This window comes from Nyctibius grandis, chromosome 9 (assembly GCF_013368605.1).
Source record: "Nyctibius grandis isolate bNycGra1 chromosome 9, bNycGra1.pri, whole genome shotgun sequence".
In the NCBI taxonomy this organism is placed as follows: Eukaryota; Metazoa; Chordata; class Aves; order Nyctibiiformes; family Nyctibiidae; genus Nyctibius; species Nyctibius grandis.
In genome coordinates this window covers 7,494,463-7,767,022 of record NC_090666.1, presented here as the reverse complement: position 1 = coordinate 7,767,022, position 272,560 = coordinate 7,494,463, and the positions used below count along the sequence as shown (strand labels likewise).

Below are 272,560 nucleotides of genomic sequence, written 5' to 3'. Positions count from 1 at the left end.
AAGCTTGTGCTGTTTTCAGTTAATAGGATCAGATGTTTAATGATGTGGAATGTAGCAATGAGTAATTTGTAAGGCAAGTGACCTTGGATTGCTAAAACACCATGGGCTGTGCAGTCTGCTTATGCTATGGAAATACTAGAGGGTTTTGTGGTGATGTACTCTACGTGATTGGTTCACATGCTTGAAAGTCTTATTAGTATGCTTAATCTCCTGAGCAGAGTGAGGAGAGAATAAAAATTATACAAATCATGATGTATTCAGTCACAGCTGGTATTGAGGAGGGGCTGAAGCAGTGTTAATGGGCTGATCTGACAGTAGCTTCAGAAAGTAATAAAGTGGTCGGTTGTTCTACTGCTTGGGCCGAAAGAAGTCTCAATTTCTGTCATTCTGTAAGAATAAAAATAATCTTCCAGTGACCTATTTTCTTCTCAAAGGGTTTTAGTTAAGATCTTTAAAGTCTATATTAGCAAAATGGATTGTATACTGATAGTCCCAAAGTGCTAATAACTGAAGATATAAATGAAGATGACCTTCTTTTTAAAGGTTATAATTTTCAAAGCAAAAGATGGTATTTCTCAGTTCAAGTTATTCAAAAAAAGACACACATGATCATTCTCCATTACACTATTTTGTGCCAGTTTTGCAAAGCTAAAGAACTTTCAATACAAAGAATGACACCTTTCAATGAAGTCTGAAGAGTGATGGACGTTGTGGGGCTTACCATCTGTATGATAAAGGGGAATTTTCAGAGTTGGCTGGGAGGTGGGAGGAATGCTGTAGGAAACCTATTTGCATTGTCTGGTGTGATATAGCACTCAGATCCATCAGGCACTAGTGCCTTACCTCTCCAGTGACTGTTTGCTTTTTCATTTGAAAAACTTCAGCTTGTGACCTGCCTCTCTTCCATTCTTTCACATTGCAAATAGGAAAACTTCAGCAGGCCAGATCCTTGCCCAATTTATGCTCTGGGACACAAGTGCCCTAATCATAAATGGGCTAATGAAGTTTAAGGTAATAATCTGAAAAGGACTGAACTTTCCAGTTGTTTCACATGTGTGGGTTATGTAAGGGTTAACAGTGATCAAGAGCTGTGGAACTTTTTCCTATGCGCGAGTAAAGCATTCAGCATCTAAGCATTGCTTGGATGAAAGTGGCTTCAGAACTGTCAGAAACGAGTCCCTAAATAAATGTCCTTATAGGTCACTTCAATATAGGTTTATTCACTTTTGATATATTATAAATAACGCAAATTTAATGTCCATCTGGGCAGTAGGTTTTTGCCAACTGCTACCAGACCAGCTGCAAATTCACTGACTGCAAGCTATGCAGCTGCCATGTGCAGTCAGTGCCAAGAAGGAGCATACTGCTAATGCTCCTTCAAGTGCTTGGGCTGGTATGTACTGGAAAACGGATTAACAAGAAGTAAGACATCAAGCAGGGAAAGTAAGGGCTTATGTACAGGCATGCATCTTTGTTTTAAGAAGGTCATTTGGAGAGAGAAGCCAGCTGAGATCTAATCACCTTTGCTTGCAGTGGCCCTCATGATCCTTGTCATGTTAGTTTGTCTTCTATTGTAATGCATGTTGTTGACATATTGCCTGCACTTTGTGGCATGTTGTAGTAATAAGAGCTACACAAATACACAGAATCTCTGCATACCTATGATTTTGTCTCTGCCTGGATGCTTTTGTTTTTCACTTTGCTTAGTCTTTGCTGGCTTGAATGAAACAGTAGTCATCCTTCCTTAGAGAGAGCTCCTTGTCAACATCTTCAGACTGTTTTGGCCCCTATGGTTTTGGATTCACTTGGCACTCTTAAATATTGGGGATATCCCCCATTTCATTGAGCAACTGGTCTGCTTTGTTTGTCACTCAGGATTTTGTTGACACTCTTCCAACTGCTCAGTGTTTTGGAATGCATGTCCCAATGGACCTGAAGATGCTGATGAGGAGCCTAGGGCTAATGCTCTGTAAATTGAAACCTAGAGCTCATAGCAAAGGCAATTGAAACTCTGACGGAGAAAATACAGGGTCTAAATTGGGGATGGATCCAAGATTATTGCAAGTTTTTTTTCATTAAGATGGTGTTCTTTACCTTTAGGGAGAGATCCATGCTTTTTGACCATTGATATTTATTAAATTGGCTAATATATTTAGATTTCTCCAAACACAAAGCCTATGCTTTGGACGCCCACTGTATATATTCGCTATATAAAGCAATGCTCTGTTGCAAAAGGAATATAGATTTCTAATACAGAGTTCAGCTGGACAAATGTAGTTATCTTAAATTGAAAGCATCTGATATTCAGCCATGTTCTCTAGCTGCTTTAAGGTTTGGGGGAGATTTTCAGCTGGCAAAAATCAATGTCAGCTTTCTGACTGCATCAGGTCTATGCAGGTTAACATGAGCTGAGAAACCAGGCATTACTTTGTTGTCTTGAGCAGGGCGGGGGGTGCGGTGCATCTGGATGATTATGTGCTGCTCTGTTCATGTTGTTCAGCAACCCTAGCACTGCACTTGGGAGTTTTCAAAAGCAGGCGGAGCAAGCATATTGGTTATTTATTCTGTCTTCTTCCAGACCACAGGGTATGGTCTGGTGGGAATTAGTCTTCTCTGCTACAGAAAACAGCATCATAGTACCTTGGGGAGACATGCATAAACATACATACTTAACTATGAAATGCATAACTAGCCTCTTCAGCTGTAAACTTTTTTAAAAGTCCTGATTCTGGGAGGTTAGTATGTTATTGGTGAGTGATTCAGAATTTTTCTTAATGTCAGTCACATTACACTTCATTAAAAGGGTTTTTTTTATGAAGGGGACTAGTCTAGGCCAGCAGCTCTGGGCATTTCAGGTTTTGTGTTGAGCTCTGAGTGGTCTGGCTTTTCATACACTGGATATGGGGGCTGCCCTGAATCCTAGAGTTCAGGAAATACAGATCATTACCTCGTGTTCACGGCTTGCCTCACTTCCACATTTTCACTTTGCTTTGGAAGGCTGTTAATATTTCATTATGTAAACTTTTTGCTCCTCTGCAGTATTTTTAATCCAACGATTTTCAGTTTTATACAGGAAAATTGCCATATAATGAATCTGGTTTTATTAATTTTAATGGAACTTTTATACCAGGAGTTGAATCCTGAATGTTTTTACTTGAATTAGATAAATATTTCATTTTACTTTGATAGCAGATTTCACTCAGAGCTCAGGTGTTATGCCTTGTCAGTTGAGAAGGGGATGTATAGCACAAATATGACTTGACCAATATACAAAGCAAGGAGAAACTATGGGAACACTTCTGTGTCATTGTGACTGCCGTTGGGTTTAAGTTCAGGGTGTGCTTGCCTGCTGTACTGAATGAGAGCCCCAGTTCTGCCATGCAGCTCTGGCTCCGGTGTGTTGGCCTTCTGTTTGTGTAAACTCGGTGAGGAGAGGATATTAGGCATAATCTGGATAATACAAAACACGCATATCAAAATGGAAAGCAACAGACATAAACAGAAGTGATCTCTAGATATTTAAACCAGTGCGGTATAGAGGTATTAAGTAATAGGATAGTCTAGATTGAAAGGGACCTCTGATGGTCTCCTGGTTGAAACCCTGCTTAAAGCAGGGCCAACTTCAAAGATTAACTCAGCTTCAAAGTTGTATCAGATTGCTCAGGGTCGTAGTAATGTGGTTCTGAGTAACTCAGACTGGAGAAGCCACCACCTCTCCTAGTAGCATGAAGATGCCTATTGGATTCTTGCCTGTTATAGGAGTCTGAAGTGAGACTTTGTTTCTTTTGACTGTAAGTATATTGAACAGAATATATTGGGAAATGTGACCCTGTTAGGTTTCTAGCCCTGGTTACCACTGTTTCCCCCCAGACAATCCTGTCTCAGGTTGCAGTAATAAATACTTACAGGTAGTAAACAGGAATGGATCTATGTTGAAAGCAATGGCTGTATTGCATAAGAGGCTGGAAAGCTGTTTGTCATGTACAGCATCTTCACAAGGGTTTGAGTTGTGAGAATCAAGTCTTCTTTATCTCTGTACTCTAAATTCATCTTAGAACAAATAAATGCTAATATTGTTCCAAAATTATGACCTTTCCTAATGAAGAGAAGGATAAAAAAACCAGGAGAGTTTAGCCCCCTAGGCATTTATGCAAGCCTAGTCAGCACAGCAATGAAACTTGCCTTTCCCCAGCCCCTAAATTAGCATTTCTGGTGTTACTCTGCTGTGTGCAGGATATCCTGTTCTCAAGAGAGGCATGCTGGAAGGATTAGGAGTAGAAGAGCTATGAGGCAGGCAGAGCTGGAAGCCAGTGCAGAAGTGTACCAGATTTTGGAGCATCTGCATGTCTGACACTTCCTTGCTAGTCCTGCTCTGTCGTCTTCTGAGGTCCAAATGCACTCAAGGTTGCTTTTTGGGGCAGCCTGTGTAAGAATGATCTGTTCCCTGGCTTGTGTCAGATTCACTCAAAAAATTCTGTGATGACAGATTCCATATTCAGTCTGAAAGAAAGAACTATTAAGGTTACCTTGTTTTAGAGATTGTCAGCCTCTGCTTGTGTTACCATTGGGAGCTTTTTTCTGAGTGTCTTTGGAGCTGGACTGTCACTACTTTGGGAACAGGGCCTAGACAAACTGCAAAATATTGAGTTATTTAATGACATTTATCTTTTTCTAGAAGAAAGATTTATGAATAGTGGTTTCAAGTTGCTTTTTTACAAATGTTCCTGCTGACAAGAGAATTCTGCCAGTTAATGAATCAGCTCAAGCTGCTAAAATTCTTAGTGATGTCCCAAGCATTTAAGTAACTTCAGTGGAAGCAAATCTTTCATTAACTCACTGTGAGCATAGGTGCAATGCTGCTTTCTGTGAGTAGAAAAAGGAAACATGGAAAACTTCTCTTTATACAAAGGAAATGATACAGTTTCAGATGAGCATAAGTCTCCAATACTTTACCACTATTATATTTACCCACCACTGTAACATAAGTGACTCTGGGGCTAATGTTACTTTCCAATTAAGACATCATAAAATTTTTCTCCTATTATAATTATTTTGAGTCATTTTATATATTGAAAATCAGCAGAATTCTTTCAAAACTGAACTCAACCTGGAAGCATTTATCCCAACTCCTAGGTGCTAGAGCTGGCTGCTTTTAAAGATTCAGAACTTCAACTACCCCATTTTATGGCTTTCATGTTTAGTGGTCCAATGTATATGGAGAATGAAATGCGCTTTGGGCTGGTCATTCAAATAGTTTGTTTACTGAAGTCCAGTGACATAACTGCTAAACCCCAGGATCTGTGCACACTGAGATTTTATAAAACCTCCACATGTTTATGATGGACTCAGCCCTCAGAACTGAACTTCCCCAGATGCATTCAGCTTGGCCCTGCTTCTATTAAAATCCATTTTGTGAGAACAGGTGCTAAAATCAGCTTGTTACTAGGTAAAGCTAATGAGCTGGAGACACCCATCATGATGATGGGGTGGGTGTTGAAGTCCAGTAATGGATTTTGATGGCCAAAATCCACCATTACGGCCTCTAATATGTGCCCTGGAGGACCTTATTGCAGCTGTAAAATAGGACTTTTAAAATATGAAGCATATTCCTGAGAATTTACAATTAGCCAAAGATTGCTTTTGAAGAAAATACTGCAATATAAAGTAGCTAATTGAGCAATATAAGCCATAAACACCTCAGGGAAACTCTTAAAGAACACTTTAAAAGCCAACTTTAGAAATCTGCTGGACTTTTTTTAAAGTATTCCTGCCTCTAGCAACACTTCTTTCAAAAGCTGACAGGAATGAGGAGATTGGAGACAGAACTTTGCTTCCATGAAAGGAAGTGGTAAATTCCCATTGATTCCCACTGCCGGTCTGCTTTCATAAAACAAGGAGGTAGAGAGAAGAACTGACAGACACTAGTGGAGCGGGGAATAGCTTTTGGGGCCTCAGGAGGCTTCCCTTTTATGACTTTGTAAAAGTTATTTTCACATGCAGGTGGAGGAGAAAGCATGTATTATTTTCCACTGCTCGTTTTTGGATCTAGGTCTGTATGGCAATAAGAACAAAGATGATAATGAGATTAATACATAAGTCTGAGGAACTCTTGGCTTTAGTACAGCCATTAATGAAACTGGCTCTTCATCTCTGTAAGGACAAGGCTTCACCTCTAGTTCATGCAGTGTTTGTACCCTTCGTTGGCCTGCTTAATCTGTACCTGCATCACCTGCAAAATGGAACAATATTTATGTAGTTCCCAGAAACCACTTGTGGCTGCAACATTCTCTGCAATCATTAGGTTGAAGATGTTACATTGTTTCCTTTGGGGAGTTTTTGTCAAACTTCAAATGGACCATTAATCAAAGCAGTGAATTCTAAAGCTGCTCAAGATTACCCACTGTTTTCCTCAGTCTCTCTGTTCATCAGAGTATATTGCAAAAATGAAACAAAGTTATTAATAGGTACGTGTTTTTAAAGTATTTCAAAGTTGACTTCACACCTTCTAAAAATGTTTGCTAAAGTTTTGTAACATTTTCATTTTGTGTTTTTATTACTTTAAAGTTTATTGCTTTTATATATTGCTCCTTAATTACAGTAGGATTTTAAAGTCTATTTCAAATTTATTTAAAACTACTTTCCAGTTTTCTTCTGTTAGATGTGAATGAACATTTTTTGACAAAATGTATTCAGTTTTCATGTAATAAACAAAAAATAACAGTTCTAAATGAAGTAATTTTTATGATAGTGAAATATATTGGGCAAAAACAGACTTTGAAAATGCTGACCAACATTGCTCTTTTAATGGAAAATTCTTTTCACTGTAGTGTGCCAAAGTGGTTACTTAGACCTGACTTCTTTTCAGGTGGTTGGTGTAGTTCCTCACAGGGACTTTTAAGATCATGGCTTTCCCTGGTGAAGCAATTATTCTGATGATGGTTGTGATTGCTCTTAAGCTTGAGATCTGTAAATCACCCAGTTTGTTTGAATACTTCCAGTCTTTGCTTAGTACAGGAATGCGAGGAAGGTCTCTATGGAAATCATTATTCACACTCTAACAGCTGCTATGGACATATTCAGAACATAAATAGAAGTTATTGAAGCCCCTGTGATATGCTGGCTCTGGTGCGGTGGTTGAATAATTCACCATCAGATTAAAGAGCTGATTTGACAGACTTGAGCAGCTATAGGGAATTGACTGAGATATTGCCAGTGTAATTTTACCCGTATAGTAGGATTAATTATAAATCCCGATCAAGTTCCCTTTGGAGACAATGCAAGTTTCAAATGAGTCCAAAATGAGGCTAGAGGTTTGGGCTGAGATTTCCAATGCTACTTAAAGTATTTGGGAATTCAAATCCCACTGAGAAGAATAGAAACTGGGCATCAAACACTGTAGGTGGCTTGCAAATCACAGTCTTTAATTTTAACAGTGATCTTTCAGTCCTACTGAGACTTATAATACGAGGTATAAAGGAAATAAACAGGGGCTCTGACCTGAGTCTGGCATCTTTGTAAAGACAGGCTATGCCAGAACACGTGCAGAATTGCAGGCACACCCACACACTCTGCCTAATGGGTCAGCCTGTTTGACTTCCAGTGATGTACTGTCTTTATTAGAAAATTACTGATTGGGCAAGGAGCTTTAATATATTAATAACCAGTGCCTTAGGCCAGGTTTCAGGTGGCTTTTATTATGGCAGTCTGTGTGGTCCCACATTTAACTCCATGGATATAGAAGTGGAGAAACCACTGTCACCTTCATTTATTTTTCATATCGGATAGCTGAACAAACCTCTTTCCAATCTCTGGCCCATCTCTTGCTAAGCAGTTCCCTCTGTGTTATTTCAACAAATAAAGAGATTTCTGGGCAGAGATGATTAACTATTTGCATATGCACGATCCTGTTGTTAGCATCAAAGCAATTGTAATCATTCTATCTTTATTTTCACTTTTAAATCAGTGTAATAACCCCCCCAAGCAACTCAGCACTGTTTGATTTTAGTGCCGGTTAGCACTGGAATGGACTTAAAGTATTACATCAATTAGCATTTCATATATCATGATGAATTTATATCCTGAAGGAAGCAGATAATGCCTCACCTTAAAAATAATATTTAATTAGGAAAAACAGAAAACAATTAGATGTAGTGTTTCATTTTGAAATAATGCAGAACATCAGAAAGTGCTAGCCTGTTTGGCTACATTGCTCAAGAACCAATTGTGTGATGTGGGGCAAACAGGGGACATTAAAACATTTAACATGATGATAGTTTAGTACTAGTAAAATAAGAGCATTTTTTTTAACAAGACTATTTTCCCTTTTTATCTTTACCCATAGACTTGCATAAGAATCTCATTTTTCCTTGAAGAGTCTAGTTCTCCAAGTAAACTAAATTAATCTTGAAAATGCACATAGAAGGTGCAAAACAGGAAGACTGATAAAAGGAAACCCAGATTTACTATTTTTATGAATCTCTTGATTTGGGTGGCCTGGTTCATGTTATCTTAATTTTTGGTGTAGGCAGTGTAGTACTCCCTGGTGCTTTATATCTTGATGCACTGTTAATTCACCAGACCCTGGAAAAAAAGAGTAGCTCATTCATAGATGAAAACTGAGAGAAACTAAATGAATTGTTTAAGTGTTGGTGCCCAGAGGAGCAAAAGTTGGTGCCCTGCTCAGAATTTCAGCTCTTCCAGGCCCGATGTTCTCGTTTCTTAGCAGCAGGTCAACTTTCTCCTCCTGTCTCTCACCTCATATTCAGGTTTCAGGTAGGTTTACCTTTTTTTTTCCCTGGGCTTGTTTTTTCCCTTCTCTATGACATAAGGAGGTCCTTTGGAATATTTCTTAACCTAAAAAGAATCCCAAGATTTTTTAAACACAGGAAGGTATTTACAGCTCTCAAAACATGTTTGAAAGAATAAAAAGTTAATCTTTTTTTGTCTTTGTAACCTTGTTACCAGAAGTGCTGAGCTTTCTGGTGACTTCAACTGTTTTTGGTGTGAATTGGCATGACAGTGACTCTCAAAAACCAGGCTCATTTCTTTAAATACTTAAGCAGGTGCCTAGTTACCAAATTTCAGACTTGAAAATGTTGGCTTTAGTTGTCTAGTTTGGGGGGAGAAAGAAAAAATTGACATCCTGAGGAATGTTTCATGTTCCCTGGAGTGTTAAGGGCTAGCCACTGTAGCAATTTCCTTTCCAACAGGCAGGATAAGTCCTGGGTCAATTTAAGTTGTTTCTTTAATTGTCTATTTCTTCAACTGACTCCTTGCATCCAGTACAATTTTGCATGGCAGTATTGCAGTCATGGCACTCATGTGAACTGCACTTAGCTGTGTTTCTACTGCCCTAAAAATACAGTCTTCTAATGCTGGCAGTCTAGAGGTCTGCTCCTTCAAGTGCTTGCTATGGAAACTCTGCTCCAAAAGAGATTAGTAAATGTTGGGATTGTGTGGGATTGGTGAGGCTGAGCCCACTGAAAAGAAAACCTTTATTGCTTTATGAATAGCTCCCATGCTAATATGGCCCAGGGCATAATAAACTTAGTGGTTTTGGCATATTATCAGTTTGTTTGAATGTGAAACTCAAAGCAAACCTTGGAGGGTGTGAACACAGATGTGAACCAAAACCACCAAAACCAGCAGAAAAGTTTGTACAACCCCATAAGAACTGAAGCTAATTTTTTGGTACTGTTCTTGACTGAAAGTGACATGAATCAAGAAATAAAACCTTCATAGTACCATCTCAGTGAAGAATGATAGACATTAAAAATTACTTCTGAAAATGTAATGATCTGCTTTGAGTGGTCAGCAGGACCACTAAGGAAGGAATAGAATCAAGCTTGGGGGCAGGGAGGAAGCCTCCACTGTTTTGAGTGAGGCACTGAAATTATGATTCAGATTCATACTAGACTGCTGCAGTTCGATTTCTTGCACTAAATGAATGAGAAACTCAAGTTCTGGATGTTTCAAAGGTTGATATTCAAACCAGAAACGGGATTCACTCCTCCACTGTAGGTCCATCAATTAACAAAATAAGAGTCCATTTCCATCGAATGGCCTCAATTTCTTTTTTTTTAAAGAAGGGAATGTTATGTTCCCCTTTTCTTCCTCTTCACTCATCTCCCGTATTCATTAGTAATTTGCATTTATCAACTATTTAAACATATTTAGGACCAGATTGCAAACTCCAGTGGAGATGGATGTAAGCTAGTTGCATGAAGAATCAGTAAGTTCACTCATGCAGGTTCATCTTCCACAGCACAAGATTCACTAATATGCCCATTGTGCTGACCACAATCAGAAAAAGGGTAGTCCCTGTCCTAAAAGGCTTACAGTCAGTGTAGAAACTGCAGTGCATGGGCAGGAAAGCACAATACAGACAGTACTGAACACAGATATCTTATAGGTGTTACAGCAGAGTATATGGAGTGATGTGGAAGAGAACAGTGAAATAATTTTTACAGTTACCTCCTGTCATACATGGAAGGCCATGTGGGATAAAGCATGAGGAAGCCTTTCTGGAAGCGTAACAGGTGGGTAATGAATGCTTGCATTGCAAAATGAGGGGCAGAAAGCTGTTGTCATCACAGAAGATGAGATAAAAGTAGAGTAAGACTTGTCCTTGAAGGTCTTGAGATAAAGATAGTCTTACCCAAGTCCTTTCTAATAAAAGCTGGTCAAAGTTGAAGAGGTATATGAGACTGAAAAGAAAAGATTCTTTTTTCTTATTTGGTGATTGCTGTATAAGTAATTGCCTGCTTTCTGAGTGTCCTGAAATTCCTGGGAAGTGAATGTCATAATCTAGTATATTCAGAAGAGGGCAGCATCAACCTAAACAACAAGTGGGGAACACATTTAAGGATTTCAATGTAAATAGGAGAGTCTTGAAAAGGTAACACAAATAAAATTAAGTTTGTTAAAACCAGAATCTAGTTTGTATTCTGACATTAAGACAAAGCAAGTCCATAATTCAGAATTACAGGAGCATTATAGTGTCTCTGCAATGGCATAATTTGTTTTATCTTCCCATAGTAACACGTTCCTCAGAGCAGCAGTTACCACACCTTAGTTATGGTTATGATACCTACAGCCCTCTAATTACAGGTCTTTTGAAAGAAAAATGGAAACAAAATGAGAAAAGGACCAAAATTCTGCGCATTCTGTGACCGAAATGCTGCTGAAGTCGTAGCCACAGCTAATACAAACTAGGTATCAATACAGGTGGTGACACTTTACACTGGTCCTGAGGATCTCAGTTGGTAGGAAAGCTCTCAGGGACATCAATTTGGCTTTGGATCAGGGATTGAGTCAGATGCAAGATTTGGACTAAACCAGACAAATACATAATTCCACGATGGTTTTAGGCTTAAGTGAATGTGCTAGAAGTTTTGACTGGACAGAGTCCAGTGTTATTGGGTTAGCCATTCCTCATCTAGCTGCCCATTACTAATAATGCCCCATGTGATGAGTTAAATTTTGTTCCCATTGAATGGGCCCATATGAGATTTTACTTATTTTACCACAGTATTTTACTTTGACAAAGCACTTGCAAATATGCACAAGTCCCACTGATGTCAGTGATGCTTATGTATATGCTGAAGTGTTTTGCTGAGAGAACTGCAAAAGGAAGTCCAAATCCTTATGGCATCAGTATAGCAAGACTGTCAGCCTGCACAGTGGCAGTAGGTGATCTAGGAAAAACAAGTGTAGAAGCTTTTCTTGTAAGAGTTAACTAACTGTATTCTGAATCAGGACACAAGGAGATAAAAATGTACATTGCAAACACTATTGTTCTCCTGCTGACTGCATTTTTTAAGTGTCTGGGTAATTACAGCTTTTTTTCCTGGATGTATTTAGAGTTCTTTGGCCGAGGAAGGTGCATCATGTTTCACTTGATTCCTTTCTTAAAGGCTAGAAGAACTGGAACATGTAAGCTGTGCTATTTTGTGAATCTCAAGGTGGGTTATTTAACATTGAATTATGTGTCAAAATCCTGTTTCAGCATAAAGACTGCATATGGATACACTTAATGAATAAGACCCTAAAGGTTTGTAAAGAACCTAAGTTTATATACTCCGTTAAATATGATCTTCACATGCTAATTAGTTAGAAATTTCACCCTTGCTTATAGTATACACCACTTTATGGTCAATAACAGTAAAATCTATGTAAACCGTGCTCTTTATTAATAAACATTACGTGCTTCTGGCTTTCAAACAAGGAAATGAATTACTTGTTTTTCTCTTGTGACTGGACTGCTGGCATAGTAAAATCCAAGCCATTAACATTATGGATAGATCACTTCATGTGAGATGTGAAAGCTGTACAGATATAACTTTTTCTGTAAAAACAAGGATGCTAGTACTGTGAAGAAAACTTAGGTAAGCAATATCCAACCTCAGAGACTTCAGGGAGGGTCTGAGGTCTCTGGGGATCAATATTGAATAGTATGACTTTCCCCTGTATGTTACAGGTTTGGATCCAACCAAGATCAGTACTAACTAGAACTGGTTGTTAGCTACGTATTGTTGGATAGCTTCTGTCTGTTTTTTAGTGGATAATGCATATACCTCTAAAATCTCCTCTACAAATAGTACTGTTGGCCTTGCTAACTGAGACACTGGAATGGAGTGATCCTGGATGTGCACCACCCTCCCCATCCCTGCAGGGGCCTCTCCAGGTTAGCATTTGAAACAAAATGCTAAAATGAATGATCTCTATGGAGCTGTAAACTTATGCGATAAGCTGTTGTTCTGCCAACGCACACAGACATGATCATCCTTTCTATTCCAGTCCTGGAGCTCCCCAGATGATGTGTACTTTGGGGATGTATATAAATGATCAACTCGTTTTAACTTTTCGGCTAATAAGATTTTCAGTTTAAGACAGCAGAAAACACGGGTGACCTAAGGTTTGCACCCCGTATTTCCCCATAGAGTGACATTACTGAAACAAAATGGCCACTCATCCTAGAGTGACAGGTTTACTATGTACAGAAACAGGCATGTATGTTGTATACAAAGACTGACAAACACATGGCAAAGAACAAATATGTTAAAGGTCTCTTGTGATAGCGGTCTCTTCCTTAGCAACCGTCTATAAACAGATGCTGAAAATATTTTAGTAATTTAGTTAGAAAAATCAGCCTAGTAGTTTCTGTGGCTATGAATAAGAATTTAAATTGCCTTTGTACTTTACAAATGTAGTTGTTTAGCACCAAAGGAAGACTTTGGACTGCATGAAGAACAGTTGCTTTTTTGCAAAGAGCTTGTCATATTGGCTCTGTCTAAAGGAAGCAGAATTTTCAACTGGTTATGAATATGGTTTTGTTTAAAATAGTAAGGCTAGCACATAGTGCATCTTCCTTCTCCCTCCAAAGATGCTTCCTGAGCACTGAACATAGTTCTTAGATAGATGGAAAAGTATATGAGCCAATATCCAGCAGAGAACTAATCATTTCAACACTTAGAAATAGAGCTGTTAGGTATGGGAGACTTCCATCTGTCCTGTGTATTCCATTCTCCCTTTTTTTTTTTTTAATCAAGTACAAAGTGTATTTAGAAAGACACCAGTTCAGGAAACTTTTCTTACCTTTTTCTGTCCTATAGCAGTTCCTCTAAAATACTTATGCTGAATTAACTTTATGGGTCACAATTATTGCTGAGCTGGGAATCCTGGGAAGTATGAAGGATGAGTTAACCTCTTCCATGAGTGCTTTTCTCTAAGCAGCTTTGCAGTCCCTGGAGCATCTGTGGATACTTTTTTTGCATTACTTCTTCACTAGGCTGTACAATGGCCAGTCCAAGGCAGAGCTGACTCATGTAGAAATAAATAGTTCACTCTTGTGTGCTAGGGCAGTGCCTAGTTGTGAAGCCAGATATTTTTTTTTTTCCAGAGTTTAGATCAGGTTTGTGTCTGGTCAGTTCTCAAACAGGCATCAAGCATATTCAGGTGTTGTGAATATGACTGAAAGGGCCCTATGTGGTGGATAGATGTATGACCTTCTGCAGATGAAGGGCAAATATTGTGCCCCTCATGTCATCTCCTTTCTGTATCAGTTTTTCTTCCTCTAAGACAAACTACTTCTGATCGTTCACATGTTTAGATGCAGTCAGAGACATGTATTTGTTTTCCCGAACTCCTATAGTTGTTCCTGACCCCTTAATCTCACAAGTAGCTAGCTGTTGTTTAACCCCAGACAGCAACGAAGTACCATGCAGCTGCTTGCTCACTCTGCCCCAGTGGGATGGGGGAGAGAATCGGAAAAGTGTGAAAACTTGTGGCTTGAGATAAAGACAGTTTAATAAGTAAAGCAAAAGCCACACGCACAAGCAAAGCAAAACAAGGAATTCATGCACTACTCCCCATGGGCAGGCAGGTGTTCAGCCATCTCCAGGAAAGCTGGGCTCCATCATGCGTAACAGTTACTTGGGAAGACTAATGCCATCACTCCCGAATGTCCACCCCTTTCTTCTTCCCCCAGCTTTATATGCTGAGCATGACATCATATGGTATGGGATATCCCTTTGGTCAGTTGGGGTCTGCTGCCCTGGCTGTGTCCCCTCCCAGCTTCTTGTGCACCCCCAGCCTACTCGCTGGTGGGGTAGTGTGAGAAGCAGAAAAGGCTTTGACTGTATAAGCACTGCTCAGCAGTAACTAAAACATCTCTGCATTATCAACACTGTTTTCAGCACAAATCCAAACCATAGCCCCATGCTAGCTACTGTGAAGAAAATTAACTCTATCCCAGCCAAAACCAGCACACTAGCCTTCTTCAAGTTCTTCCCCAGGCTATGGGACCTAACTACTGAAGTCCTACTGTATTCCATATGCTACCAGAGCCACCTAGTTTAGAGAATCTAGGAACATAATACAGGCATAGGCAGAACACAGCTTTTTTTCAAAATAAAAGCTTGGAATGGGTCATTAACCAAGCTGATTTTTATGCTCCTCTGTTTTGAAGGAAAGCCACTGCTTCTGAAAATGTGTTTCCAATAGTAAATCACTTTTTCTCTAGAGAAGCAAAGGGAAGCTTTCGGATCACAGAGCTGAACTTCCATGTACAATGGAAATTGTCTCAGTGTGTGAAAATGTGTAGGGGCTGTGAGCTTGAGTGGATGTTTTTGTTGCTGAACATGAAAGCAAAATCATATTGCTACTTGGATGATAGATTTCCCTTAGCAGGCAGCCACCATCTTATTTACAAGGAAATCTCAACCATTAGTGTGTATGCAAACTGCTTATGGTTGGCTGGTTGGCTTTTAGCAGAGATGACACAAAGAAGAAATGAGACATATATTGGATTGAGGTAAGCAGTCTCTATTACCACAACTATATTACTAACTTATGTTTAATTGCTCAGCATTTATGAGGTTCATAGTTTATTGTCTTTCTTGCCACACAATAGGCTGGGCAAGTTAAAAAAGCTCCAAGTTTCAAAGGCTAGAGTTTTGGGTGCCTGCCAGCACTGATCTGTTTAGCAAACAGGCAGCAGGGTGCTTATTAGTACGTTGTGGTTTGCAAACCATGAAGCCTGTGGGGCCAGATGCACTGATCAAATAGTGAATCTATAGATCAGTAAGGCCATTAGATGAAAAGGGGGAGCACCACTGAGTATAAATATATTTTTCATAGGCTTCAATTAGGCCACCATAAATGACTCTTGTAACTCTTTCTGTTGACCCAGCAGTCTAAATATTAAACATTAGTATAAGCAACATTTGTTCCAAATTGCTTCTCTTAGAATTTCCCAATGACTTATAATTATATAGTACTTGGTAGTAAAAGAACAAGTGCCAAATTGCTCTTATTATTTCTATTTATTTCAGTGTAACAAATAGTGCCTACTCACAACTGAAGGTGCTTATATATTATTCATAAAAGCACAACAAAAATTGGCAGTGAATCAACCACTGCATAAGACCAGGTGATTACCTGGTCTGAATTGGCATGGTTCTATGAAAGCCAAGATGAGTCTGTGAGTTCCCTAAAGTCACTGGGGCTATGAAAATTTCTAGTTGTTAAGGATCCAGTCAAAGGACTCTGCAAATGACGTTTCACCCCTTTAATTTTCCAGCTTCAGTTGGAACAAATGAAGCAGCAGTTAATGAAACTTCAGCCATGAAGTTTCCAAGAGCAGATTTTACTATTTTAATTACTTGAACTTCTCTGATGATTGATTTTTTTCTATTGGTTTAGCCTATGAATCACTTGTGAATTCTTTGTGATGACTACTGCTAAAAGTACTTGATTTTCATGCTGTACCTCATCACTTAAGTCATGTGGCAAGGTTCCCTCTTCCTGACTGCATAGCTGCTGTACCCATGGCACTTTCATGACTTGAGCATTCCCAGTCCTGCTCCTTTCTATCAATGTTCTTATGAACACAGTTTTACTCTTATAAATGTTTGCAAGGAGGAAGTGGAAGATGTTATAATGCCACTAAACCATCACTTTTGTCATGCAAAGATCTGTGAATTCTTTTTGTAGTGAGTACCCAGTTCTGGTTTCAGTTGCATACTCCAGGAAAGATTAGTAGAAAAGAAAGACCTGAAAGTATTTTGAAAGTTGATCCAAGATTATTTACATAATAAAGAGGAAAAATAAATTAATTTCTGCTTCTGAATCTTCTGTTGGAAATGCTCAAAGGCATAGAACAAAACCAAAGTACTCTCTTCTCAGCCTCTTTCCACTCTGTTGTCAGCTTCTCTTTGTTTTGCTTCTGTTGGGTGACTCAGGGCTGCCCTGAATCTTCAGTAAAAAAAAAAAAAAAGACCACAAGAGAAAACATGATGGCACTAATTCTTTCAATGATTGTCTCGAGTTTTGCATGGTTGACATGAATTAACTTAGAAGGTCATTGGCAAAAAAGTCTTCCTAATCTGTGCTTTCATGTCAACAGAAGTTATGTGCTGCACCAGTTTGTAAAGGAATCATTACAAATAGTATTATCAGAACGACATTTAGTTTCAGGTCTTTGCTCACTGCCAGAGAAACACATATTCACATAATATAAAAAGTAATCAGAACCTATGGCTTGGCTTTGCAACTTATCAGTTCGAATCTATTTAAAAGTCTACAATGATCTTAGTGACTTGCAGGTTTATTTTGCGTCTTGTCACACTGGCAAGATACTTAAGTACATACCAAGTGTTACGTATTTCAGTAGTTCCATGCTGACGTGCAAAGGAAAGTGTGGTGTTTAAAATTCGATGTGTCCTTATATTGCTTAGGCTAGTGCAAACTGGGGCTTTGCACTAGTAGAAGTGAGAGCCTGTTGAGCCCCAATGTCACTAGCTCAGCAAAATTTAAAAAAAAAAGTCTGGTTGGCATTTTGAGAATGTGTGATTTACTTGGATGTTTCTTACCCTTCAATTACAAGTCTACTTTAAGTCATATCGTCTAAGGGCTACATTAGCTCTTTTTAGGTAGGAAACCAGAGTCTATTGTTCTGAGGCTAAATTAGGACTAGAGGCCAGACTAATAAATAATATGATTCACTTTCCAGAAGTCTTCAATGTCACTAGGCAAGTATACATCCGTGAGGTTTATTAGCCTCATTATTTCTGTGCAGAACTGACATCTAAGAGCGCAAACAGGAACAGAGACTAACTGAAAAAAAGCCTAATGCTAATGCAGAAAACCTACATACTGTTGAATATAGGGCAATCTAAAACCCAGGAATCCTGTATTACAAACATCTTTATTTTTCAAGCTCTAGCACTCCAGGGAAATACAATTACTCTGTGACCCTTATATTAAGTTGATCCTTAAATTAAGGTATTTTGGTTCCCATTTTCTCTTTTTGAGGGCCAAGAACTATAACCCAGCCAAAGCAACCACTCACTCCTCCATGTGTATGAGCACTGATAACCCTGTTCCCCAGTCCAGTTTACAAGAAATCTGTTTTCAAAGCCTATGAAGTTTCAGATGCATTGAGTGGGAGAAGGGTAAGAGCCAACAGGCCTCACTGTGTTGGCATCCTTTTCTAAAATATTCCCAGAAAGAACTGGAGGAAAAAACTTTCTCTTTTTTTTCATGTCAGAGGATGTCTGTAGCTGGAGAGACCCTTCCTGCTTGTACAGCTGGAGTAATAGGAAGTCCCTACAAAATGACTGTGCAGGAGTTAATGCTTTCCAGTGACCCAGGCCCACTGAAAAGTGTCCTAAATAAAAAGCAGTACTAGTTTTTCTTTGCTAGAATGTCTCTTCAGAATAAACAAGAGAATATTAATCTTGCACCTCTTCATGCCGATCTCAACACCTCTGGCTGTGGCCAGCAGTTAGTCCAGTATGGGAAAATCTCAGGTGCAGTTAAGTAAGGAAGTGATGTAGAAATGAGCTCAACCGATAGTCTTTCTCCCATCTCAGGTCTTGTTTGCATGACCCTACAGCAGAAAAGGGACAGAACTATTTAGAATGCTCAGATAGAAAAGTCTTACAATCTGGTAAAATTTGCCATAGTATGTGTTAACTCAGACTGGCTAAGCTGCGTTAACTATCTTGATTTAAAATGCCAGAGGAAAAAAAGGCATCTTGGGTTTTAATTTGGGGATAGTACTTGCTATGAACTCCAAGTTCCTCAATTATCTGTTACTTTAACTGATAACCTCAGTTAAAATCTTAGTTGTCTTGTTTTTGCTGCTATTATAGTCTCAGGTAGGAAGTTCCAGCAACCCAAGATAAGAACCTTTTAACCTTTTTTTTTTTAAATTTCTTTTTTTATTTTCCCCCCTCTGGTTGGACATATCATTTGAACCTGATTTACTAAGTGGTAAGAGTTTGCACCTCCCAAGGGTTTTTGCTGAGTTGGAGATGCTCAGGATTTCTGAACTTTGAATCTTTAATGATGTATGGGAAAACCAAGAAAATATTGACACTCCAAGAATGCCACATGCTGCATATCTGTAGAGAAAGAAAGATGAAAACTCTTTTCTTCTACTAAACCAGTGGATTATAGATAATGCCATGAAACTGGACCAATGTTTTCATGAAAACAAGTTGTCTTTCTTGAATTCACGCCATCTTGCTTTGCCTCAAATGCTCTACTTGGCTGAAGTTCAGCAGGGGTCTTAGGAACTGCTGCTAGTTGAATGCAGAACAAACTCTCACAGCCAAAATTAAGAACAGTGCTGTCTTCTGCAGGGTTTTTAAAACCTAATTAAAGTAAATACTTTGGAATGATTAAAAGGCATACACCATTTTAAGATAAAAGTTTATTATAGTTGAAAAAGGAAGCTCTGTAATTTAAAATGGAAAGTTTATGAAGCTTCAGGATAAACCTCAGCTAGGAAAAATAACAGGTTTCAGATGTTCCAAATATCATACGTTAACCCCAAATGATCGTTCTGTAACACCAGTTTCCTTAGTCCATGGTGGTCAGAATTAGAACACCCACTCTGCTTAAAGGCACAATGCTCACTACAATCAGCCATTAATCACCCTGCTCCTGTCCCATACCAAGGCTCCAAGCTTCATGTTTAAAAAGGGGGTGATTGTGTATCTGTCCCAACTAGATCTGATTTCATCATATCTGGGCCTCCTTTGAGCAGGAGGTTGGACTAGAGACCTCCTGAGGTCCTTTCCAACCTGAACGATCCTAGGGTTCTAATAAAACAAATCACTACTAGAACAATATCTAACGAGACCAAACAGCTAGGAAATAGAGTGTTTTGCAAAGTTGTTAGTATTCCAAGTAATGTCTGTGTATGACAGAGAAAGGGAGAGAATATTCAAATGTTATTTACTTAAGAGTAGCTGTTATTTAATCTACAGTCAGATTTATTTGGATAGTTACTATAATTAAATTCCAACTGACTACTAGAAACATATTGAAAGTTAACAGCTATGCAATAAACCTACGCAATAATTAAGTGTGTTGGGGAGACAAGTCTACAAGTCTTTCAAAGGTGCTATCAGAAAGGAGACAGAAAAAATAATATCAGAAAGCAATATATTTAAAAGTAAGGGATTAAATTTTAAAAATCAGCCTTTGTTTTGTCCTTTTGGGAGCACCCTCCTGATAGTATGCAATGAAAGACAGTGCAGGAGGCTGTTAGTGGAAGGACTGTGCATAAGTTAATCCTGTGACTGCTTGTCATTGGATATCGTACTTTTTGTGGTGAGGGACATCCTCACAGTAGTGAGCATCTGTAGGATTTGGCCTTCAACATGTGATGTCCTTGTGGTTGCATTGTTGTCATTCCATCTTTTCCTTCACACCCTGTACTGTTTTTATAAACAGTAATCCAGAGCAACCCTCTGCAGCTACAGAATTCAATAATACGTTGTCAGCAATCAATTACAGAAACACACAATATTCAAACACACTATTTGTGTCATTAGTAAAGTACAATAAACTCTCTTTCTCAGAGGATATATTAATAGCAGATCAGATTTTTACAAAAGATACATTAAATCCCCAGAGCCCAATCACAACAGTCTCTTTTCTGTCATTTTTGCTTTGTTAAAAGCTGCTTCTGCTCTTTTGAAAGAGCTTTCATTCTTCCTTAGAGAATGCCTCAATTTTAAAATCATCACAGTAGATTCATGTCACCCATATTTTATATTCTCTACCGTAAGAAAAGGGAGAAAATTATTCATCTGCTAGTCTTGACTACTAGTTAGCTCCCTCTGCTTCCTTCTAGTCCAGTCACTGCATTCCTGCTGTGTTTCTTTCTGTGTTGCAGTCCTTAGAAAATATGCTGCAAAACCACACTCTCAAAGAAAGGGTATGCACTGTGCCAATACGAACTTCATTTCAGGGTCAGACCTCAGTCACCTGAAATTTCTTATTCAAACTTCTAAATAAAGGAACCTAACCAGTTTCTGGGCACACTGATTTAAACAATTAGCTAAGTAAGATCCTTAAGCCAGCGTATCCTGACCTGTTGTATCCACCTCCCAAATGAACTCTATGATCCATGCCCCCTCTTTGCCATCATGATAAACATTTATTACATGTGAGTATTAAAACACTTTCTAGCATGAGGAACTTGTATGATGAACCCTGGAGATGGTCTAATGTGCCAACTCCCTTAACCTGATGAAGTTATCTGTTAAAAGTACAGCCAAACACTAATATTTCTTGGCTAAAACTGATGACTAGCTTGAGCTTTTTTAAGTATATGCTAATACAAATAGCTCCTATAAAGACCCTTCTGTGATTATCCAACCAGGCTACCCATCATTTAGCATTGGACATTCTCCCAACTCAGAAAAAAAAAAAATAAAAGAATTTAATCTTTTTATAAAGCAAATTAGCAAGTAGGCTATCAGGTGCTTTTTCATACTTTTATGACTGATTTATTTTATAAATTATTATTCATTCTTTTTCTTATATTTTCCAACTGTTTGATCATGGGAAGATGTGCTATATCATTGCTAGTATACATAGTGGATGGTATAGCGAAGGCCAGTGCTATGTAAATGAATCTGTATAAACTACTGAAAAAAGGATTATCTGCTTTGATTTCAATTTAGATGAAGTCTTGATCGGTCAGAGGACCCTGGAAACTTGCCTCGTGCACTTCTGTTTCACGACTGGTGTATTTATATTTAAAGGTTACACAGAGTATAGGTAAAGATTTCAACCTCTGCTTTGTTGCCAAACATGCAATGTTATGGCCTCCTGTTCTCTCTCAGCATGAAGGTGATACTGGTATCACAATTTGGATGTGCCTGTCAGAAGAAATTACACTGAGGGACCTTTTATAATTTTATTTTTTTAATTTGACCATTCTCAGTTAAAGACAGGTCTTTGGAAAACTGCCTGCTTGTCACTCAGCTACATTTCTCAGGAGGCAAAGTTCAAATAATTTTCACAACTGTAGTAAGTTCCAGTTTGAGGCTGTGCATAATAAGCAAGTTCAAAACAACTGGTAAGTTAGACGAAAGTTGGAAGTAGCTTTCCAAGTCTCCCCATTTCACAAGAAAACAGGAGAAATTCACCTGGAAGCACTCTGGAGCTCATGACTTGATCATGTTACTGTTCAGTACCTATCACTACATATTTTTGTAAGCTGCTTACTTTAATTCTAAAATCAGCCTCTTGTTTTTTTTGTCCTCAAAAAAAATCAGACTTCTCTGTCTCTTAAAAATCCACTTCAAGCATAGAGCCTCTCAATCTTTCTTTCAAGAGTAGCTACTGTGCTTTCATAGTACTCAAGGAAATGCCTAAAAACTAGAGGAAAAAATTCTCTAGCTAGCCAATCTCTAGCAAGCCTACTCTAAGGGATCTGGCCCGTGCAACTGCTTGCTTAGCAGACAGCTTAACTGTATAGAGTCATCCATCTGTAGTTTAATGAAAATGTGAGGAATAGAGGTTCCTTACAAATTGTTTTTAGAAAGCCAGTATTGTTTGTTGAAAAGTTAGCATAACCATTATAATTACCACTCATTGTTAAGTTAGTTTCCTAAACTGCTTACGTTGTTAATGGTAACTTCTGTGTTTATAGTTGATGGTACTATATTTTTGCCTGCAATATTTATTTTAAAGTAGATAACCTATTAATGTAGAAGTCAGTTCTAATCAGCAGATGCCGCATGAGGATGTCACCTGTTAGTTACGGTTCTCTTAAGGATCATTAAATTTTGGTGCTTTGACAATATAATGAGTCTTTGGTGAAACAGCCTAATAAATAAGATACAAGCAAATAAATAGGATATAAAAAACATCAACATTAATGAAAACAGAACTTTTCTAGGTTTGTTTTAATACTTGCTTGAGATGGGCTGGATTGGCTTTTTGGAGTGTAACAACTGTAGCATTGTTCAGGAATTATCTTTCTGAGCAGTTTTACATCATTTATGCTGAATTAACTGATGAAGTGTAATTTTCTCTGCATGTAATTTTGTATAATCTGATAATAAGCACAGTTAAAAAAAATTGGCACATGCATCATGTTTTCAGGAGTGTAATGTAGTTTTAACAGCACTTCATGACCTGCTGTGAATTAGTGTGTGTCTGAATGGGACTGAGGACTGTTGTATCCATGGGATCTCAAAACACTCTACAGTACAGCACGTGTTTTGAAGTAACTTGATAGGAACTGTGAACAGAACACTAATCACCAGGCTTCTGAGTGCTCAGCTTTATCCACTCGACTCCTGTATCTCTCATGGTCTTAAGCATAAGGAATTTTCTTGATTTCTTGCTAACAGCTTTGATGCAGTTTGTGTTATCAGTAGTGCTTGCTATGTTCATAGTATTTGTCTACAGCAGACTGAATGGAAAAGCATAGTCACTCACTTCACCTTACAGATTCATGAAGAGAGCTTAGGTTAAGGAAAGACTCCCAAAGTCTTTCTTCCTTTGTTCTGGAATCCTGGTGGCTATTCTACTAGCAACAGAAGAAGTGGTATTTCCACCTCAGGAAAAGGTCCTAGGCAACCTGCTTTGTTGGACTTGCTTTGAGAAGCAATGTTGGACTAGGAGATTCCAGAGGTGCCTTCCAACCTCACCCATTCTGTCATTCCTTACCAAGGAGCAGGACTGATCAGTCAAGAACAAGAACTTATTTGAACAAGCAGTTGTCAGTCTCTTGAGAAATACAGTCAAAGAGACCAGTTTACTGACTGCAGCCCTCAGCAGCACCAGTTATGCAACTGGAAACCTTTCTTCACACAGAAATGCTACTACTCTTCCACTCAGTACCAGTTTTCTGGTGCAAGGTTCTTAACGTGTTTTAATTTAGTTTATAGTTCAAAGTGGCAGGAGCTGATTTAAGATGTTTTAATCAAATTTGAAGGGGCCTATATCAATCTGGCTAGAGAAAAGTGAGCCCCAAGGAACAGCAATCTTATATCGCTTTGTTTGGTGTGTGGGAAGATAACCCTTGCAAAAGGTGAACTCCATGGCCACATGAGCACTAGAAGTCAAAAGCAGAAACTCTTGGCTGCCGTCACTGACAGGAAATATAAGCCATTATTATTTATGATGCCTTGTATGGTAGAAACTATGTAGCAACAGTGAGCAAGCCCCTTTTGCACTTGGCATTCACTGCCACAGAAAGCTCCATCTAAATAGCCATAGTTATATAGACCAGTGTCTGCAGCATATCATGAGAGGCTTGTCCTTTTTTACTAGTTTTATGAAAGAACTTAAAAGCAGCGTGGCCAGCAGGTCGAGGGAGGTGATTCTGCCTCTCCACTCTCGTGAGACCCCACCTGCAGTACTGCGTCCAGCTCTGGGTCCCCGCACATAAGGACATGGAGCTGTTGGAGAGGAGACCACGAAGATGATCTAGAGGGCTGGAGCACCTCTCCTATGAAGACAGGCCGAGAGAGTTGGGGCTTTTCAGCCTGGAGAAGAGAAGGCTCCAAGGAGACCTTATAGCAGCCTTCCAGTACCTGAAGGGGCTACAGGAAAGCGGGAGAGGGGCTTTTTACAAGGGCAAATAGTGACAGGACGAAGGCAAATGGTTTTAAACTGAAAGAGGGTAGATTTAGATTAGATGTTAGGAAGAAATTCTTTCCTGTGAGGGTAGTGAGACACTGGCCCAGGTTGCCCAGAGAAGCTGTGGCTGCCCCCTCCCTGGCAGTGTTCAAGGCCAGGTTGGATGGGGCTTGGAGCAACCTGGTCTAGTGGAAAGGTGTCCCTGCCTGTGGCAGGGGGGTTGGAACTAGATGATCTTTAAGGTCTCTCCCAACCGAAACTGTTATATGATTCTATGAAATCTATTTCCTTTTATTATAAATCAGTGTTTTTATTGCTACAGTTTATTTATCAGGAAAAGTGCCATAAAATAGGTCAGAGGAGGAAAAAGAAGGGAAGAGCCTAATCCTGAAAGGAAAATAATTTTGATTTATGAAAGGCCAGGCCATAAGCTAGTTATTTGTATTTTTCTATTAATACAGGCATGAAGTTGTTATTCTGTGGCAGCCATTATACATATTATATGTACCCCATTGGTTTGCAGAGTAAGACTATTGCTCCAAATATTAAGTTTGGAGGAACTCTGCTTTAGTTTAAGTTTGGAGCTCTTTTAATTTGATGGGTAGATTAGCCATTATGTAGTAGATTTGCAACCTTTTCAGTGGCACCATGTGGGAGCTTCCTAAGAGTAAATGACAAGTTCATTGCCAAACTGAAATGGTATTACAACTGCAACTGTTGCAATAACTGTAGTGAAGTCACCCAAGCCTTCTAATTATGAACCACTTTTTTAGGCACTTCAAAGTTTGAGAGGATTCTACCTTGAAAATTTTATGTTATTCCATAGCAGACCTCAGCACAAAGGTGACTATATGGAAAATTTGAACAAAAATACTTCCATCACATTTGTGGAGAGAGAGAATGAGTATATTGCATAAGACACAAATGACCTGGAAGACTTTAACTAATTTACTGGAACATAATGTCTTCAATTGCAGCGAGGGGGAAATATGAACTTGATGGTGATGGGGGCAATCCTAAGTGCTGATAGATCAACAATATTTAGAAGTTTCCTTCTGTATATAGTCCTCTGCTCCCTCTATAGGATTACTTCATAACTGTTTCAGCCCCAAACACTTGCAATTTCCATACTTTTGTTAATAAGTTTTTAATACTAGAGGGATGTGATCTATTTCAGATCAACTCCTCTTCATGTTTCCAAATGGAATGACATAGCAGGATAGGGACAGCATCAGTGAAAGGGTATCCAGCTTGGCATATAGCGTTGTGCTGGTGATTTTGATTTAAATAGGAGTTGGTTAACTGACCTTAGAAAACAGCCACAAGTTTACGTCTATGGAAGTCTAAGGAGTCTGCCTTAAATACTGGTAACCACTGTTGGCTTATTAATTGTTTTGGTTTCTTGTGAGCATGGGAGCTGGTGAAGTTTAAAAAGTGCATAGCTATGTCCTGGAAATGCTCTGAAGCAGGTTACTGTTTTCTTCCATACCTGTGCAAAGCCTAGCACAACAGTGATCCCATACTTTGGGATCCTCAGTGACATGGCCATACAAATGAATAGTTGGCAACAGCTGGTTTGCTTGCATTTGAAATTAGTAATTCAGACTGTGTGCCTGGGGTGTTAGTATGTACGTGTGTCTGTGTGAAAATACAGGGCAGGCAAGACAGAAAGGTGTTCATACTGCATTTACAAATAGTATTTGTATCATCTTGGGTATGAAGGCATAAGAAGACTGAGCAAAGGCATATATTCAAACTTCTGATGCAAGGATGCATGAACCTCACCTGTGCTTTTTGTATGTAATAGCATTTGGATTTTCCGTGTGCAAATGTTCATAATTCATTCGAAGGATTACTCCTTAACTGTGCTGTTGTTGAAAACTGTAGGGATTTTTTTTAAGGAAAGGATATAGTTATAAGGCTGTGGTTAAAGTCTTACTAAATACTACTATATAACTGTTTATCTGGGTGGAAAGAGAACTGAGAGTACAGCCTGTTTGTTCTTATTGGAAACCCTCAAAAATCCAGGGTCAACATTTCATCACCTCAGGCCTGTGTGCAACCAATGGACCTGTTCTAATGTGGAGGTCTGCCTGTGAACACCCATGTGCAGCAGCAGTCCTTGGGGACAATGTGTTCTGACAGAATGGTTTTGTGCTGCTTCTTTGGTGTTGCTGGACCTGTGGAGTTGCTCCCTGTCTTTGCTTACCGGGAAGGAGAAAGTCACTGTGGTTTTAAAATACTTTAGGCAAATTAGCTTGCTTTTGCATGGTTAGAGTGCTTACTGTATAAAGCGAGCCTTTGGGAGCGGTGGATCAGCCACTGGTGCAGGTACAAACAATGTAGCTGCAGGCTTTGGCAAGAACGAACCTGGTTCAGCCTCATTCACTCCTGGCTCTTTCTGTCAGTAAGGATTTTATTGTAGGTCAATGCTTATGCTTATCAACCTTTGATCTGTGGACCCTTGGTGGTCTTTAGCAGCGTGAAAAAGCCCTGCACATATACCTTTGTCCACAAGCAAAGAAACAGAACAATGGAAAAGAGAGGTAAAGGAGTGTACCCTTTCAAATTTGTATTGGTTTGTAAACAGGGTAACTTTGCATAGGATGATGCGTGTTCTTCCCACACCCCTGCCCCAAAGGTTAAAAAGTACGTCTAAATTTTGAGAAACTGTGTACTAGAGTTTGGTAGTATTTGAACAGCCCGTTCTAGCTGTGGATGCTTTGCCAGAGAGATGGTACTTTAAAACAGGTGTTCATATGCCAGGGGGCACAGGGATTGATATGACCAAGATGACCTTGCAGCTCAGTGGCGGATAGAGGTTTCCTGGTGCTTGCCACTAAAATGTCCCATTTCTCCAAAGGGGATCTGATAGTGCTCTCTCTCTTGACTGATCACTCAGTAGCCCTTTAATCTCTCCGCAGACTGGACAGTGGAAGAAATTGCAGTTCTCTGCCTGTCTCCACAAACAAACGCAATTCCTTACCCTTGGTATGCCTTTAGCCCTGATGTGGAGGGGCCATTAAGGGCAATTCAGTCCACACTGTGTATGTGATTTTTGGTTTCTCAGATGAGGCTGCCAAAGCAGGGAACAGTTAATGCCAGTTACAGTTAATGCCAATTACAGTCGTGGCTTTTGTGTGAGGAACATTAGTTCAATAAGAGCTGTCCTGGGACCACCAAGCTGTTTTACAGAAGCCAGCAAACAAGCCACCCAATGGAAATCGTTTTCGGTCTTGAAAGTACAGTGTCTTGCCAGAGTCTTTGGAAAAGCTCTTGCAAATGCAAACTTTCTTTGCATGTTGAAACCAAGAAATTCCTTTCAAGGCCTTGGTGATGTCTCCACCTTGATTTTTTTTTTTTCTTATAATGTACTTCTGTCTTTTCACGAGTGCTTTAAAATGATCTTCTAAATGTGATTAAATTGTGTATGTGCTTGAGGCTTTCACGAACAAAACAGATTTTGAAGTGACTTTTCCCATTAACATAAAGTTACATGTAACCAAGAGGCTGGGCGAGAGCGTACTGTGTGAAAGCCTCTGTGCCAGGTAGGTTCACATTTCAGCAGGGTAGCATTAATTTCTTTTCACTCCTCAGTTTACATTTCCAAACATATCAGTACACAAGTACTGGAGGATTAATTTTACATCTGGTAAAGAGGTTAGCATTGTTCATGATAATGCACAGCCTTTGTTATAATTACAGCAAGTCATGGGAAGGTTCAAGGATTTCATTAGCTAACTGAAAACAACAAAGTCTAAAGTTTCATTAAAATCAGATGTAATACTTGCGTTCCAAGAATAGGTTGGAAACTAATAGGAATAATCTAGGCCATAATATCCCAACTAAGGCTGAACTGTGCTAATCACATCGGGGATCATACTGCAGTGATTCTGCATTAAAATATGTCATATCGCAATCCCAGCCTCTGGATGTACTCTCCAGGAGATGTAGAGAGCTAAGGCAAGACGATGTGTGCTTTGCGCATGAAAGCATATATCTGCAACCAGGTACTAGGTTAAGGAGCTGACTTGGGTACCTTTGTTGTATTTTTCTTGCAACTTAAGCTGTCACAAATGGCAGCTGGAGTGCACAACAGATAACCTGAAAATGCACCAGCGGTTTATGGGCTCCTTAGTTGGGAGGCTGTGCAGAGCTGATGCAGGGGTTCCATCTCCAATTAATTTTTTCAGGAAATAATTTTGGTGGTGTATTGAAGTGAAATACAGCATCCTGATGATTACTAATGGTCACATTTGGCTTTTCATTTCTTCTTGCTCAAAGAAACCACGTTGGGCAACTCCTCCGCCAGAAAATAAACAATAAGGTTTGGTCATGGGTACTTCACATTTAAAAGTCTGAAACTCGATAGCAGCTCCTGATGGTAAAGAAAGGGGACAAGGGGATCTGATTGTTGTTATTCCTAAGAAGATAAAGTCACTTGAACTGCAGCAGTGCTCAGTGCTAAGCTGAGCTGGACAAAGCTCGCCTTGCTGGGCAGGGAGTCATACCCTTACACGCTAGCGTAGGCAAAAGGGGTACACAACTAAAGGGTTATGATAGACTCTTCCAACTGGATTTCTCTTGCATCAGTTTCTACTAAATTGAGGCAAGGAATGTGGTTAGGGGTTAGACCAGAAAATGTAAACAAACAACTTTTAACGGGTCCCTACATGTAACAGAAGAGAGAGCGAGCTCCAGTTTTCCCATCCCCATAGTCCAGGCAAGAAATTCCTGTCCTGCTTTCTTCTCCCTTACAGACGGTTTGGCCTGTGGAAAGGCAAGATTTTAAAATAAAGGAAACAGAAGGATTTGGTTTGTTCCTTATATTAAAAAAAAAAGTCTTACCCAGCCTGAAAGTCAAGGCTATAATTGTGAAATGAATAGAATAATTGCACATAATCTAAGAGAAAAAAATGGAGTGCTTTAAATGTTTTGTTTGGCTTTTGAATATTTATTGAACTTTAGTATCTAACACAGTGGAGGAAAGAAGCCCTTGTTAGAGAGTGGAGAACTGTGTCTGTTGAGTGAAGTTGTAAAATTTCTCATTCCACATGTTCTGAGGAAATCCCAGGAAACAGGGAAGTTAGATCACCATGACATGTTTAAAATCAAAGGGCATTCTGATAGGAAACACAACAGCCACAGCAACAACACAACAATGATTTTTGAAATACAACAAAAACCAAGACACTCATGACCAGCTTTTAGCTCTCCCTCTTAAAAGGTGTGTTATGATTGAAGGGTTTGGCCTTACTGTCTGTTTTCTCTCAGTAGGCCTCAGATGCTGAAGCAGCAGTGGGTAATAAAATTTGCAATCCATTGGCTTTATCTAGAAGTAGATTGAGAGCTCAGTGAAAAACCTACTAAATCAAGCAAAAAAATTCCCAGAGACTGCAGTGTCTTGAATCAGATGCAAAATCACTGGGGGTCTTTCTTCACAAAACTTAGGAGCTGGAACCTTGCCTTTTCATTAGCTCCTGCGAGGAAAAGGTCTGCAGTGAAGTGGAATGAAACACAATAGAACAAGCCGTGTCTGAACTTCAGCCAGACAATGCACCCCACTTTGGATAGGTACAAAGGAGGCTGTAAATGAAGAAGAGATAGTACAGACAAAAGCAGTCTTTCCAGTGGTAGCAAATTGTTTGCAGTGCAAGAAGTGAGAGTTCAGCTTGAGGACCTTGAAAGACTGTTCCGTGAAGGAACAACACTTTTGTGAGCTGCTAAACAGGAGATTTCTTAAACTGCAGGAGTCTGAATCCCAAGGGAACTTCGATGTGCTGGTGGAAAAGTGATTTGTTACAAAGTGGGCCTGTGATAAAGACACCTCCATAGTGAAGGAGGCCTGACTGGGTTAGAAGGCGGCATTACAGCCTTAGTTGTGTTTTGGTACCTTTCATCACACAAAATGCTATTCAGCCCAGAACTAAAACATTAAATCAGTGGATATGAAATGAAAAATAAGAAGCAGAAAGCATGACTTTTGACTAAATGAATTGGCTGTAAAAACTGGGGTGAAAATGTGGTATAAAATTATCAAAGCTCTCTTTGCAATTTTTGCAGCACTTTCTCAGCCACAAATATGCTTTCCCATATAAGACAGTAACTGTGTTTCTTTGTAGAGCTATCATTAAGTAAAGCAGAATGCCAAGTGAATATCAAAGCTTTGAACGCAAACTATTAAGTGTTTTCTTCTTTCCTTCCTTCCTTTGAACAAAAAATGAGAGGTTTATTTCAATTATGCACTTTTAACAGATTCAGATCACAAAATAATGTATTCTACACAAATGGAGATGCCAAGAGTTTATTTCAATAAGATCTTTCTAAAAGATCTGTTCTTTCCTGTGGAATGTGTATATGAGACCTTTGGAAAGGTGAAGAATATTTTCAGCATACAGATGGCAGTCTGCTTTCCAGTTCCACTTTTTCTGACTGGCCTGGCTGAACTTTCTTACTGACCAGTAGCGACTGGATCGTGCATGAAAGCATACTAATGCACAGTGCTGAAGCAATGGTAGTTGACTGAGAACAAGTATTATAACTGTACATCTGAGGTGTGTTTCAGTCTTTGCGATTTTGGAGCCCTGTTAAGTTTCTTCATAATTAGATTGTTGCGAGCAGCATGGTTGATGAAATGTAATCATCACAACTGCATCTAGGAGTGAGGTTGCGTTACACGAAATGTGAGTTATGTCTGCCTGGCACAATGCAGCGTTGTGTAGCTATAGCAAGATAGCTCTGAGGACCAGAAGCATAGCCTTGTGAGCTGCAAATGTACCCCTAGTGTTGTGCGACAGAGGAAGCTCAGGAATGCAGACTGGTGACAAGGTAGCTACAGGCAGGCCTACTGAGAAGTCCGCGTAGCCATGACCTCCCTCCTACTACTCTGTTGACATGCGCTATTTACTTCATTGTTTGCAATAAGAGAAAATGGCAGATACACGTATGTTCTTCCCACACTAAATGTAAACCCTAATGCTGGGGATGTACTGGAAGGAGTTCTTCCAAAAGGTTATATTATATAGTGCTCAAGAAGAGGATTCTCTGGATTCACAGCCTATGTTCCTCAAGGTTACTGTGTGTAGCCCTGGCCCCTAGGAACTGACCTGCCAATGGGTGTTTCATTGCCTCTTAAGCCAACTGCAAAGTTCAGTAAAATATGATGTGTTTCAAACAGTGTCTGCTTCTGTCTTATCTCTAGGAAACACATAAGTTTAAACCTCTTTCCTTTATCTTTTTTTAACATACTGTTCTATTGGAGCTGAATAATCTAGCTGCTTTATTTACTGACCCATGTGCAGTTTCAGCCAGTTATACAATGAACTGCCTTGCTGGAGAGTAACCATTTGAGGGTTGTGGGGTTTTTTGTGTGTCGGCTCTCATCTGGAATATTTTAGAAGAGGATTAATCACTTCCCAGTTTTGTTGAACCTGAAACAAGACTTTCTGACTAAAATACACGTAACTTAATTTTCCTGTGGCTGGCTATAAAAACCACCAAGAAATCACGCCATCCAGCAAGGATACTTTAATTTGGTTTTAGGGAGAAAGAGACTCAGTTTGGCACAGAGTCATGGGGTAGTGGAAATATTCATACAAAAATAACAGACAGCCATGTTTTTCTATACCTTATACCCCTTATGCGGTGAGCTTATTTTTCATTTGCAGAAGCATGGACTCTCTTGCAGGGGTGTCCTTGTTCTGAAGGAACATAGAATCAGTTGGCAACAATCAGAATCTTGCTTTTTCAGTTTCATGTTGCTTGCAAGGGGAGCAAAGGCAACAACACAGATTCAAACTGGAGTGAAGTAAGTTACTTGATTATGAAAATTAGGTAGAGAAAAGAGAAAATCATTGTCTGCATTTGGGAGTAGAACATGCATAATTTGTCAAAATGCTATGGGGAAGAGGATGTTTTTCCACAGATTAGTTGCTGGAGCCTGTCCTATTGCATGTTCACTGCAGTCATTATTAGTAGATGAGGACAATTGGAGCTAGCCTGAATATGCGATTAGTTTCTGTAAACTGTCTCCAGTGCCACTGATTTACCCGGCACCTCCTCCATGGAGGTGCATTAGCACACAGGACAAGTCACACACATCAAGAGGCAGATTAACAAGTTGACTCCCACCTCATATTTTTGTGTAGTTAGGATGGTTTTTTTTTCTCACAGGGACGCAGAGCAGAATCACAGCCTTTTCTAAGGTGTACATCCATGGGCAAAGCACAGTTAGTCAGCAGGCCACTGAAACCCACACATTTCCATAATGTACCTGCTTCCATAAAACCCCAATAACACATCACTAACTCAGTTTCCATTTCTTCAACTGCTGGGACGTTTGTGTTTTAGTGTTAATATCTTTATGGACGTAGAATTCTGACTCAAGCAAAGTATCATGTTAAAGGATTTATGCATTTAGTGTGGTGTCAAGTGCAAATATTGGCATTTAAACCTAGCATTTTCCAGACTGCCAGCCAAACGTGTGTTTAGGATATCTGGCTGTAGTCACATAAATGGCTGGGGTTTTCCTACTCTTTTGTTGTTACAGGTTGCCTTCTATGACTGGCTCTTCAGCTTGTTATGTCAGTGTGAACATTACTTTTTAAAATGTGAATATTTGAAATAATTTCCTTGTTTTGTCCAAGTTGGAATTTAGATATCTGAAATAGATGGATTCACAGTATGATGTGTATGGTATGGCTCTGAGTGTCACAAGATTTATGCCTAATTTGAAGTGCTTGAAGAGACTTAAACCAGTTTAAAATGTTTCAGGCCACCACAAAATTGAAACACTAAAATCACTTCATACACTTTCCGTGTAAAACTTTGCCTTGATCTACTATGACTTACCTTTGAGATTTCCAATTGAAACGAAAAGATAAAAGCTCTGCTCATTACCCAATGCAGTATCATGACAGCCAAAGTGCATATTCTGAACATAAATGAACTCCTATTGCTCAGGATAATCATGGTTGAAACAGGGCCAGTTAAAGACAGCACATCATGAGAAGTAAGCCCAAAACACACAGACATGTTAAGAACTGTCTGTATATATGTAGATGTTATTCCTCGTGTGTGTTCCATCAGTGATGAGGGCTTTGCTGGCTTTCACAGTGGTGATCCCTTTCCAGAAGTCCTGAATGTGGAGAGGAAGGCTGTCTGTGAATGTATGTATGCTGATCACTGCATCAGTATCAACTCAAATTTCTGCTTTTCATGTATTTGGTGTTCAGGGATGATAGCACCTTCAAACAATCCAACCAGATCATGATCCTAAAATAAGATGCATTTCTAGATCTTCTCTCTTTCCTGGAACAATGCAGTGTATTCTCAGTGGTCACGTGGGCTCCATACTTATGGAAGTCCCATCAGAGTCCCGTCTACCCTCTGACTTTTCATAGATTGTTTGAGGTGCAGGTACACATGTGAAAGTATGGTCAATATGATTTTTAATTACACGAAAATAATGTTCTTCTATATAGAAATAAGGACATAAATTTCTGTGAGACATACCTCATGCTTGCTATGTTTCTGCCCAAGTCTCTGGACAAGGTTGACTGTATTTCAAGGATACAATAGATGATATTTGGAAAAAAATGATTATAGCATTTTTAATACCCAAGGATCTCAGCACGATATGTGAATGCAAATATACAGCACTTTGCTTGTTCACTGCAGTTTTTCCAAAGTGCTGCAAGAACTGTTTTTTTGATAAGTATAACATCAGTGTTATTGTAGATAGAAACCAGCATTTCAGAAGAGGATTATTTATCTTTTTGTATGATATGTAATGAACATAATTCTCAAATGCCTTGATGTAGAGCCTTTGTGTGTGGCTTCCTTACTGTGTTAAGACAAAATCCTTGCATTTCTAATCACACTGCAAAGATGAGCAGAGGAGAGTACTGTGTGGCTGCCTAGTCACCTGAAGGGTGGTGATTACAGCCACTGTAAAGAAGTGAGGAAGCATCTCTGGCGTGTTCTCTGCTGCAATAGCAGAAGCACGAGTTTGCTCATCAAATTCCTTCTGCCGTTGGTCCCTCAGGGAGATAAGCGTGGTCACCTCCCAAGTTTGCTATTTCTGACACATCTGCTTTGAGAGTGGCAAATTAAACATCCGCATGGAGTGGAGACCACTGCTGCCAGGCCACATGGCCTGCATGTGAAGCTGTGGTCTTCTTGGGACCTCAGAGCATTCTTCACAGGGCACTAACATGGGCCAGCCCTCTTTAGGACTGATGCAAGCAGGAGTTTCCAATCCCTGCCAGACAGTTAAAAGGCTACAGAAAAATAAAAACTTCTGTGGGTTCCTGGAAAGTTTTCTGCGTTGCCCCTAGCTGGTCTGACAGACCTCCAGTCACTCCATGGGAGGAATGGCAATGTTCTCCTAGCATGCAGTATGCCTCTGGGTTTGTAAACTTGTACTAGAGCCATTAGCTGAACATGAGGCCTCTAGAAAGTGCCAAAAACAATGATTAAAAAATATCCAGTTGTTGGAGATACTGCAGCCTCCTGCTGGAAGGCATGGGACACTGGTGATGCCAATTCAGTGATACAACAGTACTTTCACACCTAGAGAGCATCTCTGTCTATTCCTTGCTGGAAATGCATTTAGCATCAAATTAAATGTTCGTGACAGTTCACCACAAGTTATTATATGTTATTTGCTGCCACTGCCACATTGCAAAAGCCTTACTGGTGGCAGAGTAACAGGAATTCATAGCATTTGATACAAAGAGTCTTTCAGAAGAAAGACATGCAAAGACCTCAGCTTTAAATTATTTCATTCCTGTCATTCCCTTAAACAGATATATGAGATGAATTAATCCATCATCCCTCATCAAATCATTTCTTGTTGCTCAGCTGTGGAATTTTAGGGTATTAAGAAGCTTGTGAGACAGGGGTGTTGATTGCCAAGTCAGCGGAAACTTTAGGAGTCTGTGTCAAAACTAAGCTTGTTTGACAAGCGGGACCAAAATATTTGCAGTTGTATAATGATGAGGAGGCTTTGGCTTTTGGTTTTGGTTTGCTTTTTAGTAGTTCTGGGATAACAGTTCATGTCCTGTTTTGTAAAGCACTAATATTAGAGGGCTCTCTGATGTGGAAAGGAAACTGCACTAGTTCTTGGGCTGAAACACTATAGAGATTGTTGCTTCATGAAGATGAACAAAAAGTAATGACATCTGTAGCAACCAGACTGCTGGGGTGGAGGTCTCAGCCATACACTGTTCACAAAGGAGCATGTACTGCTTTGAACTGTACATACCACATTGCTCGTTATCGTATGTGCGCTGCATGTCTGTGACCCACGTGTTGCCATGTCTGCACGGCTGTCCTCTGGTAGGTGGAGGCTGGGTCTCACTGAAATACGTGCCAGTTCCTGGATTAGATTACCTGGCCTGTATATTTTTACTAAGCAGCATGCAGGTGTTTTTCAGTATGCTAAGTCATGAGGATTCTTAGTGACTGACATGTCACCAGGAAGGCTTGAAGCTAGTCTGGCAGTGGCACAAGAAACTCTGGTCTGGAAATTTTGGCCTGCTTTGTGCAATTTTAAAATGAGTGCTTCTCATTCGTTGTAAACTATTAAGAAATCATCTGTCGTAGTAACTACTACTGTATGTGTTCCAGCACTACCTGTAACAGCAATACAGACCTGACGCTTATTCCAGGTGACTCGTATTCCCAGGGAAAGATGTTCTGGGAAAGGGAAATGAGTAGTGGTGATTGTTATCCTGTCTGTTTTCATTGTTTCAAACAATGCGGTCTTTAGATATGTGATTAGTGGGATTGTGCTGCTCTTTTTATCTTTTGCAGCAACATCCCCTCCCTTCCACCTCCTAAGGAGCGTTTTCTTGGTGAGAGACTTGCATGAGGAAATAGGCAAATCTATACGCAGCGTTTTTTCCCCTTGGCAGCAGGCAGCTGTCAATCCAGGGAAGCCACAGTCTCCTGCAGGGCTCTGGTTGATGGCTAGGAACAGAGGATCCTGCGGAGTCTTTCAAACATCACTCACAGATCCATGGATTCTTGGGATTGAGCCCTGTGCTGTTCTGGAGAGGAGTAAATCCCACTACTGCTGGCATCAAACTGATTAAAACTCTACAGAATAACGTGGCAGAGAGGTCCCCAGAAATGGTGTTTCAGACACCAGAAAATATAAGGTCTTAAATAAGCACTTTGGTTAGTTTGAATAAAGATAACAAGTCTTGCTGGCTTAACTGCTTCCGGTCACTTAAACAGAAGAAAAGCTTTGTGGGTGAGTTGCTGAGCTAGGACTCAGAAGATCTGTGTTCATTTTGTTCTGCTGCAGAATTCCTAGGTGACCTGGGCAAATTCTTTCATCTCAGTTCCCATCTAAAAAGGCACGGTAATAAGACTCTCTTTATTTATCTTAAATGTTTAAATTGTGAGGTTTGACAGCAGGGATTGCCTCTTCCTACAGGGATACAAGGCATTCAGTAGGAGGGAGCCTCATTTCAGCTGAGCCTTACAGTCTTCTTTTGCTGTTACACAGCTAATAACAGTACCTGTGAAATACAACTGTGCTATTATTTAAGATTAAAGGAAAAAGTTACATACCGACTCCAAGGCTTTTCATGTTGCCAGGGGATTTCTTACACTTCCTAGAAACCTGCATTGTTACAGAGTTGGCTGGAGGCAGAGACTGAAGATCTGAAACTGCCCAATGGGCTAAGGGGAAGAATGGACTCCTGTATTGAAACAAATCCCATCAGTGCTCATCTTGTCTGTGGGAGAAGAAGGGAACTGCTATGCACACCAGAGCAGGTCGGTTACTGAATTTGGTACACAAAGAGTGAAGTTACTGCTGGGACACAAGCTGCCTTCCTTTCGTGTTTTAGGTGGTAAAGGCAACCATGATTTGAGAGTCGCCGCGTGGCTTTTGAATGAATACAAAGGGGCAGACAGTTCCACTTAGTTCTGCAATGAGATGCAATCATATCTGTGAATCACACAGTGGCAGATCACAGTAATCTGCCTTACAATGCGTTATGCTGCCACACTACCAAACCGCAACATACTGCAGCAGCAGAAAACCCTCCTCGCTGACCTGCGCTGTACCTGCCTAAGGCATAGTGCCGTAGTGAAGCAGTAAGACACAAAAAGAAGTGCTTTCTGCCACAGCAAAGAGCAATCTTAACAGGAGTCAAGTCTCACTAATCTGGGACTAGCATCATTTTATTCAGTTTGCATGATTGCTTGTTGTGAGTAGTTATTATTGTTGTTGTTGTTCTAAAAATAACCTGGCATTTTCTAAGTTGGCTGTTTGAATGTTAGCGAGGTATGTAGAGTAGTGTGAAGAGACATGCTATCCTAGAGCTAAGACTTTCAGAATAAATTGAATTTCTCCTGTATTAGCTGCCACTTCTTATTTCTGCTGTCTGGAGACACTATGAGAACAACTGGTTAATGAATCTTGCCTGATCAGCAGTAGGAACAGGATCAAAAAATACTCCTACCAGTATCTTTCTAGCCCGTTCCTCTTCTCGTAGCATTTACTCTTCTTTAAATCATTAAAATAGCAAATTGATGTCCCGTAAGCAGAATGTAACTAACGCAAAAGCTGAGTGAAGAGCTGATCACAACCCAGGTATTCATAAGTACCTGCCCTTCTCACCACTTTCTCTCATTCTTTTTTAAAATAATAGAATGGTCTGTAAGAGCACTGAAAGAACGGAAACAAAGTAGCCACCTGATCTGAAAACCTTAAACTCTATAAATAAGGAAATTCAGTAGCTAGCAGGTAGAGAATCGGTCGTAGAAATCTAGAAGAAATCTGTTCTTTTCTGATTCTTTTAACTCCAGTATTTAAGATTATAGATCCTTAGATGAAGATATTTGTAGAAGTTTGTCTTTTCTCCAGACTGAAGATTGGTTAGATAATTTTTTAGAATTAGAATAGAATTTAAAATTATTTTGTTTGAGTTTGTTGGAACATCAGGATTTTTGATTCTCTGGGTTTCTGACCAACTGTAGCATAGAAGAGTAGCCTCTGTGCAGAAGGATTCTTATTCACATATTCAGGGACTATGTGAAAAAGAGAAGGGAAAAGTATGTATGCAATCCCAAATTTTCTAAATAAAATAGTATATGTAAATTTTTTTAGAGTTTTTTAACAAAACACTTCATTGTGTAGTAACCATAGAAGTTTTCGCGTTTGGCTTGATAGTGGCTAGTTAAGTAAGGGACACATGGATGAATGAAGCAGAAAATGTTCCTGTGGCAGAGAGTACAGGTTTATTTGATTATGAGGAGTAGCCCTTCTGGGTTTGTGTGCCTAAATAAATGGCTAAAATTTTTTGACATACACATGTATTCACTGATAATGCTGATAACTAGCACTCGATCTCCTGCTTTCAAAAACCCCTGTGTCTTGTTTTAAGCAAAAGCAGAGGTTGCTATCAAGTCCAGAGGCTTTATACTTATAGTCTTTAGTCCTAATGCAACAGATGAATACAGGTTTACATTTTCAACCCACTGTGTTAGAGGGGAGCGTACTTAGCACGACAAGGAACCAAGGTCTCCAGTTGTCACGGTTTAAAGCTGGGCTGGCGATTAAACCTGCAGCAGACGCTCTCTGTTAACCCTCCCCCCCCACCCGAAGGGAAAGGGAAAGGGAAAAGGGAGAGAGACTTACGGGTTGGAAAGTTAAAACAGTTTTAATAAACCTATAATAATGAAAAAAGAGTATAATAATAATATTGGAATAATCAAATATATACAAATATATATACAAAACCAAGATCGAGCTCCCCCGATGTCGGCAACGTCACCACCAGCACTGCAGGGCAGGCTCCGGGAAGGCCCAGGCTGGGCCTAGCGACGGTCGAGAGCTGGATTCAGGCATGCACGGATCGGGATCGGGGGCAGCAGGAAAACAGACGGAGTCCTCCTTGGACACCAGCCATAGCAGAAAGAGCAAGAAGAGCCAGAGGGCGAGACCCTCGTGATCCCCCCGCTTTATACCGAGAATGACGTGTATGGGATGGAATACCCTCGTTGGTCAATTTTGGGTCACCTGCCCTGTCTGCTCCCCCCTGCAGCTGCGACCCCCCTTTGGCTTTTCACTTGTAAGCAGTGAGGAATTCAGCAGTGACCTTGGTTTCTCTAAGAAAAAGTACAGCAAGAGCCTTACTGCACAACATCCCTACCGGTGCCTCAGCGATAACTACAAACTTCGAGCGTTATCAGTCCTGGAAGCAGACACTGTCTGCAAAACATGTAGTTAGTTTCAGAAAGTGCAGTTACTTAGAGGAGACTTAGCTGAAAGTAAAAATCACTGAAAGGAAAATCGGCCTGGTTTAGGCCAAACCAGGACACCAGTGTACGCACCCTTTTATGTTCTAAGCACTAGTCAAATATTTTGAATCTAGAGATTAAGAGGGTGTAGATTTTAGTACTACTTGTTCGTTTATATTACCAAGATGCAAGTTAGCTAGAAATGAAATGTTCAGAAGCTTTAGGAAGTGGATACCTAGTTACGATAAAATAGGAAGCAATTCAAACCTGCAAATATAGGTAAGAGAAGGTGTGACGGATTGAGGAGCTCATTCATATGTAGTTCTACATCCACAGCAATTGCCTCAGCATCTTAAAGTGTTTGGTTTCACAGTGGAGAAAATTGTTCAAGGCCCCATTGCAGCCTAGCCAGGAAGGCCGTTTGCTGTTAGCAGTCCTGTGGTGATGGGGAAGAGGTTAAAAAGGGGGTGGCCAGGGCAGGAGATTAGAGAGTTTGCTCTGGTACATCAGCATCTCCTGCCTGAGGGAGCAGAGAGAAAGGGTTGGAGAGGAGAGAGCACGTGACGGTGGGTTTGAAATTATGTCTGCAGGAGTGGCTCCTTACCCTGGGTCTGAAAAAAGGTGTAAGATACTGAATCTAAGCTTGTAGAGCTTGGGGATTAGTCTGCATACCTGCCATGTCCAAATAAAACCAGCCTGTTGCTGCCAAACTGACTTGCCTCTGCTGCAGTGGTGGGAATGGCCTCCCTGGGAGCCACTGATGTCATTTCATGGAGGCCACAGACTATGTTTGGGCTGAGGCATTCAGCATCAACGCTGTAAGCTGCAGATCCTTTTTTCTCCAGGAAAAGACTTCTGGAGAAAACTGCTGTCCTGCAATTTTATAAGCAATTCCTGCTTATAAAGGAAGACATAAGGAATAAGAAGTGAATGAGAAAGACCTATTCTTGACTAGAATGAAGGATGTTAAATGAAGATCTTTCAGAAAGGAAGATTTGTGTAGCACATCACAGAAATGCGCTCTCCTAGAAGGGATTCTGAAGGCTTTGTCAGACACCAAGGGAGCCTTTGGCAGTGGGATGCTCACTGAGGATCAGACAACCACGCTGTAGTTCTCTGGTCAAGTGTTTTCTTATTGTTTCTAAATTACTGACTGGGATGACTAGCAGGCAGCAGCTTCACTACTGTGATTTTCTTTTTTTCCTTTCTTCCTTTCTTCCTGTTCTTGAATGTTGACATGCATTTTTAGTGTGTGCTTGCAGTCCTGCTTTAAGCTGTTGTGACAATGTGGAGCTCTGATGTTGAAAGTAAAAGCAAGGAGTACCAGGCTAGCTGTGTTGGATGAGCTTTTGACACATGCTCTTCTTTCAGGTCAGAGGAAAAGTCTGTGGCAAAATACTGTATAACCCTCTGAAGGCGCAGTGCTGGCTGCTGGTAGGAAAGCTGAGGAAGAGTAGATGGCATTTTCTACAGCTGACAGCATGCTGCTTTACGGCTCTCAGCGTGCACTAACGCAGCAGTGCAAACTTGTACACAACTGTGTCAGGCCATTGCAAGTCCTATTCCGTAGTGGCGCAGAGCATTCAGTGCTGTAGGTGCTGTAGATGCACCCTGGTGTAGGGAAGCTGTCAGCCGGGAGCGGCACACACTTCTACTTCTGAGTGTTTTTCTGTAGCAAGGCAAGCAACTATTTTATCTGTTTAACTACACAATGCAAATGCCTCTTGCCAGGAGCCTGTCTTCTCTGTTTAAAGATGTGTTAATTGAGTAATAGATAATATTTGTCACACGGAAACTATATGTCTCAGGGATGTCTGCCACTGGGTCAGGACAAGTTCTGCAGAGCAGTATTTTTTAAGAAGCACATCCCTGCTGCACCGTGTGGGTTCTGCTGTGGCTATTGTTCCAGACAGGACTGACCATAACCCCTGGAATAGATCAGCAGTGTGAGCTTTGTTTTGTTATTGTGGTAACCCTTGTAACCTGAGAAGTCAATAGCTGACTTCTTTAGTTTAATTTATCTTATAATACAGAAATGGCAATGTGCTTCTGGTAAGGAAACCCAATTCTGTTTATTTTTTCCAATCCATAAAGAAACATTGTGTTCACCAGATCTTGCTGCTTCAATCATTTTGAGACTACAGTCTTGAGATTCTGCCCCTCAAAAAGCCCATAAAGGATTGCTCTGTCTAAATATTCTCGGGAACTGGTGATCTCAAGGTAATTATTGTATGTTTTTAGTGCCTCTCTCCATCTAGGATATCAAGTCACTAATCCTCAAGAACTTTTGGAAATCAGATTGCAAAAGACTGTCTTGAGATGTCTTAAGCAAGGTTTTCTCTCTGATGATGGCTACTAGAACTTAGTCAAATCAGTCACCTTTCAGATATATCGGATCAGATACTCAGAATCACTAGTCAGTTTTGAAAGACAGAGACTCTCACTGAGTGCTTTTCCATGATGTAGCATGTTGAAATATTACTTGTTTTCTAAAGCTCATAATAATTCAAGACACCTAGAATTATATGAGCTATAATTCATAAAAAAATGTATTTAAAAAAGTTGAATTGAAATTAAAATCAGACTACTCCTGCTTCTGGGATACATTTTAGAATATTGTACCAAGTTTGTATCAGCAATGACTCAGTTGATTTTGACATTAATTCCTATCTGCTGTCTGGAAACACTGAGGTGTGTTTACTACTTACATTAAAAGATACTTTGATTGGCCCCAGTAGCAAACTTCTCACAAGTTAGTAGATCACTAAAACAAATCGGACATGCAGGCACAGTTCTGAGGACCTGTGAGAAGACAGAAAGCAAAATGCCCAAGTTGTGTAGGCTTTGCCTGCAGCAGGAGGGTCTTGCTCAAACTTCAGAGCTGTTGTCACTGTTTCATTCGTGAGTAAGCTTGTGGGGCAAAGTCCCTGTTACTGACAGTGCCTTAATAATTTTTGCAGGGATGTGTCGCTTCACCTTGAGGATGTGTCACTTCACCTTGAGTAAAGCTGAGTGATAAGAAAGTTAAAATCGAATCACATTGCTGGAGACAATGAAGGCAAACTCCTTCAGATAAAATCCAGCCTACGTTACGCATGGCTGATTCTAAAACTGGTTTGTTCTTACGTACCTTTGGGTTTACTTTTTAAGACACGCTTATTGGGGAAAAATGAAAAATGGTCCATTAAGAACAGTGAAGTAGAGAATGGAAGAAGGAGAGCGTAGTGAGAAGGTAACAGTGTGGAGATAAAGGGGCAGAGAAGAGCCAGAACAGGAAAACTGCTGTGGGAAAAGAAGCAAGCATGAAGAGGAGTCCCTAATAGATGTTGTCCTAGAGGATATAAGGTACTCTCATTTCTGTTTTCATGGTGTCTCTAATAGAGGAAATTTTTGATGTAGGTATTCAAACATGTTTTTTAAGGAGGAAAAAACCCAGCAGTGCATGGCTTTTAAAACACAGGAAAAGAAAATCACACTCCCATTTAATTGAGTCAGCCCTGCAAAATAAGTCTTAAGAATTTCCCAAAATCACAAACTTAGGGAGGTTCACCCATCTCTAATATTAAACCTTGGGTTTGTCCAAGGCTGAGTATTGTTTCTGGTTGCTTGGGTAATGAGATAGGTTTTGTTCTGGCTGACGAATTGAGCAAAGGCATCGCAGTGAAAGCGCTTTGTTAGATGACCATATACAATCCATTCTAACACTGCATGTTTTATATCAGCTCTTTTTGAGACGTACTATTTTTCTTAAAAAGGAGTTCCCTAAAGACCTTGAATATTCAGTTAAAATAGCCTCAGAGCTGCATTAAGAAACATTCTGAGGATGTCCTCTCATTTTTGAGACTCATCCTGAAGGCCTCCATAGTACGTGTAGCTGACCAATCCCTTAATTCTTGAAGGAAAGAAGCAGGCATTTTTCAAGCTACCCTACAGCAGTTTATGCAAAGAGAAGAAATGCCCTATCTTAGAAAAATTTACTGTTACTGTTTATTGTTTTCTTTAACCCTAATTAAACTCTTCAGGTGAAAATAACTGGCATTTTTGATCAGTCCTAGCATTAAGGCCACACAAAGGTTTCTGTTACCCATGAAAATTTTTAGTGGAGCCATCTATGTATTAAGATCTGGTGTAACAGCACAAGCTTCTTGTCTTTCAAGGGAAATTTCCCTGTGAGATCTATTTCGTTTTTGTTTTAAATCATACCCTCTAATGAATGATTAAGAAAATGAATGAGAGCAGGGGGGTTTTCCTCACACACTAGAGTGGCCTAGCTGATGATACAGTGAAATCTGACTTCAGAAAGAAGATTCTGATTTGTTATTTTAGTCCAGTACAAACTCTTTTGTCTGTATTTTGGATCCAGACAGCTACTTGAATTACTGAGGTGTATCAGAGACTGAGGAGGAGTTACCTCTTGAATAGTCAGAGGAACCTAAACTGAGAGGGACCATTAGGAATAATTGGCAACAAGCTCTAGAAATTCAGTTATATTTGGACTTGCAGAGAAGAATCAAAGGTGCAGAGACGGCGAGAGCTATTGCAGGAGTTACCCCAGAGCCTGCGTCATTCCTTCCAGTTGTGCATCTCCACAAACCTGGCTGCTGGTGGAAGTGGAAAAGTGGGGAGTGGCAGGGCATGGAAGCTGAAATCCATGAACCTTTGTGTTGTGTACATACGAAGAAAGGGAAAGAACAGTGTGAAGTAGCTCATAACATTGCTGTGTGGTTAATGCAGGTGTAATATACTTGGAAAATAAATTAAATTTATTCTAATACTAAAATTAAGGAAAGCAGATTGGTTTGATGCTGGCAGTATGGAAAAAGTGGCCACACCATTCTGGAAATGATGCCTAGGACCAGGGCAGAGGGCGAAGTGTAAATGTGGAAAGATTAGCTCTTTTCTTCCCCTCTGCTGCCTCGAGTTTTTGTTTAGATCTGGGCAGTTAGACAGCAGTAATGGGAGTTTGGCTTTTGAGTGTGCTTATTAACTTGTATTACACTCAGACATTTGTTAAACGTAGAGCTATCCTGGGCACGTTTCACATTTTTTGGACCCCAACTGGTCCATTTCCAAATGGCGTGTGAGAAACTGAAGACCGCCAATTTAAAAGTAAACTCAAAGCTGTGCAAGGTGTTTCTAAAATATGTGATCTGTTTTGCACACCGTGGGGAAGATTTCCACTTAGAGAAAAAAAAATTGAATCAAGAAAGAATTGGCTGACTCCCTTGACCCTGCTGGGCAGAGTTGTAAGTGATTTTGCTTCCTTTGTGGTTTGTGTGCTGGCCAGTATTGCTAAATCTGCTCTCCAAATTGCACTGGGACCATTTCAGAGGTCAGCAGAGCAGGACTTGAAATGCAGTTTCCAGAGTAGCTCAAAGGTATTCACCAACTGTTCAACTTCTAGGAGACCCCAAGGCATCAGATCTCATGGCAAGCAACATATTGTCTCAAGTGAACGGTTGGATTGTGTGACAGAGTAATTGGGAATGCATTTTGTGAAGGGGAAAAAAAAAAAGGCAAATAGTTTTCTGCCAAGTCAGCAAGGTGAATTAGCTCACCAAGGAGTCCACCAAAGGGTCCTTGGCCCAAGAAGCAGAGAAGGCTGTGTGGTCAAGAGCAGTGGCAGAGAGGAGTCAGGTGGGTGTACGAGGAGCAGCACCTTTCCTTTTCAGCAATGGAGAGCAGCCAGGCTGGCTTAGCTTTCATGTAGACCTTTACCCTGGTAAAACATAAGGAAAAAAAGGGTGATGGGAATCATTCCTAAAGGAAAAATAATGACTGGAAGCATTAAGATGCTCAGAAAAAAGTGTTTGCTACATGGCCAAGGAGAATACTTGCTGGTTCAGAATGTGTAAGGTCCCTGAAACCAGAAACCAGGGAATGGAAACTGGATCCACAGCTAGTTCTCCCTTGATGGACTTTGTCTGTTACTGCCATCTTGATTATGGATGTGAAAAATTATGTGGTTACAGATACAAATCTGGCACGTGGAGGAAGCAGTTTTAATTCCTGTTTCATCACACATTTCCAGTGCTGCCTTGAGGAATTCTGTCTTTTTGTTCCTCACTTCTTCTTTTGACAAATGATCATTAGAAAGCATAGAAATTCCCCATTTTGTGGAGTGTTCTGAAAATAAATGCACAAGAAGTGGAAGGTACTCAGACGCTGTGCTAACAGAGACCATACTGAGACATTAGATAGATGGCACTATGCATTGATTTCTGCTCAGCAATGAGGAAGAGGATTCATTTCTCCACCCCTTTTAGCTTTTTACTGAAGTACTGTATTGTCTCAAAAATATGCATTTCTTTCCATCAGGACTTTCTAAGCTAAACGATTCATGGAGGAGGGGAACAAAACCCCATATTTTAATACGATTATAGATAATTCAATTTCCATGCTGGTGATCAGCAATTAATTAGTAGCTGAAAACATTAATCCAGTCTGTGAACCACAAAGCTACAGTCTATTCCAATGACTGCAAGATAGAGCAAACCTTTGGAGCCAGTTTAGTAATATAAGTAGAGCACGAATCTGACCAAAGCTATCTAATGAAAAAGTTCAAGCACGACCCAATGGTCTCTAGAAAGTTAGAATTCCAGAATAATTGAATTCAGAGTAATTTCATCCATTTGTGTGGGCTTCTGTGAAGTGGGAGATGGACAAGAGTTTTATTTCATTCTGGCTCATCTAAAGAAATCTTAGACTTTTCCTTACTGATCAGATTACCTTTAGGTTTCAGTATGACATTTTATAAGAGTTTGTTGGGACTGTGTGCTATTGTTCCTCACGTAATGTTATGGAAATTCAGGGCACAAGTAAGCACAATGGTTTTACCACCGCGATTGGTACGCATTTTCCACACGTGATAAATGTGAGTGCTTTGCTAAATGCCTGCCAATTAAATACTGTAACTTTCCCTTTCATGCAATTACTCATATAAGCTAGGGACTCCAATCAAGGCTAGTTCACAAATGTGCCTTTATAACAATGAAACCAGTTGTGGTATTGAAATGAGTTCTTGTATCTTCTACTGGCAGCTACAGTTTTGGTTAAAAGGATGGTGAATATAATCTACAACAGTTCCAAAAGGGGGAGGTACTGCAAGCAAATTCCAGCGCAGTGTTTTGTCTGGCTATTTGCAAAGATCCCAGCAACTTCCATCTGTCTACCCTGGCTTCCATGTAATAAGTTAATAGTGCAATAATAGCTGATGAACTGGGAGGGAGCAGAGGAAGCAGCAGAGCTGCTAAGAATGGAACGATGTGCCCTTACGATGATAAACTGATCCCATTCCATTAAATCACAAAGCTGTCTCCACTCTTCTCTTCATCCCACATGAGCGGCTGAAGAAAAAATCATGGAATTGCTATCGCTCACTGCAGCTGTCAGGAAATGATACTAATTAGTTTAATTTGCAATAACACAAGCACTTAACTCTCCAAATAATCTAAGTTAGTAAGTCAGTTTTTATATTATGACAATGACATGTTTAAGAGCCTCTGGAGCAGTGATTTCTTTAACCTCTGACTCAAATGTCTTACAAAGGAACACAGCAAAACTCTTTGTTCCATGTTATTCCGATACCTGCTTGTGAGGGCAATTACTTGAGACGAAATTGTGGCAGCATTACTTAAAGAGGAGAAAACCTGACAGCTGTCATACGCTGGTATTTTGCAAGGCAATGTCAAGTGAAGAAATCTTGTTCAAAACAAAAATGCCTGTCCTATAGTATTAATTACTATAAGATAATACCAACAAAAGATGGTCAAACTGGCTTGTTTTTCTCATTTAATGTCTTTGTGCTGTTTCTGAATTTGGCCATAGTTTCTTATTTGTTTCTTTTTCTGGCATTCACACACTTGTCTTCTGGTATTGTGTGTGAGTTTCTACTGCTTCTGGCCAAGGCAGAAAATGTTGATGAAACATTTGGAAATACCAGCCAAACTCAAAAAGGAAACAAAATATTACTAATTTGCTTTAAAATAATGAGATTTTTTTAAAAAACACCTATAAATAAGGTTGGTTTTCCTTGCTCTCTGTCTTTAGATCTCTCATATTTCAGCCTGGACAGTCACAGGAGGTTGTTCAACATTGTGAAATTCTCTGATACAATCAGCAGCAATTTAATGTAACATCAACATGCTGTCTTTAGAGTTGTAATCAAACCTTGGAAATGAATAGGGCACTTTATACCCCTTCAAGCTCATGTTTCAGGCTCTATGCAAACTCGAATACTGCATTAATTAATGCATTGCTTTTGGTTTTGGTGGTTACTTTGTATTTGCTTAATATGATGATGATAATGATGATGTGGAGAAAGAGGAGGAATGGGCATACACTATCATGGCTGATCTTAATTTTTGAATAAAGCTTAAATTTTGGAGCAGAATTTTGTACAAAGAGGGAAATTCAGTGGCAAGTTCCCCAATGATGGAATTGTGAAAATTGGTGGCTCCTGAAAACACAGTATTTAGAACACAGATTTAGAAGCCTTGACTGTGTTGTCTTTTAAAAGCTTCAGTTGGACTTTCAAGATTGGATTTTGAGAGCTTTGTGTAATCGGTACAGTTTCACTGTACAGAATCAATCACACCCCTCTCAGAATCTCCTCTGCTTCCTGGATTTTAGTTCAAGACAGCACTTAGAGACATACTCTTCCCAGCCTTTACAGTCCAGTGAGGGTCTGAAAAACCTGAATGCCAGGAACAGTGGTAACAGTTTTGAAAGTCTGTCAGTATATTAAACAGGGGAAAAAAATCTCTATAATCAGGGAAAAAAAGTAAGAAAACAAAAGCTTATTTACTTATAGAAAAAAATCCTAGAACTCCTTCTTTGTCCTAGTTTCTTTAAACCTCATAATTCAGTTTATCAACTGTCAATAACCAAATGCATGTTTCTTTTTTCCCAAGAGCTGATTAAAGCTGTGGTCTCCTCCTGTAATTCATGGCATTCCATTGTGTTTGTTTCTCCTGGAATTTTCAGGCTGAATTACTGTAACTAATATACCACTAACTCTGTACTGCAAAAGCCCTGACCTTTTGAATCTCTCTTTCTTAGCAGAAAATTGGCATAGAAAATTTCAACACAATAAATGCTTTTAACATTTTACTTTATCTTGATCCAGAAATACATATACACCATCTTATTAAGTTAGTTTGCCACCAGTATCGGGTTGGGTTAGAGAGTTCTGAAGATGAGGAGATAGAAAAAGACGGACTATTCCATTTGCAGTGGATTAGCAATAACCAGGAAAAAAACCGAAAACATAGTCCTTTTGGCCTCCCTCTGAGATGGGACCATACAGTTAACTCAAGTACCCGTACACACACTGGTCACAAGTCCTCACAGAAGTCCCTTCCCTTTTGGAAATATTCAGTTTTTCATGTCTGCTTCAGAAACAGTTAGAGAAAGGTTTTGTAGCTGAAACAATTATTATCTGAAACATGGTTCTGATTATTCCTTGAATTCAAATCATGGCATTAGCTCATTAGACCCTGCACGAATTGAGAAAGCATTCCAAATGACAGGTGCTAAATATCTTTGCCAGGCAAACAGATACCATCTTCTTGTGGTCATTGGTACCATGTCAAGACTGCTGCTTATGGTGAAGCCATACCAACACAGTCCTGTGTGATATGAAATGGAGGTAGTGGAGGTTTGCAGAGAAGAGAATGTCTGTGGTAACTGGAGGGTTATAAAATGACAGTCATCTGGGGGTGCTTATGTGCTGGTTGAGTCAGTTTAGGAAGTCAATGTTGCTGTTGAGTCTGCTTGCTCTTTTCCTAATGTTGTGAGGCAAATGTTGGTATTTCTGTAGGCTGTAGTTCTGTAGTATGTTGCTTTTGCAGACACATCTTACACTGAGACAAAAGCAATAAGCTTTTGTTCAGGGTAGCAAAAAACATAAAGTGAAATTACCCTTGGCCAGGGACTTCTGTGCTTTTTGGGTAGCTTTTTCGGGGAGAATGACATATATTTCCCCATGAGTTTTGGCTAGGCTGCAGGCATGGTGTGTGGAAAAATAGGGAGATGAATCTCTGTATGAAAAAGCAATAGCTAGATGATGCTAGCTCTCTGTGGTGGTATGGAACCTCAGGATCCCTTTGAAGAGTAAAACCTTGCTTAGCATGTGAAACAGGAACTTCAAACTAAAAGTGAGTTGCCAGTGGAGGACCTCACTGCACAGGCCCGGGAATAACAATATGCTACATTTTTCCTAAAGGAGTAGTTTCTGACACCTTCCTCTTTAAGCTGGGGCTAGTAATTTCAGGTAGTAATATGGATAGGACAGCTTGCTAGTTTTCCCCTACACCTTTTCTTATCCATTGTTGCTGATCCTCGTCCTCAATATACGTGTTTTCCAGTGCTGACTTCACTGTTATAAAATATTTAGCTTTTTGATGCTAGATCAAATAAAACACCCAGAGCCACTTTACAGCCAGACTAGACAAATTCCTGTACAGATGGATGTTACGAAAGTAAACAGATAAATCACTCAACAAAATTAAAAATCTTAAGATTGTTCATCAACAACACAAATTCACTATTTAAATACAGGATTTTCAAAAGTCTACATGAAGCAGAGTTAAGTATTTAAGGGAAAAACTTTTCGTAGCCTTTGCAATGCTTTTACGTTTAGTTAGAATCAAAATGAGAAGTAGGTTTTCTAATGAGCCTGTTCTCTGAGGACAGCAATGTAGCTGAATTGAAATACCCACATTCTTTCTGCTGTTTTTTTAATAGGTTGTTATGTTCTAAACCCACGATGAAAAACATCTTCTCCTAAAGTGTGTAATTACCCTCTGTTGCTCTCAAATCTCCTCTGGTTTCTGAGCTCATTTAATAATAGTGAACAGATGAGCAAAAGTTACAAATGAAGGTACTATCAATTTGAAACTCAGCACATAAATACCTATAATGATAGTGTGCTTGTCAGCATCCATTGTTCCCAGTTCTGCCCATTTTCTGATTCTACAGGGAGTGCCATCCTCTTGTGCAGAAAGTGAGAGACAAACAGGGATTTCAGACCAGGCAAAAAAGGCCCCAAGAATTAGAGTGTGTATAATGGTCTCTGTATTCCCCAAGGTTTTAGATTGCTGAATCAAAAAGTTTTAACTTGGAGATTCACATCTGCACAGACCCAAGTCAAATCTGGCCTGATTTGCCTACTAACAAGAAGCATGTTGAAAGAGTGAATCAGGGCAAAATGTACAAGCTTATCTCTAGTTTGTCAAAAGCACAAGCTCATGTTATATGTCATGTTCCCCTTAACCTATCTCATATCTAAATGGACACAACAATGAGGAAATGTTCAGAGAAGTGCAGTGGAAATCTCTGATGGAATGACTATGGGGAGATTCATGGACAGCATTATTTTGTATGGGAAGGAGGGAGTGAAAGGAGGTAAGTCCAAGGGTATAAAACAAAGAATTCCTTGCTATCTCCCTTACAGATATTTTGACCTGTGATATTTGACCTTTGCCTTGTTCTTGCCACTTCTCAAAGCTTCCTGGCGGCCACCATGTGGTTGTAACAAGCATTTAATTGCAAATATTAGACTAGTGATTGTGCTCTAGTGGACTGTTCCTCTGATAGCTGTGGGCATGTTTGGCTTGTTATATTGATGTCATTACAAATTAGAAAGTTGCATGGGCCCGTAGAGTTTTTCAGTATGCCCAGTATGCATGCAGGGCTGGTGAAACACTGTGGTAGAAGGAACCATGCTGCGTGCTGCCTTGCAGGTTATGTGTGGGTGAAACGCTGTAGCCAATAGATTGACTTGGAGGCCACCCTCACTAGAAGTACTTCTTGTGCCAGACCTCTGATCTCCCTACATCCAGTAAGGATACGAGGTGAGTCAGGTAGGGCAGAGTTCATAGAATCATAGAGTAGTTTGGGTTGGAAGAGACCTTTAAAGGTCATCTAGTCCAACAGTGAGCAGGGACATCTTCAATTAGATCAGGTTGCTCAGAGCCCCATCCAACCTGACCTTGAATGTTTCGAGGGATGGAGCATCTACCACCTCTCTGGGCAACCTGTGCCAGTGTTTCACCACCCTTATTGTAAAAAATTTCTACCTTCTATCTAGTCTAAATCTACTCTCTTTTAGTTTAACACCATTACCCCTATTGCAACAGGCCTTGCTAAAAAGTCTGTCCCCGTCTTTCTTATAAGCCCCCTTTAAGTATTGAAAGGCTGCAATAAGGTCTCCTCAGAGCCTTCTCCAGGCTGAAAAACCCCAACTCTGTCGGTCTTTCTTCATAGGAGAGGTGTTCCATCCCTCTGATCGTTTTTCTGTCCCTCCTCTGGACCCACTCCAACAGGTCCACGTCTTTCCCATGCTGAGGGCTCCAGAGCTGAATGCAGTACTGCAGGTGGGGTCTTACCAGAGCAGAGCAGAGGGGCAGAAACACCTCCCTCGACCTGCTGGCCACGCTGCTCTTGATGCAGCCCAGGATACAGTTGGCTTTCTAGGCTGCAAGTGCACATCGCCAGCTCACGTCCAGCTTTTCATCCACCATCACCCCCAAGTCCTTCTCCGCAGGGCTGCTCTCAATCCCTTCATCCCCCAGCCTGTATTGGTCAGATGCCCTGACCCACGTGCAGGACTTGCACTTGGCCTTGTTGAACTTCATGAGGTTCACATGGGCCCAATTCTCGAGCTTGTCCAGGTCCCTCTGGATGGCATCCCATCCCTCAGACGTGTCAACTGCACCACTCAGCTTGGTGTCATCTGCAAACTTGCTGAGGGTGCACTTGGTCCCACTGTCTATGTCATTGATGAAGATATTAAACAGTACTGGTCCCAGTATGGACCCCTGAGGGTCTGTATTGTATTATCAGCTGCAATTCTAGTAGAACTGTAAGGGCCATGCATGTTTGTGCAAACACACACATCATTTCTCTTGCTGATTCTCTGTTTCCTTCAACCTTTCATTTCAAACAAAGATAGGATCTGAATCTGCTATTTCACAGATCTGGCCCTGCTACTTTTTGCAGGTAAAGCACCATTTTGTGCTCTGCTTTTAATATATTCATTTCTTAACATTTTAAATGGAAAAAAAAAATCACCACTGTTATGTGTAATGTTTGAAAGATCAGTATTTACTGCATAGGCTTCTCCAAATGGGTTGCAGTGGTGTTGCCCTGAGAAAGCACAGTACAGATGGGACAAGGCTAGGCTGTGACATTTTTTATGAGCAGTGGGAAAATCCCCTCAGGGCAATCATTTGCTTTGCTACACACAGACATTCCAGGGCAGAGTCAAGAGCAGTCTTTAAAATACCTTCCTCCAGAATACATCCTTGTTATTGGGATGTAAAATGTCAGGCTTCATCAGTGCTATATAGGCAGTGCTCCCATAGAAAAATATTTATGCAGGGCTCCATTGTTTGTTTCTATAGGGAAATATCCCAGAAAACGCAGATACCCAGGAAACTCAGATGCTACTTGTCTGCCTTGTTTGCCCTATTGTATTTTCCAGAATTGAAGGTACAGTCAGTGGAGTTTGAGACATAAGTAAAACCCGCAAAAGAAAATATTCTGAAGGCAAAGTGGAATTAACCTCTGAAACACACCCTGCATGATATTATTGGAGCTTTTTTTTTCCTTAATAAATAGTTTTATCTGTCAAAGTCAGGCTGGGGGAAACCGTTTTTAAACAGATGAAAATTTTGGGAGCAAAATTTTTGTTAATAATGTGGATGAGTACTGCCTGGCAGGTGTCATACTAATGTTTCTAAAGATGTAATTTACCTTTTACTTTTCACTTGCTTCTAGTAATATCTCCTTAAAATGTTTGGTAAACTGCCAAAACTCCTGGCAGTTAGAAAAACACATGCCTGCCTTCTGATTGAACCTGATCTTTTCCTTGAAACCTGCCCCTGTTCCATCTCTGTCATTTCTTTGGGTATCAGAACTTCAAGCTTGTGATTTCTATTGTAGGACTAGAGGGGTGTCTCAAAGAACCAGGTTGTGAAAAATCTGGAATTTTGGTAAGACTAAAGAGGACAAAGACAAGCCCTGGCAAGCAGCAGTTCTGCTCCCAGCCCTTGCTTCTGCTTCACTAAGAGGGTTCCTGTGTGTGTGAGTGCACACACGTGCGTGTGCATGCGTGCACCTCCACAGGAAAGTGAAGCTATTATGTTCTTCATTCACTGTATTCTACCAATTTTATTTTAATTTCATGAGGTGCACAAGTCCCTGACATGCAGATAATAATGTACAAGCTACATTCACAAAAGAGAAAGAGGAATAGCAGTCTTTGTTCTATGTCTTTTTGTCTTTTGTATCTTCTTTTCTTTTGTATCTTCTTTCATTTTGTTCAGATCAGGTATTTTTTGTAAAAACATTCTCTGCTTTTTTTGTTAGTGTTATAAGAGAACAAGCTCTTTGGCCACTTCTGTGAGTTGGAATGAAGGTTAAAAATGAATACCCCGTTCACCTAATTCGATAAAGCCTTTTTTCCATATCTGTTGGGATTATTAGAAGGATTTTCTTCGGTAATGTGAGCACTGGAACTTCATCCTAATAGATAACAGTTGTAAATGCTATGGAGACTGAGCATTTGTTGGGTCTAGGTCCAAACTCAGGGCCTTGGCATGCAATCCAAAGCAGCCCAGGTGGTAAATTCCTGGTCCCAAGGCCCAAAAGCCACAGCCTGTGAGTCCTTGCTGCTATACAAATATTACTCATTGATCCCCTGCTTCCCTCCACCCCCTTTCATTGCAGGTTTTGACCAGGAGCAAAATGCTTCATGAGCTCTGTCAGAAGGATTTCTCATTCGGCATCTGTCCTGGCTGGTTAGTACAGCAGCACCAGTGGGCTCAGCTCACAGTGTGAAAAAGGCAGCAGGGCTACATGATTCTTTGTGCATTGAGCCATTCCTGCAGTGAACAGGACAAACTGCAGTGCTTAACGTCAGATGTAATGTACGGGTCAACAGACTCTGAGACTAGATGAAATAAAGGAATGGGTTATGGTTTTTTATTGATTGAACAGATGTTCAATCAATATAAACCTGAGGCCAGATTTGTGTTGTTACTGAGCCCAGTGATTAGTATCACAACTGTGAATACCACAATCAAATTCTCACCGATTTTATAGAGTACTTAAAAATAACTTGCAAAACTATAAGGTGATATTACCTTCCTATAGATCTTTCTTCTTATTAGTTTTTAGGTTTAATTATATTCGTATTTGTTTATACCTCTCCCAGGCCTGCCTCCCCCATCTCACAAACACATGTGTACAAATGATGTACACAATATATTGAAAGGACCCAGAGGTGCTTTGCAAATTGTGGCCTTGATTCTCTCTTTTAAGCAGTTACCTTCTCACCTGTGAAGGAGTGTGACGAGTCAGCTGAGCCAGCTGTCAGGCTGTGTCACATAACTGCAGCAGTTCAAGGCATTTGAAAGCAAGAGAAAGTTTGGTGCTTTAGATCTTGATGTCCTTTTCTCCAAAGAAAGGGTCTTCTCCATCTCCGTCATAGAAATGTGCCTAGAGAGACTGTTAGAGTTAGCGCCCTTTATATGTATGTACACATGGGAAAACAGATGCCAAGTTCAAAAAAAAAACAACTGTGAAAAAGGAATGGAAAAGTCATCTGTTTCAATGACCTTCTAATTCTGCTGTACTGGTACTCCAGAGGACATTGCTGTCAATGGCATTTACATCTATGAACTGAAGGGGGTGTATGGCCATGAGATGAGGACATTCATCTACTCCTTCAAATTGTTAGTTGACTCAGTTCCCCCAGTTCCTCTTTGCAACAGAGGAATATTGTTTTCTCAGAGTATTTGTAAGACCTAGCTTTTGTTTTCCTCAAAATGTAAGTGCACAACAGCCAACTGTCAGGGTTCATCGTGGTCTTTCAAAGGCAGCAAGAGGCAGCATTACAATTAACAATTGACCAGCTGTTCTAGGGTGAACACAAATCGTCCAAATGTGGGCAGGGGGAGCAGGACAAGGCTGTCCTGACCACATTGCATGATACAGAGACATGTCCCAGGATGGTCAGTGCTCAGCAAGGACAAAAGCCTCATCTTCCCCTTGGTAAAACTGCTGTCAGGTGCTAGCCAACAAAATGTGCAAGTTGATTTTCCATCTTCCAGAAAAGAAGAATGAAAGGTAGAATTATGTTTTACAGGCAGTTGCTTTCAGCAATGAATTAAATCTGTTTCTACTAATATATTTGATTTTTCTTTTAACTAGCCCATGGTCCTTATGTTATGTTACCCTGTCTCCTGTGACAGAACAGATTCCTAATATGTTCTTTTAGATAATTTTTCAGAAATACTTGTTTTTCCATTTAAATAAAGTAGTAAACACATCTTTTGGGGTGAAAAAAACCAAACTCATTGTACAAGTTCAGGTAAAGTTTGCTTTGGAACGGTGACCAGATTTCGCCAACTGAACCTTGTGTGTGTCCAGTATATCTGAAGAGAACAGTTCTCGCTGTTCAGAGTTCATACTTGGACAACACATTTTACTCAGGAAAAAAAATTAGTTTGAGCCGTCTTTGAAAAAGCTCCACAAATATGGTTTATCAACTAGGAAAGCACTCAGCTATCATCTGAGATTATAAGGTTTGTGCAAGTTTGCATATCAATAAATCATAATACATCTGCTATTCAGGTCTTGTTCCTGGGAGCTGGAGTGGAAGAGCATATATTGTAACTTCTGCAGTTTTGCTTTTGCCTGAGGCGAGATCATGGCTCCATGGAAAGCAGTGGCAATTCTTGCATGAGTTCAGTGACACAGGATTTCTTCTCAGATTTTCGGTATTGTAGTGGGCATCACACACCACTGACCGAAGTCTGGCTCAGTCTCCATAGCATTTACAACTGTTATCTATTAGGATGAAGTTCCAGTGCTCACATTACCAAAGAAAATCCTTCCAATTAGAATTATTAATGTTGGGGCTGAAGATAGATCATATGATGCCTTTCCACTCTAGCAAAATATGCATATGCACAGGTACTCCACATCTCACCTGGTCTAACGCACTGGATGAGTGGGAAAGTACACATTGCTTCCAGAACATCAAAACCTCATTTTAAATTTTACTCTTTAATTTATTTCCACAGCTTAGAGCTAGGTGAGTAATTGTCAGGGCTGTGAGTGCACTAACAGGCCTTCATGGCCCTGATCAGCCCCACCTGGGGCTTCCCCTTCCACTCCCTGCCCGTGGGACCAAGGACTCTATTTAAACTCAGCCCTGGCTAGCCCATGCTGCTTCTTGAAAATAATAAGTCTTGTGAATCAGGAAACAAACAATCCACCCAGGAAGAGAAGCACTTCAGGTCAGACTGAAATATTTTTGTGGTCGTTAAAGGAATAGAATAAAATTTTGGAGAAGGTTAACCTGATGTATTCCAAATATATATATTGAAATCAAAGGATAAATTTTTGGGGTTGGTTTTTTGGTTTGGTTTGTTTGGTGTTCTGATTTTTGTTTGCTTGCTTGTTTTTTTTTTTTCTCATTTGGAGCTATTTGCCTCGTTTTTAAACCATTGGGTTTTAATTTGGTTACATTTTAACTGAAAAAAACATCTCAGAATGAAAAGTGTTGTTTGGAAAATGTTGTGAAGAAACAGTTGTGTCTAGAATTGTATTTGTCCCCAAATACCTCATCTGCTGGAGGGAAATGGGGAAAAAAACAGGTAGTGCAAAGATCTCTTTACCTTCTCCATTGTTTCTGTTTACAGCAGGAGCTGTATGGAAACTTGACGGCTGCTGACCCTCATGCTGCAGCTCCCTATCTTCTCTTTTCAAGAAATTCTTTAACTGAATGCTAGACTTAGCCTACTTCTTTGCAAGTTCAAGAATACAGTATATTATATATGCTGAATAATGGGTTCTGTATGTGCATTTTAGCTCCTGGTACTCTTCCAACTTCTTCATACTGTTGCTTGTTAGAACAGTACTTTGTAGCATCCTCATCTGCTGACTGTCCCTAATTGTTTTTTAATAATCTTCTTGGCTGACCATTCTGGACTTTTTCCACTAGCAACCAAGTATTTGCTAAAGATCCACTGAGAATGACAGGGAGATGAGATTAGAAATGCAGTTCACATGAAATTAGAAATTAAATGCACTTATGGTTTCACTTTCTTGAGGTAAGTAGATTTCCATTTCTCACATTAAACTGCTTTAGCGGATGTTGTTCTTAAAATATACAACTAACATAAAACCAAAGCAGTCACAAGAAATAAATTTCTCACAAAGAATGCCAGCCTACAGAAACATTACAATGAGCTAGAGCATGTTTTTTTAATCACAAATACCCCAAACAGCATGCAATTGCCTTATTTTTGTACAACTCTTATTACTAATGCACTGTCAGTAGAAAAAAAAAAATCAAAATTCCTAAAGATCATTTTGAATAATTAATTATAGCCACCTGTTTAAACTGAATGTCTCTAAACCCTAAGGCAGAAGGATCTGCAAGAGAATAAGTCACCAAAAACAATAGCATCCATCTAAAGTCAAGGTGAACATCAGCTGGAAACTAGCAAATGCTGATGAGTTTATCCAAGACTTGTAGCTTAGCCAGTGGCACAAACATGAAAACTGATGATGTCTTCAAGGCAGGTACCTTAGTGAGGCAGCTCTGTCTGAACAGTAGTTGAGTGGCTTCGTTTATTACCCTGCTGAATATCTCAGGGGAATAAAACTCTGTATGTCTATTGAAGAGTCGCCCTTTGGAAGTCTTGGATCCCAGGCTTGGTTCCTATGTTCTTCCAGGCTTTCTGAGTTTATTCATAGTTGACCATTATTCGTCTTGCTGTAGATACTGGTAAACAAGTTGGAGTTTCTTCACTGTGTGTAAGGCCCGGCCCCCCCGCCCCTTTTTTTTTTTTCCATTTTGTCAGGTTCCTTGTATCTTGTCAGGGTTATCTGATTTTTAATTTTTGTTGCACTGATAATCTTTGGTGTTTTTGGAGTTTATGACCTGAAGGAAGGAGAGTAAAAACACAGCAGTAAATGTGCCTGCTTGGCAAAGTTTGCTTAGAACTTTTCCTCTTTGATATTAGCTACTGATTTTGCCTGTGTAGAAGGGGCTGCATTGTTTTGTTGATATGATGATACTGACAGCTCATGAACTCCTTTGATTTAGTAACAGCAAAAGTATTTTGTGTGAGACAGAAATGACTTAGTTTTAATTTAAGGGGGCCTGATGGAGTAACCCAAAGAGCAACAGAAGACACAAAGATTGGGCAAAACTTTTTTTTTAGTGTTACTTATTCCAAATTCTAGTTGACTTTATCAACAAGATTGTTTTAATTTTGCATCAGGCTGCACAAATCCCAGACTTCAGAAACAGAATAGATGAGAAGGGAATCATCTGAAGGCTTATTCAATGTTTGAACATTCTCTACAGCAACAATTGTCAGTGTAGAAAAGGAAATACTTATAACTGTATTTATTGTGGATAAACTTTCAGTAAATTGGTCCTTAAAATGAATGAATGGCAAAGGGTTAGCACATTTTAGCTTAGTTACTTGTGTAACAGCACAGAAACCTACTCCTGATGCAACTGTAGAAATGGGACTTTTGCCATTGATATGTGTAAGATTCAACCCTGTTTCTGAAGCTTCTTTCCCACATTGAGTTGATTATTGATTCAGATCAGGTGATGAGCCAAATGAAGTTTTAAAATATTTTAAATGTGTGAAAGTAGAGATAATAAGCACATACTAGTTTTCCTAGGGAATTTCTAGATGTTACTATTAAAAGAGACCGACAAAATGTGTAATCCAAATATTTGTGTCCCAACAGACAGTTCAAAATGATTCTAAATATGGAAAGTTTGCAGATCATCCAAAATCAAATGAAAATCTGAGAGTCTGGATTCTGCCTTGCACTTTGGAAATGTTTTCCCAGATTGGGAAGCAGCCTGGTCTGGAAGAACATACAGCACGGGGAATCAGGAAGGCTGCATAGCCTTGGGCAGTCATTCAGCTCCTTGCCTCACTTCCCCCTTGCATAAAATGAGGCTTGGTGCATGTGGAGGGTGAGAAGCTGGGGAGCAGCAGGGCAGGATCCTTGTTGTCTTTCTCAAGCCTGCCTTCATAGAGAACAGAAATGTGACTGTTCTGCAGGCAGTTGGCTCTTCCTTACTCGAGGAAAGGGCAAGAGCTGCCTTGGCAAGTTCAGTGTTAAGACTTTACAATTGTCAGCAAACGCATCCTTACAGATCTCTCTAAGATTGCTAAGTAGGTCAGGTTTGTTTCCTTTTACAGAAGTAGAAAATAAGAGGTAACTTGAGAGGTTCTCAGTTGTGCTTTTGTGACTTAGGAGGATGCGTCTGGCAGAAGATTAGTCAGACTTGTTCTCCTGTGTCCATAACGTGCTTCTGAACACCCCACCCAAGAGATCTCTCCGTGAACAGAGAACTGGAGCAAAACTAAGCATGTAGCCCAAGCCTCTGAGTAGCCAGGCTGTTAGACCAGCTCTTTAAACAGGAGCTAATGAGACTTGAGCTCCACCGGACATTAATAAGAGTAAGTAACTGCTCATGTGGAAGTTGTCAAATAGCAATACTACATCCCAGAGGATAAGTTCTGTTATTTGTTATGTAGCTTCAGCCCTACTAAGCCTTAACCCACATCCGGCAAAACTGTTCCCAGACCACTCTGGCTCTTGTTGTGTGGGGCAGATAAAACCCTTCACATCACTGCAGAATTTGGATCATTCTTGATATCTGAAAGCCAGATTTCAGCTGGTGTGGGTTCACTGTCTTCAGTGGCTTGTGCTGGAGAGTGAAGGAATAGGTCCAGACTTGCATGTGCAAAATGCATTTCATCTGTTCTTATAACATTGGAAGGAAAAATGTGTCTTATGTACTGTTCCTAGTTCTTAGCAAATCTTCTTTCTTTACTGAGAATCCGTGTGCTTTTAAGTATCTGAGAGTTATCTGTTAGCACCTCCTATTTCCAGCCCCCTCTTCTTCCACCAAATTCTGAAATCCTTCCAATGGGCGATAAAACAGAATGGGGAATGAGTTAGACTTCCAGATACTAATCTAGGTTCATTGAATGTCATGAGGGCCCTTAGCAAAGTTTCTCCTGCATTTGCAATCAGGCCCCAAAAAGGCACGCTGATCTGTCTCTTCTGTTATGACGAGCTTTGCTTTTGGCTGCTGGAAGTACGATCAGGAAACTGTGCTTGCACCACTGCTCAGATGTTGTAAGTCTTGTATAGCTTTCTGTCTCGGATCTGCTCTGCTTTACTGTATTGTCAGAGTCAGTACAGTTTCCCTGCCTTCCTGTTCTCTCTATGACTTACTGTCACTGTTAAAAACATGAAGAGGAAAAGCTAATGCACAGGCAGAAGCCTGTCTTCTCTCTGGTTGGTCTAAAAAGCTACAGGTTCAAAAGCAGATATTGAGTGTGTTTCTGAGTCTGAATGCTTCACTTAATTAAATCCTGACGCTGTTGAAGACAAATGGAAGTTTTGTCATCGATTGGAGTTAGACTAGGAGTTTACCCTTAAAATAATGAGATTTTTAGAATGGTATCCAGGAGAAATAATACATCAAAAAATCTGAGCCAATTTTAGAATGGATCAGTTTATGAAAACGATCTGTTTATGTGGTTGCCAACAATTATCTGAATGGTGAGAGCATTGACTGAGGGTTGAAGACCAATGAGGCCTTTTTCTTGTCTGTGTGATGGAAGAGTTTTGGAGTTCTACCCGTGTTCACAAAACTACTAGAAGTAGGTATGTTGGTAGATATGTTTTCACTAAAATGTTATACCGTAGCTTGCCACTCTGCTGTACCTGAGAAAGGACAGATGTTGTAATGACACAGAGAATTAAATATTGATAGCACAACACAGAACGAAATTCTGATTTCCTCTGCTCTGGTACAACTGTGCAGAAGCACATCACAGCAACACTGAGTGGCCATTTTTGTTCATCTTCGGCTGGTTTATATGCATTGCACTACACTGTGCATTTTTACAGCAGGGTGCAGGAGCCTGGAGTTCAAAAGCCTGAGCTGATGCTCGGCTCGTGCTGCTCCATCTTTCTTATGCAGGACTGGCAGAAGCAATGTCTGTACTAGTGTATCAGAAGGGTTCTGTCACTGGGGCTAGCTTGCCCACAACAGTCTCCATCGACACTGTTCTGCTGTCTTGCTGACCAAAACAAGGTACCCTCATGTGAATTGCCTTTTGGTGTTGAAGTCTGGCCTGGGCTACCTCTTGAGATATGCCCAAGAGCTACTTCAGATAGTGCTAGTTGGCCTAGGCCAAAACCGTGCCAAGAAGTGGTCTCAGTCTCTGGTGGCACAGGCCATTGTGTTCTGGGGCCCAGGAATGTTCCTAAAACTATGAGGTATTTACTAGTATTGATGGATCCCAAGCTGGTACAGAATTCACCTTGATAAGAGTATATTAGAAATATTTAAAAAGTATTTAAAACCTTTGAAATGTGTCAACAAATGTAGTTTTGATTGCAGTGGAGATGCACAAGTGTAGCAGGAACATGAAAATATGGTGGTGTTGAGACTATGCAGAAAGTAAAAACAGTGAGAGCTTTCCTGGCACTCCAGAACTCAAACGGGTATTAAAGCTTTCACTACCTGAGTTGATGTTAGGAATAACTAAATGTGCCGCTTTGTCATGGCTGTGTGGTGCCTTCATGGGAGGGGCTTCATGCCCTTTTCCTAAATGACAGGAAAATAGAATGGAGAAGGAAGGATCTGTAATTTGGAAAGAACTTGCAGTGCAAGCTAATTTTTTTTTTCCACTTAAAAGATGAAACATTCAAAATTTCAACTTTCTGTTGTGATTTGAAATGCAAATTGTTTTTTGTTATCCTGAAAATTTTGTTAAACCAGGAAAACATTTTCTGCCCAGATCTAAGCAAAGTATTGCAACAAACCTCTAAACACAACATCACCAACTGGCCAAAAGGGTTTCTGCAGCCCACCAGAAGTCCTAGAAAAGACTTCGTGGTGTGGAAAAGGTTGACTTTAATTTGCAAGAAAAGAGAAAGCTTGCATGACTTTAGAAGTGATGAAGGATAGCTGAACAAAGGCTTAAGGAGCTGTGACTGTAGCGAGGGAAGTGGGTGGACAGATCCCTGTATACAATAGTGCTATGAGATGTGAAATTGCTAAAATAGCCCCTGCCTAATGTAATCACCTTTCAAAGAATATTTGAGAGGCATTTTGTCAGTCAAATATAAACAAAGACTATGTTTGAAATTCAAAACTTGTCCAAAGTCATTTTTCTTTCAAAGGCTGTTTCCCCTGCTTGCACTCATTCTAGTGCTTTGAAAAGACATCTTTTTAGAGGACAAGCTATTTTTAATTGTTTATAGAAAAAAAAACGACAACCCCAAAACCTTTTACAAAGCAGTAAGGAAAACCAAATGCATCTTCCAGCAACTCCACTCTTCTAGGAGCAATAGCAAGCACAATAGAAACTGCATCCAAGCAGTCATTACCCAAGAACTTTTAGGAAATGCTGGCACTATTTCTAGAGCAGAGATCTCATGAGAATATAGACAGAACAGTATGCCATGGTACCAATAATTTTTTTACCATTTACAAAAAGGATGTATCAGGACAATAAGTTCAGATCTTATAATGATTTCTCATTCTAAAGCATTCCAGACTGCACTACAAACGAGTGGCGTGATCCCTTAGCTGCCCCTGTGCAAGACTCCCGTTGGCTTCAAAGGCAGTGGTGTGTTCAGGCTGACCCGGGATCATGACCTTGACCCAAAGACAAATTATTCACTGTGGTCACTTCAACTTGTACTGAACAGGAACTACTGAAAGGAAAGGGAGCAAACTGCCTAATATTGTCTTTATTAGCTGTTGCTTAAGGCAGGAAATTAAAACAAACAAACAAACAAAAACAACAAAAAAACCATCTTTTTGCATTTAAAATTGTGTTGGGAATTGAATTATGGAAGACATAAGTCGATAGCATTGAGATAGGGTCCTAAATACAGTTATATCTAGGGTATCTCAGGTATCCCCTGATATCTCTTATAATCACCTCCTCCATTTTGCATGTTGAACACTGAAGTTCATGAACACAGGAACAGTGACATGGTTTCTCACAGCTTTGTGTCTGGCAGTTGACTATGAGCCATGACAAGGAGTTTCTTTGCTGCAGGTGGAGTGTTTATATATGCTTTCCTCCTCAGTCGATTCTCTCTTGTCTAATAAGATGGTTTGTCTTGCAGCTTTTCTTAAGGCAGGTCACACCAGGGGAGTACTGACAGGACTGCTCTCTTCTACCCATCTCCCGACTGCTCATTGCTGACAGGAACTCACTGATCTCTCTCACCTCTGTCACAGTTCTTCAGGTCTCCCTATTAACGTTTAAACCATGGCTTGTTTTAACCATCAGCTACAAGTATTTAGAGGGAGTTGTGAATGTATCATGTCTGTGTATGATTTGATTTATAGGAAAGTGCAAAAAAAAAAAAAAAACCAACGAAACAAACAGTTGCTGTCATTATTTGCAGGCATTGGTGGAAATTATCTCAAAAGGAAACTTGGTAATTTGTGTAGTTTTTCTTGGTTGCAATGTGAATCACCAAAAGGATTCAAAACAAATACATGCCATTGTATATTCTACTTCTTTTTACGCTTGGAGATTCAAAAAATGTAGGAGCCGTGTTCCAAGGAGGCCTCTGGGAAGGCACGTAGCCCAGATCTCCTCAGACTCCACCATCTTGCTGGGTTGATTGTACAGAATTGGGGAGTGGGGAACTGACTTGTAAGCTACCAGTGCCCCCCACTGCTGTTTCCCAGAGAAAAGTCACTCCACTGCCAGTTGAGGGTCTTACCCACTATATATGTCCACTCAGCTGGCCAGCTGCAGCCTAGGCCTAGTCTTTAAGAATTAGAGGAAATGAGCTGTACATGATCCATCAGTCATGAATGTGTGAAAGAGAAATACAGCCTGGCAGTTGCACAGTTACTTTCCACGCCTGGCTTCCCATGAAGCCTACCTCCTATTTTGCTTCTTTATTAGCTGTTGTTTCTAATTTTTGTGAAGAGATGAGGAAGCTTGTTGTAGCCACAGTGAGTAAACTGTCTTGGCAGAAATGAGGAAACTGTTAAGCGGGAGGGGCTGCTGCATTGTGCGGGTTACTTAATTGTCTTAATGAAAATATATGAATATAAATAGACCTCAGACTTCCTCTCCTCTCTTTTTCCAAGCTGAAAGACATCCAAGGCCGTAACACCGCCGAGGGCAGCACGGCGGGGCCGGGCTGGCCGGGCGCTGCGCTCCCCTGTTTGCTTTGGGGGAGCGGGCGTGCGCTCCGGGTTCGTTGGGTTTTACTGTTGAAGCTTTCGAAAGCGGTGTAACTGTGTGTGCACAGGCTGCCGGGCGGGCCCATAAAAGCAGGACCATATAATCAAGGTGGAAATTGAGAAAGTGATTTATTTGGTTCGCTTCCTCATCAACACCCTCGCGCCCGCCCGGCTCTCGGCTTCTCCCGGTGTTAACGGGGCTGAGACCCGGAGGGGGCGGCGGGCAGCGGTCTCTGGGCTGCTCCGGGCTTGGCCGCCCCGGCTGCCACACGGAGCTGGAGGTCTGGTTTGGTTCGTGCGCCTGCGACTCGTCTGCAAATGTTTGTCTGTGGTCGCCGCAGAGGCAGATGTGCCGGGAGGGGCTCCCAGGGCGCTCGGTTCCCAGCCTCGGCGGGGCTCGGGAAGCCTGCGAGCAGGAAGGCTCCCGTCCTCGCCCCCGCGCTGCCGGCGCGGAGCCCCGCTGTGCGCCCGGCGCAGCCCGGGGCTGGTTCCCCGCCCGGGCACCGGGACGGAGCTCCGCGCCCGGCAGAGGGGCCCGCGGCTGTGTGCTCCGGTGGCCGCTGACCCCTCGAGACTCCTAGTTGCCAGGCTAGGGGCAGTGAGGATGGGCGGCACGCCCGCCCCGGTGCCAGCTCTCGGGCAGGCGCGTAGCTGCTGACAGGGTCCCTGCCACAGGCACAGGCAGGGCCCGGCGAGCTCCGGCGTGGGGAGGGAGGGCACAAACGGCAGGACGGGTGAGAAACGATGGGTCCGGGCGGGTTGTGTGGCGGAGACATCAGTGCCTCCGTCTTTCTTGAGGCTAAACTGGCCGTGCGGTTCCCCTGCAACCCCCACCCAGTTCTCCAGCTGGTACAGATACACATCCCTGCAGATCGGAGGAAAGCACCCGATCATGAAAACCTGGGACAACCGCCTCCATTTGTAGGTGTGCAGAGGCCACCATAACCTGCCTGAGGGACCCTGAGTGGGGTGAGGAGGCCAAGGGCAGACGTAAGGACGGGGTTACCAATGCGGCTTTGCACCCTCCCATCCAGTTGCCAGGACCAGTCTTTGCAGGGAGAGCCGACACGCTGTGATAGTGGTGGCAGCGTTTTGTGAACACGAAGCAGGGAGGCTGGGAAGCATCCACCTGAGAGGGCATGCTGCGGGAGTGGGAAGGCCCCGTGCCCTGGGCACTTGGTGTGGTCAGGCCACCGGCCTGATGGTGCTTCAGCTCGGTCATCCTCGTCTGCAGAGGGCCGGGGAGAGGCGAGAGGCTGCCTTGATCCCTGAGCTCAGCCCTCCAGCCCCGCGGCCTCTGCCACGCACAGGTGGCTCGGGGGGTGCCCATCTGCAGGGGCTGCCCGCTCTCCCGCAGCCCTGCGCTGCGGCGGTGTGCGAGGGGAAGGGTGCGGGGGGCCGACTGGCCTTCGTAACGTCTAAGAGAAGCAGTGGAGGGGGCTGGCGGCGCTCAGCTGGCCGGGAAGGGGTCTTCTGCTGCCCGCTCCCCTGCTCGCACACTCGGCCCACGGCCGTCCCTCTCGTATTGCCCTCGAAGGGCGAGCGGGGCGGAGGGCCGCCGCCGCACCGAGGGGACGGGGGTCGCCTCCAGCCCTGTCTCCTGCCGTTCTGGCTTCGGGGCGCGCCTGGCCCCGCAGCACCTGCCATCCTGCCGTCGCCCGGCTCCCGCGGCGGTCACAGAGAGTGGCCGAGGCTGAAAGCCTCAAAGCCTGGATGCCGTTGACACTCCCCTCCCGGAGTGGCAGGAGCGGGTCCGTCCTCTTTCCATCCCATAGGAGCCGGAGCCCGGCTCCCACTGCGTGGGGGGCTTCCCCGTCAGTCCGGTGCCTGACGAAGCTCTGTATCCCCTTCCTACTCAGTGCAGCAGCTCCCACCAGCACAAGCAACAGTGTCTGCCCGGGGAGGTATCGCTTCCCGTCTCGCTGCCAGGCTGCCGAGGAGCCGGCTCGGCTTCGGACTGGCCCGAGCGGGTGCTGGAGCTCCCCCGGCCCCGGGAGCGGGGCAAGCAGAGGGGCGGAGGCGGGAGCCGCCGGGGCGCGGGGTGCCAAGAGCTCACCCCGCCGAGGCGTGTGCTCCTCCCGCCGCCCCTCCGTCGGATCGAGGCAGCTCTGTGAAAAGCCTGCGGAGCTGGCCGGCGGGGTGGCTGGGCCCTAGAGCAGCCCCTCTCTTGCAAGCCCAGGGCTGCGAAACTTTGCGAAAGTTGGGCAAATCCCTCCCCGTTGTGCGAGGGGAGACTGGAGCCGCACGCCACGACCCTCTCGGTGAGAGCACGCACGGGAGCCGCTGCATCCCGCCTTGTGTTCGCTGCGGGGGGAGATGCCGCAGCCCGAGAAATCCCGTCGAATCTGGTTCAAAATAGGTTGATACAGACCCAAGGCGCTGACAAACCGCCTTCCCCCTCGGTAAACGCGCGCAGAGGCACCCCAGAAACCGAGGTGCTGCCGTTGTTTATGTTCATCTTAGCGAGGCGGGATGTACAGAGCTATTCCCAGGGACAGAACAAATACCTGTTAAGAACCGAAGGCGCCACAAGTTGTTGCACAGATGAATTGATCCAGTAATCGCTAGGGCTATAACACCCTTATTTATGCTAAAGCATGTGACACGATCTTCAAAATGTGGTAGCTCCAAGTTACCACCTCTTTATTACTTATACACGCTAATAGGTGAAGTGACTTTTACCTTCTTTACTTGAAGGAGGCACAAAGAAGCAGACAGGTAATTCCACGCTGCTAATTTTTATGATGTGATGGGTAGGGAAGGGAGAGGCTGAAGTAAAACCTGGGAAGACCGTTTATGAAATATCGGAATTTAGGTAGTAGTGACCAGCTCAGATCTCTTTCTTTTCTTTTTTTTTCTTAAACTGCGGTTGCAAATATGTTAGAAAGTCTGGCACCTTATCTGCCCGTGTGTGAACCGATTTGTTCTGTCCGAAAGGATGATTTCATAGTAGGCACCTCTTTTTCTGTCACTAATTTGAGATGTCGCCTTAACGTTAGCATTTTTCATCAAGCCTTTAGCTGTTGCGTTTCAGGGTGCGGAGAGAGGGAAGTGGTAGCTGTGTGCCCCGCTCCTGGGCTCTGCGGTGCCGGGGAGGGAGCATTGCCACGCAGTTCCGAGAGCGGAGCGCTGATGTTTGCCGTCTGCCGCGGTAAAGTCGCGGTAGTGTTACAGTTCTTCTCAGGTGAGACTTGCCAGGCTTAAGGCTAAAAAAGCGTCTCGTATACAAAACGGTCAGAATATTTACAGGTAATTGTGACTGTCAAATACTCCGGCGTGTTGACGAAGCGCAGAGATCTTGGAGCGTTTCGTCTTTCGGAGGGTGGGAGGCTGCGGTGGCGTGGGACCCCTGCGAGGGGCAGCGGCGCGGGCTGAGCCCCGGCGCCCGTGGGGCCGGGGGTGCCAGGGGCCCCCAGCGACACGCTGGGCAGGAGGAAATAACCGTGACATCCCGCGGGGGCGGCGTGGCCGAAAGGCACTTCCCGGGGCAGAAGTGCAGCGGTTCACGGAGCAGAGCGAGCGAGAGCTGCCGTCCCCGCTGGGGACAAACTCGCTTCTCAGATGCTGATTTAGTTGGAGTGATTCCGTGACGGGGAGCAGACGAGCACTGCGTCTGGTCTGGTTTTGTAATGGGATTTCAAACGGCGGATACCGCTAACCCGTCCCTTTCCAAACCTGAAATTTGTCACGGGAGCGCGTTGGCTGCGCTCAGGCCGGCGGCCCCTGGCAGAGGGGAGCGGGGTGAGCCGGGGGCTGCCGGCGCCTCAGGCCGGGGAAAACGCTTGCGCTGGTAGAAGAGGAGGCTTCAGGCGGAATCGCGCTCACTGCCTGACAGCGGTGCGTGGCGCCCGGGCACCGCTGCGCCCGAGCATGGCGGCCGCGCAGCCAGCGGGGCCACGGCGGTTCCGCCGGCGGCGGCTGCGCCCGCACTGCGGGGCTGGGGGGTGGCAGCCCCCGCAGGCGGCCGGGCACATGCTGCCGGCCCGCTCCACGCTCTGACCGCCGCCTGGGAACGGGGGGACACCGGGATGGCGCCGTCGGAGGTTGTGGAAGCAGAGAGAGGCCAGCTCCGCGGAGCCCAGCGGGCAGCAGACAGGCGGGCAGGCTCCGGGCAGCATCCCTAGGCCCCCGCTGACCCGGCATCTGCCGGGGAGGCATCTGCCTCGTTCCGCTGCGCCGGGAAGCCACGTCCAGCTTGGACGGCGCTGCCTCTGCGAGGCTACCGGGGCTGCCCCGGGTGGCGGGCCACTTTCGTCCACCCTTGAACCTGCAGGGAGCGGGCAGGCAGCCACAGACGTGGGGCGTCCCATCGCGGGCCAAGTACCAGCCCTGGCCCCGAAAGCTCTTTGTAAGTGTTTGCACATATAGGCAAGCAAAGTTTTAAGGCCACGGAAAAAGACGATAGGATTGCTTGCGAGAGGAAAAGCGATAGGATTTGGCCATTTCCTGCCCCGGTGGCCCATGTGTGTCCCCTCTGCAGAAAGCGCCCTGCTCAGCCCGGTCGGTAAAGCCTCAAAAAGGCTGAGCGTTACCCGGTCAGCCTCTTGCAGCTTTCCGACTGAAGGGCTTTCGCCAGGGACAGGGACAAGCCCGGTTCGTGGGGCGGCCGGGGAGGCTCTGAGCTGCCTGCCGTTTGCTGGAGCTGGGCTGTGGGGCGTTTGCTGCTCCTGTGTATTAGGGTGCGTTTCCTCGATCTGTTCAACGGCGTTTTCAGCCTTTACAGTTCAATAAAACCTCTGTTGTTTATCTTCGCTCGAAATCCCCTGCACTGTCTGCCCCTTTTCTCTGAGCAGATCCGCAGCCTTCGGTTATTTGCACAGAAAACTATAAATCCCCAGCGCGGTCCCGCCAGCCCGGGAGCCGGCGGGAGCTGCTGCCTTGTGCCGCAGAACCGTACGCGTTTGCCGGTGGTTTAATTTACAAGGGCGGTTTGCGTACAAAGATGAGGCTGTCTGTTAAGAGGCAAGGTTCGGATTTAGCAGGAGAAGGGCCCCCTGCTCTGCACAGAAGTCCGTCGCTAATGAGCCGCGCCGTCCTGGGGAACGAGCGCGGCGGTGACGGCGGGGCTGGGGCTGAGCGCTGCGTCCCGGGGAGGGCGCTCGGAGGCGGCTCTGTCCTCCCGTCTCTGCTGGGGTCTGTGCTCCCGTCTGGTCTCCGCCGGCCGCAGGAACTTGGAGAGTTTGGGAGGCGGTGGTGGCGGACGTGGGCGGGTGATGCTGTGCTCGGAGAAAGGCTGATATCTTGCTAATTTACGTAAATCGTTGCAATTAAAAGTATTCGTGCCTCGGGGTACGAGTCCTCAGCCCTGCACGCTCGGCATGTCCCGCTGAGCTCCGCCGTCTCTCGCCCCCACCCCGAGCGAGAGCGTCGTTGGAGAGAAGAGCGGGCTCCCCCGGCACCCCGCAAACACCTTTGGGGTGAAGAGGCAGACACCGGGCTGGCCCCCGGGCCGAGGCGGGCGGCTCACCGCCGCAGCCCCCTCCCGCATTCGTTCGTGCCGCAACTCGGGCAGGGCGCGACAGAGGGGACGCTCGTTTCCCCACACAGCACCGCTCGGCGTGGCCACCTCGGGGAGGCGCGGGGGGGGGAGCGGGGGCGCGCCCGGCCCGGGGCAAGCGGCACCGGAGTGGTCTTGGGCTACTGCGAAGGAGCAGCCGCAGCTGGTGCTCGGGTGGCGGGGCTCATCTCAGTACTTGTTAGTCACTTCTTTTTCGGATCTAGGGAATTTTCGTTAATCGCAACGAAGGTGGCGAAACGCTTCCTTCGTTTCCAGCTATGAGCTGCTAATTTGGAGAAGAGCCGCAGGGCACGGGCGGTTCGGGCTGTACTCTCTGCTCCTGACAGTTTACAAATCTAAACAGATCTATTTTAGAGAAGCCGTACAAAACCGAAGAGTGTCGCAAGTCTGTTAAGGTGAGGCGGGTCGATGAGCGTGAAATCTCACGGAGGAAATCCCTTGCAGCTCGCACTGCAGAGTGCGATTGCGGGAAAACGCAAACCCGCGGCCAGGGGGACAGCCAAGACCCGGAGACGAGTGTGAGGAATAGGGGGAGGCTTCAGATCGCAGTGGGGAGCCGGAGGGCGAGAGGGAGCCTGGCAAGACCCCGGCAGCGGCCGGCTCAGCCCCGCACCAGGCGACCCGACGGCCCGGCCCGCCGCCGAGCCCGCTCCTTGGCCCGCCTCGGCCGGGGCTGCCCTGCCTTCCGGGCACCGAAATACGGTGTGATGACAGCTCCGGCCGAGTCCTCCCCTTCCCTGTATACGGCTGGCTGTAGAGATTTCCTCTCTATAGCCCGCAGCTGCTTCTCCGTATAACTAACGTTAGCGGCAAAAGACTTACAAATAAAATGAGCGAGGGGAAGGATGAAGGCGAGGGTAGGGTCTGCAGAGATACTGCCGTCCCGACACGCTTTAGTCGGAGCTCGGACGCCGTAAAGACGGTGTTGGTTCTGTCTTTTTCAATTGGCACAGTAAGAACGACCCCCGGAGGGGCTGGAGGCGGCCGGCGGTGCGCAGGGGAGGCAGAGCCACCTCCGCCGGCTCCCGCGGGGCTCAGGCGCTCTGCGGCGGAGCCGGTGGACTCCCCGGGCGCCCCGGCTGCCGCCGCGCTCCCCGTCCGGGCAGCCGCCCGATTAGGTTTGGGCTGGGGGCGGGAAAGCACCGGCGTGCGGCTGGGAAACGGCGACGGCCCGACCGGTGCTCCCGCCGGCACTGCCGGCTGGAGCCAGAGCTCTCCCCTGGAAGTGCTGCGGGAGGGCTGCGCTCGGCTCGTCCCGCCGGTGGGATCAGGGACGTTTTCGTTCCGTTTTAGCTTCGCCTCCTAAACCTGGCGCCGAGCGAGGGGTCGCGGCTCCTACAGCGGCAGGGTTAGACGGCTCGTCCCCGACGGCGAGAGCCTAACGGAGGGGCCGCTCCGCGATGCGCGGGAGGGGCCGGCTGCCCGGCTGCGCAGCGCCTTTCCCGCTCCGCCGGGGGAGCGCGACAAAGTGCAGCGGGGCAGGAGGTCGGTCCCCAGGCGCTGCCCGCCGCGGGTGTTCCCGTGGCTGCCTCTCCGCCCTGCCCGGGCCGGGCCGCGGGCGAGGACCGCGGCGCTGCGGGAGCCTCGACGGCATGGGGCGAGGCGGCAGGGCGGAGCGGCGCTGCCGGGGCGAGGGCGCAGCGGAGGGCGGCGGGGTCGGCGCAGCCCGCGCCGCGCAGAAGGGGCCCGGCAGGCCCCCGCGGCAGGTGCTGCTCGCCCTGCCCGGCCGCACCGGGCCGCCGGGGCCGTGGGCGGGCGGCAGCCGCGGCCGCCTCGGGCTGCGCCGGCGTCGGTGCCCGCGCGATGGCGCTGTGCGAAGGGGAAGACGCCGGTACGGGTCGGGAGGGTGGTCCGGCCCCGGCCCCGGGGAGCGGTCGCGGGCTCGGGTCCCGCGGCGATGGCGGCCGCTGGGAAGGAAGCCCAGGCCGAGCGGCAGCGGGGAGCCGGGAGCCCTCGCCTGCGGGACCCGCCCTGCCCTTCCCGAACCCGCCTGCCCCGGTGCCCCAGCAGCGTCTACTGCAGCCGCTGCCCCCGCGGGGACTCGGCGTTGCCCCGCCAGGGCTGCGGGGCCACCCCGCTCCCAACCCGCCGGCCGCTGCGCCGTCACGGCAGCCCTGGGCCTCCGCGCTTCGAGGTGCTGCCCGCGGGCGGCGGGCCGGGTTCCCCCGGGACCCAGGTGTGCGGCGGCCGGGGCCCCCGCCTCGGCCCAGGCCGCAGCGCTGCGCCGCGTCGCGGAGCTCCCAGCCCGGCCGAGCCCCGCTGTGAGGCCGTCGTCCCGCGGGCCCCGTGGCTTCTGGGAGGCACTGGGCGGACAGGGAGAAAGAAGGAGGCGAGGAGAGCGCCGGTGGATCCTGTCAGGCACGGCGGCCGGCGGCGAGGCGCCGCTGCGCGGGGCGAGGGCGGCCCCGGCCCGGGGGGCAGCACCCTGCGGCACCGCGGGCGGCAAAGGCGCGGGAGCCCACGGCAGCCCCAGCTGCAGCCGCCCGCCGCTGAAGCCTGTGCAGGCACGGAGCTGCGATCGCTGCCCTGCGTTTTGGCGTTAGAAGCGGTAGTTAATGAAAGCCAAACCTTTCCGAGGAGGTGTCTGGGTTCGTTTGTTGTGTTCACAATTTTTTTTTGGCAATCAACCACTTGAGGCGTCCATAAACTTCAGTCACGGGGAGCGCTGGGGCTCGGAGTGCGCCCACTCCTGCTCTCACCGGGGTGCGAGAGCAGGAAATTCTCGTACTGAAGTTCGTGTTAGGAAAAGAAAAAGATGTTATTAATAATAATAATTTAAAAATCTAGGGGTTTTTTACAGCGAGATTGAGGACGGATGGGGAAAAGGATGGGAAATAATCGCCCTTTTTATCGAGTGGAAATAAAGACAACATGTGCAAATCATGCACTAGGGGAAAAAAAAAAGCATTTGTAATTTGAAACAGAAAGAAAAGGCTTTTATTGGGAAAAATATGTAAAAAAAAAAAAAAAGCATCGTTTATCATAAAATCTGTCTAAATTAAATGATGTTTACAAAACAGAAGTTACCAACCAGCAAAATTTGTACGCACTCGGTTCGGTTTCCCCTCAGTTTTACTAACAAGCCCCTTTGCTTCCGCGTCAAAATTTTCAAATGATGACCGCTCCCGATTTCAAAGTTTAAAAGAGTATTTTCTGTAAACACTCAGTTTATAAATACAGGAATAAAAAGTCTTTGGCGATCCTGGTACTCCAGTCAACGCGCAAGTAAGAAACCAGCTGCCTGTGGGGAAAAAAACGAACGCAAGAGAAAGGTGCAGGGGATTAATTGCAAATAAAGCAATCGCTACATATATATTTAAATGTATTTAATTGTATGCATTATTCAAATGCCCTTCTGACTAGTTTAATAATTTAGAATCGATAGTTTTCCTAAAAACTTTATAAAATATTTACACTTAATAAAATATTAATCGATTAACAAGCCAGTCGTACTCTTATAGGAGCTTTACTAAAGTCCTGTAATCGCGCTGTCGCCACACGTCTCCGCTGTTAAGGAAAGGATCGCTGACAAAATGTAAATGAAGATCTTCAGACGGTGGTGTTTATAAAATAGCTCATTAATGGGCTTGGATTGAATCTCTCCATCCATCCACATCATCAGATATAATAATAGTAACGAATCAGACAGGGAAGATCCTGGCTAAACCATTGGCATTTTTTTTTCCAGAAGTACTGAAGTCCTAAATCACCAATTCTTCTAACTTTCTGGCCATTGATCCGCGGGAATTCGTAGTTCAACATCGAAGGTAAGAACAAAACATTATTCAATTATTCGATAGCTGGTGGAAAACGTTAACTTCCCTATAAGAGCTGCTGCTGAGCTTTATCAGATTGAGGGGGAAAAAAGGGAGAAAAGTTAGATCAGGTTATTTAAAAAGAAAAACGGGAGTTCCCCAAACTTTGAGGCTCCTTTCTGGAAGGGACGGCAGGAGACCTGGCTGGCGGCAGCCGCTGCGCTCTCTCCTCCTCCGCAGCCTGCGCGTTCCGGGCACCGGCGCTCGCTTCTCCCACAGCTCCCGCCGCCCCGGCCCTGGCGGCGGCCCCCGGCCTTCCGCTGTCCCCCGCATCTTTTCTGGCTCCCCCAAACTTCAGCCGGCGACGGGACCCGGCTCCCACCCCCGTTCACGGCTTGCTGTCCCGGGGCAAGGCTGGCATCGCGTTCAGACTTCGTCGGCGGGTCCCCCTGCCCCTTCCGAGGAGGGGAGAGACACGAGTCCTTCGGTCGAGGCGGGGGAAGCCGCACTCGGCGCTGCTTTTCGGGGCCGGGCCGGGCCGGGGGTCGGATGTGGAGCGAAGCGATTATTTCTCTTACCCTGCCCGGGGATCCGTTGCTTCTCCCGGCACGGCTTCCAGGGGCGGCCCGGAGCCCACTGGGAGACCCGAGCGCTCGGCCGGCGGGCGGGCTGTCACTGCCGCTCGGAGGGAAGGACGGGGGCAGCGGGGCCAGCGGCGGCCGAGCTCCCGCGGGGAAACCTGCCCTCCGAATCCCGGGGCAGCACCGGCGGGGCTCGCCGCACCGGGACGGCTGCGTGCGGGCTCGGGGCTACCGCTGCTGCCCACCCTACGCTCCCCGGGCGTTAACGGGGCGGACGGAAACCTGCTGCCAGGGCTGCCCGGTGCGGTGATGCTCCCGCCGCGCCCTAGTGCCGCCGTTCCCGGGGTGAGGGGGGGAGCGGGGAGGCCCCCCCGCAGTAGCCCCCTCTTTTTTTTGACCCTCCGGCGCCACCGTGAAAGGCAAAGCTCTTAAGGGGGCACGGTGGGGAGGGCGGCGCCCTGCAGGGAGCCTGCGGCGGACGGGCGGCGGGGGAGGAGGGGGGGGCGGCGGGCACCTGCGGGCACCGCCGCCCCCCCCCGTCCTCCCCCCCCGCCCGCCCGCCGTCTGCACCCCGCGCTGGAGGGGATTTCCTCGGTCCACCTTAACGCGGGGCTCGTTCCGCCGGCGGGCGGGCGGGGAGGGCTCGGCGACGCGGGGCCGCCGGCTCATTCCCCTGCACCCCCCGGGCCGGGCAGGGGGCGCTGCGAGCCCTCGGGGCGCGCCACCGGGCATGGCCCCGCCGGGAGAAGCGCCCGCTCCGCCGCCGGCCCCGGAGAGCGTCGCGGGTGCACCTTGCACCCGACAGAGAGGTGACTGACTGCCGGGCGACCGCTGCCCTCCCCGGGACCGGCGAGGGGCCCGATCCCGCCCCGCTGCGACTTTCCTGCCGGAGCTTTCCCCTCCCCGCTGGCTGTACTTAGCCGGCGCTGTCATGCCCTACCCGGAGCTCCGCTATTAAATAATTTAACGGCGGCGGCAGCAGCAGCAGCAGCAGCTCTTCCCTGCCCGCTTCTCACCTCCTTCCGGCTCCCGACATCAATTATTTAGGGCTAGCCCGGTAACTGCCTGGAGCCGGGCGCGGAGAGGAGGGCGGCGGCAGGGCCCTACCTGGGGCCGGGCCGCCCGCACGCTCTCGGAGCCCCGGAGGAAGCGCGACCGGCCCTGGGGACAGCAGCCCTCGCCGCACCACGAAAAGTTACTGCCGCCTCGCCCCGGCGCGGAGAGGTTGCGGGAGGGTCCCTGCCGTCGCTCGGCTCCCCGGGGTTGGGGGGGGGGCGGCGGGTGGCAGGAGGAGGCGAGGCCGCACCGGCTGCATCGGATCGGACCGACCCGGGCGCCTGGACTAGATGCCTGTGGCAGCTTTGCTCCTCCTCGGTCGGTCCGGTCTCCCCAACTCCGGCTTCCCCTCTACCCCCCCCTCTTTCTTCTACCGGCTCCTCCTCCTCTCCTTCCCCCTCGGCCCTCCCCCAGCCCGACTGCCCCTGTCCTTGCGCCCTTCTGCCCTGGGTCCCTCCTGTCACCACTGCCTCGTCCTGCCGCGCTTCCCCTTCCCCACCCAGCCCACCCCCCCCTCTCCTCCTCCCTCCCTCTGTGCGGCACCGCGCTCGCTTTGCGTGTGCGAGATGTATTATTTATTTATCGGTGTTTAATTTCCTGCCAGGTGGGTCTCTGCCTCCCACCCCTGCGCGCAGCGGGGCCGGCCGGGCCGGGGCTGCGCGGGGCGGGGCGGGCCGGGCCGGGCCGGGCCGGGCGGAGGTGGGCTGCTGCTCGCCCGTCTGCGCCCGATCCCGAGATAGCACCGAGACTTGATTTTTGCGGGGGGGCGGGGAGGGGGAGGGGTGTCGAAGGCGAGGAGGGGTGGCGATGTTTGGGATGCACAGCCCTGGGACGGGAACGCCGCGCAGACAGACAGGCAGACACACACACACAGGCGCGCACACACACCAAACCCGAAACCAAGGACAACCCCAAAAAGGACTCACTCTGCCTCGATGACTCAACGCAACTAATAACCGTTTCTCCGCTCTCTGTGGCGAGTCCCTCCTGCCGCTGCTGTCGCTGGCAGAGGAGGGAGCGATTGAAAGTGACACACCGGGGGCCGCCGCCGCCGCTTCCCCGCGCCGCCAGGCACTCTCCGCCGCCGCGGAGCCCGGGAGAGAGGCGCTCCCTCTTCTTCTCCTCCCCCCGTCTCCCCCGGTATTGATTTTCTCCGCGGAAGGTGTGAGAAGTCGGCTCCCTCTCCCCTCTCCTCCGCGCCGCAGCCGGCGGCCCCGCGGCTCCCCGCCCCCTCGCCCCGACCTCCCCGCTTGGCTCCGCTCGCCACCCGGGACCCTCCGGGAAGGGGCTCTGGCCCCTGCCGCCCCGCGCAGCGCGGGCAGCCGCCCCGGCCCCGCCGCCTCGGCACCCCCGGAGGAGGGCAAGGAGGGGGCTGGGGGTGGGGGGAAGGAGTAGAAGGGAAGAAAGCGGCGTGAGAGGAGGAAACAAGAAAACTTTCCACCCTGGATTCTCTACTTCTGATCCATGGACAGAGCCCAACTCAGCCAACTTACAGACAGGCTATAAGCAGTAAGTACAGCGGCAGCTCCCGGGAGCCGCTCGCTAGAGGCTTCCTCGCCTGCAGCCGCTTACTCCGCGGCTGCACAGCTGGCCGGTGCGGGGGGGCCGTGCCAGCGGGGCCGCCCGGACTGGCAGCCTCTTCCCGCGGCCCCCGGGGGCGGGCCGGGGCTGAGGCCGGACCCGAGGCGCAGCACCTGGCTGCGGCGGGCGGGTGGGCTGCCTGCCTGCCTTGCCGGCCTGCCCGGCACGATGGGGACCGGGGCGCAGCGCTGCCTTCCCCCGCCCGCGGCAGGTTGGGGCCGGGCGGCGGGACCCGCGTCTCCCCGTGGGCCGGGGGGATAAAGCGGCCGGGTCGAGCCGGGGCCGTCGGGGCCGAACCGTTCGCTTTCAGCGGGGCCGGCTCCGGCGGCGGGAGCGGGGCGGTGTCGCGCCCGGCCGGCGCTCGTCCGGCTTCACTGGGTTGAGCCGCCCGGGGGACGCGCTGCGGAGTCCGGGCGGGCGAGAGAGCGGGGCCCGGTGCCGGGTGACGGCGCGGGCCAGCGGCTGCTGAAGCACCCCTTGTTTCTCTCGCCCTAGGTCCGTGCTCCTTCTACTGCGACCTGCCAGCGGGAGCCGCGTCTCCGAGCATGGAGCGGAGGAGTGAGAGCCCCTGCCTGCGGGACAGCCCCGACAGAGGCAGCGGCAGCCCCGATGTCAAAGGGCCCCCACCGGGGAAGGTGGCCAGGCTGGAGCAGAACGGCAGCCCCATGGGCACCCGCGGGAGGCCCAACGGCGCCGTCACCAAGCCCGTGGGAGGTAACCGTGCGGCCGCGCTCACGGCGGTACCGCCGGCCCGGCTCGGCTCGGCTCGGCGCGGCAGCCCCGCTGGCCGAGGCGCGCAGAGCGGCGTGCCCGGGGTGGCGTTTGGCGGGCGGGTCGGCCCCGTGCGCGGAGGCGCCGGCAGGTTGGTGCGGCGGCAGGCGGGCTCCTGCCCGCTGCCCGGAGAGCGTTGAGTCGCTCCCCGCCGCGGCGGCGTTGGGGGCCGCGGAGGGGCTGCTGCCGAGGGCTGCGGCGCGCAGAGCTCGCTCGTTAGCAGGCCGCCCTCCCGAAGCGGCCACCCCTAGGCCCGGGATCTGGTTAGGCCAGGCCTAATCCTGCCGGAGGGTCACTGGGGAGAGCTGGGCCCTGCGCTCGGCGCTTCCACCATGAGGACTGGCGGGTGGCCGCCGGGGCAGCCCGCGGGCATGGCCGGGGGCTCGGCAGCGGCCTGGGCAGCGCCTCCAGGGTGGGTACGGGCAGCCCGGCTCCGCTCGCGGGTGCGGGTGCCATGAGTTAGGTGTGTACACCCATAGTCACAGCTCTGAGGATGGGCTCTCCGGGGTGAAAAGATGGCAGCGTTTATGTTTGCGCTCAGGGAGTTTTTTTTCTGTCTGTAAATAGCATTTTGTAGCAGTTGTTGTAAAAGAGGTCGGGGCAGAACGCGTGCAAAGTTCAGCTCTTCCAGCACAATTATTGAGCATTAGTTTTGCAGCATTCCTGCAATTCTCTAGAGTACTTTGTTTCACACTTAGCTATCTTGTTGCTGGTCAGTTTTGTGTTTAGAGCAGGCTTAAGTGACACGCGTGTTTGCTTTTTTTTCCCCCCTTTCTTCCAAGCAGCTAAACTTCCCAGTCACTTCTCCTAAATGCCCTCTTTTTTTCATCTTGACTCTGATGCTGTCACGTTTAACGCAGTGCAGCCTCGTGTTAGGAAAAATATATTTTAAAATCTTTGAATTAGCCAGATGTTGCGAGCAAAATAATGCAGGACAGGCCACAAATAACTTTTCATTTTTTTAAAAAAAACACCTCTGTATTTGTGTTTTAAAATGTGCGGAATGGTAACACACAAATGTAGTTGTTTATACACAAAGCGTTTGTGTAAATGACATTTCAAGAGATACTTTGATACAGTCGTCACATGACTGTATTACATGAGGTTTATTTAGCGATTTTACCATTAGATGCTTGTTTTAGACCTCTGGCTCATTAGTCTTCCTAATTGCTGAAGTTTGCTAAGGGGCTGCAGATTTTATTTTATTTAAAAAACATAGGATTAATTTATATACCTAATGAAGGGTAAGAGATCTCACCAGTTTTGTATGTTTCTTGGATGACTATATGTCTGTTTTTTAAACCTCTTCTCTGTGTTCTTCTAATGTATGGAAAAAGAAGAAACAGCTTTGCAGTGAAAGACTTGTAGTACTAGTCCACTTACAAATTGGTGGAGAAATAATTTGTTGAGGAATTTTAAAAATGAACTAGTTAATCATATAAAAAGTAATATATGTAGTTTTGGATGCCTTTCTCGAGACTGAGGCACTATAGCTGTTTGATTTTAAAGAGAATGTTAGAACTGGAGCTAAAATCTTTTTCCTTGGGGCATTTATAGAAATATACTTTAAAGGAATGCTTTTAAATGTTTTGAAATATATATGTTGCTTTCTAATTGCAGCTGTGTTAGCCAAGAGAAATCCACTGGCTTTTGTAGTTATATCGGTGGTTCAGCTTTAATCTGGCCTCTGAAGTTATGGAAGATTTCTTCCGCTTAAGACAAAGACTAATTTCTGAAAGCAAACTTTTAAGAGCCTACATTTTCATTCATTACTCTTGAGCTCATTTATAAAGTTGGTGTAGACTGGAGTGTAAAAGTGTGGGGGAATAGGAAATGCAGGAGTCTTTGGTTTTTTTTTCTTTTCCTTAGCTGGTGTTCTTCAAACAGTCTCAATCTCTGGTTTTAGGCTGTTGAGAATGAAGTTTATTCATTACTCCTTATTGATACTGAAAGCAAGAAGAAAATTATTCTTGTCTGAATACTTACCTAGATTCTATAATACTCAATACTAAATTAGTTAAGGCAGATTTTTTTTAATAAGATAATGGGGCTGTTTAAAATTGATTTAATTTTTTTTTTTCCTCCTGGACATGCTCTCAAGATAAATCAACCTAGCTCATTTCCAGATATTTTTTCCTCTGCTCTTTTCCAAGTTTGATCTTTAAGAACCTGTGTGACCAAGTGATCTTTTTTCTGAATGCAGATCGCATGGTTTCGGGAATTTGTGGAAGCCTGTATCTTTGCAGTGATCGCTGCGGTGTTAGTGATTTTGTCAACTGAGTTGTGAAATGCAGCTGTAGACGTTTGCAGAAAGGCTTACTTTTAATATAGTGGCAAATTAGTATAAAACTTCTCTTCAAATAAATACCAATAAAGGCTCTTTTACTATTGTTCCTAGTGTTTGATAAAAAGGAAGCTATTGAAAGTTGTAGTGAAATGACATCTAAGGCTTCAGTTGTCAGTCTTTCAGCTTATTCTTCTTTTTCAAGATTTAAAAAGCGCTAACATTTATTGAATGTGAACTTCATTTGGGAAAAAAGTGAAATACATTACTGGAAACTAGAGACAATTTTAGTTTTGAGTCTATTTTTTAATGCTATAAAGCCTATCTGAAGTTTTTGAAAGCAAAGACAGATGCTAGCAATTTTTTTTTCATCTCATTTTGGGCCTTAGATGTGTGAGTGCTGAAATTCCTTCCTACTTGTCAAGTGGCTTTTTGCTGTAATAATATCTGTTTCTGAATTTAATCCCTGCAAACAGAGCAATAAGCTCTCAGCTCACTGGTGCAATGATGAGACTCATGACCTTTGGTAACAAGTTTTATAATCGTAGTGTTTGCTACAATTATTTTTCCAGTGACTTCCCTGAGAAATAGAGAAGTATTATAGTGCTGTAGGTGCTCTTAACTGTCTCTCTAGATTTATGAGTGAAAAAGTGTTTCAAACTAAGCTTTTGTAGTGCAGACAGAAAAACAATTGTTCTCATGAGTTTTGCCTTACAACTCTCCTTTTTTTTCATTTCTAACCTGAATTTACTTAATTCAAGGGGCCATTACAGCAGCTATAATAAACTAGTAAAGGTCACTAAAAAGATAAATGGGGTCTTAAAGGTTGTGTTTAATAGGGGATTTAAAAGTTTCGGTACTGTTTACGATGTTGTTAGCGTCAGTCCAATGTATTAGAGTTCAGTTTTGGTTTGCCTGACTAACCCAGTGCTTTCTAAAATGTTTCAGCAGTTATCTTAACCAGTTGGTTTTAAAACCTGTATGTAATAAAGCACAAGTGCTTAGATGTTCAGGAGAGGCAGGTTTTATAAAGGTCCCTGGGAAAAAAAGGCTAATATCGCTTTAAAAAACATATGAAGCCTGGGAGAGAGTTTAGAGCAAGCAAGAGCACTGTGGTGTTGACAGCTTTATATCCCTGTTGGGTAACATTCACTTACTAGAATTGGCGTCTCCTCTCAGTTGGTAATTCACTCCATAAGGATTAAAAAAAAAAAAAGGGATGATTAATGGCTAGGAAACTTATATTTACAAAATTGTTGATTGCAATTCATGAACCTGTTGGTGTGTGAGTGGATGTGCGCATATATGTATGTATGCGTTGATTTTGAAGAGAGGAGAAAATAAGCATCCAAAGCCTCTGAATGCAACTTAAATGCCAGTATGCAGAATGAGCTGTTTTGAAGTTTGGTGTTCCCGAAGTAGAAGCGTAGAACCAAAATATAGCCAAGGCACACGTGCAGATTTGGAGCAGGCAATGACTGAAAAAAATTTGATAGTAATGTGTTCTTATTCGTTTAACTGTTAAAATGTGTGATTTAATTTACAGAATATTAATGGAGGAGAAAACTTTCAGACAATTCCAACTAAATTGTGTGATTGGGATGTTAATCTGTAGCTGTGGTTACTGTGCTCGTACAAAATCAGATGTACCAGAAATGTGGATGTAGTGACTCTTCGGAGCGCTGCTGCTAATGACTGCAAGCCCCGTAAAGTTCTGATGTATCGTCATCTTGTCTGCTTCGGTGTAGTCAGAAATCTGTTTTAATATATCTCTGGGGCAACAGAAATGCCAACTGAGGATGGTTAAAGAGCTGTTTGTCAAAATCCATTCAGCAAAAATGTCATAGGGTTTATGCTACCTTTTATAGGGGTTTAAAGTACTCTACTGGAGAGGAAATCTACTTCTGTGCAGACGAAAGAGTACAGCTTGATCAGATTTGCTCCTCTGTTCTAAACGGTTAGTTAACGTTAAATGGCATCCTGAACGGAGTAAGGAAGCATGTTTCGCTTGTCCTTACGAATTGAGTAAAGTGAAAGGTTAAGTTTTAGATAGTCTTCCTGCCTAGATCCTAGATGGAGTGTATCTTCTTGCTGCCTGAAAGAAGTACGTAGCTATTTGAAAGAATTAAACGCATCGAGATAGAGAGGCATGAAAGCCGCAAATCCTTCTTAGTTCAGGAACCAGCAGTACGCGAATATGGTATGTTTTATCTGTCGCAGAATAGTTGGAAAATGTTGCCTTGTACTTTGATATAATTCACTAGGGATTATGAAGAAATGTGAATTCTTTGATTTTATGCGTTTCTGATACATAATGAGGAAGAGACCTCTGATTTAACAGGAGCAGTAAGAAAAGCAAGACTGTGATTTATTTTTCATGACCGATGGTTAGAAATGAGTTACTGGTCTTTTTGCTGATTTCCACCCCTCACCCCCGTTTTCCAATCAGATTATGTCATGCAAATAGAATAAACAGAGCAGTCACTCCTGGAGGGTCATGTAGTGTATCAGCTGGATTTTTGCTGAGGTAGAAAAATAGTCTTTATGTGTTTTCAGTACTTGGTCTGTTATTAAAATAAAGACACAGTTGGTTAAAATTTACGTGCAATTGAACATATGCATTAAACAGAATATAGGGTATCCACCCATTCAGTGACCTAGGCATAATTTGATGTTTAGAGTAATTTTGGAACTCTAAGTTGCATCTGCAGAAAGCCACCGACAATTTTGAATTCAAGATTTAAGATTAGCTGTAGTAAGATTTCTTTTTTTCCTCCCGCAACAGTTCCTAAGTGTTTCGAGTCATCGTCCCGGTTCCTCTCCACCCCATACCCATGGCCATGTTAGTTAACTAGATGCTATTATTTCTCACCATGAACCAAAGGCAAGAAAAAGAAACCAACATCTTTGAAAAAGTCAATGTTAATTCTTCCCCTCTGCCTTTATAAATTGGGTCCTGCCTTTTCTTAGTTTCACTGGGATAGAGCAGAGTAGATTTACTGTCAATTATTTATGGGGCGTTTGTTTCAGAACTCCTGTTAAGGCGATTCTGTCAGTGACTCCTCAGAATTGTTTTTATGCCTGAAGAAGATGGCAAAATCGTATTAAAAACTATAAAGAGGACAGTGAGGAAACGTATTTTCAAGAAATTAAATAGTGACATATTTCTCGCTCAGAATTTAGATGAAGGATTTGGACATTGAAGGAAGAAAAAACAGTATGAAACTTGTGTTGTTATGAATAAACACTTAAAGGTGAGGTTTAAAGATTCATTTCCTAAATAATTTTTGGGAGTCTTTATATTCTGTTTAAATTATTTTACTGTACTGAATATTTTATCTAGATTTAAAAGTAGAAAAAAACTGACATAATGCAATTGTAATCAAGTCCTCATTTCAACAGACAGCTATGTCGTATTTAAAATTTCTCGTTTGTAGCACGGACTTTCAGATGGTATCAGTTACTTTAAAATACCTTTAAAAGTATTTGAGTTTAATACTTTTCGTGGAGATGCTAGTCTGAATATTTATTTTTGCAGTTGCTTTCTATTATTGCTGTTCTCCTTAAAGCTGTCTGTGTGGAATGGGGAGGAAAAGGGCCACAAAGGTGACTTGGAGCTTAAAGAAAATACTTGGACTAGTAAGACTTCTGTCACTCGCATTGACACAGAAGATGGTAATACAATATGGCATCTATGGTGTTGTAAAGTGAAGACAGTTTTACTGGAGTCATGTATTTATATTCGCCAAACAGCTGTGTGACCTGTTTAGGAAAACTCTTATTTTTGCGATTGAGCAGTCCCCAACCTGCTTTTAAATGTTATTTTTAAACTTTTCGAAATAACTGAAAATCTGTAAAACTTAGGAAGATTTTATTTCGAATCCCAAATTGCAAGGCATAGAGAAGTTAGGCCTTTAATTACCATCCCTCATCATAATTTAGTTAAATTAGTAACTACTGCTGTGTTTTAGGATTAAAGGCCCAGTTTTCCAAGGTATAAAGTATTACCGAGTCCCTTTGAATTGATACGACGGGGGTTTGTTCAAGATAACCCGTGCCTGCTTCAGGCTCTGTAACTACCGAACAGGCATGCTCTCCTTGTGAAGCTCAGAGCGGGTTTGAAACCAGCCCGCTGTGTTGAACGAGGAACTGATGCCCTTTCTAGCTTGGAAAAAATTGTCTTGTGGTAATTGGTTCCTACTGTATGAAATGTCCTGGGTCAGATGCATTGGTCCCCACGACGACACGTGTCGCTAGCGCAGATGTGAGAAAAAGGCGCAGCAGGCAAAAGGCAGCTGAGTATTTGATGGCTTTTGAGAAATGCTTTTAGCCTCTAGCCATACTAAAAAAAAAAGATTGCCCTCCAACAAGCTTTGTACTTGTTGCAGAATGCTCATCAGCGGCGTCTCTGCTGTGGGGTTACATACAAATGAGTTCACGCTGAATAGCGGTACGAAAGACAGAAGATACTCTTTGCCGTTCGATTTGGGGGGAACGGTTAGCCCCTCTAGATGGGGTCCTTTTGGCCATGCGCGAAGCGTTGGCTGCTTTAATGTGTGATATGTTCTTGGCCAGCAAGTCACGTTGTCCATATTGTCGCAGTTCTATAATTAGGATTTTTTATTCCAGAGTTCCTGCGCTTTGTGCAAAAGCACGTATTGCAGCTCTTGTGTGTACTTTGTCCCTGTCTTCGTTTGCGTTGATCCAAATATTAGTAAGGGAAAAATATTTCACTTCATATTTCCGATTTTATTTCAGAGAACTTAAAATAAAATAAACTAGTATTTTAAGTTGTTCTTTCTTTTTAAATACCCATGCTAGCTCTGCTGGTATCCCCTGAAGATTTACAGATACACCAAGATGTCAGCATTTGTCTATTAGCCATTTAAGGCTGCTGACATTGTGCAACCCTTATACACAATGTTTGAAAGGTTTTTGGGTTTGTTTTTTTTTTTTTTAAAGTGTAATTTTTAACTCTGATTTTTAAAGATGTGAACATTGATATTGCTAAAATCTGAGAACTGACGTAAAACCTCCTTCCAGGAGGCATTTCTACTTGGAATAAGGCTACACAAATAATTTACTGGATTGCTTAAAAGACAGAGTGTGAGCCCTGCATTGCTAGTATCCTAAGCTGGATGCCAGGGCAGAGGTCTCGTGTCTGAACTCAAGATATATTTTAAATTTCCTGGCAAATACTGAATGATTATTGATGTTACATGCAGTGACGTTAGGAAAGAAAGAGGATTGTCATTATTTGTACGAAGGGAACAAAAAGAGCTTGAAGAAAAGAGATGGGTAGCTCTAGAATAAAAGTTTAAGCATATGACTTGTTTTCTAAATATAAAATTATCTGGCTAATAGTAAAAATTGTCAGCCATTATGCTCTAACTGGTGTCCTTGTATCACATGGATATGCAATATTAAACACTCTGAGCACAACTGTACCTTGTTAGTAGCAATGTCAGCAAGGTAAAAAAGCTCAGAAAGATTAATAAAAATAACGTGTCAGACTATTTCATATGAAGCTGCGGCATCTCTTGAGATAACCATGCGCCCACTGCATTTTCAGAGTGCAGCAGAAATGTCTCCCACTTAAATATGCTCCCTCCCTATTTGTTCCCCGAAGACACATGCTGAGATGAGAAGGCGCTCTATTGACAGCAAACCTTTTCAAAAGTACTAAATCTGGCAAGAAATGGGAGGAGGGGAGTTTCTTGTATCAAAACCCATGGTTTGTATAGCTGCATACAGCCACAAAGTTACTTTCTCTCTCTCTCTCAGATGTTCTATTTCTATTTGTATGATGTTGAGCAGTGGCTGGATTACTCTGTCTTTACTCGTGTATCGCCGACACTTCGCCCTCTAGAAGTTTCTGACTTTGTCTACGTTTGGACGGAAACTTCAGATAAGTGAGGAAATTTGCGTAGAAATATTTACCATCATGGTAATCTAAACTCACAGAGAGTGTTTTGTCATAAATTTAGCTGACAGGCATATATTGGAAATGAAGCATGTCATTTTCAAAACTATAACCAGACTATTTTTTGAGAGTAATATAAATTCATATTTTGAGCATGTTTTGGTTTATATGCATTTCCATTATTTATATATTAAAATTAGATGTGCACATTTTCCAGCCTTATTATTTTGAATGGTTATTAAGAAATGTAGTTATAAATTATGAGTTACACAATACTTTGGAGTAAAAGGTGATTTTCATAATGTCTTTTCCCAACTTACAAATAACTTTTTTGCCATAATACAAACATGCTAGCAGAGCAACATGATAGATGTCTCTTTAAGTATCGTAGTAAAAGAAAATGACTTGTATTCTGAGGCTGTGGATAGTTTATGTTGTTTTGGACCCATTTCCCAAGCAGTGATCGAAAACAGATTACAATAACAATTATACAGTCAGAAGATGCAATATCCATTTCTGTTTTAATTGAGTGAAAGAATAATAAAAACATCATTAAGAAAAATGAGGTGGACCTGTCATACACTTTACCAATTTTTAGACTTGGAGAAAATGCAGAGTAACAGAAGTGTGGGCTTTTTTAATTTTATTTTATTTTTCCCTTTTTTTTTAAAGTCAACTTTCTTGTTCAAGCTGAAAGCCTGGATGTAGACTTCATATGGGCTGCTATGAGCAAGTACACAGTAAGTAGGCGTACTGCTTGACAGTAAAGCTCAAGTTAGGCATTATCTGAGTGTCTGGGTTTGGCTTAATAACGAGTGTAATGTTTCTGTCATTGGTTTGAGCCTTCCTGATTGTATTAATATGATCACAGTGTCATACTGACCTACCAAATGGATGAGCTCAGAGAATGCCATGGACACGTAGAAAGTAGTAAAAAAGACTTCTTTCTCCTTCAAAATAAAAAGCTGTGCTACTTTATGGGGTTTTTTTCCATTTTTTTTTTGCCTCTCCAAATCTGTGGACATGTATACCAGTAGCAGTACTGGGTCTCTTAAGCCATAGAGAGAAAGGCCCCATGCTGGGTGCACACTGCAGCTGTGTTGCTCTTGAAAAGGGACCTAACTGTAGTCGAAGGTCCCAGGCTGAGGGAACCAGGCTCTCCGTTTTCTCTGAAGCTGACTCCTCGAGCTCTAAGCAGAGGTGTCCTTTCTGCCGTTCCACACGCGGAAAGAGAGATCCTCTCTACGGTAGCCTTGGCTCTAACCGCGTACCATACAGCTTTATAAATCAACTTTGGAATGGCATCCGGAAGTGAACCGGGAGCCAGTTCAGCCTTTGGAGAGCAGATGTAATCTGCTTTCTTTGGCTAACACCTCTAAGTGAGCACATGCGTTTGCACTAGCAGAAGTATCTGATTCTCCGGTGTAGCTCTGTGTACACAATGTTGTAGCAATTCAGCCTGTTGAACCCCAAAAGCACGGATTGCTGACTCTTAACAAGTGAACCCACACACAGTAGGTCAGCCTGTAGGTAGGGTCTTTCCACTCTCTCCCCAAAATATCGCTAACGGGCTGAACAAAGTAAGTGTCCTGTCCATACCTGAGAAGGAGGAGGTAGCTGTTAACTCTTGTTCCTCATGACTTGTTTGATAAAGATGTGGCAGTTATTAAAAACTGTTAGATTAATGTGACCTGCTGGCTGATAAGAGTAAATGTTCCTAAAATAATAGTGTTCAAATGAATAGTTGTCAAACGTGTGATCTTGTCTTTGTGAAGTTGTGGAGTGCTTCCCCCACAGCTCTCGGTCTTCTGTCCTTGAAATAGAAGGAATACAAGAGAATGCCACTCAGAAGTTGCTTGCTGTCTGCAGGGGCGTGGGGTGTGGAAGACTGAAGTTATAAGTAAAGACCAAGCTCCAGATGCCAGTTCCTGACCCATAATGCGCCGTGGGTGAAGGCTGTCTGGAAACTCTCTGCATATTGACTGGTGAAAAGGGAGACAGAGGGGGAAGTTAGCTGCTCTCTAGAGGAGGGAATGATGGAGCAGCTCCTTCTCTTTCTTGGTTGTAGTTCTCCATTCATTTTCCCGCTGAAGATCTGATGAAAATTTCTGTGGTCCCCTTATACCAGAAAAATGCCATCTAGTAATGATGTTGCCGTATCAGTAGCTGAACCCTTGCTGAAAGCATAGCAGGATGAAGGGCTCCATCAGTAACCGTTGAGTTTGATGACATTTATTCTGAGTTGGTTATTTAGTGTGGTTTTCCTATTGCATGCATACTTGTGACTTTTGCCCATAACCAGTTCTGCCGTATCTGTTGATGTTGTCACTTAGAAATGAGGTTTTCTAATGCTGCCAGTATCTAAAGGACATGAGGGAAGGAGGCAACGATTACAGATCCCTTCAGCTTGTCTTACAGCTGGAGCCTGCAAGTGGGCTTGAAGACAGAGATGTAGGTGCAGTAGTTACATTAGACTCTGTCAGCTATTTATCTGGTAACATGAAGGAGGAGTGATACGGTTTCTTCTTTTTCTTGCCAGGGGGTGGTTCACAGAGGAATGGACACGAAGGAGAAAAGAGCTTGCTGGTGGGTCCCAGTGGAGATCCCAAAACAGGCCCAAGTGTGGTACACAGCTCTTCTCCAGAAATAAAACCTCAAACCAGCTACGAAAGCTTTTCTGTTACATTCCAGGGGACTTATCCCAGTACCAGGAGACTAGTTAATAGAACCTTCATTAAAATGCTTTTGCTAGAAGATGTTTTTTTGCTTTAAAAATTACATAATATGGTGGCATCTGCTAGCACCATTGAAGTTAAGGGCTTATTAGTGGTTCCAGTTTTCAGGGTTTAAAAATGTTGGTCATTAAAATTAATTCTGGGTGGACTTGGTGTAGAGAGTCTTAGCCCCTTAGGCGAGTTTTGTTACGTAGCTGAGAGAAAAACAACAGAAAGCAGTCCCCCAAATCAAAAAACCCTCCCGAACCCTAAACTTGTTTTTAAGTTACAGAAGCCAAAACCTGAAACTTATAGGAAATTAATAGCTTAAGATGATTTTTTTAAAAAATGCCAGTTTAATTTAAAAGCGCTTCCTTCGCTGGTTTTGAGTGAAACGAGTATATTTTCCATTAGTTCATATGGTAAAGTACTGCTGTGGGGTGTTTTTTCTTGTTTTTTTTTTTAACTGGGAAACAAGTTGAAACAACTGAGCTGTTTTATTTAGGAAAAATGTAGCTATAGTGTCTTCCCCTTTGCCTTTCGCTGTGAACTGGACAGGCCCTGGCTGGGTGCGTGGCGCTGGTACGGGTGCGCGGGGCTGGCGGGCAGCGGCTGCAGAGCTTTCCCCTGGCACAACGGGAGCAGCTGCTGGTGCCGCCTTCTGACTCAGGCTCCCTTAAAACCATATTTTGAGGTCTGGGTTTTCATGACGCTCACTTTTCACTCGTTTAGTTGCAGAGCTGGGGGTGCTTTATTCCCCTGTTTAATTGCTGCCTCCTGGCTGCCCTGTGGGCCGCCGTCCCTGGGCTAACCCGGTGGCACAGAGCCCCGGCCGCTGCTCTCTTTCGTGCCCTTTGAACCCAGCCAGTGTGACAGATTTGAAGTTTAGGCTGAGTTAGCGCAACTAGTTTAGCAAAGCGGGTTGGTTACCAGAAGCAGCCGATCCTCTTTGACTAACAGAAGGCCTCATCTCCCGTGAGTAACGCTTCTGTCCCAGCCACGCAGCAGGAGAGACTGCGCTAGAGGTAAATGCTTCATATCCCTCTTCATTTCACAGTTCTTGTTCATCTCAGCACATGCTCTGAATACTGCTTTTCTTTTATACCATTTTCTGAGAAACTCAAGTATTATCAAATCAAGTTATGAATTTCGTAATATGTTTCTGTGGTGGGATAGTGGCCTGGAATATTTCGTATTAAACAGTAAAGCTGTTATTTCAGCTCGAAGAAGGATTCTTTGGCTGGTTAAGCTGTCAGAAGTAGGGGACATCTGCAGAGACATTAGTGACTTTATAAAATTTCCTGAGATCTGGGATAGTTGTGATGGTTGGGAAACTGAAGCCACAGAAAGGACTGGAAGCTGAAGAAGGATGTAAATAGTATCTTGTGGTTTGCATTCACTATTGGCTAAAATATAATATGTAGAAATGCATTTCCTGCCTACAGATTTATTGAATATGTAAAGCCAGAAAAAATAACTGAGGAGGAGGAGAAAGATATTGTCCTTAGTTTTACTTCCTCTGGCCCTCCTAAGAAGAAAAATTCTACAGTGTAATGTTATTTAGCATGATTGTGTTTCTTTGGCAAACATCATATTAAAATCATCTGTGGACTGAACTCTTCTTTACCAAATTGCATCTTGGAACGAATTATTTGCAACAGGCTTATAAACCCGTGAGGAGCAGGAGTTTAACAGCATCACATTACTGGTTCTAAGCAAAAGATATCTCGCGTTTTGTCTAGAACACATTGTGGAGCAGAGGATTAGCAGAAAGTAAGGTCCTTGTTTTTAACAACAAAACCTTGTGCTGTAGTGAGGTGCTTGGTGCTTTTGTTTTGCATAGGATCATATGGTTGCAAAGATCCTGATACAGTCTCCTGTATTTGACACTGAGATTTCCCGCTGGCCTCCTGTCAGTGTGCACACACAGCTTTCTTCACGGGGTTCTGAGTGGTTAGTGACAAACAACTGCAAAGTCATTCCTCCAGTCCCTAGTAAAAAAGATTTACAGTGGAAGAATTCTCAGCCTCATAATGAGACTGTTGTAAGCTGGTGCTTGATATGTAAAAGGCTGAAACACAGTCCATTTGCCCAAACCAAGCATTTATTGTAAATAAGTTAAGTGCCAACAGCTTATATTCTGTCCGATTTAATTATAGTTATAATTTATGGAGCAGCTTGAAAGTGAGCCTTAATGGATGTGACTAACCCTTGCTGAAATGCGTGAGCTCTGTCTCTTCCACCTCATCACTGAACTGCACAGCCGAGGGCTGAACCTGGGATCTGCTTCAAGCCTGATTTTTCTTGAGTGTGAACTGTGAACAGTCGTGTACGTATGGCGCTGTGGAAATGGTACGGTTGTGCCTGTTCAGCCCGTCATTGTGTATCCTGTATCTGCAGCCCTCAGCTGGACTCTGCAGGATTTTCTGGGGAAGATCTCACATCAGCACCAGCTACAGCTACACTGTGATTTAAAGGAAAGTGGGGTTGAGATCAGAACGAAAAACTGTTTGTTTTTTTGGTTTTGTTTTTTTTTTTTTTCAAATACACTTTGGTGTCCTTACTCTTAGAAAAAACCATTTTGGAATGCAGTTGATCTTTTCTCATTATGAATTTATCTTCTCTTGTTATATGTGATCTTAAAGGTCTTTTCCAGCCGAAGTGATTCTGTGTTTGTTCAGCTAGTTGAGTCTTGAATAGAGAATTTGCAGTTTACACTGTTCTGAAGAAGTGGCATGCCGAAGCTTTGAAGCGTCACTTTGTTTTTTTCCTTTCTTTTTTTTCCTCTTGGTGGTGGTGGTAAGTTTTTCAGAATATAAATTAAGGTTTTATGTTGCACTAGGGTGTAGGATGGGCATCTTTGGTACAGAAGTTCACTGAGTAACGGAATAGCTGTCAAACTTACTGGTTTCTGCCTTTTCGATTAGAGCTGCAGGATGTGAGGAGAACTGGCAAACCTCTCCGGTGCCGCGAGGATGCTGATTTCTGCCTTTTAAAACAGTTTTATCAATTTAGGTTCATTTTTTAAATTTGTTTAAAAGAAAGGGAAAGAGAGTTAAATACCAAATTGGTGTATGTAACGTCAGCTGTATTGCAGCGCAAAGAGAAATACATAAATGGACTGCTTTCCTGTCGTTGCCTTTGCTGGATAAAGGGCTCTCACCTAAAGAAAAAGCAGAAGCAGATTAGGTTTAGGAAATGCTTACAGTTTGATTGTGTCCTGTGGTTATTGCCAGTTGTGGAAGCATGCTTTGTTGTTAAATATACGTAATCTTGATCTAGATAATGTCCTCAAGCCAACCCATGCTTTGCTAATCGAGCTTCCTAGTCTCTGGCACAGGGTAAGGGTCTCATCTTAGGAGTCCAACTGAAGTGGCTCGTAATTCAGTGTTTTGAGGTGTGCGTGGGAATAAACACTTGGGGATTCTGCTCTTGCTGTTACCTAGATTCCTTTTTTCTTTTTTTTTTTTTTTTGTCCCTGTATTGGAAAGACTAGCTTAGACAATGACCCATGATACAGTCTCTGCTAGGGAAAATATTTTCTGCATACAGTAATGAACAGTTTTCAGTAGTTTATGAATTTTCAAGAAAAAGTCCTGATTTCTGAACTCTCAACCATAGATATTTGCTTTGTCTTTGAGGGAGATTACTCTGCATTTGTGTCTGTGTTCTGGTTAAAAAAACCAAAACAATCAACAAACAAAACGTAAAAACCCAAAGCATAACAGCAACAACAAAAACTTTATTTTCCACTTTCTTCATTTGATAAAAATCTCCCCACTGTAGAATGATTTCCTTTGGGTTTGACACCACCATTTGATCTCAGTTTTTAATAATTTTGGTGGGTTTTACTCCCAGAAGAAAACATGCTTGTGCTGTGAAGTATTCCCACTAGAAATCTGGGAAGTCTTAAAACCTCATGTTACTCAGGGCTAAGAACTGGCTTCTTTATTAATCCCCTGCTAGACAACCCCTGTACAGTAAATCTTTCCATAACACCATGCTGTTGAAATTAATCAAGCCGATGTTTGGAAATTGTTCAAATTAGATTAAATTAAATAACACCTAGACGAGCCTCAAAACTTGTGCTGTTGGAAACAGATTTTAATCTAAAAAGACACGAATTTTATTGGTGCCTCTTCTTATTGGTTGATCTTCATATTATCCTGCTTAGGACATGCAAGCGCTGCTCCCTATTTAATGGCTGGAGAGGTGGGTAGCTGAAATAGTTTAAGCTCCTCCTCAGCTTTCTGTACCCTTTTCTTTTTCGCTGTAGGTGCCAAGCTGATGATGGTTATGTGGGTGTGGACAATGCATAGAAGTTCAGTGCTGATAGTGTCACGTTTATTACTTGCTCTAAAGCGCGCGTTGGACAAAGTATCATTTGCAAATGAACAAAAGAAACAGTGCAGGACTTCTTAATATCTGCTCTGTTTTGTCCTTCTAGTTGATCATCAGAAATTTACAGCTCTTACTTGCAAGTCTTACAACTGAAAAAGTTTTCCAGGGAGCTGTGTGACTGCAGGTTGTTAATACTTTTAACTGGCTTCAGGTTTTTTGTACAAATGAATGTTTTATGCAGCAGAATGTTCAGAGTTTTCACTTCTTGAATGAAATACCTGTTTCTTTCCGTCATTTTTAAGAATGGATTGCTCCCTGGTGAAATGAAACTATAGATTAAAATGGGCAAGGAGGAGAAAATGTGCATTTGGACACAGGTCTCTCTGACACATATTTAATTTCTTCTTAATTTCTCTGCCCCTTAGAAGAGTCTCAGCAAAAAAATGCAACTATGTTTACAAAGTCTTCTCTGTGCATTGCAGCTTTTCCGTGAAAGCAACAGCAGAGCTTAAATCCCATCTCTGATTTTTTAGAAAAATACTATGTTAGGCAAAGGTACCCATCCCAGCTAACGGTTCTGTTCTTCTGAGTAATAGTGGGAGCAGTTTTTCTCTGTTCTCTTCCATGGATTAGAAGGAATTCTTGCTGTGTATGGATGTCCTTATAAAAGCCTTTACATAGATCTTGTTTTATGCTCTCCTAACATTTTGTGCAGATGCTATCTATATGGGGTCAAAGCTCTGCGAGAAGCACGAAAGAGCTGCTTATAAGTCAGTTCAGTGAATTAACATCAAGGAGAAAAAGTCTTGTGTATAATTTGTGATCGCTATTAGTGTTTTGTGTGCATTCCAGCATTGTGTTCATCCTTTAAGGAAACAAACTGTTTCCTTTTTAGCCCTCAGATCACCCCTTGTTTTCTCTGTGTGTGAAAATCAGTGCTGCTCATCTACCGTGAGCTGTACAGCATCGTTCACTGCAGCGTCTCTCTAAAGCTGGGAGAGCGAATGCAGGGAAGTTCGGTGTGGAAGGGACCTCAGCCTTCTTTGTGCCTGTGCATGGGAGAGGGAGGATGACAGCAGTTGTGCCTCATCAGGCATTAGGGAAAGAGCTGAGGAGTTCCAGGATTTATGAGGAAGGGTGGCTTGCATTGCTGTAGCACTGCATGCGAGACTTCATTATGGATGCTTGGCCTCCTGCTCTCTGAGTATTGCTCTGAGTTCTTCAACTGGAATGGCAATGAGCAGTGACTAACTTGCATTGCTCTTCTGTAGTGAGCTGGAGGTGTAATATATGCATCTAGGAGCAAGACGTGGTGTGTATCAGTGTGTAAAGAGCATGCTGACTTTTGGCTGCAGATGTTTTTTCTCTTGATTCCAACATATTGAAAGTATGTTAATTTATTTTCAGATAACATCGGGAAACAGAGAAGTTTGAGGCAATAAATCCATTGGAGACATTATAGCTTAACTCTCCAATGCGAAATAGAGGGCAAAGCAGATGGAACTTCCTTGGAGTGAGATTTACTTGGAAATAAGTTGGATTACTGTTGGTTTTTAGTAAAATAGGATTGGTATTAAGATTCCAGACACTATAGTGAGAGGCATGAGAATGGGTTAGCAATGGCAGATGTGGTAACCTGCCCTTTGCTCTCTGTTTTTAAGGTAGTAATGGCAGCTTATCATCAGTTATGCTGGGTCACTGAGTTCAGAGATGTTTTTGCAAAAGCTGTTTCTGTAGCAGGGTCCCTGCAAGCCTGGGCAGCAGGAAGGGGTGGGAAAGTCATCATGGGCAAGAGTCCTGTGGGTCCCTCATGCCATCCATAAAGTGGTGTTACATACAGCGTCAGTTCTAGCATTTGAGATCCTATTTGTACTGAGACAGTAAGCAAGTGTGGAGAATTAGGTGCAACTTCTGTGCTGAAAAGGTGGAAAGACTGTTACGTGACAAGGAAAGCATCCAGCAGGAGGATAAAAGACGCTGTGGCATCCCTCTTATCAGGTTTCATTCACCTACTTTTTCTGTCTTGCCAAGATGTAATTTACACAGCCAATATCACAGCCTCAGCATTTGGCCAAGTATCTGAATCTTTTGTTAAGACATTAATAGTCCCATCAAAAGTGCTATGACAGACTGTATGTTCGACAGGAGGGGAAGTTTGTTGCTTACGGAGGTTAAATTTCATTTTAACTAGTTAAATGATTTATGGACAAATAGAATTCAGTTTTTAACCTTTGATAGGAATAGAAATTTTGTCATTGATTTCAGAGGAACAGGATCAGCTTTGCACCTGGGAAAGCACCTAGAGATTTTTTTTTTCCACAATTTTTTTTTTAACGCTATGTGTTAGAATTTGACTGCTTGAACTTGCAAAATGTATCAGTTTATCCCAGAATGAAGCAGTGAAGAGGGAGCAGCATCAATGTGATGCTGTAACCTACTTACACGTTACTTCAGGATGCATTTTAAAACAAAGAACTAAAACACATCAAGTGGATATCGTGGCTTGTAGCTGCTGCTGCTGCTGGCCTGCAGTTAGAATGTAAGATTGGGAGCCCACCCCATGCCAGATATGTCATTAAGTGAGAATTGTGTATCTAAAATACATTTTAAAGTAAATTAGTCTCTGCAAATTCAAGACAAGGAGGATTTAAGTCCCTTAGCAGTTGTTACTGGTGTTACTGGTGTGACTGTATCTGTATCAGGGCAGGGTGACTCCTCTGAAGGGATATATAACTATTGGTTTGTAGATACTGAAGCCACTGATAGTAGAAGATCTTGAAGATACTTAACTGACTTTGTACAGAAGGAGAACTGAAATGTGTCTTTCTTCTCTTTTTCCCTTAAAGAAGTGCCTGGTCCAGGAATACAGTGATTTGTGTCTGGCCTTTCATAAATATACTCACTTATTTTTCATAGCTGTTATCTACTGAAAATGGTGATATTTCGTTCTGAAGAACAGGAGTGAGAGGTGAACTTTCTGGCAGTATTACGAGCCTTAGATAGCACATTTGGAGAACTGCTTTAGGCTGAGATTTGTCTCTGCCCCAATATTTCCTAGTTTATCTAAGGGCTAACAAATGGTATGTAACCAGTTAAGAAATTTCTGTGGCTGGACATAACGGTTTTTCCTTTGCCACTCACTGACTACAGCCTGGCCTGTAGCAGGTGGTGGAAATGGCCGTGCAGTTCTGTAGGTTTTCTGTCCATTCCACCTTCCCTTCATGCACGTGCTTCAAGTACTCTAAGGCCATCTCCTCCGAACTGGCTTGTTTCTCTGCTGTCTGTTGTATTGAATCCCTTTAAGTTCATGCCCCACAATTTATTACCATAGATGACTTGATCCTGTAACCACAAAAGTAAATTTACAATAAAACAGAACAAAATTGAATCCAGACCACCCCCTGAGTTTCCCACTTCTGTGGTTCCTCCTCATCCTTTATCCTCTTTCGAAGAGAGCTGTTCTCACTCTTTATACATGCAGCAGGAGAACAGCCACTGGCCTCTCTGGGTCTGCATGACCGTCAGCTGCCAACACAAGATTGTCGTTTTCAGCAAAATCAATGCGAAGGTGTTTTCCTTGCACAGCGAGAAGACTGGCCATGGTCTGAAAATGTGCAAATAAGCCCATCCCAGCCGAGCGAGGACTGCGTATGGGACTAGCCTCTGCTGATTTCTCCATACGTTCACTGAGAGAAGCAGAAGCAGCATTTATGTGTCAGGTTTTCGTATGGCTGAATGTGGAGAAGCTCTGATCTGAAAGAATAGGGACATTCATGGAACTGCAGAAAATTTCTGCAATGTTGAAAAGGTCTTATTAGGAAATCTTGTTCGTCCTCATGCTGACTGTGATTCTGTTCCTGAATTGTATTCTCTAGAGCTTTTAGTGTGGTTTTTAAATGAGTCAAGTGATGAGACTTCAGTATTTCCCTTGGAAAGAAAACAAAAGCTATCCCACAGGGAAGAAAGGCAGATTTCCACTTAAGATGAGCCTTCTAGGAGGTGTTTTAATTTACAGCTTTAATCAGAGATGTATGACACACTTCTTGTTCCTCTCCTATTGATGCTTTGTTGTTTTGGTTTTTTTTCATCTAGGTTTGATGATTCCAGTCTTTTGTGTGGTGGAGCAGTCGGACGCCGCTCTTGAATTCGATAATCGAGAAGAGCATGCTGAGTTCGTTCTGGTTCGCAAAGATGTGCTCTTTAGCCAGCTGGTGGAGACAGCGCTCCTGGCTCTGGGGTATTCCCACAGTTCTGCAGCTCAGGCACAAGGTATTCAATAAAGTTCTTTTCCCCTTTCTCTGCACTGGCAGAAGGCAGCACCTGAGGTTGTTTGATGTAAGGAGAAAGCAAGAAAATTGGTGGCAAATCTTGGAAGTGGTTACATCAGTTGTGTTGATTGCTTAATCTTAAACTAGGTGTACAACAAGCCCTACCTTGCTAGTCTGCCTGGAAAGCAGTAGCTGGGTCTCGATGAAGTGTGAAATATGGTGATAACGATCAGTCAGCATATTCATGACACATTTGTTCTGTACCACGAGGCAGGTTGCTGCTTCGAGGAAGTCAGCACAGAAGAGCTGGGTAGAACCTCTAGGTGTACAGCTAGGTGGTATCTAGTATCCCTCTTTGTGTCAGGGCCATTTTGAACAGCATATTATAATCTTTAATTTTTAAAATTATACATTGTGTATCAATGGTTATAGATATACATGCTCTCTTTATGGCCAATAGTGGTAATGCTAAACATGCAGGCTTATTTCTCCGTTTTCACTTACCTACTATATTGCTGCAAAGCCCTTTGTAAAGCTCTACAGTCCCTTCCACTTAGAGATGGTTCTCCAGTAGCAGAGAAATCTTAAATAAACAAAGCTTCCCTCTATCTAGTCTACCCAAAATATCAGCTTGAAAAAAAACAAACCTAAAATCCTAATCTTGAGGGAGACAGGCAGGAGGTGGTGGGTTGGGAAAAATCTTTCCAGAATGAGCTTTGCGTTTCAAGAAGCTTTTTTATACTAAACAGGTTATTTCAGTGCTTATTCTTTTGGATGAGAAGCCTGTAAGTTTCAGTTTCATCTCCGTGTCATCAATAAAACCTGTGCACATTTAGAGTAGTTTAATAGAAGCTTTGCCTGAGGACTTGGATTTTATCTATTGCTTTTAGTTGTTTTGTATAGCTACAAACAGGGAGCAGCAGTGGTGCTGAATCCAGGAGTTCCAAGCAGTGGTTAATAGCACAGGCTCCTTGTACAAACTTCTTTCCAAGCAGGGTGATAATGATTCATTTCCTCTGTCAGCCTCTGCTCTGTGAGAGAGGCTCAGGTTCTTTACACAGGCAGAGCTTATGCACATGTGTTTATTTACACAGTATGGTAATAAAAGCTCTAAGAGAAGGTAGTTGTTTTGTTTTTTAATATGAAACATTTCATGTAATTTTAGGGATGCTTTTTTTTCTGAATGTAAAAGGTCAGCATATCCCACTGTTTCCATCCTGGTGAGCCAGCTTCCTGTTTGACAGCACTATCCATCTCAGTTAACACAGTTGCTCAACGTGTTGCGAGCTAACATGTGGAACATACTGCATTAGGTGGCCAAGATTTGATTCTTGGCACTTATGAAGGAGAATGGGCTTTGAAAGAAACCTGCTCCACGGAGGCATGCCATTCAGTGCAGTGATCCACACTGGCTGAGCATCTCACTGGGGGGAACCTTGCTTTTGCAGCATCTCTCTGTTGTGAGAATAGCAAGGAGCAGAGACAGATTGACTCACGAAGGAAATTAGTCACTATGCAGGGAGGAAACAGCCACTGCATTTTTGAACTACAGGCTTTGACAATGAGCAGGTTCAAATACTAGACTGTCGCTTGATGGGTTGCTCGAATAACTCATCTAGAAAATAAAAGTTGAATCTCTAATTGTTGTAATTAGTTAAAGACTCTGGCATTTTTATCTTCAAGGCAGTAATTACCTTCCACTAAACATCAGATGGCATAATATTTAGAAACGACAGAAAATACCTTAAAGGTATGTCAGGTAACAAATCTGTTACGTGGTCAGTCACACATCCTGGGCAAATACTGCAGGTCATGCTCATTGTAAGATACGGAGCTGAAGTATGCAGCATGTTCTGTAGTATCTTGCTTCTGTGCTAGCTGTCTGCAAGCTGAGAGATGAGGTACAGGCAGAGACAGCGTGCTAATAGATCTCTGAGATTGTTTAGTTTAATGAGAAAATTTATAGAATATTGGACTATAATCTGTCAACTAGGGTTGACAGAAGCATGCTGCTAAATTGTTGATACAAGGATTTATTTGGGAACACAATTTTCTGATATTAAAAAGGAAAACAAATAAAGCTATTTACTTTGTTCATTCTGGTTGTAGGAAAAGTCTGCTTCTGTTCTAGTGCTTGGGATTGATTTCATTTAGTGATATACATTGGTAAACAGTCACTTAGTTCTTCTTTATGAGCAGCTGAATTGCAGGATCTGCATGAGAAGCTGAAGATCTCAGGTGCATTTTTCAAAATGGTAAAGCTTTGAGCAACACAGTGTGCAAAACACTGACATGAGTAAGTGTCCCCATGTCCTCCAGGGACAAAGTAAATGTAGCTTGTCAAAGCTTTTGTATTGTAAAGTCTGTCTAAGCTGTAATGTAGCATGTAATAATTGTCACCTTTTGAGTTGGGAAAGTGTTTCATTTCACTCCCCTCTTCTTTTGGATGACTCTGAGAGGAGGAGCAATGTTCACCTAGTGGGAAACATCTTGCCTTTGCCTGTTGCTTTTCGAACGGGGTCTCCAGTGGCAGATAAAAGAGCTAGTTGTGGGGGAGGAGAGGAGTTGTGGCAGCAGAGAGAGTTGCTGTGCAATTTCACACCGCCTTCGCCGCAGTTCGCCGTGGCTCTTCCACAGACCTGCCGAGGCTCGAGCAGGCGGCGCGCGCCTTGCGTGTAGGGCCCTGCCTCACACTTGCCAGCTGTACAGCAGCACGGCAAAGTCTGGGTGCCAGAAGGGAAACGTGGCATGGAGGGGTAGGTGGTGTGTTGCCTCCCCGCGGGGTCTGTGTGCCCAAAGGGGCCATGCCACGAGGCTGCGTGCCTGGGCAGCAGCCTAGAGCTGCACAGCTCCCCAAGGAGGTGATGCCATGTCCGAGCATATGAGCTGTAGCCTGCACACACAGCTGCCACCTGGCCTGGAGCCTCACGTACTGGCTTGTGGTCACTTGGCTTATCGTGGCTAATTTTTAGTGCTGGTCATTAGGTAAATTGAGAAGTCTTAGCATAAATAATCTTGAGACAAATATGTATCGGGAGGTACACACGAAGGTGGCCCCATGCCTCACTGGAAGAAGCTCTTTATTCCCACGCAGTTTGCTCAGGACACATTTATTCCACAAACAGCTGGTTGTGATCGTTTTTTGTTGATGGTGGCGAGAGCAGAGACTTTTCCAGTGAGTGTTGCCCTCGTGAAACTTCCCTTTTCTGACAGGAGCTGTGAAAAGTCTTCTGGAACAGCATGGGAATTCGTTAACAGCTTGGCACTGGGGTGTGAAAGTTGGTGGTGTGAGTGGCAACAAAGGTTTAATAAACATTTATGTATTTTTCTTTCATCACTTGAGTCTACACCTGACACTAGGGAACCTGCTACATGCGCCTTCCGGAGAGGAAAAGAGTCATGCTTTAAAGGGGCACCTGTTCTATGTGTAGTTTAATAAAATTTACATGCCCTGATGCAAATTTTTGGTTTTTTTGGTGGGTGGGGTATTCTAACTGGGCTGTGCAAGAGAAGGGAACTAATAGGGGCTACATACAGTATATAGTGCTGAGTGCGGGGACCAAAGTAGTATGAAAGTAGCTGCAATCTGGAGTACCCTGTGTGCAGTCCTGCAGCGTTGGGACCTTCTGTGAAAGCTGATTACCTCTTTAGGGTGGGATGGAGGAAGAGCAGTGCTAGTTCAATGCTTTTAGCAAGTTCTACTTTCTTAGAATCCATATGAAAAAGAAAATAGTGTGATTTCTTGTGCATATATGTGTATATGTTTCTTTTCTTTTGACCAGTTCCTTGTTAGCTGTCGTGAGTGTATACACAGAACTGGTGTACATTGTCTGCAAAAGCTTGCAAAGCTGAATGTGCCATCAAAATGGAGTTTGCCTTCTCCCAGGTGCTTCTGCTAGGTGTGGTGGCAGGGCAGTGTGGAGTGCCTGCCCTGACTGCTGTCTGTGGGCAGCTTTAGCTGGGCACTGGCAAAGCAGTTGCTTGGGTTAGTTCCTGTGTGTGACCACCACAAGGAAAAGGGTGCACAGAAGAGTGAAATGGTGCTGAGATGCCAAGTGGAGCAGAAGGAGGGGTGAGAAAACAGTTGAGGGAGGTTAACACAGAGCGAGAGAAACATTAGATCTTTCCCGTCCCTGTCAGTGTAGAGATTGTCAAGCTCTGTTTTCTTAAGGAATGTATTACCATGAGCAGAGCCACTGCAAGAGGCAGTGCCTTGCCTTGATGCCTTGGAGGCCCCTCTTCATGCTGCCTGTTTTCTTCTGGTGCTGTGTACTGAGTGAAGAGGGGGAAAAACCTTGTGGCTGCAAGGAGCTGGGGGTGGCTGGTTGGAGTGGATGGCTGGAAGGAGAGGCTGCCAGTGGTCAGTGGGGAAGGCATAAGACAAGAATGAGAAACAGAAAAGGTTTAAGAATCTTGCCTTGCCACATGGAGTTGCAATAGCTGGGCATGGAGGAGAGTGATGCTCCGTGGGGATTGTGATTTAGCGAGCTGAGGTCAGAGAGCATCAGCCCTGTCAGCCTTGCACGACTGGAGTGGGAAGAGGAGAATTTTGTTGCTGCCACTCAGTGCCTGGCCAGAGTCGCTGATGGGGTACGTCTGCCCTAATGTCATGACACCCAGAGGTGTATCTCAGGACCAACTGTCCTCTAGCTGTCTCGTCTGTGAGGCTCTGATGTTGCTTGCAGCCATGGGAAGCTGTCAGACAGGCTTGGCTTGGCTTTGGTGCTTCTGCAGAGCACTGCGCTCTGGAGCACTAGTGAAGCTGTCCTTGCAGGGAGCTGCAGCAAGAGAGAAAGGTGACTCTCCTCACTGCATAGGAAGGAGACCAAGGCACAGACATGTAAGGGCTCTCCTCTAGATCCATAGTGCACATGACTGGGGCAGGAAGGAACACAGACTGCACGTGTGTTCATTTCCCTTAAGGATCTGAATGTGTGAGCTCAGCCCTGCTCTCTGCTCTTAATTGGAGGCCTCTTGCACTTGGGGCCTGCATTTGAGTAGTATTTCAAAGCAAAGACCGGATCTGTTTGATGTGGTGACGTTTAGAAAATCAGTCCAAACCCCGGGCTGCTGCGTATGAGAATACGGCAGCCAGAATGCTGGGCTTCTTCACTCTGAGTAGCCTTTGTGAGACCAGTATGACCGTCTTGCCACTTATAGGATTATAACCATGTTTACAAATAGTTGAAGGGTGTAAATACCGATAAGGGAATGGATTTTCCTAAGCTGGTCCAAGAGGGTAGGGCTCTGGGGCAACTGGAAGGACCTGAGTGGATGATTAGTAAGGAAAGATCCTGTGAAATATTCCCATCTGTGCTGTCTCCAGGACCACAATAGTTTCCAACTGCATGTCAGGTAAAGGCAGAACATACCAGCTGGGGGCTGTATTGAACACACACAAGCTGATATTGTATTTCTGTGTCAAGAAAGGTACAGTAAAAGTGTGGTGAAACCCTGCTAAACTGTGCTTGATGTAGACAGCTAAGTTTGCTGCAACTGGGACGACCAGATATGCTATTTTTAACATGAGTGCAAGGTAGCAGTATGGGAAAAATGAGAGGAAACCTGGCTTCAGATTTCTTCTGTGAATAATGTGCAATGAATTACAAGGATGCTGTAATCTGGGATCTTCTGACTCTTCAGCCAAGTACTCAGTGTTGTTTGTATGTCTGAGCCTTGGCTCCTGGTTTGTGTGCTCAAAGACCTTGTAGTCACTATTGTACTGGCTTTAATGAATAGGAGGGACTGGTGATATAATGACTTAAATAACAAGACAATACAGCGATTAACAAACTAAATGTTGGGTCGTTTCCTGGCTCTGTCACTGTTTGCTGCCACTTTTTTCTTTTTCGTGTGTACAGAGATAGCATAGTGGTCTCACCTAACAGAGTTGTCAGTCCGTGTAGAGTTGCTCTATTTCTCTCAACTCAGACTCTTTTGCTACAGAGTATGATCACCCTGCTAAACCAATGCGTCTTAACACAAAACAAAACCCACCCCAAAACAAACAAAAGAAACCAACCCAGCCCTCTTCGGAGCTCTTTTCAGCAGTTCGGTCTTACTCCATCTATAACTAACAGCTCCTTATCTTTAGTAATCCCCTTTGCCCCCCTTGCTTCTACTGGGAACACTTTGTATGTGTAAGCTCTTCTTTCTTCTCTCCAGTTTTGCAGGTGAAATTGTAAAAGGCCCAAATCAAATCGTTCAACAGTAATATGTGTGAGGGGTAGGACTCCAATAGTCATCTTGCAGTAAACTCTGCAATGCGATTTCGTGACAACTTGTCTGGGATTGCTAAGCAGACTGGATTTCTTGCAGCGATACTGGACGGCTGTCCAGATCAAAGTTTTCCTTGTAAAAGCTCCTCCTTCTTGAATTCTGCATTGCTTGAGTTGTATTCTTTGTCTTTCTCCCTGATGTTTGAAGAAAGTGGGCTGAGTACTTCTCAAATATTTATTTCCCTCCCTATATACAGACATTTACCAGCAAATCACTGTTTTGTCTACCCTACAAAACTTCATGACAACTGTAAGTGAAACTCATTTACAGGAACCACGTGAGGAAGTCAGCATTTAATGAGAATATTGAAAACCTCTTCCTTCTTTGTTTTTTTGATAGGCATTTCAGTGCATAATGGACACAGGGTTTGAAAGACGCTGTTGTTAAAGGTTCAGCATCTCATGCCATTTCAATTAAAGCCCCAGAGTTCTCTTTAAATGGTACTTGGAATTCTTAAGAAATTGTATGTAAAAAGTAAAAGAAGTAGAGATTGAGGTTGCTTGTATTTGTAGGGCTTACTAAAATTAGTGTGGAGGGTTTTTTGGTGGAAAATGTGACATATAAAGAGATATTAGGATGTCATATTTATATATATAAAAAAAGGAATATATGTTCTACTTTGTTTTATATATATAAACACATATATGATATAGTTTAATCTAGAATGTAAATACACACGTATATTTTATACATATACACACGTACATTTGTTTATATTAAAGTATAATGTATCAGTATAAAAGATCGAAATCGAATTAATAAACAAACCTTTCAGGTTTCTCCATCTGTAGTGTTATTTTAAGTAACCTTGTTATCCCAACAGCATGAACCTAGCGAATACTTGATTCTTTGATAAGCTCACTGTGAAAGTTCTTAACTTCTAACCAGCAGTCAGGAAGTGTCTCTCTTTCCTTTTCTTCCCTGCCATCCCCCCCCATGCTGGTGCATGTAAAAGTTGCCACATGGTAGTGGCTTTCTGATCCCAATATATTATTTACAGGATTCTTGTGATGGAACAAAACCTTCTACAAATAATAATCTATTTTTCTAGATGGCAAACATCTGGGTAGTATAAGTAAATGGGTAATTTATTAGTGTTTGAACAGCTTAAAGGAGGGTAACCAAAGGTAGGCCGGAACAGCTCAGCACTTCTGACGGGCGGTTTGTGACTGAGCACAGCAGGAGAGGAGCCGGGCGGAAGGAGGAGTGGAGCGGGCGGAGCGGGCTTTGGCTGTCCCAGTGAAACACCCTTTCTTCCTTCCCTGCGTGTCTGTGAGACCCGGCAGACCTGCGACGGGAGCTTGAGGCCAGGCGCTTTGAAGGGCGTCATGTTTTGGTGGCGGCTGCGGAGGCTCTGGTGGGCTTGTCGCAGCGGCATGTGTGTCGTTCATTTGTTCTATGGTCCTAATGCATCAAACTCAGACTGTGCTATGGGTAGAAATCGTTGCACCTTCTGTTCCTCTCTGCCTGCCTTTGTTTCTGAGAAATACTGCTAAGGCCGCAACAGCAGATCGGCGCTTCTGTTTGATGAGGGCCGTGTTCGTTAGTGCTTTCCCTTTGCTTTACGTTGCAGGCTGCATTGAAAAAGGTAACGCTGCAGGACAGGGGATTTTTCAAGCTTTGCGCCCTTCAAGGGAAGATTTTCACGTATTCTGCCAGTTTTATAAACAAATGAAGAAATGCTGTGGAAATTGAGCCACAGGCTTTTTTTTGTGTCACAGCAATCCTTATAGTAGTTTGGGGTAAAATAAAAATCAAGTTCACTCTGAAAGGCCTGTGTGTACTCAATTAAAAACTTAGACCAGTGTATAATAAATTCTGATTTTTCTTGGCCCCCTTCCCAATCTCTCAGCTAAGCCCACAAGCCCATGAACCACTGGTATTTTTGAGGAAAATTGGGAAATGGTCTTTATTAATTTTAATTTAAAATAAAATTTTGTTGTCTTTTTCTTGCATGAATCTGATAAAGAAGCAGTGCTGTATTTAAAAATGGGAATAAATTAGGTTAGACTAGGTCTTCCCCTGTCCAGAGAAGGAAAATGAGGTGCAGTTAGCAGCTTGTTAGCTAGCAAGTGAAATATTTAAACATTCAGTAGTATGAGAAGAGCAAAGCCTGGTGGTAGTTAACATGTTAGGGTAGCTTTTTTTGCCTTTTTTTTTTTTTTCTTTTTTAGACATTCTTGTCTGTTGAGATTTTTTTTTTTCCCAGTCCCTCTTCCAGATAAGGGAAGCAGCATTTTAAGCCTGTGGCACGAGGGGATGCTTTTTGCTCCAGCTGCAGATGGCCTTGCCCCATCTGCCTTCCCCACAGGGGCACAAAGCTGGGCCCACCTCCAGCCGCTTCTTTTCTTTAACCTAGCAGAGGGCAGGGCTCATCCTCTGGATTGGCTTCTGCTTATTGGGAAGCACATCCCAACTTTTAGGATCTCTGGTTTGTCTTGGCTGTCGGTTCCCCTGTGCAGCATTTATAATGGATATGCTGCTGAGGAGAAAGCAGAGCTCTTTCTGCTGCCTGGTCTGGCCGAAGTCCATTTATCATCCGTGCCCTGATCTGGATCTCGCTGCATGTGGGAAGGGAAGTTGGTTTGAGCATGTGGAGAGCAATGGTGCTGGCTGCGGGGTTCCTTGCAAGCTCGTGGTGTAAGGCAGTACTTCTCAGTCCCCTTTGACCACATAGACAAGCTAAGCATGAAAACCAGTTTGTTTTGAAACTGAAAACGTAACAAAGTAAGGGGAGAAAATGTAAAGGGGATAAACTACAGTCTACAACTACCTGAAGGGAGGTTGTATTGGAGTGGGAGTCGGCCTCTTCTCCCAGGCAACTAGCGATAGGACAAGAGGACACAGCCTCAAGCTTCGCCAGGGGAGGTTCAGGTTGGACATTAGGAAGAATTTCTTCTCAGAAAGGGTCATTAGACATTGGAAGGGGCTGCCCAGGGAGGTGGTGGAGTCACCATCTCTGGATGTGTTTAAGAAAAGACTGGACATGGCACTTAGTGCCATGGTCTAGTTGACATGGTGGTGTCAGGGCAATGGTTGGACTCGATGATCCCAGAGGTCTCTTCCAACCTGATGGATTCTGTGATTCTGTAAACAGAAAGTGTTTCCTGGTTTAAAATAAAACAAAAGAGAGAGGGCAAACACCCTGACCCCTGTTCTGTGTCTGATCGTCTCTTTAGGAAAGAGACCCAGCAAAGGGTCAGTTCGGAGCTTCTCACCACTGTGTGTGAGCATTGTAGAAGGGACCCGGCTTTAATCCTCCTGTACATTATTGGAATATAAATGAACCTGTCAGTCAGCAACTGTATTTGATGTTTGCATCTTTTCGTACCAGTTGAATTTTACAAGGGCAATCTGCCCTCCTGCATTGTTTGTCATCGGGGGTCTGCAGGAGATTAAATGGCTACATTTACAGAATGGAAAAGGATGAGCAAAAGACAATGCTATTAGTGACCTCCTTTTGCCTACCGTCATGCTTACTGGAGGCTCACTCAGAGAGTACCGATAAAGGTTCAGATTCAAGCTGTGACTGAGAGAAGTGGGTGTGTACGTCCTCCTCCTGTCCACTGAGCTACTTGGTTATTCAGGGTGGGTGTCTCTTCCTCTCTGTACTGGTGTAGAGCTCACGGAGAATTGCTTGTATTCTGTCTTCCTTTCAGCCAGTGAATACCTTTGATTTATCCAGACAACTTAAAAAAATTTGTGTTTATACAGGTGTGATTAAAAAAAGGCATTGCATCAGGTTGAGTGAGATGAGGTTGGGGTATTTTTCACTGGGTATTTATAGGTGATTTTACTTTCAACTTTATCCCAACAGAAGAATAATTCATCTAGGATGAAGTAGCTGTCAATTAAACAATAAAGCAATAGTAATCCTGGGATCTGGGGTGTATATTTTAATCTGTTTTCACTCCCTGGTTTTGTATGTGTAGCATCTTTGACTTCACCTGGCTGTTCCCACAGTTACCAATAACGAGTTAAATTCAAACAAGCAAGCTAGGAAGAGAATGCGTGTGCCAGTCAGGATTCCTAGCTAAATTGCTTTCATACTTTGTTTTTATAATATATTTGCTGCTTAGCCACATTTTGGCCTTTTTCCTTTTTCTAACAAAAATCATTATGTGGGATAGCTAGTAGATAGTTCCCACTTTCACAGTGACAACTCCGTGCTAAAAATGTCCCTTGGCATAGGGATCGTTAACTGATGGCAATTTGTCTGCCTTTCTGAGTAGGTTTTTTTCCAGCACCAGCTATAGAATATATGAAATAGTCTGTGGGGGGGGGAAAGTGTTTATCTTGTGTTGAAACCGAGGCTGGACCAAATGCTTGAGGAAAAGAATGTATCAAATAATGGGCTACAGATAATACTAAATCTTTTCAAGATCCTGGAAGGAGATGTTTAGGCGGAATTGTGCGGCAGTCAGCATGAGAAAATTGGCACTTTGTGAAATGCTACCGTAAAATGTTTGAAACGTCACTATTTATGTATCCATTTATACAGATAGCATCAGTTACATACTTCTAAATGTTGATGATGGATCTAAAAACTACATGCATTACAAACATACAAGTTTCTTTTTCTGTGGCTTGAGCGTGGAGAACAAGTCTTTTTTTTCCTCAATCTGAAAGCTGTGTTTGTTTGCTTAGAAGAACGAAGAGTGCTATTTCATTGGTAATATTCACAAAGATTTATTAATATTTTATTGTGGAGCTTTTAAATAGAGAGCTGCACGTACTAGTTCTTTTTTTGTTTTCTGATATCGCTGCTAAAAGAGCATAGCAACATCATGCATTTGCATTTTCTGATCACTAAAAATCCCCCCTCCTATAAATGTGTATGTGAAATTGAGAACCTAATTAAAAGATTAACAGCATGTACAGTACTTTACCCAAAAGGCATGTGTTAATTTGTTAAAACACTAAAGATTTTTATGCTGTCATTTTTGACGCTATCAAAATATTTTCGGTGGAACTGGTTGAACCTGGTCTCTTTATTATGAATTCTTCTGCAGAGTAAGATGACTTAATTTCATATCTAATTGCATAAGGAATTATAAATTATCTTTTCTAAGAGACCTCTGACACTAAAACACAGAATGAACAAATAAAACTGATTTGTTCTAGTACAAATGAAGATATATGGCAGTATTTTTATTACAGACACCATTTGTTTGGGTTGAGTGTCTGAATATTTTACAATAAGATACAAAGTGCTCTTTGTCGAGCAGTCATTCTAGCAATGCATCTTAAGGTGTTTTACAACTAATTGCCATGAAACGAAGAAACCCAAATCAACAAAAAACAGTCCCACCCATAAAATAAAACCCTCTGCAGAATGGGATAAATCTGTTCCAAAGGAAATATGTTTTATATGCATTCATAGAAGCAGCGGGATCTGCCTCTTGGATCAAACATGGAACTTTTCTTTTGTTCGCCGAGGAAAGACCTGTTGATTTCAAAAGTGTGCTTTATCTCAGAAAAAGGTGACTTGCTGTATGTCAAATGGCAGTTTCCAGCTAGGTAAGAGGTGCCACAGTCTAGACTAGAGCACACAGGCGAAGGATTACAAGTCAGGTTTCTAGTGGGGAAGCATGATTGATGTAGAGGACAGTGTACTGGAGGTGGGCATTTCCCTGATGTAAAGGGAAATGTAGGTCCTGCCGTGGCACCAACCTGCCGTGGCCCCGTTGGTGCCACGTAACCCGAGGGGATGCTGTGGTGCTGTAGAGGCAGGATTTCCTGCCCTCCTGGGGACTTCTGGAGGAATCTTGAGCAAATCCTCCTTACTGCTCCTAAAGCACAACCAGTAGGTGTTGTCCTCCGGAAACAACTGGGTATTTACTAGTACAAAGTGACATATTACTTTAAGAGTTGAGTATTACCCTTACGGCAGAATTTAGTAGAAACTGGCCATATTAAGGATTTGTCTTTTGTAACTCTGCTCTCCATGGAATTTTATTCTGTCATTGAAAGTTTAAAATGGTTTATAGTAAATTTACCATTTTGTACTGAACTGTGTCAGTGTTGGTGCCAAGGCTGTTCAAATGTTACTGAACGTCTATTTAACCAGGTTAGATTAAACCCTATTACATTATTTAGTGCAAGTGTATTGTTCATAAAGGAACAAATTAATATTCTACTGACCTTTTGAGGATTTAATTAATAAATTTATCACAAGGATTAGTTTGGTATTGTATAATAGAGACGTTCTTTTATTTATTTATCCAGAAGTACTTTTATTATGAAGTTTACTGATACAAAGCTGCTTCTGTTAAGCTGCTTGTTATTCCCAGAAACTAAAAGACTGGTACCAAATTCTCTAAATCCCAACATATCTATGCATTTACGAATTTTTCTAGAAGGGGACCAAAAGGGTAGTATGGCAATTCATAAAGGCAAGTAGGAAAGAAATATAATAATTTTTAGCTAGAGAGCTTCCATGGTCTGATTTGAGTGATATGAGATGAAAACTGCAGCATTACACTTCAAAAAAACCATTTATGCCTAATAAGCCAAAGTTATTTCAGTAACAAGGTTAAGCAATACCTTTATTACCATAAAAACATGAGGTTTTTTTTCCCTTACCTTTCTGTAGCTCTGTAGTAAAATTTCATTTTGCAAGGAGTTTTTGTGCTTTACAGTTCTGAGTGTGTTTCTGTACAGGAGAATGGGGAGGCAGAAAGCAAAAAAGACGAGAGACAGCCAAGAGAGCAAATGTTTCTACGCTGTAATAGGAACGTCATGTCTCTATGAGGGACAGCAGTGTGATTTCTGGTAGTGTAGTAAGCACCTGCACCATCTCACTGAAGTACAGCAACTCCCCTGGCCCACTCTTCTCCTTCCCCTTCTTGGTGAAGCGAGGTTGGGATGGAGTTGCAGGTATAGCTGTAGTACGGACGTGGCACCGTGGTGCCCCATGGTCACAACGTGGATTTTGTGGAAGGAGGGGCTGTTACAGAACAAAATTGCCATCAGTCGTCTTCAAGGCTTCTCCTGAATCCTTCTCTTTTTTTATCTGCGTCTCTTGTGCATAAACTCTGGTTTTGCATGTAAATGTAAGGGAGATGGAGAAATCTTAGCTGCAGATGGAAAAAAAAATGCAGTGTCTTGATATTTTAAAAAATCCAGAATTAGAAGGAGATAAATTTATATAGCCTTTGCACCATAATAGTGTGGAAAGACCTGACACAAAGCCATAAGGCTTTTTTCACAGATTCAGTTGTCTGGAAATTGTGCAATGCTGTTTAAATGGAATGACTTAACAGATCGCAATAAATTTAAAAAAAAAAATAATCATGTTTTCACCAAGGATTACATGATGGCCATGCTAACTCCCATGCGATTAATAGACAGTGTGTACTTTGTTTTCCTTTGAGTGCTTAGCATTTTGTCTAGATTTTATCTGTCCATGTATCCACGAACTGGGTATGGATGCAAGCTGCTGTTAACTGAACTGTATTTAGGACTATTAAACCCATCCTATGTGCTGTATGGCAAGGTGTGTAGCTAGATTTGCATTTGCAGCAACGTAGCTGCAGCATGCATATCCTGTAGGAGATAGGCAGCCCCTAGCCCACGTATTTTGAAATACAAAATGTAGTTGTCTTATGACAAAATAACTTCTTATATCGACATAGTGTTTGTCTTTTACAAAACCTGCAGTTATTTTCCTAGAGCAGTTGCGGGGTGCAGTGTGTAGCTTCACAGGAAGAAAGATGGAGTATGTTCTAATTTTGGTGTGGATCGTTGGCCCATTGAGTCAGGTATTGCGTTGTAGCAACTTCTTTGTAGAGGAAGCCTGGTCCTGGTTTCCCCACATCTCATACACCCACTGAATGTCTTTTTACATCCAGCTAGTTGTATGATGTAGTATTTAGGGGGAAGAAGATGCTGTCTGATACAAGGAGTGACGAGTTTAAATCTGGAACCAAAAAAATCCCATATTTCCATGCTTGCTGGATGAAGTCTTTTATATAACATGCTTATAGAAAAAGGGCTGTGTTTGTACAGAAGGAGGTGCCAGAACGCTAATAGGAGTATAGTAGCTCATCTGATGGGTGGGACAGACTTCTGCATGCTCTTCGGAAACAAAATTATCCCTGTGTGGGAGTATAATACCTAGCATTGTTAATTCTTGACATTTCCTTTCCCATACTTCTGGGGCTCTTGATGAGGGGAGCTTCAGCTTCTCTTTAAAAATCGAATTTGTAGAGATTAAAAAATAAAATCTTAGAGGATTCCATCAGGAGCTTGTGAGCGCAATCCCGTCTTTGGCATGAGAACATGGAGTAGAAAAGAATCCAAGCATTTTAATTTTCTGGGAACAAAAAGAAGCTGGTTGGTAACTTTGGGATACAGTATTGCTCTTTGAAGCAAATTACTTTGCGGGTGTTCAGGCATGTGACAGTGTGATCCTACATGGGTCTGTGTTGGTTTCAAACACGCCTGGGGCCTCCTGTGGCCCTTTGTTATTCCTGAGCCTTTGGCCCTGAGTACTGGTGGGGGATGTGTGGAGATGGGGAAACGAGAGAACTAGATATTAGAATTCAGTAGCAGATTTAAATTAAGCAGAAACCTCAGTATGTTATAAACTTGTAAGGCTATATATACAGTATGGCATGTGGCTGGACCATAGTCATGCTCAGCAAACCACTGAATATTATAGGACAGTTCATATGTTTTCTAATTCTTCACAGAAAAAAGAGGATTTCAGTACTGAGTAATATCTTCGTATCCCATTCCTACTATTGGCAGCACAGCAATTTGAACTTGCAAAAATAGCAGATTAGATATTTCCCTGAAACTACATGTACTGTTTAACATCTTACTGATGTTGTGGCAGAACAGCACAGGGATCAGCAGAAGCTGGGGCTGAAAGTGGCTTAAGGGAGCTGACGGAGTTCAGTGAAGGTTATGAAAAAGCAGTGCTTTCCATTAGATCTTCTAGGAAGACAGAGGTGGGAAAGGACAAGAGATGCCAAAGCGGGAACTATGCACCATGAACATGGCTTTTTGAGCCAGGAGGAGTCTAGGCTGACGATTTTGTTTGGGGCTTTGCTTCCTTAGGAGGAAGAGTTAAGAACAGAAGAGAAAAAGCTGGTAGTAGTAGAGATAATGTCCTGACCTCTTAACACTTAAGTGTAATATGCATATCTCAGAGTCAAATATTTCTTGCAAAGGTGGAAACTTAAATGCAGTGTTCTGGTACTACTGTATTAAGGCCAAAAATGGAACTAGAAAAGTTTGTCTTGGTGTGAAACCGAAGTGAAATGCAAAAGTTAAACGGGCATCTGGTTGTGCGATGTAGAGTCCGAAATCAGCACACACAATGCTGTTAGTGTTCATAATTGGTGACGTTGTAGCTTCAACAAGGGATTCTTTAAAAGAACATTAAGCCATATTTTAAGTTACAGCAGTGTAAATAAAGTCAAATCCTTCTGAAGTCAGTGGAGTTTTCAATTTCTACTGATGCAGTTGAGGGCAGAGGTTGAAACACGATTTTTATTTCCAGACATATCTCAACCTACATTTAAACTTGTTTTATATGAAGAAGTAAGTAATCTGTTGGGAGCATAGGTAACACAGCTTCAGATACGTTTATCTATAGGATCAGTAACCATGTTGACTGTTTGCAAAGAGCTTGTTTGGGGTGTGCCATCCACGTAATTTTTCAGCTGTGTCCTAGTACGGAAAAACAAACTCAATACAGCTATTCTGGAGTGAGTTATTTGGCTACAGAAGGGATAGGCCAAAGCCATTTTACTGCAGAACATTTTTCCTTATATGAAAGCCATCCATTTGCAGGATATGTTTTGTTTAACGATCTTCAGAGTTGATTATTTTTTATAATACATCGGAGAAGCTTGGGTTTAGATTTTTGCTTGCTTATGTGAATACCTGAGACACAGTGACTTAGACTGGGACAAGAAAATAGAAATTGCCTGTAGGAATCTTCCTACCTTTGCAGAGTCATGGAGAAAGATGACCTGTGTCCTCAGAGAACAGCAGTGTGGGAGCTCTGAGACTGAAAGTGGGGAGGCATATTTGTTTTAATATATGTAAGATTTGACCTACCTTCAAGTTACTTTTTTTTTAAGACTGGAGAAAGGAGAAAGCTGCAGAGAGCAGGGAGACTCTTGAAGTCTGAGGTTAGGAGCCTTACAGTAGGCTATGGTGTTGCTTTAATTGTGTGTGTGTGTTTGACTGAAGGTGGGAATAGCAAATATCCACCTTTTTGGCAAGGACTGAGAAGTTGGTCTTTAGCTTGACCAATACGTATATGTATGTAGGAAGGTTTTAAAAGAAGGGGAAAATATTTGTTAATTTGGACTATTTGTGGTTGAAATATCATAAACACTTGGATGTAATAAGAGAAATACAGTAACTTTTTGTTTTCAGAGAACTTGTTAGAAGTATTACTTGAAATAAAGATTCATATATTTTGCAGAGGAGCTTTCTTTGTGAGGTTTTCATGTAAAAGCAGGGTTCCCTGTCTAACTGCATCCATAAATCAAGATGGTGCCCTCTTTTTTTTGGAACTTAAGTTAAAGAATTTTGTTTTTAAAGTATAAGGTGGTTAGTACTTGTCTGTAGACTTTTAAATAGTGTGCAAACGCACAAGATTTTTCTTTGATTAACTTTTTTTTCATTTATTAACAAGGTGGTTATGTAGGAACATTCATCAGAAGCTTTAGAAATCGTGGGAGATTTATGATGTCATATGATGTCTTTACAGCAATATGCTGCATTGTAAAACTTCAGAGCAACCACTGCTGTACCACCAGGGTGAATAATGGAGTATTCATTCACTCCTACCAAATCCCAACGTCAACTATTCCACAGGCTCTCTTAAAACAGAAATTGTGCCTATAGGAACATGTAGTGAGAAGTTATGCTTGGGAGGGTGTAATCGGAGTACCTCAAAAGGAGTGATAGATATTTCAGTTCCCAGAAGTCATCGTGGTAAGACTGCACAAAAGCTAGAGACTCTCTGAGGTAAAAGCTCTTCAGATGGAAGTGGCTGAAAAAATCTTGGCTGGCTCATGGGGAGCTTGTGAGAACAAGTACTAGAGGCCAAATTCTGCTCTGTTACACCATCCTACGTTTGGACTAGTGCCAAAGACGAGCGCTTTCCCCACTGCGACTAGACTGGAGGGAGTACAACTCTGAGGGGTCTGAGCAACCAGTGACTCAACTCTAAACCACACATAAAATGAGTTTAGCAATCTTGGACTGTTGAACAATGATTCATTTTATAATATGACCGCAAAATGTAGCTGAGTTGGTAATGATTGCTCCAAACAGCTCGAGAAACTGAATGAGCAAGGAGGAGTCAGGATTACCCTTAGCCCTATTAAGTGTCCTTGTTGGGCCGGAGGTCAAGGCTTCCTGGTATAGCTTTTGCCCAGGGCTGCACGGGCAGGCAGGGGAGAGCTCTGCCTGCTATAGAAACAGACAAAGGTCTCCTTCTTTAGCGGTAAGCGTGCTTCAACAGCCACCACTGTATACTAACACTTAAAACAAAATGAAAGGAAACGTTAAGTCTGCTGCACGTTACTTGTTCAGGATGTTAACAGCTGTATGGCAAATACATCTATAGTATAGGAAGGAGAGGAAGATACAAGCAAACTTTCACAGCCATCCTTTCATATCTGTAATTACATCCAGACTTAGCAGCATTGTCATTTCATTTTGCAGAGGAGCGTGGCAGCCCATGAAGTGACATTTCTTGGTGTTCAGTCCCACACGGTAGAAAAGGTCCATTGTGCTCTGACCTGCTTTAAAACAAACCGTACCAAACCATGCATGCATGCTCAGAGAGTCCCCCCTTTTTATAGACAACTGCCATTTGTTGCAGGGGTTGCTATGGCAAACTGGGGCAGAAAATCCTGTCTTAATGTTAAAGCAAAATACTTAGAAATTATAAGGAGACAGATTTTGAGAATATAAATTAATTAAATGGCAGTAATTGCATTATTGCACTATCTTGCCAGGGAAATAGCTATTCCTGGGAGAGTCTATTACTGTGTTAGGTCTTGGAGCAGAGTGTAATTTTTTGAAAAGTGCTTTACGTTTTCCAAATCTGTGTTTCTGCTTTTGTTTAATTCTAACTAGTGGTAAACGGCAGCTTAGCCCTGCAAAGGTGGTCGTCATCCTGCTTGCTTGAGTTGTTAAAGCTGTAGGAAGACTGAATAAGAATTTGCAGTTTGGGCTCAATTTGTCGGAAGTAAATAACTATAACCTGGAAGTAAATAACTATAACCTCACCAGTCTGGCCCAAGTAGCTGCTTGATAACTTGCCCTGTTGGGATTGGTGTCTTTGGATGGGGACGGGGAACATTAGGCTTCCTCCAGATAGGAGTCCTACAGCTGTCTGATGTGCCTTTTGCTCCTTGACTGCTGGAGGTGCAAAGTGTCAGACAGGTAGGAGATTTTTATGGTACATTTTTTCATTTGCAAGAAAAAGAAAAAACCCAAGGCTGTTTTATGTTGCTTGCCTTATTTTTTTTCCCTATGTCCTGACTCCTTAAAGCCTCTGACCTTACTGTAGTTGTGCCCTTCCTCAAATCTCCAATGAAAGGATGAAGAGAACACTTCAGAAACAGAACTGATAAACTGGATGCTGCCTAGTATATTTTTAGGCCAATTAGAAGAGCTGCTTGGAAATATTTTTTGCTTTTAATGCTGAAAACAGGCAATTCTATATCTTTACATCTATAATAGTTATTCATTAGAGTATTTCCTTACATTTTTAAGTGGGACTATATTATGGCCCTTTGATAATATCTGGGGAGAAATGAAGACTAAAGTGCCCACTTCCCATATCTGTAAGAGAAATTCAGATTTAAAAGGAGAAAGAGATCAAACCCCTACATACGAAGAGAAATGAAAAATGGTTTCTGTAAATACGTTACATTGGTCCGTGAAGAGCCTTACTCAGTTGACCCAGTGAGTGAAGTCCTTTCTTTAGGTGTCCTCCAAGCATCTTTGGTCTTTGCTCAGTTGATTTTAGTTGATCAATCAGCCTCTCGTTGGCTGAACGTGGACACAGGTCAGTGACTCTGCATTGATTATGCCAACATTGCCAGTCTTATGAATTGACCATCTGTTGTTTGCTTTTGTGTGCACATTAAGAATTGGACAGCAAGAACATGGCAGTAGCCTAGGATTAATACCTACATCAAAGTTCAGGAACTCTTGAGTCTTCTCAGTTTTGCCACTGCGTATTTGTCTTCAATAAGTCATCTTTGGGTGTGCTTCTAGTACAGCTTGCTGCAGTTGGTTGTGCTGGAGAATGAAGGTAAATATGTGCTTCTGTGGAACTTCAGAGTTCATTTTAGTGCATTGAGTGTCGTTTTGTATGTTCCCCTTGGGTTCCTAAGTAGGCAGTAGACTGTCCAATGCATCCAAGAAATGGAATGGAATGTAACAAAGCTTCTGCATTGCGGATTGAATTTGATATGTTTGGGAGAGGGACCAGCAGCTTCCCAAATGGGAATTAAAAAAAAAAAAAAAGAGAGAAATGTAAAAATGTTTATAACTAGCTCAAGTCAACATCCTCATCTGGAACTGGCCAAGTCTAATTCAAGATGCTTTTCATGCCATCGTGTTTGCCAGCTACCTCTTAGACTAAGGCATTTGTAGTGATTCAAGAGTTCAACTCTGTGTTAGAAAAAGAAAGGCACTTCTTGTGGAATAGCATTAAAAGCTGAGCCAAGTTTTTTCTCATTTAATATTATTACTCGAATCCACTGTCTTTCCTAGTATTTTGTGCAGCATTATTCTTTCTTGTTACGTTTATCATTATTCAGTTGAGAGGTTTTTCACTGCATTGCCTGAGTTAAAATGATCTCATGTTCAAGGCTAAAATTAAGGAGTTTTGAAAACCTGGGTATTCTGATTGTCACTAGTGCAGAGATTACGTATAGATGACTGAGTGCTTTAAAGGGAGCTTTGTGTCCACTTATCATCTTCTCATCTTCTTGAAAGTGACAGAGAATCAAATAATTTTAAAAATATAAAAAAGGTTAACCGAAAACTTCTTTTCCATACATGTTGCAGTCATTCCTTATGGGTAAACATATGCATAAAACATTGTAACTACACCCACAACATTCATTCTTATTAGATGAATATGCTTTTTTTTATACTAACTCTGCATGGTAAGTGAATAATTTCTATCTTAAATTCTACATTTTTCCTCTGTGGTTACAACCAAAATTATACAGATTCCCTGTGTGGAATTATATCCCGAGCTACTTTCCCCCAAGGTATTTTTAAACTTTTCGCCTAAATGATATGCATTATTTTAATTACAGCACATAACAATTAGCTGGAAGCTATTGGTTATCATGTCAGTCCGAGGTGCCACTTAAGTCCTTTTCTTCTCACAATTAACAAAATAATAATTGTTTCAAAGGCAGGCAGGGATATGAGCCCCAATCAAATCCTAGCAGGCATGTCATTATCGTAGCAGGGGAAAGCAAAGGAGCAGGTCCCTCCCTGGGTGAAGGCATCGGGAAGAAACGAGTGGTTGTATTTGTTTTGGCAGGCTGAAGCTGTCGTGAGCCCGGAGTCCCAGCCAAAACCAAGTAGCTTTGAGTTGACTTGAGCCATTTCTCAAATGTTTTTGTGAACTCTTGCTTTTTTTTTTTTTTAATTCCCCATATTGTTTTAATTATACTTCTCAGTGCTGGGAACATCACACCAGATCTTCCATGTTTTGGGATTATTTGTGAAAGGATTTCTCATCAGCTAATACCCATTATTTCAAAAAAATCTTCATCGGTTGGGTTAAAATCTGAGCTCAGATGTGTGATCACATAAGGGAAAATTCCGTGGAGACTTGGAGTGGAATGAAGCCCCCTCCTTAATACTTTTGTCTAACATATGTCACTGTATTAAAAATAATTACTTTGGTTCCTTAGAGGGGAAGAAGAACTTTTTTTTAAAACTTGGAATCCTATATTGAGTAGGCAAATAAACTCCTGAGACTGCTTTCATTTGAAAAAGATATTTTAAATGGTACCTTTTACTTGAATGTTGGCCAGTTTAATTTAGATTATTGCTTCTGACAATTAACCTCATGTTGGGCTGCACTTGTCTCATTAGCAATGTGGCGAGTGATGAACTTGGATTCATGAGGGCTCAGCTCTCACCTGGGAAACTCACCCGCCCGGGCTGCGCCGCTGCTCTGACAATGAACAAACCCACGTAAAAGCTGTCCGTGGAGGGCTGGGGCTGGGGGATTAAACACATATATTAGTAGCCTTATCATCAAATTCATGGAATAGTTTTGCTGGGAGAGAAAGTAAAAGAGCAGAGGAGGCATGGGCACGGGATTTAAAAACATGTTGTTTTGAGGTGATATGGTTTTGATATTTTCCTGTTTCTACTTTTTCTAGTTTGAGACAGAATTTCTCTTTCAAAATTTATCTGCTTTAAAAGCAAGTTTTTAAATAAAAAGGGAATAGAGTAATAGGGAGTAAGGATAGGGCTAAATAGTTAAAGAATAAAATTCTTAAATTCTGTTTTAATGTAATGCTTCATCTGCCAGGAAATGATCAGGTGATTTGTTTTTCGTTTAAGCAAAACCAGTTATGCAAATTGTGGTTTCATGAACTGATTTCCTCCCCTTTTGCTCCCCTGATTTTTATCCACTGAAGCAAAATATCTGTTAATTCCACAATCTACTGATTACACAGGGAATATTCAGGAAAAAATATTGTCTTTTCATGGTGATTTGATGAACAAAAGGATTGAAGATTATTTTCTGCAATAGAAATAATGGCTTCACCAACTTTGTATAGTTGAAGGATTCTCATCTAAATATCATCAGAGAACAACTACTAATGTTCAAACCCCAAGATGAAATACAAAGAATTTTCTGGCAATACTACGAGAAAGAACTGATTTTTTTTTTCTCAAATTTTTTTTTACGTTTTTAATTTCTTAGTTATACCAACATGCTGCATACCTGTGTCTAAATTTACATACATACATATATATCAACTGTATAGTGTCCAGAATTAATAGATGGATATAGCTTTATATGCAGGAAAGGGGAAAAGTGTTAGTCCCTTAAAGCAGGTGTTGTATTTTTTCCGTTTAATTTAAATTCACTTTGCATTTTATTGTATCAGCTCCCTACAAATCCTTTACTACTTTTGCTGTGAAAATCAGTAAGGGGAGCATGATTTAAACGGACTGCTCTGTTCTCTCCCATTATGTGGCTCTGCATGTAATATCTGCAGCCACTTAAAAGGTATTATACAAGTTATTTAGAAATAGTTATTCCATTGAATATTTAATAATGTATACAGGAAAACTGATACAGAAGAGAGTATATGAAAAAAGATTTGCTCTGGCAGTAAAGTAGGTTATTTTAGTGGAAAAAAAGAAGTCTTTTTTTTTTTCTCCTTGACTGTGGGGAGAGATGGGTCTGTGCAGCTGGCCAGTTAGATGTGTAGCCCACACGCGCACGGTGAAGAAAGCTAACGCTGAGGTGTGAATGTGGCTGGCAGAGATCGCCGTGACTGCCTGCCATGTTCCTTTCTCGTCTACAAGGGTAGCTTCGGCCTGCCCTGGGAGCTTGTGCCTTTGTGTTTTCTGGTCTGCCCTGCGCTGTACAAGCTGAGTGAGCATGCCTCGTGGTGGGTACCCTTGGGCACGGCTCTCGTGGAGCAGGCATCCGTTGCTCATCCCAGTAGAGTGGACCCATGGCAGTCTCTAGTGATCTCCTCTTCCCCTTGTTTATAAATTTTGGTAACATGCATGGTAAGAAGATGGGAAGAAAAGTCATGACTCAAGCTAAATAGAGTGCAAGTCGTTGCCTTGGGGGTAGGAGGAGGGGATATTAGAGGTTTGTGGTGTGGAGATTTATTCCTGTAGAGCTGGGAGGAGGCTGGCTGTCAGCCAGCGTGGTGTGGGCGGGAGGAGGAGGGCGACAGTGATGTGGCCCCGGGTGGGTGGATGAGCAGGCACTGACCAGCAGAGCCGCTTGCTGTGAGGGCTTCTCAGCCAGGACTGAAAGCATCTTATGGACTGTGAGAAGTCTGAGCTCTATTTTAGCAGGAAAGAAAACCTATTCATTTATTGGTAAAAATTAAAACTATTTTCTTTGTACAGAAAGAGACCTAAAGGGCTGGCAACAAGGTTGAGACCATTTTCTGGCTGGGGCAGTTGGTGGAGGGTTCTGCTGTCTCCCTGAGGCTGAGGGAGAGTGTGCATCATTCTTGCCCATCAGCCTGTCAAGTCTACCTGTCTCTCATGAGATACGGCGCTGCAAATTCCTTTTCCCCTACTGGCAGAAAACGCATCAGTGATGATAATAGCATGATTTTGCAGTTATGAGAAGATCACTCTAAACTTTTAGTTGTGACATTTCATTAAATTTGGTAATTTTTTCCTTCAATATAAAAATCACTCAAAAGATGCTTCAGATATGACATTCCTCTTATTTAAACAGGGCACATGCAGGCACATGACACAGCTGATGGAACATGAAGCCTGTCGTACACTACATACCTGGATAAAAGCTGGCTTAAGTCCTTAATGTCTTGAAATTGGTACCTCCATTTCATTGCTCTTTGTAAAGAGCTTATGTTAGCACAGCCTAAAGACAGAGTATTTCCATTACAAACTGTTATCTTAGTTTCTATAAATTAACAGTGTTCTTCAGACATTTCCAGAAGAGGGGCCTCCAGATTTTCAGTTCCCTTCTGTGGGCATGCAATGAAAAGCATTTCACCTCAGAGTAGGTAAAGGGGGTAACAGAGAGGCCACTATTTTGGGCCACCAGCAGTAAAATTACTCCTGGTTGTGAAGATTGGGTAGAACTTCATTTTCAGCATGACTTGATTGAACAACTTCTCAAATTTCATGAGAACAACATGTTTAGTCTAGAACAGTGTATCTAAAGGAAGCAATTTCTCATAAAATCTTATAGATTCTTCCATAATTTATCAATTTTATTTAATGTTTAAGATTTTTTTCCTGGATTACAATTTTGATGGTGTGGCTTTGACCTTTTACATCTGCACCACAGTGGTGCCTGGTCACACTGACTTGGGACCCTTATTGCATGAACTCTTCAAATGAGTTACTCTGTGGTAAACTGTAAACCAGAGCCATCACCTGGGGAACATGAGAGCTGTTTTAATGTTGATAGGCTCCTCTGATTGGATTTTCATCCACCATAAACTCAAATGTGAAATGGAGAAAGAAGGGTATTTCTGAGGCAGTGGATTTTCCGAGGTGGACATGCATTATGATGGGTGTTTGATCCTCACCTAGAGTGCTGCTGATCAAAAGGGCAGGCAGAAAAGCTGAACTGCCTCTACTCAGAGCTGCAGACCTGAAGAAGTGCTGGAGCATCCCATGTGGTGGGTGTGCTGCATCACCTCTTTACTCCATATACTCTATTTTTTTTCCTTCTTTTTTTTTTTTTCTTTTAACTGATTAGGAAAAGAAGAAATTTCAAATGGTTTTGAAGTTTGAATTATTTTAGTATTTTAGGCATCTCAGACTTTTGGGATAATTCTTTAGTGATAAAGTTCCTACTTACTCAGAAATTCTTTATTTCTTTGCAGTTTATACCTGTCTTAAGACCTGCAGTACAAAACAACCAATAATACTCCATGTCTCCAAATGAACAACAGACTTTGGGGGAGTAAAATAGACTTCTGTTAAGATGCAGATACCCACAGTGCAACCCACGTCCCACCACCTGAGTGAGTGCCAAGAGCAGGGAAAAGTTATTGGCTGTGGGAAATGACTGTGTCGGCAGAAGCCAGACTGAGGCTTTTCCTCCAGGGTGACCTTTGAAATCAATCAGATTGTGAGAATGATAAACCTCCCAAAGCCGCCTCTTTGTGTTGTGCTTGCTGTGCTGGTAGCGCTCCCTCAGTGCTGAGGTTTACTCTGGTTCCATGTGCGAGTAAGGAGAGGAGGATACATCTGGGTTATCGGAGGGTCGTTCTGCTTGTTCTTTCGGGAATGCGTGTGCATGCAGTGTCTTCGTCTTCCTACATAAGACTTTGGGAAGTACTGCTATTTATATCTTATTATCTCCTTTACTATGATGTTATTAGTTGAAATCCCCAGTCAATTACTGTGTATTTGTGGTACAGAGGAGAACGCTGGAAGTAGTATAGGTTGTACCTTATGGTGAAATTCATCTTTGGTAGCTTCCAGAGATTTTCCAGTTTTGGTACCATGTTCTGAGTAAGGCATCATCACAGTGTCTCTTTATTTAACGATATTCCCCAGAACTATGATTGGGCCTCTGGATTCCCTTTCTGCTTACATTCATGTAGGAGCCGTGCATATGTGGGCCCAAGACACCTGGGGCTTTGGGAGATGACAGTATTTCCTCCCTTTTTTCTTGAAATATCAACGTGGGGGATTTTTTAGCTCTTTGCATTTGAACATGAGACAAAGTTTATGAAGGAGAAAGAAGTGGTGAGACCATTGAGCTCTGGAGGAATGGAGTCTGGTACAGAAATTGGTTTAGTACAGGAGTGTTGGTATTAAACAACAGTTTCTTTCACCAGAAGAGCCATCATTGGGGCTGTTGTGATAACCTGTCTCTTAAGGTGTCTGCAGTGCCACAAAGAAAAAGAGGCCTGAGAGCGCTGGTGTGTTGCCTTCCAGCGTGGTGGGTTGTGAAGCACTGTGAGCTACTTACTGAAGGATGGACCTCAGGAGCTACTAGAGCGCCGTACCATCTTACGAGGGTGTTTGCAGTGCTACCAGTGCTTGAGACTTTATTGAGTCTTGCAGTGCCTGATGGTGTCCGTTAAACTCCTGTACTGGCTTTGGCTGGGATAGAATCAATTTTCTTCATAGCAGCTCCACAGCTTCTCTATCCTGTGATTACACGAGAACCTTAGCTGCTACATAAAGAAGGACTAAACTTCTGGAAATGCTTCAAAGCACGATGTGTGTTTGCTGCAAATCTCCAGATCCAAAAGGTGAATAACTTTCCAGTCTTTGCGATGTGCACAGAAAATTATCATTCAAAGTAAGAAAAATAGTTTTTTCTGTCTTTCTACCTTTCAGTCTTTCGTTTGCAAACTGACTAATGTGAAGATGAAAATGCTAACAGGATCCAAAAAGGATCTGGTGGCTTTGTAAGGAAATAGGTTCAGTTCTAGGAAGATGTGGGCTAAGAAAACAAATCTGGGTTCATCTCAGCATAATGTGGGCTCATCAACGGTACAAGGAAAAACTGTTTTTTCTGAGTCTGGTAACAGTTCCTGCTTGCTCTGAGTCATCTCCTCTAGTGGTGAACTACAATCTTTTTTTTTTCTGCTTTGTTTTCTGTTGATAGGAAATGTAGCACAGTTCAGTAACCAGCAAAGCTTTATTTAGACTTGTCAGAAATGCAGAATTGTTTTGCTCTTCCTTGGAAGAAAAGAGGGAGATGAGGAACCTGAGAATCAGGTTATTGACTGAAATGAGTGTCAGTGAAGGAAAAATTTGTATTGGATTTAATTGAATGTATCTGAATTTACAGTGCTGCCCAAATTAGGGACTAGGATTATTAAAATGTATTTTGAAAAGAAATACTGAAAAGATACTATTCTCTCTCTGTAGTAGATCAATTTGTAAGGGAAGGGTAAGGTTTGATTCTTTGCCTATTACCCATTTGTGAGCTGTGAGGGAGACCTGAGCCTGAAGATCAACAAACCCTCAGTCTTTGGTCTGTTGCATGTTCTTAAATATATGTGTGCATGCACATTTACATATGGATAATTTTCCTTCCTTATAATTGTTAATATAAAAATGCTAAAACACAAGTCTTACCTCCTTTGTTAACTACTTCATGGTGGATCTAGTTCTTAACGGAATGTCGTTAAAGATCATAGATCATAGAATGTTAGGGGTTGGAAGGGACCTCTGGAGATCATCGAGTCCAACCCCTCTGCCAGAGCAGGACCAATCTAGGGCAGGTTACACAGGAACACATCCAGATGGGTCTTGAAAGTCTCCAGAGAAGGAGACTCCACAACCTCTCTGGGGAGCTTGTTCCAGTGCTCTGTAACCCTTACAGTAAAGAAGTTCTTCCTCATGTTGAGGTTGAACTTCGTGTGCTCTAGCTTGCATCCATTGCCCCTTGTCCTGTCACAGGGCACAAGTGAAAAGAGGTTGCATGTTTTCTCTTGACACCCAGCCCTCATATATTAGATACTAGGATCAAGCCTATGGACATTGTTTGGTCTGGATATGCTCTTACAATAATGCAGCTACAGAGAGCAAAGGACTCCTGAGTCAAATTGCAGAGGTAACAGCAACTGTATCTTCACATATTGCATTCATGTTGAATTAGTGGAAGCAGTTGTTGTTTGGGGTTTTCAACAAAGTCCTCAGTCCCTCCCTTGCCTCAGCAATACATGCTTTTCTGTCCTGCTAGTTAGATGCTGTTCTACTAGTTCTTCAGTTGCTCATGTTTTTTTTCCATGGAAGTCAAGAACTGAATGTCTGGTGGGAGGAAAGAAAAGACAGAAGGAAAGCCAAAAGTAGTAATTTAGTGAAAAAACGTTCTGCGAGTCTTTATACAGCGTAAGGCAAACCCCAGAAGACACAAATCTTACACTAAAGAGATTAAGCTGTTACACTACATAGGCCAAAACATGAATCTGCATTCAGTTTAGGGGTTTGTTTGTGCAGCACAGCATGCTGTGTGTCCTTATTTTTCTTTGGACTTGAGACCCATGAATTTTCAAATCTACTTGTAGTTGACTCAACACAAAGATAGTTGGCTACTGTATGTCTGCAGTCTGAGCCAGACTTTCTGTGCTCTCTGTAGCTGTATTACTGTGAGTAGGCAGGATATTCAGATTCATACAAGGGCAAACAATGTCCGTAGGCTTAATTCTAAGCCTATTAGCCTCTACAATGTCCTATTAGCAATGCTCTTTTATAACCTTTAAAATGCGTTTTATGTATTCAGTTGCAATGCCATGTTATTGTGCTTTTTTCCTGCTCAGTGGGCTGTCTTTCCGTGTGAAGCTTATAGGCAAGCGTTGAAGCTGGGTGAATTGAAGGAATTTGGGGTGCTGGTATCTTTTTTTAAAGCAGATACCAGTTTTTCCCCAAAGAAGGAAAACATCTTCTGCCTCTCCCTCTCTTCTCCATTCGAAAGCATCACAATATAAAATTCAGGAAAGGCTTCTGTAGGGCGAGGACCAAAGGCTGCCCGCTCAGCTTCCTTGTTCTCCTTGCTGGAGGCATCGCGAGGCAGGTTGTGTTGGTGGTGTTGGGCTGGCAGGAAGCTGACAAAGGAGGTTGGAAAGCAAATATTTCTGTAAAGTTTTGGTCGTTTTACTCATACGCAGCCACTTGTAGGTCATGAGGTGGCAATGTTCTGCTAGTCACTGAGTCCAGAATTTGGGGCGAGATGATCCAGGCATCGTTTGTGGCTGTTAAAGAAACCAGTGCAGTGGAGAAAGGCACGACCTGTTGAGTACACTTGCATTTATGTTTCTTAGCAACTGAGGCAAATACACTGGACCCCCAGTTTTCACCCTGTAAGGCTGAGGTGGAAGCATGTTACAGGTCCCCATGGGCAGTATCTGCCTATGTGGGCTCTCTGGGGGGCACTAAATTGTAGACAGGAGCTGTGGTCCTGGTGACAGGTTGGGGGATGGCAGAGAAGCAGCCAGTATTTTGCCAGGGAGCCTGAGACTCGAAGAGAGACAGCTGCTGTCCAAAGCAAAAGGAACAGCGGTGGTTTTAAGCTGGCAAAGCAAACCTCCAGGCATGGGAGCAGCTAAGGAAGCTCTTTGATGAGGGAATAGGCTGAGTTGTGGCACTCCTGGTCTGGATTTCAAAGGTCTTCAGCAGCCACTGCTCTCTGGGAGGAGGCACGGCCTTTGCTCCTGTGCAGCTGAGCAAGCTCAAGCGTTCCCAGGATTGATCTGAGAAGGATCTTACCATAAGAGTAGAGGTTGCCAAAAAGACAGTAATTTCATGCAAAAATGGGGAGAGTGCCATGCTCCAGGCTTTACGTGGGGATGGTGTTAATGAAGGAGCAGGTGCTGCAACCCTGTGGGCATTGGGGCTACCGAACAATACTGCTGAGAAAAGTAGCCCCGGTGTGATGGTTCTGCTCAGGAGAGGACACCCTGGTGGAGGGTGAAGCTGGGCTCCAGGCTGACAGGATTAGGAAGGGCAACTGCTAAGAGCTGCTCAGTATTCTGGATGACCTTTCTGTCATGAGTTTTCATGACTGAAAAGACTTCGTTTTCATGCCATGGAAGCGATGCTTAGAGAAGTGGTTCTCTCTCTCAGGCAAAAGAGAGAAGAGGAGGACTTCTCTCTCTTTATTCATGTATTACTTCTTGCTGTCCAAGGTAAGGGCAGACTTATGCCAGAAATGCCAAGAGCGAGATGTTATGCAGGTTAAATGTGGTTTTCCTCAGTGGAGGTAATAGTTTTAAAAGTAATACAGAAAAATGTAAAAACCACTTTTTTTTGTAATATTTTGTACCTCCTGTGCTTCCTCACCCTTCTATTTATTTGTGGTATTCATGTTCTATCATATAACAGTTTTAAAAATAATCCCCCGAAGTAAATAACATCAACCTTTTTTTTTCTTCTGTTTCCTTACCAATTATTGGCTATTTTTTCAAACAGAATAGGAGGTTGGAAAATGAAATAAAGACTTCCAAAATAACAAGCTTCAGAAAATTTTATTTAATTTGTGGGTTCATTCTGCTCTCTCTCTCTTCCCCCCCCTTTTTAAGAAGATCTTTATTAATTTAGTCTAGTAACTTAGTGCCTATATTAAATTAATCTAATAAAAGTCAGGGTCCTCACATAACGTTTCCCAAATGTGGAGCAGCATCTATTACATGAGGCACAATCTTTTTACAGTAAAATGTAAACCCGATACATAGAATTACAAGGCATTAGACTGTTTGGTGTATGTTATTTAAGTCAAATACTTGAGTGCAGTCATGCTGGGGGAGAGGAACGGGCAACACTAGCATTCAAAAAATTAAAAACTCAAACCAAGCTTCATATATCAAAGCAATTTTCATTTGTGAAAGGACTCTGAAGCTCAGCAATTAAGCCTTGTAACACTAACAATCTTTCTATTGACGGTTGCTCACGTCCATGTTTCTATAAACATTTTAATGTATAATCATATAAATCTAATATATAATCGTGTAAATACATAGTCTGTATAAAAGTCTGTGCATTGATACAGATCCAAAGGGCTAGATACGAGTGTTTAAATTGACCAGCTCATAGGTGCGTTGTTGCACCACAGAGTTCCGTTCTGTAACCCACCGGTGGTACACATAGGTTACGACAGCATTTTAAAACCAGCAATAGCAAAGACCTCCAGCGACAGCAGCACGAGGGGCCCTGTGCTGCCGGAGCCGTGCCTTCCCCCGGGGTGAAGGTCGCCCTTCGGTGCAGGGCGCTGAAGTTGCGCAAGTCTTAGGAGCTGGGGTGGGGCGTTCCTCATTCGGGGAGCGTGGGTGTTCCTGTTGGTGTGTGGATGTGTACATCACAGTGTAATCGCATAGTTTATTCCTGTTCTCTCACTGAATTATTTATTATGGACTGAAATGAGGAAGGAGGGGGATTCTTTTGTATTGGCATAAACATAGGATTATGTTCATTGTGTGCTTTCAATCGCTAAATCACCGATATGTCAATTGGCATAATACAGTCTACCTCACAGGGATGTTACGAGGCTTAATTAATTAATGTTTTTAAAGTGCTTTGGGATCCTCTGATGAAAGGCGCTTTGGAAGTGCAGGGGAGGATTATGCTGATTATTTTTCCCATCTATTACCCCAATATGTCACTGATTGAAATTCAGTAGAATAACATGGGCACCCTTATAATAATGGGCAAAAGTAGTATAATATTTTTTTAAATTCCCATAAGAGCTAGGAAAGGCAGCTCAATAGTATAATACAAAATTAATATAATCAGGGTTTTTTTTTTAATTGCTCCCATTGCTTTTTTTTCTCCTTTCTGCTTGAAAAGTCATTCCCTTTGCTGGATTAACAATAATAACTACAAATTGTGCCTTTATGTTGTTACAGTTTGATGATATACTACAGCCAGGGTACAGGTTAGAAACACAGGCTGAGTTATTACATACCGCAGGGTGGTGATTTCCTGCAAACTGATTTATGGATAAATAAATCTGTGTATTTATTACATAGGATAGGCAGTTTTTAATTTCTGTAACAAAGCACATCTGAACAAAGGAAAATTACATAGGGACAAGATGCCTCTGGAGAGGATAAACAGATGCAATCAATGTCAGGAGAGGCTACCCATCTTGTAGGGGGGCCCTGACGGTAGTGGCCGATAGATAAATGGCGTGATGGTCCCACAAGTGGGTCTTCTATTGAGTGTTTCATTGAGGTCTTTCATTTGGAGTTGTAAAAGGAATCAAGTGTTTTGGTGCTAATGCTGATCTGCAGTTTTTCCTGAGTTTCTGTTGTGTTGATAAGAGCTGCTGTTAAAAAGTAAGATGTTTAAACAAAACTGTTTGAACTCGCAGCACGGCAGCAAACAGTTGCGTTCTTCACCCAGCCTTGTGTTTGCAGTGGGACACCCTCGGCCTGTGATCCTGTGACGCAGGGAAGCGCACGCTCTGGGACGGCCGCAGCCACGTGAGGCACGGCTCTGGTCCGCTATAACTCTGCAGAAGCAAATCTGCTCAAAACATTTTGAAGGGGTAAATAAAGCCCAGGAGATCTTATGCTGGGTTGGGCACTGCCTATTCCCTCAGCCTGTCTGAAGCTCACTTGAACACCGTGGTGTTTGCGGTGTAGAGGCACACGTTCTTGCCTGAGCTGTGTGTAACGTGTACTGCCACAGCCTGCAACAGTGCTGACCCGGTGTTACTGAACATGGAGCTGTGGTGGAAGAAACAAGCCTTGCACTTCTCCTGTTTCCAGCCTGACTGTGTCCGTCGGTCCACAAGAAGAGCAACTGTCTGCTTTAATACCTCACCCTGTATGAGTCTCAGCAGGTTACATTTGCTTATGCTCTATAAAATGAGTGTTTTTGATGGTGTGCATCAGGGATTCAAATGGTTTGTCTGCTTAGTGTTGACAAGTGCTTTTCTTGACAATGTTTGATGAGGACTCAGTATTCTCTGCTGTCCTTCTTTTCCTCTTTAGCCAAAGAACACAAAATTCCTTCTTTTTCCCTCTCTGTACATATTTGGGCAATTATTACTCATGATTCATTTTGTAGCTGTCTCCAGAAAATTGTTGAGATGGGAGTGGTAGTGCTAATAGGAACTTCCAGAATGTCCTTCATTTGATCCCGTGACTTAATTTTAACCCTTGCAGATTAGCATTTTAAAGAAAATGTATTAATCCTGTGTGACCTACCTACAGGTATCCATTTAAGATGTCACTCAGGTATGCTCGTAATTTGTGAAAGGTGAAATCAGGAGTCTAACCGTGGTGGGAGCAGGGGATAGTTTGTGAAGGGAGCTGGTGACAGCGTGAGGCGTGTTCTGGTCTGTTTGTTCTGTTTAGCTGCAAAAAGGAATTTGGAAAATGCTCCATTTTAAGAGTTTGATTTTACTGTAGTATACTGATGTATTGAAGTGTCTGTGAGATGCCCCAGGAATTCCTGTGGGACTGCCCAGATAAAAAGTTAACTGTGCAGGTGACTGGGAGATGCAGGACCCGGACCTCATTCTGTTTATGACCAAGAAGTGTCACAGCTAGACTGTGATATGTATGTATTCTAAACCCCAGATGTGGCATGCTTAGAAGGAGCGTACTGTATGGCTGTCTTTCTGTTTGCAAAGACAAATGAGGCTTCTAGCCGGTGTAGGTAAATAATTTTCTGGGACAGCATAAGCTGCATAATAATAAAAGGGTTTGCCAGCTTAGCTGTATTTTTCTAGGAAAGCAGATTTTTGCCTTTTACTGTTGTTATGCTCCTGATTAACACAGTTATTTTAGAAGTCTGTTTTAGCCCCAACCTTGCATCCATTCGGTTCACATCTCACTAGGGTGAAGTCCCAGGAATAATCCCACTGCTTTGGATGCATCACTCTTTCAGGTGATACTGTACAATAAAGGTAATGAAGATCCTGTGACAGGTTCTGCTAGATATAGAGGTCAGCCATGATGTAGGTAGTCAAGCCTTCTGTTCAGTGTATTGTTCTGCTCATACTTGCGTAGTTATCACTTTCTTCTCCAAAGGAGCTGCATTTTAAATGAAACTAAATTGGAAGCACTCTGGCAGGGTGGCACATCATTGGCCTAAGTGAAACAACAGCAGTGAATCGCAGTGGTTATTATGTATGAACCTGACGCTCGAGCTCACAGAAGTTTGCCGCTAGTGTCTTCTGGCATTCTTGTGGGTAAAGGGAGCTACGCAAATTTAAAACTAGGTTACTCTTTTTTCCCTATCTGCATTTTGATGAAGCTGAAGCTTAAACTTAGTGAAAGACCTGTCTGTAGAAGGACAAGCATTCAAGAACCAACAGCCAGCATGGACAAAAAAAATCTCTTCTAAAATATGTTTTGAAAAAGAAATCTTCTGAGAAAACTGTTTGGTCTCTTTATTGTCTTTAATTGACTGACTGGCCTGGGCCACGTTCAACGCTTTCTAGATGAATTCTCAAGAGCTGTTCTAGTGTATGGCCATTTCTTGAGTGTGTGCAAGCTTTGAAATCAGTTGAACTTTCCGTTCAAAAAACTCTTACAGGAAAAGAGTCCCAAAGGATCATTGATACAGGAAAGAGAACCAGACTCACTAACAGAAGAGTTTTGTGAACTCATGAAAGATGTGCTTTTGGATTTCCTGAGCAGTCTGATCTGCTGTGCGTTATCCACACATAGTTTTGAGAAGGTCTGGAGCTGACAGAGGAGTGATATTCCTGGAGCAGTAGGATATTCGTTAATAACACAGTGACCTTTGCTCATTCCTGTCCCCACTCCCAAGTCTTAGTTGTGGTAGGATAAAAGCTCAGTCAGGCCAGTTAAAGCGATTTCTTTAAAGGCCCGAGCTGTACCATTTGGAGTCAATGAGAGGAACAATAAAAAATGTGTATGTGGAAGTGACTCCTTGTTACCAGGCTATTCTCATCTTGGCATTGCTGTTACACTAGAAACACCCAGTCCTGCATGGGAAGGGACCTTTTTAGGGGGAAAATTTTGATGCACTCAGATTTTACTGAGGAGTCATTCAGAGATGTCTTCTAACATGCAGAGAATACGTTTGCTTAACAAGCTGGCATCATCTTCCCAAATGCAGCCCAAGAGTTGTCTTAAGTATGGTGTTGGTGCCATGAAATAAACCACCTGTGAAGTCTGCTGAGGAGCTGGATGGAAACCATGGCTTCTGGCTATCGTTTGGACCAGCTTAATGTGCTCTGGAAAAAAAATTTCACACGTCATATCACACCAGCTGAAAAAATAGTGCACATCAGCAGTGCTGTAACACAGAGTAAAGGACTCACAGCAGGTGTTAACGTGCAGAGGCACCGAGCATTATGGTAACACCTGTGTTTGTCTAAATCCAGCCAAAACAATTTCCTCTCCAGTTGTAGAGAAGGATTTAAAAAAAAATCTACCTAACTTCCAGTAGTAGCAGACGTTGCCTGTAAAGCAATTTGCATAGTATTTCTCATGGTGCACTGTGGCTGCACTGTGGTTTTTCTCTTTTAAACTTTTTTAGTTTGGGGGCACCTTTGGTAACTTCAGTGACCCCCAACTGTCTCTTTGTCTCTCGCCGGCATTGCCAGGCCCAAGCAGTTGCAGATGGTGTGCTCTCTGAGTGCTTTCCTTAATTGAATGAAAAATAAAGCCTCTTGTAAAATATTACCAATTTAGATGTGACTTATGGGGCACATGTGATGCTTATTTTTTCAATTACATGAAAACTTGGCGTGGTTAAACATAGGAAGCCAAGTGTTCTGTGAAGCTGCTATAGATTTCTGGATTTTTAGGTGATTTTGCTTTAAGTTATTATATAGCAGAAGGGGGTGAAGGAAGTCAGCAGCTAAACTGTGTTTTCCCAGCATGTATTTCACTCAGTGGACCCTTGATGCTCATTTCGTGACTAATATATGCTGTACTATATGCATTTCTTGTTGTCACCAGAGATAACATTAAGTAAACTATCCCCTTAAGAAAAACAGCTTTTCTTGGCAAGTGGAATATGACTCAAGGAGCCAGCACTGGAGACATACGGTGCTGTGAATGAGTGCTGTGTGTTACTCTACTGGATCTGAGTCCAGGCACTATTTATACTGCAGCATATTCAGCACCAGATTGTTAAATCTTAATACTGAAACAGTGCATCATTTAAATGTTTTTGTTCTGTTTATGTCCCATTTTCAAGCATTGGATATCAAGCAACACTTACTAACTTTTTGTTTCGTTTGGACAAGATCTCCCCTTGCCAAAAGCTTTCTAATCTGCCCTTGAAATATTAGCCTGTCTGTACCAGCGTGTTACAGTGAAATTTTGTGCCACTGAGGATGAAATAGGTCGCTTCGAGCTTTTTTCAGTATGTGATGATAGAATACCTTGCAAAGCAATACGTCAATGGTAGATGCAAACATTTAAGTGCTACAGAAACGGAGTTGTACTAAAATTATTTTCTCTTCAACCTGTGTAGGAATGGGGAAGAAAATATTCCATAGCAGTTATTTTGTGGACTTATAAGCATCATGTTCTGTCATTGTCTCTTAAATGGGAGAAAAGGCGATCGGTGTCTTGTAGGGCTGCGCTGAGAAAAGTTACGTGAGCAGAACGGTGGGGCAATGGGAACACGGTGGAGGAGGGAATAAATGCAGTCGTTGCAGTAGTGGCTAACGAGGCTGAACTGCCTTGCTCTCGTGTAAAATGGCATTGTGGCTTTCTTTGGCGTCTTCCTGGAAGTCATTCCTGGGTATTAGTCATTGTTTTTGGTGTGGGTGGGCCCTCTGCAATTGTCTAAACAGAAATAATACCTCTGCACCAAATGGTTTGCCATCCAAGTTTACAGTCTTTGTGACAAGCTCATCCAGAAGAGGTGATGATCCCTATTAAAGAATGAACAGAAGTAGAAATAGGGCTTACAGCATTCTCCCCGCCCCAAAAATGCTATTTTGGATCTGCGGTCGGCAGCTTGCAGTTGTTTTTTTTGCAAAGAAAAGCAACTGTCTGCATAGTGCAACTTGTAGCTGGGAGTGAACTCTTCCTACTTTGTGGATTTCCAGTGCCATGCATCCATACTGGGAATCGTACCATGCTTAGATTGTAACTGTGTGCTGAAAGCCCACACACAGGAATTTTCCTGTTTGAGCCAAAACCAATGCATTTATTTACTGAAGGGTTTTGTAGACTGCAAAATCAGGACTATAGAGTATTTAAAGCTTGTTCTAACTCAGAGAACTAGGCTTAAGTGGGATGATGAAAGATGTGAAGGGAGGAAGCCTCCTGTGCTTCCTTGAAGTAATTTAAGAGCCAGGAACATGTCAGCAACTGTCTGCTAAGAATTTAAAATCTATTCCTACTCTTCCCCATTGTTTGCTTCAGGAGTCAGTACACATCTTTTGGAGCAAGACTGCAATAAACTTCAAGGCAGATCTTGAATCTTGAGAACAAACAAGCCTACCAAAGGTTTTAGCAAGTGGCCGATGAAATATAAAGTATGGATTTTTTGTTTTCTTTTCAGGAATAATCAAGCTTGGGAGGTGGAATCCCCTCCCTCTCAGTTATGTGACTGATGCACCAGATGCGACAGTAGCCGACATGCTACAAGATGTCTATCATGTTGTGACATTGAAAATCCAATTACAAAGGTGGGTGTTTCTGAACATCTGTCCTTCTCTATTCTCTGAGCCGCTCTGTCGATTACAGCATTACTACAGAGATTAGCACATCCTGTTTTCATTAATTTCTGGTCTTTTGATGAAATGAAAAGAGAAGGGTGGGTCACCTGGCAGCTTTTTGGTGCATGTTCCAACTGATTTTGTGTGCTTTCTGAAGTAGCAATATGGTAGCAGAGAGTCCTCAAATAGCTACTGATATCTGCGTAAGGCGTTGTGGCAGGTCCCTGGCAGCACATGGCATACTCTAGACCTGCTGGTGAGCCTACATTGCGCAGTCTGCTGTAGCTCTACGGCCAGGACATGCCAGAGAAAGGAGGCAAAAATAACAGACAACCTGGAATAGTTTGCCCACGGTTCTTTGAAGCTTGACTTGAACAGAAGAGGGGTCCACTGGGACGTGTGTGTGTGCCCTTTGGTGGCAGGTACATACCCTCTAGCTGTTCAGTTCAGTTTGGAATAGTTGGTGCCTCACTGACGTTAACCTCCCAAACAGCAACATTTCTTTCCTGTTATGTCTCTGATGGGGCTTGGGGTTTCCAGTTCCCACTAACAGGCATGTCCTTGGTTTTATATACTGTTATCATTTCTCAGCTAGACTGCATCTCTGCAGCATGGTTGTAAAAGAGCATCTAAAGCCTGTAGCGACTATAAAACTGGAGTGCAGTAACTCATCTCCTCAGACGTATGAGCTACCAGGAGTCCATCTAGAGTCTATCACGTCTGTATTACTGGAGGGTATCACCCAAGATCAAGGTCTCGTTCTTTATCTTCAAAGTGCTTGAGTGCCTGGATGCCCTGTAAATAAAAGTTAGCCCATGACTTTGAGATAAAGATGGTCATTGACTGCTTGAACTTCTTGAGCACAACTGAACTTTCAAATCTGAGGGTAAAGCCAGGCCGTATAGGCAGAAGGCAGAACCACCTCAGAGGCTGATTGGAGAGCGTGCATTACATTTCGCAGGCATGAATGGCAACGTCAGGCTTCTCCCAGCTTTCGGATGTGCTTCTCGGGTCTGTCTCCATGTATGTAGACACAGACCATAAGCTTGTTAAATTAAAGGAGGCACAAGTCACATGAAGACAAAAGCTTCACTACATATGCAGTTCTTGTAGAATGAAAGTGAGAATGAACTACATGTGACAGATGTTGGGCATATGGCTTAATGTGTTTCTGAAAGGCTCTTGGATACTTCAGCAATAAGGGCAGTGTAAGAACCGGTATAAAATAAATTTTTCAGACTCACTGCTCAAAGCCTTGCCTCCACACAATGCAGGCCCTTACTGTTTAGTGATTTTGTTAGTGGCAGTGTGGCATATATGTTTATTTTTCTATCTCAGCAGGGGTATCTTTCTTTGTCTGGAGAGGATGGTTTTATCCAGCCATTTCTGGGGCTTTCTTTATGCAGTTTCTTTGCTCTCCACCAGGCCTCAGAGGGAATGGTTATGAACATATGTAATATCATGGCAGGATTAGCTGCTATTCCTGCCATGTACTGTCATTTGTTTAGTTAAACTACATATCTTCTGGAAGTTGGGCTTGGTGCGGAGGGGAAAGTGGGGAGAAACGCCTTGATGGGCTGGCTAAGCAGGAAACTCCAAGGTTGTGCTCGCTGCTTAAAGGTCTGTAGCACTTGTACGCAAAGAGTAAGCGTCTGTGAAGGTGATAATTCTGCCTACTTTTGCTTTCTGTTTAACAGTTGTTCAAAGTTGGAAGACTTGCCAGCAGAGCAGTGGAACCACGCCACAGTTCGCAATGCCTTAAAGGAACTGCTCAAAGAGATGAATCAGAGCACATTAGCCAAAGAATGCCCTCTCTCACAGGTCAGTGTTTTTAATAGGCATAGGGAAAGACAGATTTACAAGATCTAAAGGTCTTAGACTAAACAATTCCATAAATATCAAATCAACTTCTTGTTTTCTTTAGAAAGGAGAAATTCTAATTAATATGAAAAAGAGTATCTTTATACTGTGTTTTCTTAGTGAGTTGCCAGGTGGAAATTATGAATGAATTAGTTGATTCTTATCCTGCTGTTCAGAGATGGAAATTCTTCATTCTGAACCTTTTGCAATAGGACTTATGATCCTCAAATGCAAGATTTCAGTTGCTTCTTCCCATTAGCAGAGACCTGCTTCCCCCACTAACCCATAGGTAGCTCTCATCAGCCTCCAAACTATGATAAAAAGCATGCTGTTTTAACAGTTGTGCCCCAATTTGTAGGAAACAACAACAAAAAATGTTTATGTAATTAAGTTAAAGAACAAAAACTCATTCTCCATGACTGCTTTATAAAATGCAGTGATGTCATGTCTAAGACACAGGTTCCTACAGATATCTATGAGTTCTGTTTGTATTTCAGGTTGTCATAACAAGAGATTCATAAAATTTTCATGACTGAGTCCTCCTTGCCTCTCAGAAAAAACGGAAAAATGCTTCAGCACTCAGACCAAGTAACTTTGCTAGGGGTGAAAAATACATTGCCTTCTAAAAACTTCATTAGAATCAGAGGTTAATCTGCCTATTGTATCTTAAAAAAGTCAAAACATCAGTAATCCCTGCTTGCTAAAAATTCGTGGCTTTGCTAGCCTGTATCCAACATTATTTCTCCTGTGGTTGCCTGTCTTGCATTGCACCGTGTGCTCACCCTGCAACTCATGATCCAAAGCCTCCGTGAACCAAGAGAATTCTTTCTATGTATAACCAGCACAAATTTGCCTCACTGTGTTATTACGACTCCAGGGAAAGCACAGAGGTGAGATACAGAGTAGCATTTAGGTCTCTGCAATTGGTAGGAATCACATTCCTCATCTTCCTCAACCGTGTTGGATCTGCAGAACTAATAGGAATGGAAAGGCTGTGTAAGGAAAAGCCATGTAACTTGCCTTATTTACTAAAGGAGCAGCAGTGACTCTAGATATGCACAGAGCGTAAGTGTGTTGAATACGAAAGTATTTTTGTTTTCACACAGTTTAAGTGTAATTTCTTTAAATAGAATTATCTGTGGAATCTGGTCAGCTAATGATGATTGCAGCATATGGTTCTCTCTGCCCAGTCTTCTTCAATATCCAGTGTAACTAAACTATGCATCATTTCATATGCAGAATTCATTTGTTGTCTGGGTCTTTTTCCTCCCACTTCAGTTTCAAAGCTTACCAGGTGGAAATGCTGCAGTTGGTTTACTCCTTCTATAGCCTCAGTCTGAAATACATTTACTAAATTACTGATGGCAGGACTGTAACAGCAAAAATCCTTGCCCCAGTATTTATTTAATGGACAAAGCTAAAAGGAGATCCTTCTGTAGAAAACTGAGCTTGCTTACTTTTCAGCACACATGTAAATGACCTTGAGTAGTGACCAACCCTTGAACCGGGACTGCAAGAATGCAACTTGTATTATTATTGTTATTATTGCCATAAAAAGTTTCAATCTCTTTTGTTTTAGCTCACAAAATGCAAAAGATACAACGGAAGGTTGTATAGAAGCTGTCTATTACCATCATCTGAATATGCCTCTAATACAATTCCTTCTCCCAAATCAGTTTTAAAAAATATCGTGCCAAATGTGAAATGTCATTACAACCCCTTTGTGGTTAATATATTATTGACAGCAGCAAATTGCAGAGTGGTCTCTTAGGAGTCAAACTGCAGAGTAAATGCTGCTGTTTATTAATGTGTTCACAGTGCCTCAAGTACAGAAGTGGAGAGGGGCAGCACAGGGAGCTCTCGCTCCCACTAGCAACGGTGCTCCATCTCTGGTTCTCAGTGCTGAGCTCTCCATGCAGCCCAGATGGGGATTCTGATTGTCGCTAATGGGAAATGTAATAATTCACTTTGATTTAAAATTGTTCTGTTTTTTTTCTGCTAGGTGTATTATGTGGCTGCAGCTTAGCTACCCTTAGCATACGGCTCCTTTTCAAACAAATAAATCCCAGTTAACCAAGCGGGGGGGGAAGGAGGGTAGGTAGGAAGGGGGTGTGTAGCAGAAAGAAATCCAATTATTTCAGCATTTCCATCTTTGCCCAGAGACCTCTGTCTTTTCTGTATATTGTATAACTCATTTCAGCACTGACTGTGGGTTTTGTCTCTTTGCTGGAGCAGGATTTCTTGGGATGTGAGCACATCCCGTATTTTTCTCCTTGAACTTACTGCACTGGATTTTCTTTGTGTGGATATTTATTAGCTCCTGGTCACACACATACCAGACATATCTGCTGCTTCATATAAACTACTCCTTCTTCAAGGATTTTCCCATGAATAATATGCATTATTTAGAAATTTGCAATTAGTCAGTTTGGTTTTGCCACTCTCTTCTGAATGGATATTTCCTTTTTGCAGACTTACCAAGATTCCTAGCAGAAGTACCCCTAGGATTTCCTTTCCATTTAATAGTGAGGATATGTAGTTTGAAAGTTGTTATGGTTCCTTCCCCTGCTCTACTGTCAAGCAGTTGAAGAGAATCTGTCCTGGGATTTTTCACCAATGGTTGATTTACTATTTGATTTTACTATTTAGATTAAGCTTTGCTTTCTCAAAGGTTAATGGCTTAATATATTTTGTGATATTTAATAGCCCTACAATTTCAGTAATGTCGATTTATTGTAGAACTAGAGGATTTGGGGGGGGGGGGGGGAAAGGGGAAAAACCAAATTGTTATGTAGACAGAGCTAAACAATTTCCCCACCCTTCCTTAGTGACTGAAAATGTAACTAAAGTGACTCTAAAAAAAAGCAAGTTATCTCAGCTCAACTTTGTTCAAAATCCTTCCTTAGCAGAGGCTATCTCCTTGTCAGGCTTTCAGAATGCTATTGCTTGTTAAAATGACTTGGAGCAAGGAAGGATTTATGGGGAGGGAATTGCTGCTGACTGCCACAGTGCTAGGTTTATGTCTCAAAATATTGATTTTAATTAGAAAATTGAATCTCAGTTTTAGAAATTGAAGCTGCCACTTAAGAAGGCTCTTACTTCATAGACTTCAGACTCTACTGCAGTGCACCATAGCAGCCTTCGAGTGGAAAAGTTAAAGTGAAAAGGAAGAAGAGCCTCTTTACTGAAAATGAAATTACCTGTTGAAGACTGAAATGAATCTTCACCACCCAGTTATCTTAAGTCTCTCAGTTTTGCTCACATTTTTTAAGTCCCCAAAACTCAAGAGTTCAGGAACAGCTGGAGTCCTGTGCTACTGCAGTGAATTGGGTAGAAGGCTGGATAAATCTGGAAGAGGGAGGGGATGTTTCTGTTTTTAAAGCATTGTTAAAATTGAGTAAGCTAATGTGTCAGCTCTGTAGCTTTCCAGAGATGGCCAGGATCCCGTTTTGCACAAGCGCCTGCAGGAGCTGGTGGGCCAGGGCTCAGACCTACGGTAAACAGCCTGTTTGAGCTGTGAGGTCAGCCTCGCTCTCTCATCTCTGTGCAGAAGGTCGTACAAAGTGCCAGGGCTTTTTCTGAGCTTTGGTGTAGGTGAGGAAGGAGGGCACAAGGAAAACGTGATTTGTGGAGAAAGTGCATTGGCTCCCATGTGTTAGTGGTGTTAGGTTGCATTTCCTTGCTGGAAATTTACACGTGCTGGGAATGATTTGACCCTGGAAGAGTTCAGGGAGGGGAAAAAGGAAAGCAAAATGTTGTTGTTAAAATGATCCTCTGTAGAATGGATGAAGGGAGAGGAAAAAAAATAGAAAGGAAGAACTGCCAATAACCAGGCTCTTTCCCACCCTATGGGCAGAAGCATCCCAGATATAAACAGCTCCGCTCCTCTCTGCTTCAGTTGGCTTGTGCTAAGAGTCGCTTCGAGTGAATTCGCAAAGAGCGGAGAGGGGTGGTGGTTAAGCGAGTGGTGTTTCAGTTTTGTTGAGCTTTTTTGTAGTTTTTGGCTGTTCTGTATTGTAGCATGCGTAGTTCCCGTTGCTCTGAGTGACGCTGTTAATTTCTCTTTTGGGTGATTTTTCACACAAGGGCTAATCACACGTTTCTGTAAATTACATTAATTTAACTCATTTGCCTAACTGTTGTTCTGCAGCGAGTCGCACGGATGTTCTCCGATTCTTGGCTGTGTGGTCTCGCTGCATTTGGAAGCAGAACAGAGACATCTGAAAAGCGTTATTTGGATTATGCATGCTGGAGCATCTCATCTTACCTTTAGGATCTGTTTCCTAAATCGTGCTTGTTCTCACCCGGGGGCAGTGAGCATGTGTTCCTCAGCATGGCACCGCCTGCTGTTATGCAACTAAAGTTTAGATATTGTAATATCACAAGTACAAAGTAAAGTAGAACTGCCCCCCCCCCCAGCCTAAGCTGCAGGTCTCGGTCTAGGTTTGTACTGTGTCTTTTTTGCATTATTATGCAAACTAATAATTATTATGTTATAATTTTAATTATGTCTGGGAATATAAAATGGAGAATAAAACCAATTTTGTGTACCCATCAGACACTTCTTTTGGTATTCAAGTTGCAAATGGATTATCATTGTGCACTCACATATCATTCACTTTCCCTGGGAAAGATTTCCAATTGTGCAAGATATTTTAAAACACTTTTTTGTCTTTCTTTCTGTACTTCCAGAGTATGATTTCATCCATTGTAAATAGCACATACTATGCCAATGTGTCAGCAACCAAGTGCCAGGAGTTTGGGAGATGGTACAAAAAGTACAAGAAGATTAAAGGTAAATTGATTTTTTGTAACTTTCCAAGTTCTTGAACTTCTGCTGACAGTTTGAGATTATTTGCTTTAAGTAAAAGTGATAATAAGCTATAATAATATTAGTGAATTTGTCTACAAAGAGGGCACAGTCACAGCACATTTGAAATTAAATCTGATACTTTACAAACAAGGCTGACATGAAAACACAGGCCACTTAAAACATGCTTACAATATCCCATTTAGCTGTGCTGAAAGATCAACTGTGTTTTGAATTAAGCTGAAACGTTTTGGAAAAAAGATATTCTAGTAGCTCTGGATTTAAAAGTTAAATTACTATGTAAATTACCTTAGTTGCATTTTATTCATGAAAGCTAAAAAACTTGTCTTTCGAAGTTAAGTGTGCCCTTGCTCTCTGTTTTCAATACTACTAAGTGTACTGGCATTCCTGCCATGTTTTATCATGTGGAATCTGGGTATCAGTGGTGCATTTAATACCTGATTGTTAGGAAACCTTGCTAAACAACAAGGTGCTGCACCCACTGAAGTTAAGATGAAAATAGGCCATTGTTTGTATTTTTTCTATAATGAAATTGTGTTAGTTGGTTAGCAGAGAGTGCCTGAGGCAGTAAAATTGTTCTACGTACGTTCATCCCGCTCTCACCACTGAAATGTCTGATCACCTTCTACTAGTACACAAAGTGGTGTGACAAACATCCGTCATGTGTAGTTTGTTCTTTTATTCATCCTTTCCTTTGGGAAGGGACTGGCGTGCGTACTGGGCCATTTGTTTTAGTAGGTTTTTTGTTTTAAAACACACATGTGCTTTGAGCAGGAGTTTGGGGATAGTCAAAAGCTTTTCCACAATACCAACTGTCTCCTTGCTCCACAAATGTCCATCAGTTTTGGAGATTAACTTTACCCTGTGGTAGATTTTGTCATAGTTTTTCTCTCTGTTACACCACTGAAAGGAAGCTTCGTTGTCTGAAAGAAGACATAGGCTATTTTTGTTGTTTCTGTCTATGTTCCTTTCAGTGGCCAGGAAAATCATAACAGGATTCACAAGCATTATGCAGAAATAGGGTGATGCCCTGTCCTTCAGAAGCTGTTGTATTTGTAGTCACGTGAAGATTAGCATCTTTCGAAAAGAGTCTGCTGTCTTTTTCTCTTGAAAGGCTCACATACATGAGCTATGAAAGGGTGCTTGTTTAGTTTCCATAGGACAGACTAGAAATCTGCATAATAGTAACATAAAGAGCCTGCTGCTTGAGTTAGGAACACATGAAACAACATTGCGTAAAATACCAGAACAAGTTCTGAGGCATCTGGTTTGCCTCTGCACGTCTGGCTTGTGTGGAGCATGCCTGTAAGATGCTCAGGCCTGGGCTGTGCAGTGATTAGATTTTCACTACGGGGAAAAAAAAAAGAAGAATGTTGTATGATAAAATTATTTGTGTCTAGAAGGAAGATTGTTCAGGCAGAAGTGGGGTAACAATGCAGATGAGAAAATGGAGGTGTTGCTTTTCACCTACTAAAATGATTTAGGCTTGAAATAAAAATGTTGGTTGGACATTTTACTACATGGTTACCCTCATGCCAAATAAACTGGATAGTTTCTTCTCTCTTTAAATTGCCTTTGTGTGACTCAGAAGTGTTTCTTTTGTCTAAATGGTGTCTCTTAATAAAAGAATTTTATTCAAAGTGCTCTGACATATCCTCTTAGTTAAAAAGCAATCAAAGGAATCAAACAGCTTCAAGGTCATCACCGTTCGCTTTTACTTGCCGTTCTAGGAGAACAGAGATGGGCTTTTCTTTTTTCGCCCCCCTTCTTTTTTCCAAACTGGGCAAGGGTGCCAGTTGCAGAGGCACTGGAAGCCCTTAACTGTAGTGTTCTTAACTGTAGAGCTGCCACTACAGCTTCTGAGTGTTTGTAGCACACTGCTGTCTTCCACTTTCTTCCATTCCTAGAGCACTGAATTCTTTAAGCTCTTACTTTTTTTATTTAGTAAGTGCACAGTTAAGTTGTTAAGTGCAGTAAAAGCAGAATGAGACCTCAATCAAGAGGTCAAGGATCCAAACCTGAAGAGTTTGCCAGATAACTCTGTGTCTGTGCTATTCAAAGAGACACAGCCAGTCGTTGCTGTTTGGAAGTGTATGTGTGCGTTAGCAGGAGGAGAAAAAGGAAGGTTAAGGTATGTGTGAAGTAAACACAAGCTGCTATAAAGCAGTTCAAGTAGTGTTGATTCATCAACCATACGAGTGGAAGAGAAAACAAAGAGTCTATGGCAGGTACAGTGGTGCATGGAGAATAAACAGCCATGCAACTTCAGGGCAGTAATCTAAACCCCCTGGAAACAGGAAGACTTCTGCGCTTCTTTGTGTGGTTTCAATTTCTCATCATCTCTGTTTTCGTGGCATTTTGTTTCTTTTCTGTAGCCGGATATTCCTACAGGACAGCTCAGTTAGTATGCAAAATCAGTGCCTCGAGTTATATGCTTCAGTCATCACATACTCCGTGAATAATAATTAAAAAAAAGGACTTAGGTTTTCCATGAAGGTGGATGGATGATTCAGCAATTCATTTTTTGGGTTGTAATCTGGATAGACTGAATAAAACTATAATTTAGAGTCTTTGGGACCAGCACCCATATCCATGTGTAACTCTAGAGCTGGTTATTAGAAAGTAAAAGCAAAAAACAATTCACATGAGCTGTGGTAAACACAAAATAGGAAGGGGCTTCAAAATAACTTTATTGACATTGCAAACTAAATGCAGCCTACAGTGTTAAATGTGTTTTATATTATCTGCTAATGTCTGTTTTAATAAAACAGTGGGAACTAAATGGTTGCTTCTTAATCAAAACCATGATTTCCTAAGCATAAGCTATGTGATTCTGTTACAAATTGCCACATACAGATCTCCTAGGTCAAACTTTTTTCCTTCTCATAGAAATAAATAAACAGTAAAATAATTATACACTCTGGAAGATCAAAGTAATTACAACTGAAGCCAGTCAAAAATAAAAAGTTCTCTGGAAAAACAAAAAAGAAAAGCATCAGGTTGCTGAGTATATAGTTAATGTTTAACTAAATACGAGAAAGTGAACAATCAATAATTTGATATCATTAGCAACAGATGTAAAAGCTGTACACAAATGGAATTGTATCAAATCTCAAGTAAACATTCTCAGTGTGCATTTGGTTGAACTCACCGAAAAGACAGCTAAACTATTTATGCTTGTAATTTACAAAAAGTTTTTGGTTAGTTCAGCTCAGCATGGTAATTTTGTCTTGTGTCAAGACGATGCTAGAATAAAATTCTGCTTGAATTTTTTCTCCCACCCCGCCCCAGCCCCTTAAGGTTTTAAGACATTCACAGTTTACTCAGCAGCACGAGAGTAGTGTACAGAGTTGGGAAGTGTCTGGTGTGAGGATGGAGGCTTTTTGTCTCCTCCTGGCTCTGAGCCTACCACTTAGGACACGTGTGGGGACACGAGCGAGTTTACAACAGGATGTCCACTCTTTCCAGTCTCCTTGGGATACACGTGTATATTTGAAGGAGAGCTTGTATGAACAGAGTTCTAATGGAAAATGTACAGTAGTTGGGAAACAAAAAGCTTACAGGTCTTCTGTGAACTTTGTCTTCTCCTCATGGACGTCTGTAATCATTTGGGGTGGTAATTAAGCTGTCTAATTTGTATTGTAATTTTTTCAGAACATGCACCATGACTGAATTTAATATTACTATGTGAAGCCTTTGTTAAACTCTTTTTATTTACTTTTTTGTTTTTCTTTTTCTTGAGGGATGCAAGGTGTTTTAGTACACAGTTGTGCCTACATGACGGGGTTTGAGTGTCATTAAGCTGAATGAAGAATCAGAGTTCCCCCTTTATAATAAAGGTTGCGTATTATTTGATGACAAGTATACAGCAATGGCTTAGTCCAGTGGCTCTCAAACTGTCTTTTCTCCTGCCCAGTCCCACGGGGTTACTCCTCTCAGCGTGAGCACCACTTGTCTGGTTTCTCTAGATGCTGAACTTGCTGAAGCTGGGAGAAAGAGTTCAGTGTTGTTGAAATTCAGGATTTGAACAGTTGTTTAAAAGGCTTGCATTGGTTCTTAATTTGATTAACAAACAGATAGACAAATAAGACTTTTTAAGTAACTATATACGTATAAGTAACTATATGTATATAACTATATATATTTAAACTATATGTATATGGAGAGAAGTATTTCAGAACTTTGCCGTGCAACTCGGATCACTGTCAAGGGATAAAAATTGTGCCAGTTACCTACTCATTGCCCAGTGTTTTGGGTTCGTAGCATTTTGAATGTTTTTTAGCTCTCACTTCACTTCCAAGTGTCATGCTTTCTATTTTTATCAGGAGGACTATCACTGTATCAAAATTTTTTCACAACTGAAACTCTTAGAGGGTGTGAATTTTTTCTTTTTGCCTGATGACACAGCTTAGCTCAGTGGGAGGAAGTTAGGAAGGCAGAGGAGAGAAGTAAATACATTGTGAACTTAAAAATAAAAAGAAATATTTTCTTTGTCTGTGTATTAAGAACATTTCATCTTTGCTCCTGCCATCAGTGGCTGTCAAAATACAGCTTTCTGTGGATGTGAGTTTTGAGACTGTAGCTGTCTCAAAGTTTTTGTGGAATGATGAGGCTTTTCCGTTTAAAGGAGGAGGGCTCAGTTTTTTCTGTTTCAACAGATCGGGAATGTAAGAAAAAGCTTTCGTAGTTTCCTTAAATTGAGGCTCTGCTTTGGTTGCTCTTTGATTTTTCCAATATTACTGATTTATTGTTTGTGTGCTGTTTTATTCTTGAAAGTATGTTTGCTTACTTCCCATAACGGATGGGCAGAGCGATCTGTTTTTCTTACAGTGTGTTCTAGAGGCTGTTGTAGGTTGAGAGTGGTTAGAAACAGGATTCAGAAGGGCTCCCAGCTTTCTTATTTCCAGGCTGAAGGGACCTAGGATTGTGGCACCTTGATAATGCCAGTGTGAGTCTGGGGTAAATTGTCATTATGTGCTTTGAGGAATAGTTTTTAATTGCTCCTCTGAAACAGGTGTTTTGGAAGCCTCATGAAAAGGTACACCAGATCTTTCGCAAGCAGTGGTTTTGACTTTTAAAAATATCCTATTTGTTGATACATGCATGTGTATATATCTCTCTCTGTGCAAATAGAGGGCTTTATATATATATATGTTTGTATGTATATATATGCATGTATAGATCTTGACCTTTTGCCTTTTTAACTAACAGATTGAGGCAGAAATGTTAAGTTTTTTAAGAAGAGATCATTTCATGTCTTGTTTGGATATTAGTTGTGGCTCTGGCACTAAGCTAGTTAGAGTCATTTAGGTCAGCTCTGTGGCTCTTGACATTACTGTAATTTTTCCTTTGCTTACTTTTACACTCCTGACTGTGTATTTATTTCACTAAAAATAGGACTTTCCTCACTTTCTTAAGGAAAAAGGAAAGAAAATAACATCATTCGCAGACAAGCCTTTCAGCATCTAGATGACATACATGGCCTGAAGATCATCTCTGACTCAGAGACATCCTCTTAGTCTGTGCACTGCTGTGCTGTTTTATGAGAGCAGTTCATCGGTTTGCATTGGTCATGAGGAAAAAGTGGCATCTCTCTTTAAATATGTTTAAAGTTGTCAAGATTGAGCAAGAGCTACAGACCCCTTGACTGCTGTTTTCCACACCCACATTAGCATTTTGCATTTCAGTGTTGTCCCTGATGATCAAGTGCCATTTTGGGGGATTTGTGCGTGTGTGTTGTTAAGAAACAATTTACTCACTGAAGTGTGTTCCAGGAGCTTTATGAGTTGTGGCCCTTTTGGCTGTTCCTCTCTGTAAAGAGAATTAAACCAAACCCTTTGGGTTTTTTTTTTTGTTTGTTTGTTTGTTTTTTTTTACTTAAGCTTAACTTTTATCTGAAGTAAATGCATATATGAGTTTCAGCTTTGCAGAACATCTTTCACGTCTTCTGGCTGATTTGGAGCAGTGGCTCTCACTCTTAATAGTCCATGTGTTGTGGCAGAAGGATATGTGCGGCTAGCTGAATGCCCTCTCTTGTGCATGCATATGGCTGGAGCTGCGGCCATTGCTGCTTTAGGGAGCGTATGTCAATACAAAAAAGGTTGGAAGACTTTCTGTAGAGAAACTGCCTAGCCACTTGTCCCATGCAGGGACATTATGCCTTTTTTATTAAAGAGGTGCTGACGCAATCTGCTCAAATAACATCACTCAACTTTATGGTTTTAAAATGTCCCCTGTTCCAAGTACAGCGCTCTTCTCAGTGAGGGCCAGTTGAGCACTGAGGCTGGGACTTCTGTCCAGCCACTTTTCAATTCTTAGTAAAGAACAGTCTTACTCATTTTCTAAGAAGCAAACATTTTTTTTCTAATATGCAGAATCTCAAAATGAATTTTCCTTCATAGTTAAAAAGTATTTTTATGTGCTGCCAAACAACGACATGTTAGCTCAAAAGGAAAGGAATTTTGAGAAGATAAGCATTAGTGGAGATTAGATTGGAAGGGAAGGAAAACTGAAGCTTATGTACAAGCATGAGCTTTCCTAGTGTGAAAGCTGTAATGTGGCTGTGTAATCGTGTGGATTTCATGGAATACATAACTGAACGCAGAACTGAATTCTGTTCACTCAAAGTATCTGTAGAGTTTGTATGTCTGCCTTAATGATGTTTGTGTTCTGTCTCGTTCCTTTCACCATCTCTGATGTTATGAGTCAGGAAGAGATGCATACATGTCTCCTGGAGGGATTGCACAATTGACTGGGTATTCTAGGAGGTTTGCACCTCCCTCTTGAGGTGCCCACGAAAGGTTAGTACGTAAATAGCAGGACAGGCTTCTGTCACAGTAGTTTTGACAGGAAGGGAGATATTTTTGTATCAGATGAGACCATCACTCCATCTAAACCAGTACTCTGTGTGTCTGTCAGACAGTTCTGAGTAGTGCTTGCCCTGCTTCTCCTTTTCCATTTCACCTGACCAATATTCATGCATTAGACCATGTGGTCACTAAAGCACCTTCAACATAATGCTTTTCTCTGCCAGATTGATCTGGCATGTCCTGTCTACAAATGATGTCAGCGTGATTGTGAAGAACTGAGTTCATACTTCTGTGTGCCCTCTTGAACCTGTACAGTAACCCAGAAGTAGTCTAAAAGTAAGATCATGGGTTAAATTCTTCTCTTCTGACAAGCATCTTCGGAAGCAATGCAGTCCAGGGACAGCCCAATGGAAGAATATGCCTTACTATGTTTAAGCAGAACTGACAGAAAACATGTTAGCAGCTCTGTCTCCCAAGGGATGACTTGGATCTAGTCTTTAGGACAAGGGAAGGAGAAGGTCAGCTGCACAGTCAGCAATGTTAGTACCCTCCGCTCAGTTCACCTGAAACTGATGCTGATCAAAGGCCCACTTTTAATGATGGTTCTTCTAAATACAAGAATAGCGACTTGTGCTTTGGTGGGAACTGAATGATTTGCAACACAACGAAGAACAGACAATGGCCCTTCCTGTATGTTTTCCATTAGGCTTGGATAAAGGCCTTTGCTACCCACAGCCAGCGGCCAAACAATTTCTGTATGTGCTCTATAGCTATTTTGAGGTTATTTGCTGTCCTGCAAGAGTAATGGAAGGGAAGAGTTTTCAAAGTTACAATTTTTTGTCAAGTCTGCCTCTCCAGTCAACCTGCTTTTTCTCCAGTCCCAACTGCAGGAACAAATGGCCCAGGCGGAGATCAGACAGTGAATGAAGTCAGTGAACGTCTTTGAGTAAATATGAAGATTAGACATTGAATGAAAATGAGACTCCTCAGACTAGCTCTTTGCACTGAAGTGGTTAAGTGGGCTGTGATTAAAAGAAATAAGTAATTATCCTAATTATAGATTAAAAGATACAGAATTACCACTTTAAAAGCACCTCCTGTGCTCTGGAGTGGTTCTGTTATTTACAAAGTGGTAGTTCATAATTCTGTAGCATAAGCAGGAGGGCACCCTCTGGGTGTAGTGCAGCAGCCCTGTCTCTCCGAGGCGGAGGGTGGTACTGTACCAGAGAGCGCTTTGTCCCCCAAGCACAGCTCCAAAGTTCAGGTCTTGCTCCAGTGAGTAGGATGGTGCTAAGCCAAGAGAAACTGTGGGAACCTTTCTATCTCAAGCTGAGTGCAGGGCACACTAGAGTTCACTGAGCTCTCCCTGCTTGGCCATGGCCACCGCTGGTAATGGCTTTTATGATCACCAGTATTTAAATAATAAATAGTACAAAGAAGCAAACTCTGTAGCGCTGGAGAACAGCCCTGGGTGGTGACATCCTGTCACAATTGAAGCATGGCAATTCTGCCGGCTAGTAACTTATTACAAAACATTTCTTTACCAGCCTCTTCCTACTCTGGGGCAAAGTGCCCGTATGCCTGTGGGACTGAAAAGTTCAGGACTCGCTGGGTCATGGGTGCTGGCGGGCCCTCTGTGTCCCCACTGCAGCGCAGCGCTGGGAGACGTGTTACGCGCTTGCTCTCCCTGCCACATCCGTTATTGTGCGTAGGAATTTGGTTTCCAGTGCTGTCAGTCAATTCAGCGCCGCTCATAAGCCCGAAATGCCCCACAGGCTGTTGGTCAGAATGTTCCTATTAACAACTCAGTGAAAATAAAGGGTGAGGGGAAGGGAAGGTGGAGAAATAAATCTTATTTTAAATCGTTTGAGCTGGTTTTATTTCAGATGGAAAGTTGCATGCGGACCACCCCAAGCTATTGTGCTGTGGACTGCGTCAGCTTGCTCGTCTGTGCGAGGAAGATCTGGGTAGAGGTTAAGAGCATCACACAGGGGAAGGGTGCGCTGGATTTGCTTTTGTGCTGTATCCAGGAAGTTTCTAACTCAGTATGGAGTTGAAATACATTGACACACGTGGTAATCATTATAAGAAGAGAAGGGAACATTGAAATATGACAATTTGCTGCTCCCATTCTGGGGATTATGTTGGTTTCTGACTGTCTTGTAGAGGTAGTGACGTGTTGTAAGGGGGTATAGGAAAATGAAGGGCAGATACTATTGTGGAGTGCTCTGAGAGCTGCTTGCTGAGCTTGGCACCGTACCTGTTGTCCACACACCTTGAGTCTGCCTACCTAGTGTATGACTTCAGAAGGGTGGGTGGCTCTGGAATACGGCAGTAGTGTTGTACTTGGTTTAAAAGGGCTCTTCAAGCAAAGAGCTGCAGAATCATACACGAGGCAGTGCAGTGTAGGGAGAAAAGGGAAACATTGCCATGTCTTTTGCTGTGGTCACACCACAGATGGAGGTGGGTAACAGCCTCCTGGATCAGCTTTTGTTTAACTAGCACAGGCATCGCTTGCAGAGGAAGTTTTTCAGCAGTACTTGAACATAGACAACACAAGTCCATGGAGCCCCTTCCCTTCCTAGTTTAAGGTCCTGCCGCTCTGTCTTCACTGCTTTGTATTCCAATATATTCAAATACGAGCCAGTTCATACAGGACTACAAGAGCTGTAAATATATCTCCCGTTTGAATGGAGCAATAGCAAACAAGGGAAGGAGAAGGAAAAGACTGTAATGGGGTAGGAACATGGAAAATGGAGCATGCAAATGGAAAAACCCTGTCTCAAGAAGATCTGAGGCAGAACATTGATGTCCCAGCAGCTTTGTGGCTCCTGTGTCCCTTTTTTCTTTAGAGTATTGCTGGTAAGCTGGCCTGTCTCCTAGGGCAGTGCCAGTCTCCATCTCAGGGCCGTCTCAGGCTCGCTCCTGTCCAGCCCCGCAGAGCCCTACCAGACCATAGTTACCAAAGAACAACAGGGAATCTGATATGGGCAATGTGTTAGAGAAGGAAAGAGTCTTGAGGAGTTGAGTAATGCACATTTTTTCCATCCAGCGTAACTGTTAATGGTAACCTTTTATTATTGAAGTGGTTGAAGTGACTAGAATCTGGTTTGTTTATTGGGAGTATATGCATGGCTGTATAGTCTACTGTGATCGAAAAAGGAAACTGATAATAAGGGAAAAAATACACCTATGGAAGTAAGTCAGGTGATGTCTCTGTGTAATTGTAATTCCAAGTAGCACTGCAGAGATTAACAGCCTGGCAGCCTTTTCATCTTAAACTTTATTTTTATAGGGGTTTATAACTTGGCACTGAAGTCAGGAGTGGGTGGAAACTTGGCAAATGTGGTTCAGACCAGAAAGTGAATGTTATTTATATTTATTTCTCACCAAGTTTTCAAAAACACTTGGTTACTGTTGTTGTGTTCTAACAAGTAGTAATTTGTTGGTTTCAGTGACTTATTATCTATGTATTTCTTAAACTACAAAATAGTTCAGAACTTATTTCAGGTTTTCTTAAACTCCTAGTGGAAGGACTCTAGATTTCCAGGGGTGTAAATGAAGACCAAAAGTAGTTCTTATTGTATTATGTTTTAGCAGGATGCTCCAAGTATTTCGTGTGCACTGAGCAACATCTTTAGGCTATTTACCTCAGATCAATTCCTGATTGCCAAGTAGCTACTGCACCTTTGGAATAATTCCATTTGGTTTTGCTGGCAACTGTGTATACTTACTGGCATTACTCAGGTGCGGGCTTACTGCAGAGAGGCTGAGGAGGCAATAGCATGGCCAGGTGGGCTCTCGTCCGTGTCGCAGAACGTGGTCTGGGGCTGTCATAAAGCAGCCTGTCTTCCCCACTCCCCTGCCCACACATGGCATCTCTGTATTGATGCCAGGTCCGCCACTGGTTTTAACGGTGCTCATATTTAATACTTCATATTGATTTCATGTCTGTTCCTAAAGCCAGAGACTAGCAGTATAGAGCCTTCTGTGCCTGATTTTCAGGGAGGCCTACGGACATCATGAGGAGCAGCATTTGAATAGGGACTTTCGGTATTTTCAGCAAACTGAAATACTGCGTTACGTCTCTGGCAGGCTGTGAGTAACACAGCAAAACAGTCAGTTGCTGACAATAGTGTTTGTGTGTTGCGTGTATCGCATTGCATTTCATAGTTGAAATACACTGCACTAATAAGCACTTACTTAGAAAGTCAGTTGGGTTGAAATGTTGGCCTTTGTGGAAAAAATTAATAATTTTCTTAAAATGCTTAATTTTTCTTTTCCAACATTTTTTTAAGCGATTGCTTTATGGAAGTTTAAAGATTTTGTGCATTTTTTTCTTTAAAGGAATAAGAAGAGCGAGTTAAAATTTCTTACAAGAGAATTCTGGGTACGAATTCATGTAGTTGTAAAATTCGGTACTTGTGATGCTCCAGAACGACAGCTCTAAAGACAGAAACTGTGTGTGTGCGTGTGTGTGTGTAGGGTATGACTCCCTTCCCAGTGAGAATTCAACCCTCTCCGTCTGAGATTAAATCTGGGAGGTAGAAAGAGCTGTCTTGCTATTTAGAAGGAAACAGAGAAAGTCATCAGTAAACTGTCATCCTGAGTATTAACTGTGTAAAGCTTCAAAGCTTTATATAGATTAAGTTTTAAAAAAGAGTTCAAAGCCTTGTACAGTTGTTAATCATTACACAAGTTATAATAGTATTATGGCATTTATGAAATAAATCCTATCTTGTTACTTGCTGACAGCAATACAAGAACGAGGTAGTAGTTTTCTAGTTGTATGATATGCATCCCTGAACACTTTTACATCAGATCAATACATAAATGCCTATCCAATTGCATGTAGTGCGGCTCATGGAATCTGCAACCTATTGTAAAATGACTTCTGATTACTTAAAATTATCTAGGTCATAGTTATATTTATGTACTTTTTAAACTCCATTTCCTATTTCAAATACTACTTTCAGAGGGAATTTAGTTTTGTAACGTGCATTTAGTTTTGCAGTTACATTAAAAGATATTGCAATATTGCTGACATAAGATATTTAAAAGGGACAATATGTATCGGTATATAGAATTACAGAATATGCATTTTGTGTGTAGTGTTTCACTTTTTGTAGCATGTTGTCACTTAGGGATCACAGGTCTTTGTTGTGCTAAACAGAGTTTTTTTGAAGAGAGTGAAGCCACTTTCTTTAAAGTGAGCATTCATGCAGAGATGCTTTAAGGTTTCTGGACAGCCTCATAGCAGTGAGGCTTTGTGCATAGGAACCATTGGTTTAAAATTTTCTCGTGTGTGAGTTGCATGGTTTTGTAGCACGCTTTCACACAAGCGGGATGATTCTGCTGTAGTGCACCTGGGTGAATTGACATTACCAGACAACTTTATCCACACACAATGCAAGGTAGAGTTTATGTCGGAAAAGGTAATAGTTGCTGAGCTTGTAATGAGCAGCTGTTCCGTGAGCTGCACAGGGAATGGTCTGGTTTCCATTGGGTTTGTATGAGTGGATACTAATTTGGGTTTCTTTCCTTCACCTAGGTGCCAGTGCTTCTGAAACATTGACCCCTTTTAAAAGTTATTCGATTTGCTGTGACAGACTCAAAAGTTAGTGACAGTGTGAATGGAAATGTCCAAGCTCGTTTCTTTAGGAAATGAGATTGGAGAGGATACCTGCTACCAGTTTGATAAGGAGGCTTCCTGAGCAGCGGGTGATGCCTGAAAAGTCCGAAAGAATATTAATTATTGTTGTTGCTTTTACTTTGTGCTGCTTTTGCTTATGTTTCTGTGAAGCTTTTATGCAAGTGCAGATTTGCAAACTGAAGTGGGTGCTGTTGTGTACAGTCATCTACAGTAGCCCTTACTCTAACAGTCCTCTTGTAAGTGCAAACTGAAATGACAGCAAACTAATTTTTCTCTTTTAACAGTGGAAAGAGTGGAAAGAGAAAACCTTTCAGACTATTGTGTTCTTGGTCAACGTCCCATGCACTTACCAAATATCAACCAGCTGGCAACCTTGGGAAAAACTAATGAACAGTCTCCTCATGGCCAAATTCACCACAGTACTCCAATCCGAAACCAAGTGCCAACGATGCAGACAATGATAAACCCTGGGCTCCTGTCTCCTCAGCTCAGTCCACAACTGGTGAGGCAGCAGATAGCAATGGCCCATCTGATAAACCAACAGATTGCTGTCAGCCGGCTGTTGGCTCACCAGCACCCACAAGCTATCAACCAGCAGTTCTTGAATCATCCACCCATCCCTAGAGCTGTCAAACCAGAGCCATCAAATTCATCGGTGGAAGTCTCTCCGGATATTTACCAGCAAGTCAGAGATGAGCTGAAGAGAGCCAGTGTGTCTCAAGCTGTCTTTGCAAGAGTAGCGTTCAACCGCACACAGGTATCAATTTCTATTCTATAACCAAGAAGCGCTGAGGGGGCAAAGTTATGGCTCTTGTGGGGCTGTATGGTTGTTGCAGATCAAGGTGCCATAGAAACAGGTCAAACCACCCTCCCTGTTTTCCCCCCCCAGTCTCTTTGTCAGGGTTGAACAAGACTGTTTCTTCCTGGAACAGCTGTTCGTTTGCATTTGGTCACCTCTGTGCCATTACCTGAGCTTTGCTCTCTAGCAGTAGTTCTGCTTGTGTGAGTTCTTCCCTGAGTTCCTCTCTGTGGTTATAAAGTTCCACATTTGCCCCTGCCTGATGGCCAGGAAGAGGTAACGAGGCTGTGCAAGTCAGAGGTGTCTCTGGGCTTCTGTCATTTCCTCAATTCCTTCCTGTGGTACAACTGATGCCACAACTAGTGCCAGAGGCTACTGCCACAAGAAATGTGTAAGACAAGTGTGCACAGGCTTAAAGACTGACTGCTGGGAAAGATGTCTGCTATTTGCAGCAGATCGTGTTTGCTTTCATGCATCTGACACAGGTTTTCTCACTCGCCTAGTGAAATGCAGATGTTGAAATGATCGCATAATAGCATCAGCTTAAGCCTGGCGCCTGGAGTACCCAGGGTCAACGTGTGTTCAGAAAGACAAGCCATTTGCATTTAGCCTGCTGCCAGGTACCATTCAAGGCATTAAAGTATGATCTTTCAGTTGTCATACTCTGTAACAAGGCTAGAGAAATGGAAAGTGGCTTTGTATTTAATATTGGTACAAATTTCTTTTGTGCAATCAGAGTTGGTCTTTGAGGCGAGCTTTACCAGCAAGAGAAAACAAGGGCCACGTGTGTGTGTCTCCTGGAGGTCTGTCCCTTGCCCCATACAGTGCCTTTGTCTGTTCTCCTGGATTAATGATTTTCTTTGGCACTGCCATTTTGGAAATGCCATGTTATGAGGGAACTAATTAAAGTATAGAGCACATTTTTATTACTTCCCTTCTTCCATTAAATTCATAAGATGGCTGCACTCAGAAAAAACATTCACTTCCAATCAACCTGACTTTGAGTTCTGAGGTTAGCCTTGAGGATATCAAATGAAAACTACATAGGAATGTATGAGTATTTCCTCTTTAAAACGCTGCTTTTAATTTGGAAAAGCTTTTCATCCCTCTGGGATCATAACCCGTTGTATATAAAGCCTGGTATAATCAAGGTAGATGGTATTGACAGAATGACATATTCTGAACTTGAGCAAGAGGTCAGGAGTAACGTTGCTGGTGAGGGTTTTACCACTGCCACTGAACATGAAGCTCTGCTTTAGCCACATTGGGAGAGCTGGGCTGGTCATGCCCAAGCCTGCCATTAAACCAAAAGCTCATCTCACAATGAGAAAGCTGTCATACAACTTGTGTGTTAAATCGGCAGTTCTGCTATAGTATTTAAAAGGAGGCAAGGTTTTGATCGTGTGTGTCTAGGAAACCCCAAGCCTTGCGCATCACTGACTAGACATTGCAGATTGACTTTCTAGGACAGCAGGGAAAAGGCAAGCATGTGAGAGAGACCGCTCTGGCCTTTTCTTAGCTGTGGCACAGCATTGCATGTGCCTACGGTGTTTATTAGCAGCCACAGTAGAGATTGCGCCACACTCTTTACAGATAATCTGAAACCTGGCCTAAATCGGCTGCAGTATGGTTTGGGGTGGGGCTGAGGTGGTTTATTTTTTTTTTTTCTTTTCCTTTTTATACTAGATCTGGCATAGATCTAGTTTTAGGACACTAAACAGGTCTTTGGGTGAAATGTGGTTTCTTCCCAACCTCAGAGGCTCCTGGTAGTGTGACTGTGGGCCAGTCACGCCTGAGAGCATTTTTAAATGTCCTCTATGACTTAGGACACCAGGTGTGTAACCATTCAGACTGGGCTCACTCATTGGGAGCACAGACCTGAATGGACATGCCAAGGTAATGTCCTTTGAGGAGGTGCCAAGCACCTTTCCTGGGCAGGACTGCACCTGGAAACGTGATATGATGCTCTGTCCTCTGACCAGTTCAGCACTGAGTTCAGTATATAAAACGGGGTCTGTAACTCAGGGTACTAGTATCACTGGTTTTGTCAGTCCTCCTCTCCTCCTGCTGACATTTATCTTAGGATGCACAAACTTGTCTAGCTTTTCTTTAAAAAAAAAATCTTCCCGATTTTGATCACTTCAAGATATCAGACACATAAAAGGAAATAAATTACCTACTTCTTAGCCCTCCATCATAAGTAATACGATGTACTATACAGTCCATGACACTGATTCCAGAACAGGCAGGTCTTAAACATCCATAAAAGATTTGCTCGTCTCACCGCTGTGTTTCATTAGTCTGCAGGGCCTTAATATAGAAGACCAGTGGATCTTACATATAGTGCATCACGTCCCTAGGAGGCATCACCATAGCGAAAGAGTGTAGGTACATATTTATGCTTCCCTGTCCTCAGCTTTTAATTCTGACTCAAATCAATCTCCACTTGCGTCAGAGACTGTTTGAGGTATTAAGAAGGCAGTCGGCCTTGTACTGCACAGTAGAAGATGGGGGATGTTCCCACACACCCATGGTGGAGAAGCAAACTCTGTAAAAGGCACTTGAAGTGAAAGTTCAAGCCTGCTCTCACCACCTTACATTCCCTCTGCTGCCTCCTCAGGAGTTGGAGAGACACACTTGTTTCTCTCTGGAAATATTTGGGTTTGTTGCATTTCACAGGAAGTGCCGGTCTTAGAAACTGGAGGTCTGGTGTTTCTCATGATGGTACCAAATAATAGATGTTGTGTGCCAGCTAGCTAATAATGGTATTAATCACTGCATTATGGGCCACTGCTTAATCTTTCTTCATGGTGGCTCTGTGGTGCACATTAGCCTATAATTAAGTATAGCTTCACGAAATATATACTGTGAGGCTTGTTTAATAAACTATTCTCTAATTTATTTTAAAGCCCAATGACCTACATACTCAATGCTGAAAACCCCCTCCTTACTAACATTATTTCTCCCCTGAGACCTTCCATCTGAGAAAATCTGTTAAATGAAATAGCAGAAGCTTTGATCCAAACTAGGCTAAATCCATTGGAACAAATGGCTGATACATGTATGTATGTGTGGGAAGGGGGACGTGAGGAGGGCCAGAAGAAGGAGAGGTGCAATTGTATGGCTTGTGAAAGATCCAAATCTTCCTCTTTAAAGTTGGAAATACATACCTTAAGGCAACAATATTGCTCATACCTGTGGCCATGTTGTCTGCACACGTGAAAACAAAGCGCTTCAGGCTCTGTGGTAAATCCTGTGCATTTCCTGGGGCACAGGACTCCCACTGAGGTACCACTCTGAGATGGGACTGAACACCAGGCAGCTTCGTACCTGCTGTGCACACAGGAGGGCTCCACGGGGTGTTTGGCTAGGAGCTGGCCCAGGTTGTGTTTGCAATGAAGAGGGTTTCCTTGAAACAGAAAATCCCAAAATAAACATTTTAAGATTTATTTGAAACTGGGTATGAAAAACCCTCAAAGTGTGTATGACTGATTTTTAGTAAATGCCTTGGGCTAACCTCTGCGCCGCCTTTTAATTTTAGCTTTAGAGAGTCAATGTCACAATTCTAATTCACCCTGCTGTGGAATCTAAATGCTTATTTATTCAGCAAACGGGACAGGTAGAAGAGAGTTCTTAGACCCACAGAGACAATACAGTTATTGAAGGTGGTTTTAATGACACAATTTCCAATGAGCAGGAAATTCCTACACAACCTTCAAAACATTTAAAATGATTGTGCACACTACCATGTTCATCTAACTGGTGTTGCCTACAACCTGTTTAGCAATTTTAAGAACGGTGTATGTTGGAAAGACACCCTCTTAGGCTTTATGTAGCCTTCCTTTCTCTTGCGGATGCCAGCAGCACTGCAGTTTTTAACTCCAGGTATGGTCCTGTCTTGGGGACTGCAGTGAGTCACTATTCAGACTTCTCCAGAAGGTTGTGTAGCCCAAGGAGTGGAGCTGGGGCTGTTCCGCCTCATTCCAGGAGCCCCGTTGAGACTGGTACAATGAAGGCAGAGAGGGCAACACACAAGGGGTGTTTATATTCCTGTCCCTACACTTAGCTGCCCACCATTTCCCTCCCTCCAAGGCAACCAGGGCGCCCACTGGCTCATACAGGGAAGAGTGGATCAATGGAGTGGAGAAAGCTTGCTGTGACTAAGGTGGTTAGCAGTATTGCTGGGGCAGGAGGTTCAGTTGCTTGCTCGTGTAATTGCATAGTTTGTGCCCAGGTTCTTCAAGGCTAAGATCCTTGGCTTTGGCTTCGTTTTGCAGCTCTGCTGGCCTGTGACCTGTAAGTTGGAAATTTGCGGGCTCCTTGGTTTGGATGTGTTGTTTACTGAAATAGCTTGTTCCCTTTGTTCGGACTGCTGTTACGAACTGATAGCTCGCTAGTGGAAAGCTAGGCATCCTTGTCTGGGTCTTAAAAACTGTGTGCAAGAGCGTGAGTGGATTTGAATGGAAGGCAGAGAGCTGTATGAGGCCCATCAAATAGTTGAGAGTTACGTGGTCATACCCAATATCTTTATTTTAAAATAGAGGGCATCTTCATAAAGCATGTTCACATGCAGCCAAACTGTAAACTGAAGTTGCTGTTAAAACAGTCATTAGTGGAAGCTTTGCTTTCTGTAAGACTTTGGCACTTCTTGATTGTATAAAACCATTAAATCTTGAGAAAAAAAAACAAGAAAAAGTCTGATTAATACCTCAAATCCACAGGAGGAGTGAAGGTGTCAGAGGCAGAGCAGATGCACCTCGCACTGGGAGTTGCCCTGTGTGCGTGGGTGAAAGCAGTCAAACCTTTGAACAGGCCAGAGTGAAGGAAGTGCCCGCGAGGTACAGGCTGCAGAGAGTGAGAAGGGTTTAATGCTCAGGAAGAGCAGCTGTCCCTTGTTGGTCTCGTGAAACCAAAGGGGCTGTCAGTGCAGGCTGGGGTTCTTCCAAAAAGCCTACCTGTCTGAAGCATCCATCTTCTTTAAATCAGTGACTTCCAGGTGTGGGCCACCTGGAACATAGATGCGGGAGAGGCGACTAGTAGCCTCTAAAAGCATGAGCACCCTTCAGGTTGGCCAGCGGAACTACTGTGAAACAGGAGGCAGGACAAGGGGGCTGCTGGCCAAAGCTGCTACCGAGGCTATGGACTTCCTCCTGGAGGAGAATACACACATGGCTTTTGGCCACTCTCAGGGCAGAGTCCTTGTGCCGTCTCCCTGTTGCACTATAGTGTCTCCTAATACAGCATTCGAGTTGCCACCAAAAGGTTGTAATAGCCAAAGCTTGCGTATCACGGGTGGAAATGTGTTGAGAAATGGGCAGGTGGTGATGGTTACAGAAGAAAGAACTATTTTAAAGCAAATGCATGAAAATGCTCTCTTGGATTTACCTTGTCCTTCTCTGGAAAGTTTTTGAGCAAATCTGGAGGTTCTGAAGTGCTCTGTGCTCTTCAAAATCCTATCTGGCTTTGCATAAGGAAAATGAACGTACTCTCCCTCCTCTCCCTGCTTGCTGAGTGTCCCTCTTCGCTGCAGGCTCGTGGAGCTGCAGTCAGGATGGTTGGTCAGGCTGTTTGTAAGAGTTCAGACAGTCTAAATCACTGCATCAGTGAACTGCTGCTCTCCTCCTCGGGAGTGCCCAGTGGACTGCAAAGCCTATAGACTGAATGAGTGTTTCTGTTTGTATTTTTCTTTTTTTTTTTAAAAAAGCATCTTTTTTTTTTTTGCCAATGTTTTGACATAATAGCCAAAACTAGTAAAACGTTTGGGCGAGTGGCCAGTGCTTGTTTTACTGAGCAGCCTCAGAAACTGGAAATGTCCGTGAACCTGAGGCTTTCTGAACGAAACGGTTGTGGTGCCAGATACAAAGAGCTGGGTAAAAACACCAGGCCAGCTCAGGCTGCTTGTAACTCCCTTCCCAAAGAGCGCTGCTCCTTCCCTCCCGCCCTGAGTAGCTCTGGGTGAGAGCGTTGGCTTTCCAGCCCGCAGATGGGAAGGCAGCACTTCCCCAGCTCGGCTCCTGCCCGGTTCGCTGGTGCCTAACCGCACCTCTTTGGGTTAAAGGAAGTAACAGCACAGGGAGGAGGAAACTCTCCCAGCCTCGGATGTAGTGAAATTTATGATGAAATTAACTAAACTGATCTGCCTTGTTCAAGGGATTTGGTCATACCTTGGCTGCAGGAGTGGGCTGAGGGTAGGGAAACGCAGGATCGATGCTGGATGGTGCCTCAGCTTCTGGTGCGACTGTGGGCAAGGCCAGGCGCCTGCTACGAGGAAGGGGGAAATAACGCTTAACGCTTCTGCGGCGTGCAAAGGTGTTGGCAGTCAGTTACAGAGGGGCTGGGGGCTCTGAGAGCAGGAGCATGGTTGGTAAGGAAGCTCCAAAGAAAGGCTTTGGGGGCAGGTGAGGAAGAAGGTGGGTGGTGACTCCTCATTTATGTTTAATTCTACTTTCTTTGGCAAAATTCCCCCAAACTGAAGTGGGATCAGAAAAGGGTCGTTTAAGAGGCTTTAAGATTAGAAATATGGTTTGTTGAAATAACTGACTCTTCCACTCTACTTTCTTGTGAGCCAAATCCTGGACAGAATTCCTTTTACGAATAATTATCCCTTTAACTTAAGCGAGAGGAAGACAAGCAGCTTTAGTTGTCTGCCTGGTATCTAGTGAGACCGTCATGCTGCCTTCATCGCTATGGTGTCTGCCCCATTGTGCACAGGCTTTCAATTAGCGAGGGTTCTGGTTTTGGTTTTGGGGGGGGATTTTTTGTTGTTTTTTTTTTCCCCATAGAAAACTCTCTCTTATTGCATGAAACCCTTTCATGCTGCCTGCTTGTTTTATTCTTGTGAGTAATGTGGCACAAGCAGCGTTCTGTTGTACTCACAGGAAAGAAGGCAGTCTGTAAGGGAAGTGCTTAATTTAATAAATTGCAGATTTTTGGTACATGGGATATTTGTTCCAACAGTGGGTTTTGCACTGCCCAAAATTTCAGTTTCAATTAACTTAATTGTATTCAATAGGCCGAATGAAAAGATCTTAAGTAGCATGTGAGTCAGGCTTTCAGAATGTGTGCTTGTAGGAGGCGGCTGCTGCCTGCTCAGCTGATGCACAGGAGTCCTGAGCCTTGGAAGCAAATGCACGGGTATACAGAGTGTGCTCGAGCTGTGCGTCTCGCTCATTTCCAGCATATTTCCGTATAGAGGTTTGACATGTAAATGGTGGCACTTTGTGGCTGCGGGTGGTCTGTCTTTCTCTGCCTCCTTTTCCCTGTGCATCCACATTCAGCTCCGCGTGCACATCCTGTCTTCCCTCATAAAAAGCGATACCATAATAAAAAAGAGGCTTTATTAAACTAATGCAATAAAGGCATTTTCTTTGAGGATTTAAACACTTCATTTTTAATAATAAAAATCAAATTGTCATTGTTGCACCCTGTATAAGTTTTATTCAAATCAGCCTCTAAATGCTTTGTGCCTAAGCAGCTCCCTCCTGAGATGTATGTGTTTTAGCATTAGTTAAATGAGTTTAAGAACGAGGCTGATGATACTGTGGCTGTAGGCAGTGAATCTAGAGATCAGGAGATTTCTTTTAAATGAGGGACTGATGTGACGCATTCAGCTACACTGAAGGGTACTGGGTCTCCCATTCACACCGCTGGAAAACCAGTCAAAGTCCTTTGAGTCCTGAAGTTCATATGAACTGACACGGACGTGGCACCACACATTTTGCCCATTGAGACAGAAGAGTTGGTCAGGGAACAGGGTGCAAACGCAGTTTTGTCTGATGGAAACTGTGACAGGATGGATATGAAGGTGCTTGGTTTGGCTAACCACTCAAAAATGTCCAGATTATCTAAAGCAATTTTGCTCCACAAAATTGGACTGGACACGTTGCCAGGATAAGCATTTCTAAGAGACTTCCAGCACTTGTGCTTCATATCCTACTGAAATTAGGAAGAGATGCAAGGGAATGGAAACAAAGCAGTGAGCATTTGAAAATGAGCTTGAGTCCTAAGAAGCCTACAAGTACTTCATATAGCGGTTCTTGTCGAGTGCTGTATACTTAGAGGCAAAGAGGAGTATTTTTAGAATTGTTGGATGTATCTTATTCAGCCCAGAAGACAATATTGAAGGTGGGACCTGGAGTAAATGCAGAGAGGCAAAGAGATGTCATGGTAAAAGCCTGCCTTGATGTGAGAAAAACTCGGCAGGTGGAGGTGCTTTGTTTCCTTGAAGGGTGATGAGAAGTTAGTGCTTCTGCTGCGGAGCATCTGGGCTGACCTGCCTCCTCTAGCTTTCATTGCAAGGAGCAGACAATTTCAAATATAAACGGTCATTTTAGCCTGGCAAAATCAAGCTTGTTGTTGTATGGTTCAGGTACGATTTCGGTGTAGTTCAGTAGGAATGAGTAGCTAACCAGGGGTTCCCCGAGTGTTGCCTTCCATGCTGGAAAATAGCCTTGTGTGCTGAACTGGAATGCTGAGAGGGGACAGGTTTGCATCACTGATCTTTAAGATTCAGATGTTGAATTTGAATAAATCCCTACATTTTCTGATCCTGATCAGAGTCGCATCTATAACTGATGGGAAGAAGAGCAGCTTTTCTTTTGAGACTGTCAGTTACAAGTACTGGGCTTAAAGTACTTGGAGCTTTAAGTACTACAGGAGCAATATTTTTCTAGTATTTCAGCATTTTCTCTGTTGCTTTTGGCAATAGCTGAAGTACGGAGAGGCACAAATAAACCGAAAGTATGAAAAAACTGTTTATGTTTTTTTACTCCTTCATATATATAAACTCCTTATACAGAACATAAAAACTGAGGTTTAGCACATTAGTTGGGTTTATTTAAGTTTCGATTGTCCAAAGCCTGTTTTGAACCTTTTTGACCTTAGTGGCCGCTCCCATAGACGCATGGCTTAGGTCTGGACGAGGGGGAGCACAGCTCCCATCCAAGTCGTCGGACCTGATGCGTGTGAGGTCCTGGCCAGTGCTTGCGAGTCTCCTGCTGCCTGGTGGCCCTAGTCCCCCTCTATCCCCAGGACATCGGTGTCTGGGCTGCACTCCAGCATGACCTCCTCACCCCATCCAGATTGCCTTTGAAAAGCTCTGGTTGCAAAACTGTCCTTTGTTCGGTCACTGATAGTGCAGTCTGCTGTCCTGCTGAGATCTCATGTACACCCTTTCCAGGCCTGTGCCAAAGCCTTTGGGAAGAAGGCAGAAAGGCTTCGCTCGCCTTCCGTGGGCTTTGATCAAGCCTTTGCGTTGGCCTCGAAGGCTGGTCAGTTGGTCCTTTGGATGTAGGAGTCAGATTGAATAACATTTGCTCTACATTGTACTGCATTGTCTTTCAGAAGTTGCTTAAAAAAAGATTTCTTGCCCGTGAGGTTTGGGTTGTTTGTCCTCGAAATCCTGTAGTTAATAAAAATAAAAGAATTGAGTTCACAAGTGGGGTTTCATAGAATGAGTGTGAAGCAAACCCCCACAACAGTGACTTTGCTGGCTTGAAGGACTGCATTTCAGCTAATTTGAAAAAACACTGTCAAAATTACTCCTACCTTAAATAGATCCAATGACTTTTTTATTTTGATTGGACATGTGCTCCTTTCTCCACCGCTGGTATTTTTTTTTTCAAAGTTAATTATGGATCCAGTGTGTAATTTAAAAAATGGTGCGAGTTCCAAGGGTAAACCAAACTGTGCCTGCGCAGAGTCCTTGTCTCGGGGTGAGCGCACCCCCCATTTACGAGCACGGCCTGTGTGAATGTTAAACTCTTCATCAGTTGTCTCTTCAGCAACTGGTTTAAAAATGATGCACAGGAGTGGAAAAGTAAAGATATTATGAAGCTACACATCCTAAAATGTATCCTGAGAGCTGTGTTCAGTATAGAAGATCTGTTTGGCTATTTAAAATCAGTTTGAGACTTTATAGTCCCTGAAGATCTTCTTTTCGGTTTGCAGAGTGGGTTACTCTGCGAACTGCCAAATTTTATTTTATTTTTTTTAATATGTGAGATGTAAGTAAGACGGAACGAGCTAATTTAGCCCATGGAATTTTATAACAAATGTACGAATGCTGTGGGTTTCCCTCCCTCACCCCCTCCAGCAGAAACATAATTTGCAGAAATGAAAACAGTCCCTTGCTGGCTTTAGGGTTTTCTCAAAAATAGAAACAGTAGGGTTTGTCTGGCTGGGCCAGTTTCCTCACCATACACCTGGTGTATATCACTTTAAAAAATACATTATGCCTGATTAAATTACAATTAAATGAAATCATGATCATTTGTTTTTCTGGAAGGAAGATGTTTTGCATATTGAAAGCCTAATTTGTTGCAGGTGACAAAAAGGCTGAACAGATTATTTAATATCACTTTATTTTTTATAATGTTGCTCACTGGTTAGTTTGTGTATACTTCAGTAGCTCAGAATTATATTATTGTAAACGTTATTGCTCTCAAGATACTTTATTTTATTGTCCTACCCTATCAGTCAGCTATCTAGCCACTGTTGTTTACCAGCGTTGTTTATCTTCAATTGCAGGAGGACATGAGATTTCTCCCTCTGAGTCAGTTTTCTTATTATCTGCCCTGCTGTTTACATGGTTCCTAAGCTGCCAAAGCACTTGGAGGAGCTGCAGAAAAACCCTCTTTGCAACCAGGTTTTCTACCTGCGGGGCATGGGGCAGGTGCCCGCGTTAGGAGGTGAGGCTCCCGGCGCCTGTACAGCCTGGTGATGGAGCGGTGATGCAAAATATTGCCTCGTCCCTGTAGCAGAGATGAGACCCTTGCAGGAGCAAGAGGCACAGGCTAGGGTTCAAACCCACTGAATCTACCCCATGATAAGCTGTTTCTGGTGATGAATCAGAGCCTCCAAGCGCAAGAGTCAGTGGTGCAGGCAGTGAGATACCTCTTAGTGCCGTGGCCAAGCCACTTGTACCTGTAAGCCTCTGATTTACATAGGGAGTCAATGACTGCACTGAGAAATAATTGCTGGCATGCTTTCACATATGTTTCTGCTCTCCATTTTTGAAATTGGACCATAAATTTAGCCAGGCTAAGCTGGGGGGAGAAAAAGCTGTCTTAGAGTCAGCTCCAGTAGCTTTCAGGTACCTTTCTTTTAAGCGAAACCCATTAATTTTTGAGGTTGATCTTTTCTTTTAAAAAAAAAGATGTTATGTATCCTTTAAAAGACTCGGGGAAATTAAGAATTTAGAGAATCTGTGAAACTGATAGTTCATTTATTTACTGCATTTGGAGAATTTTCCACTGACTTTAATGGAAAATTATAATAGGGACTTGTATCCATCTTGGAATCGTTCAAGTCATGACTTCAAGCTTCTGGCATGTCCTTTTTTGGTTCATCTCCCTCAGCCTGTGAGCCTGGCAAACTTTGGAAAGCTTTCCAAAATGTCCCTGGCTTCTCTGAGGGATGGTAAACCCTGAGGAAGAAGGCAAGTATGAGCATGCAGTTGTGTTCAGGTCACAGAGAATACCAGAGGCTGGCCCAGGGCCAGCCCAGCACTGCACCATCTTCAAACTTTTTCCCAGTGTAGGTCTTTTTCACCAGTTGTCTTCTCTCTCCAATCCCGTTTCTGACTGGAGAGTCCAACCATGGCTCCGTTCCCAGCTCCAGTCCTTCTGGTAAGTACTCGGATAATTGCAGGAAAATGTAACTGGGAATCTCTTAGCTTGATTATGTAGATGAGGAGCTGAAAAGATGGAGCTGTGTGCAGCCTACCTTCAGGTTGTGTGTGGAGCTTGTTTTGAGCACTTCTGGCGTAAACACTGCTGAAGTAGAGCTTTCATGTGTGTGTTTTAATGTAGGTGTTTAATAGCAGATAAATGCAGATACAGATACGTCGTTTGCTTGTCCGTTGGTTCTGTCAGGAAGTCTAGTAAATAAGACCAATATATACTAAAAATGTTGGCATTTGGTTAATTGGCCAACTATAGTGACAGTGTTTTACCAAGGCTTTTTGGAGGAGACTCTCTGGTACGGAAGAAAATAAACTAAGCCTAAGTATTACAGGGTTTTGACTGTGTGGTTGTTTCCTGGTAACATTTTTCTTACAAGAAAGGAGTAAGCCTTGCCTGTACCCGTGAGGCAGCTTGCCTCGGTCGTGGCTGTAAAGTAGCTGCAAAATGTTCATGTCAACAGTGACAGCGAACTCGTGTCTGGGGCGCTGTGGTGGCACACGCTGTGTCCCAGTCACTTCTGTAGGCCCTGATCCAGCCTCGTGTGCTGGGCCTTTAACTTCTAGATAATCTGTGGAACTGTTGAGTGTGTACAGTTATGCATAAATTTAATCCCATCATTAGATTTAAGCCTCTCTTAATGACATTTTCTTCTCTCCAACTCTTTTTTTTTTTCCCACTTTTTTTTTTGGAAATGCTGTGCTGGTGACCTCCTGGAATAATGGCTTTTGTAAAAACTAGATGGGTATGGTGTTCATTCATGGTTGCAATGTGAAGCCTGTGGTATTTTAAAATGAGGCATGAAGGAATGAGTTAAATCCCTAAAGCTAGATTTTAAGGCTTTATTATTGCTCCATTTTTCTCCTCTCAGAAATGACTGTCCAAACCAAAATGAATGGACTGTAACATCAAAAACCAGCCAAACGTTTTTCTGTATAAACCTCCTGCACTGTTTAAATGTCGAAACTAAATTTACCAACCTTGGCAGATTTGTCAAAGATGAACAGTATTGCCAAGTGTTCCCAGCTTCAAGTAAAAAGAGAGAGAGAGAGATCTAACAGCTCCTAAAATATTTGCAGCAAGCACCTGGTAGTAACTGCAATTTCTTCTACCCAATACACTTACCTTCCTATCCAGCATCTCCATACTCAGAAGCTTATTACAGTGCCAGAACAGGACAGTCCCAAAATAAACCCCAGCCCCCAGAAGATAAACACTTTCCTACAAAATATCCCCTCTGGGAGAGCCCATGAGATTCTGCTGTAGGTTCTCAGTATTGCAACCCAGCTGGTTACACTAAACAAATTAAAAAAAAAAACAAAAACCAACACATGACTGGGCTTTTTTTTTTTTTAAAATTTTTTGAACCAGGGCTTGTTGTCAGAGATCCTGCGTAAAGAAGAAGACCCTAGGACAGCTTCCCAGTCCCTCCTGGTAAACTTAAGGGCAATGCAGAATTTCCTCAACTTGCCTGACTCGGAGCGGGATCGTATCTATCAGGATGAGAGAGAGAGAAGTATGAACCCCAATGTGAGCATGGTGTCTTCAGCTGCCAGCAGCCCAAGCTCCTCCAGAACCCCCCAGGTAAGATGCAATCCCTCGTTACCTGTTTGTTGTGTGGATTAGTGGAGGGAAGGAGTTCCTTTCCCCCTTCCCTTCTCTGTTGCTCCCCTTGCCCAGATGAGTTGTGGAAATCCTTTTGTAAGGTTTTGGAGTGGCTGTTCAGAGGTGTTTAGTGGATTTCAGCAAGACATTGTGATGATGATTCTATCTTTAATCAATGCCATAAATGCAAAAAACTATGTAACATTATTGCCTGAAAGAGTGCATGTGGGAGTTACATACAGGCTGCTGATAAATGCCCGCTAAATGGCTATTATAGAATATATTACAGAAGGACGGTGCACATAACTTTTTATCTGTGTCCATTGCATTCTGCAGAACCCAGAGGAAAGTTCTGGGCTTGTGGAGAGAGAGGTTCATGTATGTTGCAATAAAAAGTGTGTAGTGAACAGAGGTTGACAGTGAATTAGACAGACATTGCTAGAAATCAGCGTGCTCTGTATTCGGCACAGGAAATCACAGCGCTTGAGTTGAGGTTCACGAGTAATTATTTGAAGTACAGAAAGTGGAGATGGGCAGAGTGCTGGGAAGGAAGATGATGCTTTACAGCTCCAAACCAGCTGTCGTCTCATTGACTTAACTGCACGTGTTTATTAACGTGCTGTTGCCGCCCACTTCCCCGGGTAGGTTGTTCCTTTGCACTAGGAAAGAACATCCACATACTGCACAGAAAGAGTCATCTCCCCTTTTATCAGACTGCTTGCAGTCCCAGACGTATACTGTGAAAAATCAAGGGTGCTTGCACAGAGGGGATGATTAACTCCTGTCATGGCATTTGCCTCACTTGAGTTTGAAATTTCTAACTGTGCAGACACGATGGGTCAGTTCTAGCTCTTCTCTTGATCTGTAGTAAATGAGCCTGTATAACCCTTCTGCTTCGGTGCTTTCACAGCCGTGTACTCTGCAAAGTCTCAGCCTGTGTTAGCCGTGCTTGTAATAATATTATTGAGCACTTCTCGTATTGAATTCTGTGGCCGCAGCTGCTAAAAATAAGTAAGCATTGGGGAAGGGGGGGAGGGACACGTAGTTTTACATGCAAACTGATCATCCTTAAGGAAGGTATGTTGATTTTGTAGGAACTGTTGAGCTTGTTCAGTTTAACCCTGCCATTTGGGTGCACTTCACCACAATATATGACGTAAAGAACTGTTTTCACTGAAAGCAAGCGCATCCTGCCAACCCAAATTTGACACTGAATTTTTATTACATGGGAAACTCATTGTTAGAACTCTAAATCTTTTTTAGTTACCTTTCACTGAAAATAAAATTATAAAGGGAACTATTTTAATGTTTAAGTAGTGACACTTTCCACATTTACATTTATTCATGAAAGAATTAGCTTATTCCTACTTATATTTATTGCAATATATTTCACAACTAAAATCGAGTAACAGAAGCAACTGGAGAGGTTAGATGCAATCCAGTGAGAATAAAAATTGGATGTGTTGCCCCGTCTCACTCCTCTGTCGAAATATGACGTTTTTCCCACGTTCTAGCCATAGCTATGTTTAAATCATAGAACATGATTTAAAATAATGGAAATTTTGCCTGCCTTTTTAAGAGTTAAGTGTTGCTAGAAAACCTGCTCTAAAGTACAAAGCAGCCCATCCTTGCCTGATTTCGGCTTGAGGAATCCAGTAGAATCTTGTGAGGTTTTTAATCAGCAAAAGCAAGACACAGAGGTTTGTGTACCCAGGGCTCGCCTGGTGCCCGCTGGATAACGTTCCCCCAGCCCTCAGAGGGCCAGCACCAGTCAGCACAGGTGCTGTTTTGACAACTTGGACACCTCTGCAAATGAGGCTGCTTCCCAGCTCCCGGGCAGGCAGCACGGCTACTGCGCGTCCCCATATGCCCGGTATTAGTTCTGACGAGACAAAAGCCATCCTCGCCTGCAGCGCAGCCGTTCCCGGCGGCGTCGCCTCCCCAGGCAGGTGTGTTAGCTACCGCCGAGCGGGGTGCTTTGGGGCAGCAGCGGTAAGGCTGTACCGCTGTTTCGGGAATTGTGTTAGGGTGCTGGAGAAGTTGGTGGAACGGCATTTGGAAGCGTGGTTTCCATAGATACCGATCTCCTGCAGCAGTACTTCTGGGAACGATGCTTGAGCGCGCTGGGTAGGAGAGCGCTGGCAGATACCTGTGGAAGTGCTGGTGCTGGGGCAGTCACGCACGCAGAGTAACCCGGTGGGGCTCTCCCCAACTCTGCGCCAGCCCTGAGCCCCCCTCGCAGGGTGTCCTCTGCTCAGGACCTGCCCCGAGGTGGGAACAGCAGACTGGTCCAGCAAACGGGTGCGAGTGCTATGGGGAAGAGGCTCCGAGCTGTTCGGGGTTATTGTGTGCACGTGGAAGAGCAGCAGTTTCGGTGCTCTGGCACTGTGGTTGCAAACACTTCTTTTTCTTTTTTCCCCCACTGTTTGCAACAAGACATTCAATAATGGCAAACTCCTCCTTAATATCTCCTCCTAGTTTTGAATCTAGGCCTCTAACATAAAATACTTTATTTTAGTGACTGTGGTATTTTGGTTTGGTACTTGCCCTACCTATTTCGGTGATTAAATAAAAAATGGCCCAGCTTTCAGGGTGTGCAGGGCAGGCTTTTTTCTGATGGAGCTAGCAGTGTAGGAGACCCAGGCAGGACAGAGCTGTATTTTAAATCTTTCTTTTACATGCTAATTTTGTTCTCCTCAGGATCTCAGGCCTCCGTAATGGCCTTTGAGGCCGTGGTGACCTCGGCTGCTGCGCTAGCCAAAGGCTTCAGCGACTGGGAAGGCTTTTCTTATACCCATCAAAGCACTGCAGGGCCTTTGGTAAAATTAAGCTCCATTAAATGAGTCCTGACAGACTTGGACAGTCCTCTTCCTTCCCATGATCTCTTTGTTGTTTTCTTGTTTCCCACAATTGCCCTAACTCTCATCTATCTGCGAACATTGAATTTCAGAGCGTGGTGTCCTTGTCGGTCCATCCGTCGGGCTGTACCCTGCATGTGCTCATGACCTGTGGATGGGTTTAGCACTGGCCTCCCGGGGCATGGGCGGCTGCGCTCTGCTCCGGCTGCCATCCAGCTGCCCCTGCCTGAGTGCAGGGACTAGCCTTGGCAGGAGCAGGAAAATCTTAGGCCCTTTCTCCGTGAGTCCTGCCTACAACAGGCAGGGAGCAAGCCCAGAGGAGTGCCTGCTGAGCTTGGTGGGTAGGAAAGGGAAAAGATACAGGTTGGTTAAAGCTTTATCTGGAAGCAGTAGGAAGAGTGATTAGTCTAGATTGTTGTCTTGATTGGATTTTGGCTCCATTATGAATGTGCCCTTTGGTACAAAAAAAGACGTTAGAGGAAGATTTGGAGGACAGCAAAACAGAAGAAGTTCAGAAGGTTTGGTTTTGCCTAGTTAACCTTCCCATTAACAAATAGGCATTTGGGCATGTCTGCCTAGTTAAAAATTGACTTTAGATGTACTCTAGCAGGCTTCAACTCTGGCACAAAAACAGGAGCCAGCTGAAAGGGTTTATAATTGGGCCAAATATCTCAATGTCACCAGGGTTTATGGGAGGTTTGGATCTATTGGGAAGTGTGAGCTTTGTCACCTGGGTTGTTTTGTTTCCAAAGACCTTTACATCTCAAGAGAAAACAGATTTTATATCAGTAATCTACATATTTCCCTTAAAAGGTGTAAGGGGTACAGCGATCAGCCCTGGTATCTCTTCTCTTTGAGCTCAGGAAAGCAAATGAGATCTGTGTCTCCAAGGGGCTGCTGGTGCCGGGAGCGCTCAGCGAGCATCACACCGCCCTCGCCCCCTCGCCTGCCAGTGCAGTCTGGGGACCGCCACGGCCGAGGGGCTTTAAAATAAAACTCTTGTAGCAGCTTGCTGAACTGTATTGATAGAAGCCTTGTAGGGGAAGTCCAGCCTGGGGAAAGTACTGGCAGCGTCCGTTATTGTCCTTCATTTGTCACAGAAGCTGATGGGAAATCATTCAATTAAAAGGAGTGCAGTGGAATACACAAAATCTCAATATGAGTTTAGGAGAATGAGGGCAGCACATCAAAGGGATGCCAAAGCCCAGCTTTATGAAATGATTTTTTTTTCATTTCCACTGATTTCCTAGGTGAAATTAGGTGACTGACTGGCTAGCATAAAGATAAGGCTGGGAAACCATACATGCTCAGATGACATACGTATAGTTTTAATAAAGGATGAGGGAGACGAGGGAGTGCATTAAATTGAGTAATAATTTATTATTTAGAGACCTCTACCCATTTACTCATTTTTTCTGGGAGAATTGGCTCTTACTCCAAGGTGTAGGCCACTTTTAGAGAGGGGGGGAGAAGGTAGGGGCTGGTGCCTCTGCCGCAGTAGCTGGCTGGCAAAGCCAACTTCATCGACTGCCTGTGGCCGCAAGCCCCGGCTACCTATCCTGTTGTTGAGCTGCTCAATAAACATGCTGGGAGAGCGAGAGGGGGAGAGTTGACAGGGCCTTGCATGTCCTATAGGAATGCACTGCAATTATTTCCAATCACAATTAACCTGATTAGAATAATGGACAGGAAGTGTCCCTCTGTAGCTAATGCAGTTTGGCATCAGCTGACTGAAATCCTTTGATAATTTCTGCACAGATGGCTGGGCTGAAAGCAGCACTTTTTTAATTATTATTTTCATGGTCTCTTGGTAGGCCAAAACCTCGACACCAACAACAGACCTCCCCATTAAGGCGGACGGCGCCAACGTCAACATCACAGCTGCCATTTATGACGAGATCCAACAGGAGATGAAAAGGGCCAAGGTATCTCAAGCTCTGTTTGCCAAAGTGGCTGCCAATAAAAGTCAGGTGAGTGGTAGAGGGGATTTCGTTGTTGCGGGGCTTTTTGGGGTTTTGTTTTTAAAGCAAACTCTGGGGTTGGAACTAGACCCATCTCCTCCTCCCACCAATAAAAATACATCTGTTCCTACAATAATAATAATAATCTTCATCTCTGGGGAACCTGTCATGTTTTTGGCTTTTGCCTGCTTAAGTGGTTTCCTTTTCCCTTTTAAAATAGGCTGAGGAAAGGATCAGCTCACAGCCAAGCTTTTTCTCCCCTTTCGTACAAACACGCATGTCTTTTCCCACTTGTGGTATATAACTTACACCTCTGCTAGTGGGACAAGGACCTTTCAAAATGATGGTATCCTCATTTGGCTGGTAAAGAAATTGTTTTCTCAAGTGATTAACCGAGGGAAGGCAATGGGAAACCGCATATTAGGCAGGTGTTTCCTTTTTTTTTTGCGTGTTGTATGTGCTGCGTACTGTATCGTCATGTGAATAATTCACATCGGATCCAATAATTTTTACAAAAAGGCGTGAGAGGGCACTGCAGTGGGTTCTCCGGATTAATTTCCGCTTTGGGTGTAAAAAATACACGTGGGCAAACCTAGGTCGGAGTGAAATTCTTGAAGAGAATCCATTAATTTAAAAATTTCATCCAACTCTTTAAAAAAATACAGTGCACCAGAAGGGGTTTTGTGGAAAGGAGGACAGACAGAAGTTTTTGTAGGAAGGGCAGCAAGTGGATTGGAGACCACGGAAGGAATTGTTTACTCAGTAAAAAGGGCTGCTTCTGATCCTGGATGAAATTACTCAGTTGTGCTAGGAGAGGGCATCAATATGCACACAAAAATGCACAAATGTGTCTGTGACAATGAGAGAGGGGGATAGAAGTATCTAGATGCAGGCACTCTGCAAAATACCTACTTGCTTTTCCTCTGTGCAGGGAAACAGCATTGTAGTCATTAAAGTAGATGTAAAATAAGAGGTTGAAATGCATATAAACAAAGTGTCAAAGGCTATCAAAGCACGTGGGAGAGCCTTGTCCTTGTTGCAGGTATTTGTGCCCTGACACATGGAGTTCTGATTCATTTTCCTTCCTCACTTAATCGTTAGTTTTCTTTGTCTTTTGCTTTCTCTTGTCAGGGTACAGGGGTTACAGTCTGCAACCCCTCTGCCCCCCAACAAAATCCCAGGCACGATATGAAATACATAAAAGGAAAATACCATGGAACCCTCTTAAACTGTTAAATGCATAAAAATCTCATGTACCACATGGCAAAATATAATGAGAACTGGAGCTGTTAAACGAATAAAGCTGTTAAAAGCATAATGCCACTTGGCACAACTACTGTGCATTTAACGGTTTTCCACTGTGTAATAAATGACATATGTGGTAAACGTGCAGTAAATATAAAAACTGCACAATTGATTTTGCAAACGTGCCCCTTATTCTTTACTCCATGCAGATATCAAAGTTCCACCCAGAATCCGGACTGGACAGCTTTTAATAAGGAGTGTTTAACACAGACTGAATGCCAGCCTCTCTGAGGTTTGGCTTAAAATTGCCTGCAAGCTTCCTGTCATTATACCCAGAGGCTTCTTGAAATAGAGGGACTGAACCACCCAACAATAATTTGGGTGGCTCACCAGCGTTGGTCTGCGCCAGCTTGAGCGCGCTTCTCTGGCAGCATTGCACAGCAGCACCAAAACACAAATAAGCTCCGTAGCCTTTCACGTGGAAAAAGAACAGGGCAGATTTTGAAAGCCAGATGCAAAAGGTTAAGAACAGGATCCACAAATGTTATTGTTTAAAGCAAAGTTACTGCACATAAAGGTTTTGTTTCTTCAGCAGCAGTGAATAAAGAAGCGTTTCTGAGGCTGATGTTTCTTTTGTTTCACAGCCCTGCCAAAGCAATACTGGCTCCCTGGGATGACCCAGCATTCGCCATGCTGAGATGTCATAGTGCTCTGCTGGAGCATGAAAGTGGTTTATGGGGGTGCTGGAAGGCAGAGACAGAGAAGCCATAGCCAAGACCCATAGTGGCACGGGGCTCCCCCTGCCCCAAAGCCCACCTGCATGCGGGCCCCCCAGCCTGGCTTGGTGTGCCTGTGGTGTCCCACCGCTGGCTGGGGTGCCCTGTGGCCAGGAGGAGAGCCAAAAGCAGGGACACAGTTGCTTGTGTAGGGGAGAGCCACTGACATGGTGGGGTGGTTGGTGTGTCACCTTAGGTCTAGCTTGTCTGAAAACTAGCAGTGAGGCTTTTCCAGTGCTTTGTGCAGGCCGGTTGTGCCAGTTGTGGGCATTTCTGGTGAAGATGCTGCTGATTTCAGCAGCTGAGTTACATGGTGGGAAGCACTCATTGAAAACTGCCCATGTTTGCAGAAGAGAGAGTTTGAAAGAGGGGAAAAAAGAGCTAGTCTGAGGGTTTGCTTGGACTCTCCGCCAAGGTTCGTTCACTTGCTGCTCTCCACAGGCCTGGCTTGCATTGCATTGGCTTCCTTTATTATTCCCTCACCCCAGACTACTGAGAGGCTTCCAGTTTGCTAACAAGGCATGTGTTATGTTGGGCACTGCTGTTCTGTCAACAGCAATCCACGGTGCTGTGAGATCTTCACAGTTTTAGCAGCCAGTGAACCTCCGACAGGGCTGTTTTGACATTTTATACACAGGGCTGTATGTCATGTACCCGAGAGAGCATCCAGAGCCAATGGAGGCCTCATTTCGTCTTCTGTCTTCGTACAGGAAGAGCGGTACCCACTGAGAACAGTTATTGCAAGCGGCATCATCTACTGGTGGAGTTAATTGACCTCTAATTTAACAAGTAGCCATCTTTATTCTTAAGTCATGGCAGAGTCTCAGTTCAGCAACTAAAGGGAAGGGCAGCTGCTAGAAACAAAGGTTACAAATCACACACAAGTCAACATAAATGCAAGGAACAGGGCCTCATGGAGGTACCAACGTAGTATGGTGAGACTGCCTTAAGGGAATCCACCTTCATAAAAGATGTCAAGGCATTCATTTTAGACATTGACTTATTCATCACTTATTTACCTTAATATGCATTTTATTCCTTGCAACTTATATCTAGACCTTTTTAGTCTTGTTTGTGAAGTGCTGTGCATCCCTTTGTATTTTTGAAGGCAGCAGGAGCTGAGGGGCTCAGTGCCCTCCAAACACAGCCTCCAAAGCTGTCATCCTGTTTTAGTTGCCAGCTGTTAGTGATGTATCCACTGGACAGCATGCTTCTCTAGAGATGCCGTCTACTAGTGCCCTTTGTCCTTTCAATGGCTAAACCTGGGACCTGTATTATCACGTTCGTAGTGTTTCTGAAAGTGGCTGGAACACCAGGATTTAGTTTCCAATCTGTGCTTTGGGCTCTTCTAGTTATATTTGATTCGCAAGGAAATGGGTTTCCAGTGTGCCATTTCGGAGAGGTTTGGGTGGCCTGTGCGTCTCCAGAGCTGGGACAGTGGGACAGGCGAAGACTTTGACCTTGGGTTGCTTCAGGTTTGGACTGTTGGTCTTGAAAACTGGCTTCTATGTCCCGTTCTGCAACTGCTCTACAGGATGACTTCAGGAAAGCTATTTCCCCCATGACCATGTGCCGGTGCTTCTGTAATACTGTGCAGCAGCATCACCCCTCTGACCTCTGCTAGTGAGAGTTCTAGCAGAGGCTGTGCTGTGCTCAGCAGACGTTCTTTTCTTAGTCTGTGCGAAATGAGTTCAGGAATATAGTTCTGTTCATAATACACAGTCACTATCAAAATAAATAATGAGCATAGCTGGCTGGAGCCCTTGTTGACAGTGTGAGGGAGGGCAAAATTTGTATGAATATGGAGGCTGAACTTCCCACAGTTCTCCCAGGGCAAGAGACTCTCCTTAATCAGGCTGGGGCAGTGTGGGGAGGCAGGGCACGTGCTGCTGGGATCTGCCCCGGACAGGGCACATGGAAGGGTTTGACCTTCACCAGTCCAGTAAAAACAAAAAGTAAACCCTTGAAACTGAAATTCTTCCTTAAGGGACTGGAATTTGTTTCAGTTGCACCACAGTAAAGCAAGAGAGATCTCATGGAGAAACATTTGAAAAAACGTTAAGCTGGCAAAGCTCAGTCTCTGGTTCGTATCTTTGCCCTGTTTAAAAATGAACAAACAAAAAATAAACTTGACCGGTGGGGGTGGAGGCTGGGGGCAGAAAAGCCCTTCAGCTGAGGCCCTTCAGGTCAAGAGAAACCCTAGGGCTATGGATGGAAATCACCATGACAGTTCCTCGCCTTTCCTCTGACTTTTCCTTTTCATGTTGAGATCCCTGCCTCATTGCCAGGTCTTTCTGGGAGCGTGTTCTCTGGCCAAGGGAATGTTAGCCCCACAGTAGGAGCCCACGCTAGATGGGTCTCAGCATCATGGCCACCTTCCCATGCTCTGAGAAGAAAATAGAGGTACTGTGAGAGCGGTAAGCAGCGTTAGCTCTAGAAACCCCTTATTTTGTCCTTCCCTCTCTTTCCTTCCCAGCTTAGATTCCCTTATATCCATTTGATATGATGGGATGCCTTCTCTCCCCATTTTAGCTTATAACAGGTATTTTCTGTGCCCTTAAACTAATTAGCTTCCGATGATGATGAGCAACAGCTAGAAAAAACAGCTGGTGGTGAAGATGTGTAGCATATACAGTGTATGCATCTCGGTGCTTTTATGATGTTGTGAATCTCTACAGCTGGGACATATCTGTTGTGCTGATATTTTGATGTTCTTGTTACATATGGAGGAAATACAGAAAGACATTTCTCTCCTTGACTGAACTTAAAGTTTCTTTGAAGTACCTTTGGACATCAGCTTCTTTTTACAGACTTGTATACGCAGTCACAGTGTGACCCCCATCCAGGACAGCATCTGCAGCAGCGTGTTAGGCTCTCAGCAGCTGAGCAAAGCAGGGACAGTTGTTGAGCTGGGGCTTTGCTCAGGAAGTCCTTGGCAGACCTGGGAGCTGACGGCAGGCTGCTTGCCTTAACCACAAGCCCACACTTCCTCTCCAGCGTGGGGAGAAGCTAGTTTGAACTTGGCACGCTGGAAATATCCTCAGTGCACAGCATCCTTCCCTCTGAGGCCAAGAGCTGTAGGCAGACTTGGTGTTCCCATGAAGCTAAGATACATCATGGCTCATCTGCCTCATTTGTTTTTTGGTATTGTTTCGTGTTTTATAAGGCTAGTGAGAAACTGGCCCTCCTGAAAGCGCTTTGCATTTTGCCTTAAATTTTTGGGAGAGGAAAAGTACCGAGCGTTTCAGAAAACCCAGGCTATTGAGTGATTAACCTTGAACTGTATCAAAATGCTCCAAGGAAAGCTTCTCAGGTTCAGTCCCCCTCCCCCGGCCCTCATCAGGAATTCATTGAAGCCATGACAGAACTCTCCATTACAGTTAGTCTTTTATCCATTTCAGCTTTCTTGATTAGGTTATCTTGAATCATTAGGGGGTTTATTTATTTTAATAGACACTTATTGGATTCATGGAAAGAGAGTTTGGCGACTAAGGAACAAGAGCTGAATATTATCTGGCTCATTTCGCACTGCAGAGAGTCCCAAACTGAGCGGACGGAAGGGATGCTGAGGAAGTTTGTCCAGAGGACTCCTGTGATCCCATGTAGAAAGGCAGCTTTCTCTGTGGAACGCAGCATTTTTTTCCTAATCTTTCAAGACTTGCGTCGATCATTGCTGCTTTTTTTTTCCTTTTGTCACATATGTTGACATTTTCTGCACTGATGATGTGGGTGAGGAGATGGCCTTTTACATTTATTTTTGAGATTTATTCCTGAATCACTCTTACTAAAAACTCTTCATTTGCCTACTCATGCTTTCACTGGAGACCCTAGAAAATGTCAGCACAGAAAACTAGCTGTAGTATTATTATTATTAATTTCAGTGTAACTGCAGGGAAGCACAAGGTCAGTTTAAGTGCAGTTTTATCCAGGCTCCAAGTGCCTCACGGTCCAGCCCGAGCAGACAGGCTGCCTGTGACTAAGTCACTGCCAACACCCAACTGCCACCTCCTGTGATGGCTTTCAGTAGAGAGATGCTGCTCGAAGTGTAAGCACTGGCCTGTAGCCCCAGCATGACTGAGCCTAAACTCTTCCCATATGCCTTTTTGTCCTGTAATCAGAAATTTGGTCCTGGGCTGACTGCAAGTCAGCAGATCTGCAGGAAGCAGTATTGAGGGTCGGGATATTTGTGCATACCTTCGTTGAGCGCTGGGAAACCGTACTCTAGTCTGGTATCTCTGGCTACCGGAGCAGCCTCCCCTGCTCCAGGGTAAGTCTAGCAAAAGGGAAAGGGTCAAGCTGCTAAAAAGGGCTCGGGGATAAGTGACAGAGAACATGGCTCACGATTGCTGCACCAGCTAACTGTCCCTCAGGGGGGTTTGAGCGCGCCAAGGCTAAAGCTTCGGTGTAGTAAGCACGCTGTTTCTTTAACAGCATAAGAGCACAATGGCAATGGCTGGCTTCCTGCAGATTTTTGTTGTTGTTTGCTTAGCTATGTGGAAATGTATTTGATTAGGAGACAGAGAGAGAGGTTAAAAATAGGACATTAATATGATATTATTTGTTTTATCAAATAAAATGCTTAGAAAATGTTTATCTTGTCTCATGAGAACAACAGAAATAGAGGCCAGCACTTCTCTGCAGCTCTCTTTAATGAGCCAAACTGGGCTGCGTTCTCGATGCCTCTAGAAGTTTTGGGGTGAAATGAAGGCAGTTCTGAGCAGAATTCCTTGTAACCACAAGCACTGGGTGTGCCTGACTGTAGAGCCAAAAGCATCCTTTAATTGTGCTGTTTTTTCCTCCTCTTATTTTTAATGGAAGACATTCCCATTTAAGAACCTTGGAAGCTGACATTAAGGGCCGGATTCTGCCACCCATATTGACGCTGGCACATATCGAACTCTCCTGGTAGCTGTGTGGCAGTCAAGGGGGCTGTTTGTGCGGTGGAGCGAGGCTTGCAGTGTGCAGAGGAGGCAGGATCAGAAACACGGCGTATCACGATCTGGGGAAGGATGTGTTATTTGTTAGATTTTCAGAATACGTTCACAGAAGTTGGATTTACTTGTAATGCAATGAGCTCAGATGTTGTGGATGAGTGGGGGAAAAGGTGGTGAGATAGCATCTCCTTCTTCACTTCTCCTTCTTCATGCCAATAAATGTAGCTGTAGACGAAAATTCACTGTGAATGGCTGTAGCTCCAAGAATTTCTGTATGTTAGCATTTCTTAAATGAAATTATTCTCCTGGAAAGCTCTGTGTAACATACACACACCCAAAGAAATAAATAAAAGAAAATAAATTGCAACCAAAAAAACCCAAGTTGAGATTTTTAACAGAAAAAGGAGTTTTGCGTATTAATAATTCATGAGTTCTCATTGAACATGCACGAAGAAACGGTGCTATTCAATAGAGAATACTGTCATCTGTCACTGTTTTATTTGACATTTACACTTTTTTTTCTTTTTTTGCCTGGTACTGCAAAACTTTCTTGGATGGCGTGCTAAGATTATTTAAATAAATAATTTTAAAAATCCAATGCAGACTTTTCATCTGTGCACGGGGAAGGCGGTTACTTGCAATCATAAAGAATGTGTGAGTAAGCTGCAGCGCTGTGTTTTCTCACATATTAGCTGAGGCCATTGCCTAATAAGCAGCCCCGTAGATGGATAGATAGGGTCTTGAATGGATGGGCAAGAGAATGAATGCTTGAATAAATAAAGGGAAGGATAGGAAAAGAGCAATGAAAGGACAGATTTGATGCAGATAAGTGTATACACATGCACACAGCGGGTACGCGTGTGTATGTGTGGGGCTGAGCGAACGGTGGCTGTTGTGAAGAAAGCTGCCACAAATACATTGCCGTTGCTGATGCAAAAATAAATATTTATAAATGGTGTCGGGGGGAGATCCAGTCCTGCACAACGCGAGAGAAGACAGGGCATTTAGCACAATGACAATTCAGAGTTAGGCGCACCTTGCAATTTCTTGCTAATATTAGGCTCATGAAAATCTTTCTGCTCTGTAGGTTAGTTATTATTTATAAAAATCACAGAACCAGCTGATACATTCATAAGCTAATTATTGTAGCAGCTGGGTACACATGGTGCAATATGTCTGAGGCTGTGAAGTATCACAGATTTCTTGGGGCCTGCTGTGGTGGGGGTGTGCTGTTGAAGGCTAGATCCCTTAATCTGATCAGCCAAGCAAATACTTTGTGGGGAAACTGGATTAATATCTCTCTAAATACCACGGATGTGCTTCACCTTCAGAACCAGGCTCCTTTAAACGTGCCATTAGCTTATCTCCCTTGGGGAATGGAGAAGTTCTCAGGTGTCCTCAGGATGGCGAGGCCTTTGCCTGGTGCCTCCCTTTGCCAGAAATTAATTTGGTTTGCTCGTGTCTGCACACATGGTCACACTGCAGTCTAATCTTTTCCCTAATAGCTCCAAGGTCAGGACCTCGCATGTTGCCAGGCAAATTGAGCGCTATCCTTCTTAAAGACTAATGGCAGCGAGTGCCTAGTCCATAATGAGGCCTGTAGTGTTGCTCTAAGTGATTGTAATGAGTGCTGATTATAACGGGACAGATAAATCAAAGTGCAGCAGTCGCTGTCGGGCTGGCCGGTCCGGCTTTGGGCAGGGAGGTGGCCCTGCCGGAGCCGGGCACCGCGCAGTGCCCCGCAGCCCTCGGGAGAGCCCCAGAGCCATCCTCCCTGGGCCTGCCTGCGTGGGGCTCCGGCTCCATCAGGTGCAGGGTTTGGTGTGTCTTTTCTGTTAAACGATTGGTCTTCGTGCTGCAGCATCCCGCGGGAGATGTTAAACATACCTGCTTGAAACATTTGAAAGAGTTCAGCTGGAGACTTATTCGAATCACTGAAAACAGGGAGAAACGGGAGTTTATTTTTTCCGCAGATGGTTTATTTTCCGTTTCGAAAATTATTTCCTTTGTATGGAGGATCCCCTGAGAAAACACTGCGGAGCTGGGAGATGTTCTTCCTGTCTTTTCTCTAAAAGAGAGAAAGTTTGGGGAGATTTTTGAGCAGAGGAAAAGAAAAGAGGAGAACTGAGGGCAAGGGATGTGGCCAAGCCACATTAAAATGCAGACATCCCCTGGCTGAGAGATTACCCAAATACCAGTCAAAATACTTTGAAAATAAAATACAGATATTTTCTTTCCCTAAGTAAATGATTAGATATCTTGTTTTCATCCTTGCCCCCCCACCCCATCCCTCCTAGTTTATTGCAAGAAAAGATCAGGTCTGCACAAATGTGGCCTCTCACTTGTAAAAACAAGGCAGTGTTGTGTTACAGATTAGTTTATAAATCCCTGGTGGCTTCACAGTTCAGTGCCTACAGCTGCTGCAGATGGGCCCGGGTTTTTGTCTCTTCGCTGTGCTGCAGCCGGCAGTTGAAGGAGAAAATGGAATGATCAGGTTATTAACATGTAGGCCGTGAGGAAGAGGCTGCACAATGAGAACAGCTGGTGTTGCTGTCTTGGCTGATGCAGCGGAGATAATCAAATCTTGCCTTTTTGAGGGGGGGGGAAGAAGGCAGAAGACACAGTGGAGAGTAAGACAAACAACGGCTTATGATATTATATACGGGGTTTAGAGTGCACGGTAGAAGTTGTCAATGGCTTACAAGTTGTTACACAAAAAAGCCATACCAAAAAACCCCCACGTGGGCCGGTAACGAACCTGGCTGTTCAGCTTGCTCTAGTCATTGTTTGGAAAAATAACAGTTTTGGCTACTTCTTGTACCGAACATTTTTAACATTGATCAAGCTATCTTTTAGGTATTGTAAGGTGCCTGTCAAAGTGGTGTCAAAATGCTGACTTGTAGCTTGAAAATGATGGGTTATAAAGATACTAGGTAAAATATTTTGACAGGAGTCAGTAAGGCGCGTTGACAGCATCCTCAGCATTATCTTCTCGTGTTCTGTCATTTGCATCGCATCTCCTGCGCGCAGGCACGGGAGGGGAGTTGCTGTCCCCAGCCCCACGCGGGGCCGGCTGCTGGCAGGCAGGACAGGGCTGGCTGTCCCCCCCGGGCAGGTACAAGCAGCAGCCACCCTCCCTGTTAACCTGCTGGGGATGCCGACTCACCGCCACGCGTGCACGACACGCAGGGCTCTCCTCACCGCAGCAGCTATTGCCATTGTGCTCTCTGGTTGGCTTTGTGGTTTAGAGTGGTTTCCTCTTCCTGAAGCACTGGTGCTGTCCCCTCCGGGGGTCTGAGCTCTCAGCCCCTCTGGGGAGGTCCAACAGGATTTCAGGCAGTGGTAACTTTTGGAAGGCATTTCAAATTAACCTTAAAACAATATAGCAGGAATAAAATCTGCTATTATAATGATCCATAGTTGGGTTTAGAATTACCTCCATCTAGTATCTTGGTCTCTCTAGTAACTTCTACAGGACCCTGTTTGCTGCTTTTGTGCTAAATACTAGAGGATTCCCTTTCTGTGAGGTTGCATCTTCTAAGTGGCCATTTGATTATTTAAAGCTGTCAAGCTTTAGTGGGCTTCAGAGCTGGGGGAGTCAATGCAACATAGTGACAGCAGATCAGAGGTCCTCACTTGATAGTATCTTCTTCTAAACATTTTCAGTAGTGGTTGAATTTCTGGTCCTGCAGCTGCAACCCTTAGCAAGTCTCAGGGCTTACATCTCCTTTTCTCTTGCTTGGTTGAAGAAATAAAGGGGCTCTGACCCTGAAAGGTGGAGATGCACCTTTATTTTGACTCTGTTTTTCTATAGGAAAAATATTTCTATCTGAGCGTTTTAAACATGGTATGATTACGACAGGGGGCAAGATGCTGTTCTTCCTGGTTCCTGTTAAGCACTGCTGGTTTTGTCTGCTTCTCCAGCTTGCAGGAAATATAATATATCAAAGATTTGTTGAGACCAAAGGGCAGCTGAGGGTAGGGGGTGTTCTGTGTGAGATGAGACCAATGAAACTTGCAGCATAGAGCTTTAAGTCCAGCTGACCTTCCACTCACATCTAGTTCCTCGGCGCTCAGTGAATTAACTGTGCTGACCCTACCGTTGCAGGGCTGGCTGTGTGAGCTGCTTCGCTGGAAAGAAAACCCAAGTCCAGAAAACCGCACCCTTTGGGAGAACCTCTGCACCATTCGCCGCTTCCTGAACCTTCCCCAGCATGAGAGGGATGTGATCTACGAGGAGGAGTCCAGGCATCACCACAGTGAGCGTATGCAGCATGTTGTCCAGCTCACTCCTGAGCCCGTGCAGGTCAGAGCGCTACCTTCCTTCTCGGGGTGTCTGCAGGGGTCAACAGCTGTCAGAGGGAGAGAGAAGCAACTGGTTCAGCTTCCTTCTGCTTTGCAGGTTGAGACACACCAGTTTTCATGTCTGTAGGGCCACAGGAAAGCCACAGCTCTCAGGTTCAGAGCTCACTGTGTGCATGTTGCAGCACGAGCGTGAGTGTGTGCAGGTTTGTGTTGGTGTTTGAAGAGAAGGGATGTGACAATCCATGCCACCAATAACAGCAAGGTCAGCAGTAGTGGTATTATGGAGCTCCCTTGGTGTCAGTAGTTGTGTTGTGGCTGAAACACAGTTTAGCTGTCTAAAGCTGTGGACATTTAGAGGAGTACAAGTGTGTTCCTCAGCAACAGCAAGAAGTGTGCAGTTATTTAGGAAGCAGAACAGCAGTGGGGACTCGGTCACTCACCCCTTCTCACAGAACCTGCGCACCCCTGATACCCACTCTCAAACAGCAACCAACGGGCAACTGCAGCTATACATTTGCTGTTGTTCAAAGGAGCCAGATAACACTTCAGGAAAAGCAGGATGGTAAGAGAGGAAATTTGTCCATGCATGGGTAACACAGGGGTTTTGAGGAGCGTAACATGGAGAAGTGTTTTTTATATATTCACTGAAATGTAAAAGTACTTCTAAAATGACCATGGTGCGTATTTTGCGGGGAACAGGCCTTCATTTCACAGCCTCCTCGGGATTGTTTTGCTCCTCTCTACAGCCTTTGTGACTAGTGCGGATTTTTGGTTTGTGCATCTTTGTTCTATCCTTGTCTCAGGTCTTATTAGAATGAGAAATAAATAGATACAAATATGCATAGGGAAAATGAGGTGAAAATACTACAAGAGTTTTCATCTTTGCAGTTCCAGCTTCAGTCAGAAGAGAAAATCAGCCTTATGTGTATTCCTAATAACTAGTGGTGCATGTCACAAACCCAAACATCTGCTGGTGGTCAGGAGAGGCTGAGGAGATGTTTTTTCAATCTAAAAAGCTGAGATGACGCCTTCCACAGCAGGTCATCCTTCTGGATTGCCACTGGCGCTTGGTGCCGTTCACCTGATCCCATTGCGTGACTCTCTCTGAGAGCCACCCGTACTGTGTGTCTCTCTGATACTCTCACAGTTCCTTCTCCCACCTTTGCTCTCCCCGCTGTTGTTTGATGGCCGCTTGCACTGCTTCGCTACTCTTGCTGTGAACCTTGGCATTCAGCCTCTATTCTTTGTCACGGCTCTTGTTCTGCTGCTGCTAGCACTGCTGCCAACAATCTATAGTCACCTTTTTCCCAAGGCGGGAGGGTTTTCTCTCTCATAGTCCTGCCCCTTCTGAAACACGTTGGTCTCACCCAGGTTAATTATTGCCTTGTTCAGTCTCCTTTGTCTCTTCTGCTACCCACTTCCTCCTTGCTTTTCATTTGGTCTTTTCCTGGAAGAAAAAAATGCGTTTCCTGGGGTTCGGATTCTCAGAGCTACAAAGTAGAGGAAGTGCTCTTAAGTAATTAACATTGCAAGTTTTGTCTCCTGTGTTCCCAAAAGTTTGTGGGATCTTGGAGGCAAGGAGCTACAAAAGGGTAAAGGGCTGAGCTAACACGTGGGAAGATGACTAGACCTGCGTAGATTTGAACGTATTAACCCAGTTCTGGTGCCCACAGCAAGTAGGAATATCCTCTAAGGGACAGTTTGAAGCAAAAGTTTGCTTGAGCTCTTGTGGGTGACCTTGATGATTAGCCTACTTTCCAAAGCCTTCTGCACATCAGTTTTCTGCATCATGCAGGTTGGCTCTTGTGAGTGACACGTTACATTGCGTTGGAATGTGATGCATTTGTATTTGTCAGCAAGTTACAAAGCCATAGATTAATTATTTATTACAGTCAAAATATGAAAAATGAAGAAAAATAAATGGAACCAGCTGGCAACTGCATACAGCAAAACTCTGGAGACTCTGGTACACAGTTGATACAGTAGGCTTGTGTTTTGGGGGTGCTGCATTTTAAAGCTATGTTTGCCCATCCAAAAACCCCGGTAGGTTTCTGAGTGGCACGCAACCAGTGCAAGGCACAAGAGGCTTGCTGTCCACCTGCTCCCTACTGTCAAAAGATAGCCCTGCACCAAGCAATTTTTGTGTAGTTTTCAGTCTCTGGGACTTGAATTGTTTCAAGCAGCAAGGTTTGTTTTTTGGCTTTGCTGCAAGGGTCACTATTAGGTAATTAGCCATGAAGAATCAATGACAGCAGCCAGAGACATAAAGCTGAGGTCCTCACACTTGCAGTCATTGGAGATTTTGTGACACTTTACATAAGGGTAGGGGTCTTGGGCCCCGCTCCTGGCCAAACTCCAGGCCAAGTAATTACATTCTGCCCATCTGAAATTCCCTCCGTAGTGTCAAGTGGGAAAGCAGCGCTCATTTCCTTCTCAAAGCGGTGGCGGGTGCAGAATGTCTGCCACAGTGCCTGGCTGCATTTTAGCAGGGGGTGGAAACACCAAGAGCTGCAGTCACTGACTGACTTTGCTTAGCAGGCTTTGCTAGCGAAAAGTGCACCGTAAGCCGAGCCCTTACCTGCAGCCTTGATGTCAAGGTGACAGTCTTTGAAAAAGGTACGAGCGGCAGCGCTGTGACTAACAGCAGGCACGGTACTGTAACACCGAAGCAGGCAGGAGGCTCTTAGTTCTCCTTTCTCTCTCCGCCCACCCCATCTTTCTCTCTGCTCTGATGGTTTTGACGTGTGTACAGCAACTTGTATCTGATGCTTGAGTCTCCTGCTCCTCCAGCCGTGAGACTGGGAGAGCCTGAACACAGGCTGCCCCATGCTGCTGCCAGAGCTCCCTGCCACCGCCATCGAGCCCTCTCTGGGCTGGGGACGCCCCTCCGTCAGGCTGAAGGACTTGGAAGAAACTCCTGGCTGTCATCACAAGAGGCATGACCAGGCAAAAGATAACAGATGATAGATAAAATTCAGCCTTTTCTCCAGTATGGCTTCTTGGAAATGGCAAAGATTTCATTGTGATGGGTTTTGCGCCGTTCGCTTGCCAATTACGGGGCCGGGCACGCCTTCCGTGAGGGAAGCACCCCAAGGATGGGTCTGGTTTCTCTAATGGCAGGGTGTGTGCGGTAGGGCAGTGTTGTAGTGCTGTAGAAGATCAGCTGGGCAGAATCTGGCTCTTGATGTTTAAGGAATTGTTTCTTTTGTGGCAGGTTCTTGCCCCCTTTTCGGTATTACTAGCCTGTACCTCACTGTTTCGTTTTAAGTTTGGGGCTTTAAAAAGAAGCATTGTCTTTTTTTCTTTCTTCCATTAGATTTTTCCCGTCAGCCGTATATTAATCTATTTAATCAAATATTTTCCTGTTTCTGAAATAAAAAATGTCTGTAGTGGAAGCTCAGTGCACAAGAAATTCCTCCCTGCACACTTGATTTATTTGTTATTGTGCTGAGGAGTCGTAAAATGTGAGCCCTGTGGAGCTCTGTGGCATGGCTGTGTTCTCTGGCAGCATCGGGTGTGACCATATGAACGTGCCAGAGCATGGATCTTCCTTCACGTGCTGGTTGCAGAGCATCCGTGCTACACCTGCATGTTGCTGTGCATGCAGGCTGAGCTCGCCACAGCCACTCGCTTGGTTTTTAAGGCAGTTCAGGTGTGCGCTACGTGTCTCTTTCTCCCTCCCATTCTGTGCCATGTGGTGTAATTACAAAGTGCTGCTGTGGGACTGAGGAAAAGACCCGTGGGTTTGTTGCTAGCTGGATACCACAAGGACATCACCTCTGATTTACGGTGTGCATGAGGCACTGGTTGCTGGAGGATGGAAGGGTGCGCTGTAAAGCATTATTGTATTTTTGCCCTGTCCTTATCCTCTTCCACCACCATCAGACACGGGATCCTGGTGGACATTTGATCTGGCCTGGCCTGGCTCTTATGTAGGTCTGTTGGACAGACCTCATGCTTCTGTGTTTAGCTTCCTACTCTGCAGAGGGGAGGGTACCCTGTCTTACTTTCCATCCCTCGCTAAATCCCACCGTTCCTGGGCATTGGGCCTTTCTGGAGTGTTAACATGGAGAAGCGCCTACAGCCACTTCCCATTGCCAACCAGGGATTCGGTGTTTGTTATAGACATGTTGGGACACAGTAAATCTAATTTCTCTTCCTTCTCCCACTATTCGTCTGCTGTGTCCAAGGTGACTACTCCAGAGAATAACCATCTTGCCTGGCACTTTAATATAGTGCTAATTCATTGTTAATTGCTGGGGCAGAGAAGCCTGACTCAGTTGGGAAAAGGGTGAATCAAGCTGTTGTCTCTGGAGTGTCGGGCTGGATAAGCTGGTTCTCTGGAGTAATGAGCCACCACTGCAGCAAAGTACCTGCTCTTCAGAGAGCAGGGAAACCTTGCCTTTCGTTTTCTACATAAGCTGACAGATAGATCTGCTGAAGCTGGTAGGTACATATTGGTTTAAGAGCAGTCAAATGTTGACTTTAAAGAAACAGGAATCGTTTTTACATGCTTTCTGATACACTGTTACTTTTGTCACTTATTTAAAATGACGTCCCTCTGCCCTTTTTTTTCTCAGAAGCTTTGATTTAGACAAATCTGGCAATTTGTAATAGTTCAGATCATAAATCATGGAGGAACATTAGTAAATAAAAGAAGGCATAGCAGAAAGCTGTAGGAAAGCTCTTTTGTATTGTGTGTTCACTGCAAACATTGTGGTCTCTCTTTAAATATGCGGAAAATAACATACCACAGAAGTAAATGAAATACTAATTTTGTCATTTTGTGAGGGATGGAAGGGAACAAATATTTTAGAAATGACAATGAAATACAAAACAGCAGAACATGGAGCCCTCGTAAAAATGGGTCAAGGCAAGTGGCAATGGCAATCCAATGAAACTAATTTCATATTCTCTTTCTAGAAGTAATAAAGGGGGGAATGAACACCACAGTAGTGCTTCCTAATGAAATATCTGATTCTAAACAACGTCTTAGAGTTCATGGGTCACACAAAGCATAGCGTGCAGATGGAAAAAACAGTGAGACTCAAAATTTCTTTTCTTAAGAAATAATATTAATTAATAATACTTAGGCAATCATAGATGATGAGTGAAGCAGAACTGTGTTATTCCACAGGGGAACATGGTGTACCTAATGGTCTATAGGATGATGTGCACAGTATTTTTGCGGTGTTTGTGTGGGCTACAGCAGGGGATTTTGCATACTGGAAATCAGGACTGAGTTCTCTGGGAGACTTGGACAAAAACTACTTTCCCAAACCATGCTAGCTCTCTGACTTTGGTGCTTACTGTTTTATCTGGACAAATTTTTTCATGGGGATGGTGTGCCCTGTGGTTTGTTCTTAATGGCTGCACCCTGATAGTTTTGCTTTTTCATTATTTCTCTGCACCCAAAAGACAGACCATAGATGGATACCCACTGCTTTTTGATTTCCCCAGCTCCGTATTCTGTGGCTGGATGTGCTGTCTGCTCAGACAGGGGTGGTCAAGACTGGTGAGACAATTTGTACTCGCCCAGATTGACTGTTAGAGATATTTGTATCACAGTGCAATGAATATATTTATTCGTTCCACTCAGAAAGCTCAGAGCTTTGGTTTGGGTGGGTTGCAGCTGGAGTATTTATTTTGTCTTTGATTTAGAACTACAGAGGGAAATGCATATCAGAACGCGATCTGCGAATTTTGAGTGGAGAATATGTCTTCCTCCGTTGTTACATTATCTGGAGTTCCATTCTCTCTCCTGTGTCAAAATTAGACAACAGCAATCAATTTCAGTATCTACTTTCAATCTAAACCATTCAAAACCTACTGAAAAAAAATCAAACTATGTAACTTCTATTTCTGTGCAGTATTAAAGCTGAAGGCAATATATATTGCAAATGCCACTTACTCTGCATTTATCTCTGTTGTTTGTCTGGTTGTGGGTGGGGGTAAGGGACTCTCTTTCTTTGAAGAAAGCAGTACATGGAAAACTCTCAGAGGGCTTCCACCTCTGAACTGCTCCCTCATACTGCTCCAGTACCCGTGCCCTGCAGCCACACACGGTGCATTTGGAACAAAAGCTGTGGCTGTGTACTGTGGTTTTCCACCCTTCTGGTGCACACCATTTTCCCAGCGGGCCACAGTAGCTCAGGAGCCTTGCACGAGGTTTGACAAAGACAACAGGAGCACATACCAGACAATGAACCCCTTACATTCGCTTCTGAGGTGTCTGATAGAGCTTCTTGTGATTGATAGTTATCACAATTGCAGTGGAAAGCCGCTGAGCTTTGACTGCTATAGCCAAACCTGCCTACTGCGCCTTCTCAGCTGTTTCTGTTTAGTGTGGGTATCTAATGTGGCTGAAAAGCGCTGCTGATTTTTATTAACTTTAAGCCTGTGATTCCCCTTGAAATGATAGTGGGGAGGATACTTGCAATTAAAGCAAAACTGCTTCTGTTCTGAAATGAGTTTAGGTCTACTACTATTCCGTTTAACCCTAGAAATGGGAGATCAAGTAAAGTGGATAGTTTTGTTGTTTTCTGAGGTGGCAAGTTTAGTCTTGTCAAAGTAGTACATCCTTCCCGTATTTGTACAGACTCCTGGAACCGCAAGGCCACCTCAGTGCCACCTGCTCCGGGACAGCTTTCAGTTGGTGCAGGCTCAACCAAGGACAGGGCAGGTACTGACACCGCGGCAGAGGTAAAGGCCGTCCCTGGGATGTGCGCTGTCGTGCAGGACACGCTGCCCCATTCGAGGCAGAGGCAGTTCTGCCCAGACAGCAGCTTGTGCGAGGCTGCCCCAGAGCAGCTCTGCTTGGGCTGCCCTGGCTCCCGCGGGGGGGATGCTCTGGGCAGAAACTCTGCTTAAAATCTGAATGTGCAGATTTAGCACTGTGGAGACTGGGCAGTAATTGGAAGGGTGGTGGTTTGTGTTGATGTTGCTCTGACAGGTCATCTTTTTAGCACATGACATCACTGTAGCTCTGGTCCTGTTGTCTTACCCTTTTGCCTTTCACATACAATTTGACCAGATTTAGCCCTCATTTCTTCCAGTTCTGGCCCTCTCGTAAATGCTAAGCTGCCAGTATTGTAAGGAGCCGTAGTAGGTTGAGGATGAGCAAACATCTAGAGCAAGGTTACTAAATAAAGCTCTTTAGATTCACAGAACCTTTGAAGCTTGCTGGCTGGCAGCAGGCAAATCTTGAAGGCTGAAAAGCTACTAGATGAGCCTCTGTTCCATTTATGTTTGAAAATTTTTGCAGTGAAAAATATTGCTCTTTTTAATTTCATTTTAATGCTCCCTAAGTGCTCTCTGCCCTCACAGTTGTACACACATGATAATACCGGGCTTTAGAGATGTGTAAATGTTTATAGACTACTGACCGTATGCAACATTTTATTCTTGGGCACCTTACAGAACTCTTAGAATAAAGTTAGAGCCCTGGATCATTGCAACTGGCCTTTCTGTGCAGATGGGCAATCGTAAAAATTACATGGGGAGGGAATCAAGATTGTATTGTGCTACCAGAGCACATTGCACTGCATATCCGCCAAAGAGCTCTGAGAGCAAGCGAGCTGCTCTTCCTCATGTGGAAGCATCCCCCAAGAAAATCGTGCAGCTTCTGGGCAGTGCTGGGAGTTAGGCTACGACAGAGAAGGACATAGATGCTCGGTCTCCTTGCCCCAGGCCAGTCTTTTCTGAAATTCATTGGTGTGGACTTTTCTTTTTTCTCCTCTCCTCTCCTCTCCTCTCCTCTCCTCTCCTCTCCTCTCCTCTCCTCTCCTCTCCTCTCCTCTCCTCTCCTCTCCTCTCCTCTCCTCTCCTTTCCTTTCCTTTCCTTTCCTTTCCTTTCCATGGTTGGAAATACCCAGAGACTGTAATATGTGCAGGGATATGTTTTTTTCAGGGTTAATATGCTGTGTATGTTGTTCCATGTTTGTATGGACTTTTACGGGAATTGCAGATTGAAATGGGAAGTGTTTTTGTGTGTGTGCACTATTCTCACACATCAAGTACCCAGAAGTACAGTAGCACATACTTTTTCTCACAGTCATCTATGCTTACAGTGTTTCAAAGAATATTCCAAAATATCTTGGCACAGACAAAGCGAAGCTGTTTGCAAGATCCCTAGCTGTGGAACAACAAAGGCTACATTCTCAATACACATGACACATGACTTTTATTAAAGTCTTAAACAAAACTCAGATAATGTATTTAGAAAATTGAACTTCACCCTTTATGATACTACTCACATTGTGAAAGGGAGCAGGTATCCCTGTGTGCCTCCTTTCCAGTGTCTTTTCCTCCAGTTCTACTCACTTCTTCATGTTGCAGATTAGAAGGTAAAAATCTTATGCTTAAGTACAAATAAATACATTCTAAAACCAGTAATTTGGGACTAACTCACATCATGGTGCCTAATTTAAAAGAGACTTGGTGTTCAGAAACCAAGGAATACAAGCACGTATAAGGTGCCTCTGGTGGAGCATTCAGAAGTATGAAACATCTAAAATCATTATTAACCTCTTACCATTACATATGGCAGAAAGGATGTGGTAAATCACAGAACGTATCCTGGATATTGCAGACCCAGCCATCTCATTAACTTTGTGTCAAAAAACATTCCTCGGTTTCCAGTTTGGACTAAATTTAGTTTTATGCTATTTGTACCATCATAGTACCAAATAATGTTGACACCCTTGAATTTTCTAGTTGCTTTTTCTCAGATTTATGGTTTGGATCTCTACATTATGCTTTTATTAGGCCATGCCCATTTGATGTGCTGCACTTGAATCCAAGGCACGTGGGCAGGGAGGATTGTGAGGAGCCCCCTTCCTTCCTGCCACAAGTCCCCTCACATGGATGCTGAGGAAGGCGAGCACGTTCTGCAAAAAGGCTTAATGCAGACCCATAGTTGTTAGGGGCTTTTATGAGAGTTGTGTGGCTAAGTCTCTGCGTTACGTCTGGAAAACCTTGCTCTTCTCAGTCTTGCTTGCAGAAAGCTTGGCAACCTAGATTTATTTTTACTTCTTGGGATTTTGGTAATTTTAAAATTTGAAACATGCAGAGTATCACAGAAGTCCCTTGTGCTGCCGCAGGATACAACGAGGAGTTGTATCCTGCCCATGAGGAGTACGAGCTGGCTCCTCTTTCCGTGCTGTGTTGAGGGACGCTGAGGTAGCAACTGCAGATCCATCCAGTTGTAGCAGAAAGAAAGAGACACGCTAAAATTCCAGGACTCAACAAGCCCCATAAAAAGATCTGTCTGGACAGCACTTCACTAGTTAAGTGCTAAGTTATTATTATTATTTATTATTTATTTCCTCTTCTATTTTTCCTCTTACTGAACAAGCACGAAATATCTTTGTTCTTTCATTTTAGAAGTGAAATAAATGTACTCCCTGCAGCGTTTGAAATTTTAATAATCCATAATAAATAAAATCATATCTAATAACATAACTGCTTTCAATTGGCAACGCGATCTCCTAGATGCATTGCAATGGCAGAAACATAAATAGTTGCAGTCTCTGAAAGCCTACTTCCTATTTGCTAAATATACTTGGCTTGCTTTAAATTCCTTTGTGTGCAGTCATTAATACAATCCTCTTTGACAGCATTTAATTAAAGTGCTTTTCTCTATTAAATTCATTAAAACTTTTTTTTAATATACAACTGTTTCCCAGACACTGAATGTTAAGGACCTGTAGGCCTCTCTTTAAATAACTTCTCTCTCCTTGTTGTAAATTGTTAATTAAATTTAACTTAGACTGTTTAAAGATGGCTTGGAAAGGAAAGCCAGATTTCAGGATATGGTCTCAATCATGTCTGATTTTTTTTTAACACAATTTTTTCCATGTCGTTATGGACTGCGTGTCATATTGTTTATGAATATTGATGTACTTTCAGCTGGAACCAAGCAAAGAAATACCCTAAAAAGCTCATTTCCATCTCACTTCAAAAATTTCCCTCTTTTTAGTGCAGTTTCTTAGCCTGAGAGTATTTGCACGGGGGAGTAAGGAGGGAGGAGCTGTTTAGTATTAATAGATTATTGACAGTTTAATGTCTTGGCACCTGGACAGCCCATGAGGTATAATAAACAGGAAGCTGTCTGATGTGAGCGCAGTCAATAGCATATTCAATCAGAACCTTTCAGTTAATTGCTGGTTGACCTCAGAGATTTCCTTTAAGTGAAACTGTCCTTCGCTCGGATCTCATCTGGGTTTCAGGGTTTAATTTGAGAATGCCCTTTCCATATGGTAGCTTGTGCGTACGTTCCTGGTCGGATTTTTGCTTTGCTGCCACGCACAGCGTTGTGAGAGCCGGCGTCTGCCCGGAGCTTTGCAGAAGGCGTGGGTGTGCGCCGCGTGTGCCGCCGTCGGAAGGCTGCAGGGCAGGTGGGGGTACGCTGGCCTGCCGCCGCGCACCACCACCACCGGTAAAGCAGGCAGCATTGTAAGCTGGTGTCAGGGGTGTTTGTGAAGCAGCTGAGATGTTCCCCAGAGCGTTCCGGATAGAGTTTGGCACGGCTTTGGTGCCTGGGCAGGCATGGCAGCGGTAAGGAGACCTGATGCAGCCGCTGCAGATGAGACGTGCCGCAGCCCGGTGTGGCTGCCCGGCACAGGGCTCGGCACCCACCGGCACAGATTCCCCTGCTCGGCTGCACAAGTGCAAACCAAGGCTCGTTGGTATTTAGTTTCCCTAATTTCTGTACTTAGCCATTCTAATTTTTTCGGACTGTGTGCCTTGATGAGATCTAGATAAGCTACAAAGGCAAGCAGGCAGGAAACCACACGGGCAGGCCCTGACCCTGGCTGACTGGAAACCATCTGCGTATTTGGGGAGGGAACCTCCATGGAAATCTCTTCTAGCAAGTCTGCCGCATTTGGGTTTTTCTTCCTTTCCCTCCAACTGTTCACGTTGAGCACGTGTGTTTTGCTGAAGCGAGATTGGGGAGGTCGGCAGTGGCAGCCATCATTTGCAGTGAACGGCTCTGGATTTCCCATGTCAGTGAGTGCTGCCCTGTGAGGGAAATGCTTCTGCACCAGAGCGAGTTTAATTTACATTTCATTCAGTCAGGAGACCTTTTTCTGTCTCTAGATCTTGCAGTGATTGTGTCTTTTAGCCACTTACCATGCATTCAGACTGTGGTTTGCTGAAAGGAGTACTACTACTTTTAATCTCTATTTTTTCCCTGGTTTTCATTCATTTCTGTGGTTGTCTTTGTCCCTCTGCATCAAACAAACTGCTTGTGCCTTTCTAATGGCCTGATTAGCATGGGGGGAAGCATTGCTGACTTGGAGTAATGTTATTCCTGGTGTTCCCTTGTTTAAATGTGATCAGGAGTAAGAATGCTGTGTTGCTCTGTTTGGGATCCGTTCAAGTCCAGTCCAGAGGCCTGACTGAAGCAGGTTGTAAATTTTTTGGGTTCATTCATGTTGGAAAGGTGAGGGGGAGGAGGCTTGGAGTCATTCTTTCTGGAGAGAATGGAACAAAACCATGGCAAGATGGAACAGAACCAAGGAAGAAATCCCAAGGTATGTGTGTGCCCCTGGGGCCATCAGCTGCAACACACACGCTTCTCCCAGGTGTCTCTGGCCAGGATATATTTGAAAGTACTTTCTGGTTTTATCAGACTTACTGGCCGAGCTGCTAATCAGTATTACATAGACCAAAGGACTCCCACATGCAATAAAAATCATAAGCTTTATTGGATTTTGAGATAGGAAAGATCCACATCCAGTTGTTTTTATAAACTGCATTACATTTCATTTTTTCAGAGCTCCCATCAGTACAACCCTTTGTAAATATGATGGTGAAGGAGGCAGGTGGGTAGATAGATGGCTATGAGCTTCTGTTCCTTGGGTTGGTACAGCCTAGAGCTATAGAAGTGCTTGAGCTGAGTTTAAGGGGTTGCTGACATTTCTGAAATACTGAAAGAAAAAAATACGTTGGTGCTTTTAAAATTATTATTTTCAGTTAAAATTAAAAAAAAAAGGTTTGCGGCAGTTTAGAGCAATATAATTCTTTAAAGGAAAATAGGAAGAATTTGAAGAGCAAACGTTGTTCTGAATAAAAGCAACCAGAATACGCTGTTTCATGAAAAATGCCAAAACAACTGCTTGAACTTTGTCAGAATATCCACCCCCACCACCACCCCAGGCAAACAGCTTGGCAAAGTAGATTTTATTTAGGCAATACTTTTGATGTCACTCAGTCAACATTTTTGACCAAAAGAAACAATTTTGCCTGAAAAATGCCACACAATTCCGATCTTAATGAAGTGAAGAACGCGTTTCTAGCAAAAGCCTGGGGCTCCTTGCACACAGATCTGCACTAGCTGCAGGCATGTGTGGAGCGTGAGCTTTCCCCTGCAGTTGTGTGCGTGGCCAGCCGCGGGCTGAGCAGTCCAAGGAGCTCCCCACAGCTGGCAGTGGCAAAGCCAGGGGTGGATCCCACGGCCTTAACAGTGACGTCCTCTGCTTTGTCCTAATACTGCCTTGCTGGCCATATATTAAACCATTTTATTAAATAGGAACAAAATACCTCTTTTTTTTTTCCCAACTGCATATTTTCTAGTACTGTGAATATAAACTGCAGGTGCTGTTTACTTTCCATAAAGCCTTTTTCCTCCAGCATCCAGAATCTGTAAAATAGGTACAGGTCAGAGTAATGACACACGGAGAGCAGCAGCACCAGCGTAGCTTCCTCAGTCTTCCGGACGTGCCCACCTTTTCCAGGGTGTTATCAGGAAGACAAAGGATTTCAGATCTAATTCTCCGAGGCCTCTTGTCCTCAGTGCCCTGTGGATACTGTGCCGGAGACTGTACTTTGGTCATTTGATTTTTATTTACCCAGTTTCAAGCTAAGGGTATAATAAAGCACATTATGCCAGTTGCGTGTGTGGTAATGCTGGCTATTTTGCTTTTTACCATGGTAGTTGATTATAATGCACTTTTTAAGACTTGCTTTCTAAAAAAAGGAATATTTATACTTTTATGTGTTTGATTCACACAGTATAGTTTGCCTAAGTCCTGTTATTAAGTGCATTGGTGGTTACATCTAGAAAGCAAAAAACATGCTGAGTAGTGTTTTATCAGCACAAATCTACTATTTTCACTAACCATAACAGTCAGGTTCTCCTGACTTCTAACTGCCCCTATTGTAAAAATTAGCAGTACAGTTGGGTATTCCTGGAACCCCAAATAGCCATCTGTAAGGACCTAAAACAGTTTGATGGGACAAATAATTACCCGCCCCCCCCCCCCGCCCCAAGAATCCAGTGTCTAATCCAAACATACTGTTCCTGAAATAATGCCGTGCCTACTCCTGATCTGAGTAACTGGAAAACAACATGATTATAGTGGCGCCGTTCGTGCCACCATAGTTAGGAGTTTAGAGCTTGACCTTAAGCATGGCTCTAGGTTGGGACTTGTCAGGGAAGGTCTTGCTCACACTGCCCACAAACACTGTTCTGATTTTCAAAAGAAAAGGAGAACATGTGTAGTGTTAATTAAACAGGAAAATGTAGAGGGTATCAGAAGTATTTTGTCTGCAGAAAAGCAAACCAAAAAGCCTTTTGTTGCTTCCTTAGTTCCTGTGGCATTATGCCAGCTCCTCATTAGGATTAACAGGGTTGGGATGGGGAAACTCAGAATCGACCCGAAATCTTTGACAGACCCTCCCTCCAGCCACAGCCAAGCTCAGGCTCTGTTTGGAAACTGCCAGGCAGGGTTCTGCATGCCATAGCGCCCCAGAGAGCCTTGCTAGGGCTGCAAGAGAAAGCACGGAAGAGGCAAGTCAGAGGCCCACAAAGCTCATGGTCTTGTTTTGAAGAAGGTAAGTGTTAACTGGAAGGTTTTGTGGCCCTCGATGTGCACACAGATGTTGAAAGTCCCACCCGAGTGGGAGTCCAGTTAGCATCACCATGCAGAAGGGCAGCACGAACCTTTACGGGGCTGTTGCTTTTTCCCTTGCCGGGGAAGGCTGCCTTGCTACCACAGGTTACAGGCAAGAGAGGCTTGCATAGCTTCTTGGAGGCCGGCGGAGTCCTGCCTGCCGGCTGGGGGATACAGCAAGCCAGCCCCCGTGCCAGCTGTGCTGGCCATGCCCCATCCCCAGACAATGGAGCCATCCATCACCGATGCCTTCAGGAGAGAGTCTGCAGCGGCGTTGTGCAATGCTTCCTGGCCGCGGCGGCCTCTCTGTCACCAGCACCCTGGTTTGTGCCAGCAGAAGCCGGAATGAATCTGGCCTGTTGCGTATTTACGCAGTAGGTACGTGCCGGCTCCACCTGCGGGCTCAGTCGTAGCTGTTGACAACCCTCCCAGGCTGCAGCGAGGTATTCGAGACACGGGCATCCACTGCTGGCCACAGTTACTATGCAGTAAACATAAGAATCTGGCTTAAACCAGCCAAAGATGGGAAATTCAGAGCTAATCCACTAACGTTCATCAGCATGAGCTCATTTATGCTACCCCATAAAATCAGCCAGTTCTCAGGCGCTTGCACAGCAATGAAAGTTGTGCCTGTGCCTGTGTGGGAAGAGTTGAGTTAGCGTTCAAGGGAGAGCAGTTACCCCAGGAAACACCGGGACACTGCTCTGCATTGTCAGAGTTTTGTGATTTATTTTTTTAACATTATACAGACAAAATAGTGGCTATTGTGTAGGCACGTGCTGTCTATTAGCGGAGATCAGGAAAGGGAAATAAACCACGCATTACTGAAGAATAAGATCATGATTGTGGTCAATTGATGGCAGAGTTTTTTTTCCTCTTTGTCAAGCTGATTTGTAAACATTCTTCAAACAACTGTGCAGACAGCAGTGCCGTGGCTTCTTGAAAGGAAAGCAAAGACAAGGAAAGATTCCTGCGCACAGATGTTTGACGGTAACCTTAGACCTGTCCAGAAGTTATCTGGTCATCTCCAGTTGTCACTGCGAGCTACGCTGCACATGTAGCCTCTTAGCAGCACAGTGTAATCGGGCTGTAATTTATATTTTATCTCCAGTGATGATAGCTCTTAAAAATGTTTTGTGGTGTATTTGCTCTTTGATGCATGCTAAGCTCCTGTTAGCATTAATGGGAGCAACGTGTGCCGGGGAGGGGGGGAGATACCTTCCCCCTGCCTTCAAGTCAAGATTAATTGTGTTTTGCTAACACTTACGCTTATCACTTTGCGTGGGGTGGCAAAAGCAATGCACAGCTGAAAGTTTTGTTATTTTTTTATTTTTTTTTCCTTCCTGTTGTCATTTTTGTCTCCTTTTTGACCATTTTTGTCACTTTGGTCCTGGAGAAGAATTGCGGGATGGGGCCACTATTTCAGAGACTGGGTGTTTGTTCAGTGTCTTGCCATGTTTTCAGCTCCCTGCCTGTTTCCTGCCCTTAAGCAAGGCAACTGCCGTAACGCAAAGGGAAGCATGTGGTGAGTGTGCTCCAAAGATGTTGAAATGAATCACTTCAACCAGCTCACATTCCAGCCTGGAAACCAAACTTGCCTTTGACTTCGGGTTCCCTGTGGAACGCATTTCTCTCTGCACAGTTCCCTCTGACCCCTCCTTTTGCTGGCTCAGAGAGTGACTCGTACCTCAGAGCTGAGAGATTTAGGACTTAGGGTTTTCCTGAACCAGTGTTCTGGCTCCGGTGGTGGTCAGTAGCAGATGAAGGGTGGTAGGAAAGGCCTGAATGTTTGGGGGATTTTTAAACCATGTGACTGCTTTGTCTTTGCAGCTGAATAGGACCCAAGGCTGCTGGGTTACAAGTTGCTGTAGCCACCAGCTCTGGTTGTCTGATTTGGTCTGGCTTGCATGAGATGGGGTGCATCATATCACAAACATGTATTATAATTATCTCTAATAATGGTGTTTACTCTCGTGAAGCAATTACTGAGCTGCATTGGAAAATGCACAGGATGTGCGGCTAGAATTTGAGCTACAAAATTAAAAGAAGCTCAGACTGAAGTTAGATGAAAGTGAACATATTTATCCATGTCAGACTTCCTACCGTTTTGCACGCTCGTATTGATTTCTTTTGACATGGTCTTCTTTTATTGAGTACCATATATTTTTTTAAATCCCTTACCGATAGCAGTACCTGCTAAGGGCAATTGTAAAAGGAAACTGAAGTATATTAAACCTGCCTGGAGTCAAAATGTAATCTAACACCTGTAGTCTGCAATTTGTCATCACTTCATAGATACTTTTTCTTTTTTAATAACAGTTTTGGATTTTCCTGAGTTTTGACCTTAGGATACTGTATAATCCAAGAAAAGCAAGGAAACTAAACCACAGTCTTTAACACAGCTTTATGGTGTCAAGGTGTGAAATCACCACTGTGAGAATGAGCCCAAAGAAAATACTTCATTTGGAGCTGCGACTGGTGCTGCAGTGTTTACCTAAATGAATATATTTTTGCAAGAGAAAAAAAAAAAATAGTCTAACAACCACATTTTTAAGAGGAAAGAAATGAACACAGGTGCAAATTGTAATTTCTGCTACATTTTCTTGTACAGACATTCCTAGGAAACCTGTAAAGTGTCTTGGCACAGTGATTGCATCTAATTAATGCTCCTACCCCTGTGAGCCCCGGACTGGGGGGCTGTTGGGGTGCAAGCTTGTTCATGGCAGCAGCTTGCTCTGTTATTTTCTTGCACATTTCTGTATACAAAGATAAGCTGCGAGAGACTGGGAGCAGCGAGTGTAAGGTTGGTTTGAATAGATAATCTTCCACAGATTATTCCTGCAAGATCTGCTCAGAGGGACAGACAGTGCCTCCTCCTAGGTATAAGATTTCTTTGCAAGGTGATGGAGATTGTCGCTTAAGTAAACTCTTAACATGATAGCTAGGCACTGCCTGGGAGCTCTCAGCTTTCAGAGGTGAAGTGTTGCAAATTCCAGTTACAGGTCTCAGTAAAATGCAGCTGAACACCTTGTTTAGGCATGTCCTCTGCCCTCCCTTTGGCTTCAGCTGGTCCTCAGGAAGGAGCTTTTCCAACGGGCTTGCTTACGTGAAGTATGTAGTGAATCCATTTTTGCACTGAGTCAAACTGGTGGTAAATCCTGCTGACTAGTCTTGAATGCTTGTAAGGGGTGTAATAGGTGACGGGTGTTAGATGGACCAAACACAGGTACTGAACCTACGTTTTGTAACGTGTGGGCATTCTCTCTGGCTTTTATTTTGGGCTACTTAAGCAGGCTACAAACTTGCTGTCTTTGGCATAAAAGTCCTTGGTGTGATACAGGGTCATGGCTGGCTACGAGAGCGGTGTAAATGTGAAGAAAAGATAATATCTATTCCACCCCTTCCCACTGTGGAAAAGAGAAGGCCCATCCATCCAACTTTGCTCCTATGGGTTTGGGTTATGAGAATCGGTACTGGCCAGCACATGCCACTTGAGGTACCTGTGGTTGCTCGCTCTGCCCCGGGCACAGGGGAAAGTGGTGTCTGTTCCACACGGGCAGCGTCTGTTGCAAATGCACAGTCCTGTCTTCCAAGAATGTAACATTTTTGGTGTTTCTCATAGTAAGGGGCATCTCGTCATCTCAGCAAAACCCTTGGAAAGGAGCTCACATGACTAATCCTGTCTGCAAAGGGAAGAGCAGAACCACTCTACGAAATGAAAGAGCTCAGGGTTTTCACATAGAAATGCAGTTCCTGTTTCTAATCCTCTGCAACGACTGTTCAGGCAATGAAAGGTGGCATTTCACGGAGCGAGTGTTGTCAGCCGGTGCCCGAGTGCGAGTGTGTACCCCGCTCAGGCACCCTGCTTGGCTCTCCGTAGCTACTCACCATTTTCACATGTCTAGTTCTAGCTAGAAAGTGGGTGGAAATGGAAACAAACATCAGTGGGACAGCGAATCCAGCCAAAATTAAATACAGTGCAGACACAGACTGCAATTACATGACGTTCATCACTCAGTTTGGGTTCGCTCACCTCTCTTTTCTGTGGGAACACGGCTGTCCCCGTCTGCCGAAGTCAGGTTTCTCCTGCGGGAGCGTCCTGAGACGTGGGGAGCAGATACGTGTAAAACAGTGCAGTGATCCCTTCCCCCCAATAATTCTTAGCTTCAGATTTTAGAAAGACCACAAACCCTTAGCTTATTACAAGTAATCCTGATCACTCCCGTAATGATACACTACATTATATACTCTCCTAAACTTAATCATTCAATATCTCACTTCCTTCCCTGTAGGCATGTACTATTATATTTTACACATGGCTTCCAGCTGGTTTTCATTGTGGCCTTCAAATCGTGTTTCAGTGCAGTGTGATTTAAGACCAGTCACTTTATCTTTTAAAGTCAACTTCCATCATATTTGTTTTCTTCCAAGTTTTCTACCAGGGCTGGTTAATTTGTTTGAAAAAACGAGTTTGTGAGGTTAAAGTCTACCTGAATGAACCTTCATAAAGCAGCATCTTCCAAAGCCGCTCTGTTCTGAAACGCTGAGAAGGCAGCCATGCCTGTACAGTTTAAAAATTAAATCTCTTGAAGAGGTGGAAAAAATAAGTCCTGTGGGCATGGAAGGAAATCTATATCTTCACATTTGATTTGAAAGTAGATGGGGAGTCAGTGAGGAGGGAGGGGAAGGGAAGTCAGCTCCAGATGGTGGCTGGGGAGCAGGAGGAGGAGGCTGCCCCACCTGTGGCCGGGGAGTGGTGGGGAAGGGCACGGAGGAAGGAGAGGGGAGTGGGAAAGGGGGGGCATGGTGCATCTACACTGGGCTGTGCATCCCAGCACCAGCTTGCTTGGGAAGAGGAAAGCTGAGCCTGGCCTGTTTTTATCCCTTCTCTCTAAAGCCCACCGTACACATGGTGTTTCCTGGTAGGTCAGACCATCATTCGGGGGCTTCATCTGCGCTGGAAAATGCGCTGCAGCCTGTACTTTAATCACGGAAGATCAGTGGGGTTTCCTTCTTTGCAGTGCAGAAGCAGAGCAGCACTGACCCAAAATCCAAAGTGTTATGGCAGGGTGTGCACAGCAGCGCGTGAAGCCTGTGGAAATTCTATCTGCAGGTTTAAGAGCCTAATAACGACCCAAAATCTGAAAATCTGGACCTGCCAAAAATGGATGGTTTCCTCTATGAGGCTGTGGCGTGCAGAGCCGGACATGGAGTAAGCAAATTGCCCAAATTGCCCACTGTGTTTTACAGACGTAGCTCAAAGCAAATATTTAACAAAAAGGTAATTTAGATTTCATACTGTATCACGTGCCTCAGCAGTTGATCTGTTTCCCATAGAAAAGCATGTTCTTCTGTGTTACGTAGCCCATATTATCAGAAGGAAACAGGAAACTGGTCACAGCCTAAACCTGAAGGAAATTCTGTGCATTTATCCATCTCTCTGAATATGGGTTATGCCGTGTCGCTGAAATCCTTTGTTAATGCCACTGGAAGTCCAGAGCAAGCCCCCAGAAATTAGTGAAATCATGAGATTTATCTGTTATAAGAGTAGCTTTAGGTTTTTGTGTTACTTAGGAATATGGTAAGTGAAATAAAATACAACCTTTTTCTAAAATTTTTACACTGATAACCCCTGGGTTATGTGTTTTCTCTTCTGGAGAGGATGGAGAGGTCACTCCAGAAAATGAAGGGTTAAGTAAAATTATTCTTTCCCTCCCGCTCTCAGCCTTCTCTTTGGTTGATTGCTTTATAGAGGCTGTAGGCATCTCTTCGTCTCCTTCAAATTAGACATTTTACTGCTGCTGATCCTGTATTGTTGGATTTTTTTCATCATTATATTTGATTGGAAGTCTTGTAACATTTTTCAGGCTGGATCGTTTCTCATGCTATTTGTCAACTGGAAAGGGGAAAAAAGCCCACTTCCCACTCCAACACGAATGCACTGAGTAATTCGCACTCTTTCTGGACGTGTTTCTATCTCTGTTAGCTGCTGCTTGAATTCGGTTCTGATTAGTGATGCTACTTGGGGCTTTTCATATGACGCTGTCTGTAAATTCCCTGGCAGTTTATTTGTGGTGTTAAATCCTTTTCTTATTGGCTGCTCTGGGCCTTACAGTGTCAAGGGACAGGACCAGAGGGTACAGCAGGGGAGGTGATGCAGGTAGGGGCTGTGTGACAAATTTATGGGGCTGGGTGTCAGCTAGTGTCAGCGACCCTGGCTCTGCTGGTTTCAGTGCTCCCTGCCGATGGGGGTGTGGGCCCGACCCTCGTCTGTAACCCCTCTGTTGGGAGACGTCAGGCCTTCTCTTTGAAAACAATCCATGGACACAGCATTGGAACATTATGCCCTTTTATTACAGGAGATGTAATAAAACATAAACCAGAAGAGCCGTCATTTCCATTTGAGTGTCTCCTTTCCCCCAGCTCCTCGGATAGCTCCATTTCTGTGACACCCTGAGTACGTACGTGCTTGGGAGGAAAACTAATGTATTGCCACCGAAACATGTTTGCAGCGCTTCTGCCCACCAGCAGCTCTTGCCAGGGGTGTGGCAAGCCCTGCCTGTCACCGGTGGTGACACCTGCTTTTAGCTGGCAGCGTGGAGCTGCCGTGAAGCTGCCTCCTTATTCGGGTGCTTTCCGTCACTGTCACGAGCATCGTTCCGCGGCGGCGGCAGTGACTTGTGCTGCAGTCACTGTGCGGTTGTGTGTCTGCACACGCGTGCCCTCACACACGCGCCCGCTGCTCATGGAGGCGCTGGGGACGTGGCCCCTGTGCCTGGTGCTGAGCAGCTGGAGGGGCCGCCCGGTGCCGCGGGCTGCCATCGGGCGCAGGGGCAGAGCGCAGGCCCTGGGTCAGGCTGCGGGGAGGGGTGTTTGCACAGCATCTCCTCCAGGTTCAGCTCTGCGGACGCGCGTGTATGGTGGGCAGCCCTGGGGACTTGACGCTGGTGTTGTAAATTACTGTGGCAGCAACGTTTGATGAAGGAAGTGAGTAAGGGGCTCTTCGGCACAGAGCCGTTCTGTTTATTTGCATGTACTGGCAGGCTGACGTTCCACAGTGAACTTCCCTCTTGCAGTAATAACTTCAGTGGTGTAGCGTTTTACTGGGGACTTGGTGTGTGTGTAAAATTCAGTGCAAGTTTTCAGCACATTTCCATTATTTATTCTTATTTTTTTTTCCTTTAGAGAGCTTTAATGTAGGGTTGATTTTCTGGATGTTACAGTTTGCAGCAAAGACATTTTCTTCTTTGGATGAAGAGCCAGAATTCCCTCTTATTTGTGGAAGGAAATGTTTATCCATATTGATTTTGTAGTTCTGTAGCACTGAGTTCTAATAATTATTTCTCTGCATCTGAAGAAACCTCTGGGCAAATACAGTCCTCAATCCTGTAGGGGATTTTTGCCGGTAATCTCTCTTGTACAGACTTGGTTTTAAGGAAAGCATATGGAGCGCCTCTGCATTTCCAACAATTCAGAGCAGGTATTTTTTCCCCTGGAATAAGGGCTGCACAAGGCCCTTTCTTAGTCATTTTAAGTGGCTGTTAGGAAGATTAAGAGCTACATATGCTTGCTTTGAACTTGCCAAAAAGGAGATACTGCTGTTACAAGACTGAGAATTGTGTTTGCCCAGAGAGTTTGTCAGAAGGGAGGGATATAATTATATGAACTCGGAACTTCTCAACTAGTGAAATTAATACGGATGTAATACCAAGAAATCTGTTCAGATCAAAGCCAGCTCTGTGAAGCAACTGAACTGACCATGATATCGCTCTTCATAGAAGGGAAATCTTAACAAGTGTCTGGACTTCTATTATTTTTTTTTTGTCATAAAGCAGCTGTGATGGATTTTAATACCAAATCATTATTCATTATAAAGTAGCACCTGACAATCACAGGTGTGATTAGGCCTTTGTGCTACTTGGCATCTTGTAGAAATGGTGAGAGTCTCTAGCCTAAAAAAATGGGAGGAAACAAGGGGGAAGAAGAGGAGCAAAGCAGGAGAATGACTCATGTGAGACAGGACAACTGGCTAGTCATCATGACCACGAGACTATAATACCTTTTGACTTAATTTTTATTTTAGCTATTTGATATTTGTTTTTATTACCTACATTTTGTATTTCTTATTTGTTTTCTATTTATTTTATATCGTTTTCCTTTTCTATCGCTTTCTCCTTCCAGTCTGTAGTTTCTGATGCAGCTGTCATACAGGTAAGAAAGGTAGTGGAAAATTAATATTAATTAGTACTTTCCTTCACCAAAACAAAGTAGACCCTGTGTAAAGACCTGTACAAGTGCCCTGACCTCAAGCACTGAGGGGGCCAGCATGTACGTGAAGTCTGTGTCTGTTTGATCTCGTAGGTGCTGCACAGACAGCAGTCCCAGCCTGCGAAGGAGAATTCCCCACCTAGAGAAGAGGCTCCTCCTCCACCTGCTGAGGACAGTTGTGCCAAAAAGCCGAGATCTCGTACCAAGATCTCCTTGGAAGCTCTAGGTATCCTTCAAAGCTTTATCCACGATGTGGGTCTCTACCCTGACCAGGAAGCCATCCACACCCTCTCTGCTCAGCTGGATCTCCCCAAACACACCATCATCAAATTCTTCCAGAACCAACGTTACCACGTAAAGCACCACGGGAAGCTAAAAGAGCATTTGGGAACGGTGGTTGATGTGGCAGAGTACAAGGATGAGGAGCTGCTGACAGAGTCGGAAGAGAACGACAGCGAGGAGGGCTCTGAGGAAATGTACAAAGTGGAGCCTGAGGAGGAGAACCCCGACAAAAGCAAGGCGGCTCCAGCGGACATCGACCAGAGATAATGTGAGATAGGAGCGCGGAAAGCAATACATTGGTCCAAGGATTTTCTGGTTTTATTTTAATTTTTTTTCTCTTTTTACTTTTTGTTTGTTTGTTTGTTTCCATTGCGCATGATCCATGTGCAAACCAAGTGAATTCAGCATTGCCCGATCAGACATCGCCTTGACACAGACACTCGAGTGTTACACGTCCTACATTGGACTGAAGTAATCATTGTAGTCACATAGGATTATGCCTTCATTAATCTTGCACTTGTAAAAGGGACATCTAGCAAGTAAATTGGAAGAAAAAGTCCTATGAAATCAATGAAGGAAAATTTACAACTTTGTGTGTATATATATATTTACATAAAATATATATATATTAAAATTGCATGGGACAGAACTTTACAACCTGAAAGTACAGACTGTGAAATGAGTTCTTTAAAGATGAGACTTGTTTATGTATTAAAACCACTTCACAATGAGTTGCTTTGGCTTTTTGATAAACTGCCGCCTGCTCTCAGGGTGTGGTGACTATTTTTGAATTCCTATTTATTTTCTATGTTATCCCTGATTTTTTTTTTTTAATTATTATTTTATGGCTTCCTCTCTGGCAACTTGATGGGTAATTTTCGAGGTATGTATTTAAAGACGTAAATCAACACTGCCAAAAAAAGAAAAGAGGAAAAAAAAAGAGAGAAAATGGAAAAACAAATCAGGGCACCTTAAAAAGAAAACTAGTAAGTTAAAGTATTTTAAACACAATGCACACTTCAAAGGATACAGCATGTTCCACTCTCCAGCCAGTCCTTTCCATAGTGAACAGATGAATTTTCATGGGCTTCAGAATGACTAAAACTGAAATTCAGTGCATAGAAGACTTGTCCATTAAACGAGGTCTTTATAGAAAGAGAAGAAAGATAATGTGTTGAGATTTGATGTATGGAATTCATACTATGAACCACATTTTACTGTGGATTTTATTTACCTGTTCTTTGTTTCAGATCTTAAAATTTATAAGCTTCCTTCTTGTTGTTGCTTTTTGTTTATACTGAGGTGAAACACTCACACACACACACAAGTGTAAAGTTACATGGGGACACAAACCGCCACAATCCCAACAATCCTGTCCAGGTACAAATTGCTGACAGACCGAGGGTTTGCGTTGCTGACTTCCCCTTCGCCCTTCTCGCCAGCCTCCCCCGTGTTTCTGTTTGAGCTGGGCTTCCTTCACGTGTGTCGTGCCAGTGAAATGAAGTGTTTTCAGCTGCGGGTGCCCCCAGCTGCAGCCCCCCTCCGGCGCGTGGCACCCCAGGGCGGGGGGCGCTTCGCACCCATCCACCTCCTTGTCGAAGGGTTTCGCAGCGACCTAGCTAGCAGCTACGGTACACAGAGCAGAGCTAACGCTGACGGACTCTTCAGTGGCACGAGCACTAAAGCTGCGATCTGCTATAGCGTCCACCCGTTCTGAGGCATCGTGTCGAAAGAGACACCAAGTAGCATTTACGTTTCGCTCCGTGCAATCATTTCTGAGACAAGACCTCGCCTTTGCTCCTCGTGCAGCTGGATTGATTTCAGACGCCTGCTCAAACTGCAATCGTAACTGTGCCAACGAGGCTCCCGGGTTTTTTCTTCCTTTTTCACATGGGCTTTTCACATAACCATGACAAAGACCTCATGCAATATCACTTTGCAAGTTACTTTCTGTTTACTACACCAGGCAATGTAATATAACTGTTAATACTATTTATATATTTGAAAGGTATAAAAGGTAGGAGTTAAAAACAAAAAAACAAACCTCTATGTGTAGATATTTACTCAGAACAGACAATATACAGGGAGAAGACGTTGCAATACAAGCTAATTCTAGCTGCTCAGTAACCTCTGGACTTTTTAAGGGATTTTTTTCAAAACTAATGTTTGAAACGTAAGAGTATCTCTGCATAAATTTCATATACCTTTGCAAAATTATGGTGGGTTGCTTACTTAATGCCCCTTTTGCTCTTCATCCTTTATTTCTGTAGTATGCTGCAGCTTTAATCAGAATTTCAGTGGTTGCTGCTTTATGTTTCTCTCGGAGCTACTCTTCCAGAACTGTCTTCTTATCCTGTAGCTGAAAGCACTCCATACATTTGAAAGGAAACGGAATTTTGCCAAGCTACGTAAGGTTGTTCATCTGATGATGGCATCAACATTTGGTATCTTTTACACTTCAACCAAAAATTTTATTAGGTATTTTTTCAATGCTGAGTCTTGCCTTTTTATTTTTAATTTCACTGCCAATTTTGCAGTGGTTCTAAGTGAATCTGTGGGCATTTTAGCCTGTGGTCTTGCCAGAACTTTGCGAATTACAATGCATATATGTCTATTTATTCAATATCCATCATATAATATCTATTTGGAGAAAGAAACTTTTCTTGTAGTGCCTCTTAACAAAGCACAATTTTCCGCCTTTTTTGTGAAATAAAAAATAAAAAAAAACAAATTGTGTTTTATTGCGGTATCAACAATGTGAATAAGGATTAACATATTGTAAATGTTCTTTTTTTCCATGTAAATCAACTTTATCTTTGTTATCACTAAGTGATAATTAATTTTTAACTTATGTGCATTGTTAGGCTGTTAGAATTTTTTGGTTGTTGAAATAAAACGCATTCAATAAATACGACTTAATTTGTCAAGTATTTTACTGGGCTTTTTTTTCTTTTCTGCTGAGTTCAAGTGGAACAAAGTCTGCAAAATGGAGGGGGGCATATCTGCATTTTGGAAAAAGAGGTGATCAGTGTTATTGGGGTTTGAAAACCTGCATAAGCCCCCTGGGGTCGGCACAGCTGACAGATCTGTATCACCCGAGACTGATCTGTGGTGTTACTGGCTTTTTATGTTACACGTACGTGTATACACGGAGAGTCTCCGACGGGATCAGGAGGAGGGTGTGGGTGGGTGCCATCAGCCTGTCGGAGAACATGCTCAAAACACACACATAAAGATCCACTTCCAGTCTGCTGTCTTCTTTTGCTGGTAGATATTTTCTGTTTATAATTAAAAAGCCACAAATGACTGCGTGTCAGGAAACTTTTGGAGCACACATGTCCATGGTTAATGGACATAATAAAAGGCTTTATTATATTTATAGCAGGGCATCCTACTGAGTGTCTAGAGGAATGCCGGAAGGATTGATGTATCTGAGAAATGTGTGAAATGATTTTGGGGAGAATACAGATAAATGGAAAAAATTGCTCAAAATTCTTAAGCTAACAAAGTGGTGAGTGCCTGGATTCAATCCTAGCAGACAGATCATATACTGCACGTCAGACTGGAGTTGTCTAGGAACTGAGGTAGAGCAATTTTTAAAAGCATTTCTTGTTGTAGTTCCAATGCATTAATTCTTCTTTTCATGGCTTATTCACATCCTATATAAAATATCTGTGTGCTCCCTTGAGAAAAAAAAATAAAGGGGGTGGGGGGAATAACCACATTTTTGGATATCCAGCCGCCTGCTTGTCACTTGAATTTAAGCTGAGACCAGATAAAAACAAGTGTGTTCTGTCTGCTCCGGGAACGTGTGGGCACCTGGACACTGCGCAATGGCATCTGGTCGAGCGCTGTTTGCTGGGGTGCACAACTGCAGCCCGTACACTCGCCTCTGAGGGGTCCTGGGCTGCCTGTGCCCCTTCCGTGGGAACAGTAAGCTGGCACAGGGCAATTTAACAAACTGTTAGATCTCCGTGCCAGAGATGCAGCCTGTTTGTATCAGGAAAGAGCACCTGGAGCCCGGTGCTGGCGAGCTACTTCTGCTCTGAACTGCGGGCACAGTCCCGGTGCACGAGGCAGGCAGGCCCGGCTGGGGATCTGCTGGTCTTCGTGGGCGTGGGAGGTGACAGAGGGCATGAACTGGGCTTCAAAACTGTGCCCGCACCCCGGGCAGATGCTGCACAGACGCTGATGGTGTCGGACTGGGTGTCCTTCGCTGCCTGCCAGTGGGACAGGAAACAAAAGGAGAAGCAGCTCTCATGTCACTGACAATTTTGTACGTGCACTCTGTGTGTGTGTGGCTAAATCATGTTTAGAAAAAGACACACTCACACACACACACATATTTTAATTGGGGGGAAAATCCTATAAACATATGGGTTCTTCTTCCAAACCGTAAAAAAAATGATTTAATAGCTGCTACAGCAGAAATATTTCTATTAAGGCTTCTCTATACTTCACGTGCTGCTGCTCCTATTTGTTGTTCATGTTTTAGTCACCCAAACATATGTATTTCCAATTTCAAACCTGTGCGAGTGAAAAATAAACATTTTAAGATTAGTTTAAAATGGTTTTAAGATTATGAACATACTGTCTATTGCCTGAAGTTCACTGTTGCTTAGATAAAAGTATCCGCTCAATCTCTTCCCACTTACTTAGTAACCAATTATTTGCTCTAGACTAAATGGATTAGAATTCTTCATTGATGAAATTTTGTTTCTATCCTGAACCTTTTAAACACGCAGGGAAAAAAGCTAGATACATTTGACAGTAAGCAAATGGCATCTTAAAATCATAAACGAGTCATTACAAAAAATCTCCACTTACAATATAAAGTGCAGTGATTAATTAAAGATGCAGTTTTAACTTATTTATAGCCATTAAAAAAACATAACCGGTTTTAACACAAAATAACACGAGCCAAGTCATCCAGGGGAGAGATGCTGGCAGCCTGAGGCTTGGGGAGCAGGCAATGTGACAAAGCCAACAGGGAACAGCAAATGCAGGCCACCCTTGAAACCTCTGGAAAAGTTCATGGAGGCAAGGATGGAAAGAGGTGGCTCTTGCGGCCCTGCCAAGGTCCCCTTCTTTTTGCTCACATGCAGGCAGTTCACGAGCATGAAAGCCCCATCTCAGTGGGATGGCAGGAAACCTGTGTGTTCGCTCCTCGGCTGCGGCGCAGCCAGCGGGGAGCTTGCCAGCCGCAGAGTGTGCTGCGGGTGAGTCAGCCCTACCTCAGTCAAAAAGATGATACGGGTGAAGGAGAGACAGCAGCAGTTCAAGCACAGATTTCTGCAGGCTTTCCCCCTCCTTCCAAAGGTTTTCGTTGCTGGTGGCCAAATGCTGGTCTTGCCTGACTGGCAGGTGGGGTTCACTGGAGCCAGGGGCAATACAGGTGGTGGGAGGCAAGGTGAGGCTCACGTGCTGAGCTGGTGAGCCGCGGCTGCTGTCCCCCCGGCTGGTGTGGCTGTGCGAAGGGCTGCCCTGCTGCGAAGTAGCTCACCACTGTTGGTGGTCCTACGCACGCCCCAGGCACACAGCACGCTGGCCCTGCAACCGCTGGCTCTGTCTGCAAGGCAGAGCATGCTCAAGGCGAGAGTCATCCCCTCTGTCCTGTGTTAGTGTTTCAGGAGCTACAGCCAGTTCCTCCTAAGAGGAGTGGTGTAATTTACCCTTCAGAAAGGGTCTGGTCTTGATTTGAAGACCTCAGGAGCTGGAAAATCTACTGTTGCCCTCAGTAGTTTGTTTGAATGGTGGTTTCTCTCCCTACTAAATCCGTACCACATTCTAAGAGGAATTTGGTTTTCCTTTCCTGGTTTTGTTTTTTGTTGGGCTTTCCTTTTCTGGGTGAAAGTCCCAGGTACTGAAGGACATTTTTTTCCCTCTGTAATAGCTGATGAGCAGCAACAACCACCACCATGTCCCCAAATGCCTCCCTTACAAATAGACTTGAGAGGTGACCTCTCCACGTCCCGAGTCTGACCAGGTCAGTAGAAGCACATGCCCTTGGCTTCAAGAGGGGAGGGGCCAGGTCCTTCTTGCCTTAATAGACAGTTCCTTGCTCGCACAGCCTTGGTCCATCTTTACCATGTGATGAAAGTACATGCTACACTCATCACAGTCTCAGCTATTTATGATCAGAGATGACCAGAAGAAGAGTCTGGCACATGTTACGCCTCAGGGGAGGACAAGATGCAGCAGATTGGTCTCATGGACATGAAGGGGACTGTTGCAAGGAAAGGGGAGTAGGACATGACCAGCAAATGCAGTCTTTCACCACAGGGTCCAGCCATTGGTTTCACAAACCAAGTCTCCTCTGTTTGTATTTAAAGGCTATTTTTCTCCTCTATTTGTATTTAAAGGCTGTTGCAGAATATCACTCCCTTAATGGATCTATTTTCACAAACCATTTAGCATCATTAGTTCTGTGTCAACATTGTCCTTTCATTTAGTTTCCCCCACCCAGCGTCCCCTCCTGACCTCTGGCCACCCATCACCCGATATATTCATAGACAGCAACTGCACCTCCTGCAAGCTGAGCGTCACTGTGCCGAGCCAGCTCAGCCCTGTCCCATCACGGACATCTGTGCCTGGCTGGTACCGAAATGACAGGCAAGCCTGTTGTTTCCCGTGCCTGCCTGTGCAGTGCGGGGCTGCAGGCCCTGGCCCTGAGCTGTGCCCGCTCCCCTCTGTCACCACAGGCCTCGGCCATCCAGCGGCCCCTCATGCCTCAGTGGGTCCACCCGGCTCTGGAGCCACCTGGGCTGCCCACATGCACCCGCTCTTGCACCAAAGTTATTTAAGGAGAACATAAGGCCCTGCAGAGCCCGGACTGCTGGCAAGGGGGACGCTGCCTTCAGCCCCATGCTCTGGCAATCCCATGCTGGGCCATGGGCACCTGCGCCCCCTCACACCGCCCGCCCCAGCAGCGGCTGCCCCTGTGCTGCTGAGATGGACCGCAGGCACAGCCAATCGGGAGCGGTGCTGCTGGTGCCCCAGCCAATGGGATGTGGAGGAGACAGGGTGGGTGGGGCGAGCGCCCTGCTGAGGTGGTGTGGTGGGCTCCGTGGCGGCCATTTTAGCCCCCCCCGGCGGCCATCTTAGTGGTGTCAGTCACCCGTGAGGGTGGAGGCCGCGTTCCTGGAACCGCCTGGCACCGCCGTGGCCAGGGCCCTCCCTGCCGTGGGAGGGGGTGCCCGGGGCAGGTGTGGGACCACTCTGCCCAGGTTTCCTGCCTGCAGAGCTGGGGGTCCCCGCGGCATGAGGCCGCCAGGCCCTGCACGGTGGTGCAGGCGCAGAGCTGTCCCACCAAGCGCCCCGACGGGCTCTGGCAACGTGCTTCAAAGGCGAAGCCCGTCCCTAGAAGAAAGAGAAGTGCTTGCAGCTGCCCCAGTAATGAATGGCTGGGATGCAATCCAGCGCAAAGGCAAGCCCGTACTCCAGCTCTTAGAAAACTTCCTCGGCACACATGGGAGAAAACAAAATGCCCCATGCAAGTGAGGTAATGAAAGACCGCAACGAAAAGCTACCAGCCAGAGAAGTACATGTATTAATCAACAAGTGACTTGGAAGGTAGATAGAGTCATAAACTTTTCTGTAAATGCACAGAGTTCACAAAACATGGGTTGTGAGCATATAGGACACAAATCATGGTACAATTATCTGGTGAGGCTGGCTGCTCTCTGCAGGAATCGAACCCCAGTATAATGTGGGCAGATGAACAGCACCATTCAGTCCTACATGACCACGGGTGCTGGCTGCTTTGCCCGGGTGGCCATGGCCCACCACGCCAGCATGCCTGGAGCTGACAATAAGTTTCCATGCTGGAAAGCAAGCAGGACTGTGGAGCTGATAGAGGTAAGCCCCCCCTGCGCCTCCTGCTGAGACCTCAGCTTTGCCCTGGCTGGGGACAGTCCCCACCAAAAAGAGGGAGGAGCTGTAAGTAGGCCTCTTCCATTAAGGGTTTTACCTTTTACAGTCCCTTGCCCACCATGCTGAACTGGGCCACGTGGTGCTCCCTCGAGGGAGCACTGAAAATGAAAGACCTGGGAAGTGTCTGCTGCTATTAACTCACAAGGCTTTGGAGGCTTCTTCAGGCCTCCCATCCATTTAAAGCCACAGAGGATTTGGCCCATGATATTTTAGTGGATGTTTTTGTTCCTCTGGCTGACTTCTGCTGTCACTGTGTATGGCCATGAAGCTCTTTCGGCCCTTTGACAAGACCCTCTGCTGTTCTAGTGCCTTGTGTGTTTTATCTCAAAGGCCTTGGGATCTTTTCCTCTTTCTTGTTGTCTTTAAAAATGCGTGCATGGCTGTTGGGTGAATGTTGATTTCATAATTGATGGACATGGTCTTGGCAATCTCCTTTTTAAGAGCCATTCCTTGTCACATAAATATCATCTATCAGTGCCCGTTGGCTTTATAGCGATCTTGAGCAAACAGTTTTATTTCCAATCAGGACATCACACATTGATCTAAACACTCATCTGTAATGGATCAATTTACATTAGGAGAGCAGTATTGTAGCATTGCTGTTCATTATGTTGAAAGAAGTATATGTTTAGTTACAGGCTAAAATCAATTAAACAGCCCTGTGGCTTTTGCTGTGAGAAAGTCAACAAGCCAGTCTGTCTTGGACAATTATCCAGCTACAGCTCCTTCAAAAAAGGGCTTCGAGCATCATCCCCTTCCTCTGAGTTCTTGGTTTCTCCTTCAGAGACTTCTTCTGCAATGTTTTGCTTGTTGTGCAGTCTGGTAAAGCACTCTCAGCTAAAACACACACGAGAGAAATGAATGCTGTTGTGGAGGGGGCTTTCTCAGGGCCACACAGTCATGCATCCAAAAGGGAAACCTGCACTTTCGCCAGAAGGCTTTCTGATAACACGTGATGGTATATGTGGGAGATGCTGAAAAATGTAGACGATGCTGTTTGTATCTTCATGGATGAGATCATTATCTCCAAGTGGCCCTGATTTCAGGGGAAGAGAAAAGGAGGAATTGGGAGGTGGGGAGGAATTTGTACATTGCTCTGCTGTTTCTTGCCTTACTGCAAGAGAGAAGACTTCAAGGAGTGCTGGAGGCTTTCTGACAAAGGGAACGTGATTTCAGTTGGTGATGTAGCTGCAGAGAGAGTAGGAACCTGCAATTTCAAAAGCAAAACACATAGGGGAACTGCAGGGCAATGCAATGATGGGATTTGAGGAGCACATCTCTCGGAGGTCTGGTGGATGTGGCAGATGAAGGCATTACCTGCCCCAGGCCTCTGCCAGAGGTCATTGTCCTCAATGGCAGAAGGGAGCACGTGCTTGTGCCCTGCCTGCCACATCCTGTCACCACGGCAGGGCCAGTGAGCAGCTGGGCTCTGGGCTGCCATGCTTGATCCCACTGGCTTCTGCCTGCTGGCAGCAACTGGCTGAGCTCATGGGCTACAGAGAGCCCATGGCCATCGTGGTGGTGCTGGGGAGGCCAGGCCAAGCCTTGACACTCCACACTAGGTGACTGTAATCAAGGATTTTTGCTTTTCCTTGTGCAAAAAACTCTGCTAAACAGGTAAAAGTGATCAGCAGGGGTAGGCTCTTACTTTGTGGTAAGAATCCCCTCATGACTTGGTGGGCCTGTGCTGTGGAGGACTTGGGCATCCTTCCTGTTTTATATATGTTTATGTGTATATATATGTTTTTTTGGCTTGAGTCTTTGCCCACTCCTTCTCTACCACCCAGGCTGTTCCAGCCCTTGTCTTACTCTTTCATTACATGCACAAAACACTGCTGCAATGCTAATAATAATAATGAGAGGGAAGGAATAGCAGATATTACAAAGCTTATTAAGAAATTGATCTTTGTTTTGCTCTTGAATAAAGAGGCTTCAGCTCGAAACTGCTGAGGCCATTCAGTTAATTGGTTATTGGCTCTCCTGAGTGATTATATCCACCCTGGTTCCACCAAGTTCAGCAGGTCTTGTGCTGGTCAATTAGCCTTTGGCATCCAGGAAAGGAAAAGCTTCATTCAGGTTTTCTCAGAGCCTATTTGTGTAGCATAAGGTGGACTGAGCGGGAGAGGTTCCCCATGGGCAGTAGGGGAACTTATTAGCACTCACAGTCTGAATCTTGCCCTTGAACTGGCACCAAAGGGCATTTTTGCCTGTGCCCCAGCCCTCTGAAAAGGTGAGTGCTGTTAAGTGGAAGAATCTGCCCCGGGGACTGCACTGCAGGAGAACAGCCAAAGCGAGAGGGTTTTTGGAGGACCACAGTCATTTCCTCCAGCGTGACCTTCGCCTGGTGCGTACCGGGGCCTGCTTCTCCCACAGGCTGAGCCATGCCACCAGAGCCTGAACATCAGCTTTTGTGCCAGCTGCGTGGATGGATGCCCTGTTGCTTGGTCACAGTTGGTCTGCAAACTCCCTAATCACTACTGCTCCGATTCCTCCGGCATTACCAGGGCTCTGCAGAGCTAAACAGCTGATGCCATTTAGTGGCTTTTCCTAGGGAGTGCTCAGTCCTGCCTTCACCATTATGGCTTGCCAAAGGGCTCCAACACTTGCATTGCTGTGATGCAGACCCTGTAATAATAGTTGGTTACATTCAGAGAATTCAGTTCAGATTTTAAAACCTCATCAAATAGTTAATGACTGACTATTTCAACACAGCAGTTCCTGCAAGGCTTGGGAGAGAAGAGAGAGGGAGATGGAAAAGTTATTCATGTCCCATCTGTCTGGAACGCTTGTCCCCTCCCTCCCACCCACTGAGTCACTTCCTCCCTTTATATCTCACTTAAAATTTTTCCTTTCCCCTTTAAGCTTATGATTAACAGGCACTCACCCTCTGCAAATTGTTTCTTTTTTTTTTTTCTGATGCAACGTTAGTTAAGGTTCTATGGATAAATAGAGCATATTATCTTGCAAATGCATGTATGGGATGAAATGCGATATATACTGCATATATGGCCATGTAAATTAATATATCAACCACTGCAATATCCAGCTGGTGATGTAGTCTTCCAAATTGAGCTAAGGAACTTGCCATCTACCACCTGGTTATTTTGTCCCTGCTGTCTAAAACACAGTGATAAGGTATGCAGGGAGAGGCATGTTGCTTGAATGGTGAGGTGGAGGTGTTTTTAAGGCACCAGCTACCAGCCCAGAGAGGGGTTTGCTCAGCTCTGGGACCTGATGCAGGTGGGTGTGTGGGATGGGGCCACTTGCTTAAACACCTCAAGGTGTGTTTGTGAGGGGGGCTTGGCTAGTCCAGCCTACTGCCTTGCTGCCAGGGCTTAAGAGGGCTCTCTATTAATTAGCAGGTGGTGAAGGATTCTGGAGGAGGGTGTCATGCAAGGCAAGAAAACAAGGTGGTCTCCTGGGCAGGGAGTTCTGCAGCCTGTGGGTATATGCTGACCTGGCACAGCAAGCGGGGGAGAGTGGGCTACCTACAGCCTTCTGATGGAGGAGCAGGAATGGCTGTCAAAGAGGAGCATGCTTGTGGCTTCATCCTGGAAGCAGCAAGGGTAAGGAGGAGGAGCCTGTGTACTTCCTGAGTAAGTGTGTGAGGTGGTGGTGGTGGTGAATCTGTGAGCTGTGGAGTAGATGATGGCTAGGAAGGAGAAACTTGAACCTCCTTGAATAGGTTATTTGAGTTACTTGAGGTTTCCCAGTCAAGGGAGAGAATGTGAGGCCCTATGTTACGTACTGCAGAAACCTTGTATGTGTTCTACCTGTTTCAGCCTTCTTGCACATGGCTCAAAGATGGGGTGTTTTATTTACTTGGCACCTGTACTGTGGTGGTACAAGGAAGATTTGTTCCTCAGGGATGTCAGGTTGATATCACTCAGAAAAAAATAAAATAATTTCATTTTAAAGCCAAACACTTGAGCAGCTATATGGGAGTAGGGGAGTTCCCATCCCAGAGAGACACCAGCATTACTGTGTTCAGCTGCTAGTTGCCGTCCTCTTTTGTAATTTCCTTTTGTAACAAGATCCCACCAGCTTTTCTGGTTCCTGCCAGTTGGCCGTAAGCTGATGACCTGGGTAGCACGTCCACTCTGGGATGCACTGTGGGCTGGGGCACAGATGTGTCACAAAGCCTCTGCAAAGAGTCAGCTTGGCTCCTGCTGGAGGCTTTAGCTGTGTGCAGGTCCTGCAGAGCCCTGGGCTGGCTCTGCGCCAGCCTCCCAGTTCCAGAAGCTCACTGCAGGGGTACCCTGGCTGCCTCTGCACTGGGCTGGCGCTGATCCATCAGTGCCTTTTTTTGGCTGTGACTCTGTCCTGTGAAAGTAGCTGTCCTGTTCCCAGACCTGTGTGTTATGTAGAGCTGGGACTGGGCTCGCAAGCCATGGCCGGGCCTCTGAATATTTGGTATCTGAGAAGTGTCTTCGTCTTATACACATGGGTGATGGTGCAGGTGGGCTGAGACAGGTCCAGGAACTGAAGGTGGGCCTGTATTTGCTGTAACTTCACAAATCAGGACTCATGTGCACTGAAACCCCAGTAGTTTCCCTTGAAGAGCTAGGCTGGGGAGGAACACATGGGTCTTGTGGCTTTTATGACACCTAATAGGAGATTGTAAAACGGCCATTGAATTTTATTGCATTTGTGGGAGACTTGATGAGTCCAACGATGGCGTGCTGCGTTACTGGAAGTTGAATAACCACTGATGCTGATGTTGCTGAGTGGTTTTTAAAAGGGAAGTTTGTTAGTTTATTCTCCCATGCCTTCGCTCTGATGGGTAGCTACGCATTCTTTAGAGATTTCCTCTTCCAGTTTTTTTTTGGAAACAATTTTACACATATGCAAGCAGGGACAGCATAGCTGCCCCTGTATTATTATTACTCAGGGCAACCTTTGGAAATAAGACAATAGCCTCAGTTGTTTATTTCCCCGAGAGATGTTAATGATTAACTCTGAAAAGAAAAGTAATTCTTCTACCTGTCCTACGTGAACTTTTATAGCTCTATGCAACAGCAAGATATCTTTAGGTAGTATACGGCTTGCAAAAAGCTAAGCTCTGTAACGTTACTGTGCAGATAGATTTGGCTGCTGGAGAACTACTTCAGCCTAAGATTTTAGTGCTGCCAGCTGGCAGAAGTGATCATATATGTAAAACTTCAGGCTGAGCCAGAAAAACCTGAGTTCAAATCTCTTGCCAGGGATTGTAGGATGGAATGATTAACCTGATTTTATATTTTTGGATAACTATCAAGTGCCCGAATATTTATAGTAATAAATGTCTTCCATATGTGCTGATACTGCATCCATGGAGTGCAATAGCATGATACAGTTATTGTCTTACTTGACGATGCTAATTACAGCTAATCCTATAGACACATGAATCATAAAACACTGGCCCAATTTCTGCCAGCTTCTCTGAGATGCATCTGACTTTGCTCATGTGAGCAATGCAGGTCAGCGGAGAGCTCAAGGCAAAATTCCAAGAGTGCTGGGGATCCTGAGCTCTCTTTTCAGAAGAGCACTTGATATTTAGGCACTTAAAGCTGCAGGTGGGCACTTTACCAGCTTATACCTTCTGACACTTACTGGTAGGTGCCTGGATGCAACTTGAAGTGTCAAGATGCTACTGAAAATACAGTCTTGAACCTACAAGCCATTGTCATGTAGCCCTGTGATCCTCCAAGTCAAAACTGGCAGGGGGCTCTTAAGTTCTGAATTCATTTGGTGCCTGCTAGACTGGTACAATAGCCATGCTTGGAGCAATGCTGGTGCCTGTCGGGCTGACTCAGTATGGTGCTGAGGATGCTCAGCTACTGCAGAGATAGTGCTTCTCTAGGGATGTGGTGGCTTACCAGGTCAAGCTCTTAAACACACCTTAACATAATAAAACCTCTTCAGTGCATGATTGTAGAGCTACTCTCCATCTGGTTAGCAAAAGCAACAGAGGAACTGTATGAAGGTTATAGTATTGTAATAAGAAGGCTATAAAAACAGAGAAAGAGGGACTAAACCAACGTTCCAGTAGTTTTCTCTTCCCTTGAAATAGAGGTAAGCCTGCCCAGACGTCTTCCTTTTAAATACTGACTACTGCATCTGTTTTAAACCAAAAATAATACCTTTTGATTGGAAATGTTTCAATAACATTATTTGTGCATTTTATTGAGGCAGAAGTTGCAATTATTAGAGTCACCAGGAATTTCAGACATTTAAACACAGCCTTTATTTCTCCAGAGTAAACCACATCCCTGTGCAATTATTCTTCTATCTAAATGCCTTCAAACCAAGTCCTGAACCAGATCTGACATTTGTTGCTGGTGGTCCCTCTTACAAATCGGCCCTTGAAATGAACATGTGGGGCTAAATAAACGCCAAAGAGGCCGGGCTGGTCCCTGGGGATGCTGAGGGAGGCAGAGCCGGTGCAGGATGCAGCGTGCAGCCCTGGGTAGATCCTGTGGCTCTGAGCAAGCTGCTGTCGGTCTGGTCAGGTACTGTAGTCTGGGCCCTGCAGACTGTAAACGAATAAGGAGAAGGGTTTGTCTGGTCATGGAAACTGTTCCTTCAGCCATGTGATTTCTTTATGGCTTTTCTTTCAGCTGACTTCTTGCCAGGAAGCAAACAACTGCATCTGTGGCAGAGAAGGGACTTGGCTGAATAGCCAGAATGCTCGCCCCCCAGTATGGTCTCAGTGTTGCCCCCTAATCTTTTCAGCAAACGTTTTTGGAACTTTAATTAAAAACCTGAGACTGCTAAGGGGCCTCTAAGGCCTGAATTCCCTTTGTTTTATGGCCTCTATACATCCTCTATCGGCAGCACAGGGGCTAGGTGTTTAAGTACTTTCAGTTTCTTGATGCTTCCAGCACAGCATAAGTAAGAATTTGGGTCTAAAAGTCCATTAAAATTCTGACATCAATGAGAACAAGAAATCTTCAAGCCAAAGGAGGTGCCCAGCTTACAGCTTAGCTTGGGACACAAGGACGTGAGAGTCTGCTTAGGAGATGACTTGAGACAGCAGTAGTAAAAGAGGAATCCTCCTCACCTGGCCAAGGAAATTTTTAGTACCTGCCTATTTAAATCTCTAGCAAATGCTGGTTGGCTTGGAGGGAGCAGAATTAGGCTCATGGTGGAATGCAAGGATGACAATCATGACTTCTCTCCTCTGCTTTCTGTATTGTCTGGATGTGTTTTCCCCCATGGACTCTATAAGAAAAGATGCTGTGAAACCTGAATGGTGCGTCAGGATGCTGGTACCCCCAGAGAGAGGAGCAGTTGCCATCTCACCCTGAGAGCCTTGTGGGAGTTAGTTGCCATCCCATGGCACTTTGATACCAGTTGTGAACTTCTCCAGGGTTTGGGCTTTTGTTACTGTACCTGAAGAGTGGGTGCCCTCTCCCATTCCCCAGAGTAGCAGCACGCTAACTGCCCTCCCCACCCCGACTTTGAAACCTCAACACGTCTCAGGAGAAACATTGTTCTTTCTTAATCTCCTGATGATGGTAAGCCTGCAGTAACGAAGGAGCAGAGCAAAATACAGAGCTCTTACTCTACTAAAAAAAGGTGGGTCTCAAGCTGTTGCTCATCTGAGGGCAAGCAGGTTCCTGGCAAGAGTGTGTGTGTGTGAGAGGCTTTTGTCTACATAGCAGGCCAGGTCTTGACTGCACTGTCAATTAAGGGCAGCAATTCAAAGTGATTCACAGCAGATTACGCCAGCCTGTCTCTTGATGGAGCACACTCTGGTCCTGCACCTGCGGGTGCCGCACAGACTGCCAAGCCTGCAGCTAGCCCGCAGTTATGCTGTCAGCCTTGCTTAGATCTAATGCTTTATGACAACTGTCTACCTGTAATGTGATAATGGGCTGAAAACCTCTGCAAAATTGATAGGATCTCTCACAAAGAAGGAGAAACTTCTAATGTGTCAGGCCTGATCTCTTTCTTAAGGTCCACATCAACTGCAAAGATTTCTTTGCAGCTGGGAGGCCTGGTTCTTCTTCTGCCCCTGACAAGAAGGGTGGTTATGTTGGTGTCTGTGAAGCTGCTGGTCTCCTACTTTCTTCTGGTGCAGGGGGAATCAACCTGTTGCATTTTCAGGCACTTTAAATCTGTTGTTAACTCTGAGACATAAGGTACTGTTAGCTTCTAACTCCTAGGGCTTCCTGTGTTCTCTGCCTGTACTTTTCATGTTCTGGATAAAAGCATCTGCTACCTTCAAGATGTTTCCAGGGTTTATAAAATAAGTTGGTTATGTTTAATCCCTAAAATATGAGTCACTGTCTAGAATGATTAACAGGTAGTGTTCTAAAAGAAATGATGCTTTACATTGTGCAACATAGCCTGTACAGAAGGGTCCAGATTCCTACCCACCTTTTACGGGTGTGATCCAGGAATAGTGACTTTGTGCTAGATCAGTTTTAAGTGAGAGTTGGGCCAAAAATATCCTGATGTAGTTTTAACCCTCCAAATCTTCTATGCAACTAAAAGCACTGCAACTGGGAAGTTGCAGCCTTGGGAGGGGTGGTTCCCCTCACTCTGGAGAGGCCCAGGCATGTTCCCTGTTCACAAACACATGAGCTACAGGCCCTTTTCCCCGTACCCCCAATGCAGTTGATGGCACAGTGTTGTCACCATCTTGATCTCCTTTCTGGCACAGGACTTAATGGCAACCAAAACCTATCTTAACAGCCAAGTGCTGTCATTTTAGCTGTTGTAACTAGTTGCAGCCTGTCCTTTTGTAGCTGCCCAGCTTCTATCCCAGCTCAAACAGGCCCAGGGCTGGCGTGAGGTGTTGGCAAGGTAGGCACTTGCATGGGGACAGGAGAATAGCTGTGGTGTCCTGATGTATTTTGGCTGTGTGGGAGACTTGCATAGGTAGGGGTGACTGCTGTGGTCAAGTGCCAGGCCCTTTTGGGGAGGAACAGGGAGACTGACCTCAGGGCCTGCTCTCTGGCATGAGTGGTCCAGCCCTATCCTTGGGTATGCTGCTATGAAGCCAGGAACCAGCTTCTGGGGCTGTGGACTGTGCTCTCTAGATCAGAGTCCCCTCCAGAGAAAACAGGGATGTTTACACAGAGCACAACTATCCTAACAGCCATGTGACAATTAGGAGGCCTGAGGCTGCAGGATAAACCTTTGCCTACCACCTTCTCATCCTCCAGAGTATAGGCCCCCGTGGTAGCTCTGACCCCCATGCTGTTCACTGCCACATCTGTCTGCTTATCGTGCTTCTTAAAGAGCCCATAAACCCATTAGCTCTGGGTAAATGATCCCTCGGCTGTCTTTAGAATAATTAAAACCACAAGGCAAACAGTTACTCTGGACTATCAGCAGCATATCAACAAAACTTGTGTCTTGAAATGTGTGTTCAATTTCTGTTATTAAAAGGCACAGAGCCATATGTGAAACATTATCACGCATCTTTGTGAAATTAGCAGAACTATTTGAACAACCGTTTTGTCTCTATCAAAACAGTGCCGCCTTGTTATTATTTTTTCATACTGTGTAGGAAGGTGAGAGAGCCTTTGGAGAGCAGGAGGGCTCAGACAGACAACTTGACTTCTGTAGCCACTGACTAGATCTGTTTGCTCTGCAGAGGAGGACACTATCTGAGAAGCCCAGGCAATGCTGGTCCTAGATGGGCAAAGAGGAGCAAGATAAAGTCCTGCATTGCTTTTAATCCTGAAATTCAGGAGACTGCTGGTTTCATCTAACTCCTTCGTGGCTCTACTTTGAGTGAGGCTTTCACAGTACTTACCAAACTCAGTTCCCATTAGGGTCGATAGAAGTCTGACTATTGATTCAGTGGGAAAAGAAAAAAGACTAATGCTGAGTATGCTTTGGAATTCCCACCACTTATGGTTAGGAACATATTTTAGAAAAGTGATGTCACTTTTGACTGCTTATGAACTTTCAAAATAACATTAGACCTTTAAAAAAAAAAATAAAATTAAAAAAACCTCTAGCCCTTAGTTTCTTGAACTGGCCCTCTGAAAATGGCACCAAAAACACTTACGGGCAAGGTTTTCTGAAGGAAGGGAAAAAGGAAGAGGAGCTGTTTGTGATTAATAGTGACCAATAACTGTGGGTAAGGTCAACATGTGGCATACAGCCAGGCTTGAAGGAAAACATGCTCTGAAATGTTTTGTCATTTAATGGACACTTAAAAAAACCTTCCCAAACCCCCAAATTATTGATCTGTTTGGCAGTGCTTTTGGCAATTGACACTAGCCTACAAGTCCCTCCTGTGGACCAAGTGCCTTTAGTGCTGGTTTTGCCTGGCATACAGAGGATTTTTAACTTTCTACGGACATAGTTGGGGTCTCTTTTGTACATGCCTGGTTTTGTGCATGTCTGGTTTCAAGGGTGTTGAAAATGAGCAAGATCATGTTTGGAGAAGATGATCATTAAGGAAAATGCCAGTGATACTTGCCAGGCCTAGTTATCAGCCAAATGGATTGAGATAAGGCAAACAAAACTGAAATAAATATGAAATCAGTTGATTTAGTCTGCTTAGTCAAATTGAACAACAACATCCCTTGATCGTCAGAGCTGAATCAGCAAATATAAAAAACCCAAAGACAGTCAACCCTACACTTACAACCCACTTGAGGTTTTCACGCTGACAACCTAGTCACTAAGTATAAATGGTCCTCCCACTACTGGTTTGTCTGAGTCTCGGGTTATATTCGGGAATATGACTGCATCACTAGCCTTGCAATCTTAACATGATTTTTTTTTTTTAAAACTGAACAAATACATTTGAACTTTTTTACTGTGCCAAGTATTTCTGCTAGAAAATGTTCTGGAGGATTCATGTAATAACAAACATGTGAAGGATTTCTGATATGAAAGTCTTGCTTATATTCATTTTTTAGCTCCAGAGTGAGATTAACTTTGTTCTACAGCCGCTTAAAATCTAAACCCCTATGCCTGCAGACGTGCAGTGGCCAGAACTACAGGCTCTCGGTTTATCTATAAATATAAACAGTAGGTTTAACATACATAGTAATAGGCAATATGAGCCCTGATTACACAGACTTAGCTCTTTTTTTCATTAATGTAGAACAGTGGCTTTTCTCCTTTTTTTCTGGAGAGCTGTGGATCCTGACTGAAACTTGGTGTGTTTTGCGTTTCTCAGAGGATCTTCTGTGGATCCTTTTAGAAGCAGCTTACAAGTGCCTAGGGTTTTGTGGACCGAGCTGAAAACCAAGAAAAGAGAGAGAGAAGCTTCAGACTGAGCTATTCAGCTATATTTATTGTGTATTAACAGCTGTTAATATGTAACTTCCACTGGTAAATAAATGTATAGTCATTGTTTGGTACATGAGGATTTAGTTTCTCTTCCTCTGACGCATTATGCGATGCCAAATGCAGAGAATTTAGGATTTCTGCTACCTGGAAAGGGAACTGAACAAAAATGCTTTCAGAGACACCTTCTGAGTCTATAGCAAATAGCATCTGGAGCTTACATGAGATGATAATATAATAAACTACAGACACCTCTCTAAACATGATAAATTATCACTGTTAGCAAAAGGTAGATGTGTCTTGGGGTGGCAGAGAACAAACAACAGCCTGAAAGCCATTACTTTGTGTTAGCTCTGGAGGATCAGCAGCCTCAGAAGGCTTCAGTCAGAAGGGACTTTTGCACATTCCATTGTGTGAAATCAAGCTAACTTGCAAAATACAGCAAGCTTTCTGGTTTCATGGAAAGATCTTTTGTGCCCAGTGCTGGCAACGCTGCTGTGTTAGAACTGAGGAAAGGGAACTACCACCCAGGGCTGTTGCAGCTGGCCACCAGCTTGGCATTGCCCCATCTTGCCACCTTCCTGAAGATGCCATGGCGAGAAGCGTGTTCTGGTTTTTCCCAAGCAGGGCTCGGATCTATTGACCTTGTCCAATACCCTTCTGCTGCTACCGAGTATTTCATGCGCTGCTTACCAGTGAGTGGTGTACTGCAGGCTATGTTTCCCCGGCACAACCATAAGACATCCCTCCCCCATCATCTGTCCTGTAGTGCAACTGCTAATTAATTGGCAGGGCTGCACAGAAGAGCTGGCTGAACAGTGTTTGTATAAAGGGACAGGGCCTTGGCAGGACATTGCATTTCCAGCCTTAGAGAAATATGAGGAGAAGAGTCAGTGCACAGATAGGAAAAAATCCACTAATCTCTTAAAGGATAAATCTCTACCTTTCTTACTTCATATGACCTTACTGGGTGCCTAGGCAGTGGAATTGGGAATAGCTGCAGAAGAACAAATGGGTTGGGAGAAATAATGTACGTGCAAGGTGTGTATTTCAGACAGCTAATGCCATGGTTGACAATGAGCTCTTTCATGGGACTATCAACCAGGAAGAGTCCAGAGCTCAGGCCAAAAGAAGTGATTCTTATGTTTTCCACCTACATCAGAGAATGCTCCAGTCTCTGATGCTGCAGTCTCCTCTACAGCTGTTCCAGCCTCCACTGCCTTTCAGTCCCTTCTCTACAAATCCTTTCCAGGCAGTTGTCAACAGTTGGCAGCCACAAGTTGTACCAGTGCCCCTGCAGCTGGGAAGTGACCCATCTGGGTCTCAGGTCCCCTTGCCCCAAATGCAGGTGCTCTGGACAATGTGATTACCTGTGGTCTATTGGCACTACTCAGATGCGTACTGCAGTTCATTTTGCCTACACAAGATGAGATTTGACCTGGGTGTGGTGCCTCAACATAGGCATCTAGAGGGAACAACAACTTCATCAATGTATCCCATTATAGGACTTATTAAGTGCCTGAAATATAAAATATAGTTCCCAAGACCTGAGGGTGAGGTATGGAAACATCTCCAGCAGGGACAAAGTTAACAGTCGGAGTCTGATAAGCTGCAGTTTGGCTGATTGCAGTGGAGCTATCAGTCTGGAACACTGCCCAGTGTGCTGTTGCAAAAAACCCGTAATTAGCACGTGACCACTGCTCATAGTGTATTTGAGGGTAATAAGAATGTGACAAACCTCATCTCTTTTCAGTTGTTGCAGGCACTTGGTCTTTAGCTCTTTACAAAGCTGTGGGTAGTCCTTTAATTAAAGCTCCCAATTATGCATTTGACAGAGATACTGGAGGCCAGCAGGCTGTAATGTTAAACACCAATTGATTATGGAACGTCTCTGCAACTTTGCAGCCCTGTGATCCACCCCATATCAATATTATAGTTGAATGTCTTCTGAAATTGTGTATAATCAGTGTCTTATTAAATCTACAGCATCCCTGTTAAATTATGTGCTGTGCGTAATGGTTTCTAGAGAGCTAGATCTCAGTGTAAGTGATGTGTGTATAGGGAAGTGGAGATGACTTTTACTGGTAGCACCTGCCAAGGAGAGGGATGCTTAAATTTCATCTGGGACACTAGGGAATCTCTTGGGCAAACAAATCCTTTGAGATGCTCTAGCTGGGACAGCTTGTCTGCAGCAGGCCTGTACTTAGGAGGAGTGAGTAACCAGGGCTGTCATGGGTGCAGTGAAAACACTGTTTTCGTCACAAATCCAAAACATAGCATGATACAAACTACTGTGAAGAAAATTAGCTCTATCCCAGCCAAAACCAGTATAGCTGGTAAGGCCCTCTGAAGGGAGTACATGTGGTTGTCTTAAAAAGCTTGGTCCAGATGACCTGCAGGCAAGCTGGGAGCCTGGCGTTTGAACAGATGCACAGAGCAGCTAGCTGGAGCTCACTGCCAGTGGGTGCTCACCCTGGGAGCAGCTGAGCTGTCTTAGTTCTTTGTAGACCAACTAATTACCCTGGGCAGAGTGCCCTGCTGGTGTGGCAGCACTGCTTCAGGTCCCCAGTGATCTTGGGTATCTGCCCTGAACTGAATTGCCTGATGCAGACATTCCCCATCTTTGCCATGTGCAACTTGGTGGTGGACATCAGGCCTAGAAATGTTCTGTATTCCTGTGTTTTGGGTAGCTGTACATCACTGGAAGCTTATTTGTACTTGGCATGTGTAGTACAACCAACTGGAAGTAAAGTGCACAGAGGCTTTCTGTGCTCTTCTTAACACAGGAAAGTTTCAGGTTCTTCTGGCCCAACCTCAGTGCGACGCAGGAGAGCTCTGGTAATGTTGCAGCTGTATCAATTCACCTCATTTAGAATGTATCACAAATATATTTGTGATTTAGAAAGAAAAGATGTGTCTAGAAATTATTGCTTAATTTGTGTTTATTAGAATACTGTGTAAAAATGCATGCTCAATTGCTGCTGAATTGCTATAATTTATTACATTATACCTTGAACAACTGGTAAAAATGTATACATGTTAGCTGGACCTGAACTAAATTTCATGTCTGCGGGTGCCTATGTTCTGTGGGAGTTCAGGTAAGAATTTGAGGCACTAAGTGCTTTGCAGTAAAAAGTCCTTTGAAAGAGTTTGGACCCCAGTGGAGGAGCTAAGATGCAGCTCCCCCCAAAAAAGCCCTACTGTCAGAAATGCATTAGCAGGAGTTCTGCTTTCTCATTGCTGCTCAAACCTAGACATATTTGTAGCTTTGTTCGTAGTTCTCTCATATATTTGAAGGTGTTCACTAGCTATTAACAAGAGAACTATATCCCTGCTGAAGCCTTAGCCAGAATGTATTTTTTCCTCCTACGCTTTTTTTGTTTGGGGATTTGATTTTCCTGTTCCTGGAACAGAGGCTTTAAATCTTAGGGACTGAGCACATCAGCAAGTCACCAGGAGAACTCGTGTTTGGACTGAACTAAAGCATAAACTACACTTACCCCTGCAGACCCAGATAAAGCTGGGAACTTAAACTCATAGCTGCTCCCAAGTTACTTTAGCAAAAAGCTTCCACTGAGCCAGGGAGGCAGCTCCACTTGCTCAGAGCAGGGTGGGCCTGATCGGCTGCAGTGTGATTTCTGGGGGACACATCTGCAGCGCAGTAGCCCTTAGTGCAGGTGTGGCAGTGTTCAGCTCCTACAGCCTTTCTGGTCTGGGGAGAGGAAGTGGGAAGTCAACACAGCCTGAGGAGGTGGTTAAAAGGATAGTAACAAACAATTGAGAGTTTGGTGAGGTCCCATCTACAACCCTGTACCTGACTTGCTGATAGGGTCTAGCTCTGTGTGTGGATGACAGATGTGCCCCTGCACTCCCCCCAGCACAGATACTCCTGGGTGGCTGGCTCCCTGCACAGGCCCTTGGCCTGCTGTTGAACAAAGATAGTTCTGTTACAAGTGTGTTGAGGGTCCTTGTGCATCCCCAGAAGCCTGAGCTGTGGTCTACTTTACATATCTTTTCTAAAATCCCTGCTTCAAACTCTATTTTGGAGTTTGCTGCTGCCCACTTCCCATGTGGAGAGGAGGAGGTTGTTACATTAGTCCATGTTAGAGATGCGTGTTGTCTGGCATGTGTGTGTGCTGTAGCCCTTAGCAACTCATAAGAGTTTCACTGTGTCCGAGTGTTCCTTGGTATAGGAATTTCATAAAGTCCACCAGACATCACCACAAGCTGTCGAGAGACGGATTTCCCCAAGTGCCAGCAGGTACAGCAATACTCATCAGAAAGCCAAGGCCTGCAGGTGCATTTCTTCAGTTCATGGTCTGCAGTGTTTGTGTGGGACCAGCCTGGCTCTTGGTTAGGTTCACAGGCTTGGGGAGCGGGGGGGATGTGGGCAACTAATGTGCTCTTCTGCTTCACGTTCCAGTTGGCCTCAGATCCCCCATTTAGCAGAATAGGTACTTTTAATGTGATTTAAAATTGAGGGTCACAAATTACTTGCCAGGTGATTTGCCTGTATTAAGTTGCACTTTAGACTTTCTTTCTCAAAGGTGAACATTGCCATATTTATGATCTTCTAAGGGAGAAAAACAGAATTTAACAGAACTTGCTAAATAGAGCAAATGAAGCTGCAATACACCATCTCTGTTATATATTAATCTGGTGTTAAGTGTTAACTTAACAATGTATTGTATGGACAGCTCAAAGGGGCCAGGAAAAGTCTCTGTGTCAAACATGTAAACAGCTAGGTTTTTTATTGGAATCATTAACTGCACTGCAGTTAAATCCTTTGTTTTCATGGCTGGTTTAAATTAAACTAGCAAAATTGTAATTTAAAAAAAAATGTGTTTTTTAGTACATATCAAAAGATTTAACAGAATAATTTGACTGTATGTCTATTTAAAAGGTTTCGTAATTTTTTTAAATTTGATTTATTCCAGTTTCCTTTGGTAAAAAGCTGGAATTGTCTAAGGCCAGTTCAGGGGAAGCATATTTAACACATCCTTTTCAGTGACACTCATAATGCAGTCCAGTGGTATTCGGTCATTGTAAGCACATGCATAAAGGTGAAGATGCATAGAAATTGAGAATGTGCTTGTGAGCTGGGCCCTGTGGGACTTAAGTGGCCAATGTCCATTGAATTTCAAATATTTGGGTATGTAACGCCATAGCTTTTCCAAGGAAGTGCTCAGATAGTGTCTGCAACTAAGCAGACAGCAGAGATGCCTTGGGTTTAATAATACAAGGATATGTATCATTAAACTGTAAAGCATTGCACACAGACCTGAGGAGATCCCACTGTGGTTTTTGCTCCAGACCAAACGCAGGCACTGAGTGTTTATGGATTCCCTCTTGACGCAGCTCTCCTTTTTGAGAGGAGGCATTTTCTGCCCTGGCATAGGCCTGCCGTCTCTGAGCACCTGCCATCTCAGCTTCCTGGTCAGACCTAAGGGTGTCACCTTGGGAGCTCTAAACTGCCAGCTTGGGCTTTAGTATGTTTCAGAGAGTCCCTTTCAAACCCAAATGAGATGAGTGAGTTAAACTCATGAAGTAGTGCTGGGGATTCTGCCCCCAGCTAGTGCTCCCCAACAAGTTTGGGGTCTGGCCACTCTCAGGGCTACTGTAAATCCTTGCCCTTCTCCAGCCAGGCCAGTTGGCATGTCAGCAGATGGCAGCGAGGCGGACCAAGATGGTTGTTTTTTGTGTGTTTTTTTTTGTTTTGTTTTGTTTTTTTGTTTCTGCTCCCAAGGATAACAAGCTGCTTCTTCCTTTTCCATTCTTTCAGGCCCCTGTTCGTTCATGGTGAAATGCTACGGCAGTCACAGCTCTGGGCTGCTGGACACTCTCAGGTGAATTCCAGTCTTGCCTGGGCTCAGCAGCTTGCGGAAAGCCCCTGAGGAGTGAAGCTTGGTGGTGGGATTGCAGGATCTCACCCACAGCAGTGGAATTGCCCTTCTGCTTCACACTAGCCTCAGCAACAGTGACACAGGTCAGCCCTGTCTGCTGCTGAGCCATGTTAAAGGGTCTGTCCTCTTTCCTCCTTCCTACACCCTCACATTGCACTCAGCTAGTTGTTCCTGCTTTTTCATCCTTGCTTCATCCTTTCCCTCCCCTACGCACGCACCTGGCTGTTGCTGCTTTCCCCATGTGCAGATGGGGCTGTTCAATAGCCTAAGTTTGTGGAACAAGCTAATTTAAAAACACACACATTTGTCTCTTATATAAATGCATTTATATTGTTCTTAGGTACTTTTACATAAAAGTTGGATCAAGTCATCTTGAGCCCTGGGAAGGGCACTAGTATCTGCTGGGTAGGACAGGCTGCTGGGTCCAGTGGCTGGGGTTAAAGTAGAAGCTTCTAACCTGAACGTGTTGCTGGCTGGACGGTAAAGTACATGCACAACCTTGGCAAATTCCTCTACTGCTCTTTTTTTTTTTTTTTTGGGGGGGGGAGCAGCAAGGGGAGAGGTGTGTGTTTTGATTTTGGGATTTTTTTTTTTTTTTGGACAGGGATGGAGTTAATTGTTTTAAATATAGGTTGGCCTGGTGAAGCACCTTCCACAATTGGTCAGACTGTTGTGCAGGCAACTGGGGGAGCTCAGACCATTGTTGCAGCAGGAGTTTTAAAAGGTTGACGGTGCAAGAGGTAGCTTGTGTGCCTGTTCTGGATGTACTGGTGTGAGTTACCTCTGCCAGAGGTCACTGGTCCCCTGTATGCTCCTACAGCAGCTGCTTCTGCGCATCCTCCTAAAGCAACTGCCAGGGGAGTAGAAAGGGTAGTGGTGGGCAGCAAGAGGCAGAGAGAAAGTAATTACCCTTTTTCACTGGGAGAGGAAATTTGAACAAGACCTAAAGCCAAATATCTTAATGGCTGCAGGTGGAGGAAAGACAATATAGAACAAAATGTCCCTGTCCTTTCCTTGCCTTTCTGGGAATACTTCAAAAGGAATGAAATGGGCAATCAGTAAATGATTCTGCAAAATACATTCCTGATTTATCAGCAAAGTCAAATGAAATTACCTGAACAATTTAGAGATTAGGAGCACTGCAGAGCTCTAACCCTTCCATGAGGGAGGTACACCCACAGTTTGTATTTGCTAGAGCACAAAGATACAATTTGTCTCAGTAGGAGATGGTAGGACTTTCCAGGCAGTGCTGGGTTCCCTTCAGGAGGCTCTAAGACTTCTACAGAAGGTGCTCCTGTGAGCTGTGTTTGATGGTATGGGTAAGGTCAGTGTTTCCAAGGTTATGCTAAAGAAAGAGCCAGGACAATGGCAGTAACTGCTGAAATATCTCCCCACAGAGCTGCTTGCTGGCTTCCCTGTACTTTAAACAGACTTCATTTAATGCTAGAAAAAGGATGATTTGTCATCTATCTTTCTTTAAGGTTGGGACCGTGTCTCCTGTGTGTTTCTAACACAGTTTGAGGTTCAGAAATGTACCTAAGACTGCCCTGTTCCCATACAATAATAAATCGTGAAGAAGCTGTTTAAGTATCAGACTCCACAGTGCCTTCCCCCTGCGCTGGAGGAGGATGTGGAAGCATAACAACTCCAAGCTCAGACATGCCCCGATCCCTGCAACAGGAGGGATCATACTCTCACTATCAAAAAGGAGCTTTCCTTGAGCCAATCTATTATTCATCTTGATGTCCAGAGCCTTCAGTGAGGTTAGCTCGCTCCTGCCTCAGACACAGCAAATAAACTCTGTGATAAGCAAAGGGCAGGCATTCAAAGGGCTCTCTGGGGACTTGCAAAGCCTGAAGGAGTCAAAAGTTGAAATATTGTGATTGATTGGGGAATACTCTTATTGCCTGATGCCCTGTTGCCCCTTTAATTCTTGTTTCGGTTCCTGAAGCTGGCTTTAAAATTGGTGGAAGAAAATATGAGAAGGCATTGGTAAATGTTCTGCTTTTTGAATTTATTTTATTTTTAGGAGGAGCAACAAGGTATTACAGAGCTATATTTTAGCAACTTGTGCTCTTCTCAGTTCTAGAACTGACTTCACTCTGTTGGGCAATAACCTAAATATTTTAAAATGTTTCTTTTCTGATAGTGTATACAAAAGCCTTTGTTGGTCTGCGGGGGGGGATAACTCAAACCAATATTTCCCTATTTTTATTCCCCACTACTTTTCACGCTCAGAGGCAATTTCCCACCCTCTTCAGCTCTCTCCAAGGGATATATAGAAAAGTTTTGTTGAGACGCTTGGAGTGAAGCACAGAATTCAGAACATCCCACACTTTGTGGATGTTCAAAGTCAAACCCAGACCGACCAGCTGGAGTCCACCTTCTTGTGCTTTTTTCCCATTTTTTTTCTTTTTTTTTTTTTTTTTCTCCTACAGTTAGGACTTCTTTTTTGTTGTATGTCTTGGGGGGGTGGAAGTTCTTGCCTAGAGGGTAATGTCCTACCTTTTTTGATGGGCAGGGGACCAGTACGAAAATCATCTTTTCTGATTTAAATGGTGAGATTGGGTACAATTGCTTCTTTTTTCCTAAAGACATACAGATCCTTCTATCAGATAAATGAGCAAAGTGAGAATTGGTAGGCACATGCTCAACTGATGTGAACCAAAGCAATGTATTGCAGCAAATCCTGGCCGCTGTGCTCTCCCTGACACTTCTTACCCAGCCACTGAAGTTTCTTCTCTGTTGTGTGACTCGCAGACTGTGTCAGTACATCCAATGGATATGAGGGGGTGATGCTGTGCCTCTTGGCCACAGCAGGTGTTAGGTTGCTTCAGGAGGGGTCCTCAGCACACCTGCTAGGTGCTGTAGCCCTGTGCTGTGCCTCTCTCCTCTGCTTGTTGGCCTCGAGGGCTGGCTGAGGCCAGTGGGCTGACTTAAGGATTTGGCAGCTGCTTCCATCCAGGAAAGGGCTGGAAGGATGGGGTGGCCATTTCATGGCGTTTGCAATCCTCTTGCACCACGCAAGGCCAAATTCTCCTCTTGTGCACTCACAATGTCTGTGGAGTTAATCCCAACCTACAGTGATGCTAGAAAACTCTGACCTCGACAACTAATTTCCAATTGTAATCCTAAAAGAAGAATGGTTGGCTAGTTTTGTTTTTCTGCCCGTGCTTAAGTGCGTTTTGCTTTCATTATGGGGTGTCAAGTTGTTAATATTTATGGAGTACACAAAAGAATGAAAATTCTGTTTCGTGTTCAATCTGACATCTTTTGGCACCACAACCCTCTAGTCATGGTAGTAGTTCTGTTTCAATTCGACAGTGCTGTTTCGAGATGAAGTCTTTTAAAGTGTGGTTTGGCTCTGAGGAGGGATTCTATGCAAATAGTATTCAGGGGGTCTGTCTTTATTGTCTAAAATATTAATAATTTCCAGATCAAATGCAATTTGCCTTGAGTCTGTTTTCTTGTTCTTTCTGCCCATTCTGTCGACTTGATTAAATGCATCTTAATGCTTTTAAAGTCAACCTGCTTCTTTCCCTGGCAAATGCCACCCTGCATGGTAGGGTTCTGCAGACCTTCTCCAGCTCAGTTACCCCTTCCACTCTGGGGACTGGGAGTGGGGCCTCCCAGGGACCTGCACAGCCACAGCTTGGCCTGGGTTGGTGTCTGTATGGAGCACAGGCAGTTACAGGTGCGGGATCAGAGATCAGTAAGTAACCAGTTGCCTCCAGACAATCCTTGTTGCTACAAGGGTAAAAGCAACTTAAAAGTGTGAGTGTTAACGGTTCCATGCAGAAGGCAGAAGAAGCAAAAAGTGGCTCCTGGGAGCTGTACCAGTGGCACATACTTCTACAAGTGGGTGCACTCAGGCTCTGGGGCCGCATTTCTGGAGACGCAGGATGCTGTGCTCCTGTGAGCCTGCAGTGGGACAGTACTCTACCTTGCTCTTGGAAAGCTCTGCCTGACCACACACCAGCCCTTGTCCAGCTCTTCTCAGCCCAGTCCAAGCCTGTGAGGTTCTTGCAAAGGATCACTGGGGGATGATGTCATTGCTGGCATCGGTGCTGAAATGCCTAGCCCTGGAGGCCTTCTCTGCAGCTCAAGCAGCACAGCCATGCATACTAACGTGGGTGAAGTTATACTGCTTTGAAGGTTCTTGGGTCAATGAAGCTTGTTCTTGTGGAAACAAAGGAAGAAGATAAAAGCCACCTTAATACTGCCTTAACTGTGCATTTTATGGCTTGGCAGCAAAAATAATTTAAAAAAATTAACAAAATTCTCCAGCAAGCTGCAGGGAAGGAGAGATTATTACTGAAAAGGGTATTTAATTCTCTTGTTAAAACAGCCCATAGATCTTCAGAAAGTTAAGGAACATTGAATACTGCAAACTGTGTGCCTGCAAGCACAGGTATTGTGCATGTGTTCAGAGAACATACGTTTACCTATAAGCTGCTTGCTTATGAGTGTGCATCATTTGTAATGTATGCTTTGCATGTGGTGCTGAATCTATGAAATATAGCAAAGATGCACTGTGAAGAAAAGTTGACTCTTGAAGCATCTTATAAATCTAATGTAACTGTTGAAATTACAGTTGTCTGGAAAACCTTCTTCCAATAAGTGCACTGTATTCCCTGCTAAGATTTCATTCACTATTTGGTATACTAGGTTAGGCATACATTGCATATCCATAAGTCACTACATGTGAAATAGTCATTTAGACCAAATCTCTCCTGGAATAAAACCCTTTAGGACAGAACAATAATTCCCCAAGAGTACATGCTAGATAGTTTCAAATTCTTATTCTTTTTTTATAGTTTGTTACTGCACTATATTCTACTATTGATCAGATACTCTAGTCTTAATAGATTTCTTAGTGGGGATTTGTGTATGAGGAAACAAACACGTGTATTAGTGGTAGAACATAACCACAAATACAAAAGAAATAGCAACCTTTGTGCTAGAGGCTTGGGTCATCAGTCACTTACGTAACCACTTGTCATTGCCAGTGACCCTGTAAGTACAGATGTTAACATTAAATGTCCTCCATCGAGTATGCTCTGTGACATACTCCGTGGTAGCATTTAATGCACTCTACACCAGCTGATTAGGATGTAACATAAAAGTTAATTTGCAAACTTTCACGTTTTCTGGCATATTTCAAAGTCCATCCAGACACTTTAGCTGGGGTTATGGTGCCAATGGATTGTGTGCTTTGATCTGGAGGAAACCAAGGTTAGCTTCTGCCGTGCTCGCCTCCTGCTGTGGTCTGTGTGAGCTGCCAATGGCTGTGCCTAATGTCCAGGAAAGCAGAAACTGTCTTGGTTTAGCTCAGTAGAAGGATCCTCATGTAAAGCCTAGGCTGGATTGTTAGGGGGTGATTACACAGTTTTATTGTCTCTCCACATTTTAGTGACCAAATGAAAGAGCAGCCTAGAAGGGTCTGTCCCCTAACATGCAGACAGGATGCACACCATCCCTGCTCCCACCCCCCCCAAAAGTAAAAAGTATCAAGAATTTATTTATTGGATCTTTCTTCTGCTTTCTGACATTTGATATGAAAAATACCTGTAAGTGTGATCAACGCTTGGTTTGCTGCATGGGAATGGTTATAGTTTGAGGGGAGCCTAGGGGACACTTTATGAGCTATTAAGTAACCCATTAACTGGGAGGCTGCGTACTTGACATGAGAGACCAGGTAGGCTGGGGTGTCTTCTGATACAGTGTGCCAGAGTTTAAAGATGCAGCAAATAAATGTTCACCTAATAGTACAACAAGCTCTCCTCTCTCCTCCTACGGACAGCATGTCTTTTTAAATGGCAGAGGCACAATTTCTGTCTTTCTGTGGAAGTGGAAAATGTGTTAGGAAATGGGATTGTTCTATTACTACAACACTTTTTTTTGTAATTTTTTTTTATTTTTTTATCTTAATCATTAGCTCTGAACATATAAGCTAGTTCTATCAGTCTGTGGTGGTTCATACCTTTACCCTGGAGTTCCTGGGTCAGCTGTAGAACATGTCACTGCTGTATTCCTATGCCCCCCATTTCCTGCTATCTCAGCACCTTTCAGTTGTAAGTATGGTGTAGGGAAGAACTATTACAGATAGGTTATATTTACAGAGAAACTGGGGCATGGGGCACCTCAGGATATTTCTATGCTGCAGCTGAAGGAAAGAGCATGGGTGTACTACCCCCATTAGCTATAGCTTCTTAGCACACTTAACACAGGGGTAGCACATGGGAGCACAGAGAGCAGCAGGGTAACTTGAATACAGCCATTGCTGCTGCTTTATTGTGGAAAGCTGTGCCCCCTGGATTGGAGCTGCCAGGAGTAAGCTGTTGCTTATCTTGCAAAGCCCCTTGACTGCATGCTCTGCCATCTTTGGTCCGGAGGGCTGGTAAAAGTATTGGTAGCATCTCCTTTAAGTCTTCCCTTTTTCAGTTGCCAGATTAAGGATCTTGCTGCTCCTCTGCTCAGGCAATTGCACCCCAATGACACAGGAATAACTGTAAGGTCAAAGCCATAGAGGACCAGCAACAAGAGAAGTGTGGAGTGCATAACCATGTCAGACCCCAAGAACAGGGGTGCAAAAGCCTTTGTGCCATCTTACACAAACAGTGGTATGAGCCTTGCTGGGGGAAAACAAAAGATGATCTTTGTTTTAGAGGGTGGGTGAGAACAAGAGAAAAGCCACAGCACAGCTCCATTTACCAAGTGAGTGCTGAGGGAAGCCATGTCAGCATCTGAGCTTGAAGGTGCTCCTTCTGCCATCTGTGGTAACTCACTGCCCCAAATCCCTGCTATTGCACCTCACGGCTGTGGTCACAAATGCCAGTGGGTGCTGGCAGAGGGGAGGGAGCAGCTGTATGCCAGCAGGAAGAGTGGGCTGGCCACAACCAGGTGGGAAGTACAGGCTGTATTCAAGTAACAGAGCTGTCAGGCAAAGATGCAGTGGCTTGAGTTGGGAGGGAGGGGAGGCATTTAGCCCCTGAGGACTACAGTAAGCCAGGGAGAAAACAGGCTAGATTCATTCCCTGGATCAGCACCTTTGAGAGGGACCCATTTTGGTTAGGAGCTACTCCATCCCTGCTGCTCATAATGCCAGTTCTTGTGATGCGCTTGGGGCATGATGCTAGAAGGTAATCCATGGGCTATGTGACTCCAGCACATTAAATATGCAGTAGCATCTATTTTGCCAACTGCATGCAGAGGGAATGGGCATAAGAGTGGATACTCACTACAGCACTCGCAGCACTGCTGTCTCAGCTTTCGAGACCAGCAAGGAGGACTAGAAACCATAGAAATTCTGCAGGTCAGAATGCAGGTCAGCTGGATAGCACTATTAACCCTTTTGTGCCAGAAACAGACGCTCTATGTTCTTAGCAGCAAATGATTGTGAACACTTTTAGGGATATTCTCGATTGGAGAGGTGATTCTAAGTTAACTCGGTTCTCCCATCACTGCTAATAGAGAAAATGGGCTGTATGTGTTTTTTGGGCTGGGGAATTAGTTCAAATACCAGTTGTTTTGAGGCTTTCAATTTGATTATTTCTTACTTCCTAAGAAAACATAAAAATCAGGATAATAACATTGTAAGTATTAAGCCTCGCTTCCTTGTAGACTAGACTGTCATGATTAGTAGAAAGTGCAGACAGAAAGGAAAATAAGGTGCAATATCCCTTCACGGTCAATGTAGACCATTGCAGACAAATTCTTTTGATAAATTGACATCCTTGGTGCACCTACAGGCAGTAGGGGTCTTCCTCGGCATCCCTACTGCTTGTGGGTGACTTCTTGTCATTTTCAAAAGTGTCTAAGGTAGCATGGCGGTATTTGTGCAGTAAAACAGGTAAACCAAAAGGCATGCTTTTCATTCCTCTCCTGAGCAAAATGTCACTAGAGACAAAGAAAGTAGGATTTGGAAAAATTTGGAAGACAATTGCCAGCCTTCAGTGTGGCCGAAGCAGACCTGGGATTCCCTAAGCCATTGTATATATGTGGTTTTGTCAGAAATCTCCTCTAGGGTACTAGATTTGTGGGGTCTCAGCATAGTCACAGTCCTTTGGTGAAGCAAGAAGAGAAAAGAAGCTGCTCAAATTACCCTGCAAATACCAGAAAATTAACTATATCTTTTTTCAGCCTACTTTGAATCCTAGGTTTCCTAATTGAGTTCAAATATTTTATAATGTGTACTGCATGCAAGATACAAAAATTACAGTTATAAGGCAAAGCTATTCATTTTACATTGTAATGTTCAAAACCATTCTCTGTTGATAATATCAATATTCTCAAGCCCAGCTGTTGGTAAACTAAAATTCAGGTGCACCAAAACAGAGTCTTAGAAATTATGAGACTTTAGAGTAAAAGCCCCTCAAATGCCTTCCTGCTTTCTGTTTTTTCAGGTGCAGTGGTCTTCTGTTTTAAGCACTCCCTGCTCCAGTAACTGGGACAGCTTACCAATGTGTGGTTTAAACAAATGCAAGTTAAAATTCTCCCACATTCACCTGACTCACAGCTGGTGCTGTAAGATGCTTGACAAATATTGCAAGACTCCTGCTAAATATTTTGGCAAGACTGCCAGCTGCATCCAGCTGATAGATATGCATCAGGTTTTGACTGTATGAAGTATTGGGGGGTATTCTGGAAAAGGGTACAGTAGCAGGGTGTGAATGAAGTAGGAAGAACAGAGTTTGTTCCTTTGGAAGTAACTATTTTTATTGTTCATATTTTTCTCCCACATTGGTTTGGTTTTGTTGTGATGGGAAAGAGTTGAGGCTGGAAGGGACCTCTTGAGACCATCTAGTCCAATCTCCACATGCAAAGCAGGGTCAGTTAGAGCATTTCTGATGGGAAAATGAGGCTGGTTACACCAGGCAGCACATGTGGGTTTGAGTGATGGAGGAAAATGCACTGGGCATTTCAGAAAATTAATTGCTTGAAGTCAACTAGAAGGCAAGGAAGAGGAAGAAAATGTGATGGGCTCTTAGGAAAGAGAATGTGGCTGGCTTCAGTGACTACTCTTCAAGTGTTTACTCTAAACATGCTTTGAGTGCCTCTGATCAAACACCGTTAGGCATTTGTCCACCATTGAGGCTGGAAAGAGATGCAAAATCCCAGAAGTGTTTTGCTGGCCTACATGATGATGATGGATATACCTACTTTATAGATAGATATAGATATATATACTTTATATAGACAGAGATATATTTAAATGAATGCCGTGCTTAAGAAAGGTAGGTGGCAGCTATGCAAAAATTTTTGAAACCTTTTCTTCAGGCAGACTCCTCTAATGACACATTTGTGTTGCTGTGGGGCACAGCAAGAAGCTCCCTACCTCAATAGCTCAAACTTGCAACTCATTTGTTGTGCTCGCTCTACAGCTGAAGAGCCTACTTGCAAATTAAACATGCATCATACATGGGAGGTCTAACACGCTTCAGAGGTGGTGTCTGCCTAGCTGCCACCACACTCCTGGCCCATGCTGCTGAGGCTATGACTTAACATGGTGCTTTGAGTGATGTAGCTCCCAGTGCACTTGGGTAAAACGGGGTTGTTTTTAATAACATATGTAAATGTATGTGACACATGCAAGATGGAGATCACCGGCTGTTCAGCAGGTAGAAAGGAACAGTAATATCTTCAGGGACAGACTGACAAACTGGGATAAAATAGGAAAAAATTGCTGTGGTCAAACACAAGTCTCCAATTGCCTAGGTGTGATGAGAGGCCATTGGCAGACTGAGAGGTGTGCTAGGAGCAGGCTCTGGCTGATAGTGCTGTCTTTGACTTTTCACTTCTGGTGTGCTGAGCACGTCTGCTCTGTGCTGAAGCAGCCAGCTTTGCCCCATGATAACCTGTTTGGTGGACTATCTCCCAGTCACTCTTGCAGGAGCAAGAGGCTGGAGGTGTACCAGTGATTCCAGTGAACTACTCTGACCTTGGACTGTTGGTGGTGAGGAGCCAAAGTTCCTGGCTGGCAGGAAGTCTAAGTGTTTAAAAATTAAAATTCATTTGTAATTGAAGTGAAAAATGAAAATCTAAGCATCTTATGTGAAGCGAGTTCAGGGAAATGTTGATTATTTCCCTAGAAATTGTTCTATTAGATTTAATATTAAATGTAATAGTCATATTAAATATGAAATGCATGGCTATGAATGGTCAATGTAAATATTTACTGTAGCATTAACTATATGATATGATTGCAATGGAATGTTTGGACTATTTTCCACATTACAGTTTTATCATAATCGACATGTTTCCCCAAACATTTCGGTTTGAACAAAATGATACTGATCTTTTTCAAGAAAACCTGTTTTAGTCAGCATTTTTCCAGGCAGCTGTGACATACAGGGTGGAAATCAGGCTGACCTTGTCCCTTCCAACATCATGCAAACAGCTCTTCTGTTGGGTTGCTCTTCCAGAGTAGTCTTTGATGATGTTGGGAAGACATTGAATCGAGTGGTGCCATGGAAGGAATCTGGGACTGCTTAGGAAGAGAAAGGAAGAGAAAGGAAAGCAAAATGCTTTTGCTAAGGCCAGAAGAACAACAGGAAGGGGAGATGCTAGAGCCAGTTCCTCACAGACACTCACATTGGGTTTTTTTGAGCTAAATCAATGGGAGTGAGGCCCTAGGTGCCTTTAGGGATCCATCTGTCAGTGTGTTGCAGTCTTGCAGGTCTGTGGCAGGGCTAGTCCAGCCAGGCATGCTGGGATGGCATTGTAGACCCTGCTGGAAAACCCTGGATGCTGGTTCAAGAATGCCCAAGTGCCAGTTTGTCTTAAGCTCAGGCTGCTGGGTCCAAGTTGTTCTGATGCTGGGGTAGGCTGGTCCTCCCTCAGAAATCACTGTAGCAGCTTTGCTGCTAGGGCTCGGTGCTGGGTCTTGATGGGGTCTCACATGCTGGAGCCTTCTTCCACCTGCCTGCCTCTTCCCAGTGCACCTCAAGGCTGCTCTCCATGCATGTTGCTGGCTCTTGGCACCTTCCCATAGACACAGATTTACTTTCCTGCTCTCTCTGAGTCTTGCCCACCTCCCAGGCAGCCTCTGGGCTGGCTCACATCTGTGCTTATCCTGTCAAGGGATGATCAGCTCTCTGTGCTGAAGCAGCCACTGTAGGAAAAAGTATGGGCAAAGCTGATTTGTACCAGTTTATGGTGGGTTTAATCATTTCCCACTTCTGCAAAGAGGCAAAGCCTTTCCTACTGCTTTTGCTGTCTGTGTGTGGTGGAATAAACATCTGTTGGGCCAGTTCTAATTTGCAAGCGAGGGCAATTACCCGTGGCACAGGTGTGTTATCCTCTGAAAGATTTTATTTCTCTCAAATGTGGACATGTCTGCAAATAATTTGAGGCACTGCTATTTTATAGCCTTACACCCTATGGAGGATAATTACTGAGCTTTTTTCCTCACCTTACTGTATCTTTGTTTTATTCACCAGAGGAAAACTCCCACTTATGCCCCTCCCATTTGCCACATAAAAACTCCCTTTGAAGTGGGAATACAAGTCACAATAAGTTTATTGTTAAAGTAAATTAGCACTGAATGAGAACACAGTGTATGTTTATGAGCCAATACATTTTGGAGAATAAGCCATTAAATTCCAGTAGTTTGGCTCCCATCTTTGTGGTTCACAGCTGGCTTGTGTGAGCGTTTGATAAGAATCAGTGGGAGAATGAACTGACCATCTCCTGCAAACAAAACACTTTTTTTGACCTTTCTGTCTGCAAAATAGAGAACCTTTAGGGATCTGTTTCCTTTCATTGCAGGCTGCATCTGTAGATGATTGGAAACATACCTACAAGTCCCAGGAAGTTCAGATCCAAAGTCTTGGAAGTTCAGTTCTACATCAAACCCTTTGAAGTTCATTCCCATCTCTGCAAATGACTGATGGAAATGACTGAGCATCTGAAACTTGTTAAGAGCCTAATCTAAGGAATCCCATTTAGCTTAGTGGCTTTTGGATCAGGCCCTTGTAGTGAGCTCTCCTGAAATAAGGGACATTCGTTTTCCATCTCAGTTTTTCTCCATTATTGATTGGTAGGAATCTGAAATGGTCAGACAAAAATCTAATGAAATTTTTCTTCTCCTACATTCATTTGAATAGTTTTTCAATGGCAGCCTGGCATAAAGTGATATCTAAACCAAGGCAAGAATAACAAGAAATTTGTGGGCTTCAAAATTCCAGAGGAAATTCAGATCCTTGAAATTTGGGCTGGACTCCAGGGCTAGTTTACTCACCTGACCATTTTCTGGGTCCTGAGGCTCATCCAGTTCCTGAATATGGTAGCAAGTTTGCCTGGACTGGGGACAGAGGGAATGTGGAATGGAATTGTTAGCTCCATGCTTTCTGGCCCAGGATCCCCTTGTTTTGAGGTGGCTTAGGTTGTGCTGTTGGTGCAGAGCACTCAGCAGAGCTGGATATGGGAAAATCTCCTTACCACCGAGTACTCCTATATTGCCCAACTTCCCTGTGATCTCTGCAGGGGACTTGAACAAATTCTTACTGCCTGCTGTACCTGGTTCAGGAGGGAGCAGTGCTTGGGGTTTGCTGACCTGGCTTAGCGTACTGGCATGCACAAAGCAACGCCAGGATCTGGTGAGCATGGAGGCATCTTAAAATGGCCTTGTGTGCATCTGCAGTGAAAGCTTAGGAAAAAATTGTCAGCTTTACCATTTTTCTTTCCGTGGGTTGTTTAAAGCTGAGACAGAAAAATTGGGGAGTTTGTCTTTTCTACTGGTTTAATATCTCTGACTCTCTCTCTATTTGTGCAACCTCTCTTGGTATGGCTATTACACATTGGATGGAAGAAACCTGGCTTTGCCCATTGGACCTCTGGCTAGTGTGGAAGAACAGCTTTCTAATTTTTAACAGTTTTCCCTGAGGTGGCACATTGGAGATGATGTGAACATGGAGTCCTCTTAAAATTATATTGTAAATTCGCTTGTTAGAATAGGATACATTGATCTTGACTGGAGAAAAAAAAAATCACACTACTTATGTCTGAAGAAAACAAACCTTCTGAAGTGAAATATTGACTCACTGAGGTCAATGTTGAAGCTAACACCTAGAGATAATATATGTGAGTCTTCTCTTGGGCTAGGAAAGTGTCAGCCCACGTGGTGTGTTGGTTCCCTGCAGGGTTCTGTACCCCATATCTGGGGGCACTCTGGAGGCTGCAAGCCCAAGGCCTAGGATCCAGGACTGGATGGTGTGAGCTGATTTTCCTTAGGCTGTGACAGTTCCTCAGGGCTGCAGTAGCCTATGGCAACTGGCAGACATTGCTGCAGCTCTCAGGTTGCTCTAGTTAGCAGAGGGAGACCTATGCAGTGAAATATTTCATGCTCTAGGAACTGAAGTGCTAAATGCAATCCACTTGGGAGCACAAGGCCAAGTAAAGCATTAACACCGGAGTTAAGACAAACCAATTCAGGAATAACTAATATTGTTGACTTTGCTTGCACAAAATGTCACTTTCTTTGAGCTTTTATTCTCTCCCTCCAGAGCAGGTTTAAGGGCAAACACAAATATTAGTCATCTTTCTCCTATTAATTATTGTTAAAGATTTAAGGGATCATAGACTTTGAAGTTAATGCCCCATTCAATGTGGGAAAAGGCAAAACTGTGCATCCCCGGTGGTGTTGTTCTTTCTGGCTGGCTGGTTGATCACAGACCAACTGTCCTGCCTTGCGACATCAGCAGCACAGTGCTTTACTTAGGGGCAGTAATTGTGAGATGAAGCAGATTTCAGATGAAGAGAGAGAGTGAGTGAGTGAGCACGCCTGCATGTGTGCATCACACTTATATGTATGTGCACTCCTGAACATGTGGATGAATGAAGGCAGCAGTAGACCTGCTTCTAAATCCTGGTGTGGCAGGCCTGCTTTTTTGCCCTTGTGCAAGATTTTATCTTTGCTTATCCTATACAATGATTTCTTTCATGCCATATACAAAAGAACAACTGAAATCCTGGATTAACTTTGGAATAGAAGTTTTGGTTTCCTCCAAACATGAATGGCTTCCATGGCCTGCTCTACTCTAAAATTTACTCTCTCCAAATGGCATTATAGGGCTCCTGGATTCACGTTTGTCCGTTCCGGAGTAGATTTCTTTGCTTTACAAAAGTGAAGATGTATTTGCTAACCCTCTGCACTCTTCCTTGGATCAAGATGAGCAGAGTTCTTCCTTTCTTAGGAATCTCTTCTGTTGGCTGTGTGACTGCCTTTCATCAGCCCTACATAGACATTACGAAGGATGACATTTGGACTCATATTTAGAGTTATTACAGGGGACCCAACCCTGCTAATGAGATTTTAGGAAGATTTGAAGAATAGAACAGTTTTTGTAAACTTAGTATGTTTGTTACACAACATTGAATGAAGTATTGAATATAAAGCTATTGAAAGACAAAAAACTTGCCTAAAAAACTGGATTAATTATTTTTACCTAATCAGTTTCATTTGCCCCAAATGCAGTTTTGGAGCAATCAAAGCCAACTATTAATTTGGATCAAATTCAATGAATAGTTTTGGCTATAAAGGTTGAAATATTTTGCATTATATCCATATAGCTATACCTGTACCAAAAAAACCTGCTTTGCACTTCTGAAAGCATTTCAGTTTGGGGCATTTGTAATGTAGAGATGGACACTTTTTCTGCAGTGATGACTCAAGCTTACAAACTCAAATTTATGAATTGATGTATTTTTTTCCTATTCTGTCTAGAAAAAAAAGGACACAATGTCTTGAAAGAGTGGTTTCCTTTTTTTTTTTTTAAACCTAGATTATTTTTTCTGAAAGGGTTAAATAACAATAAACATTCTTTCATCAAGAGCAGACCTTCTTAAGAGTCCTTCTGTTTATTGTAAAATTTATTTTTTTAATGATTCTGATCCGCCACTGAACCCCAAACTCCATTGTTTACACAGTTCTATTTGTAGTAAAAGCCAGGGAAATTACTGCCTGGAAGTGGGATTTGCACCCACATTGCCTGTCTGCGCTAATTACCACTCTCCAGGGCACTCTAGGGTGTTTGGTGCTCTACCTGGCCTAGACTTGCTTGAATATTATGAGAAGAAAAGGGAGGCGACTGACTTTGTAGCCTGCTCCTACTTTTCTGTACATGGGAGTCCCTGATGCAAGTCCTCCCCTTTACTGAAAAAATATTTAAAAAAAAAAAATAAAAAAATTGTGCAGTTTGAATTGATACCTACAATCCTGTTCTGTGCAGCAAAGTATGTAAGAATGAAACAGCACTTCTCACTCCTTCTGAACTCATCTGCCTCTTCTGTGACAGTGGCAGGCTGGGAAATGAGTGCTGATTACGACAGGTGAAAGTCATGAATACAGAGGGACTGGGAGGAAAATTGCATTGCAATCTGCCATCCACCCTGGAAACCAGAAGGGAGATGGTGCTGTGCCAGCACGTCCTCCGTACGCACTGTTTAAGGGCAAAGGGGGAGCTGGCCTCTCCCAGGGATTGATGCTGAGCTTTAGCACATTTCATAAATCAGCTCTTTAAGCAAACGAGAGAACATCCTGGAGGCAGCACTGGTTCCGCAGCAGGGGTGGGGGCAGCAGGAGACCATCACCTGGCAGTCGCCAGGTTGAGGCAACGCTGGAGAGAACCACTTGGCAACGGGCAGGTGGACCAGACAGCAGGAGTGCAGCACCATTTGCTCCACGACTTGGCATTAATGAGACACCTATTGGAATTCTGCACACTCTTTAAAGACCTTCTGTGCGGAAAATCGTTACGTTTACTGTAATCCTTTGCAAGTGAAAAACCAAACTGGAATCTTCCCTGCTGTACTTATTTGTGGGCTTCCTAGGAGGCTGTTGGAGCTGTGCGAGTCATGTTGCTTTCTGGACGGAGGTGCTGAGAGGTAGACAGCTACTGCAAGCGATGCACAAAACAAAGAGTCTTGTGCACAAAGGGGGTAGGGTTCAGCGTGAAGGGCTGTTATTTGACTTGACAGTCAGGGTTGGGTTTCTCCAAGTGGTTTCCCTCTGTGTGTGCACACTCTTAAATGCACTGTTGCTGCACGTGCAGGAGAGAGCTAACATGCCGTGGATGGAAGCACACAATGGAGAACACCTCATAGAAATGTGGCCCCCCAACACTAGGGCTATATTTTTAAAGAACTAAAATATCCAGCATGCTGAGCTCTTCCTAAAAGACTTGCTGTAGAATTAGTGATGAAGAGGTAGACTGTGATCCATCCAGGCTGTGTTTAAAAGTGCTTTTTCTTAGACCACCTTAAAAGCTCTTGGCTTCCTCAGTGGCAGTGGCATGCAGTCTGTGGAAGGAGGCTCTGTGCTAGGGTAAAAGCAGCCCACAGTGCTCTCTGCCTTTTGATGCAACTGGACAGCAGGGAAGGGAAAGTGCCTTTTTTGTTTAATGATGCTGGTGATCACTTATGGGGCCTCATTGCTTCCTTCCCAAGGAGACCTCCGCTTCCCGTATGTTTTGAAGCAAACCGTCGCTCTCCTGCCCTGATCCTTTTCCTGCACTACCATTGCATGAACTCAGCACTGACCTACAACCCCTGTTGGTTCAAATTTGAAACTCCTGCTCAGCAGATGGAGAATTCAAGTGACGCTCCTGAAGCCCTGTCCTGGAGAGCTAGCCCTCACTGGGGCACAACTAGGAGCTCCCTTCTGACTTATGTGGGCTTTGCTGGCTCACAGCACCACAGGAAGCGGCCCTGCAGCCTCAGCCTCCTCACCGCTCTCTTTGACCTACCTGGAGAGAAGGATGGGGAAGAGAGAGGAAAACCAGAAAGGCAGGGGAGCTACTCTTTTGTTGGGGGGCTAGGGATGCCCTACCGCTTACCATAGCTGAGAACAAGCACAGCATCCTCTGTACTACCAGAGGCAGGAGACAGCAAGAGAAATGTATAATCGTGTGGTAGGGGGAGGGGAAAATGTCTTTTAAAGTGTAATAACACCTAGGTTTTATAATCCTGCCCAGCTCAGGCTTGACAATTCTTCCGATAGCCCAAATACTATAAATTTAGTTGAAGTTAACAGAACAGATGGGAAAAACATATGGTTTGTAGGTAGTGTGTGGTGGTTGATATTTGTGGTACATTAGGGGAATTAATTTTATTCTCTCTTTTTCCCTGTAGAACTTTTTTGATACTTTCTTGAGTTCTTTGTGCCTTTAGGTGAGCTTAGGGCTTTGCAAATGTCTGATAACTTGGCTTTGTTCAACCAAATTATCTGTTGCTTTGTAAATCTCCTTTAGAGTTAGTTTATTGTCTGTATGTGTTATCTTCAAGCTCCAGTTGGAGCCAGTAGAAGCTGGATCACTTAGAGCCCAATCACTTGTTCCATCTGTCCCATTAATATCTGTGGACAGCTTGAAGGGACAAGTGATACTGTACTGAGGCTTCCCTTTGCTTGACTGCTTTACCAGTCCTCACTGTGTGTGTTGAACACCAAGAGATGCAGCACACGCAGGAGTGTGCCGCAGATGCAGAGAGCGTGCCTGTACACATGGGCTGGGAGCAGCATGGGACCTGCTGAGCAGAGACCACCTTCCCACCAGTGCTGGCCTTACCCTGTTGCGGCGCAGCTCCCCACCATCGCTGCCTGCGGGGGAATGGGAGGGCACCTCCAGTGGTGTGTGCTGCTGCCAGCAGCATGGCCTGCTTCCCTTTTGGTTTTGTTTAGAGAAAGCCTGCCTGTTCCGCAGGGGGCTGCTGGAAAAGCACCAGAATATTAACCCCCTGATTTACCTGCCAGTCTCCTCCCCCAAAAAGTTGTGTGTTACGCCAGAGCTAGATACAATGCTCAGCTTTTTATATGATGTGAAGCCTAGGCAAGACAGACTGGGTTTAGAGCACAAATATACAAACACTTCAAGTATTTGCTTATGGATACCTGAGAAAAGCTGCATAAGAATAGGAGTTGTGGTTACAGCACAGATTGACATTTAAGGGAAAGGGACTGTAGACAAATGTGCAGGAGTCAATACCTTTGCCCATAACTTTAAGACACCTGAGAAGAGCCCTCTTTTCCTGTGGAAAGGATATTTGACACCTGGTCTTTCCATGTGGCCATAGTTTGAAGGGAAGGAGTATGTCTTTGCTATAATAAATGAACAGGATAAAAATCTATCTTCTGATAAAGGATGAGATCAGGCTTGAACCAAACTCAGCCTCAACCATCAGAATTTTCTGTCCCTGAACCCCACCTAAGTGCCGCAAGGTCTGAGATAGGCTGGCTACTGACCCAGCAGTGTCCACCTTGTGTCTTGAATGTATTCTCATGGTGCAGGGATGTTGTGCTTTGACCAGAGCTCCTGAATACGTGCCAGGCTTTGTTTGTTATCCACCAATCCACCTTGGTTCATCACCTGCACACCTGCCTTCCTGCATGCCCAGAAACTACATGTGTCTGTACTCCTCCTCTCTTTCAGTAACAAAATTATGTGTAGTAATATTCTCAAGGTATTGCTGACCTAACGTGTCCCACTTCGGTGAATTTATCTGAAAACTATTTGTAGGCTTTTGACCTCAGCTTGAGCCAAGGCTCTTCCATATTATCTCAGGCTCCTCAAAGCAGCCTGGTGGTGTGTGATCTGTGATTAGAGATGTGGAGTATGTGAACACCCTGACGAAATGAATGTTACAAATATTTTCTGTTTTGTAGACACCATAAATATGTAGTCCTGTGGAACAGATGGCATGAAGTGCATGGCACCAAGCTTATCCCGATGAGAAAGCCAAATGTGCCATGGGGAACCAGCCACAAGAAAAAGCAGAGAGTTTAGGTCAATTTAGCTGAGACAAGTTTGGGTTGATGTCCTTGCTGCTGAGAGCAAGATACCGAACAGCTATGTTTTCATCCAAACTGGAAAATTTAGGAGAAGATTACTACTTTAGCTGTGTCTGGAAAGATGCGCTGTAAATTAATGGAAACCAAGGGTACGATCCTGCAAAGCATTTGGCATTAATGTAATCAGTGTGTGCTTGATGCAAAGATCTGATCCAGCCAACAGGATCAGTTCTGTGTTCCCATTGACAAGGATGGGTTTCAGATTTGGCTTGTAGGATTGACTGGGACAAACTCGCTGATGTGGATTTGTATTTCAGGAGCCATGGTCAGGTTCCAGCTGGCAGAAAGGTCACTGTGAGCTGTCACTGAAAGCACAGCTCAAAGGCTAAGGGAAATTGTAGGAGAAGGATTATCTTGGCAATGCAATTCGGGACTACCGGAGTTTTGAGATTATTAGAACGTGCACATACTGATCAAAGATCCTTAACTCTGTCATCTCCCCCTTGAGGCCAAACTTTAAAATTACAAAACTATGAGGATCAAAAGAAACTGTTCAGAACAGCATTGAAGACCCAAAGCTGCAGTGCCTGGTAGAAGGGCTTGTGACTCCCATGTTAGCTGGGTAACCTTTACATTATGTCTGCCTGGGTAGCTCGGGAAATAAGGGAGTCAAGTTGTGGCTTTTCACTAGTGTTTGTTGATACCAGCATGAGCAGAAATGGGATACAGAACTTGGAAAGGTGAAGGCTAAATAAAGGGCCTGATATTAATGGAGGATGTATGTTATGCCATATTGCTTAGCCTGTCTCTGAAAGCCCATGGAGAGATGCTGTAGCGGGGACAGGATGGCTGTACCTGGGGAGCTCTATGGGTTGGTCTTGCTTTTTTGCTTGACTGGATAACATTTCTGCTCCAACACACAGCCTTTGTAAATTAATCTGCGTTTACAAAGTGACTTTTCACACCTAGAATAAATTCTTAGCAAGGGAATGCTCTATGGGTCAGAAGTTTTAAAAAAAATGTTATTGAGTTTCTGATGGTATTTTATGTATATATTCCACCTTAGAAATGTTTATTTTGGAAGGGTGCAGGACGTAGACCTATTCACTTAGTCTTTAAGCGAGGTGTTTTTTCAGCTGTAATCGCGTCTTTTATTCTTAAACTTACCCTTATAATTAAAAGGATATGACAAGCTTTTGCGTTCCTAAACTCTGACCCATTTAATGTGATTGGTTGTGCTTGATGTCTTTTCTCTGTTTTCCTCTCTTTCCTGAGTTCCTAACTCCCAGGTAGCCAAAATTATTTGTTTGCTACTAATAGCTTTTCCACCCAGTTGCCACACCTAGTTTGTGGTTCAGCAATCCAGTACTTTAAAATTAGCCAGAACCTGATTCTGCTTTGCCTTACACTGACTCTGTATGGTTGCAGCTCCAACAAGGAGAAGGGAATCAGTCTCAATCTATAAACATTATTCCTCTGAAATATTTGGCAGTGACTTCTTTTAACATTAGTGCAGAAATTTCCTTTGCAGGACCACGCAAAATGTATTTTACATCTGATAGGGCATTTAATGAATCCTTGGTTCCCTCAGAGTTTCAATAAATGTGCCTTGCTGAAAACTTTATAGGCAGCCCCATTGGCAAGGGAATGGGACAGAGCAGAGCTGCAGCCTTTAAAGGCCTGAGGCTGGAATCGCCGTTGCACTGCATCTGACTGAAGGTTGGCATTCGCCAGCAGGTAGCGAATGCCATCCTGATCCTGAAGTGATTTCCATCCGCTTTGCGCTGGTACCAATAACTGCACGTAGCCCGTGGAGCTGAGCTTGGCGTACCTTTCTGGGTGCCAGAGAAAATCACGACTGAGTAGAGATACATTGGCATCAAATGCTACAAAGAGGAAACAGAATTAATACTCATTGGCATTGCTGTGGAGAAACAATAAAACCATCAGCAACAAAAAAAATGCAGTGAAAGAGGCTTTAGCTATTGGCTTCATAGATGGCTGTGGATCCCAGAGCCCTTGATTCTGGAGAGTGTTTGGTAGCAAAGGTACCCAGGACTGCAGCTGTCCCCGGTGTCCCAGATGTGCATCGACTGGGTCCAACCTCTCCCTGAAATCTTTCATGCAGCTGCCACCTCACAGAGCTGAAGACTTGTAGACCAGTTTGCTTGTTCCCTTCCTTGGATGTGGTGACTGTGATTAGCTATTAAAAGAGGCTCCATTGTAAGAGAAATGTGAGCCAGTGAATGGAAGGAAAATGTTGACTTTCAATTCCATAGCATTTATAATCTGTTCAAGACCAAAATGTCATTTATTACTTAAGACTTGTGTTTTTGCTGTTCTTTGTATTGTTGCAAAGACAGTCTAATTATGTCTCTGTTTGGATTTATTTATACTGCTTGTACATGGGCCTCCCTTTTCCCTCCCCTTTAAAAAGCGAAAGGCCTGGAGAATCTGGTAGCAGAGTGAAGCTGTCTCCATCTCCAGGGAGGCAGCACATGGGGCAGCCTGTGCTCCCCACAGACGACCTACCAGCAACACCGTTCCCTCCGTACCATCAGGAGCATGTGCCTGGCCCAAGGCAAGGATGTGCCTTGTTTGCTGTCAAACCTGTTCTGGCTTCATTTTGGCCACGATGTATTTTCCGCTTCTCATAGATTCATCCTGTAGCTTGAATTTAGCCAACAGAAAGGGAAGGGGAAAAGGGCATCCAAGGAAGGGAGGAGAAAGGAGAAGCTTATAGAGGTGTGGGGAAAATGGGGTTGATGGTTGGCACTCAGAGTAAGTGAAAATGAGGTGGACAAAGCAAATAGTACAAGTAGGTTTTCATCTGCCTGATGCAGAATTTATGACATTTAAATTAATGTTTGGAGAAGGGTCCCTGGTCTGGCTGGGGCACAGGCTAAACTTAGTGAGGCCATCCTTGTGTTCTCGTAGTATTAGCACAGGGAACTGTAGTTCCCCTGCTGCTGCTGGATTTCTGTACAAAAGTAAATCTAAACAGCGTATTTCTGTCCACCCTAAGTAAAATGAAGGCATAATAAATGAGTCAATAAAATATGTCTTGAGGAGGAAGTAAAAAGCCACTTTGTGTGTGTACAAGGCAACGCCCAAAGTGCTCTCGTAAAACAGAAGCGGCAGCTCTTCTCCCAGTCCCTTCCTGGTGTAAATGTGACAGCAGGCGCGATCTGCACCGGACGTTTCTGCTCATACAGAGCACGAGAAGAATTAAAGCAAAGAGCCAAATACTCTTGCAAGTGAAGAGGCAGCAGGAGCTTGGCATCTGGTTTGAGAAAGGAGGAAGTATGAGTAAATATTTGAGGACAACAACTGTTTTAGTCTTTTCATTCAGGGGCCCAGTCTATCGGGTTTTGCTGAGGCCACAAGGATGAAGCCCTATGTTTGTCATTAGGACTAGGTACACACGGTCCTGTGGATTTTGTACTTTTATGGCTGCTCTGTGATAAAGTAAGAGAAAAAAAAATCCTTTATAGTCCCTGATTATCAGGTTACAGTTTATTAGAGATGTAAATGCCAGCAATTTAAATGACTCTGTATTAAGTTGTCCTTGAAAAAACAGAATTTGTAACTAAAAGGACAGTGCAAGCAACTCTTTATGAAACAATAATTCCATATTAGTTGGAGCAAGCATCGTATATTTAGAAATTTTAAGTCAGTGAGTACTTTTAAGTGAAGTATACGTGCAGTGGTTATCTTCCTTCTTTATGGACAAAAATACTTTATTGCTAGCTATTATGGACTCCGCGATCTCTAGGCAGAGATTATAATGGACTAGATACAGGGCACTATCAATAATCTTAGTTAACATTTCAATTCTATTAGCTTACTACACTGATAGCATTCATTGTGGACTGAATGACAATCGAAAGTATACCACAAGAATAATTGGACAACATTTACCTGTATAAAGAATTATTCTACAGGCCGATATATCACACTGATTTCTGAAAGTATTACTCTTCTTCATGTTACAGTTTGCTGCCGCCGTTTCACTGTGCAAATGATTGTAAAGCCAGAAGGTTACAGGAGGACGCTTGTGTGAAGCTGTGTTGAATGCCGGCTGTAGTGGCTTGTCTGTACTTGGTTGTCTTCCAGATCTCTGGGGTTGGGCTCCACCTGTGCCAAAGAAGTGTGTCGTCTAGTGGTTCCCATCCTTTCTGGAGCCAAGCCTCATGTTCGAACCCTGGCAGCGTCCCATGCTTCCTTGGAGCGAGCTCCAACTGGATCGGGGCTCGGAGTCCTGGTTTGCTGCTTGTGCGTGTATGCGTGCACCTGCTTTTTGATGTGAAGTGTTAGCAAGTACAGTTTGGTGTGTTAATGCAAAATCTGTCAGAGCAGGTTGCCCACCTGAAGTCAGTTTCTTAAATGTATGGCAACCACATTTCTGCTGTGATTTCTGTGATTCTGGAACACTGTTGCAGTTCAGAAGGGAGAGGTTGTGCTGTCTCCAGTTCTTTCTGTCACTTTAGGCTTGTAACTGGACTGGTTTGTAAATGGCATCCTCTGTACCCTGACTCTGTTCCTGACTGTATGGGGTGTACATCTGAATAGCCTCGGGCTTCTGTGCTCTTACCGCTGTCCTGAGAGGTGTTCTGGTCAAAACCTCTGTCCCTCAGATCCCTGTGCAAGGAGAAAGGTCTATCTTGTGAGCAGCTGCAGCATGAGGTGTTAGTTGAAGGCCTTCCTCTGGAAAGCAAGGTTGAACTCTGGTTTCTGGATAGTGCTGACTGGGGAGCTGTGATGTGTAGCTGGGCTTCTAGCGGAATAATGCAAGTCTAAGGTCCCATTTTTACTCCAGTGTCCAAAGGAGTGTGGAAGATATTGCCATGCAAATCACGAATATTTGGATTTCCTTCACACTTGTTTTATTAGCATTGTTTTTCTTTGCCAAATTCTAGCTTGAGATGGAACCATGCTGCAGAAAGGCAAATTATGTTGTGTTTGCTTTAGCCCAAAGAGTACACAAAGCACTGGAGCTCTCCAAACCCACATCAAAGGTGAATGTACCCTCTGCTGCTCCAGATGCGTCTGTCAAAAAGGATAAGCATTTGCTGCTGTGTGGAACGATACTTAACCTGCCTGCTAATGTAGCAAATTACTTCTGCCCCTCCTGGCTTGGAAAAGACGCTTGAAATTTAAACCTGTGTAGTCTGGGCAAAATGCAGAGCAAACTCGGGTGGTAAACACCTCCACAGAGAATATCAGAGCAAAAGGATGTATGAGAGACAATAAATGTTCTGAAGTGATTTATTTGGTGGCAGTGTCTTCAAATCTGCAACGAAGGAAGATCCCCTCAACAGAGAACTTGCTCTGCTGCTGCTTACTGTACCTGGATAGGAACACACCGTGGAGGCCTTCCAAGCACTGCACAAAGCAGGAACTTGTTTTGCCTAAAATCTGTCCCACTCAATTACTGTCAGGCTGAGAACTGGACTTTGTTCAGTTTGTACAGCTAGCCTCAGGCTCCTGTAAATTACTTTGATCTACATGGATCCCTGAGGATCTCTTAACTTGTGAGTTGGGCTCTGCAGCCTGTTCAATGAAATGGGAATCGTGTCTTACTGACAGGGGTCTTGCTGCAAAGCTCCCTTCCCTCCACCCCTTCAGATAGCAGCAGCCCATTTCACACATAATCCTAGGACCTGGTGCTTCTGTGAAAAGTGGCTTTCCAACAGGGTAACTACAATTAACAATGCACTGTAAATGCCATAGATGAAACCACATCATCTATTTAAATTAAAAATTTATATTATTACTTTATAAATATCTGTTTTCTTTCAAAAATCATCACCCCAGTTGAGGGCTATGGCATTTCCTGCAAATGATGACCAGGTGGGGTTAATAGCCATTCATTGTACCAGAGGTTATCATCTCTCAGCAGGGTTTTTATTTTTTTCCCTAGGAAATTTCCTGTGTTTAGGTCTGTATTGTTTAAATGATACTACTGCCTTAAATGTCAGCTGGCATACAGGGATGCTCTTCTGGCTTACTCAGTTTTGTCTGTGAGCAGGGTGGGAAATTTTCTGTCAGTTTTGTTTCTCATGGAAAATACACTTTTCACAACATAGACTTGCTTCTGTTTGGGGAATGCTGACTTTGGGGATTTTTGGTTTAAAGTTTGTTGGGTTTTTTTGTTTGTTTGTTTTTTTTTAGTTAGTTTAAAGCTTACAGCCGAAAGCTTACATTTGTTTTCTGTGTGGGAAATATCAGTTATTTTGATGGTTCCCCACCTCCCAGTTTTGCAACAGGAAAATATTGTGTTGTAAAAATGGGTGGGGAAAGGAGAGATTAGTAAAACTCAATGTTTTCTACAGAGAAATAGTCAATTTTTCTGCAGCTGAAAAATGTATTTTCTTTTTTGTTTGTTTGGACTATTTTTCCTAGTGGAACTGAAATGTTTTCCTTTGGGGGAGTGTGAGCTTCCCTTGGGCCCAAGTGAGCTCCTGGTGCCACCTGGGACTTCGGGTCTGCAGTCTGTATGTCCAAGGCCGGTGCTCACCCTGGGGTTGCCCTGCCCACACAAACAGCTTCCACCACCAGCAGCCTTCCTCCACAGGTGATGTGTTATGGGAAACCCAGGTGAGCCAAGCAGGCAGATGAGGCTCTTTGGCCCCTGGAGCAGCTCATAGATTGAACTGTTTTGTAATGAAACATTTTTGCTTTTCTGAACAGAGTCATTTCGATGCCAGTTATTCCACAGGTGTTTTCTGTCAGCCAACTTCCAAAATAAAAGTGATTTCTGTATGCCAATGTAGCAAAATAAATACTGAATACTGGCATTTTGCTCAGGATCAAAAATGTGCTTTCCAGCTAAGAGAAGAGCCCAGGTTTAGATGATGCAGTATTTGTGGTTTAGCTTCCTGGTTCCACTGCTGAGGATTTACGGTACTGTAAATCTAGACTAACGTCATGTTAATCCATAGTAATGTAACTATTTTTATTTCGCTCCATGGAGCTGTCTGGGTTTACACCAGTGAGAATAAGAACGGTATTTGGCCCTTTAATATCTATCTCCAGATAATAAAAGTCATATGAGGGTTTCACTAAATATTTGGCAAACCTACTAAAACAAGCCCAACAAACTACGCAGGACGTAGATTAATTTCCTCCACCAGCATCTGGGTTCAGCATTATAATTAGCAGCAGATCTCCTAGTGATATGCCAAACAAAGATGTTTATGTCAAATAGCTGTTTCTTAGGAGGAAAAAAAAAAAAGAGAGAGGGGGGCTTAAACTAATCAAATACCATTAAATCAGTCCACATTGCTAGCCTGGGTGATAAGCCGTTGCTGTCAGAGGTGTTTACAGATGGCAGCTAGCAAAATTTTCAGTGACATTATTCAGTTCAGTCCATTATTGTATAGGCATTGCAGGGGCACGGGGGACTTTAATCTCTCTTTACTTTCTTACCTCTCCTAGTGGCTGCTCTTCCCACTTGAAACTTCTTTTGATCTCTTGACATGTGAATCACACTTGTTCGCTTGGACTCACTTAGGCTTTGGCTTTAAATCAACTCTGCATGTTGAGTGCACCTCATACGAGTGACAGGCAACGCTCAGAAAAGTTGGCATGGGACTTTCCTGAAGTGATAGCCGAAGCAGGCATACCCACAGCCCAGTGAAGTCTCTGCATCCTCTGAACTGCCACAGCAGGGCTGTGTGCATGAAGAGGACAAAGTGCCTGTTGGTATTTTGGAACGTGGAGATCCCAGTTGCTGCCAGGAACCTGGGGAGGGGGAAAAGAATGAATTATTCAGACCCCTGAAGAAGTTTGAATTGAGCTCTGCTGCTAGAAACAGATACAGATCTATGTGTGGGCTTGATAAAGGAAACCCTGATCTTCCTGAGATTTAGGCAGTCGCTCTGTAACAAAAACAGAACTGCAAAGAGTTAATTTAATGTGGAGGAATTCTATGAATTTCTGGAAAGATCGAATGAAAACACCATCCAAAGTGATCAAGAGTAGTCCAAAGATAGATTTGGCAACCATCTAGACTGTTTTACCACAAAATGACCTTGGGCTTATAGCTGTGTCACACTAACATTTGAACCTTCAGTTTGTGTGCTAGAGGGCTGTACTCTGCCAGTGGCAAAGGATGCTTTCACTCATTTATAACCTAGAGATATTAGACATCATAAAAAGTTCAATATACCAGTGTGATGATAATGTATCTGTTGTCTGCACTGCAAACTTCCCAGCTAGCATTCCAGGATTATTTGTCAGGCAGTAATTAGAATCATGCATTTTAAATCTTCTGAAATGGTGCCAGGAAGAGAATTGCTTTCCATTTTGAACAGTGTTAGTGGTACAGCTGGAAATGCTGCCTAATGAAAATACTTTTAAACATCTCTTGGTCTGCGTTTGGTCCCAACCTGCCCAAGGATCACAGGCAACGTCTTATGTTTGTCTTGCTGGGTTGCAGAAGAATTACGTAACAAGCTGTCAATGCTGATTACACATATGGAGAAGTCCAGGTTTTAATGCCACTGAACCCTACTGCAAAGAGCTCAAAATGGTACCGAAGTACCTAACACTCAAAACATTCAGGGGGATTTGTAATTTTGTCAGGGTAGAACATCTTCCCCTGCAGCCAGTGTGACCTCCCGAGATACCCAGTGGTTTTGAGCCCCAGTACTGGATCCTAGTTTAGAGAACAGCCATACTGATCAGGATGTTTGTCACCAGGATTTTAGTTCAGCATAGTAAAAGGTGGAGAACTGTCATTTTAGATCTATGATTTCTAAATATCACTGCAGAGATATGACCAGAAGTTTGGTAGACTGGTCTGGATTCAAACTCTGGCAGAATAGGGATGAAAATCTAGTATTAAAGTTTGAAATAAAGCTTTAAAATGTAGATTTCAAAACATTGTTTACTGGACTTTTCACAAGGAACTTTAGTAATTTGTGATCAAAACTGCCATGTCTACAATGAAAGAAATCTTAATGTGTTTATTTTTTTTATAACCTACACCCAGGAATGAAGGCTCTGGGTCAGGTTACGTTACTGTGATCGGAACATTAAGTTACAATAAAATCTGGCTCTAGCTATATTATCTCCTGCTCAGGCTTCATAGTAGTAGTCTATTAATCCTGGGATTTTGAGAAAGGTGCTGAATGAACAGATGCCTACGTGGCCTCTTTCCTCCCCAAATCAGTAGGCAAAGCTTTTGGTAAAGTAGAATAGAAATAAATTTTATCCATTTAAAATATTCAGATGTTATCTTTTGCTCATACTAGCACTTCTCAGAGTGCAAGTCAAGTAAGTGTGCAGGAAAAAATTTGTGTGTCTGTGTTTTCCACTAGACTAATCTTGAGATTTCTGCCGTTCCAATAACCAGTCCTTGGGAACGTCGTAATGGTTTATTACATCTTCTTTATATTGAACACCAGGTCCTCAGCTGATGTAAACTAGCGCAGCAAGGCTAACCTATGCTGATTTACACCAACCCAGGGTAAGAATGAAGGAGATTAAAAGGGAGTCATCATCCTATATAGTAGCACTAAACATATGCATGTTGGAAATGGTTTCAATTCTTAGCCCAGTTTTCTTGTTCAACTCATGAGTACTTGTGCATGGCTGTCTACACAGGTGCTGCGCTGTGGTATCCAGTGTCACTAGGAAGTATTTCTGAGATAAATCCATCTGCAATCACTCTTTGGCTCTTGATCTGGAGCTGGCACACTGGTTCTTAAATGTGGCTTCTGCCCAAACACTGAAATCTTCCCCAGGGTCACCCTTCCCACTTTTATTTTGGGTTACATGATGTATACAAGCGCTACAATTGCTTCTGTTCTTTTCCCCTTCTTTCCAACCACTTCCACAGGGATCCTGCTGGAATCACAGTGAGGATGCCCACATGTTTTTTGCCCTCAAGACTATGGGAAAGAAACAGAGGGCACTGCTAGTGCCAAGGCTGTTGATGAATGAAGGTCCACTCTCAGTGCTGCTGCCTGTCCTGCACTGGTTTTCATGCTCCCGTCTTGTCAGTGCCCTCAGCCTTGCAGGGCACCTCTCCCTGGGCTGGCCAAGCTCCACAGCAAAGCCTCCTCTTGCAGGGCTCTTGGCCTGGATGACTGGAGGCCGTTTGAGGGGCAGCTGTGTTGACGGGTCTCATCAGAAAGTATGTGGGGAGAAAATAAAAACAACCCACATAATTTCTCCCAAAGAAATGAAGGAAATGCAGTCAGTCAGTCTGTCTGTCTGTCTGCCTATCTATCTATATCTCATGGCAGAGCACAGCGGGACTACAGCAGCATGAGCAGTGAAGAGGCTGAATGTGACTAGTCCTTTGATGGCAAGGTGGCCTGCTCCAGGTTCCTCCTGCTCTGCTTTGAGATCTGCCACATTCCTCAGCACTGTGTGAATGTCATTGCACCATAGCTGCTGAGCCTCAGAGGTCAGTGCTACCTGCTGGGGGTGAGGTGGAACAGTTCAGACAGGTCTGCTCAGGACCCTGACCAGCAACAGGATTGCTGGCAGCTCAGTATGGTGTTCATCCCTGTGCCCAGAGAGAGACCCTGTCTCTGTGCGTTTGCAAGGTAAAGGGGAAAGGTGGCTCTTGTGCGTTCTCTTTTCTACCACGCAAGGTGAGCCCCAGTTTGGCAGCTGGCATGCAACTTCATTCCTTCTGCTTTCTTTTCCTCTCATTTTCTCTCTGTAGTGCAAAAATAGTATCAGTAACACATTTATAGGAAAGGTAACATGTGGACAATGTTGCAAAACTCCAGGTGGGAGCTGTGGCTGTTGTACAGAAATGACATATGTAAAAGTTACCAAATATACACAGAAGCTTTGAAGGAGAAAGGTGTGATTTCAGAGAAAATTATCTTGTGCTTCCTGAGCCAAATGGGAAACCAGGTTGCTTGACCCTCATGGGAGTTTTCATTGCACTGGACTGCTTACAGTTAGCCCTGGAAGTCCTTATGTGAGGTGAAGGACACCTTGCCTATGTCTAGCTCCCCTTAGTAGGTATGGATATAGCTCTGTATGTAGGTGTAAGTGAAGATTAAGATTAGGTCTAGTGGTGGCACAGGAGAAGGGAGAGACTGTGGGAGAACAGACCTCTCTGGAGGCTTTCCATGCTCCCAGTCCCTGGGATGGCTCTGAGTCATCTCCTGTCCTCCAGGACTGTTCCTTCTGATCCAAGAGCCACTGTCTCCCGCCTGTGTGGCTCAGCCCTGCTCGCTGCTGAGCCTAGTAGTTGCTGTGAACTCTTGCCTTCAATATCTGGTGTACAAGGGGTGGGGAATGGCCAAGGCTGAAGTGACATGATACATCACTCTAGCGCACCAGGCCTCTCACTAACTGTATGCACTCTCTTTGCTGGAGAGCTTCCTTGCAGGCAGAGGCAGCTGCATGAGACAAGAAGGAGCTTGGCTTCCCAGTGCCACCTTCCTGCAGAGCTCATGTGGCAGCCAAAAGCCTGCAAATCCTACCCACAACGAGCCTCATCTCCTTGTCTATAGCTCTGAGCACATCCCTTAGCAGTGCCTTCGTTTGGAGACATGAATTCAGAGGTGTGATTGGGTCAGGACAGGGCAGCTTACACCTCAGTTCATTTACAAGTTATCTGTGCACAGAATTTCATATGGGAGAGTCAGTTGCTCTGCAGATTATTGTGAACATTGCTCCATCGCTTCTGAGACACTCAACGTGCTTGGACTGAGGTCCCTAAGAAATGTCATCTCCTTTCCCAGTTTCTGACAAGCCATTACGATGGGGGCTGGACAGACCTGCGTATGCCCAGCACTGCTATCTGCTGATTGACAGTAGCAGCATTTTGGAGCTGGGCTGATGAGAAAATGCAAATGCTTTTGTGAAAAGCATTTTTTTTTTGTGGAAAACTGAGGTTTTAATGAAAGTGATTTATATGGACAGAAAATCCTAATTATTTTAAAAAACTCACAGACAAAATGTTTCATCCTAAACCAGAAATATTCCCATTGAAGCCAGTGTCCTGTCTACTTCACGGGAACCGTAGCTACATTCCCATTCTTTTCTGTGCGTAGGACTTGGTAGCTGTCTACGCCTTCCCCGATTCACTGCAGTCAGGGACTCTAGCAGTGATGAGCTCCTCTTTTTCACAGGCAGTGCTGTATGATGAAGCATGAAACCTGGGCAGCTAACCCACAGAGGAGGGTGGGATATCCAAACCCCAGTGTCTATGTGGCACTGCTGCTCTGGTATGAATGAAAAAAATCTCTCTCTTTTATCCCCCCCCAATCTGGAAAAAATTTCAAAATTTCAATAAAAATCAAAATTTTCTCCAGAAGAGAAAAGTGGTTGATAAGGAGGAAGCATAATAATTAAACAGAGCCACTTATACAGATCGTCCGTCTGTTGGCTCTTGTTCTGTCCGTGGCTCCCTGGTAGGGTCCATCACTTGTCTGTCATTCAACAGAGAAACCCCCACTTTCATGAGCTGTGGCAGTGAATTTCAGACTCACAGCAGGAACCAGTGAATCTTCACTTCAGCAGGAACAGGGCCGAGCCCCGAACTCATCCCACTCAGCCAGATACTCTCCAAAAGTTGTGATCTTTTCAGCACAGATTTTGTCTTCTTTCAGCTCACTCTGCATATAGACATTGGAGCATAAGCTAGCTCCTTAAATAAAAAGCAAAGCACTTGACTTCAGAAGAATAGGAGACCCAAAAGGAAAGAAAGAAAAGAAGAAAAAAAAAAAGGCCGCTTAGGTAGTGGGTTGAACAGATGCCGTGGGTTGTTATAGCAACTTGAGTTCTAAAAACAGGAGAGAATACCCACATGCTGCCACATCTACTGAAGAACCCACACTCCAGATTTCAAAATTCAGGCACTGAGGGAACACCTATTTCCTATTATAAAAAAAAAAAACAAACAACAAAAAAACCCACAACCAAAAAACAGTGCATAAGGCATCCTCAGGAAAATCCACATACATTATCCTATGAAAGAGAAGAGCTCTTTAAGATGCTTCGAAAAGACTTGTGGTATCATTTGTTTACGATATTTAAAGCAGTGTGTGTGCATGCCTGTACGCGTGTGTGTGGTGTGGATTTCAACTCGCAAAGAGAACTTGAAAGCCTTCCACAAAAACATAAGCGCTCTGACAAAGAGTTTGTGGAGGGAATAACTGGCAGCAGCAGATACCAAGTTGACAGTGAGCAGTTGTAACATCAAACCTGAAACACTTACCAGTTTTGTGTACTTGTATGAGACATAATGACTCCTCAGACAGTGACTGTCTTTGTCAGTGCAGGGAAAAAGCACTGATTAGTAGTAAATCTAGGAGATAAAGCTTCAGGCAGGTATAATGGAAAGTTTTCATGGCAAAATGCCATGTTATATGTGAAAATGTGTAGATCGGACTCATGCTTGCACATGAAATATTGCTTGGTTTGGGATCTTTATCTGTTCCAATTTTATCTGAGTAACTTGTGGGGGAGTGTAACAGCCTGAGATGCTCCCCTGGAAAAGGCAGGGGACTTGAAATGCCACATTTGGTTATTATTCCATAATTTTATTTTGTGGGGTTTTTTTTTGTGTCAGACTATTTGCGCTAAAAGTCATCTGTGAATTCATGCCTTGGGTAACCCATCCTCCAGCTGCTTCACGTAGTGAAAGTGGAGCGGCTTGCAGCACCATGCTGAGATCAAAGTCAGTGCCTAAATAAAGGCCGTCTGCCAGGAAGGGGGCAAAGCGAGTGCAGGACTGCCCTTGACACTTGGAGAGCAACATCTGGACAGGCAGGAATTTTTTCCAACGGAAAGGCAATAGAAAGACTGCACACAACCATTGGTCTCTGCACCATGGAGACAGCAGCCTCACTCCAGGCTGGGCCAGCTGGCTGGTCACTGAAGGGTGGCAGCCTTGGGGTGCTTGCATGGGTGCTCTTGCCCACCAGCTGGTGTGGGGCAGAGCCTGGGAGGCCTAGGGAGCAAGTCTCAGCACCTGCCCCAACCCCTTCTTCCTTCTCTAGCAGGCACAAGACAGCACAAGAGAGTTTTGAGAGTAGATTAATCAAAGCAAAATGTACAAGTTGCTCAGGTATGGCAGTGAGGAAGCTCACAAGTGTGTGTCAGAGAGAAACTCTCCATTAACACCCATGGGAGTCCCTGTAGGTAGGAGGTTTTGCCTGCACAGCGCTCCTTTGAGTGAGAGGGCTGTACTGAGTTTAAAGGGTGGAGAGGTTCACCTCTTACCCCCCCGTCTGGCTTCACCCAGCCCACCAGCTCACGCTGCAAAAGCAGCATTTGTGGGAGAGATCTGTATGTGCCAGCAAGGGAAAACCGTCGCCGAGTGCTGTCGTATTTGCGGCGAGAATGATAAGTCTCGAGGTCAATGGTTTTGTCTGTGATTTTTTTCCCCTCTAGGTCCTAATGCTGATATTTTACTGTATTGTATTTTATTGGGTTTTTTGATGGATGCTGGGGTATACACCGTTCCCTGAAAAAGCTACAGTCCCACTGTGCAGACTGCCCCAAGCACTCTCTGGCCCGCTGGGCCAATACAGCTGGGTGATGGAGCTGGCACAAACCTGCGAGGGGGTGAATCCTTGTTTGACTGCACGAGAAAGAGTCAGTGGCTCCTAGTAGAAGCTACCTCAGGCCAGCTGGTTTTTTGTACTCATCTTCCAAAAATAGTGCATTTGGTCAGAATTTTTCTTCTCTCCCTTTAATTTAAATATGGCTGAAAGACATTGCCCAAACATACCTCCAGTAGTAATAATATTTAATGATACATCTTCAGACAGAAAAGAATATGGAAGCTATTAAACCCAGAGGCAAATATTTTCTGAGCTATGAGTGTGAGAAAATTGAGTTATAGGTAGAATGTGAATGGTTTTGCAATCTTCATAGCAGGTGTTAAAACCAATCTGTTAAAATAATTATTTATTTTTCTTAAAAGTGTAACCTTGGATTTTTAAAGCTATCCTAGAAGGAGAGTACAGGAATATGTTTTCATCTGTGAATAAATTAAGCAGGAGTTTCTGGAGATGGGGTGTGAAGGAGAGTTAATAGAGTTAGTGGAGGGAGGAGGTCTGGTTTTAAAAATTATAATTAAAAAACCCAACAACAGGAAAATCAAATGAAGTGTTAGATTTTTTTTTTATTTGTTGGTGAATGCCCAGCCTGCAGTGGCAAGCAGTCCATGGTACAAACTCAAGTACAGATCTAGCATTGCTATGTTGTGAACAGCTGTCAGATTTAGTTCTGAGAGATTTGAGACAAAACAGGCTTTAAGAGAGATTTCTCCCAGCAAACTGGCACTAGTGCTATGTTAGACATGGTGCAGTGACTGTGTGAGCTAACTCACGGCTTCTGCAAAGTCCGTAAGTGAAAACTACCACGTAGTGCTTGCTCTTGTATTCTATAATGGATTTGTCAGAGAAGCTTTTCTTAATGGTCACGTCTGTCACACTGGATGAGAAACACAGGGTTGGTTTTCCTCTCTGCAGAATTCAACATCAAGGATTCAAGCGAGAATAAAAGCAACAGGGGCTCACACTTACACAAAACCAGCACAGCGCAAGGAAGGTGTCAGCAGCCACGGGTATACCTCTATACCTAGAGGAGCAAGGACAGCTGCTGGGCAAGCGAGCAGTCTGGCTGTGCCCTCCCAGGTGAGCTTGTCGGGTCTCAGCAGAACACCCCTTTTTGGGGCACAAGGTCCTAGGGCCTGAGACAAGAAGGTCCCACTCCACCCAGGAGGGAAGCTGCAGAGTCGGCCTCCCTTGGGCCTGGGTCTCTGCTGCAGTGGAAGCTGCCGCAGGTGCCTGAGCTGCGGCACTGCTATCTGTGGCACTAGAGGCCCCAGAGCCAAGTGTAAATGCTCTGGCAGTGGAGATTTAAGCAATGCCAGGTAGGGAGCTGAACATTTCCATTTCAAGAAATGTTTCTGAGATGGACAAAATGGAGACCAATGAAAGTTGTGTTCCAGGAAAAAAAAATCAGACCAAAGGGCACTCATGCAACGACAAATCCCTGCTCTGCCTGATGGAAGGGAGGAGGGTTTATCTGCTTAGCAAAGAGGTCTAGACTGCCATTTCACCTCCAATGGAGGCAAGAAGATTTAATTGTAGTTTCAACTAGAAAATGGGATGCAGTCTTCATTCTCTTGTTGGGTAGTGGAGTGGGGAAAGAATAAAAGACCAGATTTTGTCCTTGAGCTTACTAAAAACCCTTCTGAGCCTTCTTTGAAAATAATTTCTGGCACAGTCAGCTTTAAACCTAAGTTTGACTTTTTTTCCTCTCCTTGTACCAAACATGATTAGAACATAGTATGGATTAATTGCTCTGCCAAATGTCATTCCTATAAATCAAATCTGTTTTCTGACATATGAGTGAGTGTCTGAATACTCCAAAGCCATTAAAAATATCTGCATAATTTTAAAACCTGCTAAATGTTGTTGTTTTCTCTCTCTCTCTCTCTCTTTTCATTCTTGGTACAGTATGGTATTTTACTCTGATGATGAGAAGTTGAATGGCAAGTTTCAGTCAAATGCATTTTTTTTTGCAATCCGATCCTAAAATCTTGACAATGGCACTTACAGTGGAAATGCCACCAACTGTAAATTTACACACGGACAAAACTTGGCATCCCTAATCAGCTCTTCCTCAGGCATAACTTGTGGGATCTGTGCCCACATTCTCTCTGCAGGAATTGGTGTTATCCCACTACTGAAGTATTCATGTTAGTGCTCCAGGTGTATAACAGCGTGCGGGACAAAGTCTCCAGCGCTTGTCCCACTACTCTGTACTGTATTTCCTGTGTAATATGGCAGATGTAAGTGCCTGTGGTAATAATGACCTCCTCACCATCTGATTAGCTGTATCATGCAACTAGAGCTGGTGAAAAATTACCCAGCACTTCATCTTTTTTTCAGCAGTAAAGGCTGATTTGACAGATCCGAAACAGTTTGTGGGACTTCATTTCTGCCAGGTCTTGAAAGGAACGAGCCACACTGCTAGACAGATCTGTACCTGGCAGCCTGCATGACTGCCCTCCTCTTGACCCATGCAAGATTCTGGGGAATGAGGTTTGCAAGTGGCTCTTTCCCTGCCTCTGTCCATGGCCCCTGGCAGTCTGTTCACCCTGGCCTGTGGACACCGTCAGCCTGGAGTGATTGGCAGCCTTTGTGACAAACTGAAAAATTCATTGTCTTAAAATTAAACTTATGTTAGCCTTTTTTTTCTATATTTCCCCTCCTGGGGTGGACAGTCATCTTCTAACAGTTCTTGTCTTGATTTAGAGGAGGGGTTTTTATAACCTTTTACCAGAGAAAATTTGTTTCCCACTCACATTTGTTTCTCGCTGCTTAAGTGCCTGGACCGAAAGACAGGTTGCTTTATCTGGCCTCAGCCCGGTCCAGAGCCCACCAGCACCCATGGAGGGCTCTCCTTGCTCAACTGGGTTTGTGCGCAAGGCCCAAGCGGCCAGAGGAGCAAGTGCACTGAGGAATCTGACAGCATTTCAGGTTTCCCTCTCGGACCTGCAGTTGTGTCCTTTTGCCTCAAAGGCAGATAAAAAGGTCTCAAACCATCTCAGGAAGGGACCAGTCTGGTGAAGAAAAAAGTTATGTTTCTTCTCACAGCAGAAGCTGCCTGTCTCTGAGACGAGCTCTCCTGGCTCCCCTGGTGCCTTCTCCTTCAAGGCAAATGTCACTTCTGCTTTATGCCACCAGCACATCTGTGCAAAACAGGGGCAGCTGTGGCCTCTGGGGAGAAGGGGCACCCATCCTCTGTGTGCAATGGAGAGCGATTCAACAGCATGTGAGCCTCACCCCACAAGCCTGTTGTACTGGGTAGACTGCTAACTATCCTGGGAGGCTCGTAGGGATCTTTTTATTTTGGGACTCCAGTTCTTAAAATCAAGCTCAGTTAATTCAGTTCAAGAAGTCTTCCATGCCCACTGTTCTAGGATTTTATTGCATTTTGTCTATTTGTCCCTCTTTACTTAGTTTCTTTCAAAGGTCTATCTCAAAGGAAAATGCTGCTTTGAAATGAAAAGCTGGAAACTTCTGGTATTTCTAGTAATTTTCTCCTTTTTTGACATAGGTGCTCAAATTGACTAAATTCTCAAGCATTTTTCATCATCCTATTTTTTTATTTTTTTAGCAGATGAGTTATAAGAATCATTTCCCATTATACTTTTCAATGTATTTCTCATTGGTATAAATTAAAATAATAACCACCCAGCATCAAGGGGAATGCCACACCACTCTGATGAAAATGGACACGGGCCATAATGTAATTCAGTTCAGATCTCATGAGTATTGTGTGGCTAAACATGATGCTATGATACAGAAAATGAGGTACTGGCTTTTTTTATGCTCTGTGACAATTTATTTCTCTGAACTGAAGGAGCACACTGGGAAACTGTGTTCCTCAATTTCAGAGTTTCACTAAACCCTAAGTCTGTTGACACCAAGATCTAAACAAAAGGAGTAGAGATGTCTGAGGGAGCAAGTAATTTTGTGTGTCCACTAATGCTATAATACAGCATGAAAGAGTCAAAATAGTCCTTTAATGGCAAACATACACGTCTCCTCTTGCCACTGGTGAAGATCCACTTCCGCTGGTTTTAAACCTAAGAAGGGAGCAAAACTATTTCAAGAAGCCATAACGGCTGCTAAGATTAACATGAAGGGCCCAAAAGAATCATCATCTTCCAGTCCAATGTGGCTTCATTAAAACTGTCTGGAGCAATTAAAGCAGCACAGGATAGTGTGATCCAGCAAAGGGTGGTGGGGCATGAGAGTTGAACTGGTTTTGTACCATCATTGATCTTGGACAAGAGATTTCACCTTTCTTTTCTGTTCCCATATCTGGATTTCTCTAATCTGTGTATTTAGACTGTGAACTCTGTAGCTGGAACTACTCTGTACTATGTTAAGAACCACATGTGTATACAGTGTATACAGAAAGAGGACTGTTTCTATGAAATACGTATAAGGGCACCCACTGACTTTGAAAGCTTCTGGTGCAAAATGCTTGTGTGAGTGCAAAAGTACAAAGTGAGGGTATTATTATTCTATTTCCATATGGGTGATCTAAAACATTTGGGTCTGAACTTAGGCAGCTACTAAACCAGAGTTCATGTTATGGACAGATGGGACAGGCAGAGGATGCAACAACCCACATGAAATCTGTCTGTTGCTGGGTGAACCTGACTGGGTTAGGTCTCTCCTTCCACCTCTGAGCTGCTCCCAGGATGCTGAAGAGGATGTGCTGGGGGCTGTCACCCTGCAATTCCGCTCTGAGAGCTAGGCAAGGGCCAGTAAATATGCTGCTAGATAGTCTTGTCTCAGGTACAAAATACATTTGCAGCCTGAATTTGAGCTTAAAGAGGTGAGTGATTTGCCTGGAAATGACAATGAAAACCACATCTAAAATTGGACCTGCTGAATCAGTAGTCCTCCGAGCCCATCCTGTGGAGAAGCCCTGGGATGTAGCTTAGCCTGAAGCCTTCACTAGCACAATCCAACACCTTCTGGGTGGAGGTTAAAGGCCAAAAGCCTCTTTGTGCGCAACTGTTGTTCCTTCACTTATCCTGCCCTGTGGAGCCAGAACAAGGCAACAGAAGAAGTCCTGAGAAAGGCTTTATTAGCATCAGCTGTCAAAACCACGTGCATCATAACCCAGCAGTGTATTTTCCTCATTGTCATTCTTTATTTCATAAAGCATATTCTTTCCAGATCTTTTCAGCTCAAATTCCTGGCAATAGCCTGAGAAACCAAAGCAGGTAGAATGACTTTTTAAGCAAAATCCCTCTTGTTGTTCAAGAATGCAGCTTTGTCCAAGCAAAGGAGATTCAGATAGAAATTAATGGTTTCATTAACTTTTTGTCTCGAAATGAAAAATACTCTGTTATTCTATAATTTGCTTCCAGCATCTGGAATCATAACAGAAGGTAAGTTTCAACTTGAAACAAAAGTGAGTATTTTCCCCACCCCACTCTGTATAACCAGCACTTGAAATATTTATTAGGAAAAAAAAAAAAAAGAAGTTGGTCAGAACACAATTGTACCAAGCTGCATGGCTGGTGGTAAGTGTACGTTCCAGACAACTCGGGCAAAATGAAGTTTGGGCAAATACAAATGCCCAGAATGTACTAAGCAGCTGAAAGGGAAAATGCAAACAAACGATTGGTGGCTTCACATTTCTAAAGGTTTGCACAAGAAAAATATAGATTTTTGAATTAGGAAGATTTTTGTTAAACTTAGTTTGATTAAAGCATTTCACATCTTCTGCTTGAAGTGAATCACACCCCCACTGCAGGGTTTTACTACACTAAGGTACCCAGAATACTCTGCTACTTATTCTAGCACCTGTGAACTTTTAAATTGGCTGCTAATGGGCTGGCTGGAGCCTGATGGGAGTCATGCAGGGGAAAAGCAGCCTGTTTGGAGCACAGCAATGTCCATTTTTCTTCCTAAGGTAAGACCTTTTGCCTTAGCCTGGAAATTCTTTCTGGTTTGGTTTGTTTGTTTGTGTTGATTTATTTATTGTATATTCTGGATCCCAGCAGTGCTTCTTTGGGAAAGAGAGGACAAGTCTTGGTTTTTTTTTTGTGCTCTGGATGAGGTTGGAGAACCTGGAAGACTGCACTGTGTTAGAGGAGAAACTGCATGTTAACAGCTTTACACGTGTGATGTAAAAAGGAGTCCTTTGGCAGAAAAGTAGAGGTAGTGGTTCGTTGCATGAAGCAAGAGGCTTGAGTCTTGTGTGGAGCAGATGCAAGCTGGTTTTTGTACTGACTCTTTACAGCCTTTCTTCTGTGAGTCTGCAGAAGAGATGAAACCATGTATGAGCCAGAGAAGCTGTGTACAAGGTGTCTGGTTTGCTCTCTGCTACAATCAGACCTGCTTTTTCTGTCTGGGTGCTCCAGGCAAGTGAAGCAGCAAAAAGCTTTTGTGTGCTGTGTAGAGCATGTGTAGGTATTATTGTTTTTATTTTCAAGCTATCTAGTGCTAATCTGCCTGGGACAGATGCTCTGCTGGGATGGGGAACCCTTTTGAGGCTCACAAGGAGAACATGGGCTCAGGGAGTTACTATGTAGTGCCGCTCCTGTTGCCTTTCCTCTCTCCAACACGTACAGACAAGGACAAGGAAGTGTACTGCTCTCTAATGGCTGAACTTGGCTAAGGGCCAGATCTAATTTAAATTCCTCAACATACTACTGTAGATAAGTTTATTTTTTGCCAGTTCCTCTCCAAACCAAGAAATGTCTCAACAAAACCTGGATGTTTTAACCTTAAAATTTCCTTCATCTTGAAATAAGGTAGTCTCTAGTACGGGGAGACCTGGTAGAGGCAGAGCTGGCTTGCTGCTCTCTGCTAGCAGGTCTGCTGAGCTCCTGGGTGTTGCTGTTGTTAGCATGTGGTTGTTGTGGGCTTGTTACAGCTGTGTGAAAACAAGGGAGGATTTCCTTCTTGTCTCAAGGTGACCCAGATCTGTGTTTTGAGAAGCCTGAGAGGTGTATTGATGATGAGGGCTGTAGCAAGATGGGACAAAACCAAAGCTACGGATACTCTTTCTCCTCTCTAATTCAAGCTCTCTTTTCTGCCAGGGGGCTGGCTTTGGATTGCAAAAGACAAGCCCCCAAATGCTCTCTGTCAGAAAATAGATCTGAAGTCCTCCTATGGCTTGCACTATTGCCTGGAGGAGGAGAAGGGTCTGTGTGTTGTGTGAGCTGGAGTTCTGCAGATGGCAAAGGGGGGCCTAGCATGAAGAGCAAAGAGAGAGAACAAGAGGGTCGGAAATTGTCAGCTTGGAAATAGAAAAGCTTGAAGCATTTTGGGGCAGCTGTTCAGATGATGGAAGATGCTGGTAATGTTTTAATACTGAAAGAGAACTCGAGGAGGCTGTGTAGTGGACTAGGGCATGAGAGGTAGCCAGAGCGAGTCTCTACGAGGCAACAACATGGCTCTCTCCAGCACTACAGTGAATGAGTCTAAGATGAAGGATGTGAATCTGCTGCTTCTCTGTGTCTCAGTGGTGGTGAGAACTGCAGTGACGTTTGGAGAAGGAGGAATCTCTCCAGAAGGTTGAAAGCCAGCTTTGTATGGAT

At 43.6% G+C, this 272,560-nt stretch overlaps 1 protein-coding gene across 1 annotated transcript; it reads left to right on the top strand.

Moving 5' to 3' along the window:
• Positions 1 to 74,169: 74,169 nt before the first annotated feature.
• SATB2 (SATB homeobox 2) lies at positions 74,170 to 206,889 on the top strand. Its single transcript, XM_068407894.1, has 11 exons — positions 74,170 to 74,242; positions 77,944 to 78,162; positions 97,574 to 97,750; positions 134,701 to 134,827; positions 136,555 to 136,678; positions 141,410 to 141,512; positions 154,295 to 154,767; positions 167,862 to 168,074; positions 172,768 to 172,923; positions 183,978 to 184,175; positions 206,434 to 206,889. The coding sequence occupies exons 2-11, from the start codon at positions 77,994 to 77,996 to the stop codon at positions 206,887 to 206,889; spliced, it is 2,196 nt and encodes a 731-aa protein (XP_068263995.1). The 5' UTR covers positions 74,170 to 74,242; positions 77,944 to 77,993.
• The last annotated feature ends 65,671 nt before the right edge of the window (positions 206,890 to 272,560 follow it).

What these genes read in the sequence shown, in the direction of transcription:
- SATB2 (XM_068407894.1), top strand. Translation starts at nt 77,994, where the DNA reads ATGGAGCGGAGGAGTGAGAGCCCCTGCCTGCGGGACAGCCCCGACAGA. An exon ending in CGTCACCAAGCCCGTGGGAG is followed by an intron (nt 78,163 to 97,573) that starts GTAACCGTGCGG and finishes TTTTTCATCTAG; the next exon opens with GTTTGATGATTCCAGTCTTT. An exon ending in TAGCGTTCAACCGCACACAG is followed by an intron (nt 154,768 to 167,861) that starts GTATCAATTTCT and finishes TTTTTGAACCAG; the next exon opens with GGCTTGTTGTCAGAGATCCT.